Source organism: Heloderma suspectum, chromosome 2 (genome assembly GCF_057233095.1).
Source record: "Heloderma suspectum isolate Gila_16-S chromosome 2, 16-S_ref, whole genome shotgun sequence".
Lineage (NCBI taxonomy): Eukaryota > Metazoa > Chordata > Lepidosauria > Squamata > Helodermatidae > Heloderma > Heloderma suspectum.
Genome location: NC_139459.1, coordinates 302,013,190 through 302,285,614, shown reverse-complemented (window position 1 = coordinate 302,285,614; position 272,425 = coordinate 302,013,190). Strand labels below are relative to the sequence as shown.

Below are 272,425 nucleotides of genomic sequence, written 5' to 3'. Positions count from 1 at the left end.
CCTTACTCCTACAAGGAGTAAAATGCATGATAGAAAACATAAAATTGCATAGAGACGAGCAAATGCTAATTTTCATCAGGCGCTTTGTTGGCAGGAATACATTTGTTGTGGCTTTTGTAGCTAGTCATCTTGAGTAGCTGTAATTGCCTCCTGGAAAACAAAGTTTCTAAAGTAATATGACTTGTTGCACATAGCTCAAGCAGGTCCTCATGGCTAGTTCCATTGCTACTTGGTAAAGCTGCAGAATGGGACACTAAGTTATAAATAGAAGCTTGGCTGTATGATGTAGGGCTGATGTTTGGCTTGAGGGAGTAGCTGGCTCCAAATACTGGTTTGTGCAAATTATTAAGGCTAGATCCAAATCCCAAACCAAAGCAGGGTGATTCAGACCTGACTGGATCAATTCAAACAGATCTGGACAATTCTGAAGCCCAGACAGCCTGTCTGTGAAACATAACTCTTTAAGATTGCGGGGGGGGGGGGGGGGGGGGGCTTAGCCTTGACAAGTGACATCTCTAGCTGCCAATAGGGCTGAACTTTAACCCAGCAGTCTCCCAGTGGTGGAGGAGGGGTTGTATATAACAGGAGATTCTGCTTTTGTTTTCCAGTGTGAAAGAGTTGGTAGAAATGTAGGAAGAGAGTTCTTTACTGCTGAGTGTTGGATTGTGTGTCTATGGGGCCTCCACTCAGATCATCATTATTATTTTCAATATTGTCTTTTGGCTGTGCTTGCCGTGCAGGACTGTAGCCTGAATGAAATGAATAAGAGGATGCTGTAGGTTCTCTATGTCTTTCTCCAAAGCCACAGACTGATGCCCACGTGGCATGGGTCTGTTGCTCTGCTCTTCCTGTCCACCTGGTGCCAGGGTGCTGTAGCTGGGCTTGGTGACTTCAGTGCCACGGGCCTATGGCATTCTTGGACCCTGCTGCACCCATGCCCATAGCTGCCTTTTATCCTCTCAGCCTGCCCAGTCTCTGCCTGGGGCCCCCCTTGCTGCTGCACTCCACCTCTGCTACCCATGCCTGCCCACCACGCCACCCTCGGTGCAGTAAATCAACTCTGAATGGGCGAGACGCTCTTCTTAATCTGTCCTGCATGGTTCCTCCACTGCCAGGGCGATTATGCCAGCCTTGAACTTGCCCACCTGAGTGGTGGCTGGCTGGTACTGCTGGTGGTTATGACTTAGCTCCCTGTAAGATGCACCCCCCCCTTTTTAAACAAACACTGGGAAATTTTTGCCTGCACCTACTCACCTACTCACTTTTGCTGATTTTCCAAGATACTTTACCTGTTGCTTGTTTTCCCGTGTGTACGTCAAATGACCATAAGAATATGATCAGGCAAGTCTGTATGCATTTTATAAAATGTTTGCTCGATCTTATCCTTCCTTTTGCAAATGGGGAAAAGGGCTGCCAAAATGATCAGGTGGCTAGAACAACTCTGTAAGGAAGAACTTCAATGTGTGGGCTATTTCCTTTAGGGGAAAAAATAAGGGGGGAGGTTTATAAAATTATATGGAGTAGAGAAAGTGGAGCAGTGCAATAAATAAGCTCCACTGAGTTCAGTGTGACTTACTCCCAGGTAATATGTATTGCAGCCAAAGAAGTTTAACTTTTTTCTTAGCTTAATGAGAAGAGCTTCTGGTCATCCAGTGAAGATGAATAGTGGTAGATTCAGGACAGCCAAAAGGAAAATACTAGGGGAGAGGGTTATTTTGCACTTCAAAAGAACTACACCAGAGATTACAGATTGTCACCTTAAACACCTGATTAGGATCTCTAATCCCCTGTGTGGCCTGACAGGTTTTTTATACCTTTTGTTAGTTTTTGAGAAAAGGAAACTTTCTGCATGGCTAGCATAATAGCCACTGGACCTAACTGAAATTTGGCAGGCTCAGTCACCTCCATAGGGGCAGCCACGCCCACAAATTCCATGCACTTATGTGGAAGCACAAAAAAATTGCTGCTCTTTGCTTTGACAGATTTTCTTGAAAAAAGCAAATTTTACCTGTGGCTACCACAAAAAATACTCAATGTATCTGTCTGAAACTTTGCAGGTTCAATCCCCTCCATAGGAGCTGCTAGGGTCTCCAAATATAATGTAGGTATTGTAAAAACTAAAAAAGTTATGGCAGTTTGTGTTTTCCAATGCAAGTCAATGGGAAAATGTAAAATCCAAATAATTTGGATTTCCGAATTCTGATTTGGATCAGGTCTGAATTGGTCTGAGGTGGATCGGGGCCCAATCCGAAGCTCCAAATTGGGTTTGGGGGGGTCCGTGCACAGCCCTACAAATTGTCCTAGACTTCAGATGGTCCTAAACACACCATGTTTAGAGAAAAAATGTCCTATAGCTCTCAGCATGCCCCAGTGAGCTCTGCTGGCTGGGGTAGGCTGGCAATTGTAGGGCTTTTCCCCTTCTCTAAACATGCATAAGAATTATGCCCTTAATCTTAAAAAACGGTGCGGCCACTAGCATATAGATGGTTCTTCAAAGGATTAGATTGAGTTAGTGAGGAAAAGCTGCTCATGGTCAGAGTGTACTGCCAAATTGCAACAGACCAAAATACTGACTGCTACTTTTGATAGTCTGGACTATTCTATTGCCGATCAACGAAACAAAGCATATTCATAGGTAATAGCTTTCTGTCTAGAAAGGAAAATCTCCTAGGGGAGCGGCAGACCTGACCTACCACTCACTCAACTGAGCAGTTTTCTTTCTTTTTTTTAATCTGTTGGGTGTCCAGTACTGGTGGTCCCTCCTGTTCCTGGTGAAAGGGTAATGAATTAAATGGCCTTCCATGCCATTGCTGGTCTAGGCAATCTCTGATGTTTTGCTCCCTCAAGTCTCTTTGCTGCTTTCTGGTCTACTGTGTCTGTTCTTTTGGAAGGTGGAGAGATAACTTTTCTGAGGCTTGAAACTAGTTTTTTTCCAAAACTACCCTGTGGTGACACAATCCTCTGCCATTGGAGGTCTTGATGTAGTCAGTGTTTTCAGTATCCTCAACAAAAAACCTATCCTGATTAGACTAAATTCCCAGTGGAAAAACATTGCTAGTTCAGAAATGCATCTAGTAATGCCAGACCCCTAGTGAAGGGGAAAGCAGACAAATATAAAGTACTAAAGAGTCACTGCAAATGTAATTGGGGGAGATGAGTTCTGCCACTCACCTTAAGATTTCTGAAGAAATATTAAACTTGCATCTTACTGCTAGTTCCTGTGCTGTTAACATTTAATGCTGCCCCCACTGGATGAAATTGGTTTCCATGACAGTTCCATAATTAGCAGTCTCAATCCAATGATATAAAACTATTGACTAGCAGTTTCTGCCCTCAAGAGAAAGATCTCCAGGAAAGTTCTACTTTGGTTGTATGGTGGTGTAATGGTTAGCATTCCATCATAGTTAAAGATGCTGCTAATGAGAGTCCTTTGCCTGGAAGGGTGGCTGTCTTGCTTTGGAACAACACCCATTTCAGACTATATTTCTGAATATGGTCTGGGGCAATGGGGTGGCCTCCCCAATGTATTCATTCTATCTGCTTTCTACATTTCTCCAAAAGAGCATGTTGGGAAGAACTCAGTGGAAAACCTGATGTTCGTTCCTTGGTGACTTTGACATCATAGATCTTCAATCAGCTGATGTCAATCAGAGGGTTTTATTGAGGATTTCTAGTAATGAGATGCTCTCTAGAACTTAATATTGATCTATTTCCATTCTCCCAGCCATCCTTTCAAAGCAATTTGACCTTTCTTTAGCTTCTCCTTGCCTGTTGTCTCATTGTTTTGGTATTCTTGGACACTAATAATATTCCTTTGCAGCAAAGTCAGTTGTCTCAGTGGAAGTTTGATGAAGTATCAAAAGCTAGTAGTTCTCCTAGGGGGCCATCTGTAATATATGGGAATGCAATACCTGTGTAGAACATTTAAATCATTACAATTTAATGTGAGTGACATAGGCAACAGTGCAAAATGTATCCTGCAGATTAGTGAAGTTTTGTTCTCCTAGACTGGGTTCTATCAAGGCATGTGATGCAGAACAGCTAGAAGTGAAACTTACTTGATGTTTCCGTGGTCAATGCCCCATGTGTGCAAACCTTCAAAGAGGCAGGAGCAGTAGCTCCTCAAATAATTGGCAGAGGCAAACTACTCTGGACCTGTTATTGCTAAATGCCACTAGCTCCAGAACTGTTTGGAATAGAACTTGTAAAAAAGAAAAGAAAAAGAAGTACCCCATCTTGTATCAGCAGGGGTTGGGAGTTATGAACTTGCCAGCTATTGTAAATGACCTTAGGGAGACATTCTCATATGTTTCAGTACAAGCTCTTAACTGTCCAGCTGAACTTTTGCCTGTGAAATATAGGGTGGACGCTTCTTTAGCATGCTTTTGCTCTTTCCAAAAGGATGGCTACTATATCATATGTGTGACACTGTGCTTATTCGATAATACAGGTGTGGAGCCACATTATGAAATGTGCAGCAGCTGTCCCAATAACAGGGTCTTGCAGGAACATATTTTTCTCAGATTTGCGTCAGACTATTATAATTTGGCCTCCAAAATAGGTGTAGTAATATCTCAGGAATCCAGTGGACAGGTCTACTGCTTTGACGTATGTCTGCAGACTTCCGGAATACCTGTTTGGTCTGCTTCCTTGAACATAGCAACCTGCTGGCAAATGTCCAGAGTGGCGTCCACAAGCTGAGTATTTCGCTTGGTGGGAAACTAGTTCACGAAGTCTTCCTGGGAGAATATCTGGTTGTGCTCTGCTTTTATCTTGGAAAAGCTTAAGACACCACTTAGAAATAAGAACTTGTCAGACCTTTATAAACTATGAATTAAAAGATGATCCACCCATCTTCAAATGTAACTTTTGAAGAACTATACATTTATGCCTGTTCCATATTCTTTGAGCTGCAGGAAGATGTCCCTCAAGACAGTTGTTGCTAGAACACTGCCTGTATGTACTTTCAGATACATTGTTAAGTCCTCTAGAATGTGGCTTAGTAAAAAGACTACAGCAGGCACTTGACTGTATATATTGATGGGCAATACTAAATGGTCATATATTTTTAGAACTGTTCATATTCATGTTTGTGGAAGGTGTGACTCTCATCCTGAAATTGGGCTAGACAGAAATCCTAGTAGCAAAGATTAAATTTATGGGGTAAGAGCTGAATAGGAATCTCTGATTCCTACTACACAAGGTGGAATGCGCAAAAGCATTAAATATTTTGTGGATCTTTCTTCTAACTTGCAGAAAATAGACTGATCTGCTCCAAACATGATTATGGGTCAATAGCATATGCATCCACAAGCCCATCTGCTTGAAGAAATTGTGTTGGAGCATACTACACAACTACTTTGTGGGAGCATTTGAACCACCAGTGAGCATATGTTGTGTTAACTGTGATCCCTGCCTGGGAAGACCTACTTGGACCTTGGAAGTTCTTCTGTAACCTTTGTCCTTTACCTCTGTCATTGGATAACATTGCCAGCTCCTCCCACGAGGACAAGGAGGCCACTCGGGACTTGCCCCATTTTTTTGCTGAGCTTCCACAGAGTATGGCAACCCCTGAATGATGCTAACAATTGCATTAAGAACGTTCTTCATTCCACAGTTATTAAGCAATTACACTTTTCGCTGATGGCTTCAAGGTCACAGCCTTTATTCATAGGCAGCAAATTGCAGTAAGCAAGTTCTAATTGAATTTGTTTACTGTAGTTTTGCTTTTGGTTTTTTTACAGTCTCACTGTCATGAATTCCACTTAATTCCTTGGCATAGAAATACTGTTTATATGTACTGTAGTTCGCCACTAACATCAGTGCACATGTTTTTGTTTTGGGATGTTTAGGAATGACCTGACTGAGCAAGATGGCAGCCTACCTGGGCATGCAGGGACCCTCCTTAGTGATTTTACACTCCTCTTCAACTGTAAATTTTGAAGTACAGAGCAAGAGCTCTAGGAAGGCTAGAACAACAATGAATTGAGTACAAAGCACTGGACAGATCATGGCCAAATTTGTCCTGGCTCAGTTCTCCTTCAGTGCCTCCTGAACAGGGGGCCCTACCAGGGTGTATGTCTTGCAAAGTACTCTCATGTGTTCTGTCAGTGTCCGTGTTTTTCTGTTGGTCACTGAACTGAACTTTCTATACCACCTGCTCTGCAGCATGTGAGCCTAGCTTGTTTCTGAGTGAAAGCATTAATCTGCGTATACTATATTCCTCAAAACAAACTGGCTGACTTTTCTCATGTTAAGATCTTGGGAACCAAGATCAATAAAAACTGTTGTTAAAATGAGCTGAATGGAAAGAGGCAGCTGTTTGCAATATAACTGAGTATATGGCACAACGTGGCCTAGTGTCATAACATCTGGTTACCTACCTGTTACTCTCTGGATTCTCACAGGCAATAGGGCTTTTACTCTTGTGTAGGGCTCCCTTTGTCAGGCCATTGGTTCATCTAGGCAAGTGCTATCTGCCTTGACTGGTAGTGGTTCTCCAGAGTCTCATGCAGAGGTCTATGGCAGTCCTATTACCTGAGATCCTTTTCGAGATGGAACTTGGGACTGTCCGTCTGCTAAACATATTCTGTACCTCTGAACTATGGCCCCCCTTCTGTTTAGGAAGGATTGATAATGACCCATATATCCATTATCAGATGCTCTCCACTTAGAACTTCATAACTCAGAATCTTTTAAAAATGGAGTAAATTGCTCTATGTATCAAGACAGAGACTTGATCATAAGTAGCCTGAAAGCCAAAGTTCAGGTTGCAGAATCCAGTCTTTTTTCTGTGAGATGTGTGTTATTTTCATGTAGAATGTTGATATCTTTTTAAGGCATGGAGTGTACATGGTCTTGCAATAATAAAAAGGAAAAACATAACTTGGGGGGTCCTATTGCTGATATCATTATTCTGTTTCCATCCATAGCCATGGCTATCATTTAGGTTTAGCCTAGATGGCCCCTAAGGAGAGATGTAGCTACTTCAGTATGATTTCCTTGTTGGCTGTGTTCTTCAGTTGTATTGGTGTGAAGGGCAGCTTGGAAAGAATAAATCAGTGGTGCAACTGTTGCTGGTACAGAAGCATCCTGGGGACAGAGCTTCCCCTTTTACCACACATGTCTTTGCAACAGCTCCTTAAAAACATAAGCGGAGCTGTGCTGGATCAGACCAAAGTGCTATCTAGTCCAGAATTCTGTTCCCACAATGACCAAACAGCTGCCTGTGGGAAGCCCACAAGCAGGGCCTAAGTGCAATAACACCCTCCCACTCCTGTTCCCCAGCAACTGGTATTGCCTCTCATAGTGGAGGTAATAGACAGTCATCATGACAAGTAGCCACTGATAGCCTTTATTCTTTATTTCAAGTCTTTCCTACAAGTCCTTGTCCTCTGCCTTTTTAGTCGTCCCAGGATCTCCATAGTGTACCGCATAGCATTAGTGGCATCAGAAATAAGGTATTGTGCAAGTACGCAAGGATATAAATTTTATGCTGTGGCAGGCACTGGTGCTCAACACTAATGGCAGCTACCACTGAAGCTCAAGGACAACAAATATATATACATACATACCTAGATTTGTATTTATATCAGTGATTTTTTCTCTGTTGTACTTGCACAATAATAAATGAGATGCAGGTTGGATCTTAACACTGGGCACATATCTCCCAGTTGTGTCCTTGGGCAGTAGTGGTTCATAGCACAAGACCAAAAGGCTGCAGTTGCCTGTATTCTTCCTTGGTTCAAAAGATGCTGAGCAATAACTTGCCTGGAGGTCCTGAGTGGTATACATGGAAAAAGAATGCTGCCTGCCAACTGCTAAATGTGATTGGGGCATGTATATTCTTCAAAAGGGGTATGCAGAGTTGTAGAAGAGGGTAGCTCAATATGCTGTATATGGGAGAGATAGATCAACAAGGTGGGATGAATTATGTGTAGCGCAGGAAGGAGGGAAAGGGAAATAAATTGCAGGAGGTCAGCATGCAACATTTGGTCCTGTTAAGAGGAAATCACATTTATAGCTTTGACTGGGTTGATAACAGACTGTGCTCCTTAAACTCTATTGATTCCCTTTGGGTGAAATCAATGACATAATGTAATGGGTATGCCATTATACACCAAACAGGTCTGGTCTATAAGAAGAACCTCAGTGATTGTATAAGCCTCTGTCCCCCTGGCTTGATAGGGGTTGAAGGTTAGGTCAGAAAACCTCAGGTTGTTTTCCATCAATTTACCATAACATCATGGATCCAAATACATCAGTGCCCTGATGAACTTCATGCTAATCAATACAAGTAGGTAAATGTAAGGGTTTTTCCTCCTTGCAAAATCACTTGGGGGTTGCTAATTGTTTAGCTTGGTTATTAATGCAATCCTTTTTCTCTAGCGGTTGCCATGTGAAAATGTTGCAGGACTAGAAGATGGGTGTTTGTCATCTTGACATTTTGCACTGGTTTTGTTTTGGGGCACCTATACTTAGGACTGGGTGCCTACTGTGATTTCCCCCGGCTCAAAGTGCAAAGTTCAGCTTTCCAAGAAACTTTCCTTTGAAAAAGGAACAATTTTAAGTGTGAAGATAAACAGAAATCTCAGGGAGAGGTTTGTTGCAATTGGAGAGGGTCCAGTGCCCACTGTTGCTCCTTGCCCCTTTTTGACTAGCCAGACAAGAACAAATTATGCAAAATAAGCAAAAGTACATAGTGGATATATAGGCTGTAGAATACCATTGCTCTTGATTTATATTAGGACTCAGTATTCAGAGCCCTTACCTTTATGCTGCCCATTTTGGGGATGAAAAGGTACAAACTGGCTTTGTCCATTCTCTTGCAGTTCAGGAACAGAACGTGAGACCTCTCTCCATCTTTCTTTCTTTCAAATGTATACTCTGCCTTTTTGGCCCTGTTCTAGCACTATTCAGTGTTAATAAAATATTATTCTCTTTCTCTGTCTAGTTGTTCCTCTCAGATCCAAAGCTAGGGATCTTGGCTCCTCAGTGTAAATAGATACTATCACTGAATGCCCCTTTTAAAAACACCTCTGTGGTGTTTAATTTGTGCCAGTGTTCCGTCCTCCAGAGTGGTGGTAAAGAGCGGAGTGGCCCATGGATGTAAATGCGTTGAAGTGCGCTTAGCTCTGTGTTGGGGTGTGTCCAGTGCCTCTGACTGTGTGCCTGCTCTTGAGGTGTGGGTTGCATGCATACAAAGGGAGGTGCATACACCACAGCACTACCACAAATCTTGGGAAAGGGAGCAAGGCTTCTAGGATGGCGTGCTATTTATTACTCATCCTAAAACTAACCACTTTTCAGATAATATGCCTGTAAAAATGCAATATGGAAAATGTGAAATGCTTGAATTAAAATAGGATTATTTAAAATATTAGCTTCACTACGAACGAGACAGTAGGCAATCTGGTACATTATAGTAGTTTCTATGTTGTTGAGACTAACGGAGCAATCCAACAAAGCGCGAAAAGCAGCTCTGAGGGTGGATGAACTGCCCCATGCAAAGCCCTGCTGGACTCATGCCAGCAACATGGAAGAGAGAGTAGGGGCACATACTTTCCACACTTCCTGTCCCCCCCCCCCTTTTGAGCTATTTTCACCAGCTCCAGGGCTGGCTTAAATTTCACTTCCTGTGGAGGGGCATGTTTGGGGACTAGGCCAATCTGCTCATGCCACCTCCGCCCCCTTCACTTCCCCCTACACCAGACTAGTAAGGGCTACAGAAGTTCCTGTGGGTGCTTCTGAGGTCAGCTCTCCCCCTCGGGGTGGACAGAGAGGTCCAGCCCTTGGAACATCTCTCAGGGACTATAGGATTGCAGTCTAAAGATGTTGGAAAAGAGGGGTTGTCAGGGAGTATGTGGGGTCTGCAGCAGGCTTTGAAGCCCAGGTGGGATGGCACGGATGTATACAACCAGGACCTCCATGTAAGGTTGTATAATGGCAGCCTCAGAGGGCCTGGGCCGTATCATCATGGATGTGGAGCTGCCGGATATGATGGCAATGACTTATCCAGTGCTATGAATTAATGCTTCCATGCACAGCACCTCTGTGTGGTTTGCAAAAGGTCTGCTGTGATTCCATAAGTAATAACTGCCAATCATGAGCTACAGAGTGGGGTCCCAGCCAGCTAGTATTCCTTGCTTGAGGAAAATCTGAAAAATTTCCATTGTCAAAGCAATAACTCCTTGAAAAATCCTCCTCGTAACTCAGAACATGGTCGTTACCCTAGGACAAGGGCAGTTATAGGAAAATTCAAAGTACTAGACACATGTACAGTAGGAGCACTAGAATGTGTAGTATTTATTTATTAGATTTATTAGCCGCCCATCTGGCCAGCTACCCAGCCACTCTAAGCAGCACACAATACTAATAACGCATTTACACAAGCAACTGAACAAAACAACACTGCTCTAAAAAACCCTAACCCACCCAAAATGCCCACCTGAACAGCCAGGTTTTTAAAGCCCAGCAGAAGCTCATCAAAGAAGCATTCAGTGTAGAGCAGGGGTACAGAACCTCTTTCAGCCCAAGGGCTGAGTCCCATTTCAGAGAAGCTCTTGGGGGCTGCATTCCAGTGGTGGGGAGGGGCAAAGGCAAAGGGGGTGGGGTCAACATATCAGCATATTGTAGCTGAAAGCTCATGCTGCCAGTACCTAAGCCGTAAGAGAGGCATTCCAGCCATGTAGAAGGGCTGCACAAAAATGAGGAAACCACTAAACAGCTGGCAGTTTGGCAAAAGGGGGTAGCGTTAGGGGAAGGGGCTGGGTTCTCTCTCTACCCTAGGGATGTACGAAAGTCACCTTTCCGCGGATTATGTTGATGGGGGGGAGGCGTTCCGTCCCTCCCCCCCCGGAATCCTCGATGGGGGGGGGGCGATCCGTTCCTTCCCCCCCAGAATCCTCCACGGCCGGCTGTGCTTCTCGGCAGATCCGCGGAGCAGCTGGCCAGGCCCAGGCCAGAGTCGTCCACAGCTAGATTTCTGGCTGCGGAGGGCTCTGGGTAAAAAAAAACACCCACGTATGCAAATGGCGGTTATGGGCGCCGCCATTTGTGTTCCTTATTTTTGGCCATCTTAGTCTACGTAAATATTTATGTAGACTATGACGGTGAAAATAAAGGGGAATGCAAATAGTGTAGCGGGCGCTATTTGCGTCCCTTTTTGATTCACCGTTTTAGCCTACGTAAATATTTACATAGGCTAAAACGGCGAATCAAAAAGGGACGCAAGTAGTGCCCGCTACGCTATTTGCGTCCCCCTTTATTTTTGCCGTCATAGTCTACGTAAATATTTACGTAGACTAAGACGGCCAAAAATAAGGAACGCAAATGGCGGTGGCCGTAGCCGCTGCCATTTGCGTACGCGGTTTTTTTTTTTACCCAGCCATGATAGGCTACGTAAATCTTTACGTAGCATATCACGTCTTGTAAAACAAAAACAAAAAATGACAAGACTGCAAATGGTGGTGGTGGCGGCAGCCGGTTGGAAGACCAGCTGCCGCTGCCAAAGCCGCCACCTGGAACATCCGCCCCAGGTAAGTCTTGTCCCGGGGGGGATCCGCGTGGAGGGTGGCAGGCCATTCCGCCACGGAGTTCGGGGGGCCGAATGCACTGGCATTCGGCCTCACCGAGATCCGTGGCGGAATTCTCTGACATCCTTACTCCACCCCCACCCCCTGGGCCAGCTAGGTTCTCCATCCCTGGTATAAGGGATATGGGATTAATGGGGCAGAAGGGTACCTAGATTATCATGTGTGTCTGTGGGTGAAATTAGAGGAGTGTGACCCATTCAACTACATCTTAGCAAGGGACTTCAACGTTTATTATCCCAGCACTGTGTGCCAAGCTGCTCTATATGTCTGAGAGAGAAGAACAGAATTTATATCAGGGGTGGGGCAGCTGCCCTGCAGAAAAAATAGCCAGCTAATCAGCTAAGGGTCATCTTGTTTTTAATTTTTGAATGTTTATGGTTCTAAATGTGCAAATAATTTTACCTGTATCTCTTGAAAGAAAAAGTTCACTGGCCTGTTTGGACCTTTTTATAATTGTACTGTGATAATACCAGAGAGTAAGACCACAGCAAGCATCTCAAGGAGTATGGGACTAGGTCTAAGGGGCTTTGCACTTGTGTTTCCCCAACAAAAGTTAGAAGAGAGAGCCAGTGTAATGGTTAGGGTATTGGACAAGGAACAGGAGGACCCAGCTTCAAATCCCCACTCAGCCATGAAGGTCACTTGGTGGCCTTAGGCAATGCGCTATCTCTCAGCCTAAGCTGCCCCACAGGGTTGTTATGAGGATAAAATGGGAGAGGAAAAGCAGGTAGCCTAGTTTGAGTTCCTTGGAAGAAAGATGGGATGTAGATGGTAATCAATAAAAATCCAGTCGGATGAGTGCACACCTTTGGCTGTGCCCAAAGTAGCTTTCTGTGATGCACTCACATCAGGTGTCTGGTAACAGACATCATGCACGTTATCAACATTTTAGCTTCAAAGGAATAAAGAACCATATTTTTGATGCAGACTTCTACATTTAGATCAGGGAAGCCTCTGTCTGGAGTGGGGTTTTCTGGCCTATTGCAGGGATTCTGCATGAATTGTGATTCAGTTGGTGTATTTCTCAGTTCTTGGGGAGGAGGAGGGAGTATAGGAAATGGTGATACTGCCCAACTATGCTTGGTTACCATGAAGACAAATCCAGAACTGCTTAACTACCATGACTGCAACAAAATATAATGTGTGTTACTAAACATGCATCCAGCACAATCCAAGCTGTTTAAGAGTGTCATGATTTTAATAGGTACATGTAAGAGACCTATATTCTATATCTGCTAAAACAGACATTTGAACACACTTTCTCCCCTCTACCCTGTGTGGAAACAGGGTGTGTGGTTGGCTTTGGTCCTAATTCCACAAGTGTTGGGCTGGGACTCTGTAGATCTGGGTTCTAGTCCCCAGTCAGGCTGTGAAGCTTACTGGGTGACTTTGGGTCCATCACTGACTCTCAGCCTAATCTACCTCACAGGGTTGTTGGGAGGATAAAGTGGAGAGAACGACCATGTGAACAGTCTTGGGTTCCTTGCAAGAGGAAAAAGGGATATAAAGGCAATAAATAATAAAATGTTTGGGAGGTATAGACAAAGTGTGGGTGCTTCAAATGTTCCATTTTAGCAGGTAAATAACACAAGTGCTTAATGTATGATATAGCTTGGAGTCCATGGGACTTAGCTGACCTCAACAGAAATAAGACGGATTGTATCCACACAGCCTTAAATGTGATGACAAAGTACAACTTGATTGACATGGCATCTGCTTCGACTGTCCTCTTCGAAACAACATAGGAACTGGTCCTATATGAGCTCAGGCTATTTGTCCATCTAGCCCAGTATGTCGACTCTGACTGGCCTCTGCCCTCCAGGATCTTTCCCATCACCTGCTGTCAGAGGTCCTTTTTAACTGGAGATGCCAGTGGTTGAACCTAGGACCTCCTTTGTGCAAGGCAGGTGCTCCACCCTGAACTTCTTTATCCTAAAGTACAAAAAGCTCCACTATGTAAATTTCAGACTAGCCTTGAAAATGTCCTTGAGAGGAGGGCAACTCAACATGTAAATGCAATGAGTTGGATCCAGACTTGGATAGAACAAAGCCCATTGAAGCCAATGGCCAACTTAAGTCCCACTGGTTTTGATGGGTCTACTCTAAATATGCCTGGAAGGATTCCAACCCCAACGTTTTTTTAGCCCTAAAAGGTGGCTTCCAATATTTTTAAGGCACTGAATTAAATGGCATTGCCTATCTTGCTTTGTGCTTCTCAATTTTGTTAAGACCAATAAGACTACTGAGAATGAACTTTTACTGAAAAGCATTAAGGATGGGAAGGGACCGAGAATGCATTGTGCTACAGGAAGAGGGAAAAGTATAGTGCAAGATTAGAATGGGGTGGTGATGACACCGCAGTGCAAAGTTTAAAGAGAAGACACGTGGCCTCTAAGAGTGAATGGCAGGCACCAACTCAGGCAGATGGGTGAAGTGATGGGTGTCCTAATTTGGGATCGGCCTCCTAGACTCAGGAAGGCCCTGGCTTTCCAGGGAACAGTCTTGACATCTGCCTTGCATGGACTGTTTTTGCTGTGTTTGTTTTGTGTCTCTTCATAGAATCATAGAATAGTAGGGTTGGAAGGGGCCTACAAGGCCATTGAGTCCAACCCCCTGCTCAATGCAGGAATCCAGGTCACAGCATCCCTGACAGATGGCTGTCCAGCCTCGTCTTGAATGCCACCAGTGTGGGAGAGCCCACCACCACCGTAGGTCATTGATTCCATTGTCGTATTGCTCCAACAGTCGGGAAGTTTCTCCTGATGTTCAGCCAGAATCTGGCTTCCTGTAACTTGAGCCCATTATTCCGTGTCCTGGACTCCGGGATGATCGAGAAGAGAAGCTGGCCTTCCTCTCTGTGACAACCTTTCAAGGACTTGAAGAGCGCTATCATATCTCCCCTCAGTCTTCTCTTCTCAAGGCTAAACATGCCCAGTTCTTTCAGCCTCTCTTCATAGGGCTTTGTTTCCAGTCCCCTGATCTGATCATCTTCGCTGCCCTCCTCTGAACCCTCTCCAGTTTGTCTGCATCCTTCTTAGAATGTGGTGCTCACCCCCTCCCCTGTGTGTCTTCCCCACCCCCTCCCCTAGAATCAAATCTCCATGGTCCGCCAATGTAAGCTGAAGTGTATAAAGCAATCGCCGGCTGACTTAACCAGCTAAGGCATACCGAATCTGTGCGAAGTGATGCCGCGTCTGCAGTCTTGCTTGAGAGAGGCTAAACGGCGCCTTACTGGGTCAGACCGAGGCCCCCACCCCGTCCCAACACGCTTTGCAGGAATCCCGGCAGACGCTTCCCTGGCCGGATTTGCCTTCTGCACATACACAAGCCAGCAAAAACCGAAAACCCGACCTCTTTGAAAGCCACGCACCAGGGAGGCATGGCGAGGGAAATGGCGGAGAAAAGCATACGACGTGGGAGGACGCGCGTCAAGTTTACAGGCGGGCAGGGGGACGCCAGGGGCGCGAGCAGGCGGAGGAGCAGGCGCGACGGCCCCCGAGGAGGCTCATCGCGTAGCTTCGAACTGGCTTTGGGGGCGTGGGGGACTAAGAAGCAAATTGGATTTCGGGCAGAGGAAAGGAAGGGGGTGTGACTTTTCCTGCGCCAGCTGCTGTTGCGAGTAGGTGTAAAGCGCCTCCCTCCCCGCGCAATGGTGAACCAGTTTTAGAAGGAGGCGGAGGGGAAGAAGCGTTGCTGGAGGAGGCGGATTCCACTGCTAAAGCTCCCTCGCCTTCCTTCAGCGCGAGGTAGACCTTTCGCTTTCTGCCCTGCTTGCCCTCCTTTCCTTCCTCTGAAAAGAGAAACGCCGCCCCGCTATCCTGCACAGTTCTCTTGCTAGCAGCGGCTGGAGCCGCAGGCACCTCCCTAACGGGCAGCCGCCCTCCAACCTTTCTCTGCCTCCTGCCATCCCGTGGCGGGGATTTCCTCCCATCCACCCCCGCTATTTAAACACGCTTGGATCTGGCAAAGGGCTAGATCGGGAGGCATTGCCCACGCTCGGCTCCCCCTTGGCTTTGCACAGCCTCGTGTGCCTCATTGCATCGCAGTGTTAGAACCGTTTACTGAAAAACAAGCGGGTGGGCACGAGCCTGGAAAAGGTGTGTTCAGTAGTCATTTTCCTGGACGAAATCCAAGTTCGGACATTTTCCCTCTGCCTCCCCCCATCCCGTCTAATACGAGTTAAAGAGGCTGCAGGAATGAGCTCGCAAATGTACACATTGCGGCACACATCCCAAAGGCAAAGCAATCAAAGTGTGTGAGTTGCGTTAGCCCTTCTTTACCCTCTCCCCAGCCGTGCTACTCAAGAAAAGGCCCCCTTCGCCTTCCCTTGCATCGTCATCGGTGGCTTCACGAATGTGTGTATCTCGAACGCTGACTATCCTTCGGCACCCCCAAAAGCTGGACCAACAGCACCCCCTTTTCCTCCCATACCAGTTTCTTTACTCGAGACCAAAAGAGCCTCCGTCGGGACTGCTCGAGTCGGTGGGGGAAGGGATTACAACCACTCTCAGATCCACACCGTAGGGAGCTGCTCCCCTAGAAGTGAGGATCCCTGGTTGGCCAAATCCTGCCCTCTCTGAGCCCCACAGCCCCTTGAGTCACGGCCCCTCCAGATCGGGCGGGGACCCCCCCTGGAATCGGCTCACTAGCTCCGTGCTGCTGCAGCCGACCACGTGAGGGCGTCCAGTGTGTTAGTTACAACAAATTAACCCTGGGCTAGTGCGCCCCCCGAGGATCGCCGGCGCCCCACGAGTGGCCAGTGGCATGCGGCTCCCTCTTCTGTAGCCGGCCCATGCGTCGTTTGCGACGGGCGGCTCTTTCTGGGGGACACAGAGCTCTCGATACAAGGCGCCCCCATCCTCGGTCTTCTCCCAGCATAGGGTGCGCCCTTAAAATCGCCTCTGGGGAACCTTTCCCAGCCCGAGGGGGCCGTGACACCCCGACAGCTCGATCAGGCACCGTCGGGAGCAGCGGATGCCGACGACATCCCACCCCTGGGCCAACAGACGCGGGAGACAGAGCCCGGCGAAGGGGCCACAAAAAGCACAACTTGGAGCTTGCCTGCTTTCTCCCTGTTGTTGTTCTCAACGTGGTCCGCTCACCGCGCATATAAGGAGCTGCGGCGGAGCTCGCCCAGGCAGATTGCTTTTCTCAGGCGGAGCGGAGGGGAGCTGTGCTCGGCTGTCGCGGGGGCAGCTCTCTCGAGCGAGAGGAGCCAAGCGAAAAGCGGTGCCCAGGCTAAGCCTAGAGCTCATTTCCGACCTTTTCCAGCAGGAACTCTGTCCGCTTCCCAACATGTCTGTTGAGCTGGAAGAAGCTGACCTGCCCCTGGCTGAGGCAGAAGAGGCGCCTCTGGCTCCCGAGAAGAAAGGCGCTTCCAAGAAAGCCAAAGGCGGCGGGTCGACCCTCTCGCCATCCAAGAAGAAGAAAAACAACAAGAAAAAGAACCAGCCCGGCAAGTACAGCCAGCTGGTGGTAGAGTCCATCCGCAAACTGGGCGAGCGCAATGGCTCCTCGCTGGCCAAAATCTACAACGAAGCCAAAAAAGTGGCCTGGTTCGACCAGCAGAACGGGCGGACCTACCTCAAGTACTCCATCAAGGCGCTGGTGCAAAACGACACCTTGCTCCAGGTGAAGGGGACGGGCGCCAACGGCTCCTTCAAGCTCAACAGGAAGAAGCTGGAGGGGGGCAGCGAAGCGGGCGGCGGCGGCGGCGGCTCCCACGCCAAGTCCCACAAGAAGGCGGCCGCGGCGCCCGCTTCGCGGAAGGTCGAGAAGAAGCCTGTCGCCAAGAGCAAAAAGCTGGAGAAGAAGTCGCACAAGAAGGGCGCCGGCGGCGGGGCCGCCAAGAAGGACAAGGTGAAAGCCAAGAAGACCGCCAAGAAGACCGCCGCCTCCCCCAGCGCGAAGAAGGTGAAGAAGTCGGCGAAGCCCAAGGCGCTCAAGAGCAGGAAATGAGCGCGGCGCCCGGCCCCTCGCGAGCGGAGCGGGAGCCCTCGCCCTTCTGCCCAGGACTGCCGAGCCCGAGACACGGACTTTAGCTCGAAGCACAGAGCCGCGTTACCCGCTTCGGTTTTGTTTCTGCAGCTGGTTTTTGTTTTTCGGGGGAGGGGGGGCTGGTTCAATAGCGCTCTTTCGTCCATAACCACCACCCCGATTATGGGTCCCGTTTTCGTTCGCTGGAGGGGAGTGGGCTGCACGGTTCCCCCCCCCTTTTTTAAAGAAGATGGGACGTTGATGCCACGGGGGGGGCGGTGTGGGCTGCTTGGCTTTTGGGTTTTTGCAAAGCGGCTTAGAATCGCTCCCTCACCCCCAAATCCCGGGAAGCCCCTCCCTGCCACCAGCCCCCATGGCTTCCCGAAGTTTGAACGGCCGTCTTGGTCGTCCCCCGCTTAGAGGACCGTGGCGCCATGGCAACGGCCCCATTGGCTGCGAGAGCGGCTGGGCTTTTCCCTTAAAAAGAGCGGCGCTTCTCTAAGTGCGGGCAGCGTTGCATGCGGGGCGGGCAGGCGACCGTCTGGGACCAAGTGACCGCGTGGCTGGTCTTGCCTTGGAGAGACCTGCACAGTCACTGCAGGGTGAGGTGCATATATTGTCAAATCGGGGGAGGGGGGTAATTGCAGTTCTCCCTGCAAGGAATTGTACCGCCTTTTCAGGTCTCCTCTTCAATTGCCTTTTTTATGTTTCCTTTGTGATTTTGTTTTGTTCAATAAACGGTTTAAAACAGTTTTCCAAGTGCTGTTTCCTCGGTGTGGTCGCATTCGAGGGGGAAACTAACACGGGTCGTTTATCGGGGAGGTGGGAAATGGCGCTGGAACTGCGCCCAATAGGTGCTGGGATTGGGGCCCTGAGCGGGGGGATGAGGAGACTTCGGGGTGCGGCTGAGGGAACCACTGCCAAGTAGCAGGCAGGGGGAGCTGGAGGGCGCCCGGATTTTCTGCGTGCTTGGGGTTCGGTGGGCGTGTCAAGCCTTCCCCTGGACGCCCGTTCCCCTCCGCGGCTGCCGATCTCTTCCGCACAGGTAGGGGAGCGGTCGGCCGCCCCCTCGTCGGCTCTTCCCCGGGGCCCTTGCCAGCCACATAAAACGGAGTAGCCCTTGCAAGCTGGGGTCCGTTGCAAAAGCAGAGCGGGGTGAAGGAGGCGGAGCCGCCGCCCTGGGAAGCGGCAGCAATGACTCGCCCAGACAGCCCCCCGCCCCCGCGCTTGACATTTCGCGGAGCTCCGACTCCGGTGGGCGAGTCCTCCCCGCCTCCAGATCACGTCATCGGGAGCCAGCGCGCACGAGCGGGCGAGGGCAGCCTCTGCTGATAGGGCGGCTACTACGCCTACGTCAAGCGATTACTTGGCTAGACGCAGCGCCGTCTCTCGGGCGGCGAAGCCTTTGGCAAGGCTGGGAGAGCTCAGGTTAGAGGGGCGAGGAGGGAGGACCGAAGCACCGCGCTGCTGCGGAGCTGGGCGCCTCCCTCCTCGCGCCTGCTCCCAAGTTATATCACTCAAGCGCGGCGGGGTTTGGCTGAGAGTGGCTTACCACAGCGCTGACGCATAGAGCCCTTAAAGCTCAGGTATTCATGCAGAGCGAGGAGCAGCCACTAGGCCGGGGCTCCCCAACCTTTGGGGAGCTGTGGGCACCACCACAGAATGGCTCTCACCGGGGATGTGGCTAGCCACATGATGGCTGCCGTGGGGACCCGGCTAGTCAAAAGTGAGCTAGAGTGGTGTGGGTGGGGAATAGCGAAGCTAGAGGCTGGGAGGAAAGAAGCAGCAAGGCAGAGGGTGGGGTAGTCGAGCACTGGGCTGGGACTTGGGAGAGCCAGGTGCTCAGCCTCCACTTGGCCATGAAGCGCACTGGATGACTTTGGGCCAGTCGCGGACTCTCCGCCTAACACAGGCTTGTTGTGAGGGTAAAATGGAGAGGAGGAGGATCATGTGGGCTGCTTTGGGTTCCTTGCAAGAGGGGCAAAAGGCATAATATAAATGTAGTAACATTTTACAAAGGGGTAGAGGAGAAGGACCAAGGGCAGAAGCTGAGAGGAGGGAGAACCAGCAAGGGAAAGCAGTGGGGAGAGAAACAGCAAAGCTAGAGGCGGGAAGGGAAGGGGAAAGAGGAAGGCAAAGTGGTAGAGAAAGAGCATGTCTAGCAATGAAGAGGGGGAGAAACAGTGAGCTAAAGGCAGCGGGGGGGCGAGGGCAGGGGGAGATAGAAATAGGACATTTGTTCTCTCCCTTTCTGGCCTAACATTTTCCAAAGTTTTATTTTAAAAATTTTTTGAAGGGGGCAAGGGGTGGAGAGCTTCATAAGGTGCCCTTGGAGGTCCCTGTGGGTGCCACACTAGGGACCCATGTAATATATCATAACTAGTGTTCTTAGTGAGTAAATAGGCAGCTGGGAAAGTTGTCTCTCTCCATCCCAGCTGGCCACTTGCTGTTGATGGCTCTTTTGCATTCCCAGCACTTTGTTGTGCACTTCATTCCAGTAAAGAGCCACGCTATGAAAGGTCAGTCCGTTTAAATTGCCTCCACGATCACCCCGGCCGGCCCCACACAGCCAGAGCTCAACTGGGCACAGAGGTGGCTATGCTCTTTCACACCAGGTAAACTCAAGACCTGAAAGTGAAGCAGGAAGCCAATGAACCTCCGGGCTTTTCATCTCCGGCAGGACTCTGGTGGTGGACAGCATGGATTACATTTGTAGGCTTGGAGAGAAAAACGAATGCCAGGAGGAGCCAGGCTCCAGACCTGATTTATGCAGTTTCAGTAACTGCAACTGCAGTGTGGTCTTTCTTCCCTCTGGTGACACAGGCCGGGGACTAACCTTTCAGAACCTTAAACACATATATACAAGGCACCTGCTCAGGATCGTAAAGTGATACTGGCAGAACAGGAGGTCCCTTTTCAGTTTCAACAAACAGTCCAACCCATATACCTATTAAGAGACCACCACCACCCCTTTTACACCGCAGTTGTTAAAGTATCAAGCATCACCTCTATACAAAATAACTCATCCCTTATATAATCAAGTACAACCTCGCCTTCAGCGGCTGGAAAAATACCTCTGAGCAAAAAGCCTGAAACGGTGAGAATGCAAACCTAAGGACCTGGGATCAAACCTATAGAACAAACAACTGGCTCCCCCCCCCCCCCCGGTACGGAAGGGACTAGTGCTGAAGGCTCCCCTCCACAGCGAAAAAACAAACTCCTAACACAAAGACTAGAACCAAGGCCATCCCAAGATATGTTGCTGCTTCAGGCGAAGACAAGATGGCACCCTGCTTCTAATTCCCAATTCCACTTACAGAAACCAACCGCAGTTGAATCTCACTAGGACACTGGCAATGGGGCGGTGTCCTCCACACCGAAGGGCAGCAGGCTAGCTTAGGGGGGCAACAGAGGGCAGATCACATGACAAACAGACCTCTGTCCTCCAACAGCTCAATGCCCCCCCCAGCACCTGCCCTGTGAGGTGGTTGCCTGGTTATCCCCCCCTCCCCATGCACACAGGATGTACAGCAGACCCATGAAGCATAAAATTGGAAGTTCACACGGGTACTGGAAGAGAAAAGGTAGAAGTTCTGTCTCCCATCATTATTGCTGAAAACAGTACCCACAAATAGGCACCTATGACCACCACCCCTCTCTTGGGTGGTGCCCTCTATGCCCTCTTACACACACATGCAAGCACATGAACTGTATAGTCCTGAAGAGTGAAATATCCTCAGAACAAGTGTGCAGCCTTAAGGGATATCCAGACTGTACAAAGAGGGCAATAAGTGTTCATATAATATACCACAACTGTTCGTAGAGAAAGATCCTGGGAAATGCTGTTCGTCTTCAACCTGAAATAATGTTCTAACATCTAGCCTGCTTTGGGGCCTGGAAATCGCTGCAGCGAGAATGAGTACAGCAGCCTTCCCCAAACTAGTGTCCTCCAGATGTGATGGCCTACAATTCCCCCCACCCCCCGAAACCCACTTCTATAGATCACACATTTGTTTCTTCAAGCATTGGTGGCTGGGGGATTCTAGAAATTGTAGCCCATCGCATCCTCCAGGTTGGGGAAGGCTGGAGTAGAGAGATGATTTTGGCACTGATCAAGATAGTTTGTGGAAGCAATAAGCTACCTGGACAGAGCTTTTGCAAAGCAAATATAGAAACCACAAGGGAGAAGAGCATGTCTCCTTGGAATTAGCATTTTCACATTTTCGCACTTCAGCCATGTTTGCTCCAGGATGATCTACAGCCATTTTAAGCCTCAAGTAGCATCAGACTAAGCTACACATAATCAGCCTTTGCATAGAAAAATCAGTAACATACCTCATCTAGAGCAGAGAAAGACTGCTAAAAACAGTCACTAGAATAGCATAGCACAACTGTCCAGGAGAATTTGCATGTGGAAAACATGCAGCTTCACCTTTTCCAAAACGGGCTATAATCATCCTCTCCTCTGGCAAAAGCACAATTTTTGCAGCTAACGTCACTGATCATGTGGTATGATTGCTTGCTGAGGCATGAGTGCGCTTAGCAGCATCTTTCAGAAAGATAAAAAAAGGGAGAAAATCACAGCATCTGCCCATCCTCCTAAACACACTTATAGTTCAGAAGTTTGTTGCTTCAGACTTCATGGTCAGAGGAGTGATGTAACACAGGCTGTTGGGAGTTTGGGGAAAACTTTATTCTGAAGTGGAAAAACTTGGAGAACCGGCCCTACTCTCTCTACCTCCCCCACAAGCTCTGCCTATACTGTAATTATTTTAATGATTATAAAAGCAGTTTCTTTCAGTAAAAGCACTGTAAGATAATTGTGCTAGATTCCTAATATTGTAACACAATGTTAGGTAGACTTCACCAGTCTTCTACAGAAGAGGTAGGAAACCTTTTAAATGCAACTCCCTGATTCTTTTAAGGATATTGTTAAGTTATCGTTATTTTATTCAAGTTGGAGGTATCAAAATTCTATACCATGTTTTATCCCAGAAAACAGGGATAAAATCCAAGATTCTATGCAATGTTTTATCCCAGAAAAGCAGAAAAATAAAATGAGTTCAGGTTCACTCTCAAACCAAGTGTATCTTCCAAAACATGTATGACGCTTAAAGAATGCCAATGTCTTCAAGTTACTTCCATTCTGTCCCACCCCTATACACCCCCCCATCTGCATTCTCTTCTAGAATTGTTTCCACCACCCACTAGTCCTAATAAACTAACAGCTAACACTGGCAGACTTAAGAGTTTAACAGGGCAGGAAAGCTCACATATGTTACTATTTTCAAGCAAGATACAGACTCCCAAATGAAAAGAGAGTGCACCTGGCACTCTCTTTTCATTTGGGATGTCCTTTCTGGAGAAGTGAGAGCTATGTTTTTGTTCCTAGTGCAATTTAAGATTTCACAGCTGCACACATCCACTCTATCATTGGCAGAAGGCAAAAGTAGACAGCACGGAAGGGCACTGATAACACCGATTTCAGTCAAAAGGCTGGTGATCACTCACTCAGTTTAGCAGTATGTCACTCATGCCTACACAAGGAAAAATTGCTACAAAATACAGTCCTTGCTTAAAGAGTTCCAACGAAGACTACCCTTTAGCAATGCAAGATATAACTGACAGCGCAATCCTATTTGGGAGTATGCCCACATAAATTCCAATAGGGCTTAGTCTGAGGTAAATGGGTATAGGATGCAGCCTTGATAATTACCACATTCCTCGCCCCGCCCCAGATCTTAAGTGAGCTGTGCTTAAGTCTAGTTCCCAGTTCGTAGTTATACCAATATGCTTAAGGAATAAATGATCTCACACCGAAAGCAACACAGAGAAAATGACACCCACTAAGAGCACTGTAGATAGCCATTATGTTACACACACATTTTCATTTTTCATCCCCATTCCCTTTGAGTCCTGAATCTAGGTAATTTTATTTAGCATAAGCCTTTTATAAAACTAGCACCAAAATCTGTATTCCAACTAGAGATTAGAAGCCATTTGTTAAAACAAAAGCTCATCACAAAAAACTTTTAAGGAGAACTTGCTGCCCCTCATTGCCTTGTCTTGGGGGGGGGGGGGCAGGGCGATGCAGCAGCAAACATCTTGCTTTCCACAATCAGCAACATTTTAGATGCCCACATATGGAACGCATGAACTCTTCACACTGAAGTTTAGAGTCCCTTCTTGAAATTAAAATGTCTTTTCTAATACTGGTTTTGATATAGGTTGATGAAATCAACTTCCCTCCCCTTCAGCTCTGGGCATTCATATACAATTGTTAAAACTAAAACAGATCAAGGAGCTGTATTTCAAGAACACATGAGTTCTATTTGCTCAAGGGTCTGTTCTGGCCAGTTTTTGAAAGAAGAGCATATGACAACGCTATGGGGCTGCTCTGATGTTCCTGCAGGAAACGTATTGCATACCTTTCCATTGCAAATATGCCCTGCCTACATTTACTTCAAATACTGTTTCCAGCTCTCCCGGGACTTCATAGCCTTACACTCCAATCCTAGCACACTTCCTGAAAGCAAGTCATATCAACTTTGAAGACTAGCCCCCACCAAATGCTTGATGGGGGTCCAATGCAGATCAAGCATGGAGGGCTTCCCTATTCATTTTGATGTCACAAACACCCCAGTACAGTGGGTATTTCTCTAACATTAAAGTGAGCAGGAAACTTTTGCTTGTGCAGAGCTCTGTGTGCACAGGAATCTTGGGATCAAAGTGTTATTCACAAAGAGGAGAAAAGTGGAGGAAGTGGGGAGAGAAAAGAGGGCAGGAAGCCAGGAGCCATTTGCTTATGTAGGTCAGACAGTTTTAAAAATGGGCTTCATTGGCTGGACCATTAAGTGACACTTCAGCCAAAATGAGCTTCAGAACTCTGGAATTAAACTGTTGTAATGGTGTAGTGACATGACATTTGCTCTCTTCAATAGAAAGAGGGAACTTTTGAACTGAAGATAATGGCTTATGTTGAAGGCACTCATGGCTACTGGAGCTAGCCTCTGACTGTCCACTGCCCACCTCCCCTCTCTTTCTCCCAGCAATGTTTCTAGGACTGTAGGGCATAACATTTATCTTTCCACAGATCCAGTAACTCCCAAGCAGGCAAATAAGTGATATGTCAATGAGACAACTGTGATGTGCATTCAAGACTGAATCAGTTTAATAAGAATATTGGTTTTGCACTTTTCCATTATCACAAGTTCTGCATTTTCTAATAATTACAAAGCAATGTTTGACAAAACACAAAATACTGATCTTGAAAATAATTTTTAAAAGACAGAAAAACACAAATTGAGAAACTCTAATTTCCTACTCTACAGCAGTTATTTGCATTTAAAGAATCCCTTCCCCTCAATGATGCAATCAGCATTCATTCTGAAAGAAAGCAAGAGCCCTAAACTGGTCCAGTGCCAGAGGAATGAGATAGCTATTTAGAAACAAGAGGTCTTTTTTCTGGGCCTGCAGTAGGAGACAGGCAAGACAATCACACAAGGGCAGATAAAAGTTCTGCTTCTCAGATCTCACCAGTGGGACAGAACGCTCACCAGCAATGGAGTGAACAAGCCATTTTCATTATCCAGTTATTAAAGCATCCAACTTCCACTAGTCCTGGTATTATTAGTCGAACCAGAGCAAGACAATACGTACAGATTTATAGCTCACTTGATGGGTTGAACACATGCTACTTAACAGCACATACACAGCTGACCATAAATATTATTACAAGTTCTACTTGTTCAGTAGCCTAGACACTGCTGCATGCACATGGTTCTATAAACTTTTTTTTTTTTTTTTTAACCTAAGCAAGCAAGATTTGGCTCCGATACCATTTCTAGAAAACCACAGCAACTATGCATCACAGGACTGGCTAGGCCAACTTCCATGCTCATACATTATCCAAACACCTATTTAGTAAACCACCACATGAACTAGGTATTTTACTCTTATATAAAGTATATTTTGTTCCTAAAAAAAACCCCAATCCCCAAACAGTAATCTATTGAGGATTTCAATTAAATGCCACACTTGCACTCTAAGTACTAAAAGTGAAATTCTGAACAAAAAACAATGTGTATACTTTAAAGTGCAAACTAGAATACAAATGCTAAACTGCAGTCATTATGGGAAGCTCTACAACAGAACTAAATTGGGGTGGAAATGGACAACACAATGGCTACTTTTCCAAGGAAATAGCAAGCACCTCTGGTCTACTATTACTTAGACTGAAAACCACAAACTCTGTTATGCTTTAAGCCATTTTAGCTCCACTTACGTCAAAAGGACAAAAATAGACCTAAATCAAAGGACTCTTGCTTAAAATGGGTTTCCAACTAAGCTGTTAAGCACATTCAGAAGATCTGAATGCACCATATCAAGGCTAGAGACAGATAATAGGTTCCCTTACTCCCACTCCCCAAGTTGGTTTGAAAGAAATATTACTGCTTATGGCATGCACACTCATCCCATTTTTGCTACTGTAGTATATATGTATAACCACACAAGACCTGTTTGACCAGAGGGAACAGTGGGATAAATACACCCTAGCAGCTCATATGAACAATTCTTTGTCTCTCCAGCCCGAGGACGTTAACCATATAAACTAGATTAAAAAGGTAGCTTTGTAACAACAAAACTTCAAAACTTAACAAGAGTACACGATTAGGAATGGAGTACAAACACAAAGACACAATACCTCATCATAATCAAAAAGCAAACAAGGGGGAAGGGGAAAAGCTCAGCATATGAAGCTATTTTCTCAGTTACAGAAGTTTTTCTTTTTTCACATTGAGAATTTCCTAGCAGCTTCTCTCTCCCCCCCCCCCTATCCTTAAGTTTGTGATCACATTGAATGGGGATGTGCAGCAACATCAGGTAGATAGATCCATCACCATCTTGAGCTCTAGGACAGAGCAGTTTTAAGAGATTAGACTGAATATTTGTGCAAAATAACGAAGCAATTGAGAGGCTAACTCTTCTTCCTCAGAGTACCCACTCTCACCCTTTAGGTGCACAGACAGCTTATAAAAAAAGCACCATTGTCACAAATGGTGGCACACTGCCCAAGCAGAGTCCCTTGTTTTCCCAGTGTCGGCTGGAAGCTTTCACTGTGCTTTGTGACTTTCCCTCTTCCAGTTAGTCCCATTTTTTCAGTTCATCAAAAAATAAATAAATGCACAAATCATTCTTCTATTTCAAAAAAAACTGTTCCTTCTTTCCCACTCCTCTCTCCCCCAGAGGAATGACAAGAGATTTTAAAGGGAGGAAAATAACGAAAAATCCTAATTGCACAAATGCTGTAGAACAAGCAGCTTCAAGGCAGTAGATTTGAGGTTAAAGCGTCCAGGAAAGGGCAGGCAGGCAGGGGGAGGGGGAGGGAGAAGAGAGCGAAAAAAGAAATCAATTTGCAGGGCACTAGGTGGCAGCCAGGCCCAAAGCACATGCCCTTTTTGTGACATGGAAAATGATTAAGACCGCTCTCCTCACCCCAATCCCTGGGATTGAAAAAGGGCAGGAGTACTAAGAGGTGCGAGGGGACGTATCATTCGGAGAAAGTAGGAATGGCGAGACTGAGACAGACAGAGGAGCTTGGCGATTATAGCGCCAGGCACAGGGAGCGAGGGAGGGACAGGGCGAGAAAACGCGAGCGATCGTGGGCGGCCCGGCGGCGGCTGCACCACGGTAGAGGGCGGTAAAGAGATCTGCCCGGCGCTGGCTGCACCAAACCGAACAGGGGAAGGAAGGCAGTGCCCGGAGCCCGCTGCACCGGATCCTGCGGGTGGGGCGCAGGGGGACACACCGTCGATCGCGCTCCTTGGGGCATTCGGCCGCCGGGCTCATTTCTTGGAGCTCTGCGTCTTCTTGGGCAGCAGCACAGCCTGGATATTGGGCAGGACCCCACCCTGGGCGATGGTCACGCCGCCCAGCAGCTTGTTGAGCTCCTCGTCGTTGCGGATGGCCAGCTGCAGGTGCCGCGGGATGATCCTGGTCTTCTTGTTGTCCCGCGCAGCGTTGCCGGCCAGCTCCAGGATCTCAGCGGACAGATATTCGAGGACGGCCGCTAAATACACGGGCGCTCCAGCGCCCACCCGCTCGGCGTAGTTGCCTTTCCGCAGCAGCCGGTGCACGCGGCCCACGGGGAACTGCAGGCCGGCTCTGGAGGAGCGAGATTTGGCTTTGGCTCGCGCTTTGCCGCCGGATTTCCCTCGGCCGGACATCGCGGGAGGGCGGGCTGCTCGGAAAGGGCTAGAAAGCGATCCCCGGCGCTCCTTCACCAAGCGGGCAGCAAGAAAGAGACGGCCTCGCCTGGGGAGAAAACGACACCAGTGTTAGCAGAGCGGCTCGGGGCCGGGCAGGCGGAGAACGTCGGGACAGGTCTCCGGCCAAACTGCTGCACTGACGCGCGTTCCGGCCCAGCTCCCCGCCCCGCAGCCCGGCCCAGCGAACAACCCACCAGCGGAGCGGCCAGGGGAGCCGACTACAGCCCCAGCTCCCACCAGTGCGCGCTCCCTCCCCGGGAGTCCCCTCACCGTTAGCCGCCCCGCGGGCGATCCGCCTTGCCCAAGAGCCGCAGCTGCAATGACAACAAGCGCGAGCTGCTGAAGGATATAAATCCAAGCCCAGCCTGCCGGCGCCTTCTCATTGGCGGCACTGAGAGCGGAGCGGAGCTGTCATTGGCGGGTATTCCGATCCCTGATTTGCATAGGGGCTCGCGTCGTCCATGTTCGGTGTCGGGATGGAGCTGGAGCGGCAACAGACGCACAGGCTCGGCCGCCTGCAAAGGGAGCTGCTGGTGAAGCATATTAATGTGCGCCAGCAGCAGCTTGGGGAGACGCGGGGCTCTCTGGCGCGGTGTGACAAAGGGATGCAGCGGGGAGGGTTCTTTACTTGCTTCGCCTGACGTAGCGCCACCGGGAGCAGCCAACCTCCCTTTGAACGGCAGGGCAAGAAAGCAGCAGCCAAGCGGAGCATGCATCTCCCTAGTCCCTCTCCAAGTTCAATTTCCTGGATTACGTTGTCTCCCGCACCGCGGCTGGTGACTAACTGGCAGGTGCAAAGCACACGCTTGGGAGCAATACTGCTCGCCCGAGCAGAAACGATGAAGGCAGACATAAGGAAAACCTGATTTTTCAGAAAGGAACTTAACGCAAGGCCTAGAAGGGAGGAGCATAATAGGATGACACTCCACATCCCATTTTTCCGTGTGTCCTTCCGGAGGACGTTTCTTATTTATTTATAGATCCTCTCTGCTGGGTATTCCTTTACTTCCCCTCTCCCATCTGGAAGCAGTACCTTACGGCCCAGATACCTAAAAAAAGATGACAGCCCAACACCAGCCAAATCAGCTTCTTGGTTGACGCAACTGAGAGGAGAGAAACGCAGCTGACAAGACCATTACTAAGTAGCACCGATGCAGTGCTTTTAGTCCCCGTAACCCTTTGCACACATGCTCAGTATAACAGCCCAGGAGGGTATTCTCATCCTCAAGTTGCAAATGGAAGGTTAAGAGACGGTGGCGTGCCCAGGGCCACTCAGTGGTGTAGCTAAGGGCTGGACCTGGGGACCAAAGTCCAGGGCCCTGCAGTCAGCCCCCCCACCACCACCCAGAGAGCAGCAGGTGATGAGGGCAGCAGAAGCAAACTCCATTTATTCCTGTAGTCATGATGGTGCTATGATTTAAGTTAGCTGAAAATGAAAAACTGCACATGCTCAGAGTATATTCTAAAATCAGCGCTGGCCAACAGTTTTGTTGTTGTTCTAAAAAATGGGCAATGCAGAAGCAGTTTTAAAGCATGGGGCAGTATCCAACATTCCCTGTGCAGCAGCAGGACCAACCACTAGCACAACAGGGGGCTAAAGCAACTGGCAATGAGCCGAAACGCTCGTTTCTAGAATGCAACAGGTCATCGCAGCTCGCAGAAGGGAGCTCTGCTGACCTGTCCCATTCTAGAAATGAGTGATTTGGCTCATTTCCGGGGTTGCTGTTTGCCAGCAGTGGGTCCTGCTGGCACAACATACTCAGCAGAGGCACAGCGGCAGCACTGGATACTGTCCATGGAATGGGGTGGGGGGGAAGAGAAATGTTAATTGTGTTTCACAACTGAAATAATACGCATGGCCATCTAAAAGAGGCCCCTGTAAGACCACAAAGTCCAGGGTCTGAAATTACTTAGTAGCACCACTGGAACAACTTAGTAAGTTCATGGCTAAAGTGAAATGTGAAGCAATGACTTCTGGCTCACAGTTGGTACTTTTAACCATTACATTATGCTGTCTCTCACTGATAAGAGTTGTATCACCTTCACCCATGAGTAAACTGGGCCTGGTTTTGTTGTTCTCGTGCTTGGTGAGGAAGTCATGTCACCAGTATTTTTCATTTAATACAACCTCACCAACAAACTGTCCCTGGGGTGTACTGGATGGGGCAGTGAGCATTTTGGCTATTGGGCCAGGCAAGCTATGGCTGAATTTCGAAGGGAGGTAGCTGCCTTAGTCTGTTGCAGCAAACACAATAGGATACTGTGGATCTTAAAAGGCTAACAAGGTTTATTATGGCATAAACTTTTGTTGAAGGAAGTCCAGTTCATGAAATGAATCTGATTGATTTGGTTCTGCTAAAGCTGACTCCAGTCCACAAAAGCTCACCTTGTTACTCTTTAAGGTGCCGTAATATTTGCCAGAGTAGATTGGGGGGGGGGGCGGGGGCGGAGCCAAAAAGCACAACCACAGTTAGGAAAACCAGATTTGACAAGATTATGCAGAGATGCTAGAAATCCTTTTAGGGCACAATCCTATGGGGATAGGCAGCCGCCTATCCAATGCAGGGCAGGGGAAGCACGGAGGGGATCATTCACTTCATGCTTCTCCTGCCCTGCATTTGCGGCTAGACAGCCGATGTCAACTGTCTAGCCATGGGAAGGTGGAGCGGGGGGAGGAGGCTGCCAGATCACACACAGGATGCCAGATCACACCACAATTTCCGCCTTCTGTTTCCCAGAACGCCCTCAGGAACGCCCCATTTTGGCTGCTCCATGCTCCTCTTCCAAATGTGGGGCTGTTCTGCGCTGCCTGCAAGGCAACTCGGAATGGCGGGAAAGCCATCTAGCTGCTGACTAGCGGCCATAGGATTGCTCCCTCCAAATTTACATCCCAATCCCATTTATTTTGTCGGTTTAGGATTGCAGTATACATTTTAGGTACTCCTGTTGAAAAATCTAGGCTATTAACCTCCAAGTTCCTGGAGACCTTGCAAAATTTGCAAAGAACTGAAGAGGTTTATGATGGGTATTTCAACATATTCCATACCTCATTCCATGCATTCAGAGATTCTGACATGGTTTGGACATGACAGCCCACCATGAATTAACCCTTGGGGCACCGCAGCATGTACTGTCCATCATTATGAATATGCAAGCCCCTGCCAGGGGTTGCCATGATTTGTCGTGTCATCTGAACTCAGGCGGTGAGTTATTTGAGGGATAAACAACCCTCACATAACCTACAGTCTGTTTTAGGCAACACATGCAGAGTGCTGTTCCCTTTTCACCCAGCAAGTGGCAGCCTGCCCCTCCCACAGAAGCCCGAGTCCCCTGCAGGTCTATTTCTGAAAATTAAATACTGCCGCCACTTCCCTAGCAAGCCTCAGTACAAGCACAGCAAGCATCTGTTTTCAAATGCAGATTTAAACAGAATAGGAGACAGTCTTTTCCTCTCTTCCCAAATAAATCCACTCCATATTTTCCTTCCTTCCCTGCAGCAGCTCCCCTTCACAACCCAGTCTGTTGTGGTGGTTCTTTCTTATCTTAAACACCCTCCAGAGGCAAAAGGGGAGTTGGTTTTCTCCCAAAGGGGGAGTGAGAGAAACCAGTCACGAGTGGGGCTTGGGAATGGAGAAAGCTTAGAGAAGTAAAGAAATATTTGAAATTGCTTTCTGCCTTCTCCCATCCACTCAATTTACAAAACAAACATTGTTTTTTTCTTTTAAAAAAATCTACCTGCAGTTGGAAGAAAGTAGCACAGGGGCTTGCTGACTGGGAGGTATTTGGAAGGAATATATTATCAGGGTGAGGGTTCTTTAGCTACTGCTGTTGAGTTCTAGGAGGATAATGCTAGAGGGGAGCAAAAGATTAGTGTGGGAAAGAAGCTTTGCACATAGAAAAACAAACTGAGCACCAGAGAGAAATTGGACATGGTGAAGCCACGTTTCCCCCTCAGCCCACCAATCAGATCAGCAGTATTCCCATAAAGGGAAGAAACCCTTGCTGGTGCCATTCTAAACTAGAGAACAGACCTTCTTCCAAAACGGTACTCCAGATTTTTCTGGCAGCCTAGTTTAGTTGCTGTAATGCAACCTCCCTCCCTGAACATTCTTGCTTGTAAAAAAAATCAGACTCTATAGCCCCTCACTTTTTGGTGAGTGAGTTTGTTGAAGGCTGGACATTATTAAACCTTGCAAGGAGGATGGATTTTCTACAAACTGGCACAGGTACAGCAATGTCATATCCACATTGCTCTGGGACTGGAGATACACTGCTGCTACACTGGTGGAACAGCACCGTATCCAGTGCGTACTCAGTCCAGGAAGGGAGGGGAAAAACACATTAATTAGTAAATAAAAAATAAGACATGTCTACAGCATTTCTGAAAACTGCTAGAGGCAAGGGACTATGTCAGCAACAATGCCAATGTGCCACCCACACACAATGCAATTGCATGTATACTTTCCCCTTATACCTTGGGGGTTGTAGTGAAATACTGTAGTCGCATTGCACAGTGCCAGAATTCTGGTTTACTGTGAACATGGTGTGTGCTCCTGTTCACATTTCATTTGCTCCTCTTGGCTAAACCAACCAGAAAGCAAAAGCTTACCATGATATTCAAAGCCAGGATCACGGTTTGTTGTACTCTTTACAAGCCGGGATTATAAATCAGGGGTTGTTCTTACTGGCTTGTAAAGTGAGCAACAAACCAAGATCCCAGGTTCACACATGGTAAGCTTTAATGTTCTGGTTTAGCCACTTGTGTTAGCACAAAGGGCCAAGCAAAGGAGCAACTATGTGCATGAGCACATAGTTCACGATAAGCTAGGATTCTCCAGAACAACCCGGGTGTATAGTGGTGGCATATCTGGTGTTCCATCAGTGTAGAAGGGCTGCCACCTATACTATAGCCCCTCAGCTGGCAGGTCTACAGTATATGATTGTGCCCTTAAGTAGCTATTCAGTGGGAAAGGGGCGATATAACTCTTATGTTTTCAGAGAGAAACAAGTGGGAATGGAAGATGCCACATTGACTTGTACCACAGAGGAATATGTATAAAGAAGAGAGTAACTCAAATTCCTACTTGCAATGATCTCTTCTTGCTGTTGCCTTTGGTAACATTTAAAAGTTTTATACAACTGTTACGTTCTTTTGAAGGGCAGGCTGGGTAGCATTTGCTTCATGGATCCATTGCTTCAAAAGTTAGCATGGAGTACAGCTATTCTGTCTAGAAAAATAAATTAACCAGCCTGGAATAGACCAATTTCCTACCCATTGTGGGAAGCCTAGCTGGCACTTGCAAACAGTCCCAGGAACTACAGATCTATCTCAGTTTGACACAGGGTGGAAGGAAATGAGAAATAAAATGGCCAGTGCAATTAAATGTTAAGCATAAGTTGATGCACAATTTCACATCTACATTGATGGGTCTGAGCTGGTAGTGATGGAGCAGGAAAGCTATTCTGTTATTGTCATGTTTTAATTGTGTTTTAATGCATTTATTATGGTTTTAATCAGGTTTTATTTATGATTGTAAGCTGCCTTAAGTGCAATTTTTCTTGGTAGAAAGGCAGGGATTGATTGATCAAATCAATCAATATATCAAAACTCAGTACACAGCAGCTGTGAATTCCATGCTAGGGATCATTAGGAAAGGGATAAAAAATAAAACTGCCAATATGGTAATGTCTTTATACCATCTATAGTTCCACACTTGGAATAGTATGTACAGTTCTCATTGCCACATCTAAAAAGATTATTGTAGAGCTAGCAGCTGAACAGTGGGAGATGGACACACACACAAAAATACTTCTTTCAGTACGTAGTGAACTTACAGAATTCTCCAAGAAGTGTTATTTGCAACTTAAGATAGCTTTAAAAGGGGATTAGACAAATTTATGGGGGCAAAAGCTATCAATGGCTACTTGTTACAATGGCTATATGTTACCTCAAGGATCAGAGGCAGCACATACCACTTGCTGGGGAACAAAGTGGGAGAGGGCTATTGCCCTCAGGTTCTGCTTGGGGACTTTCCATAGGCATCTGTTTGGCTACTATGGGAAATAGGGTGGACTCAATAGACCTCTGGTCTGATCCAGCAGGGCTGTTATGCACTTACAGAGCATTTTTCCCCAACAGATGAATGAGGACGCAACAATAAGAAAAAGCTCTTCCCATGTGGCACAGGTTCAGAGATTTCAGTCAGGGAAGAAGAGAAACTCTGAAATCACCTCTGTTGTTAATCAACTAGCTGATGACATTCTTCCCTCCATATGCTCTAGCCTCTTCCCCAGGGACTTTACCTTCACAACAGCTGCTGCCACTTCTTAAATATTGCCAGCTGCATCTCAGTTATGGAGGAGAGCCCAAGGAATATTATTTAACAAAAAGAAAGAAAAGTGAGGGATATTGCCCACACTATTAAAAAAAATATGGAAAATAAAAAGATGAAACCCGTGTACTAAAATTAAATGGTCAAAGGAAGAAAAAAACCCAGAGAAAGTTCTCAGAACTGCTGAGAATAAAGAAGGTGCCCAGGTTGCCTATCTAGGCACGTGTAGAGAGTCACAGTTGTCCACTCAAGGAAAGGGGCAACAACACTTATTCCTAGTTAGAGCTCTAGGAGGTTCTGCAGTTGTACTTTGCTCAGGTGTAGAACCCAGGGGAAAGGCTCTCATCTCTCCATGACCTGGAGCTTAAAAAGAAAATGGTTCTCTTCCACTATCGAGGGTGGTGAAAGACCTCAGAAATTTGACTAGCCCTTTCCCATCTTTCCCATGGTTTCCAATACTACTATTTTTGGAAAACCAAACTGATCATCCTGTACCTTGATAGGAGCAGATGCTGCTGTGGGGCAGAGATTCCTCCCCCATAATTATCCCACTCCAGTCTCTAGCAGAAGAAGATAGGAGGCAATCTAGAAGAGGATTTCCCCCTGCCTACTGCCTGAAGTTCTTGGATAACAAGTTATGGCCAGTGGAGAGGGGAAAAGGGCATCTTTCGTGGTAAGATAGTAGAGGCAAAATCAGGATCCAGGACTAAAAGTAATTTCTGTTTTCCTTGTACTACAGGCACATTTGTGCTGTGGTTTTGGTCAAGACTTCCCCAACTGTTTTAACTGTTTATAGACAGTGAGATCTATAGTAGTTTAAAATGGCTACAATACTGAACTAATGCAGGAGTACAAACACTTCTGGCCTAGGATACTTTTACCATTAAATCATTAAAAGTCCACAGTAAGAGTTCTCACAACTACTTGTCAAAACAAGGAACACATATTATTCAGTATCTCTAAATGGATAGCTAAATGTTGTTTTTTTAATTTTCTACAACCATTGTTTTAAATGCAAGTAATTAATGCTCTCCACAGGGTTTGCCACTTGACAAAGTCTTAGTTCAAATAGTCGGCTTTGGTAAGTTTTCTTACTGTTTATTAGAAAGACCAAAAATAATACATTTGCTTTATCACTTCCAGTAGATCAGTTCTTAGCAGGATGTTTTTCAACAAGGCAGAGTCCCAGAGGACCTTTATTCTGTTGAAAAGAATGATGATCTCTTTGAGGAATTAAGAATTCTGATCATTTGTCATTCTCTTTCACAGACTCTCATTTGACAAAGAGGCTACAAAAGTAGACTTGTGATGTCGCTGTTTAGTTCTCCTCACCATATATACAAAGAATAATATTAGCCACGAACTAACAACCCAAAAGAAAGATTTTATCTCTCGTTAATCAAACTATCCAACTTCTTGCTTAAACACGAGGGCTATTTTAGTTCTGTGCAGCACTTATAATTCCCACTAATAACAGGCTTGATGTATAAAAAGCAGTCCAAAACTCTCACTCCTCCCACAATGCTAACATACTGAAGTTTTAACACTCATCTTCTCACCACAAATTTGGACAGCTAGTTAAAACATAGCTGCAGACATGACTCCATTGGAGCAGCTTCTCCACCGATATAGCTCATACTTAGAAAGTGCTTGGAGACATCCCAGGCCACGCAAAACAAACAAAACTTCCATTCCGCAGTAGCAGATCTCACTCATCAACAGTGATCTGCCTTCTCCATAGAGTTAGAGGAATCAATCTATGAATACCAAAACAAGAAACACTGAATGAATACCAGGGCAAGAAACATACCAGATAGAATTCTTGTTTCTCTCCTAGGAAGAGAAACCATTTGATTTGTAAGTCTTTCACTTCTTACATATTTGCAGCCCAGCTGCATTCTCAGGCTTGGCAAGGGGAAGTCAGTGCTGCACATAAAATCCATACTCGTTTGTACTACAGACAAGATAGAAAATGTTAAATGTCATGGCCCACCTGCTTGGCATCAGTGAATAGTCAAAACATTTGAAATCCCACACCACAAATTCAAATCAGTAGAAGCTACCAAACTGAAATATCCAGTGCAACAAGCATGTGTCTAAAGACTAATTCATTGGGCCTATTTGGAAATGTGGAAGGACCAACAAATCACTGATTCTTGGGCTGCTTTGCAGAAGGTTCTCCATCTTCCTTCTTGAGCCACAGGTGCATTAAGCTTGTACTGGTTTTCTTAGGTGTTGTTGTTTTGATGAACTGGCTGGACCATCTTGGTAAGCCATCATCATCATACTCTTTCTTGGGAGATTTGTTTTTCAACCAGCTCAACATCATTTTGCTGCTTGCACTAACTTTGGTATCCTGGAAGATATAGGAAAATCAGGGTGGGGGAGAAATCACTATTATAAATATAAGGCCCATGGAGTGCAAACTAGTTCAGTGAATCTTCCTATTACAGACATGTGGTTTCCTGGAGCATCCCAATCTTAGCTGAAGTAAAACCTGTCTCACTGACTGGGTTCAGATGACATGATAACCCACAATGGATTAAATAAGCCACGGTGGCTTATTTAACCCATCGCGGGTTATCATGTCATCTGTCCGGAATTTTTAAATCCACAATGGCTTATTTGGCCAAAACAACCCACTCTGATAACCCATGGTCTGCCGTAGGAGTTATTTAACCCACCGTGTGTTATTGTGTTGTCTGTCGGGCACCATGGGTTATTTTGGTCGCCTACAGAGTTGTGTGGCAAGAGCAGATCGCTGCTGTTGCTGTTTTTCACAGAAGTTCTATGTGTAATGGAAACTCCCTGACAGTTTGCTGGGATGGGGCAAAAAGTGAGCATGTTTTCCCCCTAATTCCCGTTTTCCCCTACTCCACAGTTGCCTCTGCTCCTTTTTCTTCTTCCTTTGCACTTTTGTGTATTTGCATGTTTGTGCATTTTCACATTTGCGGTATTGTAAACACGTTAAAGTCTCTGTGCCAGTAATGTCTATGGGGAGAAATGCACAATTCTGCTTTAGCAAGAAAGCATTTTAGCAAATGAGCTAAAAGAGAGCTACAGCTCTGTATCATGTTTGGTCCCAATCCTGCAAACCCCCAAGGTTTTATAGCCACCACCCCCTTTTTGGTGCACTTTGGATTTTCACTCCTTTGTGAGTAATTGTGCAGGGTTCTGATGGTGCATTGGGTGCCTCCTGACTAGGGGCACCCAGGATTTTCACTCCTTTGTCAATGGGTGAAACAGCGCCACTGCTTGGGAGGGAGGACTGCAGCGGGACAGGGGGCAGGGGGATGACTCAGTTCATGCACAGTAGCCCAATAAGCTACTCACAGTAGCTTATTAGCCTGCTCGTGTGGCGGGGCATCATGGATTATTTAAAAAATAAGCTACTGTGGGTAGCTTATTAAGCCACCATGGCTTAAAGTGACATCCGAACACGGCCACTGAGAAAAAATATCTCACAATTTCCCCCAAAAGAAGTTATTTAGAGAGGAAAAAAACCAACTGGCTTGATGGCTTTAAAAAAGATTATATTAAAAATGAATCTCTCCGCATTAAAGGATGACAACTACAGTCCTTTATCACGGTCTCTTCAAATAATCCTAGAAGGTTTAAGACCGATAAAAAAGCACAACCTCTCTTCATACCAGGTGATCAGCCAGGACACATTGAAAAGAGACACAGAACACAAGCAGTCTATGTGTTCTGTGTTCATTTCCGCATTTCCGCAATCTGAACATAACAATTATAACTTCACAGAGGGTATTAAACCTGTAGAAGTTATCAGAAAAGTGTTACCAAATCATACCTTCTTAAGATCCAGTTCAATAGGCACAATGCATTCTGGTGTATTGTTTCGGGCATTGTTCACTATGGTTGAGACTGGGTGGAAGGCAAGGTTTTCTGTGGGGCAGATAAGCCTAAGTGCTTCTTGTGTGGGTACTTCTCCAAAATCTAGCCATTTTCCAACAGCCTCATCCCCATCCAGGATAGCTGGCATTCTGAACATGTAAAAAGATGACGATCATCTCAATGGTGAAAAGTAACATCCAAATTAGTCCACAACATGTAATGACTGAAAAACATAAATAAGGGCTGAATTCCAAAAATCAGGATGGAGATCAAGGGAGGAGAATCTAGCAAGTAAAATTTGCATGAAATTGCAGCACATTAATTCAAAAGTGACCCGATTTCTCAGAGGACTGGACTACGAAACAGATTTGGAATAATTCAAATGACTGCCATCAAAGACAGCATTAACCAAGTGATTTATGTAAAGGCCAAAAAACTTGTCACCCAAAGCAAGTCACTACTGTTCAGATGCTCATCTCTAAGGAGGGCAATTTTAAAGGAGCAGAAAGAGCTTTTGACCTCCATGTTCTGACCTTCCTTTGAAGTAATACATTTAATATATATAGTGACACTAATTGGTACACAGAGCAAGAAATTAGGTGATGGGCACTGTGACATATGAAGCATTATCCTCAGCTATTTCCATAGTACAATATGCTCTACAAGAAACACCTATCCAGTTAAACTCTCTTGCCTGTGATGGATGAAGCTTACACCTTTAGAAGCATCTACTGTGATGATGGTGTAGCTGTACAGTGGTTCTCCTCCATTAAGGGGCTCCCAGCAATCAAAAATACCAGCCATGGTGAGTAACCTCCTGCCCTTTGAACTTTCATCCTCATCCTCCACATCTGGTTTGTTGAACTGCAAAATGAAGGAACCACATTATCAAAATTACACTTAACAGGTGTGCAACTCCCTCCAGAAGAGGATAAACCCCACCTCTCTGGACAGGTGAACCACCCACCAGCAGTACTTCCATCCTGCTGAGATTGAGCTCCAGTTTGTTGCCCTTATCCAGCACCATCACTACCTCTTTGTTGTTGTTCAGTCGTTCAGTCGTGTCCGACTCTTCGTGACCCCATGGACCATAGCACGCCAGGCCTTCCTGTCCTGTGCTCTCTCCCGGAGCGTGCTCAAGTCCATATTCATTGCATCAGTGATGCTATCTAGCCATCTCATCCTCTGCCGTCCCCTTCTCCTTTTGCCTTCAGTCTTTCCCAGCATCAGGGTCTTTTCCAGGGAGTTTTCTCTTCCCATTAGGTGGCCAAAATATTGGAGCTTCAGCTTCAGTATCTGTCCTTCGAATGAGCACTCAGGGTTGATTTCCTTTAGGATTGACTGATTTGTCCTCCCCTTAATAACTGAGATTAATCCCATAACCCAAGGTCAGATTGTGCTCTGTACACATACACAGACAGAACTGCTGAAGCAGGAGAATTCACGGTGAGGTGGATAAGAGCAACCTTATCCTCAAAGTGCTTAGCAAATATGTTTACAGAGAGCCCCTAGGACTCCCTAACATCACCCAAGTTGTCATGCTCCCACTGGAGGGATCCTCCTCTTCTATGAAGCTAGAACTCCCTGAGCCAGATGAAGCCATGGAGCCACCTCTGTCAGGAGACATGGGGGAGCCTGGGCCCTCAGAGGAGAGGACCACAGGTCTGCCCCTGCCAGGAGAGGCGAATTCTGCTTCAGAGGTAGAGGTTGAGCATCCACCCTGTCCCAGAAAACACCATCACCTCAAGAGGCAGAGCAGCAAGGCTCCTTCAAGGCAAAGTACCTGACTCCAGGGAAGAACTCCTTAGGAGAGAAGAATGTAACATACAGAAGCTGAGATGTGGGTGGGGCTCAGGAGGCCCGGGAATGTAAGCCTGCATTTTCTGTTTGGACTTTGCTGAAAACACCGGTTCTGAGCTCCACCTTTGCTGAATCCTGACCTTAGCTCACATTTGGACCTCTGTATTATTCATCTTGGACTTCTGCTTGACACTGCCTCTGGCTTCTGATTATACTTACCTGTTATCCTGCGCACTTCACCTTGGCTACATTCCTGACTTATCTCTTGAAAACCCTTGTTTGCCGGTAAAAACTCTTTGCTCTTGGCTTGCTTCATGGACTCCTCCATTGCAGTGGTGTGCGTGTGTTCGCATAGCAAGGAGCTGAATAGGACACAAGTAGGCCAAGCTGAAGTAGGCCCTGAATGACTGAGAAAATCTCTGCTGCACGGACCCCAAGAATGCAAAGGTGGCAGAGGAGTTTTTTTGTCTTCACTGCTATCACTGCCACAGAGTAGGTTCATTAATGAGCTCTCAATAGTGTTTGGTTACATCTGCCTTGAGACTTCCACCACTTGCATTCTAGCCATCTAGCCATCTCTGACCATACTTCAGCAGTCTCGGGAATGCTCACTGATCCACCTCTGACACTACAGCAGGAGTGGATAACTTGTGGCCCTCCAAATGTTTTGGCCTACATCTCCCACCAGCCCTAGTCAGTACAGCCAGTGGTGAGGGATGATGGGAGTCGTGGCCCTCCAGTTGTTTTTTGTCCTACAAGTTGCCCACCCCTGCACTAGTGGATCAAGTGTTCGCAGTGGCACAGAGCGTCTTTCTCCAGCTAAAGTTGGTGCACTGTGATCTCTCCTGGATAGAAAGAGCCTGGCTACAATTATCCATGCTCAAGTTAGACTACTACAATGCATTGCATATGGGGCTGCCTCTGAAGACCACCCAGAAACTGCTGTTATTTCAAAACACAGCTGCCAGGCTATTAATTGGGACTGGGCATTAGGAATACAGCTCCGCCCCTGGTCCATTTCCAAGCACAAAGTGGCTTCATGACTTGGGACCTGGATACTTGAGGGAAGTCTTCTCCCACGTCAACCTGCCTGTACACTAATATCTTCCTTAGAGGCCTTCCTCTGTTTCCCTCTGCCAACTGTAGAGAGGGGGGTGGTTAGAGAGGAGTCTTTTGGGCTGTGGCACCTCGCTTGTTGAATGCTCTGCCCAGGAGCTTTGCTTTATGCCTATGCTAATGTCTTAGGTGCCAGGCAAAGCCCGCTTCCCCCAGCTTTAAACCTCTGCTAGATTGTTTTTAGTGTTATATTTTATTGTTTTATTCATTATTGTAAACTGCCCTGGAAATTTTGAATTGATGAGAAATATTTTTTAAAAGATGGACATTTCTGTCACCTTATTACGCTGAATGTCTAGTGTGATCAAAGGAGGAAGGAGTCACATTACCTTCAGTAATAGCTATCCCAGGGTTGGCCTCTCCTCATGGGGAAAGGCAGTCCTAGAGAGTCCTAGTCCTTCATACATTTGTATTCTTCCCATCCCCCAAAAGGGCAGTGTTTCAGCAGGTTGGATGAAGGACTACAGGTTTAAGAGCACCCTTGCCTCACTCCAGAGTCCTTCGTCCAAGCCATTCCTGTAGCTATGCCACAACTAGGATCATAACCCAGGCTTGACATCACTTCTAGTTAACACTGCAGTAGTGTCGTCCACTTAATTCTGAGAAGCTTGACATTCATATTGGTAGCAGTAACTTAATATCTTTACTCTTCCTTTCTAAAGAAGCAGCTGGTGCCATACAAGACACCGAAGAAGGACCAAAAATGCTAATAGCACCTGTAGGAACTAAGTTCTGACTTAGTAGGAACTTTTACATAAATTATCTCTCACAATATCAGTCAGTAATTGTGAATACGGTAGGCAGACAGACCTTGCCATATATACCAGATCCAACGCTTTCAACATCTGTTTAGTCACACAACCCAGAATCATAAAGCCCAAACTTAATGGAAGTAGGAAGCACTAAATAGCAATAAAAATGCACTACAGTTATACCGTTTCTTGCTCATTCTGGGGGAAGTAAATGAAATAAGGTTGTTTCTGTCCATTATGTTGTTGCCATTCATAGTAGCCATCAGCCAGCACCACACAGCGCTTGCCTTTTACAAGGGGTCCCTTTGGAGAGAAAGAGCAGGGGAAATATCAATCCATGCAAGTAGTAACATAAAATACATTTTAAAACATATACTTGGGGTGGGAGGATTTTAACAGCAGTTCATACTGGATTCTATTAAATGATCTTTAATACAAATGAGAGTTCACATGGAGCTGGGTTAACAGGCTACTGACTTGTTCCTCTTTTCCCCCCACTACAATCCTATGAAGGAAGCAGAAATTTTAATGAATATAGTTACACTTATTGTGACATAATACAATAGGGCAGGCATGGGGAACCTCAGGCTTTTTGTGGTTACTCATCCAACCCACCAGTTTCTTCCCCAAGCCTTGCTCCTCTCTCCCAGCAGAGGTTCTCATCTCTGATCAGCAGCTGATTGGAGATAAGAGCTTTACCCTGCAGGGGAGAAGGGGCAGAGCCCATGGAAGAAGCTGAATGATTCAGTCCTGGTTACTTCAGAGGTTTGCCCTGATTACTTCTAAATAAACATGCAGAGGCTTGGTATTTGGGATGCTATTTGAAAGTGCTGCTGAGCGATTCATCCCAGCTTCCTTCTGAGTACACATGCAGAGGGGCTTGTCCTCATTATTTCTGAGTAGACATAAAATTAGTAAGAATCCCATTTTGCCTTCACCCACTTTACCTTTGGTCCTGCCCACAGATGGAATGTGGCCCCTGAGACTTTTCCCAGATTGGAATTCAGCCCTTGGACTAAAAAAGGCTTTCCACCCTTGTGATAAGGATTCCTCAACCATCATTGTCTTGTGAAATCATCATAATCCAAAGGACAGAAGTGATTTCTGTGCTGGAAATGACTGTTCATCATTTCATTCCTCATCCCTTATGGGCTACCGATTAGCGGATCTTGTTAAATAAAGTGATGGTGACTGGTAAAAGCCCTACGGCTGTACCAGTTTCCATTGCAGCCAAGGTTAGCTTTTAGGATACCGATCCTATGGTTTCTACATACATGAGATATAAGGAGTAACAATTCCCCCAGAAAAGAGGAAGTAGATGAATCTAGGGAAACTGGATTCTAAGGGAAGTGGAGACCAGGAGTCAAAAAAAGTAGGGTGAGCCTAAGCAGCCCAACATTGGCTAAGCTGTTATGTCATCACACAATATCCTTAAAAGGGTTCTTCCATTGTATTAGAAGATGCTATTTGCTATTGGCAGAAAAGTGGTACAGAGGGACAAGGAGGGTTAACTTTCCCAAGTGACCCCTGCTTCCTCAGCTGGGCGTGTGTCACTTCTTGGTGGCTGTTTGCTTTTTTACTAATCAAGGCCCTCAAGTGTGTATACAGTTGGTAAAATGGGAGTGGAAAGGAGACTGGCTGATGGTAGAAACAAGTAATCAGAAAAAACCTTTTATGAGCTTTTAATGGACGTCCACTTGTACTGCTATATTTCTAAAAGCCTTCCAGTCTTATTTGTGTTTTCTCTAATCTAACCTGCACAGAAACCAAACAGCAGGTTATCTCTAAGCTACTCTGTCAGGCATAGCATGTGAAATACTAGCACCTGCTGGGTCTTCCCTTTCAGAAAAATCAAGATGCTGCGTTCACAGCATGCAGTTCAGAATTATTTACATTTGGTGCAGGTGGGCAACTGTTGCTAGTACCTCTATGAAAAAGCTTTAGTTTTCCTGTCTAGCTCAAAAGCCATGAATGGCATGGCCAGAAGGAGACAAATACAAAAACTTTTATTTTCAAAATGGAAAGCTACATAAAAACTAACCTTATAGGAGTGTTTCTCCATCATGGTATCACTCCGACAATTGGAAGTGTTATAATGCATTTTAGATGGGTCAGCTTCCTTAAACCATGCTGGAACCAGCCCCCAACGCATAGCCACAAGGACACGCTCAGAGGAACTGGCATCCTTTCATAAAGCAGAAACAGAAAGAGATTGTGAGAAGCATTCAGACACACAGAAAGAAGACTGTAAAGTAATTAAAGCCTCCATTCCCAAACAGTGTGTGCAGTGCTGCTGGGGCTGCAAACACGGAGACCTTTTAAACAGCAAAAATCCTGCTGATCAGCTGTTATTAGGGAGAAAAAGGGTCCTAAATCCAGCACCCCTCTCTCTAAATCAGCAGGATTTTATCTTTTAAAAAGAAGACCACATATGCATCCACAGGTGGGGAAGAGAACAGCATGTGCAGCACCTGTTTGCGCTTGCAGTTCTCGCCGCAGAAGACATGTTTTCATGCACATATATCTCCTAGCTGGATTGAGGTGAAAGATTATTCTAAATTTCTGCCTTGTATTTCATTGTGGAACTAACAGACAGACTCTAGTCAGCACAGTTACTGACTCCTGAAAACAACCCCCGCACATTTTTATATTTAAAAGGAGGCGACTAAATTATTTTAATGGAAGCTGTATAACGTTTTTAAAGATTGCACTAGTTCTGTGTCAGATAAGCATTTACCATATGTAGAATATGACTGCAAATGCTATAGAAGAAAACAACAAAATGCAAGGGTAAAGCTGAAGGAAATTTGACATTATAGGCAGGCAAATCGCATTACAGAACAACATATGAACATAGATTATAAATAGAATACTTAGGGCATAATCCTATGGCCACTAGTCAGTGGCTAGACGGCCATAGGATAGGTCGGTTCCTGGGAACTGACCTCCAACCCCTCCCACGCTGCCTCATAGGCAGCACAGAACAGCCCTGCACTTGGAAGAGGAGCACGGAGCGGTGAAAACGGGGCATTCCTGGGGGTGTGCCGGGGCAGGAGGGTGGAAGTGCTGTTCCGACGCTTCCGATGCGGCATCCGGCATCTGCCCCCACCCCCTGCTCCAACATCCCATGGTTAGACAGCCGAAATTGGCTGCCTGGCTGCAAATGCAGGGTGGCTGAAGCACAGAGGGGACGATTTCCTCTGCACTTCTCCTGCCCTGCATTGGATAGGTGGCCTATCCCAACAGGATTGTGCCCTTAAAACATTACTTAATACAATGGCTGAACTATAGCCAATAACTCTCTCCTACTAACGGCTGAACTGCAACAATAACTCTTTCCTACTAAAGCTATCAACAATGTACTCCTTTCTAGCAATTCTTTAATTTACAACTATTAACTATAGGGGAATACATAGGCGCATTGTTTTTTGTGCTCTCAACGAAACGCTCATAAATGCACTTGAACAGTCTTCAAATTAGACAATGCAATCCTATGCACGTTTACTCAGAAGTATTTTCCACTGTGTTCAATGGGGCTTACTCCCTAGTGTGCTTAGGATTGCAATTTAAGGCAATCCTATACACACTTACCTGGGAGAAAGCCCCGTTGTACTGTTAAATAACCTGTGCTATGCACATTTACTTAGTAAATCCAACTGACATCCCAAGTAAACATCCATAGGATTGCACTATTTACCCACTTCAAATTGTACCTTCCATTGTTCGAGTCATTTCTTGCAGTTTTCTCAGCTGAAACAATTGAAACAGACCAGTGGGTTTCACTTCTTCTTTTTACCAATGTTTAGTCAAATTCACATTCAGTGCTAGCCTGTGGGCAACTTTTAGAAGTTACCCACAGTGAAAACAATACCAGAATAGTCTTATTAACCCATAATACTACAATATAATAAAGGTCTAAACATCAGAAAATATGACAAGCTCATTCGTCTCTAATGCAATCAGTATGTGTTACACTTTTGCTTAATGGTAAAAACTACTGAAATTAGTTCATTAAGAATTGCAGCATGGCAAATATTTGACATCTATGGTGCAGGATTAGTGGTGTAGTTAAGTACCAAGGGGCTAGGCACTCACCCCTTCTCCAGTTTTCCCATCTCCCTTCCATCTTACCCTCCACCTGCCACTGCTGCATATGCAGCTTTTTTTCTTCTGCTTAGAGAAAGCATTTTCTATTATTCTCCTCTGGCCAATGAAGCAAAGCACAACACAAAAGCTACCAGGTTGGGACCAGGAGTGGCGGGTGGAGAAGGCAGGCAGACACATTTGCCATTTTGCTTGCTGGGAAAATTGCTATTCATCCCAAGAGAAGAGCAAATGACAGGGTTTGCGGCACTATTTACTAATTTGTTTTCCTTTGTGAATTTATCAACAGCTAGCACTGATGGAAACTGGGCAGGGAAATGAAAGAGGAAATAGTTTGCAAAATGTTATGCTTGAAAAGGCTACTGTGGGGATTTCAAGTTTGTGCAGGTGCACTGATTTGAGACCCATTTATTTTAAAATGTCACTTCTTCACACTTGTCCTACAAGTGAAATAATGTCAATGCAGGTGTTTATCTTCTGAGGTTTGAGCAGTTAGCTCTATTGCAAAATGGAAACAGTGCCAATACAAGAGTCCGTGGGTGTGTATTTGTGTATGTCCTGGAACATTACCATGAATTCATTTTTTCAAAAATGTATAGCACCCAACCAGAAATATGGTACTGGAGAGATTACCATACCCAGCCTGTAATGCACCATTGCAGGTTAATATGAATTTCTGCCTGAGGGAGGGGTCAGTATCCCTCCTTTTAAACAGAGATTTTTCCCTCACTCTCTCAAATAGACTGGCAGCTCCATCCTCAGGATAGGATTATGCAGAAGGAACAGGAGATTAGTTGTACATTGCAACACACCATTTTAGCACTAGCATCCACAGTTCTGTGTGTTGCCTGTACAATGCCCCTTATATAAATCCCTCAGCCTCAATTCCTTCAGTGGGGCTGCTAGCTACAGAGGTCAAGAGCTTCTGAGGATAAAATGGCATCAGAGGGGGATAACTTGGACTACTTTACACATGGCTCAACACACTGCAGGATGGTCAGAAGTTTCTACATATTTGGGCTGCAGTTAACATCTCTTGGTATGAATGTTACACCTTTAGGCAACTATCCCATTTATAAACTGACACTACCAGTCTTCTTCCTACAGGAAAAATTAGTCTTGGAAACAAGACATTCCCTTAACATGGGTGAGTAACCTTTGGCCCTCCACATGTTGTTGAACTACAACCCCCATTATATCCGACCATTCGCCCTGTTGACTGGAGTTGGAGTCCAACAACATCTGGTAGGCTACAGGTCACTCACTCCTGCCTCAGCAGGAGTGAGTAACCTGCTAAACAAGGAGCTTTTCAGATTATTGCAACCATGCCTCACTATAAGAGCCACAGCTGAAAACAACTTTGGCCTTGATATCCTAAATAAAGACCAACTGGTCAAACTTTGGCCTCAGCTATAAATCAAAAATTGCCAAGACACTTCTTCTTTAGAAGTTCTCTATTTTCTAGAAGATCACAGAACCATAGAATATAACAGGTGTCCCTAACTGTAGACTGTTAATGCTCCACTGAATTCCAGAGCATATACTACAGTTCCTCTTATTTGTGAGTGTTTGATACTGTAGCCCTAGCTAAAATACAATACATGAATGTAAAAATAAAAATGATCCAGATTAACACACAATTTAGGGGGTTCACCTTCTCAAAGTGTTGTCGGGAGAGAAGCACAGGACTGTTAGAGTGTGGGCTCTTATTGTAGGATGGACTGTATCTGTCAGCATTTTTCCATTCAGGATGCCTTCTCGTCCCTTGATTATCATGGTATACACAGGCACGGCGGAGACGATCTGCTCCCAGACTCACGGCTGTGCGCCCACACATTATTCACTATTGACCCGTAGAACACAGATGCACTCAAGTCAGTGGCCTACAAGCTGGATTGGCGCATCAGTTCTAGAAACAAGTACACAGGGTTAAGCAGCTCTATTACTACATCTGCCCTTCAACCTGCAGCTTTAAAGTGATGCAACCTCACCACAATTTTGAAGAGTTTGCTACATCATAAGGGACTTCTCTTAAAATATATATTCTTTTTACAACCCCGCCCAGAATGATTAACAAATTACTTATAAAACAACAGCAAAATAAAAATATATGCTTAACTCAATGTAACAATATAAACAGATCAAAGCAGCCAATACAATCCACAGAAACTGACATTTAAAACCAGTTGAGGCAATGTGCTGAAATGCCCTTGCATCTAAAAAGGTCTTCACCTGGCACCAAAAAAGACACTCAGTTTGGTGCCAGGAAAGCCTTCCTGAAGGAACTGTTGGGGCAATCACAAGTTGTGGCGTCACAACAGAAAAAGCCCTCTCTCTGGTTGCAACCCACTGCACTTCAGAAGAATGGACTTGGAAGAAGGCCTCTGAAGATTATTATAACATTTGGACAGGCTCGTATAGATGGTCCTTTACAAGTTATTTTCAGATAAGGAAGGGGGGAGGTGTTCAACTTAAGATCAGGGCTGCTGGAACATAAGAACATGGATTAGGCTAAAGGCCTATTTAGTCCCGCATCCTGTATCTGGCTTGCTACTGTGGGAAACGACTATTGGAAGCCCATAAGCTTCCCATAGCAAGTGATATTCAGAGGCATTCTGCCTCTGATCCTAGAGGCAGCATATAGCCATGATGACAATTTGTCTAATACCCTTTTAAAGCAATCTAAGTTGGTGGCCATCCCTACATCCTGTGGAAGCAAGTTCCTTAAGTTAACTATTTACTGTGTGAAGGAGTACTTACTTCCTTTTAAATGACCTGAATCTCCCACCATTCAGCTTCATTGGATGACCCTGAGTTCTAATATTATAAGAGATGGGGGAACTCCTCTATCCATTGGAAGTTGACTTTTTCACCGCTGCTGCATCCTCAAAGTTTTAATTGGACTATCCACCTCGACCCTTTCTTGGCCAGTCACCCTGAATCACTAGCTGTCAGCAACCTCCGCCACTTCACTGCACACCCTTAACTCTATGAACAAGTTAAAATGCACTGGCCCCAACAGAAATCTTTGGGCGGAACTCCACTTTCTCATCTCGTCATCACTATCTGCCTCAGCTCCTCACACTCCCTTCCTGAAAATATCTGTTAATTAATTAATCAATCAATCAATCTCATTTCTATACTGCCCAATAGCCGAAGCTCTCTGTTCAGGGACAGGTATCATTCCAATTCCAAAGAAGGGCAATGCCAAAGAGTGTTCAAACTACCACACAATTGCGCTCATTTCACATGCCAGCAAGGTTATGCTCAAAATCCTACAAGCTAGGCTTCAGCAGCATGTGAACCAAGAACTACCGGAAGTACAAGCTGGGTTTCGAAGAGGCAGAGGATCAAATCGCCAGCATTCGCTGGATCATGGAGAAAGCAAGAGAATCCCAGAAAAACGTCTATTTCTGCTTCATTGACTACGCTAAAGCCTTTGTGTGTATCACAACAAACTGGCAAATTTTTAGAGATGGGAGTACCAGACCACCTTACCTGTCTCCTGAGAAACCTGTACGAGGGCCAAGAAGCAACAGTAAGAACCTGACATGGAACAACCAATTGGTTCAAAATTGGGAAAGGAGTACGACAAAGCTGTATATTGTCGCCCTGCTTATTTAACTTATATGCAGAGTACATCATGAGAAACGCCGGGTTGGATGAATCACAGGTCGGAATTAAGATTGCTGGGAGAATTATCAACAACCTCAGATACGCAGACGATACCACCCTAATGGCAGAAAGTGAAGAGGATCTAAAGAGCCTTCTATTGAGGGTGAAAGTGGAGAGTGCAAAAGCTGGTCTGAAACTCAACATTAAAAAAACGAAGATCATGGCATCTGGCCCCATCACTTCCTGGCATATAGAAGGGGAAGAAATGGAAGCAGTGACAGATTTTACTTTCTTGGGCTCCAAGATCACCACAGACGGTGACTGTAGCCATGAAATCAAAAGACGCTTGCTCCTTGGGAGGAAAGCTATGGCAAACCTAGACAGCCTAGTAAGAAGCAGAGACATCACCTTGCCGGCAAAGGTCCGTCTAATCAAAGCTATGGTTTTCCCAGTAGTAATGTATGGCTGTGAGAGCTGGACTATAAGGAAGGCTGAGTGCCGAAGAATTGATGCTTTCGAACTGTGGTGCTGGAGAAGACTCTTACGAGTCCCCTGGACTGCAAGGAGGTCAAATCAGTCCATCCTAAAGGAAATCAACCCTGAGTGCTCATTGGAAGGACAGATACTGAAGCTGAAGCTCAAATATTTTGGCCACCTAATGCGAAGAGAAAACTCCCTGGAAAAGACCCTGATGCTGGGAAAGACTGAAGGCAAAAGGAGAAGGGGATGGCAGAGGATGAGATGGCTAGATAGCATCACCGACGCAATGAATATGGACTTGAGCACGCTCCGGGAGAGAGCGCAGGACAGGAAGGCCTGGCGTGCTATGGTCCATGGGGTCACGAAGAGTCGGACACGACTGAACGACTGAACAACATCCATCTGCCCTATGCAGTGAGGACAGACACAAAGAGTTCACGCAGCTTCTCCGCCGTCTCCTTACCTCCTTCGGCCCATTTTTAACCCCCTTGCCGTCTAGCCGTCTGACCCTAGCTGTTAAAGTAATAATAAAGGTTCTGAAATCGGTCCCACTGTAAAGTGATCAGAAGTAGGCGCCTCGGAAAGGGGGAGCATGCCAGTCTGTAGCCGAACACCTCCCTCCTTGCCCCCAGTCTCGGTTCAGGCATCAAGAAGAACACGAGCAGCTCCGGGAGGAAATGGAGGAGGGAGAGGGACACGGCGACTTCCTTACTTACCTGGGAAGAGAACGAGGAATTTCGGGGCGAGGCTACTAACGGAGTCCTGCACAAGAAGGAAAGAGAGGCTTTCCTCAGGGGCGCCTCGAGCACGAGCTTGCACGTCGGAAACCGTCCCCGCCGCGCCACCCCCGGCTCTTCGCCTCAGCCTCACGACCGACTCCCCCCGCCGCGGGTTTACTCTGCTCCCACGTGACGGAGGCGGAGGGAGGCTCCTCAGAACTCGAGTCGCGCTGGGGCGCGGCTCCCCGGCGCCGCAGTCGGCTTTTCGCGCCTTCCAACGCTGCGCTCGCTCCCCTTAACCCGGCTCCGGCCCGGTGGTGACGTCAGCTGGGCCCGGTCGGTGGTTCTTCCCCCACGTCTCTCGGCTGGCTTTTCAAAGCGCCGCCTCGGAAATCAGCAGTTCTGCTTCGCCGGTACACACCGGGCCGTGCCACGCTTTATGCTTTTGCGGGCGCCGGGGAAGGATTCCGCTTGGATCGCTCTCAAACAACATTATGCACACACAGTGCTTCCAGGACAGAGTTGGGGGGGTTTAACTGCTAAGGTTCAGCTCAAGAGCGCATTTGAGCATGTGCAGAGGTCTTTTCCTCTCTCTTTCCGCCGCTTCGTAAACCACAGCTTGTCTTCAACCATTGAGAGCGGTGCACTACCCATACTAGAGAGTAGGGTTTGAATACAGGAGACTCACCGTGCAAAGTCCAGGCCTACCCTTTATGTAGGAAGCACGTTTCTCATGTATGCATCAGCATTTCTCAAATAAAAATTATTCAGCACAATCCTATCCATATTTATTTATTACATTTCTATACCACCCACTAGCCAAAGTCTAAGTAAGTCCCACTGTATTCAATGGGGCTAATTTCCTAATGTGTTGAGGATTGCAATGTAGACACGTATACTTGGGAGTTCTTGTTGGCCGAGACTCCCTGCTAGCACATGTCTGGTATATTTACAAACGCTCATCTCTGCTTCATGCACGTAGCTGATTTGTACAGGATGAAGGCTCCACAGAAAGCCCTTACCTATGTAAGATTTCCAGGCATGCCTGGTTACGTTTAAGTGTAAATACATGGGCCAAGTTGTGTGTAACATTAACAGCAGCCCTGCCGTCAGTCATGTCTGCAAAATGCGAACAGGCCAGTACACATGCAGTATATTTGAATGTGTCCCTGGAATGCTTATATGTGTAAGATGTCACCCCATAGCATACATCCTGTACAAAGCAAATCTTAACTAGACTTGATTGGTAAGAGTCAAGCTTATATAAACACAGGCCCTCCCCACTCACAAATAAAGGAGAGGAGTTGGGGATGACTGATTTTTAGAGTAAAAAGAGTTTGTAAGTGAAGGGTGACGAATGCTCCCCTCCCCACAGGGAGAAAAGCACTTGAGCTGATGCACTGTGGGGAGGTAAGGCATGGGGGGGGGGGAATGCAGCACTCTTCACCCATGCACTTCTATCATTCTTTAAAGTCAGACTCTTGCTTTATACATGATAGGACAGTCCCAGGTTTAAACCAATAGGTCTCCTACCACCAAGTGTAGATTAAGTTTAAGTGAACTATATACACAAGCGGTGTATTGTTGAAACTGCAAATTCATGGGAGATCATAGCTCTTTTTCCATGAACTGGAAAATCACTATTTGTCCACATGACTGAAGAGAAGATGCAACCTTGTGCAATATAGATGCTTTGATGTTTAACTATTCATTCAAACTACTGCTCAGATTAACACTCACACACAGCCAGTGCTGTGACATTACATTTTGAAAAACCTGTCATGTATATATCTGTGTATGAAGTAACATCTGGGGTAAGGACACATACAACATAGCAACTACGTGCACACCTTGAGGACAGAGAGAAAAAGCAGCATCTGATTTTTCTAGTCACAGCAGTAGTTATTGCAATCTTTTATGTAACTCCACTTCAGACACTGTGTGAGCAGTTATAAAGGTTAGGCAGCTACAGTAAAATCTTCAGGGGCTCATAGCTTATGTAGCAAGCATATTTGCAGTATGAACTGGCTGTCACGCTTCAGGGTGGTCATTAGAGCTGTTCTACCCATTGTATAGAATGAGGTGGTAGAATTCTCTGCATGCAGTATTCTAGCACATCAGAGCGAAGGCAACACTAAATCACTCCCCTCTGCTAGCTTTCTCCATATAGGGTACTTTACATAGAAGCAGCATTAAAAATGCGGTCTCTTTTTCTCTCCTTTCCCCCATCTTCCTGAAGCTCATTCTTTCTATTAAGTTTCTGCCTAACCAGCCTCACAGGATTGCTGGCAGATTTTGAGCTTTTAGCAGGAAGCATGAGATAAAAATGAAAAGTTAACGTATAGTGGCTTGTGTGGCAATTAACAGCTAGACTTACAAAAATCCAGACGATGAGCTTTCTAGGTAAGCTTGAACCAAAGAACCTTAGTCTTCAGCACTTAATCCCTTGATATTTCCCACAGAAACTCCATTTGCATCTGTTAAGTAAACTCTGATCTCATAGGTAATTTAATTTTGGCAAAAATTCCACTATTTTAATCAAAGCCTAAAGTGCATACTACTGCTGGACCAGCTGGAGTTATGTTTTGGGCAGTATCATATTGTGCTGCCAAATCAATATTATTTTCTAATTAAAAAAGAACTATTTTCAGACACTGAGACTGAGAAATTCTAGATGCTCTCTGGCTAAATGTTCTTAGTAGTTCAGTTGCAGGGAACATATCTATGAGAAGTTGTTAGATAAAATGAGTAGGTAACAATGTATAATTATTTCCTGCAGCTCCCTAGAACATGGATTTTTACCAGTATATTTTTCACCTATGGCATGGAAATCTCAGCTCACATTACTAGAATTTCAAAACTCACCATGTCCAAGAAAAGTAGCTAAACTGATTATCAGCACAAGACGTTTTGTGTGTATTCTACAGATTCTGTACTAGGTATAAACCAGGCAACTGGTATTTTGTACGAAAATTTAATTACAGAAGTTGAGATCTGAGTCTAATGTTGATTCAGATTTAGTTTTTAGATTACTAATCATTTGACAGCACTAATTCGGGAAAACTTTACAATCCTAAGAAGATAGGTTTCACTGACATATAGATTGTGAACTTCTTTAGGATTACCCAGTGAGCAGGGGTCAAAACCCACTATACCTAACCATCTATTACCACAGAACTCAGCCAAAAAATATTGATTTCATATTAGTATGGCAATATTTAATCATTTTAACCATTAGATTACTCAATCCAGGTTTTAGTTGATTAAATTTAGTAAGGCTAACTTTATTAGGCAAGGACCAAATTTTAATTAGTAGAACTGAGAGTTAAGGGCAAATTCATGGAGGATAAGGCTATCAGTGCAAATAGTCCTGATGGCTATATGCTACCTCCAGTATCAGAGGCAATATGCTTCTGTACACCAGTTGCAGGGGAACGTGAGCAGGAAAACTTATTTGAATCTTCTGCACCAGGTTTTGAGATGAATTTCCCCTGAAATAAAATAATAATAATAATAAACAAACCCTTGCTTGGCCCTGAACCAACGAGCCAAATCTAGATGTAACAAGAGTTGGGGGCAAGGTTTAGCTAGTGAGAGATTATTCATCCACTTTCACAATGTCAGAATCAAAATTGGGGAAGACCGTGTGGGCTATCTAGTCCAACCCCCTGCTTGATGCAGAAAAATCGTAAGCTGGTCATCTCCGACAGATGACTGTCCAACCCCACCTCTTCCCTCTCACTGTTGAGGGGATCACCTGATCTCTCCCTTTCTGTAGGCCATTAAGACAGTTGGCAGTGATCCATCATACCTGGCACATAAAGTGACCATATTCGTGGGCAGCCTATTTTCCACTGGGTTCTTTCTGTATGGTTGCATGCAATTGCTCCACACACGTTAACATTCTGTTTAGAGGGTCAATACATGAAAAGCTTGCCTGGCTACAATTCTCATCCTCAGAGGATAGAAAGACAATCCAGCGACAAATCCAGGGGATATCTTTCTGGCACAGGACAGGCCAACTGCTATGTAAATGCAGACTTTAGTAACAGCTATAAAACTAGATGGCGCAAAGCTTGAAAGCCAAATACCCAAAGCATCTCAGCTGTGGCAAGGGAGAGCGTAGGGAAGATCAGAGAATATGCATTTGCTGCAAACAAGGATGTTCATAACACAGAAACAGTCTTGCTGGGAGGGAGATGGATAGGAATAATGGGGCTTTTGGAAGGGAAAAACAAGTGTTTTAATGCTGACAATCCTTTAGGCTCATTACCTTTCCTTTTGCTTTCTTTTTTTTTACATACACCCAAGACATTTTGGGCACAACACCTAAAATAATAAATTGTGAACATGACATGTATTTGCAAACATTTTTATCATGCTGGTAGACTCAGCAAGAGCCAGGATTGGCTAGAGTTTTCCAAGAGTAACTCCTACACATAATGAGTGAAATGGCCTTTATATCCCCTCTATAAATTGTTCCTCTCCTTGCAAAAGCCATATAGATATGAAATGCAGCTTTAAATCACCCATCCTTTCACGACCACAATGACTAGCCACATATATTTCAGCAAGAATGTTATACTCCCGCCTTCCCCAATCTGGTGCTGTCCAGATGTTTTGGGCTACAACTCCCATTGGCCATGCTGGCTGGGAATGATGGGAATTGGAAGTTCAAAATATCTCAAGCACAACTTAAGCACACTGGTAGATGCCAAGCCACAGAATAAAAACCTCTGGCTATCTTATTAAAACACATGGCATTTAGAAAGATGAAGTAATGTGACTATCAACAATTTGACTGTTCTTTTTCCCTAGATACTGCGAAATACAAAAAGAGACACATATTGCACAGAAACCTACTGCTTCAGGGCCAAACTTACCTGTTATGATAGTCCAGTGGCTTTTTTCTTTAGTGTGAAAAATTACTTTGGCAGAGCGTGAGTTGGAACAAAGTGAGGGGAAAAGGGATGGTGCTTAAGCATTTCTGCATTTGCTGTTTCTCCACTCCATTTCAGTCATCAATTGGATTTTCTCCCTGAAGAGATCAACGTGTATTTTCAAAATCCTTCCCCCTCTGCCACTGCTTCTCTGCTGCCCATCAACCCCTCCAGAAACAGCTCTTCATGGCAAAAAAGGGCCATCAGGCTACCTACACACTTCTGCACATGACACACACAAAAACAACTGATGCTGACTACTTAAAAAGGAGGAGCCTGCCAATTTTGATATAAACATGTTATACATCAATTGGATTTCTACTTTTTGGATATTTTTTCAGTTCAATATGAGCAAAAGATACTACCCTTAGACACTTTTTTTTCCAAATTCTTGACAGCAGCAAGATAGCCCTTCTGCACTATTGCGGCACATACATGTAATGAAAGGGAGCTCAGACTGTAACACTGAAATGTTACTGTAAAGAAGCTAAACTTTGGCAGGGCCACTGAGAGAAAATTCATGTTTTTATTTTTATAACCTGTTTTGAAGAGCATTACTGCCCAATTTGTAAAGGCTTTCACCGATCACAGAAGGTATTTGACACACTGTTACCACAACAGGAGCTGGTGAAAACAACTTTAGGATCTTTAGGCAGTGGAGCCTTACAATTTGGTATGAAGGGGGATGCTCATTTGAAGTTGCCTAGAGATCCTGAAAAAAATGACCTATTCAGTACTTCGTAAAGCTCTTACCATCCCTTACAAACACTCTTGGGCTTTAAATCCACACGACTGATTTTTTAATTTTCTAATTAGAAAAAGAGCTGATGCCAGTGTTCTAACGATTCCCTTAGTGTCCAGAAGGGTGGAAAGAGATTTCTAAAACCCCTTTCAGCTTCGGGGTTTGAAATGCAAAGTCCTAAAATGTGTCTAGCCAACAGAGGCCATGACGATATCCACAGGAAGTTCTTCTCCACTCCGTGCTGTGACTTGCATCGTCACAATGTCTGTCAGGACAAGGCGAGAACGAACCAAGAGGTCATGACCTCCCCGAAATACACCTGTAGCAGATATAAGATGGGCAAGTCAGGAACACATCCACTAGCTTGCAGGGTGAGAACAATTCCATTACTACCATCCCTTGAAGGAATTAAACTAAAATTCCAAAGACACTTAAAAAAAAAGACTTGATAATAATGTTTTATTATTATCATTAAGAAGGTTTATTACATTAGCAATGTTTTGGCCAATGGACATCTAGCATTATATTTGGGTTGTGACTTAAAAACACCTTGTGTTGCCTTACTTCCTTTTCTTCTCCCAAATGGGATTATAGCAAAAGCTGGAGGTAGCCACGCTTTCAGAATCATGTGCAACTCCTGACAACGCAAGGACTTAAGGTTTCCAATCAAATAGAGCAGGGGCCTTTTTAGACCCTTTCATTCCTTTTCCCAAGAAGATATAAGAACTCTGAAGCTAAGAACTGGTGCTTGCGTTTTGCTTTTTTCCTCCTCCCTCCCAATCCCTTTTCCTTTTGTGTTGTGTCTTTTAGATTGTAAACCTGAGGGCAGAGAATGTCTTATTTATCTTTGTAAGCCACTCTGGGAACCTTGTTTGGCTAAAGAGTGGGCTAAAAATGCTGTAAATACATAAATACATAACCCGCTTCTGTCTTGGTACTCTATTATCACATGAAATAAGATCTCCATCCCCATGTAAGGCTATATGGGGGGTGGTGAGGCTATATGGAGGGTGCACATAATCTTAAAAAAAAGCTGTTAGGATTGTGCTGGGGTGGCTAAGCATAGAGGCCATTCAAAATGGCATAAGGAGGTGAGTGAGGGACTTGTAACAAGTCTAGGCATAATGTCACAGACACTATCCATCTAGTGTCCATGGCACTACTGTGTCTACAGAAAACACACTCAAAGATAATGTTAGATGAGAGAAGGATCACTGTTTTCCAGCAGCTGTACCACACTGTTTTGAGTGCTGGGAACAAGTGATGTCCTGAGAACGGAAGTCTCTGCTAAACTGGTGTTGCCTAAGCCAGCCTTCTCTCACCTGGTGCTGTCCAGATGTGTTGGGCTGCCACTCCCTGGAGGGGAGAACTGTCCTCTACCAGCTGAACTGGGAATTGGAGAGGTAATTAATTCATCCAGGCACCCAAGTTTGGAGTCTCTGCTCTCAGGCATCGGAGGCCAAGCTACATGTTACATGGAAGGTCTTTGACCGGATGTCCCATCTGCAGTTAGAACTCCCTGCATGGCCATGCTGGCTGGGAATTATGGGAGTTGTGGTCCAACACATCTGGAAGGAGATTACTGCATACTGCACAATTCACCCAGAAGAAGGGCAGTACCTGGAAAGGTGCTAAGGTGCCTTGAACTGATGCCTAGCTGGTATAGGGATGTTTTTTTTTTCTAGTCCTTTAGTTGGCTGCACTCATTAGGATCACCACAACAATTGAAGCCAAGACATCACCACAACAGCTCACCTGCCAGGTACAAGGCATGAGAGTTCTTGTTTTCAGGCACTTTATCTGACCGCTCACAGGGCTGCATCCCCAGGAACTTCACAATATTGCTTACTGCCTCTGTGGAAATAAAAACAGTGGGACTCACTTTCTCTTCTCCCATTCTATGAACAGAATAAGCATAGACTTATTCTGTTCATAGTTTCCTCAGGATGCAGTAGGCTCCTGTATGGAGAAGCTGCTACACACACACTACTTGTGCTTGTAGAAGATGCAGAATAGTTGAGGTTATGATCTCATCTGGGTATCAACGTCATACAAATGATACACTTTTCAGCAGAATCAAATGGGGAGGTATGAAAGTGAAAGGCAACCTAACTACCATAATGTGTTATGGTGGTGGCTAAAAAACAGAGCATGCTAAAAACTCTAATTTGATGGGATTAATATGAAGGAAATAGTAAAATGTCTTGCATTCCTTATGGGCCTTAGAAGATGGTAAAATACCTTCATGATATTGTTCAGAGAGGGCATTTCATGTACTTGTGACAATAAGGAATAAAAAGATCAGGGATGGAATAGAGGCGAAAGGCCAGAAAACCTAACCTGTAGACCAGGGATGGGGAACACGTGGCCCTCCAGAGGTTGCTTTACTGCAAGCCCCATCATCCCTCACTATTGGTCATGCTGGCTGGGGCTGATAGGAAACGCAGTCCACGCATTCCCCACCCCTGCTGTAGACCATCAATTGCTGTCAACTTTGTGGAACCAGCAAGTTATTATTGATGTGTGAACACCAAGTCCAAAGATTCAATTCTCTTTATTAGAAAAACTCTTTTATTCTCTTCAAGGAGGACAGTCATAAATGAGCTTCTTCATTTCTATCTAGAACAGGGGTGGGAAACCTGTGGTCCTTCAGATGTTGTTGGACTCCAGGTCCCATCAGCTCCAGCCAGTATAGCCAAAGGTCAGGGATGATGGGGACTGGAGTTCAACAACCTGAGGAAGACCATAGCTTCCCTTCCCATGCTTTAGAACACATACCTCTGAGACTCTGTCACAACACTGATCATGGAACCTGGAACTCTGAATTATCATTCTAGATTTTTTTCTGTGCCCATGGACATAGTGATACCAAGATCAATTCTTTCATTCACATTCGGTGCTATGTGAGAGAGATCACTTAGCATGTTTTCAGTGGAAACATGCTAAGGGATATTCTGTTAAACAGTTACCATGTTCCTAAAAGAATTCTCCAGGGGATAGTGGACAGTACAGTTTAAGGAGAAGAATCAAACAGCCGAAGGAGATCATGAACAATCCGAGACAAAGCAGTTTCAAAACACTGGACTTTTGGCAGGGGGAATATCAAGAGCTGTGCTAATATTAAGCACTTCCTTACCTTCCAGTGTTTTTACGGTGGACAACGTGAAAGTCTCTTCTTTTTCAAACTCATCACCAACTTCTTCCCAGGCTGCTCCAAAATTTGGCTTCAGAACCCTTTGGATGTGGTCTGCTATGGTCACCTCAATGTCTTCCAGCTAATATAGTAAAGGTACTTGAAATGAGATTGTTCTCAAATCCAGTGTCACCTCTGGCTCCTTGAGCAACAGTGACTACATTTGCTTTAAAGCAAGGGTGTGGAACCTCAGGCCCATGGGCCAAATACACCTACCTGGGGTCCCAGTCTGGCCCTCCAGGGTTCCCAGATGGCTACACCTCCTTCCCCGGGCTCCATTCCCTTTCCCCCAAGTGCCAACCATTTGGCAGTTTCCCGGCTTTTGCACATCCTTCCCCCCCGCCCCGTTCTAAAAGAATGAAATGCCTCCCCTAAGACTTAGTGACTGGTAGTGAGAGCTTTAAGCTAAAACAGCCTGGTGTTTTGGCCCCACCCACTTTGCCTTTGGCCCTGCCTCCTTTTGGATTCGGCTCCACCCACCCCTGGAATGTGGCCCCTGGGAGCTTCTCCGAAGTTTAATTTAGCCCTTGCACTGAAAGAGGTTTGCCACCCCTACTTTAGAGCATCTCTCCCCCACTCCAATTTAGTGATCCCAGCATCTTCCTCCTGCTGCAATAGCTGTTCCTTTTCTAAAGCAATCACATTTTGCTCCAGTATTGGATTTGTGAACGGAGCTTGAAAAGCGCTTGGTTCTTTCTCTTGTACAGTTCTCTAGAGCAGATCATTCACTCAGATCTGAACATGCCGAAGAGAAAATGTGTGATGGAGATTCAGAATCAGAGAACTATCCAAGACAAACGGAAGAAAAACACATCAGCAGCTCCAATTATTCTTTTTAACAGGCTGTTTTTCAAGCTCAATGCCATTCAGAAGGAAGCCCAGATTTACCACTGAACCCACTGAAGGCCAACTGGATCCTAATTCTCAAAATTAAGAGAGGGGCCATAGAGCTCAGTGGTATAGCCAAAGCTTTGCAGGTAAAAGCCTCAGGATCAAGCTCTGATATTCCCAGTTAAAGGATCCAGAAGCAGGTGTTTCGAAACACCCCTGCTGGAGACCATGGAGATCAACTGCCAGTCAGAGTGGACTATACTGGGCTAGACAGAGGTATAATGGAGGAACCTTTGTTTGCGCATAATTAAAATATTCACAGGCCGCCTACTACCATACATGGAAATCAGCTGTGTTACTGCTGAGGTGCTTTTGGGGGGGACTCGCTCCTTACCACCAGCAGAGCATCCTCTTCCCCACCCCCAGCATAACGTGAGGGTTATATACATATCTGCATGCATTCCATCCAGCTACTCATTTAACATGCACAGAGTCTTATCTCTGGTGCAGAATTTGGCATCCTAAAATTATGATCGTTCATTTCCTTGGAGAGGGAAAGAAGCTAACCACGTTTCTAGTTTTCATGGGTGTGGGGAAGCATTTGATTGAATATGACCAGTGGTTTTGACAGGTGCAACGCAAGACTTGTTTGACAAGAATTCCCGTCATCCCTGGCCATTGGCCATGCTGGCTGGGGCTGATGGGAGTCCGAGTCCACAAAATCTGAAAGGCCACAGGTCCCCCACTCCTGACTTAGAGGGACGGTGACCAAGGTATCCAGTGCTTTGCAGAGTTCTCCAAGTGCCAACTACTCCCTGCTCCTCTGCCATCTAACCTCAACATCCCTTGCAATTAACAAAAAATCATTTCCACCTTAGCTCATCTTAGACAAAAAGTTTTAGTCATGGGAGGAAATGGATACAGCTATAACTTGCATGATCCAAGAACAAGCATGGATATTTTGAGGCACCAACTCGACACAGTTCTAATTATACACTAATCCAAGTAATAAAATGCAGGCCTAGTTCATGCATTCATTGGGATGGCACTCCAAGTTATGTAGTGGGGGGAGGAGCAGTGTGCCTCTTCACCACATATGTAGTGCCATGGGCAAGGTGAGTGCTTCCTACCGAAGGCTGGATGCACGGTACAAATGGTATTTCTGGGGGTGGAGGGTGCAGAAAGGGAGGAATTGCTCAGATCAGGCCATTAGGCACAGAGGCGCCCTTGTGGAGGGTCTGCCTCATATGAGATGATGTGCGTGCAGAAGAGGGGTTTGCACTGCCCTTCTTAAACATGATTTGGCACACCAGCCTGGTGTACATATGCACTGAGCCTTAGACATTCAGCCTGTGAGACAGAGTTGCTCAAATGCAACTATTTCTTGTACAGCACAAGCAGAGGCTGAACGCTATCAATCTTTCCCATTCACAAATGCTGTGAGATTATTAATGATTAGCTTTCCTGAGAAGCACATCCAGCGGATGCAACTCTCAGTAGAACCGTCTCAGCCAGACACTCAGCAGAGAAGAAGAACTGGAGAATCAAAATCAAAAGATCAAAACAGGGCTCAAATTGCATTGTGTAGTCTATTCTTCAGAATGGGGGTGGGGTGGGAATACCACCCCATGTGAAGCGACCGAGGCTCCTGGCAGAAAGCAAGCTTTTGGTGAGGGAAGCCCAGCATATGCACAGGACTATGTAAAAAAGCCCTGACCTAAAATGTCAGGTGGAGGAGGATGTGTCCAAAGAAATCCCTTCCCTTCCGCAAGAAAAATCCCTTCAGGTTTAATATTCCACAGTGACATTTCCACAGTGCTCTAACCTGACAGGAAATCAATGGCTCCAACACATACAAAGAAACCCACTGAGCATAAAAGCTTCTTCATGAGTGTCTTTCCCTCAGCATGTCTGCTATACTCTCTGTAGAGCGTATTGTTGGGTATTTTTATTTCAAAAAATTAACATCAGAATCATTGGTATGTTAAGTATGCACCGGGGAGGGCGGGGGGGGGGGGGTTGCTAAAAAAAACCCTACCTAAACCATAAGCAACCAAAACTGCTTTGCTAAGGCATTTTATTCGTGAAACATGGGGATAATGCGGATAGCTTAGAGTAAACGTCCCTGAGGGGATATGTCACGGCCCTTCAAGTACATGGCTGCCAACATTCAGCTGGTTATGAGCCAGGTCAGTGAGCAACTCTGACAGGACGCTCCAGGTTTGACACTTAGCCATCTGGACATGCTAAGACTCAACAGCTTGTTAGCGCAGAACCTTTATCAAATTCATCCTTTGGCCCTGACAAAACAGGGTTGCTAACACATTTGTTGGAACAAGCCGAAGCTCCCCGTAAGAGGAATGGGAGTGAGGGGGAGCCATTTTATAGGCTGATGGTCTCGCCTTGGAATGCGACTGTGGCATTGAGCCAAGTGACATTGAAAAAGGGTCAGTAAAGTAATCAAAGCCCCCTTCTTACCACGTATTCGTCCTCATATCCCTCCTCCTCAGCTTCACCGGTGTTTGGGTCACAGTCTTTGACAGTGAATTTCATCATACAGCTGAATGTACACGCCACTGCAGAGAGGGCAAAAGCAAGCAGAAACAGAAGTCATGCCACTGTGAAATCGGCAGGTTAGTTTTTATCCCTGTCTCTGCTCCTAGGTCCACCCTGCTCATTGATTAAAAAGACATTGCGGATTATGAGGAGATCCTGCAAAATTAGCTGTGATTTTCCATCAAGACAGATTTTCCACAGACAGACAAGTCAGATTAACCTACCAACTTTTCCGTCCAGGTATACAGGGTTATTTATAGAAAGGGTGTCTAGAAACCCTTATGCCTACAATGTATACACTGCAATATTGAATTTAATGTTAGGTAAATTAAAAAAAAAAAAAAAAACAGCAGCCAAAAATGGACACGGAGATGGCTTGGAACTATGAGAGAGAGAGTGTTTATTGAGAAGGGGTGGAGAGATGAAGAAAGAGAATGTTCTTACCTGCTGTTGGGTCTTCTTCAGGCAACGCAATCAATGTATAGCAAGTACCAGGCTGGTTGTACTGCAAGCTTTTGGCAGGTATGTAACCGATGACCACATATCCCTCTGTTGGTTCCATCTGCACTGTGACATTTTCCAGGATCTGATCATTCAGTGTGTTTGTGCAGTCAAACTATCAGGGAAAATGAACGTACATCATGGCACGAAGTCATTCTAACAACACTGAACATGGTGTACTGATAGGTTTCACCCAGAGAACACTGGTTATTGGGCAGATTAAAAAATAAATATAATAACTAACTAAATAAATCACAGTAGAATCATTTCCCCCTTCCTCTTATGGGGAACCATGGCTTATTCAAACAAATGTATTAGCGACCCTGTTTTGACAGGGCCAAAGGATGAATCTGCCTGCTATGCACTTTCTCAAATGTTTCAAGTTTAGAAATCTAAAGGCAGCTTCCAAAACTCTTTTTACACTCTAACAGCTTTACAGATGCACAGTTCAAGGCCTATGTTTAAGGAGGTGTCTATAGAAGGCATTTTCCTGGGAACAGATACATTTCTTTACTGCACCGTGTCTGCATTGGCCCTGGGCTGGCCCGCCAACTGTGCTGCAGACTGGTGGAAATCCTGGCCAACCCAGGCACAAAGCCTGTTCCGAGGAAGATGTAATCTCAGTATGACGGCTTCCTGTGCCACATCATCAGGCCTGGTGCAAGCTCTTGCGCCGCCTGAAGCAGAACTTGTGCAGCCGCCGCCGCACAACCCTCCCTCCCTGTCGCTGCCGTGCAACCCTCCCGCCACCAGCCTGACCCTGGAGACCCACCGCCTTTCCTTTCTGCTGCGTGGGGCTCTCTGGGCTGGGGCTGGTGGCGGGAGGGAGAGAGGGAGGTTCGCACAGTAACAACAGGGAGGGCGGGTGGGTTGAGATCCAGCCTTAGCACGTGGCCGAGATACTGCGGGAGCCCTGCAGCAACAGAGGGCTGGTGGCGGCAGCTGTGAACAGCGCCACTGGCTGCTTTTTTGGTGTGGGCTCTTGGGGCTGGGGAGCGGTGCAATTCCAGCTCTGCCACCTCGTGCAGGCGCCTCACCCTGGTTAATGGGTGGGCTGGCCCTGCACATCATACTTATTTCCTGGGCCAGCACATCCCTAAGATATACACAACGTCGTTCCAGAATGATGATACACCTACCAGCCTCCAAGGTGTATACACATTCCGTAGTGAAACAAATTTGCATGCATTTCAAGAATAGCATCAGAAGCATTTCTTAGCATTGTCATGTGAGACATTACACCTACGAAAACTGTTTCCCATCATGGAGCTACAAACAGGAATCTGGGCCTTGTCAGGAGGTAATTTAACCTGCCATCATGGAGTTGTGTTGCATGCAGAGATCCTTTTAACATGTTGAGCTGGGGGAAATTCCTCATGTCCAGGTCTTCTGGAAGGAGTAACCCTGAACGATTCATTTCAGTCCCTGTGGGGTTCCCCTTCCCCTTTCTCTTGGTGGCTGATGGCTTGGTCATTTCCCATCTGTCTGCTGCTATTTTTGGTATTTTGGCCCCACCTCCTTTTACCTTTGGCCTTTGGAATATGGCCTCCAATAGCTTCTCTGAAATTGCATCTGGCCCTCAAGCTGAAAGAGGTTCTGCACCCCTGCACTATAGCATGGTTTGCACACAATGCTAAACTATTTCATTTCATTTCTTATATTTCTATACCGCCCCATAGCTGAAGCTCTCTGGGCGGTTTACAAAAACTAAAAACCATTAAAATACATTATATAAAATATAAAAACCATTTATGTAATGAAATAAAACCAATAAAACACACAATAACAACATATATCTAAAACAATTTAAAACAATCAGCCAGAGACAATAAAAACAATCAAACTATGGTTTAGGGTACATGCATGAGTCTCAGGGTTTGCACACTCCCCCCGTCCCCCTGCAGCCATGAGACTGGAAGGCTTGGCTTCCATTTACAACTAACCACGGTTACTCATGATATTGAAACCTGGTGTCTAGCTGTAACTCTAGCTTAGAGCAGCCTTCCCCATCCCCTGGATGCCCTCCAGATGTTGGCTGGGAATGATGGGAGTTGCAGCCCAACACATCTGGATGGCACCTGGATGGGGAAGGCTGGTTTAGAGGTACAACCTAACTTCAAACTGTGGTTTATGATCCTGGCTCATTTCCCTAAACCGCAGTTAATGCTATCCATGGTTCTGGGTTCAGACGAAATGAGTAATGGCAGTTAGCTGAAAACAGAAGCAAAGAATTTCCAATTTTTGGAAGCAAAAAACCAGAAGCAAAAATGTCCTCTTCATAACTGTGCTAGAGGAGGAGAAGGAGAGGAGAGAGTGCCCGAGACACAGGCTCACCCAGGCTTGTTCCCATGGTTTAGCGTTATGTCCAAATGCAACCTATGAATTAATACAGTGCCACTGTATTCCTAGTGCAAGAAATGGAAGCAGAGGCATTCATTTATATAGATCAAAGGTCTAAGGTTACCCCACTGGAATTTCGACCACCATCACTGGTGTCATATCTGTTAGGAGATAATGGGTTGCATCCAGTCGTAGTCTTACTTAGAGTAGAGCCAGTGAAATGAATAGGGCTTCAGTTCATCATGACTAACTTAAGCCCCATTCATATCAGTGGGCTTACTCTAAATAAGACTCAGATTGGATACAACCCTATTTGCACTAATGTCTCTTCAAGCACAATACCCACCTGGAACACCATGTGGTTGGTGAATGTGTGCTTGGTACAGTGGATCACATACTCCGTCTCCAATTCTGTAAGCGCCACTGGCTCAGGAGAAGACTTAAACAGCGGGCCAAGTCCCCGGAACTCTGGAATAGCAGCTAGTTGCTCTAAAATACAATTGAGAGTGAGAAAAGAAAGAGGATTCCATTCATTGTCAGGGCATTATTTCTTTAGACAAATGCAAGGAGGGAGAGTTAGCAAGTTAGATTTATTCAGCATTTTGCCCTATACCCTTCATTTGTCCTGAAGAGTCTGTCCAGAGAAAGGCTCTTCCACAGATATGTGGAGCAACTCTGCTCGTGCACCATCTTCCTGGGCAAGTGTGCATGAGACTCCCCCGCCTTGCCCCATGAGCTGGTCTCCTTCTGCCAATTATTCTTCCTATGCTGGCCACATTCTGGCATTATAAATTCCGCAGGGGACACTTTTGGGCTGCTGTGAATGTAGGTGCTAAAAGTCAAAATGGGCATCTCCTATTGTGGTGATAAAGAAAAGATGAACGAAGATAGCTTTTCTGGGTGCTCTCCTGCTTTGAGTTGGACACAGATCCAGAAATACACATTGAAGCTCCTTGGAAATACAAGGATTTTTAGATCTAAACATTTATTACTGTTTATAATTAATAACCTTGTTGAAGAAAATGATTTTTTCTCCACTTTCTTCCTGAATTCTATATTTTTGATGATGATGATGATAATGATGACAATAATTAACAACAACATTTAAATTTGGGTGGAAAATTTAGGCTTAAAAAGCTATTGGAATGTGTTCATATGGGCATTCTGTGGCATTCTCTTACCACAAAACTACCCCCACCCCTGCAGCCAGTACTGCACATATGCAGAAGTTCCAAGCAGCAACAGACAGGGTGGTCTGGGGTCTAAAGCACTGGATGAGGTCCAGGTTCAAATCCCTCCTCAGCTTACAGTAGCAGTGGGCAACATGTGGTCTGCATCTCAGAGCCCCCTGCCACCACCATCACCCCAAAATTTGGGAGTACTAAAAAAAAAGATGTTTTACAAATAATTTTTTGACAAATGAAATGGCCTCTGGAGCTCTGGAACACCAAAAAGCTAACATTAACTTGTTTTCAGGCTAACCCTTTTTGACCCTTTTGGTGCTCCATAGCAGCTTCGGATGCCATTTTGGTTTTATTTTTTTTATTTTCACCCCATTTTTACCACCCGTGGGGGTGTGCGCGCACACAGCCTGCAGGGGCAAAAATGGCCCCCAGACCTCCTGAAGTTGCCAACTCCTGACAGAGAATAGCTTTAGGGAGATAAAGGAATTGAGGCTGGGAGTACGTTATCTGTAAAATATGAATAAAAGCAAACTCCTCCACAAAGTTTATGTAGGGGAAAATACTTAACTGCAATTCTACAAAAACAAAGGGAAAAAACATGTAAAATTCACACAGGCCTTCCTTTTGCTTGTAAGAATTCAGATGTAGATTTGTACAGGGACAGAGTTAAGACACCCCTTCATGGATCACTGCCTTGTTGTGGCGAAGGGGGTTGCGTAACTCAGTGAAGCCATAAGCTATGCCGTGCAGGGCCACCCAAGACGGATAGGTCATGAAAGAGAGTTCTGACAAAATGTGGTCCACTGGAGAAGGACCTGGCAACCCACTCCAGTATTCTTGCCAAGAAAACCCCATGGAACGTATCACAAGGCTAAAAGAGATGACGCCGGAAGATGAGCCCCTCAGGTCGGAAGGTGTCCAATATACTACTGGGGAAGAGCAGAGGGAATTTCCAAGTAGCGCCAGAAAGAGTGAAGCGGCTGGGCCAAAGCCGAAAGGACACTCAGCTGTGGATGTGTCTGGGGGTGAAAAGAAAGTCTGATACTGTAAAGAACAATATTGTTTAGGAACCTGGAATGTAAGATCAATGAATCAAGGTAAGCTGGAGGTGGTCAAACATGAGATGGCAAGATTGAACATCGACATCTTGGGAATCAGCGAACTAAAATGGACAGGCATGGGTGAATTTAATTCAGGTGACCATCATATCTACTACTGTGGGCAAGAATCCCTTAGAAGAAATGGAGTAGCACTCATAGTCAACAAAAGGGTGGGAAAAGCAGTACTGGGGTACAATCTTAAAAACGATAGAATGATCTCAGTACGAATCCAAGGCAAACCATTCAACATCACAGTAATTCAAGTCTATGGCCCAACCACTGAGGCCGAAGAAGCTGAGGGTGATGGGTTCTATGAAGACCTACCCCCTTCATGGATCACTGCCTTGTTGTGGCGAAGGGGCTTGTGTAACTCAGTGAAGCCATAAGCTATGCCGTGCAGGGCCACCCAAGACGGACAGGTCATGGCAGAGAGTTCTGACAAAATGTGGTCCACTGGAGAAGCAAATGGCAACCCACTCCAGTATTCTTGCCAAGAAAACCCCATGGAACGTATCACAAGGCTAAAAGAGATGACGCCGGAAGATGAGCCCCTCAGGTCGGAAGGTGTCCAATATGCTACTGGGGAAGAGCAGAGGGTATTTCCAAGTAGCGCCAGAAAGAGTGAAGCGGCTGGGCCAAAGCCGAAAGGACACTCAGCTGTGGATGTGTCTGGTGGTGAAAAGAAAATCCGATGCTGTAAAGAACAATATTGTTTAGGAACCTGGAATGTCAGATCAATGAATCAAGGTAAGCTAGAGGTGGTCAAACGAGATGGCAAGATTGAATATCGACATCTTGGGAATCAGCGAACTAAAATGGACAGGCATGGGCGAATTTAATTCAGGTGACCATCATATCTACTATTGTGGGCAAGAATCCCTTAGAAGAAATGGAGTAGCACTCATAGTCAACAAAAGGGTGGGAAAAGCAGTACTGGGGTACAATCTTAAAAATGATAGAATGATCTCAGTACGAATCCAAGGCAAACCATTCAACATCACAGTAATTCAAGTCTATGCCCCAACCACTGAGGCCGAAGAAGCTGAGGTTGATTGGTTCTATGAAGACCTACAACACCTTCTAGAACTAACACCAAAAAAAGATGTCCTCTTCATCATAGGGGATTGGAATGCTAAAGTAGGAAGTCAAGAAATCACCAGGATAACAGGCAGGCATGGCCTTGGTGTACAAAATGAAGCAGGACAAAAGCTAATAGAGTTTTGCCAAGAGAACATGCTGATCATCGCAAACACTCTTTTCCAACAGCACAAGAGGCGACTCTACACATGGACATCACCAGATGGTCAATATCGAAATCAGATTGATTATGTCCTTTGCAGCCAAAGATGGAGAAGCTCTATACAGTCAGTCAAAACAAGACCTGGAGCCTATTGTGGCTCAGATCATGAGCTTCTTGTTGCAAAATTTTGGCTTAAATTGAAGAACGTCGGGAAAACCACTAAACCATTCAGGTATGACCTAAATCATATCCCTTATGAATATACAGTGGAGGTGAGGAATAGATTTAAAGGATTAGACCTGATAGACAGAGTGCCTGAGGAACTATGGACAGAGGTCCGTAACATTGTTCAGGAGGCAGCAACGAAATCCATACCAAAGAAAAAGAAATGCAAGAAAGCCAAGTGGCTGTCTGATGAGGCTTTACAAGTAGCTGACGAAAGAAGGGAAGCGAAAAGCAAGGGAGAAAGGGAAAGATATATCCAACTGAATGCAGAGTTCCAGAGAATAGCAAGGAGAGACAAGAAGGCCTTCTTAAATGAACAATGCAAAGAAATCGAGGAAAACAACAGAATGGGAAAGACTAGAGATCTCTTCAAGAAAATTGGAGATCTCACGGGAACGTTTTGTGCAAAGACGGGCATGATAAAGGACAAAGAAGGCAGGGACCTAACAGAAGCAGATGAGATTAAGAAGAGCTGGCAAGAATACACAGAAGAACTATACAGGAAAGATCTGAATGTCCCTGATAGCCATGATAGTGTGGTCACTGAACTTGAGCCAGACATCCTCGAGAGTGAAGTCAAGTGGGCCTTAGGAAGCATTACTAACAACAAAGCTAGCAGAGATGACATTATTCCAGCAGAGCTATTTAAAATCCTAAAAGATGATGCTGTTAAAGTGCTGCATTCAATATGCCAACAAATTTTGAACACTCAACAATGGCCGCAAGACTGGAAAAGGTCAATTTACATTCCAAATCCAAAGAAGGGCAATGCCAAAGAGTGTTCAAACTACCACACAATTGCGCTCATTTCACATGCCAGCAAGGTGATGCTCAAAATCCTACAAGCTAGGCTTCAGCAGTATGCGAACCGAGAACTACCGGAAGTACAAGCTGGGTTTCGAAGAGGCAGAGGAACGAGAGATCAAATCACCAACATTCGCTGCATCATGGAGAAAGCAAGAGAATTCCAGAAAAACGTCTATTTCTGCTTCATTGACTACGCTAAAGCCTTTGATTGTGTGGATCACAACAAACTGTGGCAAATTCTAAAAGTGATGGGAATACCAGACCACCTTACCTGTCTCCTGAGAAACCTGTACAAGGGTCAAGAAGCAACAGTAAGAACCAGACATGGAACAACCGAGTGGTTCAAAATTGGGAAAGGAGTACGACAAGGCTGCATATTGTCACCCTGCTTATTTAACTTATATGCAGAGTACATCATGAGAAACGCCGCACTGGATGAATCACAAGTCGGAATTAAGATTGCTGGGAGAATTCTCAGCAACCTCCGATATGCAGATGATACCACCCTAATGGCAGAAAGTGAAGAGGATCTAAAGAGCTTCTTGTTGAGGGTGAAAGAGGAGAGTGCAACAGCTGGTTTGAAACTCAACATTAAAAAAACTAAGATCATGGCATCTGGCCCCATCACTTCCTGGCATATAGAAGGGGAAGAAATGGAAGCAGTGACAGATTTTACTTTCTTGGGCTCCAAGATCACCGCAGACGGTGACTGTAGCCATGAAATTAAAAGACGCTTGCTCCTTGGGAGGAAAGCTATGGCCAACCTAGACAGCATAGTAAAAAGCAGAGACATCACCTTGCCGACAAAGGTCCGTCTAATCAAAGCTACGGTTTTCCCAGTAGTAATGTATGGCTGTGAGAGCTGGACTATAAGGAAGGCTGAGCGCCGAAGAATTGATGCTTTCGAACTGTGGTGCTGGAGAAGACTCTTACGAGTCCCCTGGACAGCAAGGAGGTCAAATCAGTCAATCCTAAAGGAAATCAACCCTGAGTGCTCATTGGAAGGACAGATACTGAAGCTGAAGCTCCAATATTTTGGCCACCTAATGCGAAGAGAAAACTCTTTGGAAAAGACCCTGATGCTGGGAAAGACTGAAGGCAAAAGGAGAAGGGGACGGCAGAGGATGAGATGGCTAGATAGCATCACCGATGCAATGAATATGAACTTGAGCACGCTCCGGGAGAGAGAGCAGGACAGGAAGGCCTGGCGTGCTATGGTCCATGGGGTCACGAAGAGTCGGACACGACTGAACAAGAGTTAAGACAAAATGGCCAAGATGATAGAAGCACCGCAGGGTCCCACATCTGTCATCAGAATATAAAATGCAGGAGAAAGAGTATAAAACAAGACCACTACTCATGCCCCAAATAGATTACAGTTCACTACGTGTCTTGGATCTAGCTATCAATCTCTCACCAAGTACACAGACAACAAGCACAGTTATTTCCCAAAATTCAGAGGAGTGCAGTCCACACAGATAAGATCAACTAGATGGGGGGGGGGGGACAGAAAACTCTTTGCATCAATCAATCAAGTGTTCCTAGGTAATGAGCCAACTATCAGAGAAGTTGCAGATGTCAGAAGACTGAAGGAATAAACCCACATCCTACAAACTACTTTGCCATTTTATTTTGTTCCCAAACACATGGTGAAAGCATACCTTGGAATATTTCTTGTCGGGTTGCTGCCACTTTATCTGGCTGTTTGACCGCAGAGATGGGAGCATTTTCTGTTGAGGGGCAAGAAAAACACAGTACAAATATAATAATTCACAAGCTTGCTGACCTCAAGGTATATTGTAGCAATTCAAAAGGGACTTGCTCAACTCACAGTGAAGCAGCACTGATTTTTGATACTCATTTAGAGGAAAAAAGGGGTGGGTGGGAGGGAGAGCCAGATTTGGAACAAACAACAGGTTTATTACAGTCACACAAGAGGATGCTGCCAAAAGTTTAATAAGAAGACAGTGTAAGGGGAAAAGAAAACTGTCCCAAACATCTAATAGGATTAAACTGAAGCATCACAGATGCTACTGCTGAAAGAACCCCTATGAAATCCAAGCCAGGACACCTTGAAAGGGCAGAGAGAGCTGGATGATGCCCAAGAACAGTCCTGATAATAAGAACATTTCCCCTCTGTTATTTCTACAGTTACCTGTTCTTTGTTCAATGATGGGGGCAGTTGCTAAGGGCACCGACTTCAGATCAAAGGGTTTCTCGGAGGGCTCCAGAGTGTATTGATGCAGCGCCCTCTCCAGGCCAGGGATGGATACCGTCAATCCTGCAGAAGAGAAACGGTGACAAAAATCAAATCTACGGGAAAGCCAAAGAGCTCTTTCTCAGCGTATAAATCAGAGCACAATTAACTCTCCACATCTGCTCTTCCATATGGCCTCATTAAAAAAAAACTACTTAGAGAGCTTGGATTTTAGCCAGTTTAATCCCCCACAGCTTAACTGGGTTGCACATCAAGCTACGAGCAACTACCCACTGTGAATCTCTCTATCAAGATGCAGAGGCACCTAACTGCTCGGCAGCAAAGCAAATCCATTCCTGATTAATATCCATTTAGGGCTTGAAAGTGTGTGTGGGGGGGGGGGCAAAGAGGCTCTGCCATGCATCATTATACAGCCTGCTCAGACAGCTTAATGCTACCACAGAGATGGGAGAGCAGATCTGGAAATCAAGATCAAATCCTCATCTGCCCTTCATGCCATGTTAAGCCTTCTCTGCTGACTTAGAGACTTTTAAAAAAAGCAGTAAATGTCAGGAAACTGAAAGAAACCTTCCAGCCAGCAGGCGTTTAAAAATCATAGACTCTGCACTACCCCAAAGGGTGCCAGCTGTTGGGTGGGAGGTGGGGTGAGGAAGGGGAATTAGGACATCTATATTGCCTTTGTTCCTGTCCCTTGTTCCAGGCCAGCCTCTTGGCTAAAGAGGAAATGTACTGCTCTAGCCTGAAGATGCAAATGATGAGTTTTGGTTGTACTCCTCTAGCCTGAAGATGCAAATGATGAGTTTTGGTTGTACTCCTCTAGCCTGAAGATGCAAATGATGAGTTCACTGGAAGGTGAAAACTGCTAGGCCAAGACAGAAGGGGAATCATCTGCATGCTGCTTTGGCAGGAATCAAGGTGGCAATTCAGGGAAATAGAGAAGAGAGGATAAGGGTTGTTCTTTGGTGAGGGCTAGGGTGATAAGTTCAGAATTTTGCAGGGTGTGTGTGTGGGTTTTAGGGTGATGAGTTAAACATTCTGAGTTCCCTGCATCAATCAAGGATTCGGGTAGGGAAAGTATTCAGATATAAGGTTTTCCTTTTGGTCCGTCTGACTTGCATGATTGTGGGAAGTTTTTATATTGGTATCAAAGGTGCCCAGAGAACTTGGGCGAGGGCAAACTGCCCCAACCAGCTTCTGAATCTAGCAACTTGAAAGCTATCTTTAAAAAGGTCCCAATCAAATGTAAGGTCATCACACGCACACAGTCCCCCTGAGCCAAAATGCAGCACCTACAGTTTTTACTAAGGTCCGTCTAATCAAAGCTATGGTTTTCCCAGTAGCAACGTATGGCTGTGAGAGCTGGAGTATAAGGAAGGCTGAGCGCTGAAGAATCGATGCTTTCGAACTGTGGTGCTGGAGAAGACTCTTACGAGTCCCCTGGACTGCAAGGAGGTCAAATCAGTCCATCATAAAGGAAATCAACCCTGAGTGCTCATTGGAAGGACAGATACTGAAGCTGAAGCTCAAATATTTTGGCCACCTAATGCGAAGAGAAAACTCACTGGAAAAGACCCTGATGCTGGGAAAGACTGAAGGCAAAAGGAGAAGGGGACGGCAGAGGATGAGATGGCTAGATAGCATCACCGATGCAATGAATATGGACTTGAGCATGCTCCGGGAGAGAGCGCAGGACAGGAAGGCCTGGCGTGCTATGGTCCATGGGGTCACGAAGAGTCGGACACGACTTAACGACTGAACAACAACAACAGTTTTTACTGGGAAATCTACATCACAGTCTTTGGGGTATTTAAAGCTTCCCAAGACCTCGCCTGTTCAACACCATGTTAAGTTCCAGCAGTAAAAGCAACTTCATTTTAAAAAAAGCCACCAAGGGCGCAATCCTATGGCTGCTAGACAGCGGCTAGACGGCCATAGGATTTTTCATTTTCTGGGAACTGAACTTGGAGCCAGAGCTCCGCACTGCTGTAAGAGCAGCACAGAGCAGCCAAACATGGGGCTTAACTGGGGGCAGGGAGGGCAGAAGTGCCGTTATGATGTTTCCAATGTGCCACCCAGCCTCCCCCTCCCTGCTCCAAGGCGCCCCAGCTAGACAGCCAAAATCGTCCATCCAGCTGCAAATGCAGGGCTGCCAGAGTGCAGAGGAGAAGATCCCCTCCCCGCTCTGCCTGTCCTGCACTGGATAGTCAGCTGCCTCCGAGTTTGGAGGCGGCTGACTATCCTCATAGGATGGCACCCTAAATCTGTATGTCAGTTACCATTCAGAATGTAGCCAGCATTGAGGGCCTTTTGCTTCTGTTCCAGGACACTCAGGTAGAACGTGGCCCTGTCTCTCACTTCATTGTCATCATCCATCACACACCTGAAATAAAAATCAGAGCGCTCTGCTCAGTGGGTGGCATGTAAATTCACATAGGCCTACCCAGAATATTAAACCAGTCCAGCTGGTCAGGAAAGATGACAGCATGTAGTATAGTGATGGGATCAGCAGTGTATGCTAAGCACTAGCGCTGACAATTTCCAGGAAACAAGTGCCTAACTCTGTCCCCCTTAAGGTTATTTTGTGGTGTTGAATACAAGAGTGAATCTGAGGGTGGGACAGTCTCTTCTTCGGACTGTGGCATTTGGGCTGACCATGCTCATCTCCTAATCTGCCATTTAGACTAGAGGGACTAGATCAGTGCACTGTTTCAATGCACCACATAACCCCCTCCATCTGGAAGCAACCCAGAACTGTGGCAGCATTTTTGGTTATTATGTTCAGGTCCCTGATATTATACCTCTCTTCCATATGGGATTATGCAGATCAAGCTTTTGGGAAAAGCTTTTCAAGAATGATTCTACACTAAATTCACCTACAGAATCATGGCACAGAGATCGTTCACCCCAGCTTTGATACACATGGTACTTTCCCTAGCTCTAAATGTTTACTTTACAGTCTAGTGTTTACAGGCGTTTTCTTATTTTGCAAATTTGTATTTTCCTTCCTCTGAATTTTGTAGTTTTAGGGATCTGCAAAGTGAGACGCTATTATTTCTAGCACACAAAAAATAGCTTTGTACATTTTCTCATGCCTTTTGTGAACTGATTCTATCCTCAAAATTGGCCAAATGAATTCCTGGTGTTCCAATGCTTCCTGCTCTGCCAGTTTGCCCCAAGGATATGGATCCAAGAATCCTAGCTGCAATAGTAGCTCTGATCAGCCAGATAACTTTTCTGTGTCAGAAAGAACAGAGACATGTAGCAAGTTTGTGGATTGCTTTTTGGGGGCATGGGGGGGGGGATCAGTTGTACTTCTACATCATATCAAATTCCTACAGTCCAGATATGCAGAGGATTTCAGCCCAAATTGGCTCTGTCTGTTCACGCAGCAGCAGGAATGATGATAAAACCAGCTTTGGGCATGGAGTCTGCATGACTGGCTTTTTTCACGGCTGTCCCAGCAGGAAAAAAATGCCCCCCTTTCCTAGAGAGAGTTGTTTGCACTGCTGGTTATGTGCTGCAGTACTGGACAAAGAAGGCATGGACATGTCCTCAAATTTTTGGGGTAGATCTCCTGAAATGCCCCACATGATCAAGCTGCTTTACCCGTAACTCACCTCTTCAGCAACACTAGGATGCTTGGTAGCATCTCTTCATTCTGAGCCCCAAATTTGGCCAGAGCACTCACAGCACCTGCAAACAAATGCAAAAAAAAAAGGAAAGGAAAGGAAAGGAAAGGAAGAGAAAGGGGGATGATCAGTTGGAGAAAACCGTCTGAGAAGATCCTGAGACTTTTGTTTTTATCATCTCTTTGGCCATTTATATATAATGTTGCTCTAACCAAGTACGGGTTAGGAAATCAGTCACAGAATTGTTCCAGGAACAGTTGGATTCTAGCGATCACCTAAAAAACTAACACAGTGGAATTGTATTCAAGGATCTGAACTCCTCTTTGCAGATACCCTACATCTGATTGAGGGGATATTTGCACTCCAGCCAATGGATGGTGGTACTTTAAAAACACAAGAGCCATGCTGGATCAGGTCAAGGGTCCATCTTGGCCAGCATTCTGTTCAGGCCATACTTCCTTTACGTAAAAGTGTTCAGAAGGAATCAAGCAAAGTTCCTCTTTAAAAATGTGCACCCAGATCTCAAGTGATTCCATCCTTAATTTGATTTTGAGTCAGAAGAGTGATTATCTCAAAGTGCATGAAGGGGAGGGGCTGCTGCTCAGTGGTAAATCGCCTACTTTACATGCAGAAAGTCCTAGGTTCAATCCCCGGTGTCTCCAGGTAGGACAGGGAAAGACCCCTGTCTGAAACCCTGGAGGGCAATTACTGGCTGGTGTAGGCAACACGAAGCTAGATGGAGCAACCGTCTGAGTCGGTATAAAGCAGCTTCCTGTGCCCTATGGTATGTGCTTTTCTAGTCCACGTACCTGCCCTGACCTCCTCATGTTCCAAGACAACACGGTTGTAAATGAAACGGATATATTTTGAAGGGTTGTTGGTCTTGGGCCCTTCCTGGCCCAGCAGGTGGAGAATACGGGTGGCCAGGACAGTGAACTCGCAGTCCTCAATGAACTCGCAGAGGTGGGAGAGGCCGGTTTCCTTGCTCTCGGAGTTCTCCTCAATGATGCCGATGATACATTCAACGATGGCTCGTTTGTACTCAAAGCCACCCTAGGCAGTAATGTGAACAGGCCAGTAAGAAAGAGGAACAGAGGAGGGGGGCTCTACTTTTACTGGGACTTTCTAAAAAACGAAAGCTGCTCGAGAACAAAGCATTCTTATCTGCATTTCGGAGTGAGAGGGGTAGTAGGACACTCAGACACCTGCGTGCTTAGCAAAGAGTCTGGAGCTCTGAAGATTTTAAGCTTTCATTGCTTAAAGCAGTGGTGGGGAACCTGCAGCCCTAGAGCTGCATGCACTCTTTGGCCTAATTTCACGCAGCCCTCGACCTAATTTCAAACGCCCTCTGCAGGCAATCAGTTTAAGCCTCTGGTAAGAGTGATCTGTCCCCTTCCCTGGCAGACTGCTGGGAGGTAAGGAAGAGGGAGAGAAAGCGGGGGGGTGGGCACAAAGAGAAAACAGGTGACCAGCCCACTTCTGGCTTTGGCCCTGCCCACGACTGGCTTTGGCTGTGCCCACTGCTGAGGTGTGGCCCTGGACAAGATCACCCATGGGGGCCCTCAACAGCAAAAAGGTTCCCACCCCTGGTTAAAAGTGATTTCTCCCCCTCTAGTCCATTGATCTGCTTTGACCCGTTGGTATACTTCTATTTCTTTCGTTAGCTGCCTCACATTTTTCTGTTGAAAGAGGAAGGTGGACATACATATGACAAATAAATCTTTATGTTTGGGGGTGGGGAAACTTGAAATGTGTGGAGACAGACTTCACTAGAGGGCATAGGAACAAAGAGGTAGCCGTAGTGGAGCTTCCGGTAGTCAAGAGCACTGGGTTTTGACCCTCTATCCCAAGCCTCTTCTGAATAATCCCTCAGGGTAGCCTATAATCAGTATCTGCAGAGATCCTTTAAAGAATAACATCATACACAAAGGCACGAAGAGACACAAAGATGGGATGGCCCAAGGATTCATATTTTTGTATTCATGAAGTACCCACTGAGCGAACATCAGGATATTTGACCCTTTCATAAAATGACATATGTGTGTGTGTGTGTGTGTGTGTGTGTGTGTGTGATTTTTACAGCATACACCTAAGCAGGTATATCAGTTCAAAAGGAAAAAGGAAAAAAAGAGGACTAAATGAAATGTAGTGTAAGACAAGAGAGCTTCATCTTCCTTGGATATATCTAGCATCTGGTTATTGCATGCAGAATTGACTCTCTTTACACTTGCAGGGGTGGAATTCTAACTCAAGAAGAAATTAGGCCTCCCACAGGTTACATGTATGAGGCTGTCACTATCATTCAGCATTATGAACCCAGGGCAAGAAGTGAACCAAACACACATGCAACAAAAAATCAAAGGCATTCTGGTGACTGCTGGGGTCTGGGTGCGTGCACATACACACACATATATGTATTTATTTAGATTTTAAAAATTAACACCAAACAAATTAAAATCTAAAATATTCCTATTGCTTTCTATTAACCTAACACAAGTAAAACATTATATAATGAGACCTTACAATAACAACAGCCTGCCCTGAATTCCAACGTTACTTTATGGCAGGGACGCAGAACCTCTTTCCGCCCGAGGGCCAAATTCCATCTTGGAGAAACTCTTGGGGGCTGCAGTCCAGTGGTGGGTGGGGTCAAAGACAAAAGGGTGGGGCCAAAAATACCAGCATGCTGTAGCTTAAAGCTCTTACTGCCAGCAACTAAGCCTTAGGAGAAGCATTTCCTTTTACAATGAAAAAATGTCAGAAAAGACAGGAAACTACCAAATGATCAGTGGTTGGGGGAAACGGGGTGAAGGGTTATGGCCCTCTGGGGAGCCCCGGAGGGCCAGATTAGGGCCTCCAGAGGGCCAGATATGTCCTTTCGGCCTGAGGTTCTGCACCTCTGCTTAACAGAGAAAGAAACCATTCAGTGCCCTCACAATTCAAACATGTAGCGCCTTCTCTAAAGTTTGGTCCATGCTTGTAGTTATGGTCAGGTTCAATCATCAGCCCTGGAGCCATTAGGTTTCCATTAGGCATAAGAAGGAACTTTGAAACCAGAGCACTCCAGAATGCCTCTGAAAATGGAATGTTCTGTTCTGACAGATTTTGTGTGGGTGGAATGATAATAATTCTGCCTATATAGGCTTAGTATCATCAAATCTGAAGGCTTTTCTTGCCAGAAAACAATATAATGACTGAAAAAAATCACTGGAGGCTGGGTAATAAGGATGAGTATTGCATCAGATCATTCTTAAAAAAAAGTCTCAGAATAGCTCTGGAGATATAACGGACTCCTGTGTGTGATCTGCTTAAGATTCCTTTGCAGCACTGTAGCACTGACAAAGGAAAGGACAAAGATGTTTGAGCTTGACAATAAGATGCACAAAAGCAGATTTTCAGACACAGATTGCTGAGACAGCCAATAACTGGCTGGGGGCCCATGTCCACTCTACACGTGAAGGTGGAGACAGAAGGAAACTAGAATTCTTGATAGGGGCCAGGGTTTTTGAACTGGATATTAAGGCTTCCTGTATCAAGTTGAGAAGGAGATGGAGTTCCAGCGAAAGGCCTGGTAGGCCATGACTTCAAGCTCTAATGAGGGCAGGGTGAAGTAACATTTGCTCACTCCCATTACATAATTTTCCCTGAGTGCCTTTGTGTGTGGGGCAGCATAGCAAGAATCCTCACAAGGTCTTTTTAGGATTTGTGGTCAGCATATTATGGATGGCAAGGAAAAACAGTGTTCATTATTAAATAGACACTGGCTGTAGAGAAGTCCCATCTAAAATATAGACATGTAGGCTGAATGTTAAAATGACTTAACATACACCAACAAATACCCTAGAAAAACCCTCTTCAACCTACACCATGCTATGCGTGAACTCATTGTGCCCAGTAAAAAGAGTAATAAACAGTAATACTTTTCTTTAGGAAATAGAAGCCAGGTTTGGGCTAATATTGACAAACATGTACCATGTCTGTAGTAGGTAGAGGTGTGCACCGACACCCCGCTTCGACTTGGACCCCAATTCGGCACTTCAGAATACGGCCTGCTTCTGCTTGGACCGATTCGGAGTTGGTCCGCTTCGACTCAGTACCGAACCCAAGTCGAGGTTTGGAAAACCAAGGCTTCGTGCTTCCCATTGACTATCATGGGAAATCAAAAAATGGCTATAACTATTTTTCTCTTGGTCAGAACCAGATTATAGCTGCAGGCATAGTAGCCCCTTATGCCTGACCAGAGTCAGAAAAATAAGTGCAGGGTTTTTTGTGCTACGCATCGTTACGGTCTGATTTTATTTTTAAAGGAACTGCCGATAATTTTATTTCTTAGCAGAATTGGATAAAAACTGGAGGGAAAGCTGCCCCTTCTGAGGGGACCAAGCCTGCAGAATTTCAGAACAACAGCCAAAGGGGGGTTTCTTGTGTGCAAGAGCAGCCTTGACATTTTGAGGTCTCCAAAACCGGACGGGCTTATCCCCCTAGGTACCTTGTGCACCATTGTTCTGAAAATTACAGGCAGCCTAGAGGTACGAAGTTTCAGAAGGATAGGTGCAGTGGTTCATGTGGAAGGGGAGTTGCCCATGGGGGGGGGAGAGGGGGAAGTGATTCGCTTCCCCTCCCTTCCTCCCTCCCTCCCCCAAACCCCAGTCTGTTGGTCAATTTGTATGAAAAAGGCACACATCATAGAGGTGACTCCAGGCAAGATACCTGCAAGATTTAGAATGACAGGTGCAAGGGCCAGGGAATTAGGATGCTTGAAAACCAGTTTAAGGCTTTTTTTCATCGTGAAGCCTGGTGGCATTGGAAGAATGGACTTCTCACAGTCCCATTCTCACCCTCCCACAAAGCACATTGACTGGAGCTCGTGGTAAAACTTGTCCTAGGATTAGAAGGTGAACCTGTCAGTCACTCAACTGCACTCCTTCCCTCCCCTGCAGTGTTTAGAGAAACGAAACCAAAAGATGCTATTCAGAGACATAAAGTCTGTAAGGCGCATATCGTACCCGAAACACAAGTCACAACAAAGCCTTGTTCTGGAGTGGCTTCAGTTCTGTTGGCTTCAGAGGGAAATGATTTTTCCAAAGTGGCCCAATTCTGGTCAGGATTTGGACTTAGTCCGAATCCAACATACATCCCTAACAGCAGGCATGCATGCTGTGAGCGGATGGAGCTTCACATTTCAGAATTTTGACTGTACAGTACAGTGGCATGAAGCCTGCCCATTCTACCATACAGGCTTCGAATCTGGGTTGTAAGACTCCCAGAATAAGCATTGCCCTAAGTCAATAATAATGGCAACACCCCAAATAGCTGTGCTTACCTCCTCACGGAGCATGGTGAAGAGGAAGTTCATGAGGATCGCATGCTTGCGTGGATACTTCTGACAGAGGGCACTGATGGCCTGTACCACCACGACCTAGACAGGATTTGGGGAAACAAGAACACTGAACAACCGGAATCATGTCTCACATCAGGCCCCCAATCCCAAAATGTAAAGGTCAATAAAGGCCCAACACAAATTCTTTCCATGCCTTGAACTCATCTGAGATTTCAGACATGAAGGAGGAGATCTGTTTCATGAGCCGGTCGATGCTGCTCTCATTGCCGGTTTTCAGCAGGGTTGTGATAGCCAGCGTAGCAATGCTGCGGTTGGAGTCTGTCACCAGGTTCTCCAAGTCAAGGTTACACGCAGTCACAGCAGATGGATGCTTCATAGCAACCTAGTGGAGAAGTACAGAAAGCAGAATTCACTCCATGCAGCCAGGTGACCTTGCAAGCCTGGATATAAAATATTATCAATACATGTACACCTGGGGAGGATTCAGAACTCCAGCATGATCAGCCAGGTCACGCCAAACATTTCTGGCTTAATATACCAGAAATTTTTGTGAACCACCCAGAGAGCTTTGGCTATGGGGTGGTATAGAAATATAATAAATGAAATACAAGCCAGGCCTGCGTTACCCCCACTTTGCTTGCTGTTGTTGCATGCCGGCTTCAATTCTTCAATCCTGGTTTCTTTAAATCACAGTTCCCCCATTACATCTGAGATGAGGGAACTATGGTTTAATGTCAGATTACTAGCCAGGATCTTCAATTAACATTAGACCACAGTTCCCCAGTTCAGATGCAATGATGAACTGTGGGTTAATTTAACCAAGATTGCAGTGCCAACCCCAGTGTGCCACGGAGGGGCGCAGGAGAAGCGCGTGGGCCCTACGCTTGTCCCCAGCTTTCTAAGCCACCATTCAGGAAGCTGGGATCATTATATCTGAAAAGGCCCAATAGCAACCCTATTGAAAGAAGGATAATAGGAAGCCAGTGGCAGATGGTACACTTGCCTATATTTGCCATGGCTCACATCCAATTTACTGCTGGACTGACAGGAGCTAAAATAACCCAGGCCGGTTACCCAGTTCCCATTACGATCAGCCACTGCAAGAACAGACGATGCCTTTTCCCACATGAAATACAGAGGCTATCCTGTCTTTATCAGGGAGAAATCAAAACCAAGAAGACAAGGTAGAAGGGAAAAATCAGGTATCACCCATTGCCTAGGAAAAATATGCTATACCTTGAGGTGAGACTCCAAGAAAAATCTCACAAGCTTTTTAAAATTTTCCCATGGCTTCAGATCTCAGTCAAACGTAGTGCAGATAGAATGAAATACATATTGCAAGACCCTTGACAGACATAAACTACTTAAACGTATCACACACTGGATTTCCAGTTCTTTGAAACATTCCTCAGGCTCTCTCAAATCTGCAGTACATTTCTAACAACTAAAGTTGATTTGGTAGGACCAAGCTACTCTACATCACAGCTGGTGATGAGAATAAAATGCCACTCTGAGCTCCTTCAACACATGGGTAGTAAAAATCAGCATTTGCCAACTCTAATTCAGTTGCATCCAGATGGCGGAACCATCCAAATCTATTACAAAACCCCACAGAAATATGAATCCTGACCTTTTCAAGGCAAAATCTCAAGCCAGCAATTCTTCCTCCACCTCTCACCAAGTATTCCTCCATGGAGTTTGGACTGTAACATTGGCATGCTTAACTCTTAGTCTGCAAGACAACAGATGGCTCTCCCTACAAGTTGCCCTCTTTGTCCTAAGTCCTTCTCCCCTAATCTCAGAATGGAGGCTGATTGTGATTACTTAGTGGCAAGGTATCCTCTATCCTCCTTACCTTGTTGAGGGTTCGAACCGCTGCGTAGCGAAGGGCTGCTTTGGGCGAACTACAGAACAGTTGCAACACTGTAGAAAACAACAATTTTATTAGCCAATGATTCAGAGTCACTGTTACAGCCTGGCTAAATGGGAAGGGAAAACGGAAGGACAGGAAATGTGCAGAAGAGACAAGTTTCTCTCATTTACAGAGAACTAGAGGAGGTCACTAGTTTATATATTGTAGCCCAGGGGTGGGCAGAAGGTAGATCTCCAGATGTCTAGGACTTCAATTCCCAGAGGCTCCTGCCATCATGGCCTATGGTCAGGAATGCTGGGAGCTGAAGTCCAAAACATCTGGAGATCTACTTTCTGCTCACCCCTGCTGTAGCCTTCCCCAACCTGGTGCCCTCCAGATATGCTGGACTAATTCCCAGTTGGCTGGGAATTATGTGAGTTGCAGTCCAAGATATCTGAAGTGTACCAGGTTGGGAAAGGCTGTTATACTGCTTTCCCAGCAGTATCTAAACTGCCTGTTGGAGATTACATTCCCCATTTCTGTACTTGTGTCAACTCCTTGTTCATCCTCTCACTTAAGCATCTTTCCCCGTTTATTATCCTGAGTTTTTCTTCCATTTAAAGTGCCATTCCTTTTCATTGTAATCATTAGGCAGCAGCATTCTTGTTGCACATTCTTCCCCAGAGCCCAAATGCACCATTTCAATCCACGTGCCTGAGTGTCATTCCACAGATATTGCTCTGCAATACAGGCCTGTCTCAAGACACGCAGCAAGAACCAAAATATCTGGCAATCCTATGCTTGAATACAGCAGGGAAGTCCCTGTTGCTGACAGGGAAACTTTTGTTTTACCATCAGTCAACCAAACCAACACATGTCAAGTCAGCCAACAAACTGACAAACCAAAAAGGAGAGGGTCCCCTAACTAACAAGAAAACCAGAAAGTCAATGACCCTATAGCAAATGAGTAAAGTGAGTATTATAGTATTGGAAAATGACAATGCAATATATTCCAACGATGTATGAAAAACTTGTAAAAATAAACATGCTGTAGCCAAAAATCACTACTGTAAACTACACACGTGCTTTGAATCCAAAAGCTGGTCTGAGATGACAAGATCTCCAGATTATTTCCCATTCTTTGCTTCATCAGTACCCTTACGGAAATTTTCTTCCATGTTTTTCATGTATCTTTGTAATACAGGGTTAGGCAACTGTTTGGGCCCTTAGGCACATTTCGCAATTTGAGGAAACTATTGTGGGCACCATCACAAAATGGATTCCATAGGACGCATATGCATAGCTGGTCACAAAGGACAAGCAACCTGCCAAAATGACAGTGTATAAGGCAGAGATTGGGTTTGAGCCGCAGCACACTAAACAACTCCTTTGAACGCACAGTTATCAGTGCCAAAAGACACCTATTTCACAGAAAGCAAACAGTTTTTTCTTTCCCCTCTCCTCTGCCAGCCAACGCATTCCCATGTTATCTTTCTCACTCTGGACCTGTAGATGCAGTCTGTCTCACACATATACAGACATGCTCCTATCCATCCCCTCCCTCTCTCTCTCATCTTCATTTCCTAAGAATGTCTCTGAGCTCCATCATGTAGCTCAGAAGACTTCATGGGAAGTTAAGGTAGCAGCAACGGGAGGCCCTCACTTTGCTTTGAGGTGATCCCAGCTGCTTACCCCTGTTGTAATATACTGTATTGTCATTTTCTAAGTCAACCAACAAACCCGAGCAAACCTTTCCAAAGCAAAGGAATTACCAGACACAGCAGGTGCAAGCTCTTTGGCCGTACAGCTGGGCAGGTTGACAATGGCAGATGCAGCTTCATAGACCACCATCTCATGCTTGCTCCTTAAGCAGCTCTCGATGAAATCAAACAGGGGGCTATCACGGCTACTCAAAGAGAAGAAGGGGAGTCAGCCTCACACTTGATATTAGTCTAGTCAGTTGATTTTATTCCATATAATCAGGTTCTTAAAATTTTACCACACATACACGCACACACACACACAAAGAGATTGAACACACCAATCAGATCAATTCATCATATGCAAAGCTTAAAGCTACAGTTTTTAGGACTTTTGCTGTAATCTTTCTGGCAGCCACAGGTAGTTTACACATTTGCTCAAGCAAAGTTCTATCAGACATTCCTCCCAGCAAAGGTGCAATAAATCTTTTCCGGGACCAGAGTACAGTTCACAGAAGATGACGCATATTGTCTGTTTGTGGGGCCCCCACTGGATATAAAAACTTGTTAATTGGCCACTAGAAAAGGAAACTGAGTCCACTGAGAAGGGGTTTGTTGGTGGTGTTTGAGGCAATTCAGAAGTTCTACCAGCAACTTTGCAATGATTATGGATCACTCATTCATGCGGGTGCATACCACTGCTCACTTCAGTGTCTCCACAGCTGACCACAGCCATGGACACACCTTCACTGCTCCCTCTCTGGTACCCTTTTAAACCTATTTGTAGCCCTGATCAGCTGTTGATTCAACACCGTTTTTTAAAAAAGCCAGTGTGGTGTAGTGATTTGAGTGTTGGACTGGGGGCTGGGAGAGCCAGGTTCTAGTCCCCACTCGGCCATGGAAGCTCACTGGGTGACTTTGGGCCAGTCACACACTCTCAGCCCAACCTACCTCACAGAATTGTTGTTGTAAGGATAAAATGGAGAGGAGAAGGATCATGTAAGCTACCTTGGGTTCCTTAGGAGGAAAGAAGGTGGGATATAAATGTAATAAAAGAAAAAAATATAAAAATAAAAACTGGAGTTCTGCTTCCTAGAAACTGTGAAGTCATTGTGTAGCCAATCAGATCTGGTCACAACGCAGGGATGTTGCCCTAGATGATGTTGTCATATAGCCAAAGCTGTTTCTAGGAAGTAGAAGGCCAATTTTTGGCTGTAAACTATAAGTGAACAACTTCTGGCCCTCCAGATGTTTTGGCCTACAACTCCCATCAGCCCTAGCCAGCATAGCCAATGGTGAGGGATGATGGGAATTGAAGGCCAAAACATCTGGGGGGCCACAAGTTGCCCACCCCTGCTGTAAACAGAAACAAGTGGGCATGAGTAAGGCAAGACTTGCTGGCGTTTTGGAGGAAACTTTCCAACCCTTCCAAAATCCCATGTTTCTCCACAAAAATACAAAACTAGGGCAAATTTGGCACGGCATTACACAGAATATGTTCCCTGAGATACAAAAGCATCCTTACCCTCCAGCTTCTTCTTCCAGCAGTTTGCTGGCTACGCGGATCATCATGCAATAGGCAAAAGGCGATTTCAAGCCATGCCGCATGAACTTGTTGAGCATTTTGTTGACAGCCAAGCGGTCATTCTTGCGCACGTGATACAGCAAGCCGAGGGCATGATACTGGAAGGGGTTAGCAAAGGAAGTAACACGGTCAACATTATGTCTACATTTTTATGCCATAAACCAGCCTTCCGCAACCTGGTGCCCTCCAGATGTGTTGAACTACAACTCCCAGGATCCCTCAGCCAGCATAGCTAACCCAAGTGACCCTCAGTGCCATCATAAATGCCACCTGGCTGCATGTGGCTTTAAGATTCTTACTTGGACCATGATATTGTCACTGGAAGCTGCCTCCTGAGCTTCATTCACCCAACGTTTTACCACATCAAAACTAGTCTTCAGAAGGTGCTGTGAAGGAAAAAAAAGCCAGCAGTGAACATCAAGAATGGGCCTTTGTGATCCAAATAAGAGTCATTCTAGCTGAGGCAAGGAAAAAGCCCAGAAAGATCTAGATCAAATCTTGGATTCTATGAGTTGCAACAATGTATCAATGTCACTCTATCATCCCTCTCTCTCCATTCATGACTTGAAAACAATATTTGAACCGGGTAAGGAAGAGCTGATGCCTTTAGAACAGTTAGACAAAAAGTATAATAAATACAAAGAAATACCACTGCTTCTTCCAAATACAAGCCTCCTTCCCCAGCCCTAACCCCTTGCTGCTGATTGTTTGGGGCTTTTGTGGGTTCCCCGCCTTCCTGCTAAAAAGGTTGAAATGCCTCTCCTAAGGTTTAGTTATTGGCAGTAAGGCCTTGAAGCTAAAATATGCTTGGACCACCCTTTGGCCTTTCATCCTGCCCTCTTTGCCTTCAGCCCTGCCCACCACTGGAATGCGGTCCCCGAGAGCATCTCCAAAACTGGATTTCGCCCTCGAGCTGAAAGAGGATCAGTACCCCTGTTAGAGAATAAAGGATGATGTACCACTCATTTCCCAACAGAGATCTACTGCTTATCATAGTGACTCTGTAAGCAGCTACGCACCAGAGATGACACGAGAGCAGAGCTGGACACACTGGGCACCTTGTCAACGATGGCCTGTTTCATGTAGCGCTCAATGGCTTGCAGCATGGTAGTCTGGGGTGGGGAGGGAGACAAAACCAGAGATGTTCTTTTGAGAGGAAACAGAAGGAAATTTGGCAGAACTTCTGGAAAGGGGAAAAAAGCAAAATGAAGACTCAAACAAGTTGTGAGGCAAAGAAGAATGAAGGGCAGGGAACCCAATAAGAAGAGAGAGAGAGAGAGAGAGAGAGGGAGAGGGAGTGCGGGGGGGGGGATGCAAAAAATATATATATTCATTATTTATTTAATACTTTTCAATACTGCCTTTTTGCCACTACACCAAAGTTGTTTACATTTTTTTAAATATTGAAACAAACAAACAAATGTTACCCCCCCCAAATCCAAATAAACACCAGAGTATAGTTCTCTCAGGCAAACTGAAGGTCTCTTCAGGAGTTAATGCCATGAGCTCCCTGGCCTGGGCTTCCTCACCGCTGCTCTCCCTCAAGGCACACAGGTCTTAAGTAGCCCCAGGGAAGGTGGGGCAGGGGCTGCCTCAACAGTCCTCTCAGGCCCATTGATGGTCCTTCAGGAGCTGATGGCACAAGCTCCCCTGCCCCCAGCCTGGACTTCTCCAAGGACAGCAGGGGGAGCGGAAAGAAAAAGATTCAGAGACATGGAAGCAGTTGACACTTACATCTGTAATCTGGCAGAGGGCTCGCACGGCAGGGCCTCTGTAATTGTCATCCTTCCCAGTCATATCTTTAGTTAAACTGGACAAAATGGGGAGAAAATGTTTAGGGTTGTGGATTTATCCCTCCAGCTTTCACAAACAGTAGACAGCAGCATCAAGACTCCCAAGAAGTGAGTAGCCTGCGGCAGTGGAGGCTGGTGGCTCTGATGTCAGTGAGGTGGTAAATCCACTCCAAGGTTTTAGTCAGAACCAGTCAGAACTCTTCTGCACCTTGGATAGCTCCTCTAGAATTCTGACTGGTTCTGACTGAAACTGGAGTGGATTCACCACCCCACTGACATCAGAGCCACCAGCCCCCATTGCCCTAAGGACACAATCCTATGAAGGTTTAGACAGAAAGAAAGTCCTACAACTCCCAGCATGACCCAGCCAACCACATGGTTTCTATCTAAACATGCACAGGACTGCACCTTAAGTGTCTTCTCTGCATCAAGGGAAATAAAATAATAGTTCCCTCACAATGTATTTCATTATAATGCACACACACACCACTACCATTCAAGCTTGCCTACAAATGTTGATAGGCATCAGGTAATCTTTTATATTTGGTTAAAGCATTATTATCTCCTCAGAAGATTGTAACATACTTTGAAAAACCCACAGAATGAAAAGGCAACAGCTTTTTTTTTGGAGTGGTGGAAGGGGGAAACGAAGGAAGGCAGCATTATCTTGTTATTTGTCTTGGTTCTCTGGTGGCAGGGAACATGCTTGGGTTACTCAAGGGCTGAAGTGATCCAATCAAATTCTTAGGATTACAACATCTGTATTTCCCCCACTTTTAAAAAAACCCCACATTTTTTCTTCCTAATGACATGCTCAAACATCATCATTTCCTATAGGCATTGCTGCCAACCCTGCAAGGCTAAGGGGGTCTCAGTGCAAGAAATACATACAACTTTTTTTAAAAAATCCAACCACATGGAAAAGAGATCAAGAAGGAATCACCTGCTAGTCACTATGATGACATCCTCTGAGATGGTAGACATTTCTTTGATGGTTAGATAACACATCCTGCGGAGAGTGGGCTGACATGAAGAAAAATGAACAACAGTGTTAGGATGCACAAACACTGACAGGACATAATATTACCACTGTTGCTGATGAAACAGGGGTTGCCACACATTCTTCTGCTGCACGGCTGGCCCTACCATTAGGCAGAGTGAGGCAGGTCCCTCAGGCGGCAGTTTCTGGGTCAGTGGGGAGAAGTGGCAAGGTGCTGAAGCGACTCTGTAAGCTACCCTGCTGCCCTCAGGTGCAGTGGAGGCAGCCAGAGTTGAAGTAAGATTCAACTGCCAGTCTACTTGGAATTGGGGGAGGAGGGCACCATCCTATCGTTCACCTCAGGCAGCAAAACATCTTGGGCTGCCCCTGTGCTGGTGAATCACTCAGAATCTCTTCTTCATACTTCTGAGATTGCAGCTGTCAGAATAAAAAATAAGCCATTTTGTCAAGAGACATATGAAGAGTTTAGCTGAGCAGCAAACATGGCAGTGGGGCTCGGCTTCAGGCCATTTTGAGAGTGGGGCACAGTGTTTTGGCCTACCAAAACCACCCTGCCAAAGTGGCCCTCTAGCACAACTAACCATTGACTAGGGTTGTATATTAAAGATAGGGTTCCCACACTCTTCCACTTCCCTGTGTAAACATATGGGTGGATAGTGCACAAGCAAAGGGCTTACATCATTGGACTGGAACAGTTTAGTCATTGCAAAGAAGGATTCAGTGGCTTCCATCACACCAAGGTGCTCCCCCTGGAATGAGAAAAAACAACAACACCAAACGTTTGCCAGTAACTGTGCTAGGAAGCGGAATAAATCACATTGAGCATAGCTGCAGAAAGCACACCCAGCAAGTACTGGCAACTGCATTAGGCAACAGAGGGATGCTCATTTCAATAGTTCACCTCAGTTGACAGGAGAGGTCAGCCAAAGCCAACTACCTCTCCACAAAGGATCACTCCAGAGCTGCCTCAGACTGTGTGGGAGCTCTTTGACCGCACACAGCTGCCACCTACTTCATCACTCAGCCAGCCTGGAGGAAAAACCCAAAGCATTTTCAAGCAATTCACAGCCTGCTGCTGGTACTACTGGAACAGTTTTTCCCTCAAGCAATAGTGTGTGAGGTGCATGCGTTAATGTTGACAAGCAAACCAGTTTTGGTTTAACCCTATATGACAAAGCCATTGCAAATTTAAAAATAAGTTCTCCTCATTACCTGGTTTATGAGATACAAAATCTTGGTGAGGATGTGAGCGCATTTCCGGGGGTTTATAGGTGTCTCATTGAATACCCGAGCCTAGGAGCAGAGGGGTGCAAAAATGAGATCTCGGAAATACGTCAAAGTGGTTTTCTTCAGGAGAAAAAGGACCAGTATCATTAAGGAACTTACTTCTTGCAGCACAGCACTTTTTTCCAAGTGTTGGAATGGATTGGAACCTCCACCTGTGATGTAAGATCATCAGCTTCAGTTATTTATTTATTTGCTTTATTTATTACATTTATATCCTGCCTTTTTCCTCCTTAAGGAACCCAAGGAGTTTCAGTATGTGCAAAATTTAATAGGCTGAAAAGTGTGATTTCTTAATTTTTTATTACATAAATTTAAACACCACTTTCCAATGGGCTATCGAAGTGGTTTGCAGAAATGATAAAAATATCAAAATATAACAATAAAAGTACAATAAAACAATTACTGGTTGAATATAACTATACCGGCTGGGTCATCTCTCAGGGGAAGCCTGCATAGAAAGGCAGCTCTTGAGCAGACATCTAAAAATCAAGACTGAAGATGCCTGCTTAATGTCAAGGGAGAGCGAGTTCCGGAGGGCAGGTGCTGCAACACTAAATGCTCTTACATTTACAAACCTCAGGAGTATGCAGCACTGTCAAAATTGCTCCTCCTGAGGACCGCAAGGACTGGGCAGGGACATAAGGGATGAGGCAATCCCTAAGGTAACCTGGTCCCAAGTTGTTTAGAGCTTTATATGTTAACAACACAACTTTAAATGTGGCCCCGTAGCTTTTTGGCAGTCATATTATACCTTTGTTAAAAGCACAGCGCAGTGCAGATTAATAAATTCAAGAAATAAATAAATAAACAGAGGTATAACATGCTGCTGCCCCTGTTAGCAGCCTTGCAGCTGCATTCTGCACCAGCTGCATCTTCTGGACCAAGCCTAGGGGTAGCCCCACATACAGCGCATTATGATAATTCAGTCTTGAGCTTAGCAATGCCAGAACCACTGTGGCCAAGCTATCGCAGTCCAGGAATGAATGAGCGACCCTTCAGTCTCACATCGGTTTGGTTCAACCCATGGCCAAAACTAAACCACAGAATTCCACAGGTGACAGTCTCTCATTCAGTGAAGAGAAATGCTCAGGGAATAATGCTTCCTCATATGCAGGAGTTTTGTTATTACAAGAATCTGAAACACAACATGGTGCAATGAGAAATTAGAGCCTGCCCATCCACCGCATAAGAGGGATACTCATCCCTTGGCACCGTAAAGGAGGCACAAAGACGTCAGCTGCTATTTCCACTGGTCAGCATCCTGGTGGATGTCATCCATGTTGCCTAGGGTGAGTTACGGGGGTGAAGTGAAATGATGTGTATTTGAGGACGGAGAAGGGGGAGAGGAAAAAAGCAGCACAGCTGGTCGAAGGAGGGAGGCAGAGGAATTTCATGATGATTGGAGCGATGGGAGGAGGCATGGCATGAAGATGGAAGCGGCGTTTCTGAGAGAGAATATAGAGGCGGAGGGAACAGAAGTGAAACAAGGGGAAAGGAGCAATGAATATCTGGTAGGGGCAAAGATGAGAAGGCCTGGGGGAAAGAACCAGAAAAAAAATGGTGAGAAATGGAAACATTTGAAAAAGCCCCTTTCCCCCCCAGGTTTTCCCCAGGGAGTCTGGAAAATTGGGTGAGGGGGAGGGGGGAAATGTTTTTCCAGATTTTTCAGTGTTCCGTCCCCCCATGCCATATCATTAGTACTCCTATTGTTTCAGAGTTATGGAGGACGGTGTGCAGACAAGCCAGTTAACAAAGTTGTACCATATTTGTAACCCAGAGGGAGACAGAAACCTGCCATGCCAGGCATTGTCACTGTACCCAGAAAGAGGCATGGGCCATGGAGAGATGTCCAGCAAAATCATCTTCAAACTTGTCAAAATCTCAGCAGCCAGAAGCAAGATTATCATTTATTTGCCTGTAGAGTGCCTAATTTTGTGCTTGGGACTGTACAATTAAAAATATGCAGAAAACATGCAGAAACCCATGTCAATAGCTTACAAGCTAACAAGAAGACACAAAAGGATTAGGGAACAGGGTGTGGAGAAAGAGCAGAAGTGACAGAAATAGATAAAATGGTTGACAAATGCCAGAACATAAATGGAACATCTGCAAGCCTCGATGGAGGACGGTGAGATGATTAGAATTAAGCTAAGAAAAATAAATGTGTACAACCGCTGAACGAAAGCAAACTTACTCCAAAACTATAAGAATGCATTTAAGCCATATCTAAATTAAATGCATAAGAGATATAGCTATACCTCCCCGCTATGTTTAAATGAATTGCTATAGGAAACAATAATGATTAAATTAATTGAAATTAAAAATTAGACACATGCTAAAACTTTCAGGTCATATCCTATTGTTTTCAGTATGGATATAGATAGATCTATAGGTCATACTGCAAAGGTAGCACACTTTTCTGCTTAGAGTTGCTTCATATGATACAAGAGTCTTGCAGTGTATCAAGTGCATGTCTCTGAAATGCAGGAAACCCACTCCCAGAAGCCTCAAGTTGCTAATGGTCTCAGGTAGGCATTTATCACACATCACAGTCTCTCCTCCAATCATTACGGTGTTCACCACGGGGCCATGTTGCAAAGACCTCTCTTTTACATTTTGCAGAATAGCCCAAAGATAATATTCACTTTACATGAAGAGCAATGAGAAAAGCAAAGTGGATGGTAGTACCATAATATCTTACAAAAACATCTCAACAGTGGGTAAACATATCACCTGCATTTCTTGGTAAAGTCTGCCAGAAGGCTTTGAAATATTATGTTCTTAACTTTTGGGGTGGTGTTTTAGGACCAATGACTAGAGGCAGCTAGCTTGCTGAGAACAGGTAGCATCTCTGTTACACAAAATCTCGACAGCATCCTGAACCACATTTATGTAATTTCTGCCTTGGCTAGGAGTAACGTGCTTGGACGTTTGTACTGAACAGAGAGATATACATATTTTAATTAAAAACAAAAAACAAAAAACAAAAAACCATAAAAGCATTATAGAGGCTAGCCTTTCCCAACCTGGTGCTCTCCAGATGTTTTGAACTACAGCTTCTAGCAGTCCTGACTTGGCAATACTGGATGGGGCTGATGGGAGTTGACATCCGAAACATCTGGAGGGCACCAGGTTGGGGAAGGCTGACATGGAGCTTAAAGCTGTTCGGTTTCTTGATTTGATAGTCAAGATTGTTCCAAGGGCTGCTTGTCTCACATAACCTACTATCAACAAACCATGTAAGCCAGAGTACTTACAAACAAACTAGCTTAAAGTGCGATCATCAACATATGTATATAGATCTGCCAACTTGGGTTAATATTTTGTGCATCTGATGAAACAGACAGTGTCCACAAAAGCTTTAGTCAGAATAAACGTTAGCCTTTAATTTGTTAGCCACAAGACTCTTCATTGTTTTTCATTATAAGCATGCTTATTCCAAAGTATATCCCACTCAGTACAGCAGGGCTTACTCCCCAGTAATCTCAAGCCCAAAGATTTCCCCCACTTTATTCTGGAATAGTTTCATGCACCCATCCAGGGGACTCCCGATCAGTGTTTTGGAATAAAGGGTTTCTTGATCGCAGGCAGAAGCAACACTGCAAGAAAATCAAGTCTTCCCTATATTTCTATATTATGCTCATCCCCAGGGTATATCTCAATTCTTCTACAGGCCTACCTGTTTAATCAGTACAGCAATGTTGTCCTAGGTTAGAAACCTTGGCTCTTGGAAGTTATCACCCATGCCATTTTTTCTTTGTAATATTTGTAAACTAGCTTTTCACACCATGAACTGGGATGGAAGCCCTATCCAAAGCAGGGTTAGGCCAGGCTGAATATGGAGGTGGTCACCGAGTCCTTGTGCTACAAATCCAAAGTATTGGGGCTTTGGGGAACAGCCCTTTTCTAATTTTTATTTATTTGTTACATTTATATCCCACCTTTTCTCCAAGGAGCCCAAAGCCACATATACGATCCTCCTCCTCTCCATTTTATCCTCACAACAACCCTGTGAGGTAGGTTAGGCTGAGAGTCAGTGACTGGCCCAAAGTAACCCAGAGAGCTTCATGGCTTAGCGGGGACTAGAACTCCCATCTCCCCAGTCCTAGTCCAACACTCTAACCACTACACCACACTGGCTCATGGGCACACCTTTCTTCCCAGCTTTGTATAGGCTCTGCCACGCTCATACACTCACCTGATTCCTCATCCTTCTTATCAAACTTCTTCAGCATCCTATCCCTGTATGCGGGGGCGATGGAGGAGGAGGAAACCGAGGGTCTAGATTAGCAGAAAACCTAGCACGAGCAAAGGAAGGGAAGATCCCGGGACCGACAGAAAGAGGCTAATGGGAACAGACAACGCTGAGCGAATGGGCTGCGGCTCAGTGCGAATCCCTGAAGCGCCACTTCCTGCAAAAGCGCCACTTCCTGCCAGCATGACAGCAAGAGACAGCTCAGCTTGACAGTGACGCGCACGCGCACTCGACGGCTGGTGGGCCAAAGAGGGCTCTACGTGGCTGCCAGGACTAGGGGGGAGCTAAGGGGCGGGGTCGGTGGGAAAGGCGGCTGCGTAGCGTCATTGATCCTGTAGCCAATGACTGTGGGAAGCGTTTCCGGGCTCGAGGGGAGGGGGCCTAGGGCGTTAAACGCGGTGGAGGCTGGAGCGCGCTCGTTCTGGGGCCGCGTTTTGTTGTGTTTTGGAGAAAGCGAAGGAGAAGCGAAGTATACGCGCCAAGCGCGGAAAGCATTAGTTTAGAGCACAGTGGCAGAAAGAGATCTGAACATCCTTTACATTAAAAAATAGAGTGGGAAACCAGATTTAATTCATACTATTTAGGATTATGTTAGGATACGGTTTCTTCTTGTGTGGAAGAGAAGGGAGGTTTCTTTCAAAATACTCTCTATGAAATTAATGCTGCATCCGTTGTTTGGAGCCCCTTATTTTGAATTTTAATTGATCTGACAACTTTTTCAGGAAAAATCCCAAGCAGGGAAAAATATTTTATTCTGACGGATTGTCTCTTGCATAAAGTTACCATCTTTTTCTTTCTGGCAAGGTTTTGGTGCCTCGAAAATGCTGCATCACAGGCAGAAATGCGACAGGCAAAGGGTTTCCTATCAGTGCATCCCCGTGCTGGGAAAACGCAGCACCTGATTAATTTGCGTCTCAAAGCTCAACAGCGCAGAGTTTGGGGGGCAGGTTCATGGTTTTGCTCACACCTGCCTATTTTGCAGTGCCTCCACAGAGTTGCCTTTTCAAGATCCCCCTTTTAAATTTTGCATGCCATAACAACTTGGGCCATGTAAAGGTGGTGTGTGAATGTGTGTGCGTTGGCTGTGCAAATGGTAAGGCCACACCCCAAATGCAAAGATCAGTCTTAATTGTCAGGAGATGAGGAAGCATATATGAACTGTAAAGGGGGCACTAGGTACAAAACTCAAAACAAGAGACTATATTGTTAATTTTGCCATCTTGAACAGCTAGAAACAGTCTCGTGCTATGGTTTGCTAGACAGAATAATGTCAAAAGTACATTCATGGGCCTTGATTATGGGGATGTTTTCATTAATAGCCTGCAAATCTCCCTCCTCCGCCTTCAGAATATGCAGGACTACCTTTTTTTTTTGCTGCCTACTGTACAAGACTATCGTTTGCATATTTGTCAATACAACAAAACTTACAAAGGCCCTCAAAGTGCTGTCCCATTACAAAAGGCTGTGTGCTCTCTCATCCATTGCAATGACCCAGTAAAGCCCTAGCGCGGCTGTCCACCACTGAGAGTGGGAAGCACGTAAGAATATGTTAATAAAACATTAGGATTTTAAGGCACATGGGCTGGTGGCAATGACTCCCCCAGTTTCACTATCGCCCCCATTGTAGGCTATTTGTACTGCTCCAAAGGAAATACATCACATACACTATGGAAAGGCAAATGTAAGGCTGTCCAGTTCTAATTCAGAGCAACCCTGCTGTGTTGTATCATTGTACAGTTTAGTCACTAGCTGGCTCTGGGCTTATTTGGAGTCAGGCGTTTCTAGGGGTGGGGTGGGGTGGGGGGTCGGAATTGACAAATTACCAAAAAGGAGGACAAAAGAGGACACAGATATGCATAAACATTGCATGTGTTAATTTATATGGATAAATGCAAATTTGGAAATCACTATAGCTGAAATAGAAATGCGATACATCTCACCAAAGGGAGGAAGACTGTGACCAGGGGACATGTGTGCCTAATCCATCTGCTGTGCAGGAGCCAGCTATTGATGGGCCACTTCAAGGCCCAGTTCTCTGTTCTGATGGGTCTTTATCTTTAAAATGGACTTGGACTGGGCAGCCTTTCAAACAGAGGATGCCCTGAAATAGAGGACTGTGCTCTATAAGGTAGGACACATGGACACCTAGGAGTTTCCAGTGTCTGTTTTGTTCTTAAGAGACAGACAGCAGTGCTGGCTGGGGGATGCTGAGTCGTAGGACTAATCCAGAGCACATCAAAAGCATATCTAGAAGCCATTAGTGTTTCTTTCAACTTAGAACTGAACTAGCAGCAGAAACAAACCTGCTGAGTTACTAGTCTTAAATGAGCTACAGGGTAGGTAGGCCCATGCGTTGCCATAATTATGTATACCACTCCTTGTACTGAACGTAAAAACAAAAAGAATTCCTGCAGTTTGGAAAAGAGCAGCTTCTCTTTCATTTATCAGACAAAAGAGTCCACATTCTCAGAGGAAGTGACAGCTGCACTCCAAAATATTCTTAATAAATTTACTCAGTACAGCTTCTGATAACATATGCGTAAGACCAGACTTTGAAAATACTAAATGAGGATGAGAATATTGATTGTACTTGAGAACATGTTTCACCATTTGCTTTCTCCTTAATTGTGCCATGTTCACCTAACTGTAGATTGCATTATTACATCAAACAGTGATCTGCGAATGACTATTTCCTGCTGTATACTGTGGAATGCTGATATGTTCCCTGCTTAAAATGAGGAAACAAGCAAGAAGCCCATGAAAAAGACCCTATCATGCTATGTACTGTGAACAAACACAAAACGAGATGCACCTACTGTAGCTTGAGCAGTCCTCGAAGAACATGTTAATGTCCGTGGTGAGCTCCAGTTGGTGTAAGGAGGGCCCCCTTTTACCAACTCGTCCTTTACCGGCACCACACAAATGGCCTGTGTACTTTGCACCAAGCTGCCAGCAACTCTTATCTCAAAATACTAAAGACGCTGGAGTCAGGGTCCAGTGATGAAAGGTGACGCTTCAGATTTGCTCTCTTTCAACCAATTAAAGGGCATTATTTCTGGAGGATAATGCCTTAAACAGTGATCCAGACAAGTCATCAGAGGCAGAGAACCAAATTACTTGTGTAATTTGACTAATGTCAATGGCTCGTTTTTAAGGTGATTTGTTCTACATTCTTTCTTTTCACCTTAACTTTCTGAATCTAATCAGGAAGGGCCAGGGACACTGGTTCTGAATCCAACAAAGGACACATTTGATTATATACTATATCTGTATTTCAAGCACTGAAACTAATTCCTCTAGAGCTTTTTCCACCTTCAGTGGTGCTGCTAGCAAGACCGATATCCAGGATCCTGCAGCCCGAGGGGTCCCCAAATGACCACCCAGTGTGCCACAGGTGATAATGGCTTGCAGAAGGAAACCCCATTTTATTCCTGTCATTATGAAGGTGCTATGATTTAAGTGAGTTTCAATGTAAAACTGTGCTACCTGCGAGGTTTTTTTGTGGGGGGGTGTTTTTTGTTTTTTTTTTGCAAACAGTTTTGTTGTTCTACTATCAAGAATGTAGAAGCAGTTGTAAAGCATGGAACGGTGACTGAGGGGTGGCCTGAGTGGAGCGGGAGAAATGTTAGTTGTGTGATTTACAACTGAAAGAATACACATGGCCATCATTAGGTCTAGAGTCTTAAATTTACGTAGCTACCCCACTGTCTACTTCTGCCTTCAAGTGGTAGGCTAGAAGGAAAATACATATACAGAACAATGTTTCTCTTACGCGTTGCATTTACAACCCAAACCAGCACAGAGTCTTAACCAGAAGGTTGGACTAAAGGTGTTAGTTTTGATGCCAAAGCCTTTCTTTATACTTGGGCAACTTGTTAAATATGCAATGGGTGGTTTTAGCTCATCGTTTCCTCCACGGTACCTTTACATGGTTCCTGAGAACTCTTTAGTTACTCTCCAGCAATTAGAGCACAGGTGGGAAACCTCTTTTAGCCCGAGAGGCAAATTCCATTTCAGAGAAGCTCTGGGGGGCTGTATTCCAGTGGTGGGTGGAGCCAAAGGGAAAAGGGGCAGGGCCCAAACCATAACAATAACCATGAATACCAGCATATTTTAAAGTTCCTACTACCATTAAGCCAGCCTTAGGAGAGGTCTTTCAGCCTTTTAGAATGAGGAAAAAACTGTGCAAAAGCTGGGAAACCACCAAACGATTGGTGGTTGGGGGAAAGGGGATGGGGCCAGTGGAAGCAGAGTGGCCTTCTGGGGAACCCCGGAGGGCCAGATTAGGGCCCCTGGAGGGCTGGGTTTGGCCCCCAAGCCTGAGGTTCTGTACCCAAAGGTCTACCCAAATCCACCTATGTTCAGGGCTTGAATTACAGCGTGGCTGGAGGGCACCTGTCCCCCTTACCTTTAGTGCCATCCCATTACTGTTTTTAAAAAGTTATGGAGGGGCATGGCTTGGCTAAAAGTGGGAAAGCATGGGTGGGGCTTATGGGATTCATTAAGCCCCCCACTACCTTCCCCCCACCCCTTCATGGATCACTGCCTTGTTGTGGCGAAGGGGCTTGCGTAACTCAGTGAAGCCATAAGCTATGCTGTGCAGGGCCACCCAAGACGGACAGGTCATGGCAGAGAGTTCTGACAAAATGTGGTCCACTGGAGAAGGAAATGGCAACCCACTCCAGTATTCTTGCCAAGAAAACCCCATGGAACGTATCACAAGGCTAAAAGATATGATGCCGGAAGATGAGCCCCTCAGGTCGGAAGGTGTCCAATATACTACTGGGGAAGAGCAGAGGGTATTTCCAAGTAGCGCCAGAAAGAGTGAAGCGGCTGGGCCAAACCCGAAAGGACACTCAGCTGTGGATGTGTCTGGCGGTGAAAAGAAAATCTGATGCTGTAAAGAACAATATTGTTTAGGAACCTGGAATGTCAGATCAATGAATCAAGGTAAGCTGGAGGTGGTCAAACATGAGATGGCAAGATTGAACATCGACATCTTGGGAATCAGCGAACTAAAATGGACAGGCATGGGCGAATTTAATTCAGGTGACCATCATATCTACTACTGTGGGCAAGAATCCCTTAGAAGAAATGCAGTAGCACTCATAGTCAACAAAAGGGTGGGAAAAGCAGTACTGGGGTACAATCTTAAAAACGATAGAATGATCTCAGTACGAATCCAAGGCAAACTATTCAACATCACAGTAATTCAAGTCTATGGCCCAACCACTGAGGCCGAAGAAGCTGAGATTGATGGGTTCTATGAAGACCTACAACACCTTCTAGAACTAACACCAAAAAAAGATGTCCTCTTCATCATAGGGGATTGGAATGTTAAAGTAGGAAGTCAAGAAATCACCAGGATAACAGGCAGGCATGGCCTTGGTGTACAAAATGAAGCAGGACAAAAGCTAATAGAGTTTTGCCAAGAGAACACGCTGATCATAGCAAACACTCTTTTCCAACAGCACAAGAGACGACTCTACACATGGACATCACCAGATGGTCAATATCGAAATCAGATTGATTATGTCCTTTGCAGCGAAAGATGGAGAAGCTCTATACAGTCACTCAAAACAAGACCTGGAGCTGACTGTGGCTCAGATCATGAGCTTCTTGTTGCAAAATTTCAGCTTAAATTGAAGAACGTAGGGAAAACCACTAAACCATTCAGGTATGACCTAAATCATATCCCTTATGAATATACAGTGGAGGTGAGGAATAGATTTCAGGGATTAGACCTGATAGACAGAGTGCCTGAGGAACTATGGACGGAGGTCCGTAACATTGTTCAGGAGGCAGCAACGAAATCCATCCCAAAGAAAAAGAAATGCAAGAAAGCCAAGTGGCTGTCTGATGAGGCTTTACAAGTAGCTGAGGAAAGAAGGGAAGCAAAAAGCAAGGGAGAAAGGGGAAGATATATCCAACTGAATGCAGAGTTCCAGAGAATAGCAAGGAGAGACAAGAAGGCCTTCTTAAATGAACAATGCAAAGAAATCGAGGAAAACAACAGAATGGGAAAGACTAGAGATCTCTTCAAGAAAATCGGAGATCTCAAGGGAACGTTTTGTGCAAAGACAGGCATGTTAAAGGACAAAGATACCAGGGACCTAACAGAAGCAGATGAGATTAAGAAGAGGTGGCAAGAATACACAGAAGAACTATACAGGAAAGATCTTAATGTCCCTGATAGCCATGATAGTGCGGTCACTGAACTTGAGCCGGACATCCTCGAGAGTGAAGTCAAGTGGGCCTTAGGAAGCATTAGTAACAACAAAGCTAGCGGAGATGACAGTCTTCCAGCTGAGCTATTTAAAATCCTAAAAGATGATGCTGTTAAAGTGCTGCATTCAATATGCCAACAAATCTGGAACGCTCAACAGTGGCCACAAGACTGGAAAAGGTCAGTTTACATTCCAATTCCAAAGAAGGGCAACGCCAAAGAGTGTTCAAACTACCGCACAATTGCGCTCATTTCACATGCCAGCAAGGTGATGCTCAAAATCCTACAAGCTAGGCTTCAGCAGTATGCGAACTGAGAACTACGGAAGTACAAGCTGGGTTTCGAGGAGGCAGAGGAACTAGAGATCAAATCGCCAACGTTCGCTGGATCATGGAGAAAGCAAGAGAATTCCAGAAAAACGTCTATTTCTGCTTCATTGACTACACTAAAGCCTTTGATTGTGTGGATCACAACAAACTCTGGCAAATTCTTAAAGTGATGGGAGTACCAAACCACTTTATCTGTCTCCTGAGAAACCTGTACGAGGGTCAAGAAGCAACAGTAAGAACCAGACATGGAACAACCGAGTGGTTCAAAATTGGGAAAGGAGTACGACAAGGCTGCATATTGTCACCCTGCTTATTTAACTTATATGCAGAGTACATCATGAGAAACGCTGGGCTGGATGAACCACAGGTCGGAATTAAGATTGCCGGGAGAATTATCAACAGCCTCCGATATGCAGACAATACCACCCGAATGGCAGAAAGTGAAGAGGATCTAAAGAGCCTCTTGTTGAGGGCGAAAGAGGAGAGTGCAAAAGCTGGTTTGAAACTCAACATAAAAAAAACGAAGATCATGGCATCTGGCCCCATCATTTCCTGGCATATAGAAGGGGAAGAAATGGAAGCAGTGACAGATTTTACTTTCTTGGGCTCCAAGATCACCACAGACGGTGACTGTAGCCATGAAATTAAAAGACACTAGCTCCTTGGGAGGAAAGCTATGGCAAACCTAGACAGCATAGTAAGAAGCAGAGACATCACCTTGCCGACAAAGGTCCATCTAATCAAAGCTATGGTTTTCCCAGTAGTAATGTATGGCTGTGAGAGCTGGACTATAAGGAAGGCTGAGCGCCGAAGAATTGATGCTTTCGAACTGTGGTGCTGGAGAAGACTCTTACGAGTGCCCTGGACTGCAAGGAGGTCAAATCAGTCCATCCTAAAGGAAATCAACCCTGAGTGCTCATTGGAAGGACAGATACTGAAGCTGAAGCTCCAATATTTTGGCCACCTAATGCGAAGAGAAAACTCACTGGAAAAGACCCTGATGCTGGGAAAGACTGAAGGCAAAAGGAGAAGGGGACGGCAGAGGATGAGATGGCTAGATAGCATCACCGATGCAATGAATATGGACTTGAGCATGCTCCGGGAGAGAGCGGAGGACAGGAAGGCCTGGCGTGCTATGGTCCATGGGGTCACGAAGAGTCGGACACGACTTAACGACTGAACAACAACAACAGTTTTTACTGGGAAATCTACATCACAGTCTTTGGGGTATTTAAAGCTTCCCAAGACCTCGCCTGTTCAACACCATGTTAAGTTCCAGCAGTAAAAGCAACTTCATTTTAAAAAAAGCCACCAAGGGCGCAATCCTATGGCTGCTAGACAGCGGCTAGACGGCCATGGGATTTTTCATTTTCTGGGAACTGAACTTGGAGCCAGAGCTCCGCGCTGCTGTAAGAGCAGCACAGAGCAGCCAAACATGGGGCTTAACTGGAGTTTTAACATCTAGAGCAGGTTTACTGCATGTTTTCAGATACATCTCCCCTTCCCACAAGTTATGTGTTTGCTGTAGAAATGAGAAATGGTAAAACTTATTTCCAATTCAATTCCTTGTGTGATGTCACATTGTCGTAGGTTTATCTTCCAAATATTTGCGAAGATGATTACTGAAAGAGAGCTTATTTATTTTGATACACACACAGTTTTCTCCTTTCATGAGGCTTATTTATAATGGGGGGCAGGGGGAAGGCAAGTAAACAAACGTACAGGGGTAGTGCTCCCTGCATAACCCTGATGAGATGATGAAACCAAAGCAGCTATTTTTTGCTCAAGTCCGTCAGGCTGAATTAAGCTCTGTTTCAAAACACATCCCTACATTTTCCATACCAAGACTCAATGGAGGTTCAGTTGATCCCTCATCATGACAACTGGTAGAGGGAGAACATGAGCTGCCACTCCTTAGTGCTGATTCCACTGTTTCTTTCCCAGATTCATGGCTGTTTTGGCCTTCAGTGATAGCAGTGTAAATGCCAGTGACGACTTCCTGTTCTCTGCTATCCACAGCCGTAACTGGGAGGGAGAAATTATTTTATTGTTGTGCCTTTAATGCATTTGTTTTATGATTGTTTTAGAGCGCAATCCTATGGGGATAGGCAACCGCCTATCCAGTACAGGGCAGGAGAAGCACAGAGGGGATCATTCCCTCTGCGCTTCAACTGCCCTGCATTTGCAATTATTTGGCTGTTTAGCTGCAGGTAGGGGGAGTGGGGCAGGAGGCTGCCGGACCACACATAGGATGTGTCACACTGGCATTTCTGCCTTCCCTGCCCCGGAACGCCCTCAGGAATGCCCCATTTTGGCTGCTCCACGCTCCTCTTCCAAGCACGGGGCTGTTCCTGTGAGGCAGCATGGAAGGGGGGGAAGCACAGGAGCACAGGCTCCGAGGTCAGTACCCGGAAAACCACATATCCTACAGCCATCTAGCCACTGACTAGCAGCCATAGGATTGCTCCCTCCATAGTTTTTATTTTAAATCTTGGTTTTTATCATGCTCAGTCGCCTTGAGCAGCATTTCCATGGTAGAAAGATGGGGTATAAATAAAAAAAAAGAAGAAAAAAAAAGCAGGGAATCAAGATGGCATTTATCAATTGGAACAGGCCTACTGCCATATGAACAACTAAGGATAAAATTTAGGCTTCAGGAACTGAGTGTTACAGTGCACGTGAAACTATGATGGATAAGGCTAGTGAAACTCACAATGACTGGGCCAGTGTGATGTAGGATGGAGAGCTGGAATTGTGCCAGAGATTCATATCCCTAAGTTGCAGCTTAATTGCTCTCGCACAGGGAAGACAAAACAGGATAACCCCATTTGATGCCAGCTTCAAATAGGACAAATAACGATGTGGATACATCAACTTTGCAGCTATCAGATTCCAGCTCGTTCTGAAAGTCACTGATGCTGGTAGAATGTCAACCAGGTTTCCATCACAAGGCAGAGGGAAAAGTGAATGTGGACTCTGGATGCTGGGCAATGTGGATGGGAATACAAAGAAGTGGTTCTCTTCCCCACCCAGTATTTCTCAGCAACCCAAATCTTCAGATCTACCTTTGGATGACATCTGAAGTCATGTGGGCTTATAGACAGGTGAGAAGATATGTGACAGGTTCTACCAAAACAGCTGATAAACACACTTGATTGAATGAGGTACCACAAACTTTTATTTGTTTATCATGTTTGGATTTTTGCACCATACATCATAATTAGAGGCATCTTACAAAGAGAAGAGACAACAGTATTTCTGCATCTAGATCTACATTCCGTATCTTGGGAATAATATAGTGATGGCAGCAAGCATCATATGTACACCAAGGGGGATGATGCTGTTTAGCCACAATGGGCCCACTGGGCAGCAGACAAAAGTCAAGGGCCATGCTGAGTTTCTCCTTGGAGTTCATCAATCAAGGCAATGCAGGATGGAATTGTTGCTTTTTGATAACTTGAATGAGTGGTGAGATCCATTCATACAATCTATGAAAGGTTATGCTGCAATAACTTTGTTAGCCTTTAAGGGGCCATGGGATTCTTTGTTATTTGTACTAGAGACTAAACATGGCTACAGGAGCTACAGCGCAATAGCAGAGGCCATGTTTTTTATGCAAAAAATCACAGGTTCAAGCCCCACCATCTGAAGTTAAAATGATTGATATGTTCATGTCTATTACAAGAGGGAGGCAATAAACAGTAAATAGCACACAGCTGATTTATAGTTACAACAAAATGAAGGTGCCTGAATTAGCATCATGTGCCACCAAAGCGTTATAATTGAAATGTCATTCTTTATCATCGCTTTGGAAATGGAATCATTTTCCAAATCAATGATAGTGATTTTCCCTTTTGTTCAAAGATTCCCAAAGCTGGAAAGGACCCAAGGTTATCCAGTCCAAACCTTCTTGTCCAACCCCAGGCCCAGACAGATAAACTCATGTAATCCAGTCAACTGACTCCAGACAGGAAGTTTCAGAATGAACACCTCCAGATGACACAGTGCAAAACTGCCTGCAGATCCAGGACTGAATTATCACCAGGGTCACAGTTTTTGGTTTAAGCTTTCTGTGCTAGAGGTGTTCTGCTTCTCTGATTTTAGGAGGACATCTTTACATTTGATTATATTTGCTTATGCACCACAGAAATACAAAAGGCATGCAGCACCTTTTCATGGACCGGGGAAGGGCTGGGATTCAGGCATCTTGCCATAGCTAAGCAAACAGCATTAGAGTTTGGTGGTATCACACACGATGCTCTGCAGACCTCTTAAGAGAGTTTGAGAAGAAAATTAGGTTTTAACTAATAAAGTATCACTGTAAGGCACCACTGAGTTTGACCACTGCTATAGATTTGTCACAGGTATTGTTGAAATTCAATAGGAATTAAGACCACTGTCCATTAGTTAGGCATGTTTTACAATTAAGAAGATTGTTTAAGGTTGAGGTGTTTAATAAACATCCTGCAAAGGCAACAATCCATAACCTATTTAGTCCAGAGTACACTGATGGGCTGTGAATGCTGCTTACCTCGCTATGGGAATACCAAAGGATGATTGTAAGTGCACCAGATACTACTCACACCTTTTCTCATTTATGCCTTTATATGTCCACAGCAGCACACAGGCCATATGTCTGTATGTAGCTTAGGTGTTGAGAGAAAGGGTGAAAACAGAAAAACAGAGTTGAAACACACATAATTGCAAAGCTTTTAAAAATGCCCTGTAGTGGTAGCAACGTAACAGCAGCATAGCACCATTCTCAGCATTTCACTGATGATTTCCATAATATGGTTCAGCAGGTTAAAAAAAAAGGCCATTAAAATGAGTGTTTCATTCAGAATCCACCCATACAAAATAAAACATGCTCTGATTTTTGTGTAGTGTTCCCCAATATGCTATTATTTATTGGAGACAATTGCTTACTGTTCAGATTAAGGTGAAACTTCATCAAATGAATTTCTTTTTTGAGGAGTAATTATTTACATAGGAGGCTGTTTTCCCCTAAGGCCTGGTTGCTCTTTCAGCAGTCTTTTAGAAGGATGCCTCACCAACCTTTTAGAATTCTTTAACAATGTTACTCATCCCAAACTCCTAAATAAACTTAGCAGTCATGAGATAAAAAGGCAGGCTTTCTTATGGACCAACAACTGGTTAAAAGAACAGGAAGAAGAAAGCAGGAATAATTGGACAGTTTTTACTATGGAGGGAAGTTAAGGAGAGGGGTACCACAAAATTCTGTGCTGTGACTGTCTCTTTATTTAACTTATTCATAAACGATCTGGAGTCTGGGATGAGCTGTGAGGTAGTCAAGTTCGCAGATGACATCAAATTAGTCAGTATGGTGAAGTCCCAAGCAGACTGTGAAGAACACCAGAAGAACCTCTTCAAACTGAGTCAATGGTCAACAAAATAAAAAATGAGATTCAATGTAAGTAAATTGTAAAGCGGTACACACTGCGGCAAAAAAGAAAAACCCCTCTCACTTTTCAAGGGATCTGAACCGGCTGTAACTCCCTAGGGAATGGGTCACTCAAAATGTTGACTCGACGTGTAGCAGTGGTGAAAAAAAGCAAGTTCAATGTTAGGAATTACTAGGAAAGAAATGGAAAATAAAACTGCCCATTTCATCATGCTTTTATATAAATCTATAGTGCAGTTAGATTTGAAAAGCTGTTTACAGTTCTGGTTGCCCCATCTCAAAAGGGGTATCATTGCACTAGAAAAGGTATGGAAAAGAATAAAAATGATCACGGGATTGAAGAGCCTTATCTATCAGGAAAGGCTAAAGCATTTGGTACTACTGAGTTTCAAAAAATGATGTTCAAAGGGGAACATGACAGACAATTATAAGATTACTAGTATTATTACAGAATACTATGAAATTATTTGAGAGTAGGTTTAGAACAGAAAAAGGAAGCATTTCCCACAACACAGCACAACATATGGAATTCATTGCCACTGGATGTAGTGATGGCCACTAGCTTAGATGAATTTAATAAAGGGTAAAACAAATTCACAGAGGATAAGTCTATCAATGGCTATTAGCCACAACAGCTAAAGGGAACCTCCATTCCTGTTGGTATCTGGTCACCCACATCCCATGTTTAAAACTACTTTTTCATGGAGATTCGGAGCATCTCTAGAGGTTTCTCCAAGACTGGACTTTGCCAGCCTTGCCAGCAAGTTTTGCTTCATGCAATGGTTCTGCACATCAGACAGAAAACTACTATGACTTGTGCCTAGAGTTGAAAAATGAAGGAGGCAGTGCTATCGTGTGGGCATTGGAAGACTCCAAGAGAGAAGGGGGGGGAGGAGAGGGGGGGGAGAGAGAGAGAGAGAGAGAGAGAGAGAGAGAGAGAGAGAGAGGAGCTGCTTATGTAGAAGATTCTTCCTCCTCGTTATGTCCTTTACAAACACTCAGTGAGAATTATTAACTTGTTAGTTCTTGCCAAGTGACAAGTTCTTATTCTTGAGAGATCCACAGGCTTGGCAAATGGCTGTACTCCTAAAGCCTAATTTCATAAGCAACAAAGAGTGACAAGGGATTGGAATGGGGGCTTTGTTGGGAAGCCACAGGAATCAGCTCTGCAGGGCAGTGGCAGAACTCTGGCTGTGGCAGTAAGTCCTGGGGCTTCTGTGTCCTCACAGTCATAGTGGTGCTTGTTAATGAAAGGGCATTTTAGCTCCCCAGAACAGTCTGGGCGGGACAGGCAGGCTGGTTTCCTGCCTGTCCGTCATAAGAGAAAAAATTCACAGACCTAAAAGCCCGAATTAAAGCAAGTTGCAGAGAGAATCAGTTTGGTCTGGCTATAATACATTCCATGTGTCGTCAGTTGGCCAGCATCAAATAAGTTAAGAGAGCTCTAATTAAAAATATGTCTTTCCTTTTTTTATATTACATATAAAAGAGGTTATGCACATGTTTTTCATTTGATAAAAATTTCACCTCAATTTATAAAATAAATCAAGAGCAACAAAAATACTTTTTTTGTAAAGAGTAGCACCATTTCTCTGGTCCAGCTGAAGCAGCCCACATACATGCGCACGCACACAGACAGACAACCATGCACGCACGCACGCACATACACACACACAGACAACAGTGCTGCAGGCAGCAGAAATGGCAGCAAGGTGAGTCTCAGACCAAATGCACTGTGTGTGCGCATCTAAGACCTTGTGCAGGTTAAGTATGGGTTGGGAGCCTCAAAAGCTGGGCCGCTTCTTTTGGTCAGTTCTCCAGTTCTCCCAGAACAGGAAACCCACTTCAGAGTTTATACACTTCTGTTCCTATCCAATGTGCTGCCACCTGCCCCAAAAATAAAATAAAAACATTATTGGAAACAACAATATTCAGACACCTAAAGATCCAGCATTGCGATAGCACAAGCCTCCTTGCACAGGGAGAGGATGCAGAGGTCCCATTCTGCAAGCAGTAGCCTCCGCTCATAGTATCATGATGCTGGATCCAACCCAAAGAGAAATAAGAACCTGGTGCCCCTTTGCCAGCTCTTACCTGTATCTGCCTGTGGCTTGCACTGGAGCTCGCAGTCCTCCTTGGAGTTGAAGCGGTTGAGATTCCCTCTGCAACCACTGTAGATGAAGGGCCGACACTCGGATACTTTTTTGTTATAGTACCACCTTAGTGTGTATTTGCTGCAGTCTCCCTCATCCAGGGGCAAGGTGCACAGCTCAGCTGGAAGGGGGAAGAATGAAACAAAGCTATACCATAGCTTCTTCTAAGGGCTTAAGCATCCTCTCTCAGGTGGTACACTTAGCACAGAACCTCAACAGAAAGCACTGCACATCTTCTCTAGCGTCCCAGACCTGCCCCAGACTTCACTGTAAGACAATGCAAGAGTAGGATGGAAAGGAGGCACAGAGGGTTGGTAGTTAACATATCAGAAGAGTACACTTAGATATATTGTCATTCAAGTACTTAAGCCTAAAGATTAGTACTCAGCACTGTCAGCATTAGAGGTTGCCTGATAGCTTCTGAGTTAAGTCTGAAGACCCTTATGTATGCCTGTCTCGAGGAGCGCCTCCAGCAACGCCAGACAGGCCGCTCAACAAGATCAGCCTTGGATGGTCTTCTCTCTGTCCCAACAGCCAGGACAGCTAGGCTGGTGAGGACGAGGGAGAGGGCCTTCTCTGTGGTGGCCCCCACTCTGTGGAACTCCCTCCCTAGGGAACTCCGCCATGCCCCCTCTTTAATGAACTTCCACCACGCATTGGAAACGCGGTTGTTCGGGCAGGCATTTGGGGTGGGTTAGGGTATTTTTAGAAAATGATATTTTAATGTTTAATTTTACCGTTTTAGACTGTTTGAACTGCTGTACATCGCCCAGAGTGGCCAGGTGACCAGCCAGGAGGGGGATTAAGAAATTTAATAAATAAATAATAAATAATTAAAAATTAGTGTAGAGGGACGATCCTTATTCTTAAACTGCAGCCATCACAATTTGCTCATTTGTGTGAAAAAGCAATGGCATATTGTTTCCACGTTAGCCTTTTCTTCTTAAGAGAAAAAGAGGATTGCTTCACTCAAGGGAGTTTGGCTTTTGGTGGAGTTTATAATGTGAAACACAGTAAGCCTCAACATGTTTACTGATTGTGGGAATTAGTTCTAAGTGCACAATTATAGACTCACCACTTCTGCTAGATCAAACTATCGCTGGACCATCACGCGGTGATTTGGTGAGTGTTTCCTGACGTGTATTAAGGAGAACACACAGCAAGATGGCAGTTGGTTGGTAAAATTTGCTCTGGATATACAAAATCACTCGACTGCCATCTCCAGTATGGCATGAAATAGACGGGATGATGCATATGCCCTTTTTGAAGTGGTGTGCATCTCTCATGCTAAAAGTATTGTTGGGACATTAAGGTCTTATAATGTGGAGGCTAACATCAGGTCTTGGTGCACCATGATGCTATCTGGATTCCTACTGCCTTGCAAGTTGGGTCTTGTTAGTCTGAGCAGCTGCTGTCTGATCCAATTCATAAGGTTGCTTCTAGAAAGTTGGCCATATGGCCCTTGGTTGACACATTTTAGTTGTCCCTTAGTTGTATTTGAGTTCTTGATACTTGCAACTTAAGATGTTTTGGGCATGGGGAGGGAATTCTTCAGAAAAATATGGCTGGTTACAGATGCAAGATCTTTGCCTTCATGTTTTCAATCTACAGCTTTTTTTTTTTATAAGTTTTTGCCACATCACAAGGGTGTTGTTTACTCATCCACATTGAGAAGGATGTGGCCAACAGTTGTGGGGACCAGGGATGATACTGAAGAAATGCAGCTAGGGATGCATGCAACTGTTTTTCTCTCCACAAGTTCAAGCAAAATGCCCTCTGAAAGTCATGCCTGTCTACCACCATCAGATTGAAAGCCTCTTCTAAAAGTAGTCAGAGGACTGGCCCTGCCAGCAAATGCCAACTCTACTAAGAATACTGCCCAAGGATTAGAATGGGAGAAAGCCATATTCAATCTGCTCAAATTCCCACCACCTTTTCCCCTGGAACAGCTTGCCCAGATGGCAATAGCACAGGTCATGAGAAAAGCCCTGGCAAAGCACATACGTCTCACAAGGCATATGTTCCTGATCTTGGCCTAGATCAGCCTTCCCCAACCTGGTGACCTGCAGATGTTTTGGAATACAATGCCCATCAGCTCCAGCCCCCCTGGTCAAGGGTATGAGAGCTGTAGTCAGGGAGGCACCTGGTTGAGGAAGTCTGGTCTAGATAATCTGCTTTATTATTCATAATCTCAGAAGCAGGAGGAATGAATGGATCTGAATTCCAAGAGGATGGAAGGAAAGGAGACAACGGTTCCTTTGAGAGAAAGGCCACATGGCAGATCTGCTGCTTACCTTCCTCAGAAGGAGCTCTCTTTTGCTGTCCATGCTTGGGAGCTGCCCTTGGGCTTACTTCTACAAACAGGGAGCAGAGTACTGGTTTAAGAAGTCACGGCCCTAGGAGAAGCTTCTAGTGTCTGTATCTATCTTTTTCCCAATCACCCCCACAATGAAAAGAAGGAATAGAATGGCTTATACACAGAACGTGGCTTCAGATAAGGCCCAGAATTTATTTCTGGGGCAGGACAGTGAAGAACAGAGGGATTGCACTGTAGAACCACCTGTTCCATATGGATAATGGAACAAAAGGGAAAGGTGAACTCTGGTCATTATCTCATCCACATGCCCTTTCTGATGCAAGTTTAAAAGCTGCAAAACTGGACCTTGTGTTTTACGGATACAGTTTGCAAAGTAAAAAAAAATCCTTGAAGCTTACAAGAAAAGGAAAGATAGGAGCAACAGAATAAGTCCCCTCCTGGTGACAGCCTATGATTGGCTGCCTACTTTTAATGAGATAGGAATTCAACAAGCTCCCGGAACATGTCATTAATCCATCTCACGTTCTCCTCTTCTGTTTGAAAACCCTGGTCAGCAAGATGCCAGCTCAAGGGATAACTAGCGTAACATTTAAATTTTAATGTTACATTTACTATCTACCAACCCAGCAGGGACAAGATTTATTTCAGCTGCTGGGGACAACAGTAATCAATGTGAACAACGTTTACTGGTTCCAAAGTAGAATATCAGAGGGTTTATTTCAATCCTCAAATCATGTCATGGAAGTTTCTTTGCTTACTTGTGGTTTCTGCTTTATTGTTGCACCACAGACACTGGGTTGGATCCAGACTTAGTCATGCTTAGAGTAAACCCATTGAAATAAAACGAAATTGTTAGTCACGACTAACTTCTGTCCTGTTGATTTCAGTGGGTTTACCATAAGCATGACTAAATCTGGATCCAACCCACACGGTTTTTATTAGAAGACAAGAATGTGAGGAAGGTCATCAGGCTCTACGTCTGTCAAACAGCATTTTTCCTAAGGTGAGAAAAGCAGTGCCTCCATCTAACTTTTTTCTCTTTTTTAACTTCTTTGCCAAGGCTGCCAACTTGTGGTCACGATGGAGAATGCAGCACTGGTAATGGCAGCGCTTTAAAAAGAAATATCTGTCTATGGAGAGGTGGATAGAAACCCAATTGGTCATTTCACGCAAGTCCCCAAATAGTCTCCAAACTAATATATTTTTATTAATCATTTCCAGTGGGTCTGAATAGGAACCCAGCGACCCAGCTTGTTTCTACCCACACCCAAGGGGTTGCTGGCACGTGTGTGTCCCCCCTCCCCCGCCGACTTCCTTCAAACACGCTTGGCAGACTGATAGAGCTCACCATCCCTCAGCACAGGGCTCTCTGTCCCGTCTGCTCCCAGGCTCTCTTCATAGTCCTCCTCTGTGTAGATGTACTCATACTCAGGGACATCTATGTTCACTATTTTTCGGGCCTGGCCCCCTACAAAACAGGAATGGCTGGTTCAGAAGGACTCCAAGAATGAGGAGGGCTAGATAGCAAGGAAGGAACAACAGCAGCAGCAAATGGGTAGGCCTCATGTACCTGAGCAGGATTACTCAGTCCTAGAATGTGGCTGATTAAAGTGCCACTTTTACTAACTGACAGCATGTTGCAGCTGGTGCACTGGTGTTATTCAATATGCAAAGCCGGAAGCACATATGGTTCCATAAACTCTTGCTAATCTGTGCCATATAGGTCCCTTGCCTAAAGACAAGCACCACAGCATAGAGGCATGTGCAACTTTATGTAGCTTGGGGGATCAAATGTCAGCTTTCCAGCAAAGGGTACCTTTGGGTCACTTCATACCTAGCATGCTCAGTAACCAACAGTCGTTCACTTGTTAGGCCTTGTTATTCTGGTTGCTAATGTGAAGGATGGCCTGTCACTCCAATAAAGTCTTGCCTGTATTTGGGGCCTCACGACAACTATAAATGTAATTTCATTAATTCCAGCTATGTCTATCTGTTTTAGCCCAAGCAGCAAAAGGCCTTATGGGATCTTTAGTCTTTAACTAATGACCTATTGGTCTTTAACAAATTATTTTGGCATAATCTTTTTCCGGCTAGAGCCCACTTCATCAGAGATCTGAAGCTAATTCCTCCTAAGTTGTTAGATGCATAAAGTAAGAAGACCACTTCAGACATCTGGTGAAGAGGACTCTGGTCCACAAAACTATATCCTGAAATCAATTTGTTAGTTTTGAAGGTACCCACAAGACTCATCATTTTAAATTCATTGTACGGCCAGTTCTTGTGGGCGGTTGCCTAGTGTGCCAAGAAACCCAGGACATCAAATAACCCCCAGGCAGGCAGAAGAAATACTGGCTGGGCAAGGCTTGGCATGCAGTAAAGGAAAGTACTGCACTGGCCAGTCCAGGCTTCAGCCGTGTGCCGTTTTAAATCACAATATTTCCCCAAGTGTGATATGTAGCGAGCAGAAGCAATCAGTTCGCTAACTTGGTGTGTGCACAGTCAATGAAGGCAGTGGAATGGTTAAAGACCTACCACATTTCTGTTCAGGAACTAATAGGGTAGTATTAGTAGTGGGTGGGAGTGGAGAAACAATTCTACCTTGCCTAGGGTGCCAAAATACCTTGAGACCTCCTTGTTTCATTATGCTCATCATACATTAGCCTTAGGCAGAAATCGTCCTGCACTCAAATAGGCAAGTATATTGCTAAATACTGCTTCTTAAGCAGCTTGCACATTCCCTACAACTGGTGTTATAAAGCGAAGTGATAATACAGAGGGTGATGGCTGAAATTCTATGCATGCTAACAGAGACGATGCTGCGCACAAGAAAACATGAAGAGGCAAGACTCACCTTCCTCTTCCTCAGTGTGGGACAACTTAAGCACAGGGACTATTTGAGCATTAACAGACGGGAACGGTTGGGTGGATGGATAGTTGGGGAGGAGACCTGGGAGGGGCAAGGTCACAATGCAAACATCAACAAGCACGCAAGAATAACTAGCACACTGCTCGTTCCCCACCTCAAGACAATAAACACAGACAGGCCACCAGACAAGGTTCAAGAGCCACACTCACGTTGCCCTCTTCCACAAAAGTCAGGCATGAAATAGATAGACAGGGAAGAGATAATCCCGAAATAAGGTTTTGCGTGATGGGCCATTTGGACTGTGATGGACAAACACCTTTTCTTTACATCACCCCAGGCCAATGCCATTTCTGTTTCAGCCAGATGTTTGTTAAATTCGACATTATTGGAATTTGTCTTTTTCTTTTAAAAACATGTTTTAACCTGGTGTTTTATTCTTTTATCTTTATTGTTCACTGCTCCGAAATCTTCTGATGTGGAGCGGTATATAAATATTGTAAGTAAGTAAGTAAGTAGGTAAAATATTCCCACCCTTAGTGGCAGGAGGTGCAGACCAGTCTGCACGGATGAATGTTATCCCGATCTTGCTGGGACAGGGTACACAGAGTGCTCTTGGATGCTGGCTCATTCGGGTGGATCAACATTTCAGCAATACACAACAAAGCATGGGAAGCTACTAGTCAAGCACCAATGGAAAGCTGATGTCAGGGAGACAAATAAGCACAGCACCTGATGCTCCCAGGTATGCAGCATTTGTCGCTAGCGGTTTGGATAAAGGCTGATTTCATGCTCAAACATAACAGTAAGCATCAACACTGAGAAGCCCTGTCAACCCTTCCTATACCTTTGGCAATCCAGTTCTGACCACAGGCCCCTGAGCACAGATGGTTGATTGATGCTTCCTGCTATCTGGAGTTAACTTTTAAAAACACCCTTTACTTCCAGCCGACACGTCCCTGGGTATTTTCTGGGTATTTTCTGGCTCTCTCTGCCTTCTTGATCATCTGTGGGATCTTGATTGCCACTGAAAAGTCTTCTTTTGCTCCTTGCATGCATCTCCCCCACCCACATCCACTCTTCTACTTTGAGAACAATTAATAATGCCTGCAACGTACACCCGTTTTGCTGTTTTCCATCCAAGTATGGAAATCAGTGTGATCCAATGGATGGAGTCTTGCATTTCAACCTGGGAAATGAAGAACTGAAACCCGGCTCAGCTGTGAGCTCACAGAGGCCAAAACTATACATCCAGCAGCAGACCCGGATGGAAACATGAGTCTCTTCCAAACATCTAAAAAGCAGAGCTGGTGGGGAGATGGAAGAGTTGGAGGAAAGAAGCAGTGGGTAAGGGAGGCATGCTTAAGCTTCCCTTACCTGCCACTTCCCCCTGTATTCCTGTCTCCCAGCCACTTTTCTCCTGCATGCATGTTTGCCATGTCTGGAGGGAGTGCAGGGGAAAAGTGGTTGGCACAGTATGAGTTAAGTGCCCTCCCCCTGCCTACTACCAGTGCTGGCTCCAGGTTTTTGAGGGCCCTTAGGCAAGGCACTCTCAATGGGCCCCTTCCCTCACCACCAATGTCACTGGCTGCCCTTGCTCCTCATCCCCTTTCTCATCACTGCTTCCACTTGCTTACTGGACAGGCAGAGAGCGCCAGCGAGCAAGATGGCAGGGGCATCTGCTGCTCCTCCTTCTCACCACCACTGCTGCCTGGGCCAGAGGGAGAGGCAGGTGAATAAGCTGGTTGCAGTGGTGAAGAGGAGGAGCAACTCCAGGGGGTCTTGTCAGTGGGCCCCTGCTGGGGTGTGGGCCCTTGGCAGGTGCCCGGCCATGCCTAGCCTTGAAGCTGGCCCTGCCTGTGACTTCTCTCCTCAGAATCATGATTCTATCACTTTTAAAATATTCATGGGGACCTGGGTCTCTGCCAAAAATCTAGCTTGTCCTTGAGACATTGGCACCCAGTTTCTGTTCCCTATTTGTAAAATACCTACTTCACAGGGTTGTTGTGATGCTAAATGAGATGATTTTTTTAAAAACTGTCTCTGAACGTACATCTGAGAGGGTGGGCTTTTATTCTAAATAAGTGATACTAAAAACAAAACAAACCAGGGATTAGTATGCCATGGTTCCCATGAACTCATCACTTTAGCTATTGCACAGGAATTAATAAGCCTTCAGTGCATTTGTTACCTTCCTCATCCCAACATCAATTCTGATATTCCTGACAATTTTCCAGCAGTTCTGTATATCTGGGAGTACAAATTGGATTCATGTATCAATGATGTGCTGGATGCTGGTCTTTACCACTGGCTGGGATTATGGGTGCTGCTGCAGAGAGGAAGGCAGCTAATGGTAACCAAAAATACTCACGTCGTTCAGGAGGGGAGAACTGTCCTCCACAAGCTGAAATGAGAAATGGAGAGGTGATTAATTCATCCAGGCACCCAGGTCTGGAGTCTCTGCTCTCAGGCATCGAAGGCCAAACTACAAGTTACATGCAAGGTCTGTGACTGGATCCCCCATGTGCGATTAGAACTCCCTGCATGGACATGCTGGCTGGGAATTATGGGAGTTGAGGTCCAACATATCTGGAGGGCACCAGGCTTGGGAAAGTTACTCCAGGGGGGAAAATAGCAGGATGGAGGCACAAGGGATCAGAGGTTAGCGGTGGGTGGAGCCTTACCACAGTGCTGACTCATCTCCTGCCTGACGAACAGTCGGACCTCTTCTTCCTGCAGAAAAGCCAATGCAAAGCATGATGGGTCCATCTCACTGTTGCGATTCTCCCATGCAAGATACATGCAGGGAGAAACTGGTGAAACCTCCCTCACCTAAATGTTCCATCTCAAGGGTCTAATCAAATGGGAAAGAGTGCAGGGGAGCATGCTAAAAGCCTGCAGCGTGAAAAACCAGGACAAGAGTGCTTGACTGACCCGAATGCTTTCTTGCTAAAAGGAATACAAACAATGGCACCATCTGTCTTTGGCTGATATATATGCAAAGCCCCATCCTATGTCACGGTTTTGATTCAGAACTTCATGCCAGAGGGCTGAAAGGGTCTTCCCCCCTCCTCACCGTCATGCCAGGCATTCCTTTCTCTCCTCTGGGGCCATCGAGCCCTGGATTTCCCTATCAAAAAACAGAGAAGTCAGTAAGTCAGTTAACAGAAGACAGGAACATTCTGAGCTGAGAAATACACTCAGTTTCAGGAAGCTCTACACTATAAACCTAGAGAAGGCACTGGATGCTGATGGGTGCAAATGAGGTGCACGTTACTTAGGTATCATAGAGACAGTAAGGATGGCCAAGGAGGCTGTGGCTCAGAGCCTCATGCAGAAACTTCACCTGGCCCACAGCCACAGAGCCCATCATGCCCCATCACTTTCCTCCCCTCGCCCCAAATGTTTTCCTCTTTCTAACTGCCTCCTTGAGGCCAATTCCCCCACTCCCACCTCCTTCTCCTATGGCCCCCACTGGCTCTCAGTTCCCCTACAGATCCTGCATTTGATGAAGTGAGCTGTGGTCCACGCAAGCTTATGTCATAACGAATTAGTCAGTCTGTAAGACGCCACAGGACTCTTCATTGTTTTTGTTTCTTCATCCCATTCTATCCAGCGCTGGCCTGCTCAACCTGTGGCTCCTTCTTCTCCACCTCTGCCTCCACCCCCAGCCAGGATTCCTGGGAAACTTGTACACTGGGACCCCACTAACTACACTGCCATCACTTAGAGACCCTTAATCCCAGCTTAATGGCTAGGGGACAGAAATGTGACTCGCTTAAGACTTGATATTCTTTTTTTCTTTTGAATATATTTTTATTTATTTTATCTTTATAAACACTACCAAAATTGCCAACAACCTACTCAATACTTCAATTCTCATCCATACAATATTTTAGTTAAGACATCATAATCAGAGAAGAAAGAAAGGGGAAAAAAGGGAGAGGAAGAAAGGACGTCAAGAAAAAAGGAACAAGTTCTTTCCCCTTCCTCCCTCTCTCCCCCTCTCCATCCCTTAAGAATTAAATTTAAACTCCAACATCTCCCAACCTCCAATGGTATTCTATTTTAAAAAACTGTATCTATTATACAATCTTACAATTTAGTAAAACAATCTTTTATATCAACACAACAGTTCTACACTTCATTCCCAAAAGCCTGAATATTAGTAATAATAATAATAGTAATCAAAAAGAAAGAATATAGTATTGTATAATAATAAAACTTAAGATGAATCTTCAACAGTCAATAATATTTTTTATACTAGAAATTTTGTCTATTTTAAAATATAAAATAGAAGAAACATAAAGAGAAAAAATAAAAAGAGAATACATAAAGGTAAAGAAATAAGTATAAAATCATTTCTTCTGAGTTAGCCTAGATCATGAAAGCTACACACAAGCAGTTAACAGTACTTGTTTAGAAATTCCATTACTCTGGTTTCTCTTCAGATCATATACATCTTTCGCCTTTTACTAAAGACTTGATTTTCAATTATCTACCTACACATTGTCCAAGCATTTCTGAATAGCTTTCCTGTGTAGAAACTGGGAGCTCAAGAAGATGTGCAACGAAGTAACAAAAACATTTCTTAATAACATAACATAAAATAACAGCTCCAGCTTTAGGAGAAGCTGCAATTAGCTTCCATTCAAATGGAATTTCCTCACTTCAACAGTGAGGTCCCTGGGAAACGTAGCTGAAGAGATCAAACTCCACAATAACAAACAGGATGGCGTGTGCATGTTTGGGAAAATAATCTGGTAAATCTGACTGAATGCCAAATCAGAACTGATGCCCATCCCGACTTAACTCCAAGGCACGCAAAGCATCCTGGCAGCTAAGCTACACCAAAGATGGTTAGGAAGATGTTTACAAACCTGCTCTCCTCTTTCTCCTGACACACCTGGGACTCCTCGGGCTCCTACAACTGACTCTCCTGGGGGCCCTCTTTCACCCTGCAATGGGAAATCAAACACACCGAAACAATCTTGTCAAGATGGAGAATCAGAGGAAGCGGGCTCTGGTCCACAAAAGCTTACGCCCTGGGATATTTGTTAGTCTTTAGGGTGCCACAAGGCTCTTTGTTGCCTCTACAGATGCCACAGATACCCACTGGATGATGCCTGTGTCATCACCATCGATGTGCAGCATCCCCCTCCAGGGCTATTTTGTGGCCTCATAACTATCTCACTGTGTTGTTTATTTCTGTCAAGACTGAGCACTTCCTGTTGTACCATTCAAGCTTGGGAGTACTTATCTAGCCCTTTTAAAAGGACAGAGAAGGAGGTAAGTTGGGGAGGACGGGTTAGAGGTTGGGGCCTATCCCATTTTGGAAGAGACACAGACTGTTATTGTTCCTCCTTCATTCACATGTTACATCACTAAGGCAATGCTGAAGAAGTGTCTGGGACAGCCTTTAGCCCTCAGCAGGGGCAAGCAACCTGAAGCTCCCCAGATGTTTTGGACTAAAGCTCCCATCAGCCCCAGTCAGCATGGCTAATGCCAAGAGACTATGGGAGTTGTAGTTCAACACATCTGGAGGGCACAGGCTGCCTGCCCTGGCCTTGAGCCTAATGCTCTCTTTATTACTAGTAGCTGGACCAAGGGGGAGAGCCACAATAGACCTTGAGAGCAGGCTGCCATATGCCTGTGCCCAGGGCAGAAGGAAATGGGGAAAAGAAAAACTACCTGCTATGGTACATTGCACACTGTTTCCCTATTGGGACTCATAAGCAACATCTGCTGTGATTTCAAGAGGCAAGAGGGGACAAAAATGTCTCCCAGGTGACTATGCACAGGGTAGCAGACTCTGATGGAAACAGCCAAACTGTCAGGTGATCAGTCCTTACCTTCTGCCCCTGAATCCCTTCTGGGCCTTTTGGGCCAATGGTGCCAGGAGGCCCAGGGAGCCCTGTGGGTCCATCACTGCCCCTGGGTCCTGGGGAGCCAATAATGCCTGGAGCACCCTAAGGAATGAGAGATAAGCATTAGGAACAATCCTGACACAGTAGTTTCACCTGCAAAGAAAACCGATTGCCTTGCTTCTGCAAAGGCTCAATATTCTGCTATGCTGCCCCAAGTATAAGAACAAGATTTTCTTCCTGCAAAATTGTTTCAATAATTTGCTGACTGGAGGATTTCAATTTTATTGAGGTTGTTTACAGCAAGCAATAAAAAGGCTCTTCCCACGGGATGGAAGGCAGCTATTGTTATTCTCTCTTATTAGAAGTGGAGAAAAGATCTAACACAGGAAATTATAGCACACAGGTCAGTTACGTTTCAAAGTTTGATGCAAAATATATCCTTTCGCAATCGGAGGATTGGGTTCTACAAAATTTATTTTTCTTTTCAGAGCAGGAGGAGGCTGATTTTCAAACTGGTAAATCTGCTTAGATAATGGTTTGATTTTGGTACATCTTTCGCAAAAATATTTGGGGAAGACTGTTCAAAGATTATATTTAGCTGTTGTCAACCTTCCAAATGTTTTTGATTTGGTACCCAGGAATAAACTTTGGGAAATGTTCTCTCAGTGTAATATTGACAGGAGTTCTCTTTTGTAAGAGTGCCATATACAAATATTAATTTAAGAATTTGTTTAGACGTTAAGGGCAAATCAGTCCAGTGCCTCCTACATAGTGTGTAAGGTAAGGCTGCATTCTGGCTGCTCTTCATTTTCATTTCATGTTAATAACATTGCTTCTGAAGGTGCTTCCAGATAGAGAGCTCCTAGCACTGCCAGTCAAAAGGCATTGTGGAGCTATTCAGTCTTTTCCTCCTTAACATATTTTTTTCTGGTAAGAGTAAAAGACAGAAGAACCAATGGGAAAACATGAGAGGGCGACTAATGAAAGACAATGGTGTCTGGACCCCCCTGCCCCCTGGTAAAGTTCTACGAATGAGGCAGGGCAATTGCACAATAAAAGCCTTGTCTGGAAGCACTCTGAGTTAAGGAGCAAGTCTTATTGTCCTGTTCATGTTCTTCAATTAATTACATCCATCATATTATATGCAGACAATATGGTCCTCATTTAGTATGCTACACTAGTCTTAGATGTTTACCAGAGGTCTAGGTAATTTTTGACAGAAAGAGAAGCAACATATTCATTACATGAATGCAAAGGTCTTGGTAACAGGTTGTAATGCCCCTAACTGTAGTTGGACAGTTAACAATAAAGTTAAAAATGTAAATATTTTAGTATAGTTTCCTTTAGTAACTAGAGAAACCCCAATTGTTTGCATCTAGGATAAAAGCAGACAAGTCTGTTCAGGAGGTTTTAAGAATTTAGAAGAGTAAAGATGGAAAGGAAGCATCAGTTATCAAAGTATCCGAGGCCAAAATATCGACACAGATACTTTACAATACCGAAATTTGGTACTACGTTGAAGTAGGAAATCTGAGATTATTCAGAATAATTTTCTCATAAATATTTCATCTGTTTCTAGATGAATTTCTGCTGCACTGATTAGAAATGAAACAGACTGTTATCTGTCTGAATAAGGATTTTAGTTCATTTATTCAAATGTGTATCTAAGTACACCTTTTAGAACCATGACTATTTTCTACTTTTTGGATGGTTAAAGTGTATGTATTCTCCAGCTTGTCCCCCATGGTATGGATCTGAATAATCCCTTACCCTCAAATACTGATGTTGCTTAATCTTTCTGGAGGCAGAGGCATATGATATAAGGGTGGAATAAGGCAAACTGTGGAATTTTAGCAGGGAACTAAACTTGCTTCCACGTTGGTGAACTGTGGATATTCCTGTCCTGGGTATTGTAAACTTGTTGTCACGTCAGTCTTCGCTGTCTTGTGTTGCACAACATGAGCACAAGGTCTCCAATTCCCTGGGCAAGCCCCTGGTTTGCTAAGGTTGATAGCAACGGAGTGCTATCAACCTTAGTTAGCAGTCAGTGAGCTTCCACAGCTATCATTCCCAAATTGCCCAACGTGTCCATAAAAGATGAAGCACATGAGCACGTAGGACAGCATCACACCGAGTGCCACACCGCAGAAAAGGGCCAGATGGGGAAGCTACCAAATTCTTCAGCAGTGTGGGACTAGCTTGTACCCTTCTGAAGCCAGCAAACCTCACCGCTCTTCAGTGTATTCAGAAAAGAATAACGCACCCGGTCACCCTTTTCTCCCTGGTCTCCTTTGGATCCTTGCTGGCCATCAAATCCCCTGTCGCCCTATGAACAAAGATCACATTTTGATTAAGTGTATGAATGGAGCGAACTTTTTAGATTGGCTTTATACGTCCAGGGTCTGGAAAAGATAAAAGCTTCATGAAGGCAGAAATATTGCTGGCATTGCAGACATAGGCATAGATCAAAGAATCTGCTGCCTGGGTGGCTTGTTTGGACTCTCACCATCCCACATTGAAAAGAGAGGGCACACCGTACCTCTTCCAAAGGCCAGGATGGAACTGTCTCTCTAAACAATATAGCAATGCCTCTCCTAATCGGAAGAAATCTCTTTTATAGCAGAGAAGCAGTGGGAAAGACAGAAGTGTCCTTCCATCAACGTGCTGCCTTTATATTGATTATCTCAATATAGCATTGGTATCTCTGGAAGCAGCATTGATGAAATCCAGTTGGTCATCCTATAATCAGGAAGGCAACTGCACAGAGCTTTCTAGTCAACATAAGCAGAGAAACACTGGAACTGGGACATAGTTATCACCAAGCTGTTATCTCTTGTCTGGCCATAGCCTAGCTCTCCCTTTTATTCCCATATGAGTGTTCCTTAGTCCATACCTTGGGTCCTATGAGGCCTTCTTTCCCAGGGATTCCTGGGGTTCCAGGCATGCCCACTTCTCCCTAGGAAAACAAAGTAGAAGGTAAGCTGACCTGTCCAAACATACGCCTGACTAGAGTTCCTCATTGGTATATGCTGGGAACACTTACGGGGTCACCCTTCCTTCCAGCAAGTCCCATTCGGCCCAGCAGGCCTGGCTCTCCCTAGAACAGATGGGGAAAAATGCCTGAGTGGAAAAGGACAAGGCAAAGGAAAAGCTGACTACAGGCTTGGCAGCAGAGGGATTGCTTCCCTCTAAGAGGTCTGACAAAACTCAGACTTCCCAAGTCCTTCAGGGTCTCTGTGTGGTCACACATACGGGTTCTGCACCTGCACAGAGCAGCATCTGGGAAACATCTAGAGCTTTAGAGAGCATTCTAGCCCCTGCCTTTGAATGGGGAACCCTTGTGCCTTCAGGCTGGCTCAAGGGAAGGAAGAGCACCTCTCTCCTTCAGTTCCTTTTTGACCCCTGCCTTAGCAGCACAGCAGGGAAACTCGCTCCTTAGATGTCTGTGTTTCTGCCCCTCTTTTCCCCAGTTCATATTGTTCATGGCAATCAGCCATCCCCTTTCCTCCTCAAATACAGTCCAGGCAGACACTCAGTGACCTGGTTCGCACAACACAGCTGGCTCATCGTGGGTTACACAACTCTCACTTAACCCATGATTTGCAGTAGGGCTTAAGTGAGGATTGTTTAACCCTCAAATAAGCCATGATGACCGGGTTCAGCTTTATCCCACTCTAACTGGGGGTTGCACAATTAAAATGGCGGTCGCACAATGGGTTAAATAGACTACCATGAGCCGGCTGTATCATGTGAACCAACGCATAGCCTCCCAATGTCTTGGCGGCGGGGGGGGGGGGGGTCCACACAGGTTTTCCCTGCGTAGGCGTACATTGGCTGTAGGTGTGACAAACACTGCAATGTCTATGGGACGCCTCACAATAGCTAGCAGCCCTCACACAGCACCTCAAATATGCTGGTTCATACAAATGGTGCCTCCATGTGAGCACCAGCCAGAACTCAGCGGCAGCCCTAGGCACTCCCAAACTGCACACCAGCTATTTTTCTAGGTGTTCACATGTTGGGAAGTCAAGATCGGCAGCAGGTTTCAAAGGAATGTATATCTGGCAAAAGAAGACACAAGTGATCTTCACATATAATTGCTGTACATGCTTCCCCCCCATGTATCACTGTATATTTGTGTAAGCAAAGTGTGTGTGTGTGTGTGTGTGTGAGAGAGAGAGAAGTGACTCTAACACACTTCTCAGTAAAAATCCTTAGAAGCCATTTTAGTCCCAGCAGATAATGGTGCTGCCAAGGCTGAACCACCAGGCAGAAGTCTGGGGACTGGCAACTTAGAAGGCCCCCAAATGACTTCTCCCCACCACCACAGGCACTCCGATTGCTTCCTGCCCCACCTACTGCTATTTCCATTCCCCCCTTCACATCTCCCCAGGCAGAGACATCTTTTCTATTTTTTCTTTTCATTTTTAGAACTGGTCAGGTATGCTACATAGGAAACTGCAGTCATGCCCAGCAACTTCATTTCCCCAGATGGCCTCAAGATGGCCACATGGGCCCAGAAGCATGCTGGGGAAATAAATACACCAGGTGTGCCTGCAGCTTCACTCTGCAGTGTACCTGAACTCTTCTAAAGGTTAAACAAGGAGTCTGCCTGGTAAGGGAGGGTAAAGAGTTAGTGGGGAGAGAGTGAGCACAGGGTGAGGAGGTGGGGGAGAGGAACAGCAGAGAGTAAGAAAGAGTGCTGCACTGGATTAGCAGGGAAAGAGTGTGCTGGGGGAGTGAAATGGGGGGTGTTGTTTGCCACCCAGGAGTGTATATGCCAGAGGGCATCTTACTGAGGGTCCCCTCAATCCTGGCCGTGCTACTGCCAGCAGAGAGTGTCACATTTCCAGAGTCCAAGGGCATCTCTACTCCAGCCTAAAATCCTGCATTTTAAACGGGGCTTTCATCTTCCATTTTAAATGCCGGATCACAATGACTCCCTCTTTCAACAGCTTCCTTTCCCTGCTCCCCTTCCCCCTGTATCTGAGTCTTCCATTATCTTTCATTGATCTTGCTCCTCTTCTCGCAACTCTTTTCAGGGAGGATGATAGCTCATTATCTGTGATCTATTTAAAAACAGAACAAAGGAGATGCCCTGGGGGCGGCGCATCATGTAAAGAGCTCGCAAACTTCCCTGAAGGAGCAATCTCAATTGCAAGATAAAAGCTCCATGTGAAGACAGCCCAAGCATAGCAGTTGCAGGTTCCAAGGGGTTCCAAGACGCTCAATACAAGGGATGAATCATAGAATCATAGAATAGTAGGGTTGGAGGCAAAAGGCAAGGTCTCAACAGTCCACATCACAGGCAACAAGGTGCCAAGGCATCACAGCAGACAAAGAGCAAGCAGAATGAGAGTCAAATCTCAGTCCAGAAGTACTCATGCGAGGAATCAGTCAAAGAAGCAGTCCTAAATCAATGGATCCAGGAAGGTCTGGTCAACACTGTTTCTAGCAACTCTCTCAATCTTACACTGCTGTTTTTATGCAGAGGCTGTCAGAGCCATGCCCAAGCCTCAGCGGTGAGCTGCTAGTGACGGCAGCTGAAAAGGTCCTCCTTGTGAGCAAGTGTAGACCTTTTCTCACAAGAAGGCCTCTGGCTCAGTCTAGCACTCCTTCCGAATTCCTGTCTTTTTAGGTGGCGTCTCTCCTGAGGGCTTGGGGTTTTCTCTGCCTGCACCTCTGAGGCAGAGTCCTTGTCGTCCACAGGTGATGTCTTAATAGGAGTCACCACCTGAGGGCCCAGGTTCCTCCTGGTCTACTGGCAAATCCTAGGCATTGCTGGTGGCAGGTGATTCCTGGTCCTCCAGCTCTTCCTCCTCCGAAGAGTCTTCCAGCAGGAGCATGACAGAGAGCATCTCAAACAGCCACCAAGCGGCACAAGGCTGTCTTCAAGCAAGGCTATGATTAGGATTCCTTCTCACATCTCTGCTCAACCCCTCCTGCTATGTGGAGCCTTCCTGCCACCATGGAGGAGACTGAAGACCCTTTCTGAAAGAATAGTTTGCTTCATCTCCTTAATAGTTCTAAAGGCATTACGTGCCCTCTTTCTCTGTGAAACCTTTTCAGTTAAATGGGAGCACCACCAGTCTCATAATGCAAAGGAGAACCAAGAGAAATGCTGGCACTCACCTTCTCCCCCTTATCTCCATCCTGGCCACAGGCACCTTTCATTCCTCGGTCGCCCTACAACAGGAAGAAGAGAAAAACAACACTACAAATTAATCTTCACAAATGGTTTAGTACTTTTTGATGTACAAGGTGCTTTACAATTCTTTTATATTCAGATATTAGGTTTTTAGAAGAAATTGTGACAAGAACAAAAGAGAGAAAGAAAAACATACAACCACCACAGCATAACAAAAACAACATTAAGAGGACAGAGACCTTGCTTTGCAATTCTTAGCCTGAAACAATCCTGCTAGGCTGAAGAGCAGTCAGTTCCACAAGGCCACCCAGTAAGCTCAGACCTTTTCTAGAGAAAAAGCACACAGCCTCAAGGGGGACGGAGGGCTTTATGAAGCTAAAAACAACATCAACCTTCCGAAGGGTAGCAAATCTGCATTTCCCCTTTGATAGCTCTGAAGTATCTTAAAATCTCTCTGCCAGTGGGTTTGGCTTCTCTCTGCTTTGTGAAGGGGTTCAAGTTACATCCTAGTCTGGAGACTTGAGAGCACCTCTCAAAATCACAGGGAGGTGCACAAAAGAAACATGCCATGATGTACCTTTGGGCCTCTCATTCCATTGGGTCCCAGGTCTCCTTTCTCCCCTCTGGTTCCTGGAATACCATCCTTCCCGGGTAGACCCTGAAGGGATAAAGATGAAGGCAAGATAATGTGACCCCCAGGCTTTGTCCTGCACAAGCAAGGGCAGAAACAGCAGCTAATGACAAGTCCTCACCGGCTCTCCTGGCTCTCCTGACTCACCAACTTCTCCCTGGGCAAAGCCAAACACACAGTATGAAAACACACAATACAAAGGTCAAAACTCAAGCTGTACATGTGTTAAAGCACATACAAGAAAGACCAAAGGCTAGTAGGGGACAGTGGACCATTTCAGCTTCAGATTTAAAGCTTTATAGCAGCAAGGTTGACTGAAGGCTGAAATAGGTCCCCACCCACAAACTCTTGCCAGTCTCAGTGAGAATCTCTCAAAAGTATGAAGACTTAAAAGAGGGCGTCTTGGATGGATGAAGTTACCAATTCTATCAGTCATTTTTAACGTCCCCCACATGCATGAGCCACTCCCAAGATGGCATCACTCTTGCTAAGCACAAGTCTCAAAGTGCCTTGCAGATACTTGAAAAGAAGGTAAGATCTTGGTGGCACCAGGATGGGCTGCTATAGGCACATGGACCAGCAGGTGAGGATTCCTGCAGTGAACCTCTGTCAGTGAATGTGTAGCCATGAATGATGAGATAACCTCTTACCTTCTGCCCACCAGGACCTCGTGCACCTGGGAAACCTGTCGATCCCTTCTCTCCCTGCTCACCTTTCACTCCCTATAGGTTAAAAGTGATGATTACTGGAAAATGGAGGTGACCAAGAAAAAGAAAAGATGCTTGCCTAGCTCCTACTGATGAATGGGAAAAACAGTATTTAAAATGAAACCAGAGTCCCTCCCCGCACCCCACCCCTGCCAACATGGAACCATCCAACTCCAATTGCAGGAGCTCCTCTAACTCAGGCTTATGCCTAGTTCTAATGTATCGGATGTTTCTGCCCAGCCCACCAATGCTATATCCCAGTATGTCCTCTACAGCCTTAGGAGATGGATGCTGGACAAGATATATCTAAAAACAGCTACAGTGGTATCAACCCTGCTCTTGCCATATTCATTATTTTCCTTTTCTCTCAGTAATTCCCTTCAGAGAAAACAGTGGTAGCTGCTGGTTTCATTTACCAGAACCAGACCCTGTAGCAATGCTTTGAAACAAGTACCTTTCCTATCACTTATAGCAATAACAATTCTTGGCACTGATACATCTCCTACTGATACATCGACATTGGCAGAACACAGATTGGGCCCCATTTCTTTCAACCTCTCCTACTTGTTCCCACTTTGGGCTCCTGATGTCCGAGTAGCGCACTACAGGCAACGTTTTTTACTTCTAGCACTTGTCCTGAGCCAGCACTTGGAACAGAACTATGGGCCTATGCCAATTCTGCTCACCGCCTTCAGATACAGGCATGCAACCTGTTAAGGGCTCCTTGGAGGGCTCTCTCAGTCTAATCCAGTAGCCAAGTCCAGACACAGACAAAGGGATTCTTTTCAAAGCTTTATTCTTCTTTTACAACTTAACAGCTCTACAGGTAGCAACTAGATCTGAGCAGCAGCATCCCTGTGCCCTAAGTTAGAACAGTTGGTCCCCGTTTGAAAAGCAATTACTGGCAGACCCCTGAATATAAGGACTAGGGAGAATCCCTCCCCCTTTCCCTTGGATCCTCTGGGCGCAACCGTTCTTTGAGCGCCAACCGGGCGCTACGCCTCCTTTCCGCGCTCTCCATTTGGCGCCGCTCTCTGCATCTGCGCCGCGCATCCAACCAGTCTGCTATCGGTGCTGGGTCACTCCCAGGACTGCTTTCTAATCTAGGAATGTGGGTGGGAGGAATCTCTGGCAGCTGCGGGCCCTGGGAAAAAGGTGCGCGCTCCTCTCCCAGGAGCGACTGCTCTTCCTCCAAATTAGAACTACTCTGGGATTCTATGGGCTCAGTGTCCACCCTGACATCACCCAAGCCCAACCCAAATTCTCCCCCAACAAGCCTGGTAAGCAGTTACCCAGGGGTTTGCTCTGGTACCTTCTCTCCAAGGATGCCCTGGTCTCCTTTGTCCCCTTTGTCCCCTTCCATGCCTTTTAGGCCACGGTCTCCCTAGAGAGGGGTAAGAGAAGATGAATTCCTACTAACTCACCAACAGTGGAGTCCAAAAAGAAAAGTAGAAATGATATGATATTGAGGTTGAAGTGAACATCAACAAGTATGTGCAAGGAGAGCTGTTTCTAAAGGCTACAGATGCCACAGAGGTGCTTTCAAGGGTAGAGTTTTTTTAATGCAGCCATGACACTTACTGGCTCCCCTTTGTTCCCCCGAGCACCTGGAGGGCCCTCCACCACAGCAGTGTCGCCCTGTAATCGAGAGAATATGACAGCCAATCAGAAATGAAAGCCTTCGACTTGGCTGCAGCCCACACTCCTATGGGCCTTGTGAGCAAATACCATTTTCTACAGAGCAAATTCCACTTTTTCAGTCCAGAAAGCATCAACAGAAACTTTTCATGATAATGTTGCAAAAGTCAAGGCATAAACCAGTCTGCAGGAGAGCACAAGGGCTTGCCTCATAGCTAGAGAATGATTAGGGTGGAACCTCACACCTTCTGCATGCAAAACGTGTGCTCTGCCACTGAGCTACAGCCCTCCTTACAGACAGTCCAATCCACTGTAAGCGTAACATCTGGAGGCAGCAAGGAGGCTCCTGAGGGGAATGGCATCATGTCCTCTTTCCTGAGGCCAGGCTAATGGGCGTCATATGGAAATATCATGTTGGCAGAAATAGCTCTGCCAGTAGGAATACTTTTCCTGCCTCAATTTGAAGGATTGCCTTGGAGCTCCCCAGGTATCGATGAGGCTGTATTCAAAGTCCACAGATCAATCAACACAATCCTGTCAGTGACAGGGTACTCACTTTGTCTCCCTTTGGTCCCATAAGCCCAACGTCTCCCTAGGACAGAAGGAAGTGAACGTTAGAAATAAACCTGTAGAATTCACAGTTGTCTTCAAACTATGCTCTACTCCAAATACTGCAGACTAGCCTGACTGCAAACATATTTACGGTATTGTTATTATTGGTCCCCATATTTATTGTTTATGGCAATTTACAGCACAAGCTACAAAGGTAGGGTCTTGCCTCAAGCAGCTTATAGGGCAGGGGTGGGCAATGTATGGCCCTCCAGATGTTTTGGCATCATCCCTCACCACTGTCTATGCTGGCTAGGGCTGATGGGAGTTGTAGGCCAAAACATCTAGAGGGCCACAAATTGCCCACTCCTGTTATAGGGCTACAGTCTTTGCCCAGGATGCCTTGTGAATCCATGGGACTTCACTATGACCTGGGTGTTTGTCGAAACAGAACATATAACCGGGGCTAGATAAGCAATGTGAGGAAAGGGGACACCTTGGAACTACATGCTGCCAGGGTGGAAACTGAGCCGATAGAACCCCAGAGCAGTTCTGATTCTGAAGAGGATCAGCAATCTGTGGGAGAGGAGCCAGCTCATCCCTCACAGGCATAGCAGCTGGCAGAGATTCCTCCTGCTGGCATTCCTGAGATAGACAGTGATCCTAGCAGTGAGAAAGTGCAGGAACGAGGCTTGCTAGATGCTCGATGCAGAGGCAGGGAGCGACGAGCAATGGAGGGCACGGAAAGGAGGCGTAGCGCCCATTTGGCGCGCAAGCAACGGCCGCCTCCCGTGGACCCAAGGGAAAGAGGGAGGATCTCTCCCTAGCCCATAAGTTCAGGGTCTTCACGTGACTCTCCTTCAAACGGGCATCAACTGCCTACTCGGCACACAGGCCACTCTGCTGTTCCTTGCTTAGTCACTGGTGAATAGCATCTGAAAGAGTCATTAAGTTGTAAAAGGATTAAAGCCTTGAAAAGAATCCGTTCGTCTGTGTCTTGAGTTGGCTATTGGGGTCCACTGAAAGAGGCTGCTAGGGCACTCCTGACACATGTGTGGTGTAATGGTACATTCTGAAGTGGAGGCACTCATCCTGACAGCCGCCATAGCAATGCCTCCACGGAGAGTCCCAAATTGCAGGTAGCTGTGTTCATCCGTATCAATAAACCAGTTCTAGCAGTTTTCATTGGCTAGGAGCAGGTCTTTCATAAAGCGAATGGGTCTTAATTGCCCACCAAACCACCCCCAAATACTTCATATTACAACAGGGAACAATATATGGTTGCTGGGAAATTTCCCCCAACTACTGTGAGGATTCCAGTTAGGCTCAGAGGGAACAGAGAATTCTGGAGAGGTGTGTGTGTGTGTGTGTGTGTGTGTGTGCGTGCATGCACGTGGCAGATGACATCAGTGTCCCTGCTAATCAAAATGTGCTGGAGCTGCATCCCTTTGAGCCCTGGCTCCACTACTCCACTGATGATGTGTACTTTAGAGGTTCCCCCTCAGTCTCTCCAAAAGATATTTCCCTTTGCCCATAGCCTATGATTTGCCATGTAGCAGGCTGCAAGATTGGCAGCTTATTTAAATTTTCATGGTCAGCGTGAAGGAAGGGCAGGGAGACAGCTTTTCCTTCCTTCTTTTCCCCCTGCCCCACAGTGCTTGACTTACTTTATCACCTCTCTCCCCTCTGTTTCCTGGAAGCCCCTAAAGACAAAACAGAAAGGAGGTCACTTCAGAATGGCAACCAATTCTCATGCTCATGTTTGAGGGAGCAGAGAAAGGAAGGGGAGTCAGATATTTACCGCAGGCCCACGATCGCCCTCCAGTCCTGGCCGCCCATCTTCTCCCTGAGAAAAGGAAGAGTACATTCAGACAGACCAAAGGAAACAATCCTTAGGGATGGGGAGAGGGGCTGTGGCAGCCGGTGTAGGCCAAGCTGAAGGCAGGAATCCCTCACAACACCTGGCAAGGAGATGAATCCTGAAGAGCCTTTGTGAAAGTAAAGCAAGGCAGATCTTCAGAAGACACCAAGGTATGTTTGCTACTGGCTACTTTTATAGAAAGACAAACTGGGGTGACAGAACATTGCTGGATCCAGGTTTGTGGGGGCCCCGGGCAAGACCCCCCCTCCCTCAGTGAGGTTGCCTTCTCACTGCCCTTGTCACCAGCTGCTATGGCTCCTCATTCTCTTTCTCATCTTTGCTCCCACTTGCTTGCTCGACAGGCAGAGAGCCGGGGAGCAAGTAGGCAGCGGCAACTGCTGCTCCTCTTTCTCAGCACCACGGTTGTCTGAGCCGGAGCGAGATGCAGGTCAACAAGCAGGGTGCAATGGTGAAAAGGTGGGGCAACTCCAGGGGGCTCTTGTCAGGGGTCCCTGCGGGCCCTACTCTTGGCCCCCACCCTGTGACAGAATCTTTGATGGGTCTTCACCTGAAGACCCTGAATATCTGCCCCTCCTCCTCATGGATGTAGATACCAGAAACTAAACATGTGCTACAGGCTTTCCCTTCAAACCATGCAAAATCCCACACAGCCAACCGGTGTGCCCTGATCCTTTGCTGCTGGTCAGACACAGTTAGACCTTCACAATAATGCCATAGGTACGTATGGAAGTGAGGTGATTCCACCCCGCAAGTTCCTATGAGTTCTGCTCTGTACCTGGGCAGCAGAGTCAGGCTAAGATACATACCCGTGGCCCTGGATCTCCTCGTTCACCTCTAGCACCTGGCTGTCCAATACCTGTATCCCCCTAAAAAGCAGAAAGAGGGAGAAGTTAAGTTCCATCAGTTAAATTCCACCAGTGATCCTGTTGCTATCTGCAACATGAATTTAAGAGACCTATTTAATCTATTTCAAGGTTCTGCAACTTTGTCAGAATTTTTTCCAACTTAAACTAATATTTGGCCTAATATAACTCAGGTAATAAGGTACTAAAGGTATGTACTTATTATAATTTCTTTAATAATGCAAAAATAAGAGTCTTCCATTTGAGCAGCAATTAGTTGGTTTATTTATTTATTTATTACATTTATATCCTGCCTTTTTTCCTCCAAGAAATTCAAGGTGGCGTACATAATCCTCCTCCTCTTCCATTTTATCCTCACAACAACAACCCTGTGAGGTAGGTTGGGCTGAGAGTATGTGACTGGCCCAAAGTCACCCAGTGGGCTTCCATGGCCGAGTGGGGACTAGAACCCAGATCTCCCGACTCCCAGTCCAGCACTCTAGCCACTACACCATGCTGGCTCTTCTTTTCCAGCTTTATGTAGTATGTTCCTGGGCAGAAACAAACTTCCTACAAAATTTCCAACGTATCATTCAAATGATGGGGGTTAAAACTTGCTTTTCTTGCATTGAAAGCTGAGATTTTTAGATTTCTGAACTAGCTGCAGCATTCTACCAAGTTCTATGGAAAGGTCTGTGAATAGGGATTCATGACGACTAGCAACCCTGAGAAAGAGCACACTGTACAAAGCAAGCAAGAGGAGCAGTTCTCATGACTTGGAGACCATAAATGTCTCCATCTAGTCTTTTAGATCTGCTGGAGTCTATCAGACAAAATCAGGGCTTACCTTGTCACCTTTCCCTCCTGGGACGCCTTGTGCACCCTTCAATGAAGAGGTGGCAAGTGAAGGAAAGAGGAAAAGTGAGAGAAAACATAGATTAATATTTCAACACCACCATAGGAATGCACAGAAGTAACATTTTGATACATGGGACAGGCTGCAGCTAACTAGCTACATATACAACCCTTCTCATGTTACACCTACATTCCAAATACCCAAGTACTTACTGCTGGCCCTGGTGGTCCTGGTGGCCCTGGAGATCCTGCAGTGCCATCTCTCCCAGGAAAGCCAATCAGACCCTGGAAAGGAAAATACTTCTCAGCCCAGAAACCTAAGCCAGGCGGGGGAACCTTTTTCCTGTCGGGGTCTGCATTACCTCGGTTGAAACCTATCAGGGTCTGCATTTCAGCAGTAGATAGGGCCAGAGTTACAAATGTGACTCTTTATTCAGTACAGTATGAATATATATATATATATATATATATATATATATATATATATATACACACACGTGTATGTATGTATGTATGTATATATGTATATATTCATTCATTCATTCATTCATATATATGCATCCTGGCATTCTCCCTCTATATGTACAAGGTTCCCTCCATCAGGTTTGTAGTTGGGGAACAGAGCAGGATGGAATAAAGGACATCAATATCCTGGAGTGGGGTCGTTGAGGGGTGTGACTGGGGGAGAGTTTGAATGCCCAGATTGAGGGGTCTGCATTTAGCCCATGGGCCAAAGGTTCCCCAACTGTGGCTTAAGACCTTATTAATCTGGGGTAAAGGATCCACCCCTTTCCAGTGAGCCAAAGGCTTGAACTACATGAAATCCCCCTTCATTTAGACCCATGCTGAGTTGCTCAAAGGCAGGGAACAAGTCCAGAGAAACCACGGCATGGCTCATTGTTATGGAGAGCTCTAGAATCAGAGGCCAGTGCTGGGTATTGGGGCAAAGCATCTATCAAGATGATATGGCAGAGCAGTTCCTTGTGGTTCCTGAAGACTACCATGCATTTATCTCAACAACAACAGAAGCCAGGGCGGAGGAATTTCAAGCCTGGTAGTGTTTATCTGCCTTACCCTCTCTCCTGGAGGTCCCGGTTGGCCAGGCAGTCCATTTTCTCCTCTCAGGCCTGGCTGGCCCGACGTTCCAGCCACACCTGGCAAACCTGGGGGCCCTGGTGGGCCAGGCAAACCGGGGTCTCCCTGCAAAGAAGCCACAAGATTTGACGGTAGAGCCAGAAACAGGGAAGCCAAATGGCCACCCCACCCCCTTCTCCTCTTCCCCAAACATTTGAGAACCATTGAGCATCCATCAAAGAAGCTGCAAAGTAGCAGGTTTGCAATCCCCACTATTTTGAGCCTTTCCAGTACACCTAGTCAACACTGCTGAACGAAGTGATTTTTATTTTATTTTATTTATTATTATTAAATTTATTAATCGCCCATCTGGCTGGTCACCCAGCCACTCTGGGCGATGTACAACATACAATAAAACAGTTTAAAACAATAAAATTCTACAATAAAAACATTTTCTAAAATACTCTAACCCATCCCAAATGCCTGCCTGAACAACCATGTTTTTAATGCACGACAGATGCTCATTAAAGAGGGGGCATGACAGAGTTCCCTAGGGAGGGAGTTCCACAGAGTGGGGGCCACCACAGAAAAGGCCCTCTCCCTTGTCCCCACCAGTCTAGCTGTCCTGGCTGATGGGACAGAGAGAAGGCCATCCGAGGCTGATCTTGTTAAGTGGCCTGTCTGGTGCTGCTGGAGGCGCTCCTTAAGATAGGGTTTTAAAGGTCAAAACCAACACCTTGAATTTGGCACGGAAAACAACTGGTAACCAGTGCAACTCCTTCAGCACTGGAGTGATGTGATCTCGCCGGCAGCTGCCTTTAATCAGGCGAGCCGCCGCATTCTGTACCAGCTGCAGTTTCCGAACCGTCTTCAAGGGTAACCCCACGTAGAGCTCATTACAGTAGTCTAAACGAGAGGAGACCAGGGCATGTACTACCGATGGGAGCAGATGGTCAGGAAGGAAGGGGCAAAGCCGCCGTATCAGACGGAGTTGATACAGTGCTGTCCGCCTCACAGCTGACACCTGAGCCTCCATGGACAGCTGGGAGTCCAAAATGACCCCCAGGCTGCGGACCTGGTCTTTCAAGGGTAGCCATACCCCATTCAACACCAGGTCAACATCCTCTAGCCTCCTCTTGTCTCCCACCAAAAGTACCTCGGTCTTGTCAGGTTTCAGCTTCAGCTTATTCCTCCCCATCCAGCCACTCACCGTCTCCAGACATTTGGACAGGGATTCTACGGCCAACCTTGGTGAAGATTTGAATGAGAGGTAGAGCTGCGTGTCATCCGCATATTGATGACACTGCACCCCAAACCTCCTGATGATAGCCCCCAGCGGCTTCACATAGATGTTAAATAGCATCGGGGAGAGGATGGAACCCTGTGGCACCCCACAAGTGAGTGGCCACGGGTCCGAAACCTCCTCTCCCAGTGCTACCCTCTGGTACCTGCCAGAGAGGAAGGACCGGAACCACCGCAATACGGTGTCTCCAATGCCCAACCCCTCCAGGCAGGCCAGGAGGATACCGTGGTCAACGGTATCAAAAGCCGCTGAGAGGTCGAGGAGAACAAGGAAGGAGCATTCACCCCTATCCAGAGCCCTCCTCATATCATCTACCAAGGCGACCAAGGCCGTTTCTGTCCCATGCCCAAGCCTGAAGCCCAACTGAAATGGGTCTAGATAATCAGTTTCTTCCAAGTGTGCCTTCAACTGCACCGCCACCACCCGCTCAATCACCTTGCCCAAAAATGGCAGTTTTGAGACTGGGCGAAAGTTGTTCAGAACTTGGGGATCCAAGGAGGGCTTCTTTAAGAGCGGTCTTATCACTGCCTCCTTGAGGGTTGATGGCATCACTCCCTCCTCAAGGGAGGCGTTCACCACCACCCTGATCCCCTCACCCAGTCTCTCTCTGCAGCCCATAATGAGCCAAGATGGGCAAGGATCAAGTAAGCAGGTGGTCGGCCGTACAGATGAAAGCACCTTGTCCACTTCATCAGGAGGAAGAAGCTGGAACCGATCCCACAAAACCGGTTTGCCACAGGCCGCCTTTTGCTCACTAACTGTATCCACAGCGTGCAGAGTAACACACCTAATCTGATCAATTTTATCTGCAAAGTGCCTTGCCAAGGCCTCACAGGAGGCCTTAGAATGCTCCAGTGGTTCCGGAGCCACAGGACCGACCAGGCTCCGGACCACTTGGAACAGCCTCCTGGGACAGCACTCTGCAGACGCGATAGAGGCAGCATAATATTCCTTTTTTGCTACCTTCACCGCCACGTGATAGGCTGAAGATACAGCTCTAGCCCGTGTCTGATCGCCTTTGGAGAAACTCAGAAATTTTGTGTCTTTGCAAGATCCTTTTCATCTGGCCAAATCTCCAGAGAAGCAGGATAATCACAGCTTAGAATATCGTACTGAAAGACACTGACTTTCTTGATTTGTGTTCTTGCTTGCGTATTCTAAGATATAGCTGGCTATTTGATGTTATTTTTCCCTGCCAGGACTGAATTGTAAACTATACCAAGAAATACAACCTTTCTTCCACAGCAGCTGTCCACCAGCAGTAGTGCTGAAATCGCTTGACTAGGCTTATGTATCATGAAACAAAAGATGTGCAAGGGAGCGAATAAGGTTAAAAGAATGTGACAATTTCAAAAAAGGAGGCACAGCAAGTGTGGGTGAAGAGAAGAAACAGGAAAGAAATTACCTTCAAGCCTGGTGGTCCAATCTGCCCAGGAGGTCCCTGGAGACCAATCCCAAGTGAACCCTAAATGGTGCAGATGGAAGAAAAAAAGATGTCAATGCACAGGTGATGTGTAAATGATTAATAGGATCTAGTTGTTTATTTAACCAAAGGCTGCATTGACTGAGAGCCCCAATAGTTGTTTCTAGATCACATGGAAGAGTTGACAGGATCTACACTATTTCCAGTGGGCTCGCTGGCAAGGAAGTTGAGATGAGGCATGACACCCTGGGTCTGAAAACATGGATGTCTATTCTCACTCCCCATTTATGGGTAACCTTCTGATTACTGCTGAGTTCCTACTGATAACACAACCATTCACAGCCATCTGGCACCCTCCAGATGGGTTGGACTGCAGCTCCCATCATCCCCAGCCAGCACAGCCAATGGTCAAGTGGGATGTGGATGATGGGAGTTGTAGTCTTAACACATCTGGAGGGCGCCAGGTTGGGAAGCCTGCACTATCAGATACTTGGCATGATGTAGAGTTGAGAACATCTCAGAAAACTGTGCTGGACAACATGACTGAGGTAAACCCCCAGCTATTTATATAAACAAAATAATTACTTCTCAAAATTTAAGCAAACAAAATATATGAGAGCCACTGTTTACCTTTTCCCCTTTGATCCCAGGTGATCCTTTGGCTCCCTATTAATATCCAAAATAGAAAATAGAACAAAGAGTAAGGAATACATATTATATGCACTGCTGACACTGATACTAGAGGTGGTGAGTATACTGATAGATTTCAAAGACTCAGAAAAGTCAGAACAAAAAGGAAGTGCAATTGGCCATTGTATCTCCTGAGGATACAGCAGATAGACAGAAATGGGTTTAAATAACAGAATGGCAGACTTTGTTAAACATTAATAAAAATGCCTTCATGCAAAATTAGTTTAACAATGGGAACAAGCTGCTTGAATGTTACAGACTGGGTTCTGTTTTGGAATTTTTAAATAAAACATTGGACAGACCTGTCAGGAATGGGGTTCAATATTAGATATCCTTCCTAGAGTATCAGACTAAGTTAGGAATAACGACCTTTAAAAAAAAATCCTTCTCAGACTATCACACTTTGAAAGACATTCTTTTCATCCAGTAAGGACTTCAGGTTATTACATCTCCATTTTGTCATTTCCTATCCCATCCATATATTTTCAGGGAAGTTTGTGATGGTGCAAGAATGCCAGGCAGTTGAATTTCTCCCTAGCCTATTCTCTGTCCAGTTATATACCTCTTCAATGGAAGCTCTGCAGGTTTCTTGCCTGGATTCTCCTCTCTAATATGTACCGTTTTCATAATATTGCCCAAAAAACACGGATTAGGGGAGGGAGGGAAAGGAAAGTGAATCACTCACCCCACCCTCCCCTTCCACATAAACCTCTGCACTATCTTTCTGAATCTTTGCAGTTTTCTTACTTTGGGCCACCTCTATGTAGTCTGTCATTTTCAGAAGAATGCTCCACTAGAGACATAGGGGGATAAGCATATCCTATTCTGGATACCTTCAAAATGTAAAGGTTGCTCTGGCACAAAAGTCCCTGCACCTATTTATCTGAACCTTGTTGGGCTTGATCCTCTCAGAAGGGGCAACTATCCCTGCAAATTTCATCCAGTTCTGCCAGAAAATAGAAAAAAAATATTGGCCGTACCCTTAAAAAAAATGAAAATATAAAGGTGCGTAGCACAAAAAACACTGCACCTCTTTTTCTGAAATTTGGCAGGAATAATCCCCTCTTAAGGTTCTACTGCACCTGTAAACTTCATCCACCTTTGTGAAACAGAAAAAAAATCTATAGACATTTTTAAAAATTCCTGTAATGGGATTCCTGTAATGGGAGAACTGAAGCACTGGATTTCCAAATCTCGACCTGGGGTCAGTATCCAAGTCAAAGCAGATGGCTTCTGAATAGGTCCCAAGCAGAATCGGGCCATTTTCCAAAGCACAAGACTAGGGTCCGAGTCAAAACTTATGTCTGGTGCACACTTCTACTGCTTGCTTGTCACTGCACATGCAGTGACTGGACCCTGTGCTTTACTGTACACTCCATAGTACTTACATCTTCTCCAGGATCTCCAGGTTCCCCCTGGCCCCCACGTTCACCCTAGCACAGAAAAATAAAAGTTATGTCAAGGAAGTTAAACTGAAAATGAATCAAGGCCTTGAGAAGTTTCCACAAAGCCCACACTTGCCAGAGAGAGAGAGAGAGAGAGAGAGAGCGAGAGCAGGGGCTCTTTCTTTGAGGAGTAGAAAGAACTCACCTGCTCTCCTCGAGGGCCTGGTATGCCTCGGTCGCCTTTGGCACCCTGCAAAGCAGAAAGATCAGCATTGATACCTGGCTTGAGAAGCAGGGATTTGAAAAATAGCAATGGAAAGCAGCAAGGAAGGCCAACTCACCTGTTTCCCCAGAAGTTCCCCATCAAAATCACCTGGTGGACCCTAAAACAAATCATGTAGATGTTCAATACTGAAGAAGCTCCCTTCAAATCCCATCAGACCCCCTCTGGGGGGGGGGGATCACTCTGCTGTTCCCCCTGCACTTCTGCAAAGTAAGTACATCCAGCCATTTTACTCAGCTGAATTTGGCTCCCTCTCTAGTTTTCAGGCATCATAGAGATTATCCCTCCTTTTCTGTCTAGAGTTCTTGCTGGGAAAAATTATCTGAAGCAAAAACCCCCTCTTCGAAACAGACCAACCATACTTCACAGCACCAGTAAACTGACCTGACAGATCAGAGTACCCAAGTGCCTATCTGCACTCATTACCAACACCACCGCCTTTCAAGAGCTAATATTTGCAGGAGCAGACTTCGAGTCAGAATCTGCAAGTTGAGAGCTACTTCTACAATCCTTCCTGAGCCACCAAAGACCCCAAGAATGCTGTATTCCAGCTCCTGGTCCCACCAGATTACATTATATCCATTCTCTACATTGATCCATACAGGCCTTTAGCTTACCTTCTCGCCTTTCACTCCAGGAGGTCCCACAACAGTCTATAGACAGCCAACCAGGGAGGAAGAGAGATGGATGCTTAATAGCAACGTGGGACATTAAATGAAAGGAATGCTTGCACTGACATTTTCTTCTAAAAAATGTGTGCAAGACGTAAGAGACAGCCAGAAAAGTAGCATAAACCTAAGCCAGGATTTTCCGAGACTCAAGAAGAAGAGGGGTACTTTGATCTCTCCAGTCCTAGCTGGGATTTTCAATAATGGACTGATCCCGCACAGTTTTATCACCACGCCAGCAGTGCAAGAGATGGCTACATAGTGACGCCAACTGTGTAGGCCCTAACTAAACCTCTACGTGCACTGTTAATGAAGGCTGCCATTTAGTAGAAAGGATGGTTTGGGCAGCATGGAAAACCTAGAACCTGTGTAAAAGTGGCAAAGTTTTGGACTGCAGTCTTTGGTGAAATTGATAAGATACTTGGACAGCAATTGGAGAGAACACCAGAGATGGCACTCGTAGGAGTGTTTGAGGGAAATAATAAAAATCGTTCCTTTAAGCCATTGGCTGGATTTTTGTTGGCAGCAGCTAGACTGGTTATTGCTCAATTTTGGAAGGACTTAAGAGTAGTCTCATTGGATGCTTGGTGGGCCCGGGTTTGGAAAATTGCCTTAACAGAAAAGTTAACAAATAAGTTACAAATGGCAAAAGGAAGTAGGAAACAAGATACATTTACTATGGATTAGTAATTTCTTATGCATGTTGGCAATACTCAACTTCATAACACTCTGCCTGTAGCATATCGGCCTCTCTGGTTTATGTGACAATGTATTCTATATTTTTCTGCCTTAACCTATTATAATTTTTGATATGCCTGGACTAGCGCCTGCAAGGGGGTGGGGTGGGGAAAAAAAATAAAGTTTTTTTTTTTTTTTAAGGAAAACCTAGAACCCGTTACAGTACATTCTTGGCTCTCACACAATCAGCTGACAGCTAACTAGAAAGGAAAGAACTGCATTCAAAACGCACAACACAGAAGCATCTGGAATCCATTCTTACAATATACTGAATGTAAAAAATATATATATTCTGAAATCACATTGCCAATTTCCACCATCACCCATCCTCCCCCGCTCCTGCCCCATGCACACTTTTAGGACACCCGCATCCTATAAAGATAATGAAGAGACCTGTATAACCTGACACAGATGAGTATAGGACATAGGAATGTGAAAGGTTAATTAGTAAGGGGTGGGATGTTGTATGCTGGATTTTTATTGCACTAGTACAATGTTTCATCCAATTTTGAAATCCCTATGACTCCTAGAGAATTTGCTTTATAAGGCATCCAATACCAAAGGTTAATGAACTTGAGCACACTCTGGGAGAGAGCGGAAGACAGGAAGGCCTGGTGTGCTATGGTCCATGGGGTCACGAACAGTCAGACACGACTTAATGACTGAACAACAACCAAAGATAAATCTATCAAAGTCTATTAAGCATGATGGCTGCATGTTACGTCGAGTATCAGAGGCACTGTGCCTCAATCCCAGTTGCTGGGGAACACAAGCAGGAGGGTGCTCTTGCACTCATGTCGTGCTTGTGGGCTTTCCACAGGCAGCTGGTTGGCTACTGTAGGAACAGGAGGCTGGGCTAGATAGGCCTTTGGTCTGATCCAGCATTTCTTTTGTTCTTAATACTAAATAACCACAAAAGACAATGTTTGGTGTGAAAAAGATTTTACTGTTGTTTTAATTGGGTTTTTTAAAAAAAATCTTGTAACAGGAAATACAGGGTTGAACATATTATGACCAAGCAAAACGAAGAAATATATTTGGAAAACTCAATGAACAGTAAACAGAACAAGAAGAAAGAAAGCTAAAGCACATGCCCAGAGGGAAAAAAGGAGAAGCCACCTCTCACCTGTCCTGGGGGCCCAGCATCACCAGGTTCTCCTTTGGGGCCTGCAGGTCCCACAGGTCCTGGGACACCCTAGAAAGCAGTTCATAAAGGCAGTTAGGCTTTAGCCAGGAAAGGAATGATGGCTGGTGGACTCCCCTGCCCAATACCGGCAGTGCAACCCTTTGCATGTTCACCGAGAAGTAAGTCCCATTGTGATCAGGGGTTCTCAGGATTGCAGCTACAGCAGGGATGAGGATCCTCTTTCAGCCTGAGGACCAAATTCAATTTCAGAGATGTTCTCAGGGGCCACATTCCACCGGGGGGCCAAAGGCAAAAGGGGTGGCACCAAAAATACAAAAGATGCTGGCATATTGTACCTTCAAACTCTTAGTGCCAGTAAGTAAACCTTAGGAGAGGCATTTCTATCTTTTAGAATGGCAAAAACGGCACAAAAGCCAAGAAACCACCCAATGATCTGTGGTTGGGGGGAAGGGGGTGGAGCCAGGGCAAAGGGGTGTGGCCATCTGGGGAAACTTGGAGGGCTGGACTGAGACTCCCGGCAGGCCAGATTGGGAACCCGGGCCTGGGTATCCCCACCCCTGAGCTAGAGACTCTCAAATGCTTGGCAGTCGTTGCTTCTTAGAAGTGGACTCGACATAAAAAGGTGGCTATGGTTGTTGTAGTTCTTTTTCAGACCACTGCTGTTTGTCTTGGAATCTCTCTGAAGCCCTGTATCGTTACAGGAGATATTTTGTTACTTTCTAACTTGCGAACTAAGATCTCGTGCCTGATGGAGAATCACAGGGACAGGTGGCTGCACAAGATTTGAAGGCCACTCTGTCTTACACAGGCCTCCTGCCTGCATAAGACACAGAGGCATTCAAAACCCAGAGACATAGAAAGTCACAGAACCACAATCTTGTCGCCACCAGCTCTTGTCCCTGTGGGCGAGGCAAGATCATGTAGCATTCGTCTTGGTGCCATTCCCATTGGACAGAATCACAGTTTCAATCAGAAACATGCCATCTCACACTGTGGGCCATACCATTTTCCCGGACAGTCCAGGTTCCCCTTCTTTTCCTGGCACTCCATCTCTCCCTGGGACACCTGGTTTCCCAGGCTCACCCTAAGATGAGGAGAGAAAGCAATTAGAATTAGGGTGTGCGTCGAAGCCAGGTGTGATGTGTGGAGGGTGTCAGTCAGGAGACTCCAAAGTGTGCTTACCACTTGTCCTGGTAATCCTGGAGGGCCCTGTGGACCCTAAAAAGAAACGGAGCAAGAAAAAGACAAAAGAAATGAGGAAGGAATCATGAACATATTCATTTCATTCATTTTATTACATTTCTATACCACCCAATAGCCAATGCCCTCTGCGTGGTTTATAAAGGTTAAAAACCTTATAAATACATTATTATAACATAATTTAAAAGCTATTTACATACACATGCATATGCATACATATTAACAATTTTAACAGTCAACAAGAAGAAATCCCAGGACCCATTAAAAACCCCATCATATGCTGTCAAATGCCTGAGTAAAGAAAGGTGCCAAAAAGACAACAATGTTGGCACCAGGTGGGCCTCACTGGGGAGATAGTTCTGCAATCAGGGGGCCACCACTGAGAAGGCCCTCTCCCTTGTTGCCACCTCCAAAGTTCCCTTGGAGGAGGCCCTTGGAGAATGGCCTCAGATGACAATCATAGCGTATGGGCAGGTTCATACTGGGAAAGGTGTATCGTGTTAATTCCCTAATAGCTCAAGCCAGAAAAGCACACCGGCCACCTACCACAAGCCCAGGTGGTCCTGGTGGTCCTGGTAGTCCAACATTTCCTTGGGGGCCTGGTAAACCCTGCAATGAAGAAAAGTGAAAATGCTGGCCACAGATACCACCCAGCATCCAGCCAGGCCTATTATGTGGTGTTCCCAGACACTACTATTCCAGAAAGGAAAGGTCCAAAGATACTCAGGAGTACCTCTTTAGCAATGAACAAAGACCATGAAATAGCTGGGATTAGGCCAGAACACTCTAAGCCAGCAGGTGTGTATGCTGGGGAATGAACGGTAGAGATACTCACCCGGATGCTGGAGCCAGGCTCTCCTGCATCTCCCTGTAAAGAAGGGAGTGGGGGACACACAACACTATTACTAATCTATGCCTGACAGAGACACGAATGCTAACTGCAGGGCCAGCGTCAAGGGTAGCTATTGTTGGGAACCTGCCAAATGGGACCACGCCCCAGCAGGGGCCCACTGACAAGAGTCTGCTGGATTTGTTCCTTCTCTTCACTACTGCAACCTGCTTGTTCACCTGCCTCTGCTCTGGCCCAGACAACGGTGGTGGTGAGAAGGAGGAGCACTAGAGATGCCACGGCCTACTGCTCCCTGGCTCTCTGCCCGTCAAGCAAGCAAGCGGCAGCAATGAGGAGGAGGAGGAGCAAGAGCAGCTGGTGAGAATGGTGGTGAGAAGAATAGCCCACTGAGGGGCTCTTGTCCAAGGATCCTCAGAAACCTGGAGCTGGCACTGTCTAAAGTGCTTCCATTTTTGCAAAGGAGAATGTGGGCAAACCATCTGGCTCCGTAATAGGGTTGCTATGCCAAAATTTGAGAAATCAAGGTACTCCATGGGGATTCAGAGATCTGTTTGTGAAGCAGTGTCCCCCACAGGATAAGGATGGGGTGTTCTAAATACACTTAAGAGTGTAAACCTTCCGCTGTTACGGCTTTGGGTAGAAAGGGAGTTTCACAAGCCCTATGGCGATCAAATCAGGACATATACCTTTATTCCAGGTAGACCTTGAGTGCCTGGAGGGCCGACAGGACCCTGTAAGGAAAGAGGAGACGGGTACTTCCAGTAACCAAAGCACAACAACGACTGAACTAATTCAAAGGTTGTACACAACACACTGACATGTTTTCTATCATGTCCTTGGACTTTTCTGCAGATGTACAATGAAGGCTGTGTATAAACCAGGAAGTCAACTGAACCTAAACCAAAAACTGAACTGAACCTTTATTGGCCTGAACAAGAACTAAACCAGAACTTCTTCAAATATAGATAAACCAGAATGAAACTTAAACATTTATTGTTTGACTCCCCGGCAAAAATCTCTGCTCTGGACTATTTATTTATTTACATTTATATGCTGTCCTTTCCTTTCTTTCTCTGCCTTTCTTCCACTACAAAGCCATCAAGGCAGTGGATTCTATGTAATCTTGGTGATGAGGCTGAATGTTATCCACTGTGAGAACTGCCTTGTACGATTATGTCTACAGCAGAGGCAAGGGAATGTGTGGCCCTCCAGAAGTTGGTGGACTGCAACTCGTATAAGCTCCAGCCAGCTTGGCCAAAGGAGAGGGCTGATGGGAGAAGCAGTTCAACAATGTCTGGAGGACCACACATTCCCCATCCCTGGACTACAGTTTTGAGAACAAGACAGGACAATGATGTAGAATGAAGGAGGCAACTAGTGCCAGACATCTCCCATATAATACATCCTATTTTGACTTTGGCCAAGTTGGGTTTGCTGTCACTTATTCAGAGCCTAGCCAGAGAGCTTATAAGAATATGGAATGCCAGTTTTACTTACAGGAGGGCCTGGTGGTCCAGGATCTCCTTGGTTACCCTGTAGGAATAAAGAGACATAATCAGTGCTGGATATGGGGCTGATTCATCTCTAAGTATCCATGGTTAGCTATTTTCAGGGCCTTGATACATTGGTAAAATAGTTTTGTCAAAGGACGTCACTTCCAGTGAGCTCTCCGCCCATTCCTCGCTCAAAGACAGCCTTCCCCAACCCAGTGCTCTCCAGATACAACTCCCAGAATTCCTGACCATTGGCAATGCTGGCTGGGGTCGATGGGAGTTGAATTCCAAAACATCTGGAGAGCACCAGCTTGGGGAATGCTGCTCTATGACATTACATGCTACTGCCACAGCACTACAGGCAAGGGGAACTTTCATTCCAGCTGGAATAAATCACTGAGGAAGTAAACAACAGAAAATGGCCAAACCAATTAGGTTAAATAGTTCTGACCATTAAAGTCTATGGGTAGTATCCTATTGTGCCTGTGCACATGTGGGAGCGACTGCCTGCACAACTTTCACGCTTCTAAAAATAACCCGAAATGAGTGGAAACGCTCATTTCTGGAACAGGGCCGGTCAAGAGAGCTCGTGGAAGGGGGCTCCACTGACCTGTCCCAATCCACTTGTTTCCCAGGGGTGGGGTGGGGTTAGAAGCACAAAAGCCCCGTTGCACAAGCAGTGACTTCTGCAAAGGCAACAGAACCAGTGAGGGCAGAGTGGCCTCATTGGCTACTGTCCCAAGTGTCACACGCCCAAAGAGCACAGATCTTCCAAGCAATGAAACATTAGCTTTTCACCACTACTTTTGGGGCTTTGCGTGCCCAACATTCATGTGGGGAAAGTACCATGTGGGTTGGTACTACACAGGTACACTTCATGGTGATTTTCACAAATCATGTGGAATCATTTGGAGCTGTCGTGATTGTGGATGTCAGTATTAAATGATATTTGCATATCATCAGTTCACGAGGGACATTTCTCCTTACAATCACATCCCTGGATTGGTTCGCATGGAGAGGAAAAAAAATGCTGTTCTCTCCAAATTAGGGGGCGGGGAATGAGGTGGAGAGATATGGTTTATCTAGTCACCCAGTGAGTCCATGGCTAAATTGAAATTAGTGCTGAAGACTTACAGTTCCTAGTTGCAGTGCACTAGTCCTTCCATGGACAATTATACAACAACAACAATGCATTATGGATTCCCCTCTGCTGTGTGCATGTGTTTTTTTTTATACATACATATATATTGCAAGGACATCAAAATGCTCAACAAATAAGTGGTTTGCTTTCTTCTGATTCCCAGACCCTATTTTGAGCATCGTACCAAGGATCCTTCTGCAAAGCTTAATAGTGCTGCTTGAAAATGCGATGCAAAGAAGACTGCCCCCCCCACGCACACACAGACTATTATTGGCAAGAGGCAGAGTGCTCCATGCAAGGTGGGGTAGGTGAGATACAGCGGGGGGGGGGGGAGGAAGAGCATCACCTACCGGTCTGCCCAGAACTCCGGGGAAGCCTGGCAAGCCCTGCAAAGATCCAATTCAAAGATCCAGAGAGTTAGCGAGACCCAGAGCAATCCCTCAAGCAAGCCTTGCTTGATCCTTGCTTCCCTCACAACACAATGCCAAGGCTGAGCTGCTCCTACTGCATTAAAAAGAGCGAGAGCAAGCAGAGAAAGCCGACCATAGCCAATAACTCAGGTCTACTGGAGCCTACCAAGAAACAATACTTACAGCTGGGCCAGGAGGCCCTCTAAAACCCTGCTGGCCCTGGATGGGAGGGAATGACACACAAAAACAGAGACACATGAACCAGAGACATAAAGCAGAACAATAAGGGGCGGGGGGATTGCTTGCCGTCATCTGAAAGAACTCCGTAATGGAGCTGAAACCCCACATGTGACAAAACAGGACATCTGAGGCCGCTTTCTTATTTACCATTGGCCGTCAGGAGCACTGAGGCATGTCCAAAAATAAGGGAGCTCCTTGTGCAAGTAGTTCTTCTCAGCCCTCCAGATATCAAGAGAGATCAAACACAGAGAGAACAGAGCTTTCAGCCTGGCTGAATACAACACAGCCACTCCAGTGAGTCTCCTTAGCCATAAAAAAGGGGGAATTTGGCATCATAGAGAATGTTTGGCAGTTTCTGGGCACGTGTTTGGGTGCTTGAATGTGCAGAAGCCCTGGGCAGCAACACCAAACCACCACTGCCACAAGTGATGGAGACTAGGCGGATCCTTCTGTTGAGGCCTCCTCAGCCAGAACATGGCCTGGAAGTGACACCATGCATGGCAGCACACCAGGCCCAACCCTGCAAGAGTCCATTGAGTTCACAAGACAACAGGTCCAACAAGGAGGGTCCTGGAGATGGTTTGTTAAATCAACATAGAAAACTCGCACAGATCTCAAAGCACATCATTACTGTGGGAAAGGACAAGAGGCACACAGCAGCAATGAAAGGGCCAGCTATGAAAGGAAAACATATTGTGAACGGAAGCCCTCCATGAACCTTTCTCCCCAAATCTCACCCTGGCTTCCCAGTGCTGGTAAAGCACTGCCTGACCCATAAGTAGGATGATCTCTGTCACCCTTATTCAGGGCTCAGCTTGTCTCAGAGATTCCATCCAGCAAGGATTCCGCCCACACTCCACGGGTCACAAGGAGAAGCATCACCAGTGCCCATGCTAACAGTGTTTCTCTGCAGTCATAGAGCAGGAGGGCTACAGAGATACATAGGTCTGCACATGAGAGATGGGAGGCCTTGGATGAAGACTTGTGTTGCTGGACTCCTGGTTTCTTCAGAAGCCCAGATCCACTCACTAAACTCCTCTCTGAGAAGCATCTCAGCTAGTATGGAACATTTTGTACAAATCCTTTCCAGTGCTCGAATTATAGGGGTGGGATGGATGATCCCCTTAGCAGCTGTTTTTAAAAGGTGATGGGGAGCATGAATTGGCTAAAGCTGGGAGAGGGGAGTCAGGGGATGGGGCCGTGGATTACATTAAAGTTCCCCTACCTTTTCTCCTACAATGTGAACACTGATCCTTTCCCTTTGACTCTCTTTTCTCTCATCTGCCCGCCCCCCAAATCATACACATTTCCCATCCCTGTGCTGAGGCTCCCTCCCTTTTACTTACTGCTTTCCCTTCTGGGCCAGGAAGGCCCCTCTCTCCTGGAAGGCCCTGCACCAAAAGAAGGACATGAGAGTGAGCAGAAGGTCAGCAAGACATCAGTACCACCTTCAAAGCCACAGTGCATTGCAGCATCAAATATATGTGGATGTGGAACAAGCCATCCTCCCTACCCCCACCCCCATCCCACCACAGCAGGGTGTTTTTGCTAAAAAGCAGTAGCAACTCCAATTTCTGAACTGTTTCTCTCTGCTCCCCTTTCAGCAGCTGCCACTATTTTTGACAATGGTCCATCAGCAATACTCACTGGAGCGCCGTCCCTGCCTTTCTCGCCGGCTTCACCCCTCTCTCCCCTCTGCCCAGCTTCACCCTGCAATTCAAAAGGTCGGGTGATATCATAAAGGCAAGCAAGCAGCCCCATTGTGTCAACCCCTCACCCCAGGAGCCAATCCACATCCAGTCCTTTGATTGTCCATTGTGAGGCTCAGCTCAGTTCAGCCAAGAGTGTGGGGGCTGCCAACATTCTAGAAGAGCCCTGGCTTTGCTCCCTTGCCCCCAGCATAGCGGTGAGTGTGAGGCATTTAGGTTTGCACAGAGCAGGACCCCAGCAGGAGCGAACCTGAAAAAATAAGCCCGCTAAGTCCTACTGATTTCAGTGAGCCTTAAGCATTGAGTCAACTGTTTGCTTCGGTCCCAGCGATTTAATGTCACAACATTAAATATCAGTTGAAACTATTTTACTCCTTATTGTGATTCCTTTCATGAAACATTGCACCCTTTCCCAAAATGTCCTGTTTACCCTTATCAGATATTGTGGGTGGGGGGTGGGGAGGACAAAAGACATTTTTTGTCCTGAAAATGTCCTGCTTTCATCAGGACCCTTGTATCACCAGCTTGACTTATACCCATTGCAAAGGAAGCTTAAACCCCTGAGGCCAGAGACAGCCCAGACCCACCCTGAGGAATGGAGCCAGGAGTGGCGAGTCAGAATTTCTGGCCTGATTCTGGGAGTGAAGGAAGCTCCTTTGGTATTGGGGGGCGGGGGGGGGGAACGGGATACGAAGGAAACCAAGCTAAGCTCTAAAGGAAAGCAGGACAGACCTAGATTTAACCAAGGTCACGAGATTCCTAGAGAACGATCCATGGTAGGTAATGGCAGTGGGACGCAGCGCGGTGGACAAGACTGCTTTCCCCCCCCCAGTCATAGCTGTTACTGCACTGCTGCGTGGGCGTGTAAAAATCAAACCTGCTTGGTTCAGGGCTGCTGAGTTATTCATTAAGCCAATGAAAAGGATAGAGAAAAAGTATTAAAAAGCAAGATAAAGTCAAACACTTGCAGGAAAGAAGAGATTCCCCTCTTGCAAGCGAAGGCACAGAAGAGACACAGGGAAAGCTGGGGAGATGCAGGGGTGGGAGACTTACTACACTCAGACCTTATCGCCTCTAGAGCCTTTTGCGCCATCTTCTCCTGGCTCTCCCTGTAGAGGAAGAAAAAAGGGGAACAGTTAGCTGCAAGCCCTAAAAAACCAGAGTGGGTCATGCCTTCATTTAGTCCTTCTTTCTCATCACCCATCATGTCTAAGTGGTATCTAATACCATCCTGGGAATCTCAGCAATGAAGCTTGGATTGCCACCTTGCCCCAAAATGCAAGTTTGTTTCTATCACATGGTTCACTCCTGTGATCGTTTTTCAGTCTTCTTTTGCTTTCTTCTTTTTGTGGATGCAATCCTATAGAACTCTTACTGAACTCCCATTGAGTTCAGTAATTCTCACTGAACTCACTGGGACTGACTTCTGAGCTGACATGCTTAGGGCTGTACTTTTAGTTGATTAATCCGTTGAGACCAGTGTTTAATTGGTGAGGGCAAATGTTAATAGATGTGGGTTGGAACCCACGTCACACAATCAGACCTCCGCTAGCACAACAGAACTGCACAACTAGAGAGGTGTCTAATTCTACTACTTTCTTACAGGGTATTTCCCTCCCTGACCTATGATTGGCTGCTACATGGTTGCAACTGTCTACTTTTGCTCATCACTAGAAGATGGATATCAGGGCCTCTGGGCAGATAGTTTGGTCAAGCTGCCCTCAAGGAACCTACCCTCCTCTGTTAAGTCAGCTTGCTAGTCACTCATATATGTGTGATGCACAGAGACCATAAAGAAGAATAGTTTGCTTACCTGTAATTGTGGTTCTTTGAGTAGTCATTGAGCATTCACACAACCTACCCTCCATCCCTACTGTAGGTCCCCAGATGGCTAACGTCCTACTCTAATCCTTAGAGTCACTGGGCAGTCTTATGGAACTGAGCAGGAACAGCAGGACCTCGCCCCTTGAGTGTGCATACTGGAATAAAGGGCGGATTCCCACCAAAGCGTGCTCAGGTATAAATGCTACCCATCAGGGCTCCGCACAGAACCCATGTGTGTGAATGCACAGGTGACTACTCAAAGACCTACAGTGACAGGTAAGCAACCTGTTCCTCTGTTATGGTTTGAAAGCTTCTCTGATTTGGGAAGCAGGCAAGTTAAATTCAAATTCTGACATCATTCATGACGAGACTAAATAAAGGCAAGACTGAAATTACTAAAACTAGGAATGCAGCACAGCACCATTCAAATGCAAAACAGGAGCAAGTATAAGGTGGAGCCCTGCCATCACAATAACCCACAACAGAACCTAGCCGGAGCGCTAAGTTAAAGCATCAAAGATTCCCATCTCAGATTCTCTAATTCGTAGTCCCACTTTAGACCACCGGGGTTTCTATTCAGGGCAGAGAGATGATCTCCTGCTGAAGCAGCAATACTTTCCCGGCAACATCCATCCCATCAAAATATAAAGGCCAAACAAGACATCACGCTACGCCGCCCTGTGAATAAGCCATGGTGGGTGGGTTGTCCGGCGAATGCTCCACAGTACTCCCGACAGATGATCAGGCTTGCTGTGGCTGGTCCTCCTGCTCCTTCCCCCTCAGTCCTGCAGCTGGCTCTGGCCCCTATCCCAGGCACCTTTCCAGCACAGCCCACCTTGTCTCCTTGCCCTGGCCCCCTCCCTGCTCCAATCGCTACCCCTTTTTGCCCTCCACTTAAAAAAAATTGGTGCTTCAGGAGTACGCAAATGTGTTCATAATTACAACCCCATCTGCACAATTTTAAGGCACCAGGGGGAAAAAAAGGTTACAAATAAGTGACGGTCATTCCAAAGTGCTGCTTCAGCATCAGCAGGAGGGCAATCACCGGCAAGGGAGGCTGGAGGGGGCACTGGTGAGATCACAAGGAGTGGCATGGGGGTTTTGCCGCTCTTGCTGAGCAACTCTGTAGCCAATCCTGGCAACCCATGATAAAATCGCTCTTCCGGGTTCGGACAACATGACAACCCTGCAACAAGCCATCTGTTCTCAGGGCGGCTTGTTCACAAAAATCAAGCCCCCCCCCCCCCCCCGAGAACACACCAGGTTTGAATAACATGACAACCCACCAGGCTGGCTGCCCATGGCGGGTTGTGATGTCATGCGAACCCAGTCATTAATTTGTGACTGCAATTAACATGCAGCGTTTTTAAAAAATGTAAATAGCAGCTACAGGTTTTTAAAAATACTGTAAATAATGCAGCAGAAGGACTATAGTGGATAAAAAGGGAGAATTTAATCCATACCCCCGCCCCCACCCCCTTCTTAAGTCCTAACCAAAATCGCCTCCTCAAAGCTGCTATTTGCACAGGGAGGGAAGCAATTAATGTTATATCTAGCTTGGAACTAATGGAAGGAAAGGGGAGAGGGCTATGTACTAACCTTGCTTCCCTTGGGTCCTGCAGGCCCACGTTCCCCTGGAAACCCTGAGAGGCTCCCTTCCATCGTGTCTACCTGGAAACACATAAATACATCAACCCAGTAATCTCTCTCTCCGACACACATGCACACACCAAGTCTGTGCATTATCTTCCATGTCCCCAATACCACCAATAAAAATCATATTCATAATAGAGCTGTAGGAACTGTCGGACCTAATCAGGATAAATCCTCAGCACTGGCAAATGACTGCCATATATTCTGACACAGATGGGCCTTATATGTCAACTCTGGTCAGTGGGAGATCCTTGTACTTGATGGAGTTGTAAGTTTTTCTAGATCATAACCCAAATTTCAGAAGCCATGATTGTGATGGGGACAAGCCCAATAAACAAGAGCTCAGATGGAAGCAAGAGCAGGAATGGCAGTGAGGGGGCGGGGGAGATTGGCCATACCACACGTTGATGGTTACCCACTGAGTAAAGTGGGTAGAGCACTGTGAACCTTTGGACTCAGCCAGAAAATGGGAAATGCCTAGCACTTGTGCCAGAGCTATTTTCTGAGGCCTTGTATCAATTTCAGGCAGGGTTGGGCAACTTGTGGCCCTCCAGATGTTTTGGCCTACAACTCCCATCTTTTCTCAACATTATGCTGGCTAGGGCTGATGGTAGGCGAAAACATCTGGAGGGCCACAAGTTGCTCACCCAATTTAGGGCAATACATGTTGGGGACAAGCTCTAAATGTTATTCCCATTCAAAATTAAGCCATTCACTGCTTAAGACAAAATAGAGGAAGGAGTTGAGGGGGTGGACGGGAACTATCTGTTTGAGCTTCACATTCAGACTGAATTGCCCAAGAAAGTGGACATAATTGTCTCTAGACCAAAGCATCTATAGTCATAAGGGGCACACCACAAGGGACAAAAGAGCATGTATGCCCTGTCTCTTCTTCTTGTGCTTTCAAAGGCCAAGGCCTTTCTCACATAATTCAAGGCACACAGGATATAACTCAACACCAGTGATTAACAGCACTGTGCCTTGATTTATTGTAAATTCCAGGGACAGCTGGTGAAAATGGACACCCAGGGATGAACAAATAACTCACCTTGGGTCCAGGTGGCCCTGGAGGGCCTGGTAAGCCATCTCTGCCCTGGGGACAAGATATAGAGGACAATAATCAAAGATATGGATGATTTGCCAGAAAGGTGATCTAATTCCTATTCACCCCACCACCACCACTGAGAGTCATAACGCAAGCCTTCTCCACTGACTCTTAAAAGCTAGCAAATGAATGGGAATCAGAGACAGGCCTACAGGTATTGTTCAGGACTAACTATACTTTGCATGCAAAGCATTTGCAATAGATGCCATTTAAAAAGAAAAGTAGCTTCAAGACAAGGGAATTCAGAGCAGAAAAGCAGTGTTGCTTAGTTTTTTCCTTGTCTGCTATTTCTCCACCATCCCCGCTAAGTGAATTCTCCCTGAGCAGGGTCCCAAACATGTGCTCAGTTGTTGGCTTTGAATCTTTATAATAGTTTTAATGTTCTTGAAATGTACTTTTGGGTAGTTTTGTGATTGTACATCACAATGGAGGCTTTTATTAGAAAAGCAACTTATCAAGATTTCAAACAAACAAAATAAAGAGTCTTGTGGCACCTTAAAGACCAACAATTTTATTCTGGCTTAAGCTTTTGTAGACACTACCTCTTTCATCAGATACATGATGTGTTAACCCCACCCCCACCCCAAATAAACAGGAGTTCAGAAGCCTGTTGGAGAGGGAAGCCACATGGGGGTGATTTTGAGTAGACAAACAACAGATATGAAAAGGGATAGATACATCCTTCTGTCACTGCATATCCGCTCGAAATATAAGAATTTTCTACTCTGTTTATCCCATGCGAACATAATTTTTCAGGTGAGGAAAACCTCAGAGCCTGCTCCAACTTGACTGTGCCCTCTCCCCACAGGACCAACTGACATCAGCTGCCCTGTGGGAAGGATCCTGAGGAGCTGTTACATTTCAATATGTTTTATTTTGATTTTATTACTGTATTTTGATTTTATTTGTAAGCCATCTTGGAAAAATTTGTATCCTTAACGAGAGGATATAAATAATCAATATCCAACCCTTGTCCTGAAGCTGCTTTTGTAATGCACATAACTGTCAAGTATGGACAAAGTGAGGCAGCTTGGCAATTACTCTGGAGCAGGGGTCCCTAACCTGTTTGGAGCCGTGGGTGCTTTGGGGAATTTGAGATACTGCTGTGGGCACTACCACAAAATGCCTAATCAGTGGGTCAACACTTTGCCATCTACTTGTCATGTCTTAGGCTGCATCTTATTCAGCTTCATGTCTACTGGACACCACAACATCTCTTTAATAAAGGATTGTTTAATTCAGCGAATTGCTGGTAGTGCAATACAGTGAATGCTTCTTTTAAAAATATGTTTTAGCAATGTCCAGTAGATGCTTCTTCTTGCGGGGAGGTTATTATACAGAAAATTTTTGTTCTGGAACCGTCTTTAATATTCAGTGGCGTACACGCTCTTTTAAATTATATGATTCATGGAAATTAACAAATTGTCAATGTAAATGGATTCTCTGCACCCTTTTGACAGGTAAAAGACCGGTATTTTAACTTTGGAGGGATAAATGCTCACCTCCTATAGTGCAATGTATTGAGGACTTAACAAAACTTTCAATATTTGAAAGGGTGGCTGTGATATCTACATAATGTAAATGTTTGTGTTTGAATTGTAAAATGTTATCTAGGTAAGAGTTAATGGAATGTCAGTGTGTGTGTGAAAGGTGGGGAGAGCTTGTGAGTGAGGGAACTCTAAGGAGTTTGAAAGGAGAGAACAGACACTTTAACAGTTGGAGAGGGTTGAGGGATTCAGTGAATGTACATCTAGTGAGTGGGGTTTGGGGTGAAGGGTTTAGAAGGTGTAGGTAGGTAGGTAAGGACTAAGTATAGGATGATTAAATAATAACCTATATAGCTCTTCTTGTATTTAATAAAAAAACAGGTTTATTATATATATAATCCCACATGTTGGTTTGATTTATTAATGCTATCAAACAGAAGTCTATTTTCCTGTTGCTACCCCTGTATTGGTTAAAGGAAACTAGCTGACCTATTGGGTTTCTCCTTGAATAAAGTAAAAGGGCTGAAGCTTTGGGATTCAGTGAGGACAACTGGCCAAAGCTGAGGCAGACATCCTGTTTTTTTTTCCCCCAGTTTCAACAGGTGGAAACTGGAGAGCGAATAACCCGGTGCAGGAACATCACAGTGGCATATAGACCTCACCTTCAAATGGATACTTATTTGGATATTTGGTCCACTTTTGTTGCAGCCCATGTATAATTGCTAGACAGTTGTGTGCATGTCATACAAATCCATGCATGTATATTAAAAAATGGGAATTTTTTTTTAAAAAAAATTGGGGTTGCCCACTGGCACCATGCTGCAGACCCATGGGCATTATGGTGCCCGTGGGGGCTGCATTGGGGACCCCTGCTCTGGGCTCTAATGAATATGAATAACATTTCTTTATTGTATACATGAAACAGTTAACACAACCAATTTATTAACAATTAACAAAAATGAAAAGAAAAAATGATCCAGTCCCAAACCACTGTTGGTTATGTGGCAACGGTGTCAGTCCGGGTCCATGAAAAGTGCCTTTCAGTCTAATAGTTCCTGTTCACCGTGTTTCTCTTCTTTGTGAATTGTCTATGCTCCTTTCTCTCCCAGGTCTCTCTTCAGCATCTTCTCTTCAGTTCCCCCCACAACTGACACCAACTGACCCCCCCGCCCCCACGTGGTGTTCCTTCCCAACATTCTAAGCCACTCTCTTCATTCTATGATGTCACAGGAGTACACGCTACATACTTCTCCCGCACCTCCCACTTAGCCATACACGTCCTTGTGTATTCTATTCTAACGTGCCATTCCCCAGGAACGTTCCTGAATCTGTTTCTGTGGCGGGATACCTTTATAGATCTCTCAGAGCATGTAAGACTCCATGGATTCATTTGTAGCTCTTATTCAAGGTTAACCACTTCTCTATTTTCCTTTTTAGATGCCCAAAGACATTGTTCAACTGAAGTTTCACTTGGAGGCGTTTTTGCTCTCCTCTCGTAATTCTTCAAGTTCCTGCCTTAAACTTTCCCACAGCCTTCTCACTCCTCCATAGCTCATTCAATACTGCCTCCATGGTCTTACCCATCAGCTGCTGTTATAACCTGCCATCATGGGCCCCAGTTCCCAAAGAACATTTTCATCCGCCCGAGCCCTCTGCAGGAGATTCTACACCAGAACCTTTGAGCACAACAACTCTGTCTAAAGTGTCTTGTTTCTTACTCTTTCCTTCATAGAAACAGAGTTAGGAAGGGACCTTGGAAGTAATTTAGTCCACCCTCCTGCTCAATGCAGGGATCTGCATTGCAGGATGCAACTACAGTATTCCCAACTTTTAGCTGTCCAGTCTCTGCTTACTGTAAATACCTCCAGCCAAGGAGAGCCCACCATCTCCTGAGGCAGATGGATCCACTGTTGAACAGTCTTTTAATGTCTGGCTAAAATCTGCTTCCCTGTGATTTCCACACCCTGGCTCTAGTCCTGCCTTCTGAGGCAACAGAGAATTAGTCTGCTTTGTCTTCTGTGTGACAGCCTTTTAAATATTTGAAGATAGCTATTTTCTCTTCTCCATGCTAAACATACCAAACTTCCTTATCAACTTCTGCAGTTTTATCCTCCAGGCTGTGGAGCAAAAGTACTGCTTTGTGGTCCTTAGGCATCACTTCTCCCTCTCACTTTTTACTTTCCTCTGTAGTAGTGTAGCACTGTCAATATGACCCAGTTTCTGAGATGTCACTTGTGCTCTACTGATTGCCTGCCTCTGCTAAGGGCTGGGCTGCCTTGAGTCCATCTATGTCTTCGGATGCTATAGCAAGGAATTCAGTGAAACCAGCTCTGCCTCAGCCACAAAGAGATGGTTCTGGAAAGAATCCCTTTCCGCTTTTAGTTCTGCAGGTTCCCTATGCTGATCTTCCAGGTCCTATTGGAACATGCACACCTGATGCCACAGGGAGATAACTTATCCTTTACAGTTCTGCCTTGTGCTATCTGACCATGTCCCGCCCTGTGCTTTTGGGGGGCTTGCAGGTAGCATCTGATGGCAGTCAGACCAAGGCAGGAAGAAAATAGGGCCTTGGATAGATTCAAATGGTTTGTGCTGAATGAAACTGTCTCTTACTAGAACAATAGGAAGATGTTGTCTCAGCTGAGAGCTAAAGACAACTGAAGCTTATGTAGGCTGACAAGATCCATTGTGTGGTCAACTCCACCCCTCCTGGAGGAGCTGACTGGACTGTTAAAGGACCCTTGCTTGATTTTGTAGCCTGAGTCTTCTGCAAGGCTGGGGAGATGGTGTTTCTGCCAAGGATTCATCCTCTGAGTCAGAGAATGATGGCAGGGCTGTGTCCTCTGGCTGGGAGGTCCCTGAATAAGGAAGTGACTGTTCTGCTCCCAAGGAGGCAGCCTGTGCCTCATTAGATCCTCTGCTGCACACTAGCAGGTCTGAGGGCTGGGGATCATGACAGACCATTGTCAGCAGGTACTCCTGGGTTCTGTGAGGTCTCAGCCACAGCCACAAAAGATTCATTGTCTACAGCAACATCGTTATTCTCCATCCTACAACTTCCTGCTCATGTCACAGTTGGTTGCCACATCTTCTTCAGATATGAAATAACAACAACAACATAACCTATCAGCAAATGAATTATCTGTTCCACTACGTTGTGATTGGTGCCCATGTTCTTCAAATGCTAAAGATTCCTGCTTCAGATCTAATTTCACGTTTTGGACTTTCTTCTGTATGTTCTCCAAAATCCTCTCACTTAGCTTTTTCACCCTGCCCACCAGTCCATTGCATATTTTTCATCTGAATTAGTAACCTCCAATCTATTGCCCATTTACACAGAATTATAACCACCCACAAGACATATAGTCATGTTCCTGTTGATACTACTCCATGAGTCCTTTGTCTGGTCTATAGCATCCCAGAATTTCTTATGACATCCTCCTTAAAATCCAGGAGCTTCTCCATTTTACCAAAGAAGCCATTTTTTATTCCCTTTCTCAGAGTGTCATTATGCACCCTTACACAAATCTCTCCTTAAGCATTTGGTCTGGTTGTTAGCCTCTATTTGATTATAAATGTTCAAATGCTTCAAAAGCCCCTTAAACTCTCTGTAGGCCCCGAACTCTGGTATAAAATTTTGTTTTTAGTTTTGACAGGGTGTGCATAGCAAACATGCATTCCAGTCTTCTAAAGATCTATTCCACTGCCTCCTTTGCATTTTCTGGCCAAGAAGCCACTTCCCTTTGTTGATGATCCGCCCAATCAACTAATTAAGCTCTCTTTTTTCTGCCTTTCAGGCAATTAATGCAAAGATGGAAGTGCTGTTTTAAATTCCCCAAATGGTATACCATTTCTCTCCATATTGTCCCCTGCAAACTTAGGCAATCGGAAAGCCTCAAAGAAATAGGGCAACGTAAATGGAACTTGCACCCACGATTGCTGGCTATGGCCATGCCCTTGTTGATTCCTCTCCTGCATTATTCTCAGGTGGATTTATAGATTCATAGTGACTCTAAGATGCTTTGGACTCCTCACTCCTGTTTGAAATGCCAAATGTCATGTCGTGTTTCAAATATGGATGAGCGCGGCAAATGGACAGATTCAAATAAATATGGTCAACATTTCTTTATCTTATATATTAAAACCAGTTATCATAGTCAATTGCCATTATATCAATGAACAAAACCAAAAACTCACAAATGACCCAACCCCAAACCACTATTGGTTACATGGCAACACTATCTGTCATTAATTAACAGACAAATTGGCTAGAAGTTGGTCGCTGCCATTAAAAAGTTTCTTTTTGTCTGTCAGTTCTTGTTGCTTGGGTTCACTTTTCATCTACTTTTGGATGTCTTGTCTACTTGCTTTCTTCTCTTCTCTTTCTTCTCCTTCAGGTATCTCTTCAGTGTTTTCTCTTCAGCTTCCTCCCCTCCCCTACTCCAACTGACTTCTCCTCCACTCTTTCCCAACATTCAGCACTCCACCTTCACTTGCTTTGGATTCCATGTCACAAAAGTAAGCATCAATTTTTTTTAATTTAAAAAATGGTATCAGGGCACTTTGGACCATAGAGCTACTGTAACTTGGGCTACTATCCCTAGACAGTTGTGTTATTAATAGCTGCTTAATGGAGGAACTTCCCTGGCCCATCTTTTCTAACATGGACCTGCAGTGATGACACCTGCTGAAATTTTCTCCACCATGTAGATAAAGGAGTATCTGTTGCAGGAGCAACAGTCTTGCCCTTTAGGTTTGTGTAAAGAATCTAGTCTGATCTCCAACATGGTACCTGCATTACCAGTGTGTGAAGTAATAGCCGTGAGCTATCTGGTGTGTGTGTGTGTGTATGCGTGTGCGCGCACATAACATGCCCACATCCATAGTTAAAGATGCCCTCACACAGTTTGCTTTGGAATTAATCATGATAACCAGCAATAACAATAACATCCAAGTAAACTCACTTCTTAGGATCACTTAACACCACTCACCTGATCCCCCTGTGCACCCTTCTCACCCCGATCACCCTGGAATAAGAAAATAATGCTGGTGTTTTGTTCATGTTTTTTAAAAAGAGATAAATAAGCTACCAACACAGTGGTGTCATCTCTAACCCATGCATGCCCTTACTGAGTTTTAAAAACAACTGTAAATTTGCTCTCCCTCAAATAAGAAAAAATCCAGCAAGCTTTCTAGAGAATTTGAAAGCAACACATGGTTTTATTGTCACTGTGGTATGGGTGCATTATGTGTGTAAACTTGTTTTATTTTGGCCTTATTGTGTAATTTTATGTACATCTGGGTTTTCAAAAAAATAAGTACACACATGTTCCCCCCAGATAATGCCACTTAGCAGAATCCTTCCTGCTCTGCCTCTTCCACTCAGGCCAAGATTACCAGGCATTGATGAAGTTAGAAAATGCAGTCTTTTGAGGGGTAGGCCAAGGTTATTTGGGGCTTTACAGCTCCTTATCGCATTTGGTACTTTCCTGGTTAATGGCCACTCTTTCTCTTCCTACGTTTGACTATACTCACCTTCTCTCCAGGCCGACCAGCCTCTCCAAGTTCTCCTGCTCGTCCCGGCACCCCTGGAATTCCAGGTTTCCCAGGCTCCCCTGGCTGGCCAGGTGGCCCTTCTGGTCCCCGCTCTCCAATGGCACGTCCTATTGGGCCTTGTGGGCCTGGTGGGCCTTGGTCTCCTTTATCTCCCCTTGGCCCTCTTTCTCCAGGGAAGCCAATGAGACCCTGCAAGAAGCACAGAGCATATCCAGATAGCCTGAGATCAGCTTTCTCTGCAAAGGATGCTCAGAGCTGTGTATATCTGAACTGCCTCTGTCAAATGTGGCTGGTGAGAAATCACCATGTAGCTGGTGAGAACTGGAACAGAATACGGTTGAATTGTGCATTCCTATAGCTCTACTGTACCCTTCTGTTCCATATTTTATTCTCCAAGTACCTGTTTCTGATGTTACAAATCTTGTAATTCTCATCCCAAAAGCCTTGTATAAAACCAACATTTTGTCACAGAATTCAAACATTTTGGTTGCAAAACTAGTGAAGCAGTTTCCTGGAAACCTCTGCTTTATTTCTGGTGAACATTTCCCTAAATAACAGTAAAATCATATTAATGTGGTTTAACCAATGCAAAATCTATTTGGAATGCATTTTTCCACATCCATTTCAGCTCTAATTTAAATGCAGGCCCACTGACACTAGATTCAGGATGCTATCCAGAAAACCTTAATTGTATTGATTTTAGAAATTTGCCATTATACAGTACTTGATGTGTGAAGAACCTTCTCCAAATGGGGCCTAAAGGAAGAACCTGAGACAATAACTAATTCTAATATATGGACAGCTCAACCTCACCTCTTTGCCTGGTGCTCCCCTTTCTCCTGGATCCCCTCTGTCACCCTTCAGTCCTCTCCGGCGATCAGGGACAGGCAGGAGTTGATCAGAACTCCCATCATAAGCACCAGTGATCTCCCGCAGTGAAGAAATCTGTGAAGGAAAAGTTAGATCATTCACTGAAGCAACAAGAAGAGGCACAACATCCCTACCCTCAATCTGGAATGCAAACATTTATAAGCACTGAAAACCACACAGATCCTTTCCAGGATATTGTTCATGCCCATAGATAGTAAATCAGAGGTTTATAAATGACAGGATCACTTTAAGGTAGCCTTTGCCAACCTGGTGTCATCCAGATGTTTTGGTCTACAATTCCCATCAGCCCCAACCAGCATGGGCAATGATCAGGGATGATGGGAGCTGTAGTCAGAAACATCTGGAGGGCACCAGGTTGGGAAAGGCTACTTTAAGGTATATTGTCAGATGCACTGAGAACCTTCACTTATTTATTATTGAGGTTTAGTTCCTCCCTTGCTTTTGGGAACAACAAAAATTAAAGTGGCTAAACATGGAAGTGTGAAATACAAATGGGTCAAAGAGGCCAATGAATGGGGCCTCACTGCCCCTCCTGCTGTCTCTCATTGCAGACATGATTGCTAATAAGAGTGGTACTAGGAATTTCTGTGAGCCATGAGCTAACAGGATGCTACTCTGCACTATTCAGTATTTCAAAGACCTATTCTACAAGTGTCAATGTCTGGCATCAACACCTCAGTGACCCACCCTGATCTCCAGCCACATAAAAACAGACCAAATTTATGTTGCTATATTTTCACCTCTATTATTATTTATATTATTTTTGAACCAGCTAATAATCAGGTTCAAAACCCATAATGAAACACAGAAAATCCCTCATCCCCCATATCAGTAACATCTCACATTAAAAAGATAGGTGGTGTTTATTTCTTTTATTGCTGAATTTTTAATTTATTTGTTTTTATGTTATGTTTTAATCCAGATTTTGTTGATCTGGATTTTATTGTTAGCTGCCCTGAGTCCCAAATTTTGGTAAAAAGGTGTGATATAAATATATAAAATAGATAAAACTAACATAATAACTTATTAAAAAGCAGCATCAGTTAATCAAAAGATTCGCTGCAGTTTCCATCAAACTCAAACACTTGCCAAACCAAATATGTGTGCAGTACCCATCTAGACCGCAGAAGAGAACTTGGCCTATCTCCCCAAGGAGGGCATTCCACATTTTACAGCAGCCTACGCCAACCTGACGACCTCCAGATGTCAGCTGGAGGTCTCACACAACTCCCAGCATTCCTGGCCATGCTGGCTGGGTCGATGGGATGCTGAAGCCCAAAACATCTAGAGGGTAACAGGTTGGGGAAAGCTGCACTGTTAAAAAGGCCCAGTCTCTTGTGTCCACCTTCCATACTGCTAACAGGAATGGGACATAAAGCAGGGCCTCCAAAGCCAATCTTAAGGCTCTGGCAGGTTCCCATGGGAGAAGGTGGTCCCTACAGTATCCCGGTGCTAGTCTGTCAAGTGTTTTAAAGCTTAATACCATCTCTTCGAACTGAACCTGGAAACATTTCCCTCCATCTGCCTGGTTATTCACTCGTCAGAGCCAGGAATGTGGGAAGTGTAACATGACAGTAAGGTGGCAGAAGTGGCTATTAATTCATACCTTAATACCGTAGGATTCTAGGGCACGCTCAACATTCTAGACAAAAAGAGGAGGAAAACCATCAGCAAAAAGTAAAAAAGAAAGAAAAGACCTTTAGAAATAAATATCAAACACAAAAATGTCCACTCCATTCCTTACAGGAGGATTCTGCCCACCCTCCAGCCCTCCTTGTCTGCTGCTTCCCATGGCTGCAGGTCAGCCCCACTGTGACCTCCCAATGGAGCAAAACCAGGCAATCTAGTAGTCAGGGCAACACCACACCCCTGCACAGTGAGTGAAGTGACTCAGCAGCTGTCATTCAGAGCATACTGGAAGAGACTACACATCAACACACACACAACCCCATCTCTGCCTATAGGATCTGCACCGGGAAGAGAGTTGGGCATGTGAGACATCTGCCACAGGCTGTAAGTAATCTGGTTATTTCCTGCACTTGGCACTTTTTGAGGAACTGGTTGCTGGCCATATTATTTATGAACACTTGACTGCATTAGGACATTGTGGTGTATTTGGCTCTGGCTTTATGCATGATTGATAAATAGTATCCATTGGTATTGTGTTTTAGACAATATTGCTTATTTTGTAATGTATTGAAAATATTATAATACTATTACTGAAATGAATGTTGAGGTTATTATTCTGTTTTGAAATGAACTGGTACTAGATTGTTTATTGTAATGATGTATCAATAAGCGCTAGAAGAGTCTTCGCTGGATAGATCCCTCGGATGCCATGCCTACATATATACGGTGCCATCCGAGGAAGGGAACTCCCAACTGAAGTCACCTACAGGAAGCTGTACAGACAGGTGGTTGTGCAGTGGCACGATTCAAGTTGAGACAGTTCTGTCTTTCCACCAATGTGTTGCAGTGCAACTTCCCAAGCTTCCATTTCAGATTTTTTTTTTTTTAACACACATGGGTTTGTTCTCCCAAGTTGTACAATGGAAAAACACACCAATGCACCCTGATGATGGCAGTGGAGAGGCACAGCAATGTCACAGAACTGGGAAACCGGAAACTGATCTGGTCCAGCCTCCTGCACAAAGGCAGACACATCCTTCTATCAGTCCTGCCCAGATTAACCAGTGCAACCCTGACCACAATGTGCCACGTGCAAAGAGCAGGCATAGTGCAGTAGAGTGCCTGCAGAGCAAATACCTTGCCCGTGACTCAAGCCATGCTGCATACGCCAGGCAAGACAATTCTTGCCAACATGCCCTCCCACCAAGTCCCAGTTTGACCTGGGAGCAAATCCTTGCGCAAGTTACCTTCCCCTACCAACCCTTCAGGATGGAAGAGGGTGCCTGGCAACTCACCGGTGCTGTCCCAGGCTCGCCTCGCAGCCCAGGCTCTCCAGTTCTCCCCTGGGGGAAAAGAAAAAAGAAAACAAGGGTCATTGTGGGTAGCTATGGTACACCAACGGGCACAAGGAGCAGACCTTGATCGCGTCACACGTGGTACTCTACACCTCAGGGAGAGATCGCTGGCAAATAGGTGAAAAAGGCAGTGGGAAAGCAGGTGCTTTCTGGTTTACAAGTACATACTGGGTTCCAAGGCACAAGTGGGGTGGGTGCACCCTCTGCAGTGTTAGGAAGTCAGGTACAGGACTAGGTCAGCCATCTTTCTTGGTGGCAAAGGTGAAACAAACAAGGCAGCACCTCTCTCCGGAAAAGTGTCAGTGTAGCATGACTTCTGTATCTCTCTATCCAATGAATCTCTAGATTCGATCCCAGAATACATTTCATCAAAATGATGGCACAGGGCCTCGAACGGCCAGCTGGGCACACTGCACCTGTGCAGAGGCCTCTGCCGTGCAGCCTCCGACAAAAACCTCATTGATTTGATTTGCTGCGTGCTATGCCAAAGGCCTTTGTGCATGCACCGTGTAGCCTAGCACAGACTGGGGGTGGTGCAGAACCCACTCGATCCACCTGAGGATTCCCAAAGTCTACTTTAACCCAAGGTTGGTTGCATACATTATCCAAGTTTTACACAACAAAAAGGGAGGCAAAACCAGTAACTGTGGGCTGATTACAATTTGCACCCAGTCACAATATAATAAGGCTCCCACATGACTGTTTTATTTATTTATTACATTTATATCCTGCCTTTTTAAATCCTTAAGGAACCCAAGGCAGCATACATAATCTTCCTCCTCCTCCATTTTATCCTCACAACAACCACAACCCTGTGAGGTAGGTTGAGCTGAGAGTCTGTGACTGTCCCAAAGTCACCCAGTGAGCTTCCATGGCCGAGTCTAATGATTCTTTCATAAAGGGTTTCAAAGCTCTGGGGAGGGCTGGATTCTGCACTGTCAGATGCTCTGCGGAAATGAGAGTTACCCACCTGCTCTCCTTTGGATCCAGGCTCTCCTCTGTCTCCCTGAAACAAAATAAGCATGGGAAGTCAGTGTGCAGCACTATAGGGAGAAGTTAAGCTCTGACTCCAGGTGAACGATACTTTGGATCTCTGACTCGAGATGAAGGGTGCTTTGGGTTCCAGGATGGACTGTGACATGTGCAACAACATATCCTATTACCACAGATGGAGGTAGGTATGTGGGATGCCAAGATATGCATGCCTCTTCCACAGGCACCTTATGTATTTTCTGCCCATCAGCCCTCTGACAAAATTGGCCCTAGGAGGAAGACATTCTCCCATCCCGTTTCCAGAAGAATAGACTCCCCCACACTTTCAGATCTGGGTATTTTCAGATCCCAGGGATCTGGCAAACACATAGGGAGAGCTCAGCTGCCATGGAGACAGAGGTGAGAACTGCATTGCACAAGTGACTTTCTTAGAGCACCAGATCTGATGCAAAGATGAAGCAGAAGACTTTGCACCTACCTTTTGTCCGGAAATCCCAGGGAGGCCCGGCATACTCTGAAAACAGCAAGACAGATGTGACCAAAACAGAGCCGCTAAGCAAGGACAAAAAGCCTAAGTTAATCGCTAGCAATGTAGGCTCTGCCAGGACTCCCAGAATAAGGGTTCACCCTCAAAGCCCAGAGATGTCCTGTAGAACTTTGGACTCCTTAAATGCTCACTGCAACCCCCACTAAGATCTGTTCCCAGCTCTGATTTCAGCTTTTTACAGCACAATCCTATGCATGTCTATTCAGAATCATTTCCTGCTGAGTTCAAGAGAGCTTATTCCCAGGCAAGTGTGTATAGCAGCCCTTCCTAACCCAGCACCCTCCAGATGTTTTGGACTTCAATTCTCATCAGCCCTAGCTAGCATGGCTAATGGTCAAGAATTCTGGGTGTTGTAGTCCAAAATATCTCGAAGGCATCAGGTTGGGGAAAGCCAAGTGTATAGGATTGCAGCTTTGTGCCAGTCTCTTGCCTTTGCTGAGACTTAGGATGACTGGTGCCCTCCAGATATTTGCATTTCAACTTCCATCAGCCCCAGCCAGCATGGCCATGAATGCTGGGAGATGAAGGCCAAAACATCTGGAAGGCACCAGTCTGGGAAGGCTGCTCTAGAACACTAATTCTGCTATCAATTTACCTTCCTGGAAGGTTCTGTCTGTTTCTGCCAATAACGGAAGCACAAACAACATCAGGTATGTTACGTGGGGAGAGGCTACCCACCTGGCCTGGTGGCCCAACTTGTCCAGGCATGCCAGGGACTCCTGGTGGCCCTAGAGGTCCTGGAGGCCCGCCGGTCCCTCGCTCTCCTTTAACACCTTCCCGACCCTGCCAAGAAAGAACAAACAGAAAATATAAGGGGCTACCTTATATGGAGTTCATCTAGCCTACAATAGTCCTTTTCTGACTGGCAGGGTTTTTGCAGGGTCTGAGGCAGAGGTTTTTCCCAGCTCAGCTCCCAGAGACCCCTTTTAATTGGAGATGCCTGGGCCCCTTTATACATGCAATGCTAATTATCAGCTACGGTTTCCCCTTGGTCATTTCTAGTGCTCTCTCAAACCCACTTTCCTCAGCAGCCTGTGGTCCTAAGGCCCCACAAACCCTGTAATCTAATTCCAAGCCTCCCTTTACAACACCCTTCTCCAGCCTGGTGCCCTCCAGATGTATTGGACTACAAGTCCCATCACCCCAGCCAGCATGGTAATTGTCCGTGCTAGATGGGGATGCTGGGGGTTGCAGTCCAACACATCTGGAAGGCACCAGGCTGGGGAAGGATCCTTTGTAAGTTTCCCCAGAAATGTGGAGGAGGATGTTATATCCTTGGGTCTGGGGAAACTGTGCCACAAACTCCGTCAGTATCTTAAATGAAAATGCCATCCACATATTTTGTCAAGCAACATGACATAGAAAGTGGCAATCTGTGAGAAATGGAGTGGATGAGGCTAACAGCTCACCCTCTCCCCACAGCCCCAACCCCTATGCCCAGCTGCAGTCACAGGCCTTTTCCAGAATGTCTAAGCAGAAACACATGCGCAACGGTTACTTAATGGTTGCCCAGGATTCAGACATCTTCCCCCAAGGAAGGGCTCTCGCTTGGTGGATAAACACATTTATCCAGCAGGCAAACCACATTATATTCATTTATTGCTGGAAAAATGCCATTATTTTTCCTAGCTAGCAGGGCCATGGTGATTTGACGTGCTGTCTACAATGTCACCAACACTTCTTAGGATAGTGTTAGTGACAACGGAGGGAGAGGGGATGAGGGAAACCTGCAAGTGAGGGAAACCCAAACATACTCGGGCAGGGGCTGCTTTGGCCCCAAGGGCCACCTCGGGTGTCTGCTGAGGTGGTAGGGCTGCCCATGTGCGCGCACACGCACCACTATATGTACTCATGTTCCCCCCCCGCCCCACAGCAGCAGATCTTGGTCTTGCAACAACAGCATCTGTTCCTTGTCACAGCACCAAGGTGTTAAACCACCCCCGCTCCCCAGCCACCCCAACCTGATTGCTAACAGAAGGAAAAACCACTCTAGAACAGGCTCTATGGTTGCTGCCACAGAATCCTCACTCCTAGAACATCCTAGGAGCTGGCAGGAACCTTCAAGCACTGCTTCCCAGGACATTCTAGGAATGAGGCTTCTATGGAAGGAACCATAATACCTATTACTGGAGCTTTCCCACCCCCCCTCTCCCACTCCTTTTGGGGATGTTCTGGAGGCCTCTAGACAAGGCTTCAGGGGTTGCCTGTGGATTGCAGTTTTTGCACCCCTGTTCTAGGGCAACAGTACTTACATCTCTGCCAGGTGCTCCAGCTTCACCTTTGTCTCCCTGGGAGTGGGAAGAAGTGAAGAAAGATGTATCACTGACATTATAACTGCAGTAGACAGAAGACTGAACTCATTACCCTCCCCTTTCTCTTCCTTACACAAAGACAGCCAAACGCTTCCTTGGACCCCTATACCCATCACTTCTACAGCCCGAGGCATTTTTATTCTAGAAGTAAAATAGCTACATGACATGTCTATCATGGTCCTTTACTACAGTTGGACTGAGGAAACTGGTGTGCCATCTGGAATGTGCTGTCTAAGGGCCCAACTGGACATGACTTATGTTGAATTCTAGCACAAAAATCCTCCCCCCGCCCTTGCTGGTGGCACAGCACCAGTAAGCAACAACTCCTGCGCTGCTAAAATAAAACAGTATTTCATTTGAAACTCACAAAAGGGTTCAAGATTCCAAAGTGATTTGAATTTCATGGAATACAAAAATTGCAAATGTTACACATATTTGCACTGCAAAAGTCGACCCTGCAGTTCAGCAGTTCCTACTAATTCCCTAACCGTCTGTCAGATGTGGAATGAACAAGGCATCAACGATGGTGAGGCCCTCTCTTTGGAGAGAGGAAGACTAGGGTTCTATTTTCCTTTGCTTCCTTCTGGGTCTTGATTGTAGCAAAAGATCCACTTCCTCCTTCTGTGCCCCCGACTTATACCGTGGCTGATCTACTCCTTTGGTCTGCTCATGATCAATCACCAATAGCTAATATGATCAAGCTGCCTACATATCCATATACCAGGGATGGGTAATGTGTGGCCCTCCAGATGTTGCACTGAAACTCCCATCAGCCCTAGCCAGCATAGCCAATGGTGGGAGCTGATGGGAGCTGTAGTCTAACAACATCTGGAGGGCCACACATTCCCCATCCCTGCTATATCCTAATAGTGCAACTACTTCTTCAAGTGTGAATCTGTATGTAGCCAAAACAGCACCACCCACACACCAGAGGGAGGTATTGGCAGGCTTGGGAGAACCCCAAGAACTGCAGATAGATAGATAGATAGATAGATAGATAGATAGATAGATAGATAGATAGATAGATCTTTAGGATAAAATTGATGTGGACCCCAAAACAGGCCAGCGAGGACTGAGCATGCTCAGTGGCCATGGCATGCTGAGAGAGAAAAGATGGAAAAACAGGCGCAGGGGGTGGAATGGAGGATTCTGGAAGCAGCCAGGGTGGTGGTGGTGGGCTGATTTGGATTGGCACTGTGGTGCTGAGGGAAGGGGAATTCAGCCCTTTACCCCCATGCTATTTCCCCAGTGTAAATCTCCCCTAAAACTGCTGCTACTAGCTGCAGAGGGGAGGGGAAGGCAGGTGTTCATATTGAAAACTTTGCTTCACAGTACAGCTGACCCTGCCTTCTGCTAGGTCACAAGAAGGCTGGTTACCTGAAGGAGGCCTGGCCAACATAATGGAAGAAAATACAGGGCCTTTACCTTCCGCCCGTCTTCTCCTGGTGTCCCATCTTCACCCTGGAAAATAAAATGGCCTGTTCACATGTGTATTCCAGGCTCCACTAAGAACAGCCTTCCCCCAACCTGGCACCCTCCAGATGTGTTGGACTACATCCTCCAGCCAGCGGCCATCCTGACTGGGGATGATGGGAGTTGTAGTCCAACACATCTGGAGGGCGGCAGGTTGGGGAAAGACTGCCTTAGAAGCAGACACTCTAATTGTCCCAATTGCTATAAGATCTCATAAAAACGTGGCACCTTTTTAGTTGCCCCCACTTCCCCACCCCCAATTCAATCCCCCTTGCCTGTCAGGCCTGAAGCCCCACTTCTCCAGCAGGGGACGGGGGACAGGCCCATCACTCACATTCTTCCCATTCAGCCCAGGTTTGCCGTCATCACCAGGCTTGCCCTGGAAAAGAAAGGCATGCTGTTAGCCAGAGGAGTACCTCCACCAGGAGGACAGAACAACGACCCCATGGAGCACCCACCAGCACATGGCACATGAGGATCACCCATATGTTAGACCAGTCCCCACAGAACACCCGACACTGGTGTGGCTGCCGGCTGCCAGTAAAGTAAGCTCAAGTTCTCACAAAGGCCAATGAGCTTGGAGCCCTGCTGAGAGGCCAGCTGCATCAGGCTTTGCCTCTCCCCTCCTGCCATCCAGCAGCCGTTCCATCAGGCTGGAGCAGGACAGCGAAGAAGCAGGACCACTCCATCGGCTCAGCTGAAAGATTAGCAAGTGTGGGGTGCCTCCCCTCTCTGAACTCTTTCCACTCCAGCTGGTCATGGTAAGACCTACAACTCCTGGCTGCATTACAGCATTGCATCCGCATTGCGGCAGGTGATATATGAACAGTACAACGTTAAAAATGAGTTCCCGAGTTTTCTTGTTCTCCTTTTCCCTCCCCATCCCTTTTGTGACATGTCTTTTTAGATTGTAAGCCCTGTTTTTATTGATTGGCAAGCTGCTCTGGGAGTTCAAAACCTCCGGAGGGTACCAAGTTGGACAAGGCTGCTCTATGGAGAAGTATGACCACTGGTGTCATTCCCCACAATGAGTGGGATACTGGCAGCGGATGCAGGTCAGCCATCCTGCGTCTTTAACCCTTTTACTCACAGCTGGCCCTGGAAGTCCTGGGGGGCCAGTTGCTCCAGGAGGGCCCTGCTCGCCACGCAGACCAGGCAGACCCTGCCAAACAGGAAAAAAAGGTGATGAGAAGCAGACCCCTGCTGGTCTGTAGAACAGGAGGCAGACCCATTTCTTCTAAAAATATTTAGTAGCTGAAATTAAGTGGAATCACACATGCTGTTAGCCTGGGAAGAGAGTGCCAGGGGCAAGCACTCTTCAGCACAGCAAGACTGGTGGACAACTTGACTCTGCTGACTGCCCAGAGACCAGCTAAACCAGCCATGAATCTGGTGCCTTCCAGATGTGTTGGACTAGAATTCCCATAATCTCCCAGCCACCATGGCCAATGTCCATGCTGACTGGGGTTGACGGGAGTTATAGTCCAATACATCTGACAGGCACCAGGTTCGGGAAGGCTGAGCTAAAGAAAGAGGGAAGGAGACCACCATATTCAGGATATCCAGCAGTCAGCGGAAGGCCTTAGAGCCTAAGAAGTTTAACCTTCAAGTTCTGTCAAGAGGAACTGTGTTTGAGCAGGCCAAGGAGAGGGAGAAATAATGATAGATGGGCCAGTACTCTGGGGTAAGATGTCAGCTTCTAAGTAGCACCCCACTTTTGAAACAGGTTTGCAGGAGAAAGTATCAGTATTTTAAACTCACATGCCCTGATGTGGGGCTCCCATACTTACATCTCGGCCAGCATCGCCCTGCTTCCCTGGGTCACCCTAGGAAAAGGGAAGAAAAAGTGGACGTGATCAGAAGCCAGGCACTGTCCTGTGTCTCCTGCCTGCCAGATTATACCTGCAGGTCCCAATAAGGTTTCTACCGCTGTCTATTCTCTTTGAGAAATCATGGAGGACGGGTGAAGTGCCAGATGACTGGAAGAGGGCTAATGTTGTCCCTATCTTCAAAAAGGGTAAAAAGGAGGAACCTGGGAACTACAGACCAGTCAGTCTGACATCAATCCCTGGGAAAATTCTGGAGCAGATGATAAAGCAATCCATCTGTAAGCACCTTGAAAACAATGCCGTGATTACTCGAAGCCAACATGGATTTGTCAAGAACAAATCCTGCCAGACGAATCTGATCTCATTTTTTGATCAAGTAACCTCCCTTGTGGACTGTGGGAATGTGTGGACATCATATACCTCGACTTCAGCAAAGCTTTCGACAAAGTGCCCCATGATATCCTGATGAGCAAACTAGCTCAAAGTGGGCTAGATGAAACAATGATCCGGTGGATCCACAGTTGGCTACAGAATCGGACTCAAAGAGTGCTTATCTTCTCAAACTGGGGAGAGGTAACGAGCGGGATACCACAGGGCTCAGTCCTGGGCCCAGTGCTCTTCAACATTTTTATTAATGACTTGGAGGAGGAGGTGCAGGGAATGCTGATCAAATTTGCAGATGACACAAAATTGGGCGGGATAGTGAATACTTCGGAAGACAGAAACAAAATTCTAAGTGATCTGGATAGACTGTAGCACTGGGCAGAAAACAACAGAATGACATTTAATAGGGATAAATGCCAAGTTCTGCACCTAGGAAAAAGAAGCGAAATGCACAGTTACAAGATGGGGGATACGTGGCTCAACAACACTACAAGCGAGAGGGATCTTGGAATTGTTGTCGATCACAAGCTGAATATGAGCCAACAATGTGATGTGACTGCAAAAAAGGCCAATGCTCTTTTGGGCTGCGTTAATGGAAGCATAGCTTCCAAATCCCAGGAAGTACTAGTTCCCCTCTACTCAGCACTGGTTAGGCCTCATCTGGAGTACTGTGTCCAGTTCTGGATGCCACACTTTAAGAAGGATGCAGACAAACTGGAGAGGGTTCAGAGGACAGCAACAAAGATGACCAGGGGACTGGAAACAAAGCCCTATGAGGAGAGACTGAAAGAAATGGGCATGTTTAGCCTTGAGAAGACTGAGGGAATATATGATAGAGCTCTTCAAGTCCTTGAAAGGTTGTCACAGAGAGGAAGGCCAGGATCTCTTCTCGATCATGCCAGAGTGCAGTGCACAAAATAATCGGCTCAAGTTACAGGAAGCCAGATTCCTGCTGAACATCAGGAAAAACTTCCTGACTGTTAGAGCAATATGACAATGGAACCAATGGGATCTCCCACCCTGTAGGCGTTCAAGACGAGGCTGGACAGCCATCTGTCAGGGATGCTCTGACTTGGATTCCTGCATTGAGCAGGGGGTTGGACTCGATGGCCTTGTAGGTCCCTTCCAACCCTACTATTCTATGATTCTATGATTCATATCTCTCAAAGTCATGGGAGTACAACAGCAAGTGTTATTTCCATGGGCACTGTATATTATGCAACAGAATACAGACAATCTTCATGTCAGGGTGGAAACTGAGCTGATAGAACCCCAGAGCAGTTCTGATTCTGAGGAGGAACAGCAATCCGTGGGAGAGGAGCTCGCTCATCTCTCACAGGCACAGCAGCTGGCAGAGATTCCTCCTGCCAGCATTCCTGGGATAGATAGTGACCCTGGCAGCGAGAGAGCACTGGAGGAGGGCTTGCTGGACACTCGGCGCCGACGCAGGGAGCGACGACAGATGGAGGGTGCGGAAAGGAGGCGTAGCGCTCGTTTGGCGCTCAAACAATGGTCGCGTCCCGAGGACCCAAGGGAAAAGAGGGAGGATCTCTCCCTAGCCCATAGGTTCAGGGTGTTCCCATGGTTCCCCTTCAAACGGGGACCAACTGCCTAAGCTGGAGCATAGGCTACTCTACTATCTTTCCCCAGTGCTGTTCCTTGCTTAGTTGCTGGTGATTAGCATCTGAAAGAGTCATAAAGTAATAAAGGATTAAAGCCTTGAAAAGAATCCTTTTGTCTGTGTCTTCAGTTGGCTACTGGAGTAGACAGTAAGAGGCAGCTAAGGCGCCCCTGACACTTCAGTGCTCAGGATTGGTTCATAGAATCATAGAATACAAGGGTTGGAAGGGGCCTATAGACCATCGAGTCCAACCCACTGCTCAATGCAGGAATCCATGTCAGAGCATCCCTGACAGATGGCTGTCCAGCTTCATCTTGAATGCCTCCAGGGTGGGAGAGCCCACTACCTCCCTAGGTCATTGGTTCCACTGTCGGTTACTGCAAGACTCAGGAATACAAAGCCAGTCTCACTCATGCCTGTAAAACCATCACTAGCATTATACAGCAGCATCCTCGACAGGCAAAATTATAGGAACTCAAAGTCTATGCAGACATGCAAAGGTTATCTTACATCAAGGTGGTTGCAGGCAGCGCTTTCCAAACAGCTGCAACTAATGAAAGAAACTCTGTGGCACATTTGTGCATTTGCTTTGAATGCTAGTGAACACTAGGTGACAAGGAAGGACGCATCACAGTGGTGATGTCAGCAGCAATTGTGGGCTCAGGATCTAGCGTAAAATGCTACACTGTTTAATTTCTGTTTGGTCTAAGGTGCTAAGATACCCTTTAGACTAGCCCTGGAGGCAAGGCCCATCATTGCTATACATCAGCTAATGCTTGTTGTATCCCTCTACTCTGACTTTCTATATGCAAATTAACAAATCCACAAAAGGCTGTGGATTTGTCAAAGAACCGTATTTCTCTTCTTCCCATAAAAGTCAGGTCAGTTCTAGAAAAGGCCTGACATATCTAACCAAAACAGGAGGCACAGTTAGGACTGTGCAAGATCACACATTCTCCCTGAACAAATGTTTTATACATTCCTTTTTACAGGTGACAAAATTAGGTTCAAGGATGATCCAATGAAGGGAAGGGTGCAATCCTTTGCATGTTTAGACAGAAAAAAGTCCTACAACTCCCAGCCTGCCCTAGCCTGCTGTGCATATGCAATCTCTCACATTTCAAAGAACTCGTCATTAGACAGAATCATTGTGCCTGATGAAGAACGCTGCGAAAGTCAAACTTGCATCCTCCTCCACCAACTCATCTGGTCCAATAAGAACAACCATGAGGCCTACTTGGTATCTTTTATTATTTGGGGATAAAACAGTAACCACCACAACTCAATGCCTTTATTATGGACATTCATAGAACAGTAGGGTTGGAAGGGGCCTATAAGACCACCGAGTCCAACCCCCTGCTCAATACATTGTTAAAGGTAGACTGCAAATGCTACAAAATGAGTGCCTACCCTAATTCTTCTTTATACAGACTGGCGGTAGCTCCCCAGAAGAATTGACTGGGCTAACTGTAAAGCAGTGTCATTGTGGCTTAACTGTATGTGTAACCCAGGAGAGGGCAACCTCAGGACAAATCCGGCCCTCCAGGGATCCCAATTCAGCCCTCTGGGGTTTCCCAGATGGCCCCACCCTCTTCCATTGTCCCATTCCCCTTTTCCCCAGATCACTGATTGTTTGGTGGTTTCCCAGCTTTCCACACACCCCTGCCCTCCATTCTAGAAGGTTGAAATCCTTCTCCTGAGGCCTACAATAAACTATATGCTGATCTTTTTGGTAGTTTGGCCCCAACCCTTTTGCCCCAGGCACCACTAGAATGTGGCCCCCAAGAGCTTCTCCAGAATTTAATTCAGCCCCTTGGGCTGAAAGAGGTTCCCCACCACTGTTGTAGTCCATACCTTTTATCAAGCATCACACTTACCCTTTGGCCTGCAGGCCCTGTTTGCCCAGCCTTTCCATCCAGCCCATTCCGGCCATCCAGTCCTGGTGGGCCTCGGTCGCCCTGAAGGAGAAAGAAAGTGAAGGCAAGAACACTCCTGGACTACAGGAAGGTGATAGGTAGGAAGAATGAGGACTGTGGGCAAGATTTGTAGACTTGGAGCTAAAAACCAAAACAACCCAATGTTCTGCACCAAGGTACTCCAAACTCTGAGCTCACGAAAAAGCTGAGAAGCCAAGCGTTATGGAGCATGGCACCAGTGAAATTAAATTTATGTAAACTGACAAGAATCTAACAGGGCCCCACACAGCCCATTTCAATGCTGTCATATATGGAAGGCCAAATACCGATGCGAAGTTCCCACTCCCATTTATAAGACTGGCACGACTTCAATTATAATCGGTCCAACAGTAATGGACACATCATTATATCCAAACTGATTGACCACCATTTTTCCTACATATGCTCCACGTGATTCCAAAGAAGCTGATAGCAACATAGGTCTCTTCTGATTCTTATTATTTACTGCCTGTGGGTCCGTCGATGCAGACTCTTCAGTAGGAGTTTCCTTATCTGCAACAGTGGTGGTTAATTTAAAAAAAAAAAAAAGCCAAGGTTCCATCCAATGCCAACTTCTGCATCAGATTACAAATATTGCAATTACTTGGGGACATCATAACATAAGGACAGCCTTATATATGCATTCAGTGGGTTCCCATGGTTCCTGCCACAGCATTGCCCTTCCTTCTTCCACCTCTTCTGGCATGTGGCTTACTCAGAGCTCTCTTACCTTTTCTCCCACAAGGCCTCGATCTCCTGGGTCACCCTGCAAAGAAAAACAGATAAGGCACAAATGACCACATGGAACTGGGCAGTCAGTTTTCCAAGAACCACAGGGGAGGGAGGACATTTTGTTCCTTTCCAAGGTGGGGGGGGGACTTACACGAACTCCGGGGAGACCTCTGGAACCTTCAATTCCCTGCAAGAGGGGGGGAAAAAAAGATGTCTCTGCAATAGCAGTGTGTGAAGGGAGTAGCTGATCCTTGCTTCCATTCAGACATTCCTAACCTGTGTTCAGGCCAGCTGAATTGTCCTGCTGTCTTGTTATGCTTTGTACACAGAAGAACAGACTTTCCCCCATGAAGCCTCTTTCCATCTTCCCTTGCCAGGGTTCACACTTCAGAGGGCAAGCTTCAAGGCACCCCTCTCTCCAGCCCTATCTCACACCATGATAAACTCCCTCCCGCACACCCACCCACGATTGACTAGTAAGGCACCTTCCTTTGAAAGCATCCAACATTCCAACCCATTTCAAAGCAACCCATTCCAAGGTACCACCATCCGGATGGTGGTGGTGATTTGTTGGTTTTATTGACAGCCCTTCTATTCACAGGTTACCCAAGGCCATGGTGTAAAGAGAAAATCATCAATAAAAACAACAAACACCTGCCCTCCATTCCACACATCCAAAACTTGTCTTTCTCCAATGTTTATTTGTGCCCAACTCTACATTGCTTCAGACTTCTCTTGATAAGGTCCCAACTCCCTTCTTGGGCCTCCTAAGATATACTCTAATGAACTCATACCTACCCGTTCTCCTGGCAGGCCAGGTAAACCAACCTCTCCTTTCACACCTTTCATTCCATCCTCTCCAGGGTCCCCTGGCTCCCCCTGAAAGGGAAACAGGCACACACAGGGTCAGAAAAAACATGAAAGCCTCATTCCATAGTTAAACTATATACTGTATGAACTACTTCCTTCTCTCTGCCCTGAATCTCCCACCATTCAGCTTTATTGGATAACCCTGGATTCTAATCTTGTGAGAGGTCCACTTTCACCACACCATAATTTTATACAACTCTATTACGTCCTCCTGTTGCTTACCATTCCCCCCCCCCAAACTAAATAGCCCCCATGCACTGGGGGTGAAAGTTTTCCCCTCTGCTGTTGCCAAGATCCCAATATTTATCCCTGTCCCTCCTTCCTCCCCAGCAGGTGCTGTTTGAAGTCTTAAAAACCTGCACCTTAAATGCAAAGACATATTTAACTAGGTTGGCTCTCAGAAAAATCATTCGTTTCCACAAAACGTGGTGATGTCCACCAACTTAGACAGCTTTGAAAGGGGTTTAGATAAATACATGGAGGATAAGGCTATCAAGGGTTAGTAGTCATAGTAGCTAAATGCTGCCACTGATCCTAGAGGGAAGTATGCCTCAGTGTACCAGTTAATGGGGAACAGCAGTGGGAGAGGGGCTATTGCCCTCAGGTCCTGCTTGTGGGCTTCACAGAGGCAGCTGGCTGGCCACTGTGGGAAACAAGATGCTGGACTAGATCGCCCTTTGGCCTGATCCAGCAGGGCTCTTCTTATGTTCTAGCCCTTGCCTCCCTTTCTATGGCCCAAAAGAAAATCCCTCCTCTGAAACTGGGTTTGCATTGGGAGGAAATCCCCCACTGGTGCCAATAAAGGATTTCCTCCCAATGTAAATAGCAGAGGAGGGGCTTTCCTTTGGATGGAAACGGGGGAGGAAAGGGTTAATTCACACCTGCTGTGACACTGATAATAATCTCTCTCTCTCTCTCTCTCTCACACACACACACACACACACACACACACACACACACGATGGAGGGGGGAGAGAGAAGATACTGTTTGCATAGAAATACACTATACATAAAATGCAAGGACATATTGAAAATCACATTCAGCTTAGCCCTCAGACATCATATCTTTGCAGGGAGCACAGTTGTGCCTTCCCAGTTCTGCCAGAGACTGCAGTCTTCCCACAGCTCTCACCAGGGAGATGCTAGGATCTCATAGGACAATTACCTTCTCGCCCTTTTGCCCTCCTCCTCCGGCTCCCACACTGACCTGCAAAGCAGAGAAGGAAAGGGGACATGTCAGATACTCGCAGAGTCAAAACAAAGTACTGGAGCTGGGGGGAAAAACATGGAACTTACTGCCTGGCCTGGGGGTCCTGGCTGCCCCTGGAGGGAGGGAGGGAGGGAGGGAGGGAGGGAGAAAGAAGAACAAAGATTAAAACACTTAAGTGGTGATTTCGCACTGCCTCAAATAAGAGTGCACATTTGTTCATAGGGGGAAAGGGAGTCCTCCATTCATTTAAACATCTCCACCAGGCATTGAGAAGGCTCTGCGTTTCTTTCAGAACTCAGTGATGGAGAAGACATCAAGGAGGGTCAGGACTTCAGAAATGACCAGCTAGATCAGCCTTCCCTGTTTTATTGATTGATTTATGACATTTATACCCTACTTTTCTTTCATGATGGAACTTAAGGAAGTGCTCTCAGATGGTCTTTCATCTATGCTAGGGGGACAGGACCTGTCGCTCTCTAGATGTTATTCAACTCCCATCAGCTTCAGCCAGCATAGCCAATGGTCAAGGATGATGTTGTAGTCCAACATCTAGAGGGCCACAGGTTCCTCATCCCTGATCTAAACACTGACGAAGCCCAGACCTGCTTATTAACTTCAGCAAGGTTGCTGCATCATGGGCCTTCAGGCTATTGCCTTTCCCTACAGCAGGGGTCCCGCTAAGCTCTCCACACCCTGCCCACTTCAAAAACTTATTTTTAATTTATAAAGTTGAAAAAACATTAGGGCATGAGGTTCTCCTTCCTGTTCCTGAACCTGCCTCTGATCAGCTGTTCAGCAAGCAGGAAGGGAAGGGAAGAGTTCTTTCTTGGCCCACCCAATCTTCTTCTGTCTACAGAGAGATCTTCTTCTTTCCCCTTTGCTCTCACTCTCCCAGCCTCAAGCCTTGCTATTTCTCTCAACCCCTTTCCTCACAATTTCTCTCCCATCCCCATCCCTAGCTTTCTTCTTTCTCTCCCTTCCTAACCTCTAGCCTTGCTCTCTCACTCACCCCTTTATCTTGCCATTTCTCTCCACTCCCAGCCTTGCCTGACTATTTCTCCCCCTCACCATTTTACCTCACTGTTTCTCCCTGCTCCAAGCCTCACTCTTTCTCTCCCCTCTACCCCTTTCCCTTGCTATTTCCCCCTCCCTCCCAGCCTCTAGCCTTGCTATTTCTCTCACCCTCACCTCCTTTGACTTGCCACCTGCCGACGGCAGCCATTATGTGACTAGCCTCAGTGGGAACCACTTTGTGGTGGTGCCCACAGTAGTTTCTCAAATTCCCAATGTGCCCACAGGTCCAAAAGGTTGGGGACCTCTTCCCTAGAGACTGGATGTCAGCCCCAGAATCAGCACAAAAAATATTAAACACTCTACCACCAGATGTGCCCTTATTAGTATAATGTGGGGAATTGGAGCAGTGGTTCCATCCACAGTGCCAAGTGCCTTTGGGATGTGCATGCAGCAGATGGGATTAGAGAGTGCTACCGTGAACATGTGAGGGAACAGAAGGGAGAAAGAATATGTACAGGCCAAGAATTTGAGGCACAGGAGGCTCTGCTTGCCAACGTGGACGCAAGGAGAAGAAATGGATTTGAACGAGAGGTGCAGCGAACAATAGCCAGTCCCTGTGTGGCCACTCCAGGAGGTCTAGATCCTTCATGTCTAGACTATACTAAGGTCTGTAACGATGGGGGTGCCTGGAAGCTCTGATGGCTGGGAAGGAATATGGAGACAGCCTACTGCATTAAAATAGCATATTTGTTCTACAGGCCCATTCAGCCCCATGCACCTGCCCATTCCCATCTAGAGCTCCCAGGGTGGTCTAGGTCTCTAGGGAAGATCCCAAATAGCAGATTTAGACCGGCTGGAGAAGCCCTCAATAAGAATAAGGCTCTTTTGAACAAACACTAGGAGAAAGGTGGCCCAGATACTCACAGGTTCTCCTCGGTCACCTTTTGACCCTGGTGTTCCAGGACTACCCTGTAAGGAGAAGAAGCAACATAGTAAAAGCAAAGCTATGTAGCCAGGTGCTGCAAGAGAATTTGAGGGTGGCAATGTGCTCTTACATTTCTCCCATCTTCACCTGGGTCGCCCTGGTCCCCCTTTGCACCAGGGAGCCCTCTGTTTCCTGGCAGGCCCTTCGATATAAAAACAGAAAAACAAACATGCTATTAGGTGGCTCATTCCAGACAGGAAAAGGCTGCAGGGACAGTGTCATCGAATTGGCTAATCAAGGGGTGGGATTGTATGGCGGAACTAGTCAATAAAAGGGGCAATACAAGGGCCTTAAAGGCAACAGATCTAGGGAATACAATGCTGTTATTTAGTTATGATTTTTTTTAATTTAAAATTATTTTTAGGCCATCTTTAAGGGGAAACCCCTCTCAAGGGGCATACAAGATGAAAACCATACAAAATATACAAATAAGCAATAAATATGCAATAAAATACTAGAAAAACACATTACGCCAATAAAACCTGCATCCCACGGATTATGGGAAAGCCAGCAAAAACAGGTGGGTCTTCTGAGCCTTTCTAAAGACCTGCAAACAAGTTGGTTTACATCTGCTAAAAAGCCATCAAGTCAAAGGGAAGCTGGAATTTTCCAGGTTTGCCCAAGAACGTGGAGGATTAGTAGTTTATAAGCTTTCAAGGTGTAGGCCTACCCCCAGTGAGCTACACCAATCAGCACTGCTGATGCTTATATCTCGATTGTTCAGGTTGGGGCCAGACAAGGAGGGAAACATTCCCCAACAGCTCTTCTGCACCTCCACGAAGTCCTGGCTCAAGCAACAGAGAGTTTGGAGGGAGGGATGGCAATAAAGCTACAAACCATCTCACCCACCCTACCCCACTTCAGCACTTACAACATCCTGCAGCTACATCCCATGACTGTCTCCAGCCATTCTTATGCCATGCATCACAACCTGAGTGGTGCTTCCACTGTACTTACCCGCAGACCTCTCTCTCCAGCTTTGCCTGGTGGACCTGGCTCGCCCTTGGGACAGAAAAAGAAAGAGAGCAATGACAGACTGCTGATTAAATGAAACAAGCAAGAAAATCAGCTGGCAGCAGGCAAACTCAGAGACTATTACTTACTGGGGTCCCTTCATCTCCTTTGTCACCTCTTTCACCCTAGAAGCAAAGAATCCACAGCAGAGAAATTGTTTCCATTAAAAACACAACACCCGCAATTGTTCTCACCAAAACACAACAACATCCTCAACAGATCTTGTGTTTCAAGTGCCAGTATGCCAAATGAATCTGCTCGTTAAACATCCTTATGCCCTTAAGCTGTGCCATCTAAGGCAATAGGTCAGAATTCCAAAGGATGCCAACATGCTACAAACCTATCCTTGTATCCCCATTCTACAGATTCTTACAATGTTAAAGTTGGAAGGGGACCTAGAGATCATCTAGCTGAACCCACTGCTGAATGCAGGGACTACAATGCAGGATGCAACTACAGCATCCTTGACAGATAGCTGTCCAGCCTCGGCTGAAATGTCTGTATGCCGGTGAAAAATGAACATGACTCTGGAGGAAAAAGACTGGTCCTAGAGAGGAAGTGGATGGTAACCTCTTCCAAACCAAGTCTTTCTTGTAGAAAAAGCCTGCCTTCTAGTGGACTGGGAGGCGAGCACCCTACAGATTAGGTGAGAAGTAGGAAGAATCTGACTTAAGAATGATGTAGCAATGTTGCCATGGAACTCTCCTGCAAAGTCATGGAAATCATGTCCATGCAGCACTGCCAGCATCGTTATAAGGGTGCCACTCCTGGCTGGAACTGATGTGCCTCCCACATTTACTGGCAAAAGTTCTACCACCAACAAGAACATACTAATGATGGTACTAACTCAGAGGTGGCCCACATTGTCTAGAACACTGAACTTCAGCTGATGGGTTAGGATTCACTGGGTCACAGCCTAACCTACGATGGGTCGTATCAGCACCACTGCTACCATACAAATATATGGTCAAAAGTTAAGATGGGGGTCCCCACGTGAATGTTTGGATTAAGGTCTGAAGAAGGTGAAGAGTACTGGCCTAGAACAAGAGGGGGAGTGCCTTCACTCTCACTTACCTCTTTTCCTCGCTGGCCTGTCTGTCCGATTGCCCCTGGTCTTCCTGGCTCTCCTCTCTCACCTGGCTCTCCTGGGTCACCCTAAATAAGGGAACAGCCCAAGGGAAAGAATGTATCAGTTCAAATAAAGGAGGATCCTGGATTAGGCCCAAACTCCTGACCATCATTCACCAGCACACATCTGGGAAATCTAGAAGGTGTCTTTACACATACACAACATGCATACGCGCACGCGCACACACCCTATTATCCAAGCTGTACAGAACCACCATCTGAGAGCCAGTGTGGTGTTATGGGAAACATGTTGATCTTGAACTGGGAAGACCTGGGTTCAAATTCCTGCTCAGCTACGAAGCTCATTGCCAGATTTTGGGCTACTACTATCTTTCAGCCAAACATAGCTTGCGGTGTTGTTTTGAGATTAAAATGGGGGAGCAAAACCCACTCTCCTGGAGGGTATACGTGTAACTGTAAACAAAACAAATATTTTTACTATATCCCAAATGTCTGAGCCTTTCCAGCTTGAGATGATGCCCTGCCTCACAGGTGGGCGGAACCAGAGTCTCATATTCTAGAGAGCATGAGGCGCACCCTGAACGCCTAGGGATCTGTGCAGACAGGATCCAGGTGGGTCTTCTACCACACACTGAATATCACATCCCTGTGAGCCCCACCCGCCCAGCCCAGAACCCCATCAGTGCCCTTTTACTCCCTTCATCCAATGCACAGTAGTTACCTTTGGGCCGGTTTTGCCAGCCAGGCCGACAGTCCCCTGGTTGTTAGGAGGGAAGAGACAGTCATTAAATAGGGTTCTATATCAAGTCAGGAAAGCAGAGGCTCCTAGAGAGGCAAAGTTGTTCCATAGTTTCTTTCAGGCTAGGATTAAGAAACAGCTCCAGGAAAAGAAAGGATCCTTCTTACCCACAGGTTGTAAGGATGCACAGTCCTAAATCCTTCCCCAGGAGTATTTAGCTGGCTGCTCAGACTTGGCTCATGCCTGCCACTTGCAAGCCTCGAACCTGCCTGTGATACCTGCTGGAGTTGGGAGCTGAGGCACTGCACTCATGTCAGCAAACTGGGTCAAAAGACTGCCAGGGCAGGCTAAGGGCCTACTTACTACCAAAGTGCAGAGGCAGAGCAGATCCCTGCTCCTCGGAGAAGAGATGGGGGGATTAGGAACACAAGAAGCTGCCTTATACTGAGGTTAGACCATGGGTCCATTTAGCCCAGTACTGTTGACACTGATGGCTCTCTAGGGTTTTGGGCAGGAATTTTTCCAGCAATACCTGGAGATGCCAGGGATTGAACCTAGGACCTTCCATGTGCAAAGCAGGTGCTCTACCACTGAACCACGGCTCCTCCCCTCAAAGGATTAACAGAGCAGCACTCAGGGTATCCAGCTGGCTGGCTGGCTGAACATTCAGGAAATGAGAAGAGAACCTACCCTGTCCCCTTGTTCTCCTTTTGGACCAGGTAGGCCAGGGACACTGAATCCAGGAGGCCCCTTAGAAGAAAAACAAAGCCATGTCAGAATTTTAAAAAGTCTTCCTGGGATGTGTCGCATCCCCCTTTACACCTCACCCTTCCATACACCTACAATGATGTGATATAATCTTTACTTTAAGATCAGCTTCACCTATATTAAGATTTTACCAAGTTTTGGTCTGCCACAGGCCAACGTGGAATTCAGCCACCCGGAGCAGGAAACTCTTTTGTCACATGGGCATAAAAACAGAACTTCAGTGTCAGGGTGGAAACTGAGCCGATAGAGCCCCAGAGCAGTTCTGATTCTGAGGAGGATCAGCAGTCTGTGGGAGAGGAGCCAGCTCATCCCTCACAGGCACAGCAGCTGGCAGAGATTCCTCCTGCCGGCATTCCTGAGATAGATAGTGATCCTAGCAGTGAGAAAGTGTGGGAGGGGGGCTTGCTGGATGCTTGACGCAGACGCAAAGAGTGACGAGCGATGGAGGGTGCGGAAAGGAGGCGTAGCGCCTGTTTGGCGCACAAGCAACGGCCGCCTCCCGTGGACCCAAGGGAAAGAGGGAGGATCTCTCCCTAGCCCATAAGTTCAGGGTCTTCACATGACTCTCCTTCAAACGGGGATCAACTGCCTACTCGGCACATAGGCCACTCTGCTGTTCTTTGCTTAGTCGCTGGTGATTAGCATCTGAAAGAGTCCTTAAGTTGTAAAAGGATTAAAGCCTTGAAAAGAATCCTTTTGTCTGTGTCTTGAGTTGGCTATTGGAGTCTACTGAAAGAGGCCGCTAGGGCGCCTCTTGACATTCAGCATCTAGTGAGATCTCACTCCAACTGGAAGGACCCAATCATGATTTGGTAATCAACTTGAACAGCAGGGATTTGAAGCAGGGCCTGGTAAAGTCTTATGGAACAGAGGCAAATCAGACCAGGTCAGGATGACGGGCAGCAGTGGGAAGGAAGGGCTCTGTCACCTCCACTCTACCAGAGAAGAACCATCCTGCCCTGCTCTGCCTCCAGTCGCCAAAGCAAAGGGCAAATTCTGTGGCCTTCTCTAGAATGGTCCTGACATTTGCTCTCCTGGCAGGTGGCCAGATAAGCGCCCAGAAGTGGAAACAAGCTCCAACTAAATGCGCAGGTGTGTGCATCTCACTTTGGGTTGAAATCCAGAGTACTAAATGGAAAGATACACAAGTCCTGCATGATGCATCTTCCTAATCAATGTATGCTGAGACATCTCTGCATAAGCCTGAGCACCAAGGACACTCACATGTTCCCCTTTGTTCCCAGCCTCTCCTCTGGGTCCAGGTGGCCCCTCTGGTCCTCCAGGGCCTCTCTCCCCCTGAAAAGGAGTAGACGGTATCATGGCTTCAGTGCTCCACAGTATCACATCAGCACTCTTGCTTCTTGTCCTAGAGCCTTCCCCAACCTGGTGCCTCCAGATGTGTTGGACTACAACTCCCATAACCCCCCAGCAAGTATAGTGGGGGCACCAGGTTGGGGAAGGCTGCCATACTGTTAATGAAAGACAAGTGTGGCAGCTTCCTAAGATGCTGCCAAAATCCAGGAACGAAACCGCTGGAAAAGAGACCCAGAATGGACTTGAAGCATTTTCTTCAAGGGATCCCCCCCCCCCAATATACAGCAAACAGGGTCATTATTGTGCTCTACTGCCTATTCTGAAAATCTCTACTCTACAGATTTATTACCACGCACTTACCTTGTCTCCTTTGATTCCCGAGAGGCTGGAAGCCTAGGGGAGACACACAAGAAAAGAAGCTGCTGAGACCTTTCCAGAGCATATTGTGAAAATACCACCTCATCACTGAGCAGCACCTATCCACAATTACAGGCTGTGTAGAAATAGCCAAGTGAGGTCAGAATCTCCCCTGTTCAGGATGGAGGGCTGACAAAGTTCTCCATCTGCCCAGCAACTAGGCAGGATGAGGAAGGGGGATGGTGATGGTGTAATAGGCTTTGGTCAGTTCTCCATCCATGCAAGTGTCTCTCTTTCAATCCTGGGGAGATTCAGTGGGTGCTAGATGGACATTCCCATACACAGAATACAACTGGGCTGTTATTTACATGATTTATGTGGGACAGCTTTTCCCAACCTGGTGCCCTCCAGATATTTTGGACTTCATCACCCATCAGCCCCAGCTAACATGGCCAACAGTCAGGAATGTTGGGAGTTTTAGTCCAAAACAGGGCACCAGGTCAGGTAAGGCTGATATGCAATACCTCGGAGCACCTGATGTGTGGGTAAAACTACGTTGTGGAGGGGATAAGAGACCATACTGTTGGTCTCTTTTGGCCCTTTCCAGCCCAGAAATGAAACCATCAGCAAAATAAGAGAGCTACAATGAGGTTGGTAGAGTTTCCTCAAGGCAGTTTTTCTTACGAAAATATCCAGAAGCCATTCTTCTGCAACAATGCCTGTTCAACAACGAGACTTACCGGCTTTCCAGGCACACCAGGCTCTCCCTGCTCTCCCTGGGGAAGGAAGCAACATGGGAAGAGGGTTCAGACAGCCCATGAAGATGACAGAGCCCTCCTAGAAGGGGGCCATGATGACTGATCCCTAGTGGGCATTCATCAGCTCATCTACACCAGGCCAAGCACTGCAACTTCAGACTCCCTGTCTCACTAGTGGGGGCCAGCACCCTAATCTAATTAGTTCGGAGTTAATTAATGATGAGCAATGAGAGAGAGTCTCATGTGATGGCCAGAATGCAACTCACAGTCTCAATATCTGTCATTGTTGCACAGAAACAGCTCAGTTCTTGATCTCAGTGAGCTCTAGAAACAGGAAAGAGCTACTGCTTTTAACTTCATCAGCTTTTTGGACCAATATGACTACTCAGCCATTCAGAATTCTGCAGGTTAGGCCTGCACAATTTGTGACTCATCAACCCAACAGCCATCTATGGTGGCCTTTCAAAAGTTTAATCAGCCTCTGTTTGATCACTGCCTGCCTGGGACTGCAAAGAAAAGGGGGTTGCAATGAATCCGGCAAACCACAATATAGGGCTGGTGAGCTGCATTCAGCTCGGTCGGTCACCAATTATGTAGGCCTCCTGTAGGCAAAGGTGGATGCCCAGCATTCTACTCCACTCCACAAGGCTCAGGATCCAGGAAAGAACTCCGTTTTGGAGCTGGGTGAAGGGAACAGATATATTTCACTTGTGAAATGTCTTCATGGTTGCCATCAAAACCAGCCAAACTCCACAACCTTCTCCTCAATACAGAGGCGCACATTTTTGCACATGCACTCACGCACACAGACACACACAAACACACACAAAAGCTTGGGGTTTCTCTTGCTAGCACTAGCAAGGGGATCCTTTCTTTATCTCCGATGTCTCGCCAGAGATAAGGAAGGGATTCCCTTGCTAGTATTAGTGTGGGAAATTCCACACGTACAAGGCTTAGTACAAACAGCACTCTCTTGACTTTGAGATCCAGATTGAAACACTTAGGTTTGGCTAACCTAGGGGTATTCCATGAGCCAGTGGCATTTTAGTGCCTTGGACCTCTGGGCTTTGCACTGTGCTATGCAGTCAGCTCACACGTCTGCATAGCAATGAGGGTTGGGGCATGGAGATAATGCAGCTGGAAGCTGTCAGAAACAGTGGAGGCACTCAGTTGTCGAACAATGTTGTTCCTCTATAAAGAGGAATGGCTGATCACATTACCAGTCATCTTCAGCTTCAACAATCCTGCTTTGCAAGTACACCCCTAGTATGGAAGCAACATCTGGAATACATCAAAAAGTCCTTACCCTTTCCCCTCGAGGCCCAGCTGATCCTGGCAAGCCCTGTTCCAAATGTCAGAGAGAGAGACATCCATCAAAGCTTGGTAACACCCATGGATCTCACACTAGCAATACTGGCCATCCCTGCAGCAAACTAGCAACAGTGTGAAGGTGCTTCTGGATTTCCCAGGTCATTCATTCATTCATGCAAACATTTTTAAACTGCCCATCATTTTTCCAGATTCCAGGGTGGCATACAAAAATATAATTAAAATAACTCAAAATGCAATAAAAACACAAAGACTGCACAATTACAACCAATCAAGGAAGGCAGCAAACTTACAACACAGCAGATAAAATATATCCACATAACAACGGCACACCCATCCTACTTGCGGGTTTCCCAGAGGCAGCTTGTTAGCCACTGTATGAACAAAATGCTAGACGTGGTTGGACCCTTGGTCTGATCCAGCATGTTATTCTTATGTTCTTATGTAATCTTCTTAAAATTAAAATGCCTGGGCAAAAAAAAAGGTGTTTGAGCTGGCACTAAAATGATTGCAGTGTTAGTACCAGTCACACCTCCATGGGGAGGGCACTCCACAATCAGGGTGCCAAAACAAAGAAGGTTCCCTCTCTTGTTGTCACACCATGTACCTGAGGTACTTGGTTGGAAAAGATCCTCCCCTGGTGATCCTGGCCCAGGATGTATTGCAGCCAGGTGGGCATATATGGATGGATGGAATCACCAGCTAACCTTAAGAAAGGGCCCTTGTTCAGAAACAATATCAATAGGAAACAGTGTGTCACGATTCATGCAGTTAGTCTGCTAAAGACCATGGGTTTTTATAGATGTGGTGCCCACCACCAGGGTGAGTACATTTGTGCTACCACACTTAGCAATGTCACGCAACAGAAATGCAGACACAGGTCGATGTATAATGGCATGGTGGCGTGGTATGGCTAAGCATGTTACCTGAAATGGTATCTTTCAGTTCTGGACCTGAATTAATGTCGGGGCACCATGCATACAAAAACATGCAGGCTTTAGATGGAACTACCCAAAAAGAAGAACTGACCTAGGCCTGAGAAGCTGTCTCTCCTGAGTAGCTGCAAAGTGGGGGGGGGGGGGAGGATGCCACTTGAAGTGGAGAAGCAGCAGGAGGAGGGGGTGCTTAACCCTTCCCACCATCACTGGTTTTCTCCTGGAACACATTTGCTTTCCCCTGTGATGTGGCACACACATGTCTGGAATCCCAGGTGGGAAGTGAGGGGCTTGCAGCGGAAAACCACGGATGGGTGAAGCACTCCTCTCCCACTCTCCACTTTGCCCTTTCAAACCATGCTTGGCCACCAACACTTTGCAGTTGTTCAGTGAAGACCTTGGTTCCCAAACCCAGCTCTCCACCATATATGTCGTTCCAGCCTTGTGTATGGCATCCAGAGATCAAATCCAGCCACAGGCAAGGCAGCTTTGGCATGTTCCACCAGTATATCACTACTCGTTCTCTAATTATAACCTGTTCTCTAGCTCCTCTAATCACCTCTGGGCTATTGTACTCAAAAGGAGAAATGGGTGAGGCAAATTGTTCCGAAGCTGCCAGGACAACATAGCAGCCCCCCAGAAACGGGAGCTATTGGTCTCTGCCCAGATTCTCCAGTACTACCAGGTGTCGTGCCTACATAGATCCTTCCACTCACATCTCTGCCGGATGGGCCCGGGCGGCCTGAGGGTCCTTGCTCTCCCTGAAACAAGAACAAATGATGAGTTGAGTAGGATCAGGAAGACTTTTCTATTTCCACCTGAGACTGGGCAATGCTCAGATTCACTGCTGGGGACTAAGAGCAGAACACCTCCCCAAGGGCATCTCCTTTCCACCCATTCCTTGTTCGCTCCCTCCTGAGGGAAGGTTACAGCAGCTGGACTCATTTAGCTTGGGAAAAGGAGGGTGAGGGGAGACATGATAGAGGTCTACAAAATTATGCATGTTGTGGAGAATGTGGATAGGGAGACATTTTTCTCCCTCTCCCAAAATACTAGAACCCGGTGTCATCCCATGAAGCTGATTGGTGGGAGATTCAGGACAGAGAAAAGGAAGTACACAGCGCATAGTCAAACTATGGACTTCACTTCCACAAGATGTAGGGATGGCCACCAATTTGGATGGCTTTAAAAGGGGGTTGGACAAGTTCCTGGAGGAAAAGGCTATCAGTGGCTAGTAGTCCTGATGGCTATGTGCTCCCTCCAGTACCAGAGGCAGTGAGCCTATGAACACCAGTCACTGGGGAACATGGGTGGGAGGGTGCTGTTGTGCTCATGTCCTGCTTGCGGGTTCCCAGTTGACAGCTGGCTGGACACTGTGTGAACAGAATGCTGGACTAGATGGACCCTTAGTCTGATCCAGCAGGGCTCTCCTTATGTTCTTATGCCCTTGCCCAGAGTGGTGTGAGGAGGCTTCACCACATGTTACCATCGGAATGAGCCTGCCAAGTAATAATCCTGGCTTATAGGGATTTGAATCCTGGTCCAAGTCCAACTCTTTAGTTGGATTTGAATTCTGGTCCAAGTCCAACCAGGGGTGTTGAACCTTAGGCCCAAACCCAGAGTCCAATCATTTGGTGGTTTCTTGACTCTTGTGCAGGTTTGTTTTCCATCTAAAAGGTTCAAATGCCTCTCCTAAGCCTATGCTGGTATTTTTGGCCTTGCCCCTTTTGCCTTCAGTCCCACACATCACTGAAACGCGCCCCTGAGAGCTTCTCTGAATTTGAATTTGGCCCTTGGTCTGGAAGTGGCTCAGTGCTCCTGCTTAAGCCACTGCACCACACTAGATCCAGGGAGGCCGGCCCCTTTGCCTAAATCCAGGCAGCTCTGAGGTATAGTAGGGCTAGTCCTAAAGGTACCTTCTCTCCTTCAGGGCCAGGTGATCCACGCTCTCCCTAAAAGGGAAAAAGGAAATAAGAAAAGGAAGTACATTTCAGGCAGATGAAGATGAATAAACTGTCTTCCCGACACCAGCCAATTTCCATTCTTGTTTGGGGATCTGCTTCCATTAGAACAGAGTGATGCAACGCATTTTGCTTCCACACAGAAGCATACTGCAACCCTCACACCAGGGAACATGCTCCTGCCTGCGGTGCTTAATCTGGAGAATCCTCAACCCAAATCCGGGCCTTTCCACTCTGCGAATGGATCCAAGGACTGAACCTTAAGGGGCCTCCTGTGTAGTTACTGCAGAGAACACTTACACCATTACCTGCATGCCACCTGTTTCGGACAAGTGCTATTGTGCAACTACTGCTGCCCATGAGAGGAGAGGTGCGCGCACATTAGCAACAGTTAAGGGAGTATATAAATCTTCAGAGTAAATACATATTTTTTTTATGGGAGCCAGCAGTCTGGCCCTTGTCACAGAAGCCTATTCACACATGCATGTTCGTCACTCGTTGACTGCAGCATCAAGGGAGGTGTGAAAAAGGTTTCCCAAATGTGTGAAAAAGGTTTCCCAAATCATACACCGCAGGCAGAGCTTTCATAGGGACTGGAAACAAAGCCCTATGAAGCGAGACTGAAAGAACTGGGCATGTTTAGCCTTGAGAAGAGAAGACTGAGGGGAGATATGATAGCGCTCTTCAAGTCCTTGAAAGGTTATCACAGAGAGGAAGGCCGGGATCTCTTCTCGATCATCCCAGACTGCAGGACACGGAATAATGGGCTCAAGTTACAGGAAGCCAGTTTCCAACTGAACATCAAGAAAAACTTCCTGACTGATAGAGCAATATGACAATGGAACCAATGACCTAGGGAGGTAGTGGGCTCTCCCACACTGGAGGCATTCAAGACGAGGCTGGACAGCCATCTGTCAGGGATGCTCTGACCTGGATTCCTGCATTGAGCAGGGGGTTGGACTCAATGGCCTCATAGGCCCCTTGTTCAGTCGTTAAGTCGTGTCCGACTCTTCATGACCCCATGGACCATAGCACGCCAGGCCTTCCTGTCCTGCGCTCTCTCCCAGAGTGTGCTCAAGTTCATATTCATTGCATCGGTGATGCTATCTAGCCATCTCATCCTCTGCCATCCCCTTCTCCTTTTGCCTTCAATCTTTCCCAGCATCAGGGTCTTTTCCAGTGACTTTTCTCTTTGTATTAGGTGGCCAAAATATTTGAGCTTCAGCTTCAGTATCTGTCCTTCCAATGAGCACTCAGGGTTGATTTCCTTTAGGATGGACTGATTAGACCTCCTTGCAGTCCAGGAGACTCGTAAGAGTCTTCCCCAGTACCACAGTTAAAAAGCATCAATTCTTTGGCGCTCAGCCTTCCTTATAGTCCAGCTCTCACAGCCATACGTTGCTACTGGGAAAACCATAGCTTTGATTATATGAATCTTTGTTGGCAAGGTGATGTCTCTGCTTCTTACTATGCTGTCTAGGTTTACCATAGCTTTCCTCCCAAGGAGCAAGAGTCTTTTAATTTCATGGCTACAGTCACCGTCTGCGGTGATCTTGGAGCCCAAGAAAGTAAAATCTGTCACTGCTTCCATTTCTTCCCCTTCCATATGCCAGGAAGTGATGGGGCCAGATGCCATGATCTTCGTTTTTTTAATGTTGAATTTCAAACCAGCTTTTGCACTCCCCACTTTCACCCTCAACAAGAGGCTCTTGAGATCCTCTTCACTTTCTGCCATTAGGGTGGTACCGTCTGCGTATCTGAGGTTGTTGATAATTCTCCTGGCAATCTTAATTCTGACCTGTGATTCATCCAACCCGGCGTTTCTCATGATGTACTCTGCATATAAATTAAATAAGCAGGGCGACAATACGCAGCCTTGTCGTACTCCTTTCCCAGTTTTGAACCAATCGGTTGTTCCATGTCTGGTTCTTACTGTTGCTTCTTGACCCTCGTACAGGTTTCTCAGGAGACAGGTAAGGTGGTCTGGTACTCCCATCTCTTTCAGAATTTGCCACAGTTTGTTGTGATCCACACAATCAAAGGCTTTAGCGTAGTCAATGAAGCAGAAATAGACGTTTTTCTGGAATTCTCTTGCTTTCTCCATGATCCAGCGAATGTTGGCAATTTGATCTCTAGTTCCTCTGCCTCTTCGAAACCCAGCTTGTACTTCCGGTAGTTTTCGGTTCACATGCTGCTGAAGCCTAGCTTGTAGGATTTTGAGCATCACCTTGCTGGCATGTGAAATGAGCGCAATTGTGCAGTAGTTTGAACACTCTTTGGCGTTTCCCTTCTTTGGAATTGGAATGTAAACTGACCTTTTCCAGTCTTGTGGCCACTGTTGAGTGTTCCAAATTTGTTGGCATATTGAGTGCAGCACTTTAACAGCATCATCTTTTGGAATTTTAAATAGCTCAGCTGGAATACTGTCATCTCCGCTAGCTCTGTTGTTAGTAATGCTTCCTAAGGCCCACTTGACTTCACTCTCGAGGATGTCCGGCTCAAGTTCAGTGACCGCACTATCTTGGCTATCAGGGACATTCAGATCTTTCCTGTATAGTTCTTCTGTGTATTCTTGCCACCTCTTCTTAATCTCATCCGCTTCTGTTAGGTCCCTGCCTTCTTTGTCCTTTATCATGCCCGTCTTTGCACAAAACGTTCCCTTGAGATCTCCGATTTTCTTGAAGAGATCTCTAGTCTTTCCCATTCTGTTGTTTTCCTCGATTTCTTTGCATTGTTCATTTAAGAAGGCCTTCTTGTCTCTCCTTGCTATTCTCTGGAACTCTGCATTCAGTTGGATATATATTCCCCTTTCTCCCTTGCTTTTCACTTCCCTTCTTTCCTCAGCTACTTGTAAAGCCTCATCAGACAGCCACTTGGCTTTCTTGCATTTCTTTTTCTTTGGGATGGATTGACTTGCTGCCTCCTGAACAATGTTACAGACCTCCGTCCATAGTTCCTCAGGCACTCTGTCTATCAAGTCTAATCCCTTAAATCTATTCCTCACCTCCACTGTATATTCATAAGGAATATGATGTAGGTCATACCTGAATGGTTTAGTGGTTTTCCCGACGTTCAATTTAAGCCAAAATTTTGCAATAAGAAGCTCATGATCTGAGCCACAGTCAGCTCCAGGTCTTGTTTTTACTGACTGTATAGAGCTTCTCCATCTTTGGCTGCAAAGGACATAATCAATCTGATTTCGATATTGACCATCTGGTGATGTCCATGTGCAGAGTCGCCTCTTGTGCTGATGGAAAAGAGTGTTTGCTATGATCAGCATGTTCTCTTGGCAAAACTCTATTAGCCTTTGTCCTGCTTCATTTTGTACACCAAGGCCATGCTTGCCTATTATCCCGGTGACTTCCTACTTTAGCATTCCAATCCCCTATGATGAAGAGGACATCTTTTTTGGGTGTCAGTTCTAGAAGGTGTTGTAGGTCTTCACAGAACCGATCAACTTCAGCTTCTTCGGCCTCAGTGGTTGGGCCATAGACTTGAAGTACTGTGATGTTGAATGGTTTGCCTTGGATTCGTACTGAGATCATTCTATCGTTTTTGAGATTGTACCCCAGTACTGCTTTTCCCACCCTTTTGTTGACTATGAGTGCTACTCCATTTCTTCTAAGGGATTCTAGCCCACAGTAGTAGATATAATGGTCACCTGAATTAAATTCACCCATGCTTGTCCATTTTAGTTTGTTGATTCCCAAGATGTCGATGTTCAATCTTGCCATCTCATGTTTGACCACCTCCAACTTACCTTGATTCATTGTTCTTACATTCCAGGTTCCTAAACAATATTGTTCTTTACAGCACCGGATTTTCTTTTCACCCCCAAACACATCCACAGCTGAGTGTCCTTTCGGCTTTGGCCCAGCCGCTTCACTCTTTCTGGTGCTACTTGGAAATTCCCTCTGCTTTTCCCCAGTAGTATATTGGACACCTTCCGACCTGAGGGGCTCATCTTCTGGCATCATCTCTTTTAGCCTTGTGATACGTTCCATGGGGTTTTCTTGGCAAGAATACTGGAGTGGGTTGCCATTTCCTTCTCCAGTGGACCACATTTTGTCAGAACTCTCTGCCATGACCTGTCCATCTTGGGAGGCCCTGCACGGCATAGCTTATGGCTTCACTGAGTTACGCAAGCCCCTTCGCCACAACAAGGCAGTGATCCATGAAGGGGTGTAGGCCCCTTCCAACCCTACTATTCTATGATTCTATGATTTGAAAGGAGGTGCCATATCTCAGGCTCTGGGGTTCTGCATTACCCCACAGAGGTCTTAGATTCAGAAGGGTCACCCCACTTCAGGCTCTTCCATCAACATCAAACTCTGACAATGACTCCCCTGCAGCTTCTCCTGTCCATCAGCCACACAGGAGCATGAGACTGCAGATACAGACACTGGCCCTTTAAGAACTGCCGTCAGCATCCAGCAGGGGTGGAGTCACTGAACAACCAGGCTTTGCCAGCCTTGTTAAAGCCTCAGTTGACTGCAGCCCTTTGCTGGGACAACAGCTCCTTATGGGAGAATGGTCCAGCCAGCATCCCCTTGCAGTACACTATGCAAGGTTCTGACGTGATCCGGAACAGGGAGCGAGTGCTATGTTGCAGTCTGCTTCCCTCGCACCTCATGCCTAGTCAGGACAGAAGGCAGCTGACACATTCAGTCATCAAGCGCTATGCATGAAGCGATGAGCCATCAAGTGATGGAGCACACACGTGTCTGAATCAGCCCTTGACTTGAGACTTGGTCACAGCAGGTTCCCTCTTATCTTCCATCTCTGACACACACAAAAACCCACCTTGGCTCAACAAGCTGCTGCCTCTGCCTGTACAATTGTCAAGATTCCAAGCCCTCCCACTGAGTAGTGAGGCAACAGAGACTCGCTGTGCAGTCCACAAAGTCTTTATTCGGTTAAGACATGTCTTCACGCCTGCCTAATTAGCTAAACAAAGCAAGGCAGTCGCCCATCAACTAAATGGAAAGTTTCCCACCCTGCTTAACAGGCTTTTACTGGGCTCCTCCTTCAGGAAGGGTCCTCTGGACCGAACTTCTGAGTTGCAGCCAAGTGGGCAGACCACCTCCCACCTCCCCTCAACTCCGCCCGCTTAACCCTGTGGTGGACTTTGGGATCTGTCAATTCTAGTGCTCCCTCTCTGTCTGGCAAAGGCTGAGTTCCCATGGCGAGGGGGAGGAGATGGTCTCTGAACCTGGGCCTCCTGTTCCATAAGCTCCTGGGAAGATTCATCCCCGATTCCTGGAGAGTCTTGGGGAATTTCCTCCCCTGCTCTCTGTCTCAACTGGGCTTCCTCTAGCTCTGCCTCTGAATCTGATGCAGCATCAGAAACCAAACCTGGGTTCCATCCTGACAACAATATAGCCACCTGCTCCAGCCAGATCTCACCTTCTCTCCTGATGGCCCAACCTCACCAGGCTGCCCACGGTCTCCCTGTCATGAAGAGAACAGATGTGTTAACCACACCAAAGGTGTGCAAGTGATTCACCAAGGGATAAGAGTGTAGGTGGGGGTGGAAGGGCTTGTCACAAAGAAGCCAAACATCTAACCTCTAGCCTTGTACAGTGGGATCAAATCAGGAGTTCCCTGGGAAGGAAAAGCAGCCTTGTATGCCAAAGAACTAGATGGGGCCTTCTGTGGACAGGGGCAGTAATTGGAAAGGCCCAATGAAAATAGCAGCTGCCCAGTGCAGATAGGCAGAACTTCTGTGTGAACAGGAGGGCGCTGTATAGCACAGGGTCTCTGTCCAGTGCAGAATTCGCATATGCAGGCATATGCAGAGCTGTGAAGCCTCCCTTCTAATTTGGAAAATAACATCTAACCCTACTTTCCCCCACAGCAACTCCCAGTTCTGGAGGGAACTATGGGACCTGGGGTCAAACAGCTGTGGGTTGGATGAAGGGAAGGAATGCCAGGGCTGCAAAATGGTGCACCATGCCTCCAGCCCACCAGCCCCCACGTTTCCAGAAATTAGGAAAGAGCAAAAACCTGCAGGCAACTAAATAGAATAGGAAAAAAAACACACCAAGAACTAGGATTTATGTAAAGGGGAGGAGAAAAGAAGGGGCGGAAGCAAGAGGACCAACTCAGATGGAGATACAAGTCTCTAAACAACAAAACAGGACAGGCGGAGTCCAATAATGGAGGTGAATGATTAGTTTCTTAGACTTGTGTCTGACTACACAGTCCTGGGCTGGGAGGCAGCTGTAGCCTCAGTCTCTGTCACTCCCTTGGCTGTGGAGCTGCTGCTAGATATTCAGCGTGTGATGGCAGAAAGTGGAGTCTGCTCCCTCCTCCACTATATTCTCTGGACATTTGTTGTTACTCTCCCCTCTCTCTGTAGTCTCCTCAGCCTCTATTTCCTCTCTGAAACTCTTCAAACAACTCTCCTCAGAATCGCCCCAGAAGCCTCTCCCCATCTCTTCTCACCAAACCCACCAGTCCCCTACATCAGCTCGTAAGGGCCCCAAAAGGGCTGTGCTCCAGGCACCTCACAGGGGGCTACACCGCACAGGGTCACACACAGTCTCTCATCACAATGGATTCTTAGAACAGCTTAGAATTCCGTGCCCTGCGTCCAGTGCCAGGGAACAGAAGCCCTATTCAGGTGATCACCCCTCACACGATTACAATCGCGTACGAGGGAGAATGGGGCTAGACGTGCTGCCCCCCCGCTGCATTACGTCCTTGATGCCCCCCCGCCCCACCATGCACCGAGGGGGGGAAGTCTGAAGCAGGAGCCTGCTGTACACATGTAGGCACCCTGCGTGATCCGTAGCCCTATGTGATCGCTGCTCCAAATCATGCAGGGAGCCCAGTGGAGTACACCAGGGACACCAACTGGGAGGGGGCACAAGCATGGCCCCTCTCTCCCCCTCACGTGCTTTGTGTGAGGGGAGAATGCCCCCCCAAAAGATTTTCTGATCTTAGAATATCAGAAACACACTACGAAGTACTGGAGGAACATTTCACCCACGGAGTTCTGCTTTCCACGTTTGAGCAGGGGAAAGACCTGTCCACACCCGTGAGTACAAATGTAATGCAGGAGTTTTGACTGCCATACGGAGACGGTAATTTCTAGGATGCACGCTAACTGGGCACACTGAATGTGACCCTTCGACAGTACCTACCTTGCCTCCTTGTTCCCCTGGAGGTCCTCTAGGGCCCTGAAGACAATAGCAAGAACAGAGAGAAATTGGCTAGAGGAACTATGCAACTGATTTCTCAAGGAAGCTCGTACCCACTTCCCCAGACAATCACCATCGAGTACTCTAATGCGCAAACAGGGCCAAGATTTGGACACAGTTCGCTGGAACGACTCAATTTTTTTGGCTAAGGTTACTCATGCTGAGAACAAAAGAAATGGCCTGGATTTCATAGACTCTATATCCCAACAGGACAAACTAGGACAGAGCAGGGATTTCCTTCTCTCAAAGACTCACCCGATCTCCTGGGTCTCCAGCACGTCCAGGTGGGCCAGGAAAACCTTCTTCTCCATCCCCCTTTGGGCACAAAGCAACGCTGAAGTTACCCATAATGAACAAAGCCCCATCCAAGACACTGAAGTAGGCTGCACTCAGTCCAGTGATTCAGAGCAGGTAGTGGAACCTACACCAGATGCACCTACACCCAAACTCATTTGTGCCTGCACAACTCTGGGTTCATAGTCTCAAATGCTTCTACATAGACACAGCAGTACTGCGGGCGTCTACTCCAGGCTAGGGGCTTAAAAGCAATAGAAGAGTGCTAAATTTGGTCCATCTAGTGTCCAAAATCCATGAGCAGACCCCCTTCTTACCTTGTCCCCTTTCTGTCCTGGGGTTCCAGGAGGTCCCCGGGGTCCAGGATCTCCAGGCACTCCCTAGAGAACAAAAAAGAGAAAAATAAGAGAAAATAAGAGAGAACACCAAGAGTGAAAAATCCTCAGTCCTTTGCAGGGAAACAGTTTCTATACAATTGTTGTTCCTTTTCTGCAGGGGATTCAGAAGCCGTCCCTTAAAGGAAGTACTTCTGTTTCAGAGATATCACATTTCCCCAGCACTCTGACCACAATATTTATTCATATTTTATTGTTGTAAGCCGCCTCGGTAGGGCTTCTGCCCTGAAACGTGGCCGAGGAATATTCTAAATAAACAAACAAACAAACAAACATTCAGTCTGCCACGTATTTGAACCCTATATTCTTTTACCATTTTTACCTCCCCTCGTCAGCAATAATTGTCCAATACTCCCAGACACTTCCACACATGTCTCACACACCCATCCCAGCGTTTCTCAAACAATGCCTCTACCCACATCTATGAACACTGTCCTTGCCCATACACTCTAGCACCCGCTCTGCAGTCCCCCAGCCAAAACAGGGCAAAGAATGTATGCACTCACTGGGACGCCTGGTTCTCCTCTGACCACTCCTCCATCACCTGAGCCAGGAGGGCCCTAGAAAGACAGCCAGAGTGAGGTCTGGACCTCTGCAAAACCCCAATCCCGATTTTGCACAGTATATTAGGAACTGAAAGCATCTTCTGCAACCAGTTGCAACCATGGCCACAGCCACATTGTTCGGGGATGTTCATTTCAACACAATACAGAGAGCTTGGAGACTGACCGGCCCATCATCCTGGGTCAGGGGGATTGCTGATCTGCCTAAAACACACAGGTAAGCCTCCCCAACCCTCCCCCACACCATAAAACCTTGGACAGGGACAGCAAATCATAACAGCAGCAGCAGCAACAGAGCAAAACCAAAAACAATAAAGTAAAGGTGAAGAACCAGTTAATAAAACTCCTATGGGCCAATTTTACCTGCAGCAGTGGAAGCAGAGATTTATGCTACAGCAGCTAAAATAGCACTCTGTGTCTAGCAACCATAGCAGGACCAGCTGGCGCTGCCTCCCTTTTCATTATAGTGCCCTAAAACTTAATTGCTGTCGTAAAAACAAAATTGCATTTCAATGCTTATTGTGTTTGACTGATTGATTATTATGCAAGCCACTTTGAAGGCCACTGTGAGCCAAAAGACCAGGTACTTTTAAAGAGAATGAAATAATCACCCAAGGGGTTTGGGGGCTTCCCAACAGACCTTCTGCTCCCATGCAAGGGGGCCAGTCCCTCCCACTTCCTATAAGCCTACTGAGTGGCACAGCGGTGGCCACCCAGGTGCTCTAGGCAAGCACTGGAGTGGCAGCACTGATGGCCCAAACACACTAGATGTGCACAGGAACATGGACTGGCGCTAGTGCTCAATCTTATTCGCTGGGCTGTGAATGGCCTGTAAAACTGGGCCAGTGGCTTCCCAAGAAGAGTGATGGATGCCTCTGTAACAACAAGCATCCTGGAAATGAATCAACCAAAGAATCATAGAGTTGGAAGGGATCTTCGAGATCATCTAGTCCACCCCGTGCGCTATTTATTTATTTATTGCTTTTATATCCCACCTTTTTCCTTCTTGCAAGCAACACAGGATGCAACGACAGCTTTCCTGACAGAACGCTGTCCAGCCTCTACGGAAATGCCTCTAGCAAAGGAGAGGTCACTACCTCCAGAGGGGAACAGCTTTTACCATTAGGAAGTTTCTCCTAATGTTTAGCCAAAATCTGCTTCCCTGTAATTTCCACTCACTAGTTCTCATCTCGCTCTCTGGAGCAACCAAGAACAAGTCTCCTCCTTCTTCTGCATGACAGCTCTTCTGGCATTTAAAGACTGCTATCATCTCTCCCCTTAAATTTCTCTATGCTCAACATGTCCAGCTCTTTCAACCATTTCTTGTAGGATTTAGTTTCTAGACCCGCTTGCCATCCTGGTTGCTGTACTCTGGATACACTCTGGTTTGCCAATGTCCTTCTTAAAATGTGGTATTCAGAACTAAATATGGTACTTCAGAAGTGCTGCTTGCATCCTCAGGGTCTAACCAAATTGCTTTATTACGAGGTCAGGACTCCATGATCTGATTGGCTGGTGATTTGGGATAGGGGTGAGGAAGGAGAAACGGGGCGTTTCATCTCCTTCTGTAATGTATTGCAAGGCTCAACCCCCTGTGTTGCCCGGGTGCATCTTTCCTAAACATACTCCCTGTTTTACTCTTCCTCCCCTGGGACGTGCTGCATACTCCTTACTTGCTCCTGTTCTCTGTGTGGGGTATACTGTAATCTAACAGTACAACCCTATGTATATTTACTCAGAAGAAACTCTCAAAGAGTTCAGTGGGGCTCAGTCCAAAGTAAGCATGCATAGGATTGTCACCTACGTTCTCACTGACAGACCATGTTTATCTATGATATGCATCAGAATTCTATCTCTGCATAAGGGCAGGGAGGAGATGGCCTTCAAATCATCCCTGATTGCTCTCTCAGGATCAAATGTACCACAAACAAAGGCAGAGAAGCTAGGGAAAAAGAAAGATCACTTACTCGCTCACCTCGGTCGCCCTTCTCCCCCTGTAAAAAGAATTGCCCACATGTAAGCAAACATATTCTGTTGAGTATGTCCAGGTGCCCCTTCCATCTGAACGCAGAGGGTGCAATACAACAGGCATTTATAGCAGTGTGGCATGTATGCAGACGCACACGCCATGCACTTCACAGGAAAGACTCAAGCAAGAAAACACTTTGGCCAAATAAACTTGGACAACCTTGGGAACCAGCTGTACATATGTCCCCATGACTGGTAAGAAGAAACTGAAGTGGAAACACTTTCAGGGCTTATCTGAAAACCGCACAATCAGAGAGATGCAGTCCAGGAATCCTTGCTGTGTGACGGAAGATGCTGGGACGCACTACCCATATTGGCTGCTGCTTCAGTGGTGCTTCTAAAAAACACATCCCCTTGGGTTGCTTATCTGGTCTGGCCATCCTTGCGTACTTGGAAAGTGATATGGGCATTATGGAACGCAACACACAGGGGAGGGGAGGGGAGAGTCACATCGGACTGGTGCCTGTGCCAGAGAAAGATTATAATTGCAAGGAGGAGGAACACAAGAGACCAGTGGCAAGAGGTGATGTACACAGTGATGCCTGTTTACTGCAAAGGGAATATTCATAGGGTTGGAGGCGTGTGTTCAAGGGGTCTCTCTCTCTCTGTGCACGTACACACATGCAGACTGGACTGTAAAGCTTGCCTCCATATGCAGCAGAAGAGACAAAACGGTGAGTGCAACTGCTGAAATGCAAAGCAACCTCAGGAGAGGGGAAAGCATACCTTGACAAACTCGCCTGCAGGTCCTGTTGGCCCAGGAGGCCCCACAGGCCCAGGAGGTCCGGGATCACCAAAGGGTCCCCTGGGCCCTGGATTGCCAGGAGTTCCGGGGTTACCCTGGAGGACAAAAGAAAGATGTGGTTAGCCAAAGGAGGGCCCTATCTACCACCAGGTGCCCTCAAGATTGCAATAAGCCCACCTAGCCAATGGTACAGGTGTACCAGTTATGGCTGCCATCCTACACACTTACATGGAAGTAAATCTCACTTAAATTACTGGGACTTACTTCCAAGTAAACTTTCATAGGATTGTGCAGTATGTCTCAGAGACCAGAAGTGCTGAGGCAGCTGTGTGATGAAACAAAGGGAGGAGGGTTGCATCATGTGGCAGGAGGCACAAAGCTTGAAGCCTTCCTGAGGCCCTCATGCAATACAACCATCCCTCCCTTCCCTTAGTGGCCTCCCTTCCATCCCTGCTCCTTCCCTTTCTTGCCTGCAAGGTGCTACATACCGGATTGCCAGGCTCCCCCTTGCGGCCAGGAAGCCCTCCGCCTCCACCTATAATCGCTCCAGGCTCCCCCTGCCCAAGACAAAAGGCCAAAAGTCAACACATTAACAGTTCAGGAACTCAGTGGGGGCTTGCCTCAGGTTCTCTGTGTGGAAGCACAGCCAGTTATTCTACAGCAAAATTAAACTATGATGCAGGACAGTAAGAACAGCAGGATAATGTCTTTATGGGGACCAATGAAAAAGTCATGACGTAGTGAGCCCGTTTTCAAGTTGACCAGAACTTTTCCTCATGGGAGATGTTAAGTAAAATTTCGGAAGGGGGAACAGGGAAAGATGTGCATGAAAAGCCCCTGTCGGCAGTTTTAAATAGTTTTAAGTTGGAGTGGAGGCGGTACTCTGCAAACCTAATTAGCTTAGACCATGTCCCAGCCTGGCATCAGTACCTGGAATCCTAGGGCAGCTGCCCAGAGCCCAAAGTTCTTGCACCCCTTACCTGCACTTCCGGTTCAGGTTTACCTAGCAGCAGGCAGGTTAACTGCCTGTCGGTGCTGACCCAGAAGGCTGCATAGATTTACCATTGCTACCATCTGACCTGGACTAAGAGCTAGAATCCCCTTCATGGATCACTGCCTTGTTGTGGCGAAGGGGCTTGCGTAACTCAGTGAAGCCATAAGCTATGCCGTGCAGGGCCACCCAAGACGGACAGGTCATGGCAGAGAGTTCTGACAAAATGTGGTCCACTGGAGAAGGAAATGGCAACCCACTCCAGTATTCTTGCCAAGAAAACCCCATGGAACGTATCACAAGGCTAAAAGAGATGACGCCGGAAGATGAGCCCCTCAGGTCGGAAGGTGTCCAATATGCTACTGGGGAAGAGCAGAGGGTATTTCCAAGTAGCGCCAGAAAGAGTGAAGCGGCTGGGCCAAACCCGAAAGGACACTCAGCTGTGGATGTGTTTGGGGGTGAAAAGAAAATCCGATGCTGTAAAGAACAATATTATTTAGGAACCTGGAATGTCAGATCAATGAATCAAGGTAAGCTGGAGGTGGTCAAACATGAGATGGCAAGATTGAACATCGACATCTTGGGAATCAGTGAACTAAAATGGACAGGCATGGGCGAATTTAATTCAGGTGACCATCATATCTACTATTGTGGGCAAGAATCCCTTAGAAGAAATGGAGTAGCACTCATAGTCAACAAAAGGGTGGGAAAAGCAGTACTGGGGTACAATCTTAAAAATGATAGAATGATCTCAGTACGAATCCAAGGCAAACCATTCAACATCACAGTGATTCAAGTCTATGCCCCAACCACTGAGGCCGAAGAAGCTGAGGTTGATCGGTTCTATGAAGACCTACAACACCTTCTAGAACTAACACCAAAAAAAGATGTCCTCTTCATCATAGGGGATTGGAATGCTAAAGTAGGAAGTCAAGAAATCACCGGGATAACAGGAAGGCATGGCCTTGGTGTACAAAATGAAGCAGGACAAAAGCTAATAGAGTTTTGCCAAGAGAACATGCTGATCATAGCAAACACTCTTTTCCAACAGCACAAGAGGCGACTCTACACATGGACGTCACCAGATGGTCAATATCGAAATCAGATTGATTATGTCCTTTGCAGCCAAAGATGGAGAAGCTCCATACAGTCAGTCAAAACAAGACCTGGAGCTGACTGTGGCTCAGATCATGAGCTGCTTCTTGCAAAATTTCAGCTTAAATTGAAGAACGTCGGGAAAACCACTAAACCATACAGGTATGACCTAAATCATATCCCTGATGAATATACAGTGGAGGTGAGGAATAGATTTCAGGGATTAGACCTGATAGACAGAGTGCCTGAGGAACTATGGACGGAGGTCCGTAACATTGTTCAGGAGGCAGCAACGAAATCCGTCCCAAAGAAAAAGAAATGCAAGAAAGCCAAGTGGCTGTCTGATGAGGCTTTACAAGTAGCTCACGAAAGAAGGGAAGCGAAAAGCAAGGGAGAAAGGGGAAGATATACCCAACTGAATGCAGAGTTCCAGAGAATAGCAAGGAGAGACAAGAAGGCCTTCTTAAATGAACAATGCAAAGAAATCGAGGAAAACAACAGAATGGGAAAGACTAGAGATCTTTTCAAGAAAATCGGAGATCTCAAGGGAACGTTTTGTGCAAAGACGGGCATGATAAAGGACAAAGAAGGCAGGGACCTCACAGAAGCAGATGAGATTAAGAAGAGGTGGCAAGAATACACAGAAGAACTATACAGGAAAGATCTGAATGTCCCTGATAGCCATGATAGTGCGGTCACTGAACTTGAGCCGGACATCCTCGAGAGTGAAGTCAAGTGGGCCTTAGGAAGCATTAGTAACAACAAAGCTAGCGGAGATGACAGTATTCCAGCCGAGCTATTTAAAATCCTAAAAGATGATGCTGTTAAAGTGCTGCATTCAATATGCCAACAAATTTGGAACACTCAACAGTGGCCACAAGACTGGAAAAGGTCAGTTTACATTCCAATTCCAAAGAAGGGCAACGCCAAAGAGTGTTCAAACAACCGCACAATTGCGCTCATTTCACATGCCAGCAAGGTGATGCTCAAAATCCTACAAGCTAGGCTTCAGCAGTATGCGAACCGAGAACTACCGGAAGTACAAGCGGGGTTTCGAAGAGGCAGAGGAACTAGAGATCAAATCGCCAACATTCGCTGCATCATGGAGAAAGCAAGAGAATTCCAGAAAAACGTCTATTTTTGCTTCATTGACTACGCTAAAGCCTTTGATTGTGTGGATCACAACAAACTGTGGCAAATTCTTAAAGTGATGGGAGTACCAGACCACCTTACCTGTCTCCTGAGAAACCTGTACGAGGGTCAAGAAGCAACAGTAAGAACCAGACATGGAACAACCGATTGGTTCAAAATTGGGAAAGGAGTACGACAAGGCTGCATATTGTCACCCTGCTTATTTAACTTATATGCAGAGTACATCATGAGAAATGCCGGGTTGGATGAATCAGAGGTCGGAATTAAGATTGCCAGGAGAATTCTCAACAACCTCCGATATGCAGACGATACCACCCTAATGGCAGAAAGCGAAGAGGATCTCAAGAGCCTCTTGTTGAGGGTGAAAGAGGAGAGTGCAAAAGCTGGTTTGAAACTCAACATTAAAAAAACTAAGATCATGGCATCTGGCCCTATCACTTCCTGGCATATAGAAGGGGAAGAAATGGAAGCAGTGACAGATTTTACTTTCTTGGGCTCCAAGATCACCGCGGATGGTGACTGTAGCCATGAAATTAAAAGACGCTTGCTCCTTGGGAGGAAAGCTATGGCAAACCTAGACAGCATAGTAAGAAGCAGAGACATCACCTTGGCGACAAAGGTCCGTCTAATCAAAGCTATGGTTTTCCCAGTAGTAATGTATGGCTGTGAGAGCTGGACTATAAGGAAGGCTGAGCGCCGAAGAATTGATGCTTTCGAACTGTGGTGCTGGAGAAGACTCTTACGAGTGCCCTGGACTGCAAGGAGGTCAAATCAGTCCATCCTAAAGGAAATCAACCCTGAGTGCTCATTGGAAGGACAGATACTGAAGCTGAAGCTCCAATATTTTGGCCACCTAATGCGAAGAGAAAACTCACTGGAAAAGACCCTGATGCTGGGAAAGACTGAAGGCAAAAGGAGAAGGGGACGGCAGAGGATGAGATGGCTAGATAGCATCACGGATGCAATGAATATGAACTTGAGCACGCTCCGGGAGAGAGCGCAGGACAGGAAGGCCTGGCGTGCTATGGTCCATGGGGTCACGAAGAGTCGGACACGACTGAATGACTGAACAACAAGAGCTAGAAGATTAAGTTCTCTAAGGCAATCTTCCCCAAACTGGTGCTGTCCAGATGTGTTGGACTACAACTCCCAGAATCCCCCAGCCAGCTAAGTTGGGAGCTGTAGTCCAACACTTCTGGAGGACACCGGGTTGGGGAAGGCTGCTCTAAGGACAACAAGTGATCTGGGACTTTTGGACCCATAAGCACATCGGGAATGGGAGAAACTGTTATGGGCACCACAAGAAAATGCCTAATCAGTGGATCGCCGCTTTGACGTGTACCTGTCACATCTACGGATCTTAGGCTGAGTGTAATTCAGCAAAAATGTTTGTTTTGTGCCTTTTGGACACTGCCATGTCTCTTTAATAAGTGATTGTCTAATTCGGCTACTTGCTGGAGGTGCAATATAGCTAATGCTTCTTTTAAACATATGTTCTGGCAATGCCCAGTAGATGCTTCTTTCTGGCAGGATGCTATTACATTGATAAATTTGTCTTTAATATTCGCTGACATTCACACTCTTTTAAATTATTTACCTACTTCATAGAAATTAACAAATCATCCATGTAAATGGATTCGCCGCAGCCTTTTGACAGCTAAAGGACTGGTATTACAACACTGGAAGGATAAACGCTCACATCCTATAATGCAGTGGATTGCAGACCTTACAAAGCTTTCCATATCTGAATGGGTGGCAAATAGATACCACCTTCAAATGCATACTTATTTGGATATTTGATCCACTTTTGTTGAAGCATATATATAATTGCTAGAAATTTGTATGCATATGTATTCATTGGTGTGGATATATACAAATCCATGTATGTATATTTAAATAAGGGGATTAATTTTTTAAAAAAGTTTTGCAGGTGCCCGCAGGCGCCACATTGGGGACCCCTTCACGGCTGCCACTGGAAATGCCTGTGGTCACCATATCCAGGATCTCTGATCTGGGGAAAGCATCTCTGGGAAATGATCTTCAACACACATTGCAGCTAAAGAAGTAGTCTCAAAACTCCTGAACAAGACGTCCTAGTCTCAATGCTATTTGACCATGACTTTCTGTTTCCAGTTGAATGCAGCCATTTGCATTGCAACCAATGCTGGTCAAATATCACGTTGATCCAGAGAGAGGCGGGGTTAAGAGCAAATCCCCTTTGCATCATGGTCCTGCCCCCCAAATCACAGATTTCAGATGGGAACAGGAAGTGAGAATTTTGTGTTACTCTTGACTTTCTCTCCCTCTCACCTTTCTCAGGAGTCCCAACCATCTCCATTCTGACCTCATGTTCCTTGGACAATGGTTGGCTGCAGACATGCAGGGCTGGGAAGAACAGGCTAGAGAAGCTTCTCTAATCTAATATTGGTACTCACCATGAGCATCTATGGCATGGCTGTGTGGCTTGAAACAGTGCTTGGAGGAATTAAGGATGAATCATAACAGATACTCCTATAGGGGCACTTCCTACTCTGTTCTTGATTGATCTCTCAATGTAGGACCATCAAGGCTCACTGCACTTGGAACAGCTTTCAATTATTGTCATTATTACTTAGATCTGTGATCCTCTTCCTAACCAAAGGTTTCCCAAAATAATCCCGGAACCACATAAAAAACCTGCTCACTTACCGGCTCCCCTTTCTCTCCCCTTGGCCCAGTTGGACCAATCAGTCCGCGCTCTCCCTGGAAAGCAAAGATAAGGATGAGCACAAATCTTTCCACCTGGCAACAAGGGATGCTTGGCAATCATTCCCTTTACTTACTGGGTTTCCTCTGAGACCAGTAAGGCCAGGGCCGCCCTGCGGGTAAAAAGATAAACACAATAATGAACAGGGTTTTACTCGAGGTGGCAATCATAAAACTGAGGGGGTGGAGAGACAAAGCTCATAAGGCCACGTAATGTATTAGCCAGCAACCCCCCCCTCCTCAAATGAACCATTGCAGCTTGCATTAGCCCCTGTAAGACTACGACCATAGTGCACAGAGCAAGATGAAGATAGCTCTCTTAGTTAAACAGGGACCCATCTACCCTTAGGTTTAAATTGATGGATGCAGCCAAATGACTCAATACAACAAAGCATCATGGGAAAATGTGGTGACTAGATTGATAACAGGGGCAAGGAGGTCCAAACATATAACACCGAGTCTGGCCCACTTGCACTGGCTGCCTGTATGTTTCCGAGCCTGATTCAAGGTGCTGGTTTTGACCTATAAAGCCTTACACAGCTTCGGACTCCAATACCTGATGGAGTGTCTCTCCTGGCATGAACCAGCCCATACACTACATTCAGCATCCTCCAAGGGAGGCTCGGAGGGTGGTAACAAGGGAGAGGGCCTTCTTGGTGGAGGGACCCCAATTTTGGAATGATCTCCCTGACAAGGCCCACCTGGCACCAACATTGTTATCTTTTCAGCGCCAGGTTAAAACTGTCCTCTTCCCTCAGGCACTGACAGCATATAAATGAGTTTAATCAGGTCCTGGATTGTCTTTTGGTTGATTGTTTATAAATTGTTTTTAGATATGTTGTCGCTGTGTGTGCTGTCTGTTTATATGTTTTTATGTAAATGGTTTTACACTATGCATAATCTATTTTTAAATGGTTTTGAATCTTTGTGAACCACCCAGAGAGCTTTGACTATGAGGTGGTATAGAAATGTAAACAACAACAACAACAATAATAATGGGAATGCCTCTGCATGCATCTATAGATGTCAAGATGATAAAAAAAACAAAAAAGCGATAATTACTGATTGGCCAGGAGAACCGGGGTTGCCAGGACGGCCAGGGTTCCCAGGCACTCCATCTGTTCCTGGGAATCCCTGGAAGAAAAGAAAGACATTAAGGACATGTCTTTGTGGAGATGCATCTTATATTTAAGAATTTTTTAAAAACCACATACATGAGAAAACACACACACACACTATATAGAGACAGATAAAGTTCAGAACCAAGAACAGGGTAGTGCAACAGAGTCCCAGTCCATAGAACTCAGACCTGGACGCTGTGGCCATTCCCTTACACAGGCCAGAGAGGGACTGACTAAGGAAGATGTGGGAGATGCCTCCCTAGCCTAGCCCTTGGGTTGAGTCTTTCTTATAAGAGAACCTGCCTCCTAGTGGATGGAAAGGATATCATCCTCATTATCTGTGGTCTAGACCAGGGTGGGAAGAAAGTAGATCTCCAGATTTTTTGGACTTCACCTCCCAGCATTCTTGACCATTGGATATGCTGGAGGGGCTTCTGAGAGTCCAAGTCTAAAACATCTGGAGATCCGCTTTCTGTCCACTCCTGATCTAGACCACCAGATGAGAACATGTAGGGGATTCTTACAAGGCTCATTCACACATGCACATTCATCACTTGACTACTGTCAGTCATCAAATGATGGCTTACATGTGCAAATGAATTAGCACTGAGGACTCAGCACAGCTTTCATATAAACCACTGTCAACCCAAAACATAATACTTTTCAATGGAGACCCATAACAAGTTTGGCTCAGAGTCATCCAGTGCTGAGTAATCAAATAGGGAGAGACCAAATGATATACATGCATATGTGAGCCAACTCGCAAAGGCCTCCTTAATTTAGATTTGGCAGGGAGTCAGGCCCAAACATGCCACTGTGGGATTGCCATGCTGGAGAGGATTCAGAGGATGATAAATGGTTTCTAGCTCTCACAGAGATGGTGAATCCTACATTTGGGGTGTACAACAGCAGACATCAGGTGGTGGCTCAAAACTGAATGCACCTTCATTCAAAAATCCCTGCAAATAGAAAGCTAGCACATCAGAGAGAAGAGTTTTAGTTTAATCTTCTAGATTCTGACAAGCTAGTTTTCTACATCAGGGATTTCTTGTTTTGTTTTTGGTGTGGAGGAGCATTTAGTCATGTGAACCCCCATCTGCAACCTGAAGTGGTACAGCCCAGATGGAGGCTTGCCTGATCAGTGAGAACTTGGCTCAAGAACGCCTTCCTTATAGGTCAGCCAAATATACCATAAGGCTAAAGATTCATCCCGAGTTTCTCATTTCAGAGAAATGCACAGAGATGATTTGCAGTAGAGATGGCAGGAGGCTACATGTGGGGAAAAAAAAATGGAAAAAGAAAATGGAGAAATCCCAGGTGCCTATAGAAAAAGGTTTATTGTAGTTCTTTTTTATATTGGCCCGACGCGTTTTGGAAATATTGATTTCCTTCTTCAGGGGCTACAATAAAAATATATAGATACATCATCTTAGTTATTTCAGGTCACTCCAGGGCATATAAAACATCTTAAACACTTCTTAAATAAATAATTACTATAAAATTGTATAAATTGCACAAACCATTTCAACCTATGCACAATTAATACTTCTAACATGCATATAAAAATCAAGAAACCATATTAAAACCAACAAGACAGAAAACGGGAATGACAAAGTGCAAAGATTTGTTACTGTTTGTATACATGAAAAACTTCAAATGAGAACATCAGGATTACTTGAACCACATTAATTTATCATGTTAAAAAATAAAACATCAATACTTGTTTATAATATTAAAAAACCTTCCTCTCATAAGACCAGACCAATGACTTGTCTATCTTATATTGCACACTTGAAACTGACCAACGCCTTTTTTATAAACATATTAACAGCAAATTCTATAGATTGTATTAAACTACCTTTATAACAAGGTGGTCTTCATGAAGTAAATTGGTAGTAACAGAGTTGTACCATTTGTAAATAGCTCTCAAAAGTGACATCCCTAAAGCATACTCTTAAAAGAATTTATCATACAAAAACCCTAAAGTATACTCTTACATTATGTCGCCATTTCCTAAGATAATCAAACAAATTGAAGTCCTCATATCATCTTATTTTACAGAAAAACTTTTTTTTTTTTTACAACAGGCGTTTATTCTCCTGTGAAAATCTGTTGCTCTTTAGAATTGCCTTAAACAGTGGAGGGAGCAATCCAACCAGGATAGGCAGCCGCCTCTGAACTCGGAGGCGACCACCTATCCAATGCAGGGCAGGAGAAGTGTGGAGGGAATCATCCCCTCCATGTTTCAGCTGCCCTGCATTTGCAGCTAGAGAGCTGCTTTTGGCTGTCTAGCTGCGAGAAGGCGGAGCAGGGGAATTGGCTGCTAGACGACACGTTGGATGTGTCGTACCAGCATTTCCACCTTCCCCGCCGTGGAATGCCCCCCGGAACGCCCCATTTTTGCCACTCCGTGCTCCTCTTCCAAGTGCGAAGCACAGGGCCATTCCATGCTGCCTTTGAGCACGGGTTCTGAGGTCAGTTCTTGGAAACCAACCTATCTTATGGCTGTCTAGCCGCTGACTAGCAGCCATAGGATTGCGACGTAAGAAACTTTATTTGAACGACCAGAAGGACAGATAAGGAAGAGAAGAGAGGTTAGGAATATCCATACTGGAAAATTGTTTGATACATAACCTAACAACAACTTTACTCTCTTGTTTCTGGTGCCAATTACAAACAGATCATAGACTCACCAAAAATATGTTATAATCTTGTACGAACCATGGTATTCCCAAGAAAGTTATTTACTTAATGCCCACAAACTCACTTTATCTTGTAGTCAGTGTACCGGTTTGTGAAACTGATACAATTTTATAGTAATTATTTACTTAAGTGTTTGAAATGTTTTTATATGTTTTTTCCTGCATACTTGCCTCCCCTCCTCTTTTCATCCAGGAGGCTACACATGACAACCACAAAAGCCTACGTGAAGCATTCCAGCCCAACCTCAATTTTATTTACTTAGAAGTAAATGCCACTGATTTCAGCTGGGCTCCCTTCCAAGTAAGCACCCCTGGGATTACAGCTTCAGAATACTAGAGTTCAAAGTGATTGAGGTGAATCATCTAATCTGCCCTTCACCTGAAGGGACAACTCCTCCAAGCCACTCACCAAGCCCGCAATGAGATCCAAATCACACTATGTTCCTGCCCACCCAGCAGAAAGTGGGTGAACTGCAGAGAGATATCTGCAGAGCTACCAGGGAAGGGATTCCATCAGTAGAGGCACCAGATAGCTAAATTCTCTAGAAAGATGCATCTAATCGATGATGTACAAGTTGAATTAGTTGATGTGGAGGAACAAGACTTCCTTCCCTTGAAGTGAAGCACTATAATATTTGGTACTCAGTTCCCTCCTCAGTAAAATACGCAGGCTGCAGGAAATGCTGCAAGTACTCACCCTGTCTCCCTTCTCACCCCGGCGCTCAGTGACATCACCTGGGGGGCCCCGAGGTCCCACTGGACCTGGAGGACCTGGGATCCCATTGCGTCCCTGGGGAAAAAAACAAAACAAGGAGAAGAAAAATCATATTGTTTATTTTATAGTTTGGTACCAGGAAAGCTTCCATCTCCTCCTTGTACCAATGGCAAAAGATGGGTGTTTCTATATCCATTATACCCACTCCACCTTTGACTGATACAACCTTCTGCAAAGTGAAGGACTAACTGGACACTTCTTAGTCCAAAGAGGAAGGGACTCTATTCAAAACAACAGGGTTCTAAAGAGCAAGATCAGTTGTACCACAAGCCATAGAGCTCAGGGACCTATGAAGAAGAGTGGGCATTACCGGATCTCCAGAAGGGCCAGGAAGTCCCATGCGTCCTTTCCGTCCCTGCAGAGATAACAAGAGAGATTATTTCCCCCGGGACAATCCACGTTATCCTGCAAGTGAGATCTGTACGTGTAAATCTCAGATACTCACAATCTCACCGGGCTCACCCTTCTCACCCTGCAGGAAAAGAGAAAAAGGGGCCGGTGGATAGCCTGATTTGCAAAAAGCCCTGAGCATCTTTTCCCCACCTTGGGTACATCTGAGAAATTCACCAGCAAAAAGCTTCCTACACATGTTCAAAGGTAGCTTTGGGATCAACCTTTGGCACCCTTCCCCAGCCTGGTGCCCTCCAGATGTGTTGGACTGCAACTCCCATCATTCCCAGCCAGCCAAGCTGCTGTACCATGCATTTGGAGGGCACCAGGCTGGGGAAGGCAGGCCTGTGGTTCCAGAGGAAGATGGTGCTGAGCTGGTACAGAAAGGGAGCCAGCGCCACGCCCAGAAAGGTCCTCCAAAGCCCCTCCCCCTCCTTATCAGTCTTGTCCTCTAGGGAACTATGTGACAGATACACGGGATATCACCCCATAATTGCCAGGAAGGACAGCCCCCCTGTCCCTGCTTCATCATGACGCCTCAACAGCCCCTCTTTTCCAAGGGGAATCAAACTCACGTCGTACATGCGGAGTACACGTTGCGTCAGCCTATAGATTTTAGAGCACCTGCCAACAATGAGAAAGCCCACCAGCCCTGGCAGAACAGGATCAATCCTTTCGTAATTCTCCCTTCCCGACTCCCATTGGCTCCCTTAATTAAGGGAGGTTTACAGGAAACTGAAAGAATATGTGAAGGTGGCCATGCGGACTAACCCCACCTCCTGCCACTGATGTGTGCTGCAGCCACGCCCACCACTGCCAACACCCACAGCAGAAATCCTTCCCCACCATCCGTGCATTCGGCTGGCATGGGAAAGAGCTCCCTGGCCATATTGATAGATGTGCGTAGTCTGTCCATGCTAGAGGGGAACCTGATTGGGCCAGCCCACCCACCTGCCCCTTTCGCATGGAGGAATTCCATGCATGTGTAAGTATGAGTCACAGACCCCTTTCCCGAGATCGCTGAATGCACGGGGGGCTGGGGCGGTGGCCAAAGCATGCAATGGGGGCAGGTCTAGTTCTTTCAGTGTGGAGGGAGGGCATGCGATCCTCTCACCTGATCTTGTCTGATCTCAGAAGCTAAGCAGGGTCAGCCCTGGTTAGTACTTGGATGGGTGACCACCTGGGAATCAGGCTTCCTGCACTGAGCAGGGGGTTGGACTCAATGGTCTTGTAGGCCTCTTCCAACCCTATAATTCTATGAGACCTCTTTCAGGGTCTGAAATGTGAGTCTTAACATATAGGTCTGGCAAAGCTCCCAGCAGCTTCCTCGCAAATTAAACTCATTTGATTTCTATCTGCGGGTTTCCTCATCATAACGACACACCCTGGCAACGTAGCCATGCTCACTTTCCAGAACCCAAGAAATGTTGGAAGCAGCCGTGACAAGCACAGTCATTTCCCCCTCACAATTACCCAACTCAGCTATCCCCAAGATGTGTTGGGATTAGAACCCCCATCATTCCCCGCTAACATGTCCGTAGGGCCTGCTGGCTGGGGGATGATGGAAGGTGTAGTCCAATACCTCTGGAGGGTGCCTGGCTGGGGAAGGCTGACCTAATATTCCACCCTTTTTCCGTGGCTTTGAAAGTATCTCTTGGTTCCCATCCCTGAAGAGCTCTTACCTTAGGACACTGTACTGCACAGGGCTCGAGAGGAGGCTGAGAAAGGGAGAGAAATGGGGCAAAAAAACCAAAGAACATAGAGTTAAAATAGCTATGATGCTGTTAGCCCGGGGTAATTTACTACAGTGCTCGTGTAACCCGCTTGGTAAGCCAGCTCTGTGTCACGTCCTGCCAAGAAGTGAGGAGAATTTTACCCGCTGCCCGCACCTGATCAGAAACCTCAGGGAGCGGGAGAGTGGTCAAGTTCCCTTCACCATTTGGCAGGATGGGAGAGATGACTGTCCTCTGAAGTGGTTACATGCACACTGCAGGAAGTTCCCACTCAATGCACGGCCCTCTGTTTCCCCTGCTGTGTGTGTGAGAAATCCAGGTGGCAGGACAGCCTGGGAAAAGCACGGCCCTTTCGCCCTTCAAGACATCTTCTGCTGTGTGGTGCCACCTGAACAGGTGGAGCAAGTCCTCGCCCACAGCCTCAGTCACTTCCCCCCACTGCTCAGCCCTTCTGACTGCTCAGAAAAGGGTAGGCAGCCCCTTCTGTGCCATCCACAAGCAGCACCTTACCTCTGGGATGGGTGCGCTGCAGAGGGCACTGGAAAGCCCCTCCTCCACCTCTGGCAGGCTGCTTGCGCCTCTCACAAAGAAAACATTGCGCAGGTCTTCACTGGTTACCAGGCGGCGCAGCTGCTCACGATCGGCCCCATCCATGCCCACTGCCAGCACCCGGATCCCTGCAAGAGAAGGCAAGTCAATGGGGGGCCCTGGCGAGGACCGCTCCCTGGGCATGACACATGGCGGTTCAGAGGAAGAGATGCAGCATACCGCCAGCTCAACTCATTCTTCCTTAAGGGATGCTTCAGCCAGGACTGCTCCAGCTAGATCGAAGGAAACCACCCCAGAGTCAAAAAGAATGGTTCCAGCTGGCCCCCAGCAAAGCCAATGGGGGGCTGCTCAGCTGGCAGTGTTTGTGATCTGCTCAAGGCCATGGTGTGCGTTAAGGGCTTGGCCCCATGGGGGCTTCCTTCTTCTCCCCGTGGGTGGGTACTTTCATACCAAACCGCAGATTCGGGGGAAAGAAATCCTCCCCAAAGTGGGTATGATCTTGGGTTGGATCCAGATTTAAGCTGGATCAACCTTGCTGACGGAAGTGGACTTCCCCTGCCCCCTCCTTCCCACAGCAGCCCCTCCAGCCCCTTGAAAATGCTGCACAAAGTCGGGAGACTCTACAGGATGGGGTGAGCTGTGGAGTGTGAGGTCGGGGGGATCCCCCAAAAATCAGGCAGAGGGACCTTCCATGAGCAGAGCCCTTCCTCTGGAGGAAAATCCCTTCCTCTTGAGGCAGGCAGATCCTACGCCCCCTGCTGCAGTTGCACCTTGGCTTGGGAGTACAATGCGGTGCTGCTATGATCAGGCAAGCTAATTACAACAGTTAAAGACAAGTGGTTTATGGGATTTGGGTGCCCTGAAAAATATGCATCTGACCAAGTGGAGGCTGGTGGCTCCAGTGTCAGTGTGGTGGAGGATCCACTCCGGGTTTCAGTCAGAACCAGCCAGAACTCTAAAGGAGCTACCCAAGGTGCAAAGCTTTCCAAGTTCTGACTGAAAGCTGGAGCGGATTCACCACCCCACTGACATCAGAGCCACCAGCCTCCACTGATCTGAACTTTGGGTGGTGGGAAAGCACCCCGGAGGAAAGGCACCCCCAGCAGGGAACACTGTATGGTTTACAACCCCATATTTCCTTCATAACACTCACATGGGGTTTGCAAGGCAATTGCAGGGGGAGGCTGCTTAGCCCTTCCTCTGCCCATTGATTCTCCCCTGCAAGTGCCTCACAAGGAAGTTTAATCTTTTTCTCCCTAGCCAAGCTCCAAAACGGCAACTGAATCCAGCTGGGGGTGGGTGGGAGAGGCCTCAGGCAGTATCAGGAGAAAATGGGTGAGAGTGAGAGAGATAAGCACCCCTCCCTCCCTCCCACCTGCACATCCTCTGCTGTAAGCCCCCCGCTCCACATTTCCCATTATGTCAGCTAATGTGGGTTTGAGGACTGTGCACTGAGGGGCACAACCTCTCCCTTGGCCCATAGTTTCCCTAGGAAAGAACCCAGCAAGCCACCATGTCTCATTTGCAGAGGCACAAAGAGTTAGGACTATGTCATACTGTCAGAGTGACATATTGTCCCCTGTAAACTGGTGTCAGCAGAGTTTCCTCCATTTTGAATGGATCAGGATGGATGTAGCTGTTCGCTCATGCTAACTTTTCCCTAACAGCCCCAGACACCCAGGGTTGTTTCCATATGAGGCTTTTATGGCATCATCACCCAGCCTCGTTCATGGAATTCTATGGGCGGTCCAGAGAACGTTGTCTTCAATTTACAGCCCTCCTGTGATTTCCCACTGCTTCTCTTGTCTTTATCTCAACACAGAAAATCTGTGAAGGAAGAAAAGACAAAATAGCTACATGATGCCTTCTAACTGATAGCACTAGGAGCCTTCCGTCTGGAAGCACCCACTCAATCAAATTGTAAGCTCCTTGGGACTGGGACCTGCCTTTTTGTTATTACTCTGTAAATGCCATGCATATTTGCCCGTCTCTCTGGAAGCACCCCAAATCAAAGCCGGAGTAACAGGATCCGCAGCTATAGCAGTTTACCAGTGACCCCATGGCATGCTGGGATAAGACGAGAGAACTCTCTAAAAAACCCCAGGGATGTCACAGACCAATAACAAGTAAAAAAAATTGTGAGAGCTGGAAGGGACCATGGCAATCATCACCTCCAACCCCATGCTCAATGCAGGATGCAACTATAGCATCCCTGGCAGGTAACTCCGCAGCCTCCACTGAAATACCTCCAGTGAAGAAAAGCCCACCTACCAACCCCTCCAGAGCCAGATGGTTCCACGGCTGAACACCCTTACCACTAGGAAGTGTCTCTTAATGTTTAGCCAAAATCTGCTTCCCTGGGATTTCCACCCACTGGCTCTAGGCCTGCTCTTTGGAGCAAGAGTTATGGAAGAGCATCACAGACCTCAGGCACTGGACCAATTGGCTGGATATGAAAACTCTGTTCCCCAACCCAAGTTGAGGGGCCTCACTTGTGACACACAAATTGGGAAGATGTGAACCAGCAGTTGACCTCTTGGCCCAATCAAGACCAAAACAAAATGGATGGAGAGGTGTTTTTGTAGGAGATCACTCTGCTTTCTTTAGAAACTGGCACCTTACATTGCTTGAGAATGATTTGCTGAACAGCAGCAGCAAGTGATCTTCTCTGTGCGCTCATATTTCCCGCACTCTGGACTCCACAGACCCGGGTCTCACCTGCAGCCTTGATCTCCCTGGCTGGCCCAATGGCGTCATCGCCGGACGACCCGTCTGCCAGTATCACCAGGGTTCCTGGCACACCCGTCCTGCGTCCTGCACTGGGACTCAGCATATAGCTCCTGGCAAAATTAATGGCGGCTCCTGCAGGGCACAAAACCGAAGGACAGATGCACAGCCAGAGAAAGAGAAGCACACAGGAGAAATGGCCAAGAGAGCTGCCACTCACAACAGCAGCAGCCTTTATGACAGGGGTAGGGAACGTGTGGCCCTCAAGACTTTTTGGTCGAAAACTCCCATCAGCCTTAGCCAGCATCGCCAATGGTGAGGGATGACGGGAGCTGCTAGCCAAAACATCTGGAGTGCCACAAGTTGCCTTCCCCCACTTTAGGACCTGGCACACTGCTCACTTCCAGCCTCACAGCTGCACCTGACCAGCCAACCCCACGGCCACATGCACAGCTTCACTGGGAACAAGGCTGTCTCTTTCTCTCCCTGCTTCAGCCTTAGAGCAAGAAGCCAGCAGTTCCCGCCCAACCCCTTGAACCAGGTGTGCTGAACCTTAAGGCCCGTGGGCCAAATCTGGCCTGCCTGGGGTCCCAATCCAACCATCTGGGTTTCCCAGATGACCTGGCCCCACCCCCTTTCCCCCAGCTGCCAATCTTTTGGTGGTTTCCCGGCTTTTTCACATCCCTCTCCCCACCCTAACAGGCTGAAATGCCTCTCCTAAGGCTTAGCTACTGGCAGGAAGAGCTTTAAATTGCAATATGATGGTACATGTGGCCCTGCCCCTTTTGCCTTTGGCCCCTCCCACCACTGGGATGTAGCCCCCGAGAAATTCTCCTAAATGGAGTTCAGCCCTTGGGGTGAAAGAAATGCAACCCCCCTGCCTGGATGGGACCTGCCGTGCCCCTCTGCGCTGTGCCCCCTCACCGATCGCGTTGCCACTGGGCTCCTCATAGCGCAGGGAGCGGATATGCTGCAGGACTGTCGGCAGGTCACTGGAGCGGTTGAGCAGGAGTAACGGGAGGCCTCGGTAGCTGTATATCACGATGCCCACCTGCGGGGTGGAAATAAGGCAGAACTAATGGGCTGTGTGGAAGGGGAAGCTACGGCCGAGGCAGAGAATGCAGCCCAGACAGGGAGGATTCAAGGGAAAGATACCATCGTGGTAGCAGAGAGGCACTCAGGAGTGGGCCACAGGTACAGGATCCCCCCCGCTCCCCACAGCCTGATTCACACCCAAACGGGGTGGCCACTGGAAACACAACAGCACGGAGGCTGCACAATGTGGCAAGCCCTCCTTCCTGGCTGCTTCCCATACTATTTTGTCCACTTTCACCGCACCATCACAAACCACAGAAAAGGGGGTGTCGCCACCCGCAGCGTGAACGTCGCCAGGAACGCAACAGGAGCTGCTTTGGCCAAATGGGTTGCTGTGTGGAGCGGCTGCAGCATGGTGGTTTTTCCAAGCGGCTGTGCACACAGTACCCGTGAATCAGGCCCAAAGGAACCACAGCAAAGCTCTGCTGTCGTTGGTTACCTGGGTAGCCCCAGGGCCCAGTTGGCCCAGCGCAGACACCGTGTCAGAAAGGAAGCCTTGCACAGCCTCTGCGTTGTAAGCGCTGTCCCGGGTTGCATGCACAAGGAAAAGGATGTCTCTGCGGGCATCTCGGCAGACTGCAGAGGGGAAAAGTTTCAAAATGAGGAGGGATGGGAGGCAAAGGGGATCAGGGGACATAAAATGGACAAACAGGAGATGAGGAACTCTGCCCTCTTTGGCCAGTTCTTGCCCTCTATGCTAGCCTTTCCCAACCTGGTGTCCTCCAGATGTGCCAGATAACAACACCTATCAGCCCCAGCTAGCCACTGGCCATGCTGGCTAGGGAATAATGGGAGTTGTAGTCTAACACACCTGAAGGATACCAGGTTGGGGGAGGCTGCTCTGCCCAAATGGTTTTGATTCAGAGGATGGAATGGATGATTTGGTTGGCTAAGACCAAGCAGGAAGTGCCCAAGCAAAGCTTGAACTAAGTTCGCTCCACATGATCTCCTTGGCAACCAGTCAGGAAAGGGAAATGGTTCCAATCCACTGATTTATTTATTCCTAGCTAATGGACCGGGCTTCGCACAGGCTGGAATAGCTCTTAGTTTGATACAGCATATCCTTCAAGAAAAAGTCTGAATGAAGCCCCACCCACCAGCATCCCTAGGCACAGCCCCTGCCATAGTGCACCCCCCCCAAGGGGGGGCTGCCCCACAGTAGGGGAAAGGGGGCAGATATATAACTTTGTCCCTTGGCCTTCCAATCTCTCCTGGCTTCAGACTGTAACTGCAAAGTAATGAGCTGGTTAGAGAAGTCTGCCCCAAGTGACTGGAGATGTTAGTGCAGGCTTAAACCCACATAGACAAATTTAAGTTAATTTTTTAAAATGAATGCATTTTAAAAGCAAAATAACCTCGAAGTGCACACCCCTAGTGTCCCCTTAGCATGCATACCAAGTTTCAGGTGTCTACACTATGACAGATGGACAGACAGACAGACACACATCCTTGTTTATTATTATAGATGTATTGAAAATATTTCTATACCACTTTTTATTTTTAAAAAATCCGAAGTGGTGTATAACTAAAATAATACAATAAAAACCAAGATAAAACCCAGATCTGGCAGTAGTGCAGGCTGACAATATCAATGGTCAGGAAATGACTACTGAAACAAATAATGCCACATACCCTGTGCTCAAGGTAGTTGTTGTGGAAGATGGAAGGTGGCGTGGGAGACGTGGGCACTAGAGAAGAGAGTCTTCATATTTCCCTCCCAGAAGCAACACCTCACCTGTGCGGTCAGGAGCAGAAGCCCCAGTAACAGAAGCCTCAGCACCTGTGACGCTCCCAAACAGCGGGCGAATGGTGAAGGTGTATCTCTCACCCGGGCGCAGCCCAGACGCTTGGTGGGATGTTGCTGACCCTGGCAGTGTTCTTTGCACTTCTCCTCCATCTGAAACAAAGGGTGAACATGGGGGGGGGGGTCAACACAGCCAATGTTACAGGGGGATAGGCCCAGTGTGGACACTGCAGCCCCCTGGGCACCAGTTCTCAAGCCTGCAGCGGGTCTTGAACTGGTGAGCAGAGGTATGTCACGTGGGGATTTAACCTATGCACCGGCACCCAGCTCTGGTCAAACTGGAGGGGGTACTAGTCAAACCAGCTAAGGAAAGTGCAATCTTGCATGAATCTCAGGACTATTTGCTGAGTAACACTGGAAGCCCGTGTGGTATAGTAGTCAAGAGTGGTAGAATAGAGCTCTGGTTCAAAGCTCCACTCAGCCATGAAGTTCACTGGATGACCAGGGGCCAGTTACTATCTCTCAGCCTCATAGGAACAGAGGGAGATAGGAATCTGCCTTATATAGAGTCAGGCCATAGGTCCATCTAGCCCAGTACTGTCGACACTGACTGGCAGCATCTCTCCAGGGTTTTAGGCGAGCTTCTTTCCTAGCCCTAGCTGGAGATGCCAGGGATCGAACCTGGGGCCTTCTGCATGCCAAACAAGTGCTCTGCCATGGAGCTATGGCCCCTCCCGATTCTACCTCGCAGGGTTGCTGTGTGGATACAACAGGGGGGGAGAATCACATATTCCAACTTGAGCTCCTTGGAGGAAAGGTGGGATATAATAAATAAGCCAAATGACATGAGATCTGCTCTTGCTAACTGCAGCCTGCCTTTCCGCACCTTATCTTCAGCTGCACGGGGCCTGATGCAACGATGGCACGCCATCCACATTTCCTCTCCCCAGATCCCCAATCTCCCTCTGCTGTAAGGCCGTTACCTCTGAGAGATTTCCAGGTGAGGAGGTAACTGGAGGCCCCAGGAACTGGAGTCCAGGCCAAAGTCACGGAATCCCTTTGAGTCTCAGCCACCCGGAAATTGGACACACGGCCCACAGCTGTCAGAAAAGGAGTGGTGAAGGTGAGATGGAGGCTGCTTTGGCCCTTGAGAATGAAGGGCAAACTCTGCCTCCACCTGGGAAGCTGTTGAGAGCTCATGTTCCCAGCTCTTGAGGGTGGCCACAACATCAGTGGCGCATCCTTCTCAGTGACATTCACTGCTCTGGGATGTATTTCCAGGTCCAAGCGCTGAAGCAGTTCTTAGAAGGAGTTCTAAGAACCGCGGACAAGTGAGGGCGTGTTTTCATTGCAAAGATGTTTGTAGACCAGGATGGGCAGGAGAACAGCCCCATTCGCACAACTAGTGGCTACTGGTTCATTATAGTCACACATCAGCTTGAGTACTACACTGTGGAAAGGCGATTCAAAAATATGAAAAGTAATAATATATAAACACAGTTGTAGATATGAAAGTAATATTCCTTTAGAAATGGAGCCAAAAACAGCAAGTGGAATAAAATACTGCTAAGGGGGCAAAAGGAAGACCCATGCATCCAATTATCTTGGGCGACGTCATGTAAGCATCCTCCTCATGAGTATCAGTTTTTAAATTTATTTAACCCTTTTCTGTCCCCTAGTGCTCTGAAAAGCAATGTTAAATTACAACTGCTCTAATCTACTCTTCTGGAAATATATATACCTTCCAAGAAAGACAGACAGACAACACAAAACACCGGTTAGAGAAGTCCGGAGCAGGGATTTTCACTCCAAGGAAATGCAATTTGATGATTTCACCAGAGGATGGCTCCTTTCTTCCAAGCAGAGCTTCACCTGAGGCAGATCTCTGCAGGAAACTGGAGGCCATTTAATGACACCAGTAACAGGCAGATACATTTCCCTTGTCTCTGACTGATGCCCAATTCTTAAACAGAAACTTATCTTCTCTACAGCAGCTGGTACTCGGGGCTCTTCTAGGGCTAATGCTTGGGGTGCCCCCTTAGCAGAGGACAGGGACTGGGGTCTTACCAGTGGTGGCGACAATGGCCACCGCTTCACTCTCCCGGTTGCCTGACAGGCTCATGATGCGGATTTCGTAGCGCCCTCCTGGCTGCAGGTCTTCAATGTCGTAGGTGTTGACGCCGGCTTGCAGCTGCTGGCTCCTCTCCGGCCCACCTGTTGCATGCAAGAGAGGCAGTTAACATCCTGGGTGCTGGGCGGCAGCGAAAGAGGCGTCACTGTCATAAGGAGGCACTCACCAGCTGCTAGCCGCCAGGTGAGCCGATAGCCCGTGCTACCAGGTGCAGGGCTCCATTCTAGCCGGACACGCCTCTCTGAGGAGTCGGTCACACGCAGATTCCCTACGGGCTGAGCTGGGACTGTCGCTGAAAGGAAAAGTGGGAGGATTGGCAACAGAACATGGGGCATTTGGTCATCACCAGACAGGAGAAGGAACTATTCCTCTTATGCAACCTGGATGACAGGCATGAGCTTTGCGGACGGAAATGGAAGAGATGCCTAGATTCATCCTGACAGGCTGGAGTCTCCAACATGGCACCCATGGGCACCAACGTGCCTGCGGACACCTCTCTTGGTGCCTGCCAGGCTCCCTGCTCCTTCTGATTTTTATTTTATTTCTTAAAATATATATACTTCAATTTAAACTGGAAGGCTGGTGTGCTGCAAAGTAAAGTGCTGCCCTCCAGTGCCATCTTTATTTGGGTTCGGCAAAACGGTTTTGTGTTTTGGAGCTCAGACCCCACCTCTGCCTTGTACCGAGGTTCTTGGGCGAGTTACTTTTCTTTTAGTCTTACCAGTTTGCCTTTTGGGAAATGAGTGTTTTGTGACCAGCTGTGCCCACAATGGTAGCCATTTTGTGAAAGCACCCACAACACTATCTCTCAAAATTCCAAACAAGCCCATTGACCCAAAAGGTTAGGGATCCCTGCTGTAAGGCACTACCAGAGCCCATTTTGCCTATTAATATGGGGTAAAAAAAAATAAACAAGTCCTCTAGCTACCTGCATACTCCCTGGATGAACATTTTCAAAGAGCCAGAAGCCCCCTGTTCACACCCCATTCACAGTCTTTGTTTCCAGAGAGTTTCTGAGATGATGATAGGTACAAGCACAGCCACTGCCCAATCCAGGATTCAAGTCCCCACATAGAAAGAGAGGCAGAGGTCTCCCCCATGGCATTGTGCTAAGAAGTGCAGGCTCAAATCTCGACTCATTCATTGCTAGCCTGGAGGAAGCCACCCTCTCGCAACCCAGCCGAACTCAAAGAGTTGTAGTGAGGCTAAAATACCAGCCAGAGCTCCTTGAAAGAAAGGGGTGTGTGTGTGAAATACGAATGTGACAAGTAAGTCTAAACAAGTAAACAAGTAAGTCTTACGCGTGGTGACAGTAATAGACACAGGGTCTCCTTCCCGGTTGCCAATCTGTGCTGTGACCTTCACTGTGTAGCTGACTCCTCCTTCCAGGTTAAGGATGTCAAAGGAATTGGTGTTTCCCGAAACCACTTTGCTGTTTTCAGGTCCCCCTTCAAAAGAAGAGAATGTTACCTTCCTAGTTAAAAGAGACAGCGAAAGCCAGGTCAGGCTTTTGCAGCTCACAAAAGGCACATGTAAATCTTGAACAGACTAACAGGCAACACCACTGCTGGCTAATGCTAAAAGAACAGACTTGCCCTACAATGCCCTGCAGGAAACAACATGTCAGTCCGATAACATCCAATCACAGCATCAAGATGGGACAGCCCCCTGGATTATGACTTGTTTTGTGGTGGTTTTACTTAGAACTAAAATAAAATGTTGAACAAATTCACAGTTGGGAAAAAATTCAGAATTCAAACTCTACTGTTGTATATGACTATATATACATTTTCCTTTGGAAATTCAGCTTTGAGGGATTTTTTAAAAAATAAACTAAAATCTTCTTGAAGAGGCATTAATGGGAAGTATTAAGTTCCCAAGACTAATTCTACAGCTTGGTGTTATTGCTTCTTCTTCTAAAATTGTTAAGTCCAGTAGCACCTATAATGGGTAACACTGACATAATTGACATTGGGAAAAACAAAAATATTAATTTGTACAAGCAAATCTAAGTTAAAGAGAATTTGCTTGAGTTTTCCCCTGCTTCTACTCCCCGGACTCATTTTAGCTCTCACTTTCCCTCTATTCTGACCAGAACAAGGGATTCCAAGTAGCTCAAACAGGGCGAAAGTATGTATCACTTAGGAGGATACCTCATTAGCTCTAACTATTACTTCTTACAGACATCTCCATTGGAACCATCTTCCATCCTTTATGTGACTGGGGCTTTGAAATGGTAACAGCCTCCACACCTAGCAAATTCCATCTTCACCTACCAGTTTTTCCTTCCCCTCTGGCATCTCCTCTCCTTCTTAATCTGAAGAGAGATTGCCCAAAGCTAAAAACATGGGATGTTAAGGTCAGCATTGAAAGCCCTACTCTCTGACTCACCAGTAAGAGCCATTTGGCTGATGGGTACAGGGTACAGGGACAGGGCTTTCTCAGTGGTGGCCTCACACCTTGGACCTCCCTCCCTGGGGAGATATGTATGGCCTCATCACGGCTGGCTTTTAAAAAGACCTCAAAGACACATTTATTCCTGTCTATATTTGGTGGTTATTGTAATTTGTATATTCATGTTTTTGTAAAATTGTAAGCTACCTTGTGAGGACAGCGCACCCTGAAAGGCGGGGTTAAAAATCTTTCAAATACATGAATGAATGAACAAATATCCTGCACACACACCCCCAATGCCATATCCACTATGGATGGATCCCACTTCACTAATCCAAGGAAAGATATCACCTTAACCTATTTTATACATATGATCGAGCTACGGTAGCAACGTCCTGGGGTTCTCTGGCTTACAAAGAACAGACCCTGCTGACAACATGATGGGCCTTTACAGGCCAACAGGCAGCCACAAGGGGTTTCAGCAGCAGCTTCACGGAAAGACAAAAACGGAGAAACCTGGAGAGTGACTTTACCATCGCGCCGGCTCCACACCACTTTGTATGCTGTAGCCCCAGGCACTCCAATCCATGTAACTCGGACCACGTTGCTCCTGGACTCAAGCACTCGGAGGCTGGTGACCGTTCCCACTTGGTCAGGCGCTGCAGTGCAAAGGACAGACAGGGACGGTGGAGAACGGGGCCATCCAGGCAGATCTGCAGGGGCTGGAGAGAGGGGCATTGCCCAGGAGCCAGGGCTATTGGTCTCACCTGTTGTAGCAGTGGTAGTGCCTGGGCTGCCTTCTCTGCTGCCAACCAAGGCTGAGACCCCGATGATGTAGGTGACCCCCGGCCTCAGGCCCTCAATAGTGTGGGAGTTTATATCGGCTGGCAGGACTCGAGAGATCTCTTGACCTGGGGCTGGAGAGAAGAGGAAGACAGCAAGTTGGAGGCAGGAGATTTCACAAGCGGGGTGAAATCAGAGGGAGCTACTGCAGCACAAAGGCTCCCAGCCTAGAGCCCCCAGAGAGCAGCTCTGGGTGGCTCTTTCCGCCACACGTGGCAAGTGAGAGCGTAGAGGCTGCAGCTCCAATTGACAGAACAGCTTCCACGCATATGACAAAGTCAGTGTACGGCAAGCAGGATGTGAATAGTTACATCCCTCTGAGGCACAGATTTGTAATGGTAATATATTGTGCATGACTCTGTGTGTGCGCGTACGCATGTGTGTTGTGCGCACGCGCGCATGTGTCTGCGCGGGAGGGAGGGAGGGAGGGAGGTGCTGCTGTCCAAAGAAACACAAGCAACAAACCGAAGCAACAGGGAAAGGAGGGAGCATATGAGAAGCAACAGCGTGCTGGGTAGTACATTGCATGCCACATCCTCTGCCTGCCCTGAGGATGGAGACGCAACTGCTTTCTTCCAGATCCAAACTTTCCTCTGGTGGGGAGCAGATGAATCACACCCCTGGCAGACTCAACAATGCACTGTGAGTCAGATCATCAGAAGACATAAAACAGATGCTTGATTGGTAATTTGTTTACTGCCACATAGATTTTTTTAAGCTAAATTTAGGAATCAAAGCCTATCATTAACAATAGAAAACCAGATGCGCAAGATATAGCACACCGTGCTTATAGTTATGAAAAGATCAGAAGGAAGGAAAACATGAGCCCCAACCTGGGGATGGCGGAGGAACCCATCTGGGGGGGCAAGCCTGCTGAGTTTTCAGTGGCTCGGCCGCCCAGACTCTGGCTCACTTGTCCACGAGCTGGCCTGACTTGACACAGGTCATGTCGAGCCGGCTCATGGACTTCCGCCACTGCCATCACCATTGGTACGCTGTGTGCAAGCCTCTCCTCGCTCCTGGGGCCCGGGAGGGAGCAGGAGAGCCTCATGCCCAGCGACCCTGCCATGGGAGTCCACGAGTTCCGGTGGGGAGCCCACGGCTTGGCTTGCTAATGCCAGTCGAGCCAGGGGCTCAAGGGAAATCTGTCGAGCCCGAGAGAGCTGGATTTCTCCATGCCGTACTTCCTGACTTAGCATCAGCATCTCAACCAACCTAGCGTCAGCTCATGTCAGAACACAGAGAAAGCTCTCTCCCCTGGATCTTAGGCCTGGATCTTAGATGGTAGGGGAGGAAGAGATCCTGGCAACTGCTGCCCCTCCCGGACCCACTGATCCATGGGCTGCACCTCTCCAGTGCCCTGTGGTATTGTTCCCGTACCCTGTAGTGGTGGCACAGTGGTTTGCAGTGGCAAAAAAATCGGTGGCAAACCACACACTACATTTGACCTAATTACCACTTTGTAGCAGTAAACAGATGGGTTTTTTTCTGGCGCCACAGAGGGCAGCAGGGGGGGCAACAGGGGGAACAGCAGGGGTTGGGGAGGAGAGCATGCAGCCTGCTGGGTAGTACACTGCATGCCACATCCTCTGCCTGCCCTGGGGATGGAGACGCAACTGCTTTCTTCCAGATCCAAACTTTCCTCTCGTGGGGAGCAGATGAATCACACCCCTGGCAGACCCCTGGCAACGTGATCACACGTTGCCCACCCCAATCTAGATGGCAACTTTTCTTTTCATGTGATTTTGCAACTTAAGGTGTAGAATGTGCCCTAGTCTGATGTGCCATCTAAACAGATGAGGGGAAAGAAAATTCACTGGCATGCTTACTTCATTTTCGGTCTTTATGTCTTAAAACAAAACAAAGCATCACTCATTTTAATGTGTTTTGCCATTGGATTCCATGGACAGCATACAGCCCTTTATCTGTGGTTGCCCTAAAATGTATTTTTAATTCGAGGACTGAGAAGAGCCCGATGCTCAAGAGTTGGCAGCCAGCAGTCCAGAAAGCTCTGAGCTGGAAGGGATATGGGATTGTTCAGAGGCTCCGGTAAGAGCTAGCACTTACTAGCTCTCCAGCATCTCCTGTATACAAAGACATCATTTGGTGATGGCAATGCAGCAACTGGAACGAAGAGGGCCACACAGAGGGTGGCCCATTGCTCCATTTGGCATCTTCTACAGCAGCCCTCCCCATCCTGGTTCCCCACCAGATGTTTCGGACATCAACTCTCATCAGCCCCAGCCAGCATGGTCAATAATCAGAATGCCTGGAAGGCATCAGGTTGGGGAACACCATTATACAGCGTAGAATAATCAACACGATACAGCTTTTCAGAAGGCAGGCACCAAATTCTGCTGCAGTGGCAAGGCCTTAACGAGCTTTTAAGGGAATTTCTGCATAGCAGGTATGATAAAAGTGCAGTTCAAGGTGACCGATAAGCAAATGACAACCACCAGCTTCAAACATGGTGGAAAGGGGTGTCGCTTTCTCACCAGCTGGAGCTGGTGGAAATCACTCCTTGTCATTGCCACAACCTGAGCTTCCAGAAGCAGCAATGGATCCAGTAGAAAGGGCCCAAAATTGAGAGCTGAGGCAAAGCTGTTGTGCTATGGAACTGGGGTTTCCAACATGGTGCCTAGGGGCACCAATGTGCCTGCGGATACGTCTCTTGGTGCTCACCAGCCTCCTGATTTTCATTTTATTTCTTAAAGTGTTAAAAAAAAAAAACCAGGAAGCTGGCATGCTGCAAAGCAAAGTGCTGCCCTCCAGTGCCTTCTTTATTAACGTTCAAAAGAGTGGTTTTGTGTTTTGGAGCTCAGACCCCACCACAGCCTTAGGTTCTTGGGCATGTTACTTTCCTTTTAGTCTCATCAGTTTGCCTTTTGGGAAATGAGGGCCCACCATGGCAGCCATTTTATGAATGGGCAAGTCCCCCCACCCAATGCCATGACAGCCATTTTGTGAGAATGCCCACGGTACTCTCTCCAAATGTGCCCACCAACCCAAAAAGGCCAGGGACCCTTGCTATGGATATTCCAGTTAGTTTCAGGGTCACAAGGTCAGCTAGCCTTCTTATTGACAATTTTACCAAAATAAATCTACAACATTCTAATGTACTGTCAGTTACTATAACCAGGCACCAGGCACCCTCTGGAGAAATGCCTCAGGTCTTCCTCACTTGTGGTTTGGTCTCTTCCACCCTTAGAGTTTTATTTCTCTAGTTTTGACACTGTATTGCCCACCAGTATGCTTGTCCTTGAGTACAATAAGACCCCAAGTTCCACGTACGTCAACTTCTGCAGTCAGAATATATCATTCTCGTCATGCACAATACACTCACCATCTCTCGGCCGCCATGTCACCTTATAGCCAGTAGCCCCAGCAATTGGATCCCACGTCACTCGCAACTGGTTGGGCCCGACTGTACCTGCCTCTACGTTGCTGATGCTGCCCACAGATGGGTATTCTACAAGGTCAGAGGTACAATTGAGGGGGTGGTAGGTAAAAATAGATAGAACACACAGAAATAATAATAGCAATAATAAACCATTTCATATTTATATAGCACTTTGAAAATGCTCAACGGCTTCTTGTATATTATCTTAGCAATCTGTCCAACACCTCTGTAAGGCAGGGAGGAATGGTTATTGCCACATTGTAGACCAGGAGTGGAGGCTGGGACATAATGACTTGCCTATAATCACCTATGGAATTTATCTGCCTCTCCCATCTCTGTATAAGAACATAAGAAGAGCCATGCTGGATCAGACCACGTGTCCATCTACTCCACAGTTCTGTTCACACAGTGACCAACCAGCTGTTGACCAGGAACCCACAAGCAGGGCATGAGTGCAACAGCACCCTCCCACCCATGTTCCCCAGCAACTGCTGTACAAAAGCTCACTGCCTCTGGTACTGGAGGTAGCACATAGCCATCAGGACTAGCCATTGATAGCCTTTTTCCTCCAGGAATTTGTCTAACCCCCTTTTAAAGCCATCCAAATTGGTGGCCATCACTATTTATTTATTTATTTCATTTCTATACCGCCCAATAGCCGAAGCTCTCTGGGCGGTTCACAAAAATTAAATCCAAGCAACACACAATAAAACAATTTAAAATATACAGAACATTAAAACCACAATATAACAATACAACCACAATAAAACCTAGCAGCAGTGCAGGAGTTTAAAATACAGATTTAAAACAGCAAAGATAAAAATTTAGAAAGCTAAAATGCTAAAATGCCTGGGAAAATAAAAAGGTCTTCACCTGGCGCCGAAAGGAATACAATGTAGGCGCCAGGCGAACCTCACTAGGGAGCTCATTCCAGAGCCGGGATGCCACAGCAGAAAAAGCCCTCCTCCTAGTAGCCACCCGCCTCACTTCCTTTGGCAGGGGCTCACGGAGAAGGGCCGCTGATGATGATCTTAAGGTCCGGGCAGGCACATATGGGAGGAGGCGATCCTTCAGGTAACCTGGCCCCAAGCCGTTAAGGGCTTTGAATGTTAACACCAGCACTTTGAATCGGGCCCGGAAATGGACTGGCAGCCAGTGCAGCTGGAAAAGTACTGGCGTAATATGAGCTCACAGGCCAGTCCCTGTTAACAATCTTGCTGCCCTATTTTGGACCAGCTGAAGTTTCCGGACCGTTTTCAAAGGCAGCCCCACGTATAACGCATTGCAGTAATCCAGACGAGAAGTTATCAGAGCATGGATAACTGTAGCTAGGCTATCTCTGTCCAGATAAGGGCGTAGTTGGTATACTAGCCTAAGCTGATAAAAAGTGCTCCGTGCCACTGAGTTCACCTGTGCCTCAAGTGACAGTTCTGGCTCCAAGAGCACCCCCAAACTACGAACCTGATCCTTTAGGGGGAGTGCAACCCCCTCCAGAACAGGTTGAATATCACCTAGCCGGGCAGACGAACCACCCACTAACAGTACCTCCGTCTTGTCTGGATTTAGTTTCAGTTTATTAGCCCTCATCCAGTCCATTACTGTGCCCAGGCACTGATTCAGAACAGTCACTGCCTCACCTGGTTTTGATGTAAAAGAGAGGTAGAGCTGGGTGTCATCTGCATATTGATGGCACCTCAGCCCACACCTCCGGATAACCTCCCCCAGCGGTTTCATGTAGATGTTAAACAGCATGGGGGATAAAATAGAGCCCTGTGGAACCCCATGGCACAATTTCCATGGCACAGAGCAGTAATCCCCCAGCACCACCTTCTGGAATCGGCCATCCAAGTAGGAGCAGAACCACTGTAGTGCAGTGCCTCCTACTCCCAACCCAGACAACCTATCCAGAAGGATACCATGGTCAATGGTATCGAAAGCCGCTAAGAGGTCCAGGAGAATCAACAGGGTCGCACTCCCCCTGTCCCTCTCCCGGCAGAGGTCATCCCACAGGGCGACCAAGGCAGTTTCTGTTCCAAAACCAGGCCTGAAGCCCGATTGAAATGGATCTAGATAATCGGTTTCATTCAACAGTGCCTGGAGCTGTCCTACAACCACCCGCTCAAGCATCCAGGAAGGGGATGTTGGCCACTGGCCTATAATTGTTAACATCCCCTGGGTCCAGGTTAGGCTTTTTCAGGAGTGGTCTAATTACTGCCTCTTTTAAAGCGGCAGGCACCACTCCCTCTCTCCAGGAGGAATTTACAACCTCCTGGACCCAGCCGGACAACCCCTCCTTGTTTGATTTAATAAGCCATGAAGGGCAAGGGTCAAGCACACAAGTGGTCGATCGGACTTGGCCAAGCACCTTGTCCGCATCCTCAGGCCTCAGTAACTGAAACTCATCCAATAAAACTGGACCAGATGGTGCTCTGAATGCCTCTACCAATGGAACTGCATTAATGGTGGTGTCCAATTCATGACGAATCTGAGCGACTTTATCCTCAAAGTGCCGTGCAAACTCGTCACAGCGTGCGACCGAGGGTTCCACCGTCTCTCTCCCTGGCCCAGAATGTAACAGGCCGTGAACCACTCGGAAAAGCTCCGCTGCACGACACTGAGAAGATGCAATGCTGGTGGAAAAGAACTGTCTCTTTGCCACCCTCACCGCCACAGAGTAGGCTCGATAGTGGGCTCTTACCTGTGTTCGGTCAGACTCAGCACAAGTTTTCCTCCACCTGAGTTTTAGCCGTCTCCCCTCTTGCTTCATTGCCCTCAGCTCAGGTGTATACCAAGGAGCTGGCCGGGCTCTGCTCAGAGGGAGAGGGCGCTTGGGCGCGATCGTGTCAACCGCCCGAGTCATCTCTGCATTCCACAGAGCGACCTGGGCTTCGACAGGAGCACCAGCCATACCAGCAGGAAAATCCCCCAGAGCCCTCTGGAATCCATCGGAATCCATTAATCTCCGGGGGCGGACCATTTTAATAGGTCCCCCACCCTTGCAGAGGGGAAAGGCCGCCAGGAGTCTAAACCTCAGCAGGAAATGATCTGACCATGACAAAGGGACAGATGTTAATTCCTCCACTTTCAGATCACCATCCTCCTGCCCAGTCGAGAAAACCAGATCAAGCGTGTGTCCTTTTGTATGCGTTGGGCCGATGAAATGTTGGGACAGCCCCATGGTTGTCATGGCGGCCATGAAGTCCTGAGCCGCCCCGGATACAGCAGCCTCGGCATGGAAGTTGAGATCCCCCAGGACCATCATCCTAGGGGTCCTCAACACCAAGTCCGAGACCACCTCCGTCAGCTCAGGCAGGGAGTCTGATGGGCAGCGGGGTGGGCGGTACACCAACAGAATCCCCAATCTGTCCTGGGTACCCAACACAAGGTACAAACACTCAAGATCTGCGCTCGAATGAGCAGGAAGCCTGGAGAGGGAGATTGAATTCCTATAGACCATGGCAACCCCCCCTTCCCGACCCTAAAGTCGGTGTTGGTGCTGCACCGAGTACCCAGGAGGGCACAGCTGGGAGAGAGTGACCCCTCCCAGTTCCCCCACCCAGGTCTCAGTAATACATGCCAGGTCAGCCCCCTCATCCACAATCAAATCATGGATGAGGGAGATTTTATTTTGGACCGACCTGGCATTCAGCAGCAGCACCACCAGACCCGAGGGCAGACTGGTAAGGCTGCCGGGAACCATCAGGTTGGGGGAAGAACCAGAAGAGGGGACAGCTGTAAGGTGTCTAGCCCCTCTTCTCCTCATCTGGCCTGTTAATCCCCCAACGCCATACCTCCCCCTGCCCGTGACCACAGTTATGGTGGCACCTCTCTGACTCCCTGAGTTGCCCAATAGTCCTCCCAGGCACATATTAAAATGTTAAGATATAAATAGCACAACAGTTTAAAAGAATATAAAAGATAACTACATCCTGTGGTAGTGAATTCCATAGTTTAACTGTGGTCTGTGTGAAGAAGTACTTCCTTCTATATGTCCTGAATCTCCCACCAATCAGATTCACGAGATGACCCCTATTGGGTTCTAGTATTATGAGAGAGCTCTCTGAGTTCTCGACATAGGCAGAAAGGGACACATGCCAAAGCATGTCTGCAGAGCACTCTCGCAAAGTCCTGAGCCCTGAGTGGGATTGCTGGATTGCACTGCTAAAGGGACGCAGATCTAAAGACAGTGGAAGAGAAGCATCGTGCTGCAGTGCTGCAGCAGGGTCAAACCCTTGCCAAGAGAGGTAAGATGTCCTGCTAGACCCACCTTCCCCAACTGGTGCTATCCAGATGTTTTGGGCTGCAACTCTCAGCATTCTCCCAGCCAGCCTTTCAGTCCAACACATCTGGAGGGGCTAGGCTGGGGAAGGCTGCACTAGGCCTTTACCTGCCACAACGACCTTGCAGTGCTGAAGTGGTAAGAATTGCAGGGATCCGGGTGCTTGCAACCTGGCCAGCACCACCAAGGAGAATGAGGCAGCCCAGGCCCAGAGAGAGAACATACCCACTTGGAAAGTAAGGGTGGCAGGGGTGCTCTCCTGGCTGCCTGACAGCGTCATGATTTGCACCGAGTAGGTGACGCCGTCCTTCAGATCCTGCAGGTCAAAGAAACTCTGGTCGCCACCAATCCGCCTGATATCCTCGGAGCCATCTAAAGAAGTGTGAAGAGGAAACGGAATCAACCTTTCCCAATTTGGTTCACGTTACTCAATCCCCACACTGAACACAACTTCCCTGCCTTGTCACACAAGTCCGACAAAAGCATCCTCCCTCAGATCCGGTCCAGACACTGCAGAGGCACCACATTTGTGCTGCAGTGCTTTTAACCAGGGGTGCAGAACCTCTTTCAGCCCGAGGGCCAAATTCCATTTCAGAGAAGCTCTTGGAGGCCACATTCCAGGGAGGGGGGGAAGCAAAATAGGTGGGGCGAAAAATACCAGCATATTATAGCTTAATGCTCTTATTGCATGTCATCATTTTAGAATGGGGAAAAAACCTGCACAAAAGCCAGGAAACCACCCAACTATCAGTGCTTGGGGGAAAGGGGGTGGGGCCAGTGGAAACAGCATGATGAACCCCAGAGGACCAAGTTTGGTCCCCAAGCTTGAGGTTCTGAACCCATTGCTTTAACTGTCTCTCCCAGATCCCTGTTTGGCCTTCAAAAGATCAGAACATCCCTGCCCATCCCCAGCTCATTTCCCCCGCAAGGCCCCTGTCCATTTTCACCCACGTTCATAACTCTCGGGGTCAGAAGTGGGGCAAAGAATGGCATCATTACACTGAACAGGGTGAATCTTCTATTTCAGATGATCACACAGTCACACAGAGAGTTCAGTCCTTACCCTGGGTGTTGACAATCACCAGCTTGTAAGCTGTAGCCCTGGAGATGGGAGTCCACAGGATCCGGATGTGACCCAGTCCCACCGGCACCATGCGCAAGTTGGATACGCTGCCTACAATCGGTCGCCCTGCCACAGGAGGGCAGAAAACCGGGTTATTGGAAGAGCCTGGCAAGGTTACAAGGAAGCACTGAATTCTTGGGGGAGAGTGAGGGTTGGCAGGCCCAGCAAAAGCCCACAAACAGAAGAGGCAAAAAGAAGGATGGATTCATCTTGCATGGCCCACTTTTGAGCGTTGTTCTGGCAGAACTGAAGGAAACAGTTATGGCAAAACTAGGAATCCAACTACTTTCGTAATTGTTTGAAACAGAGGAAGTATCAGTAAGGTTTTTCAAAATACACATGGAGGAAGAAAATATCTTTCCAAAACACATCGGGCTTATTAAACCATTTTCAGGCACTTGAGAATATCTTCTCTCCTGTTTTTGGACATAATTGTGCCTTTCCCTCTTGTTGTTGGTGTGTGTTCTTTAAAACTACAGGTAGTACCCAATGTTTATTGTTTATTAAAATGAATGGGACTTAACTTTAACTGTTAACTTTTTTAAATTAACTTAGTTGTGACTAACTGAAGCCTCATTCATTTCAAGGGGTCTGCTCTGCGTAGGACTAACATTGGAGACTACCCCTAAGAATCCAGCTACTTTTGTAGGCTGCAGTGTATAAGTCCACTTCCAAGTAATTTAAATAAACAACATTGACAGACGGTATTCAACACATCTCAAGGTCCTGCCACCTCTACCAATTCTCCAGGAGCGAGGAAATGTGAGTACAACTACTGCCGGGTTGAATGCCTCCCCCCTGCGTTCAATCCCTCCCAACTGAACAAAAGAATAGGGTAAAACCTCCTCTCCGCTTCCACCTTTCAGAGGTGCAGGCTGAGTTTCAGGAGCAGGGGAGCAACAGACACCAGTGCTCCCGCAGACTCCCTGCTTCTGACAGCCACCACTTTTAGTTTCCCCCGTTATACTGCATCAGGGGTGGGGAACCGTTTTGTGCCCTGGGAAGGCTCTCAGGGCAGTGGATGGGGCTATGGGGTGGAGCCAAGGACAGAGTGGGTGGAGCAAAGCAAAGTGGCTGTGGCTAATTGTAATTTCTGCCAGTTGGGACATTTCACCACCAAGCATACAAAGCGCATCTCAATTCTGTGCATGTCCACAGCAGAGTAACCCCCAGTGCAACAGCTTTCAGACATATAAAGCAGAGCTCAATTCTATGCACTCAGGAGACACAAAAACAGCATTTTCAAACACAAGCCTCTGGTTTCCAGAACTTCTCCTTACAGGACGGGCTTAAATACCTTTACATTTCAAAGGTATTTAAAGAGCAGGGTACTGAAAGTTTACATCTCTCTGACTGGAAATAAGAGCGGGCTTCCCTGCAACATGCTGAAGAACGGCTGTCTCCCTTCTGCACTCAGCAGGGAAACCCTCGCTCTTACCTCCAAGCAGATGCTATTAGGGTCCTACTACTAGATTCTAGTCAGTTAACACTTACGGATTCGGATGTTGAGAGGAACGGCACTACCCTCACGGCTACCAATAAGAGCTGACACACGCACCACATAGGAGACATCCTCTTTCAGATCAACGAGGTCCTCAGCGGTCTGGGAGCCTGGGATATGCCGAACCCTCTCCGTGCCATCTGCAGCAGAGACCACAACAGCCATGTGTACATATCTGGGGTTGTCTATACGCGACACATTCCTGACTTTACCTTGCAGGTGCACTATCTCAGAATCTCAGTTTCATTTTTTTTTTTTAAAGAGGAAGTTCCTAGCCATCACGGTTGCAGAGTAAAGCCTAGAACATGCAGACAGTATCTGGAGGTGGCTGAGGAACCATATCTGGGTAGGACGGGGCTTCCAATTATCAACAAATGAGGTTTCATTTCCTTGTACGACTCCCTCTCCTCTGGTTATGATTTGCTCTTCCCTCCGCCCCTACTAGCTGTGTGTGCCTCTGGATCTTGTTTATTTGTTTCATTTATACCCTGCCTTTCCTCCAAGGAGTCCAAGGGGGCTCACACGGTCCTCCTCCTCTCCATTTTACCCTCACAACAGCCCTGTGAGGTAGGTTAGGCTGAGAGTCAGTTACTCTTAAGTTACTGGCTTAAAGTCACCCAGTGAGCTTTATGGCTGAGTGGGGACTAGAACCTGGATCTCCTGGGTCCTAGCCTAACACTCGAACCACTACATCACGCCAGCACTCAGTAGGCCCCAACCATGAAGCCAACCCCACGACCAGCTCCCCCTGGATACTCACCCTGGGTGTTGCGCAGCACAATCTTATACCCTGTGGCCCCCGGGACGCCTGTCCAGGCCAGTCGGACTCTGTTTCCTAACATCTCAATGATCCTGAAGTCAGAAATGCTTCCCACGGGTGACACCACCCCTGCAAGGCAAATGGCAGCTCCAAGTCAGGCAAGCCAGCAAAAGGGCGAAGGCATCCTCCCTCCCGGAGATGCCAAGTAAGGGGGCCAGCTGTAGCTCAGGGGAGGGCTGCAACAGGGCTCAGTGCAGAAGGCAGTTTGGCTGGCTTGCGGCAGAAGGGATGGGAAGGAGGACCACTTATGGAGCTTTGTGCCTCAGCAGAACAAGACAAAACCCAAAGCTACATATTGTACAGCAAGGAAGAACCACCCAGAAGGCCAGCTGGGGGCAGGAAGTCTGTCACAGGCAGGCAGAAAATAGGAGAAAAAACCCAAAGCTATGCAACCAATTCAGCTAGTGGGGAGATGAGCTGATAGTACTACAGGGTCAACAGATCCACAATTCCTGCCTTGGAGCCCAGCCTTCCCCACCCTGGTGCCTAGCCAGCCAGCTGGCTATGGGTGATGGGAGCTGTAGTCCAACACTCTTCAAGTACTTGAAAGGTTGTCACAGAGAAGAAGGCCAGGATCTCTTCTTGATCATCCCAGAGTGCAGGACACGGAATAATGGGCTCAAGTTACAGGAAGCCAGATTCCGGCTGAACATCAGGAAAAACTTCCTGACTGTTAGAGCAATACGACAATGGAACCAATGACCTAGGGAGGTGGTGGGCTCTCCCACACTGGAGGCGTTCAAGACAAGGCTGGACAGCCATTTGTCAGGGATGCTCTGACTTGAATTCCTGCATTGAGCAGGGGGTTGGACTCAATGGCCTTGTAGGCCCCTTCCAACCCTACTATTCTATGATTCTACATCCAGGAGTAGGGAAGGCCGGGCTAGAAGAAGCCTTAGGGAGCTGTTCCCTAGAGACACGGCCAGCACAAAGAGGACTTCTGCCACCAATATCATCACTGACTTTCCTATGTACAGCCGTTCAGCATTTGCAAGTCTAGAAGAGGTAGGTTTAGACTCTTCCCATAACCTTAAACCCTCTGTGCTCTGCCACAGGTTCAGATGCTTTAATATTTACATCCATTCACATCTCATTTCTAAATGCATGCTGAAAGCAGAAGCGCCATGACACATCATGTGACATTATAAGACTGAACAGGTGACTTACGGGTTTTTGTTCAGGTTGATGCTCCATTTTAAATTTCCACTCTGAGCCGGCTTGCAAGTAACCCCCTCAGAAACCCTCAGGTTTCTAGAACTTGTCTAGAAACCCTCAGGTTTCTAGACAAGTTCTTTACCCAGGGGCTAGATGTGCAGCAAGCAGAAGCAGGCATCCATCTCTTACTCACTCACCAGTCTGGGAGATGGTAACTGGCGTGGCCACCTCCTTGCCATCATACAAGGTGTAGAGGGTGATGTGATATTCGGTGCCCGGCTGCAGGCTTGTCAGAGTGTGGCTGTTCTCACTGGTGGGCAGGGAGACAGTCCTGGGGGGATCCACACCTGGAGATCAGCACAAGGTGGAATTGGGAAATACGATATCAACTAGCCTGATCCCTAACTCCCGGACTAGAGTTGGATGAATCTTTCCATTTCAGTTTCTCTCAGTTTCTCATTTTCCCCGATCTTTAAAAAAAATATTATTTTATTGAATTTTTTCCAAGTAACAATGAACAGTAACAAATCCAAATACACCACATGTGAGTCAATTTATTTACAGTCTTTCTGATCGCTCAGGATCTCTATTTGGTACAAGCAAGATTATCTGGTAATCACTCATCACCCTAATGGATTGTGCCAACCTCTCAGGAGGTTGTTGTGTATTCTTCTCAATACTAGCGAATTTAGTAAATAGACACCATATTCCATAAAAAGTGTCACTTCCTACTTGGCCTCCTTATTCTTGAAGATAGTCTTGAACTTTGATCATTTCTCCAGTTTTAATTTCAGTTCATCTCCAACTTTTGGGCTTTTGGGGTTTTTTAAATGGGGACATGGAAATTCATAAGCATTTTTGGCACATTTTGCCTAATTCATGCAATTTTGGCGTTATATACACATCTTTCCACATTTTAATGCATTTTAGCCTTATATACATATTTTTGCAAGGCTTTTTGTTAATATAATGCATTTTTGAATGCTATTTTCCCTAATATTTTATTTTTCTATGCATTTTTAAAATTGGAGAACTCCATTGCAAAATTCAGAGAGGTGCGAATTTCAATTGATAACTGAGTTTCGGTTTGCATAGTGGTTCAAAGGTGCAAAATAAGGTGAATTCCCATTGAAATGTAAATGGAACAAATTTCTCCCCCATCAGAAATCTGCCAGGACCTGTGTCAGAATTTGGTATGCGTGAAAGCTGATCGAATTCTGACAGAGGTCTTAGCTCCAAAAAGGTAATCAAAATGCATATTAAACTACATATTTTGAGATACAATATGTTTAGACAAGTCCGTTTCAAGAGAAAATACATTTAAAATGTTTAAGGGTGCAATCCTATCTATGTTTAGACAGAAACAAGTCCTACAACTCCCAGCATTCCGAGCCCGTATGACTGGCTGGAGCATGGTGGGAGTTGTGGGACTCTTTTCTAGCTAAACAAGCAGAGGACTATGCCACTAAATACAGATTTTAATGTGAATGAAGATTAACAAAAAGCAAACATTTCAGATTAATGCAGCAATGGAGCAGAGTATGAGCGGACGCACATGGGAGTGACATGACCTGGAAACAGACTGATTCATCCTTCCTTAGACACAACGGTGACCCACATCCAGTTCAGCAATGTCCTACTCGTCATACAATTTTCCATCAGCAACAGCCTTGCCATGCTCCTCCTTCTAAGCATCCTTCCCCCGACCTGGCGCCTTCCAGATAGGAAGGCGCCAGACTACAACTCCCAACATCCCCAGCCAGGATGTTTTATGCTGGCTGGGGATGACCGGAGTTGTAGTCCGACCAATCTGGAAGGCGCTAGGTTGGGGGAAGGCTGCTCTAGAAAAAAGGAGGACCCTACACCAATGGAGACACTCAGAGACCACATCGAAGAAACATCTTGGTTGGGAAAGGAAAAGAGAATCAGTTAACACACTCTGCCCATAAAGCTTGCAGCAGGAAATCTCCCCAGCCGTCCACAGGTATCCCTCTCAGTCACCCTTCCATGTGTTGCAAAATTCTGGCCAGCCTACCTGTTGCTTTTCTCCACTCCAGCCTGTAGCCCCGGGCATTAGGAATGATGTTCCAAGCCACCTGGATAGATGTTGGGTCAATAGCGATGGTCCTCAAAGTCTGGACTATAAGGATTTCTAAAGAGAGTAAAGATAGACTGGGTTCAGGAGAACTGTATAACCCACAGAAAAACCCAGTGAACTAGTGACTAATTACTTCACCTTCCAAATATCCTTCAAACTCAAGCCTGTGACTATTAGAAGAAGTTCATTCATGGAAAAAATGAAAAAAATATATAGCCAGTCAGCACCAAATTCTACCACTATGGCAATCCCCTGTTAATCTTTAAAAAAAAATAGGGAGCAGGGTTCTAGCTGAGCTTTGTATTTGAAATGCATAATACTGTCCTGAATGTGCATACCAACTTTCATTCTTAGGGCTCAATCTTCAAGGGAGATATGACATTGTATTGTATTTTGCGTTTTCCTCCCTCTTTTGAATATGGCTGTGCGTGTGAGCTAGTATTCGAACTAGAAACATAGAATTGTACCCTGAACATGTCTACTAACCTTCATTCTGATATCACTGGGTTTAAACTAAGCTAACACATTACACACCAGCTTACAAACAGAATGCTGAATGGACCAGTAATCAAACCATAGGTCTTGCTTTGCTCAGCCAACACTGCTATTAATAATAATAATAATAATAATAATAATAATACTCCCTCATGTACTCACCAGTCCTTCTCCTAATGGAGGCTCTGGGTCCTTCCACTTGCCCATAAAAAGGAGCAACAGTCACCAAGTAATCAGTGTTGGGCTGTAGTCCAGTCAACAAGAAAGAATTCTTGCTGGAATCAACATCAGCTTGCTGAATACCTTGACCTGAGGAAACAAGAACAACAAATAAACAAAATTGGCATATAAAATTGGCAATATAATTCGGGGCAGGGGGAAGGAGGTAAGAGGAGAGATGAAAGAGGTGTACAAAATTATGCATGTGTGGTGACAGGGGACTGGGAGACATTTTTCTTCTTCTCTCATAATACTAGAATCCAGGATCATCCCATGAAGCTGACTGGTGGGAGATTCAGGAGCGATAAAAGGGAGGACTTCTTCACACAGTGCATAGTTATGGAATTCACTACCACAAGATGTAGTGATGGCCACTAACTTGGATGGCTTTAAAAGGGGCTTAGGCAAATTCCTGGAGGACATGGCTATCAATGGCTATTAGGCTTGATGGCTATGTGCTACCTCCAGTACCAGAGGCGGCATGCACTAGTTGCTAAGGAACATGGGTGGGAGGGAGCTGTTACACTCATGTCCTGCTTATGGTTTCCTGATCAACAGCTGGTTGGCCACTGTGTGAACAGAATGCTGGACTAGATAGACCCTTGGCTCTTCTTATGTTCTTATGGCCCTCATTCCAAAACCCCTCACCAAGCAATCAGTTCAGACCTCTGGCAAGAGTGAAGGCTGTCCCTTCCCTGACAGCCCGCTGCACAGGAAGGAAGAGGGAGAGAGAGAAAAAGGGTGGCAGAAAAAGAGAGGAGAGAGAGTGCAAGGAGGAGAAAAGGGTTGACCCACCCCCTCTTGGCTCTGGCCCTGCCTACTGCTGGCTTTGGTCCCACCCACCACCAACATGCACCCCCCACACACACCCACACACAACCTGCAAGGGTATGTGGCCTTGACAGAGCAAAGGTCGGCCACCCCTGCTGTATATCGCTATGAAGAACAGTCCATAGCAGATAGAACTCCCAGGAGCAGCCTACCTTGAAAGTCACAAATGCCCCATCTAACCCAGTCTTCATGGACACATGTCAATATCAAATTAAGTACAGAGGAGGAAAGAAGGTGTTCCCTGGAACAAATATGTGGGCTTATCACCTTAAGGCTGAGAAACAGTGACATGGCTAAGGCCACTCAGAGCCCTTCGTAGCCAAGCAAAGCTCTGTTCTCAGGCCTCTCGGGTGCAAATCCAACACACTGTGAACTGTGCCACAAAGGCTCTTCCCAGTACATGGAACTGTTATAGTCAATGCATGGAATGAATTACTAGAGAAATGGAATTCAACTGTGATGTAACAGATCCTACTAGTCGTGACTGGATTATGTTCTTTATTTAGGGCAGCTGCATATGAGTGGTGATCCTTCTTGCAGATACCATGATTGCATGATCAAGCAGATATGACAGCATTTGAATGTTGCTCTAAACATCTTAAGATAGGAGTTATTTAAGACATTAAAGGCACAACGCCATGCATGTTTAGACAGAAAAATAGTCCTACAACTATCAGAGGCTGGCTGGGGAATGCTGGGAATTGTAGGACTTTTTTCCATCTAAACACACATAGGATTGCACCCTAATTACATTAATATGGCAATATTCTGAAATATGAACACAGCAGTTTATTTATTTTATTTAAAACATTTGTATCCCGCCCATATCATTAAGATCTCAGGGCAGCGTACAGATAAAATCAGTTTAAACAGTATAAAACAATAAATAATTTAAAGAGCTAAAAACATATTCAACCATTAAACAAGCTAATATAAATTAAAACCTAAAACAATAAAACAGTTAAAACAGTGTGCTACTTTAGGGAATGCATTTATCCTTCAAAGGCTTTGGTAAAAAGCCATGTTTCTACTTGGTGCCGAAATGAGACCAATGTATGTGTCAATCGGGACTCCAAGGGGAGGGCATTCCACACCGACGTGCCACAGCACAAAAGGCCCAGATTACTGCTGGATCGAGCTAGTTTGGAGTCTTCTTTTGGATTGCTATGGATCAACACATGCGCTCCCAAAACCCGCTCCTGCCACACTTCTCCTCACGCCAGCGCCATCAGGGAAAGCCTTCAAATGTACATATTTAATCCAAGGATGGTCTCCCTCTTTTCTAATGACTGAGGCTCCAATATCTCACGAATCATCTCTAAGTGTGTGCAACTTGGAAAGTGAACGTAGCATTGACCTTCCATAAGGCATTGGAGCAGTTAATAAGGTCCCGCTGGGCATGTGAGAAATATATCTACACAGCACTCCGGGCGACTCTACTCCTATCACCCCATCAACACGGTTGTTGGCTACGCAGGCTAGGGATGATAAAAGTTGCCATCCAATACATCTGAAGGGCACAAGGTTGGGGAAGGCTGGTCTTTAGAGTGATATTGCTTGAGCTGATCGATTTATCATCCTGCGCTTGCACATCCAGGGAGAAAATAAAGCAGCTGAGCAGACATACCTGAGAGGAGAGCCCAGGCAACACGGTATCCAGTTGCTCCACTCACGCCCCGCCAGGTCACCAGCATGCCCTGGGAGGAGATGTTCTGGGCAGACAGCTGTTGCACTCCTGCCAAACTCACTGAGGAGAGAGAGGTGAAAACCAACACAGAGAAGCATGATGATGTTCCAAATCCCATCAAACTTGCCACCATCACTAGTCCCATAATACACAGTATGCCACAGTCCCACAGAATTCAAAGTCTGAAATCTAACTGGACGACAGGCCAGTACTTCCAGTACTTACAACTTAATTAAAATATGATGCAGGTATTGACCAGTCAACAATATCCCAAATGTAGTCACTTATTTGGACTAAAATGCTCATTATAAGTGTCTCAGCTAAAGATAAAGAAGTCTTGAAAGTGCTGCAGAACCAGCCCCTTATGTCTCTCAAAGATGGCCACTTGTCTAAAACAATATTAGCTAAACACAGGACAGACTGATACTCCTTATGTACCTGATCAGGGCTGGATTTAGGTCCAGGCGGCCCTGGTGATGGCCCAGGGCACTAGGCTTGGGGAGTGCACTGGACTCAGGGGTACCTGTCATGAGCTAGCTCAGGGGTGGGCACCTTGTTGCCTTCCAGATGTTGCTGGACTGCAACTCCCACCATTGGCTATGCTGGCTAGGGCTGATGGGAGTTGCAGTCCTAAAACACGTACAGGGCCACAACTTGCCCATCCTTGGGCTAGCTACTGAAATATCCACTCAACAAGAAACCAAGAACGCAATCCATTCATGTGGCATGAATAAACACAGGTTAACAGGTCCTAATGTGCACCTTTGCCATCTTACATGACAAGGATAAATCACGCATGCAGGTGATGCGTGATGACTTTCATCAAAGTCATGAAATGGTCAACAAATGCAATTTCAAACTAAGGTATTCCAAAGTTGAAGAAATGGAGAGGGGAACCAAGGGTGCTCCTCACTTGGGATTCTGTTAAGTCCAAAGCTGACCTTGCACCTGATACCGATGGGTGAAGCGGTTAATAATGTATGGGAAAGGGCCTTGCAAGACAAAGGCAAAAATTATAGGTCAAATGATTCAACCTGAGCCCAGATTACCCTTTTCTTTGCAGACGAATTGAAAGACCTTCCCCATTATCATCTTGAGATCTCCCTACTGGGTGTAGCTCAGCTTGATCTAGCAAAACACTGGGAATCTCCTAATCCTCTACACTCTCACATATTGGTATCTCAGGGGAAAAAAGATGGGGGTAATTATGAAGAGATTAACATTTCAAGTTTGACTCTCTAAAGGACTGGTAAAACTAGAACTGGTTTTTTGCTCAATGGCCCCCTTTCATCACTTTTGTTGGAAAGGAATCTGCCTGCCTGAAGCCACCTGTTCAACATAGGTCTGTCTAAGCTAACCAAGCATGTTACAGTTATTTTTAGTAAGATTTTTAAAGATCTCTTTTTGTACATTTGATACTTCATTGTACTCTTTACTTCTTGCAAAAGAGTTCCAATAAACAGTTTAAAAATAGAAAAGTATGACGACAACAGCAAAGATCAAGCATCCTACAAATCTTTGTAATCACTGGAAAACAAAACACAACCCTGAGGCATCAAACCTGAACCATCTGCACTACAGTTCTGAGCATTAACGCTGTAGTCCTATGTGCACTTACTTGGAAGTAAGCCCCACTGAACGCAACAGGAGTTACTGCTGAATAAGACTGCACCGGACTGCAACACAGCAATCATATTAATGAGCTTCCGCCACGCATTAAAAACGTGGTTGTTCAGGCAGGCATTAGGGGTGGGTTAGAGTAATTTTAGAAATATGATGTTTTTAATCTAGAATTTTATTGTTTTAAATTGTTTCTATTATTGTACATCGCCCATAGTGGCTGGGTGACCAGCCAGATGGGCGATTAATAAATTAAATACATACATACATACATACATAAATAAATATTAGGTTAAGCTGACAGTCCCTCTAACTGAGTGCTTTGTCTCAACAGTGGCCAGTTGCAGATGCTTGAGAGAGAGAGAGAAAGAGAGAGAGAGACTATGCAAGGTGGTAGCAGAATACACCAGCCTCTGCTGGTTACTTCCCATAGACCAACATTTAGCAACACAACAAATACCCTGGCCAATATCCCCTCACACTATAAGGCAACAAATGCTGTCAGATTCCTTTTACATCAGAATGCAAGAATTGCTCTTGGACCTTGGAATGCAAAATCTAAGAGGTCTTCCAAGACCTTCCATAGTACTCTTCTATGCCCAAGATAAGCTAATGGTGCCACCAAATGAGCTGTTTCTGCCTCCCCCCACCTGCACACAGGCCAATTGTGACATCATAGACAGAGGATTAGCCGTTCACTGCAGACATCACCCACAGCCTGTGGGCTGTAAATATGCTAGCCTTGGCTATCAAATAGGTGATTTCTCCTAATCACCCTGCAGCTAGGTTCAAACGGACCTGAAGGCCAATTCCCCTGATCACTTTGTGCATCCCCGATCACCTTTTAGGTTAGAATTTATATGGCATATTCCAGGGGCATCCAACCTCAGACGCACAAGTCAAATCCAGCCCTTCGGGGTTACCCAGAGGGCCACACCCAATTTCCCCAACCACTGATGGGTGGTTTCCCGACTTTTGCCCAGTTTTTTACCCATTCAAAAATGCCTCTCCTGAGTCTTCGTTACTGGCAGCAAGAAGCCTGAAGCTAAGATACGCTGGTGTTTGGGGCCCTGCTCCTTTCACCTTCAGTCCGCCCACCACTGGAAGGCAGCCCCCCGAGAGAGTATCCAACGCTGAATCTGGCCTTCAGGCCGAAAGAGGTTCAGCGTCCCTGACATATACCGAATAGGCTGTCTGAATAGTTTGTTGTGAGAAAAGATTATTTATTGTCTGGCACACTGCTGACAGAAAGGCCTGTCATGATGCCAGTGCGGAGTTACTCAAATGCCCTCTGAGCCATCTGTACAGGGCACTCCAGGCCGAAAAGAGGGGGCTGGCCAGGTGCAGAGTGGGCACTGACCGCCATCAATCTCTCCTGGAGATTCCATTACTCAAACCTCTCCCCAGATGGTTTTAGTGCAGCTCCTCCCAAGCCAGGGCTAAATCTCCTGAGAATAACTTTTCTCTTCCCAAGTCTCCAGGCTCTGATGGTCAGCATTCTGATGGGACTTACTTGTTCGGCCGCTGATCACAGCAGGTGCTACCGTCTGACGCGGGTAGACTGGGTAGAGCGTGACCACATAGTCAGTGTTGGGGCGAAGGTTGCTGAGCAGGAATGATGTAACAGTCGCCCCAAGGTTCACCTCTTCAGCCTGAGCTTCACCTTGGAGGAGAAAACAGAACAAGGAGAATTTCAGGGACGCACTTACAAAAAATATGAGGGATGCATTGGGGCACCAGAGATCCCTCATGTAACTAACATGTAAACACCCATCCCAACTTGACCGTTGACTGGTGAACCTGTCGGCCTCTGTGTGGCCTTTCACCTATTTCCAAGGCCATACACTGGAAAGTCTATACACTCAGCACAAGTATGGTGTGGAGGTTAGAGTGTTGGACTGGGACTTGGGAGATCCAGGTTCTAGTCCCCACTCGGCCACGAAACTCACTGAGTGACTTTGGGCCAGTCACTGACAGTCAGCCTAACCTACCTCACAGGGTGGCTGTGAGGATAAAATGGGAGAGGAGGAGGAGGACAACTATGTAAGCCTCCTTGAGTTCCTTCCAAGAGGAAAAAAAGGTGGGATATAAATGTAATAAATGAAAATAAATAAATAAAGCTTATTTCAGTACTCAGTCAATCCATATGTAGACAAGCAAGGATAGAAACTGGAGGCCTGTGCAGGGCAGGAGAAGTTCTTTGCAAGTGGTAGAGGCCCCATGCCTTTGAAGCGTAAATGGGGTCAAACCATCCCCTCCAAGCTTCCTCACAGGCTCAGCTGTGTCGAAAGTTGCAGTATTTTGGTTCCTGCAGGTCTGGGCCACGCAGGGCAAAGCAGCAGCCAAAGCAGCGGTTGGCTTTGCTGAGCTCAGCAGCATCGGGGGCCCACGGGGCCACGTTCTCTTGCTAGGGAAACGCACTGCCACGGTGGCAGGTGTGGCCGTGCTCTGGGCGAGGCTCTGGGAGAGATGCCAGGGCTCTGTGCACCGGGATGGCTGCTGGCTGGGGAGGGGCAGCTCCAGGTGCGGCTTCCGACAGCTACAACACAGGGAATGGTCGGGGAAAGTCTTCCTCTAGCATCGACTCCCCCCAGCCCCAAACCTGGACTGTCTCGCCCAGCGCACCCCCAGCTCTGGCAAAAAGTTTACCTGCTGATCCACAATGCACAAGCATTGTGATATTGGGCCTGCTGCGACTCTCGGAGGGCACCGTCACCCACAGCCCCAGACCCCACACGCTGGCACAAGCTGCCCCAGCCTTCTCCAACCTGGTGCCCTCCGGATGTGTTGGACTATACTTGGGAGTCGCAGTCCAATACATCCGAAGGGCAGCGGGTTGAGCTGTTCCCTCCCCTTTCCCAAGGCATCCTTTTTAAAACTGCCCTGGTAGACGGAGCAACATCTCCCTTCCCCCAACGCAGCATAGGGCAGCCGATGCTGGGGGCTCCAATGTCAGTGGGACGGTGATTCTGCTCCAGGTTGCAGTCAGAACCAGTCAGAGCTCTAAAGGAGCTATCTAAGGCACCCCACTTGTCACTCCACCCCTGCATTAACTCAAGCAGATGTGTGACAGACGGGATGTCACTGCACCCAGGCTTTCCTCCCACCCTCTCCATTTGACTGGCTTCTGCATGAGGGGTTGGGGTGCGAAACAGCGCATTCAATGATGTCACAGCCTGCATCCACTTGAATGTAATGTTACAGGGAGGTGTGGGGAGGGAACGTGGAGCGGTGGTAACCATGTGTTTAAGGCATTCCCCCAAGGTGGTGCCCTCCAGTTGTTTTCACCTAGAACTCCCATCAGCTATAGCCAGCGTGGCCAGTGATCAGGAGTGCTGGGGGTTGTAGTCCAAAACATCTGGAGGACCCCAGGCTGGGGAAGCCTGCCTGAGATGGAAAATTACAGCTGGCTTTAAACAGAGGCGAAAGCACTGACCTTTGGGCTCATGCAAGAGTCCGGAATCGATCTTAGAGCTCTCCTGCAGGACAACAGGATCCATCCATTTCAGGTGGAGGGAGTCTCTCACCTGCCCTGTATTTTTGATCCCAAAGAGCCATCCCTGCCATGCTCTTCACTAACCTCTGGCCACATATGTGAGCCTGTAGCCCTGTATGGAATCCAGACCGGCTGCCCAGGACAGCCTAAGGAAGGATGGTCCTGCTTCCGACACCCGAAAATTTGTCACTCCGGACAGGATCTCTGCAAAACAAACAAGATAAGGGGAGGAGAGGGGGTTGCGGGGATGATGAATCTTACTCAGTCTTTCATGCGGGTCCCGGACACGCTGTGACACTTGCCTCAGGTTACCACAATGTGTCAAGAGAAGATTCACAATGGGACTCTGCTGAGTCAGGAGCGACAGTAGGAGTGAGCTCCTGAGGGACACCAAAAGCCAGGAGTAGGCAACCCAGTGCCATCCAGGTAAGTCCCAGCCAGCATGGCCAATGGCCAGGGATTGTGGGAGTTGTAGTCCAAGACATCCAGAGAGCACCGGGTTGCCTACCCCTGCCAAAAGCCAACATGCAATGTAATCACCATTACCACAACGTGAGCCTTCGCTGGAAGGTGCCCTGTGGATTTCAGATCTGTTCTGCAGACCAGCAATCTTCAGGACCCACCTTGAATCCCAATGCAACATGGGACCCACTTTTATTTGTTATTCCTTTTATCATATGCGTCCATCTTTCTCCTCCTTTTCCCCGGCACCTGTCTTTTCTCTTTCTCTCTCTGCCCTTCCCCCCAATCTTTCTCCTTCTCTTAAAAATATGAAAAAAAGAAGAAGAAAAAGAAAGAAAATGTTTACACCTTCACTGCTAGTGTAGCTCACATTAAGTGAAGACAGGACTTTTTGAAGATCAATACGGTAGAATCAGGGATGGGCAGAAAGCAGATCTCCAGATGTTGGGTCAGCATTCCTGACCATTGGCCGTGCTGGCAGAGGCTTCTGCCCACCCCTGTTGTAAATGACCAGGATATAATCTAACTCCATGTTGTGATATATACCATAATCAAGGCCTGGGTGTTTCGTAGGAGCCACCAAGAGGACAAAACCAAACCTACCAATCCTCTTCCCACCCTTCCCATACAAAACCCGAGATGGCAGCACTAATTTATTTTAAAAATTATATCCCACCTTTCAGAAATATATACTCTCAGGACAGCTAATAGTCAATAAGAACAATTAAAATAACAAAAAAATGACACAATAAGGGCAACATGATTAAAATAGCAGAGGTAAAAAAAAAAGGAAGAACCCAGCGCACATGGGCATCACAACAGGAGTAAAACAAGACTCAGGCTGTAATCCCATACCATTTATCTGGGAATAAATCCCATCCAGCTCAATAGGTCAGAGTAGACATTAGATTCAGCCTTTTCCAACCCATTTCCCTCTAATGGCTATGCCATGTGGAGCTTATGGGAGCTGTAGGCCAAAACATCTGGAGGGATCAAGGTTGGGGAAGGCTGCATTGTGAGACTGCAGTCAACTAATGTTTGAGAAGGCCCAGAAACCTGAAAAAGTCTTAGCCCAGCCTCTTTCAACCTGGTGCCCTCCAGATGTGTGTACAACTCCCTTCACCCCCATATGGGAGCTGTAGTCCAACACATCTGGAGCGCAACAGATTGGGGGAGACTATTTTAGCCTGTCACTAAAAGGATGTAAGAGTAGGCACTAGGTGAGCCTCTTGGAGGGAGAGTATTTCAAAGATGGGGTGCCACAGCCAAAAAGTTGCCACCAGTCACCTCCTGGCTAACATGAGAAGATGGGGGAACCCAGAGAAAGGCATCCGAATATGACCTCAATGCACAGGCAAGGCATATGTGTGAAAAGGCAGTCCTTCGGGCACCAGGTCCTAAGCTGTATATGGCTTTAAATGTCGGCCCCAGCACTTTGAATGCTGATTGGAAATGCGCCAATGTTGCAGTTTCAAAACAGGTAGGATGTGTTTCCTTCAGCCAGTCCCAGTTAGCAGCCTAGCAGCTGAATTCTGAACTAGCTGCCCTGGGGGGAAAAATGTTTTTGAAGGGCGTGGTACACATTTCATAATAAACAAATGAAATAACTGAAGTTTCAAAGACATCTTCAAAGGCAGGGCCACATACAATGCGTTGCAGTAATCCAATCTAGAGGTTACCAGGGTGTGGATACCCAGTGGCCAGACATCTTTGTCCCGAAGGGGCCACAGCTGGTGCACCAGCCTTGGCTAGCAGAAAGTGATCCGTGCCACAGAGCCTGCCTAGCCTCCAGCAAGAGATTGGCATTGATGAAGAGCGCCAGCACTCCACTTCTCTATTAGTGATGATTCCCACATCAAAAATGATGACAGCCTCGGTTACCATATTTTTTTCCTTGAACTTCCCGAAAGACAGCAGTCAACTTCATAGACCAAGCGCCACTCACTTGACCTCTGACCACAGCAGTTGAATAAACTGTAGCTGCGGCACACTCTACCATGGGTGATATCCAATGCCAGTCTCACTTATGCCCCACTCATTTCAATGGGTCTACTCTAAGGAGGACTAACATTAGATACCACCCAATGTTCCTCTGTAGAAAGCACTTCCATACTGGAAAAGGCATGATACCCCTACGTAGAGTATTGCACATGACAGATACTACACCTGTGTTTTGTAACAATGAAACCCAAAGCAATTAGGCCAGCCTTTACATAAGAAGAGCCCTGCTGGATAAGACCAAGGGTCCATCTAGTCCAGCATTCTGTTCACATAGTGGCCAACTAGCTGCCCTCATGGGAAACCCACAAGCATGACCTTCCTGCCTGGTGTACATAGGCACACTGCCTTTGTTACTGGAGGTAGCATATAATCATCAGGACCAGTAGCCCTCGATAACCTTCTCCTCCAGGAATTTGTCTAACTCCCTTTTAAACCCATCTAAATTGGTGGCCATGGTGGACATAGAAAGACTATGTCTTTCTATGTATTGGTGGACATAGAAAGACTATGTCTTTCCCCCACCTGATGCCAGATGCCCTCCAAATGTAAGACTACAAATCCCACCATCCCCAGCCAGCATGGGAGTTGTGGTCCAAAACAGCAGGAGGGCGTCAGGTGAGGGATTCACTCCGAACAGGCACATCAGGAACTATCAAGGATGTTGCAGAATACTACTGTGATCAGAGGAAGGCTCCATTACTCACGGGTGCGTCCTTTGCCAGAAATGGATTCTCCAATGCTGTTGGCATACTGAGCAATAACGGTGACCAGGTAATCAGTCCCTCCCCTCAAGCCACGCAGCACAGCACTCGTCTCGCCAGATCCCAAGCTCACCTGTTCAATAGCAAGAATGAATCGGGTTTCCTATGCAGACAGTATGGCTAATGTCTTACACCCCAGTCGCATGCGACAAATAGCGCTTGTATCCGTTTCGCTGCACATACGTGAGGGAGGAAGCAACAACCGGCAGGAGCCTCCTGCCAGATATTGAGCGACATGTAGCATTTCTTAAACTAAAGCTGCTTCTGAGCAAGAAATCACTTCTTGTGTGAAGTGGTGCTTAGCACCACAGGGGGATGGGGGGCACTCCACTTTTGACTGGAGCAACAGGAGGAGTGTTTAACCCTCCTCTGCACTGTTTTCCTAATCTAAATCCCAGCACCTCCCTCCCTGATATTAGCTCTACTGGGGGGAAATATAGGCACAATAAAGGTACCTCTTCTCTCTCTCCCCCCCTTCCCCTCTCTCTCTGTGGAGTTAATTGCTTTGGATGGGACCATTTAAAATGGGAAAATGGTGCAGGGGGAAACGTTACATAAACCCCCAACTCCCACCCCACATCGCAACACTGCTCTCGTCAAATCCCATCACGGCTACTTTAGGATGCAATCCTATGCATGTTTAGACAGAAAAAAGTCCTACAGCTCCCAGCATTCCCCAGCCAGAATGCAGGGATTGCTTGCTTTCAAAACGGGTCAAATGGCAGATGCCCGATGCCTGTGGATTATTTCTTGTTTGACAAACAAACCAAACACCCAAGAAAAACCCAGCATGACCTTGATCATGTGTTCCCAAGTCCGTTTCAGGACTTGGTAACTGACCATGTATTGACCACGTATGCTCAATTACTTAAAAATAAGTCCCATTGAACATAGCAGGACTTAAGTCTGGGAAACATGCGCAGGATTGCACTGTAAGAGAAAGGCTCACCTCCTGCCGCTCAGCCATTATTTGTTGCCCCAGGCCGGTGAGAGGCACATACTGGACTTTATAGCCTGTTACAGGGCCGCCAGCTGCAGTCCAACGGATCCTCAGCATGTCTGCTCCCTGCTCCACAAAGATCAGGTTCGAGGGGCCACCATATGCCTGAGTGCCTTAATAGGGGGGAAACAAAACAAAAACCACTGAGAGTAAATCAGGCTCTTTGCAGGCACAAGCTGTTCACCACAGGCCCAAAATGTAGGGAGAGCAAAGGCCAAGAATTTCAGCAAAGCAACTTTTCCCCCTGCCAAACCCGGAAGGATCTGTAGAAGGGTAACAGGAGTGAATGCTACCCACCCACAGAGTGAGGTTAAACCAACACTGAGGAAGGTCAGAGGGCCTGGTGGAGTGTTGCCTTGATTAGGTCAGGAGCGTCCTCCAGGATTGCTTATGTTTTTCCATGGAAACAGGCTGGACTGAATCCTTCACTTTCAACTGCCAGAACGAGCGCCTCTGAGCTTAAGGAACACCTCAAACCAAGTGCCAGCAGCACTCGAGCCTTTTACCTGTTGTCTGTAGGATGCCCCCTGTGCTGGAACACACCTTCCGTGACACCAGTGGCAGCAGAGAAGCCAGAATTTTAAAATCAGTGACATAGAAGGAATAATCTTCTGTGGGGGTGGAGGCCACTCTTTCGAGCTCCTTGCGGTCTGCATTCTTGATACCTAGGTGGGGGAGAGAAGAAGTGAGCATCTTCAGCTCATGCCCCTCCTGAAGCAACGTGCCCTGCTTGTGGGCTTCCCGTCGACAGCTGGCCGGCCACTGTGTGAACAGAATGCTGAGGTAGCTGGACCCTCGGTCTGATCCAGCAGGGCTCTTCTTATGTTCTTAAAAGGCTTGATTCTCCCCTTCTTTGGGGCTTCCCAATCCTCTTCCACACACGTATTGGGGCTTCTTTGTGCTCAGCTCTGGATGCAAAGTGGGCTTTAGCCGCTAGCTAAGGCAAGCCTTGCCGCCACCGAAGCCCATCCTGTTGGGAAGCTTACACCACAAGATGTAGTGATGGCCACCAACCTGGATGGCTTTAAAAGAGGCTTAGACGAATTCATGGTTGATAAGACTATCAATAGCTACTAGTCCTGATGGCTATATGCTACCTCCAGTAGCAGAGGAAGTATGCTTAGGTCCTGGTGGAGTATCCCTTGTGGGCTTTCCATGGGCATCTGGCTGGCCACTGTGGGAACATAATACTGAACTAGATGGAAAGATTCAGCAGGGCTGCTCCTTATGAGAATACAGGGGATGTTTCCAGAGAGAGGGGTCCTAGCACTAATGGTAAGAAGGCACTGGACGCGTTCAGACGATCACAGCAGGGAAACTAGCCATCGTGACAGCTGTTTGCATGATTCCCCACGCTCCAGTGTGGGCTGGCATGTCGTCTTTCATGGTCTTGTTAAGGAAGGGACACTTCCATACATTTGCCATACAAACACAACTGTCATCTCCTAATTCACTTTGAGCAGGGGGGACATACCATTTGGGGTGTAACCAAAAGAATCTGCTTATTGTTAGGGTTTTTAAATTATCAGTCAAAAACAGTTTTAAAGGCCGGTCTTGGAAAAGCACCGATTGACCTGATATGCATCAAAACCCTTTTAAACCAGGGATGCAGAACCTGAGGTGTGGAGGCCAAATCCAGATGGCCACGCCCTCTTCCCCTGGCCCCACCCCCTTTCCACCAACCATTTCGTGGTTTCCCAGCTTTTGTACAGTTTTCCCACCATTCTAAAAGATTTAAATGCCTTCCCTAAGGTTTAATTACAGGCTGTAAGAGCTTCAAGCTAAAATATGCTGGGATTTCTGTTTTTTTGTTAAGGTATTTTTGGACCCCCTTTGGCCTAGCACCCCTTGGCCTTCAGCCCGGCCCACCACTGGAAGGCAGCCCCTGAGAGCTCCTCCAAAATGGAGTTGGACCATCAGACTGAGAGAGGTTCTGCACCCCTGTTTTAAATGGTGCATTCAGGGCACAATCTGATACATGTTTAGACAGAAAAAAGTCCTACAACTCCCAGCGTGCCCCAGCCAGCATGGCTGGCTGGGGCACGCTGGGAGTTGTAGGACTTTTTTTCTGCCTAAACATGCATAGGTTTGTGTCCTGAATGAAGTTACTATGCACTGTTTCTATAATGATCTGCATTTGAGCTGCACTACAGTTGTGCAGCTGAGCAGACCCTCCTATTCAACTGCACACTTCCAAAGGTTCGTCGCAGGCACAAGAAAACCCTGTGAGAGCTGACAGTTTCCAGGCCTAATTAATCTAGGAGGCCCCTCACATGCCTGCGATGTTCCCCATCCCCACCGTGCTCTAATGGGGCAAGCAGGAACAGATGTAGACATTAATCCGTACCACCCAGCCGGCTCCGCTTCCTCTTAGCACCGGGCCAGCAGCAAGGTGAGAGAGGAGATGGTGGGAGCCAGGGACTGAGGGAAGAAATGGCTGTGGGTGCTTTCAGACAAGGCTTTTATGGTGCAGTCGCCCTGCCCTGTTCATAGAGGGGTCCAGATGTTGTCGTCTTCCACTCAAAGCCCTCCCATATTTTCTCGCTGCTTCTTCCATCTTTCTTCTTTCCACAGAAAAATCCGTTAAGTAGGGAAAGACGGAATCACGGCATCATGCCTTTTGACTGGCAGAACTAGGAGCCCACTGACTGCAAGCTTTATGAGAGACATATGGAGGGACTGAGGTAGTCCCATGAACGCTGCCTTTGCTGGGTCTCAGTCTCTCCTGGGAGCTGGACGCAGGTGCCACTTACCCACGGCAAAGACTTTAATGCCTTGACTCTTCAGCTTCAAGGCAGCCTGTTCGACCTCATCCTGGGACTTTCCATCTGTGATGAGGATACAGATCTGGTGGGCAGAAGAGGAAGTAGTCAGTCAGGGAGACATCTGAACAATGAGCCCCGGATCAGTCCCTCTTTCTGAGTTTACAAGGGCACAGAGGTTTTGTATCCCTGGGCTGATCAGGTGGAGCAGGGGGGGACAGAAGTATATTAGGGTGGGGGGCAGATCCTCCCACCCCCGAACAAGCCCTGTGTGGGCTGGATGATGTCAACCTTGCCCCTCTTAGCTGATAAAAGCTGGCAGGGAAGGAACAGCTGGCTGGGCCAGGGAGGTGATTAACGCCTCTTTGCGAGAGGGGGTGGTCCTGGGCTGCCTCAAAGAGGCAGTAGTGAGACTAGTCCTAAAGAAACCCTCCATGGACCTGGAAAATCTTAGTAGTTTTAGGCCAGTGACAAATGTTCCTATCCTGGGTAAAGTTCTTGAGCAGGTGGTTGCCAACCAGCTCCAGACACTCTTGGATGAGACCAATTATTTAGATCCATTTCAGTCAGGGTTCAGGCCAGGTTTTGGCATGGAAACAGCCTTGGTCACCCTGTATGATGACCTATGTTGGGAGAGAGACAGGGGGAGTGGGACCTTGTTGATTCTCCTTGATCTCTCGGTGGCTTGCGGTACCATCAACCATGGCATCCTTCTGGGACGACTGAGCTGGGAGTGGGAGGCACTGCATTGCAGTGGTTTCACTCCTACTTGGATGGTCAGCTCCAGAAGGTGGTGCTTGGGGAATATTGCTCAGCCCCATGGATTCCCCAGTATGGGGTGACACAAGGGTCAGTTCTGTCCCCCATGCGATTTAACATCTACATGAAACCGTTGAGTGCGGTCATCCGGAGTTTTGGGGTGCGTTGTCATCAGTATGCTGATGACACGCAGCTCTACTTCTCCCTTTCATCTCCTTCAGGTGAGGCTGTGGATGTGCAAAATCAGTGCCTGGCTCCAACAATTGACTGGATGAGGGCTAATAAACTGAAACTCAATCCAGACAACACTGAGATGCTGTTGGTGGGTGGTTCTTCTGACTGGATGGAGGATGCCAAACCTGTTCTGGATGGGGTTGCACTCCCCCTGAAGGAGCAGGTTCACAGCTTGGGGGTTCTCCTTGAGCCATCTTTGTCACTTGAGGCCTTCTACCAACTTCAGTTGGTGGCCCAGCTATGCCCCTATCTGGTCAGGGATAACCTGATCACAGCTGTCTATGCTCTGGTAATCTCCAAGTTAGATTACTGCAATGCACTCTACGTGGGGCTGCCCTTGGAGACCGTTCAGAAACTGCAGCTCGTGCAAAATGCGGCAGCCAGATTGATAATGGGGACCAGAAGGTCTGAACATATAAGACCGACTCTGGCCCACTTGCACTGGCTGCCTGTATCTTTCCGAGCCCAATTCAAGGTGCTGGTTTTAACCTATAAAGCCTTTCATGGCTTAGGACCACAATACTTGACGGAGTGCCTCTCCTAACACAAACCCACCCGTATACCACGCTCAACATCTAAGGCCCTCCTCCAGCTGCCTACACCGAGGGAAGCTTGGAAGATGGTGACAAGGGAGAGGACCTTTTCAGTGGTCGCCCCCAAATTATAGAATGATCTACCTGAGGAGGCCCACCTGGAGCCAACATTGCTATCTTTTCGGTGCCAGGTTATCTTCTCCCAGGTATTCAGCAGTATATGTTAAGTGTTTAATCGATCCTGGAATGTCTTATGGTTATGGTTGTTTGCTTTTGAGACTGTTTGTTTGAAGTTGTTTTAGATATATGTTTCTTTTGTGTATACTGTCTGTTCATGTGTTTTTATGTAAATAGTTTTTAATGTCTGTATATTGTATTTTTAATGTTTTTAATCTTTGTAAACTGCCCAGAGAGCTCCGGCTATTGGGCAGTATAGAAATGTAATAAATAATAACAACAACAACAACATCAACCACCGCCCATTTTAGCCTTTCTCTGTGCTGGAAAAGACATGGAGTTTCTCCAGGGAGGTTTCCTGTATGAAGTGGGACTTGGAAACCAAGTCCTGCCTCCTGGAGGAAACTGAGGAGGCTCGCACCCTGGTCTGACAACCCCAGCAGGCAAGATTAGGCCGGCTGGTTAGGGGTTCTGCATGCATGAGGTAGAGACTGGAAGCTGAGACATGGAAGGAATGGTGGGGGTTTGCCAGTTACAGAGGCCTTTCTCTGTACTACTGCTATAAGAGAAGTACATTTATCATCTGAAAAAGAGAGGGCCTTCTCTGTGGTGGCCCCCCTGACTTTGGAATGCCCTCCCATAGGAGGTGTGCCTGGGCACCAATGCCATACTTATTTCAGCACCAGGTTTAAAACTTTTTATTTGCACAGGCATTTTAAAACAAAGTTTCACAATGGTGTATTTTAAAATTCAGTCTAACATAAGACCATAAGAAGAGCCCTGCTGGATCAGACCAAGGGTCCATCTAGTCCAGCATTCTGTTCACACAGTGGCCAACCGCCTGCCCATGGGAAACCCACAAGCAGGACGTGAGTGCAACAGCACCCTCTAATATCTTTTTACCTGGTTGAAATAGTTTTATTCCTCCTGATTTTATAGTTTGTTTAGATTTTAGGTTGTTTTTTGCTACATCGTTTTTAGATCATTTTATCTACCCCGCCCTGAAATCCTTTTTGGGGATGAAGGTACAGTTCATAATTTTTTAAAAATCAATAAATGGATAAATAAATGTGGCTTATTTTAAGAGGATGTACCAAGGCTTCATAAAATGCACCAGATATCCCTATTCCAAACACCACATAGAACTCTGCAGAACCCCACAATATATACTCAATAGCTCCAATATGTCTTATTTCTTAAATTTGGCACATCAACCACACAGAGTCTTTGCATGGCCTTGCCTGCATTAGCCAGACAGAGCCTGAGCAGGACAAATATTGTTAACAGGGCTCTTAGATCCTAGGAATTTCGGAGTCTCTCTCTCACTCTCTCTCTCCGAGTCAATCTGTCTACTTTGTAACATGCATTCTCCAAAGCTCTCAGAGCCCAGCACAGGCCATCAGAGTCCCACAACCTTGTGGCCCTGATGCTTTTGCAACTCCCTTCTTTCTCTCTCACTCATCTGACAGAAGCCAAATCTCTCCCAGTACCTTTGGAACACTGGGCCGGATCTGACCGGCTCCAAAGAAGTTATCTGCCACATAACGAAGGCCTGCGCCCGTGCGTGTGTTCCCGCTCTTGTAGGACATCTCTCGGACAGCCCTCATCACCTCTGTCCCATTGAGGAACTTGGAGAATGTGAACTCAGTCCTGGGAGCAAAAGGAAATTCAAGGTAAGGAGAAGCAAGAGCAGAGACCACCATACTACAGTGGTGTAGTGGAACCAAGGATGCAGCACCCGCACTTCTGTTTATTCGCAGGGACGCTGATGTCACCTGCCACCCTGCTCAGAATTCCCTGTTCCCTCTGAGCTTAGCTGTGATCCTCACTGTAGCTGGGGGGGGGGGGATTTCCCCAGCAACAATATATTGTTCTCTGTCGTAACGCCTAGTATTTGGGGGTGTTTTGGTCCTGAATGGGCAAGTAAGACCACGAGCTCTATGAAAGACCTGCTCCTGGTGTAGATGAAAGCTGCTAGAACTGATTTGTTGATATGGATCAGCCCAGAATCCTGCATTTTTGGACTTGCCTCAGGGGCGTGGCTCTGGGGGCTGTCAGGATGAGCACCTGCATTTCACACTTTAGCACTCCACCACTGGTAGCATATCTAGAGGGTTCCTTCCCCCTGGGTAGCTTGTGAATCACCAAATAGTTCTTCAAAGAAAGGCCAAGTCCCAGTGGGGCCCTTACAGAGTTTTTCTGTATTATAAATAGAATTGCTGGCTCTCAAGCAAGCAAACAGAGATTGTGCTGTGAATGTAAGTTTTCTCCTTTTTTCCAAAGCGAGCTCAAGTCTCAAGGGGGCCTGAAAATAAAAGAATGCAGACATTCCAGCCTTCTTTTTTTTGCCCAGCTTGTGGGACTGAAATGACTCAAAGCCCAGCTGCTAGCCAGCTCCAGAAACAAGGGGCACGGACTGTTTTCCCTCTTCTGGGCACTGTGGACATGCACTCCTGAGGACCACACCCCAGGAATGCAGAGAGCTTTCATCACAAACCTATTCCAGTGTGGCATTGTGGTTAGAATGGTGGACTGGGACTCAGGAGAGCCGGGTTCTAGTCCTCACTCAGCCATCAAGCTCACTGGGTGACTTTGGGACAGTCACTGAATCTCAGCCTAACCTACCTCACAGGGCTGTTGTGAGGATAAATGGAGAGAAGGATCATGTACACGACCTGAGGCTCCTTGGGGGGAAGGCGGGATATAAATGTAACAAATAAATGAATAATAATTCCAAAGTCATATTACAACAACTGAAAGCTCTGAAAGATGAGGACAGCGGAACAGTGCTGCTGGATCAGCGAGTATCCAGTTTCCAACACTGCTCCACCAGATGCCTCTGGGAAGCTTACACGCAAGGTATGAAGGCAAGAGCCCACCCATGGTGTCTGTCCTTGGCATTGGGTCATCAGTGATACAGTGCCTCTGAACATGGAGGTTCCACATAATTATCATAGCCATAGATAGACCTGTCCTATGTGACTCTGTCTAACATGACTAACACGTTTAGGAGGCCAGGAGATTAGGACTCACCTGGGATCGTCACTGTACTGCACGGCTCCAAAACGCACCCCATTCTCGCCCACCACGTTGACAAAAGGAACCACCAGCCCCTCCATGAAGGATCGGACCATGCGGAAGTTGGTCCTCCCAATGCTAGATGATCCATCCACCAGGAACACGACGTCAGCCAAGTAGACATTGGTGCATATCACTGCAAGGCAATGGCCAACAGGTCAGAAGGGCTCTTCCCCGTTGCAATGACTTGCAATACTGATGCACAGTGGGTGCCAGGAACTTGATATGGCCTATGCCTTCTTGGGCTGAAAGACCTTACCAGAGTACCTATGGAATGAAAGACCTTACCAGAGGCCTTCCGGAGAAAGTACTGTGCATTCTCCGGCTGGTGTCACATTCTTTGCTGCCGCTCACAGCTGCTCAGTCAGGTGTCCTTTACACTGGGAGATACTCCAGCACCTCATACACACCACATTCCTTGGGAGTTAAGTCATCAGAAAGAGCCGGTTTGAGGCTCCATGCCCCAAAGGGGCTGGCAGAGCCATTTCTATTCAAACAGGTCAATGGGCTCTTTCCTTCTCGCACATCAAGGCCATAATTTGACCTAAATTCTCAAGCCACCATCCCCTAGAAGAGGGGGAGGAGAGACAGCAAGGCCAGGCTTAATAGACACAGGAGAAAGAAAAAGAAGACTACATAGAACAGCCTTCCTCAAGCTGGCCCCTGCCAGATGTGCTAGACTACAACTCTCAGCATGGCTGGCAGGGGCATGCTGGGAGTTGTAGTCTAACACATCTGGAGGGGGTCAGCTTGGGGAAGGCTGGTGTAGAACCACAAGGTCTGAGCGAGGTGAGAATTCAGAAGGAGGGACATATTCCCCAGAGAGACGGACCACGGTAAACCCTTTGCTCCTTCCCTCCAAATATTGTGTCAGAGACAAAATCATGGAGCGGAGCCCTACATTTCTGAAGTGGGAGATCTAATTGACACATAAAGCTTAAGATTTGTTTTTCTCCCAATGCCAGGTGCTATGGAGAAGTGTTGGCCTGTCTCCAAAACCTCGAGTCTCTTGATCACGATGTAGAGAAAGCAATCCTCAGCACTTCAGTGGAGCTACGAGAGGCTGAATTTCCACAAAGAGGAAAAATAAATCAAGCAATGGGCTTCTTTCCCTTGGAGATCAGCAGTCAGAGGAAGTGGACTTATCATTACCAATGGGACATGGAAGGAAACATCAGTGAGAGCAAAGAATGGGACTCCAGATAGGTAGTCAAGTATAAGGCCAGCTGTACCATTAGGAGAGTGAGGAAACCGCCTCACAAAAGAAAAGAAAAAAGACTCAAGGCGACTTACAATAGAATTAAAACATACAAAATTTAAAACAGCTACAACAATTATCCATTAAAATACAGTCACCCCATAAAACAACTAAAACATCATTGATGACCATAAAGAAGTCAACGGATGCATTAATTATCCCATCATATGCCATCAAATGCCTAGGTAAGCTGTACATGACAGGCTGTATAGAGATCTTTTAAAACAAACAAACTAACTCCTAGTCCAGTTGGATTCGATAGATGGAATGGGGAGGGGCACCATCTTGCCTGTCGCCACAGGCAACACACTGTTTTTGGGCCGGCCCTGGCCAAGTACACTTGGGTGCCATGCTTCAGTCTGGAAGCATCAGGCCAGAGGAAAGCCTTAACAAATAGAGTGGTAGAGGGAAAGACACTAACTGCATCGGTCCTTCCTTAGGCATATATACACACCAGTGCAGAACCACTGCATCTCTAAGCAAAATAAAAATGATTATTATCAATATTAAACCGCAACTGAGCTAGGTGGAACCATAAAACAACTTGTCTGTTATGCTGTGGGATGGGGAACAATTTGGCAGTTCTCCATTCCTCGCCCTTCATAGCTGCCAGGAAACTGTGACTCAGAATTCCTTGTGAACTGGGTATCTTGTACCAGAAGGAATTAACATTTAATGTAGGAAAGGCCTTTCTAGAGGAGAGTTTTGCAAGAGATGAGCCTGACCACACATAGCTTCACTCGGCTGATCTTTTCACACATACACACACCAGTCACCCTCCTCTAGTTTCTAGGTACTTCCAGGTAGGCAGATCCAGAACTATGCTATCCATTTGTTGAACTTCTGCCGTAAGCTACAAGTGAAATTGCAATTGCCATTCCACACTACCAGAGGTATTGCAGGGTTTGTTTTTTCCTGCGTGTATATCTCACTAGTGTTCTGTCCATGCTAGAGACAATGTTGTGTGGACAGGAAAGGGACAGTTCACCTGAGAAGCCAGTCAAGTAAAGTATCCTACAACGATGGACACACGAAGCTGCCTTATACTGAGTAAGATCAGTACTGATGACTCTGACATCTGGGAGGAACCCTATAGCTCAGTGGCGGAGCACCTGTGTTCCATGCAACAGGGACCACGTTCAGTCCCTGGCATCTCCAGGGAGGTCTGCAAAAGACCCTTGTCTGAAACCCTGGAGAGCCACAGCCAGTCAGTGCAGAGACAATATTACACTGTAGACCAGCCTTCCCCAGCCTGGTGCCTCCAGATGTTTGGGACTTCAACAACTATCAGGCCCAGACAGCATAGGCAATGGTCAGAAATCCTGGGAGTTGTGGCCCAAAACATCTGGAGGGCATCTTGTTGGCGAAGGCTGCTGCAGACAGTCCGTGTAGACAATATTAAGCCAGATGGACCGATGGTGTGACTTCGTATAAAGCAGCTTCTTAAGTTCCTATGAATGTCAGTGGCTCTCCAAGGTCTCCAGCAGAGGGCTTTTCCAAGCGCTGCTCTCTGAGAACCACGAGACTTTCTGCCGGTGAAGCAGGTGCTCTGAACTGCAGGCCATCCCATAGCATTGTGTCAATAATAATCCACTTACCTCTGTCCCTCTTCTGAGCCATAACTTGCGCCGAAGCGAAGAGCGTGGCATGGAGCGCAGCAAGGAACAGCACCTCCCCTCTCATTGTAGGAGTCTGCAGGAGAGAAGAAGAGAGAGATGCTGGCTCAGTTCAGACTAGCGGAGACAAGAACTTCACAAGAAGATCATACGCAAGGTGCTTCAAAACCAGCACTGCCCACCCCTTTGCTATAGAAGGGTCAAAAGTGAGCCGGTACCATGAGGTCAGGAGAATCAGTATAATATTTAACAGTGCTGTGCTATCATAACCAATACACCAACCTTCCCCAACTTGGTGCCCTCCAGGTGTTTCAGACTACAACTCCCATCAGCCCCAGCCAGGATGGTCAGGGATGATGGAAGTTGCAGTCCGAAACATCTGGAGGGCACCAGGTTAGGGAAGTTTTCTCTACACTTTGAATAATAACCAAGAGACGGGGAAAGGTAGCTACAGGATCAAAGCTGCAAAAGAGAACTGAGGAAGATCCCAGGATCCCAGAAATATGTTTATTCAGCCCAACATATTCTGAATATGAAAGCTTCTTCTTGGGCCCTCTTCAGCACAACCAACCAGAGTCTTTAGTTTCAAATCCTGTTGGAAAATCAACAGTACCTGCCAGTAGGGATGAATCAGTCTATTTCTGGTCTGCATCAATGCCACATATGCTCAGGCATAAATCCATTCGATCCCATGTTCACATTAATCTGCATTTAACCGCACAAAATTTGTACTTAAATACATATTTTTGAACCTATTTTCTCACAAAATATACATTTATAAATATATTTTGCCTCAAAGCACGGATTCATATACATATTTTCCCCTAAAATACACAACATAAAACGCAAGTTGGTATGTTGTTTGAGCCAAGAACTGCATCACAAAATTCAGAGAAGTGAGAAATCCAAAAGATAATTATGTTCCAATCTGAACATCAGTTTGGGAGTTGCAGATAAGACCAGTTCACACTAGAATCCACAAAGATCAAATTCCTCAAGCACCCAAACCTGCAAGAGATTTACTTATTTTCTAGTTACACCTTCATACCACATAGTTACTCTTTGCTCTCTTACACAGAAACCCACTGTAAATGTCACCTGGTACTTTTGTATGCAGAAGTCACAGGCAGTCAGCCATGGTATGGACCACATCACTCCCACATCTTACTGAGAAATGGAAGTATCCATGGATGAATGCAGACTACCACTTAATGAAGCATCAGCACTGTGGTAACTTGTTACATTGTGCATGAAACTTCTCGGAAAACTAGTCGCCTGTAACATCCTGCCAAGTAGTGAGGAGAACATTGCCATGCCTCTGGTTCTCTGAGGTTTTTTATTAGGTGCGAATAGGAGGTAAAATAGAATTCTCCTCAGCACTTGTCAAGACATTACAGACACCTGCCTTATCAAGTGTTCACACTTGCATGCCACGGTGTGTTTTTGGCAGACAGTTGGCTATATTACCCTTTAAGCACGCTAATCCAACAGACTAGAAACTGCCAAGGCCAAGCATACTGTCAAAGTTACTTCCCAATTGGGCAAACACTCCACTCTGTCATGGCCAGAAACAGCCAGTGTTACCAGATGACTGTGCATGTGAATGAGTGCGTGCGTGCGTGCGTGCATGTGTGCGTGAGAGAGAGAGAGAGAGAGAGAGAGAGGGAGGGAGGGTTTTTTTACACGAGGCTGTTAATGTGCTGTATCTACTTCTGGTTTCATCGCAGAAATGGGATCTGAGCACTACACAAAGAGCATTTGTTTTCCTGATTTTCTGCTACATAACCTCTAGATGGCACTGTGGTATAGCAGAATAGTGCAAATACACAAGTGGAAAAAGCTTTTTCTTTCACTCCCACAAATACCACATTTTCCCTGCTCTAAAACGAACTCACCCAAAGTGCTGATTAAAACAGAAATGACACTGGAGGGTCGCGATGTCTTCTACAGAACCTGTAATCAACTGTGAGTAGGGAATGATGAGCACACAATCAATGCCTCTTGTAGAAAAGCTCAGAGAGAGAGAGAGGAGGATATCCACCCTAAGGAAATAAAACCTTTGCCTTAATCATGGTTTGTTAGATTGTTCATGGTTGGTTCACACCTGAATGCATATTTGCCCTTTATCCTGTATCAGCCATCTTGTAATGAGTACAAGATGATGACTTCTCCAGTTTGAACCAACCATTAACAATCTGATATAAACTGCTTATGGATTTTATTATATTATGCAGTATATACGTGTTAGGAATTAATTAATTAATTAATTATGTAAGCACAATTTACGTAACGTCTTGTTCACCTCTGGAACTTTTCCTACAGGATACTTCTATAATAGGCTTACATCAGATAGCAACGTAAGTCAATTGTATAGATGCAGCCCATGAGAACATCAACTGGAAGATGGACCTATAGATATGTACACTATAGTCCAAGGTGAGCTCCACATGGAGAAGATGATTGTGGAAGCAGTTTGGATAACGGCATGCAAATGCATGGGCTCCCAGAATGGGGGCGAGGGGAACAGCATTTAAAGCAGGGATATGTGACCTGCAGCCTTCCTGTATTTTGAACTACAACACCCACAATCCCTTATCATTAGCCATGCTGGATGGGGTTGATGGGAATTGTAGTCAAAAACATATGGAGGGCCCCAGGTTGCCTACCCTTGATTTAAAGCATCTCTTTCTATTGGCCTTTATGATGAACCATTAAGGCAATTTCACAAATCCCCAAACCAGTCCAACTCACTGCTACCAGTTCACCCTCTGGTATAACCACAAATGTGCAGACAGCTGGCCATTTGCAGCCTCTGGCAAGGCAAACCTTACCATGCCCCTGACAATGGATGGAAACGGTAGGGTTGCAAAGGCATGGTAAAATTCTCCCCACTGCGTGGCCACGCACTCCACAGACAACCAGATCTCCACGTAGTTGCACTTGTGCAGTTTTTATACACAGCCGCAGGTTGCAATCGACAGGCTGTATCCGCCCTTTCTCAGGTGTGAATGTGGAGATCTTTAGAAATGATTGGCTAGAACTTTGAAGCTGACACACGGCTTGAAAGGGAGCCAACGCAGCCACAAGGTAACACAGGTGAGATGAACTCAGTGACAAAAGAGAAAGGTGAATGTACTCCAAAATGACTGAACCAGTCTTCTCCAACCTGGTGCCCTCCCGATGTTTTGGACTACAACACTCAGCATTCCTAACCCTTGGCCATGTTGGCAGGCTGGGGCTGATGGGAGTCGAAGTCTAAAACATCTGGAGAGCACAAGGTTGCGGAAAGCTGGACTAAAGAGAGAAGCTGCTGGAGAAAAGCCTAGCATGCAGAAGGTTACAGTACTTTAGGTAAGAGATGACCAAGGCACAGAATAAAGTCCTAGCAGCAAGTATGGAGTGGAAAGGGCCGAATCCTTCTTCCTAAATTCCCTGCAGCCCCAAGAAAGGCAAATATTGCCTGCAAAAGAGTGTCTTCCAAGAGCTTTGCAGGAGAGGAGGAGCAGGACATGTGTGCTGCAGAGAAAAGATCTCAGCCTCAGGGCAGAAGGTGTGTACAGGCTGTAAAATCCACCATCCCAGGCGCTGGTGCCCAGCCCTTCCCAGCTCCTCTCCTCCAGCTGCTCCTCTTTCCCGTTTTGCTCTTCTAATCTTAAGTCCCAGAGTTTCCTGGCTACCTGGGTTTGTTTTTCTGTTGGCACCTGAGCCTGGGTACATACTTCATCTGCACTTTGCTATGTAAGCCAGGGCCAAGGCTTATTGCTTTGGCTTTTGTGCAGTTCCCTGCATTTGAGAGTAGCTGGATCAGTCCCCAGGGTGGGCAGGGCCTTAATAAGGGGAGCCCGCCACGCTAAACGTGTGGTGGCTTCCCAGCTTTTGCGCAGCTGTTCCCCCCATTCTAAAAGGCGGAAATGCCTCTCATAAGACTTAGTTACGAGCAGTAAGAGCTTTGCGCTAAAATACGTCAGTGTTTGGGGCCACGCCTCCTTTAGCCTTTGGCCCAACCACTTTTTGCCGTTGGCCTCATCCACCACTGGATCATGCCCCCCCCCAGAGCTTCTCTGAAATGGAATATGGCCCTCAGGTTAAAAAAGATTCAGCACCCCTGGCTTAGGATATGATCTTGGAGATCTGGATTCAAGTCCCAGTTCGGCAATCACAGACGCACTCCTTAGGCAGCGTGGCAAGCTGCTATCTCGCAGGGCCCTTTCCACAACGCATTGCTGTGGCTCAGGGGCTGCGTGGCACGCACACAGCTTTCCTCGAAGTAGCACTTCTGTTGCCGGGATATTACCTTTCTGCAGCTGGGCAATATTCTGGGTCACGAGGAAAATGCAATTCCCCCCTCCCAATTATTGCATTCGCTTGTATGATGGGGAACACCAGCCAAGCCACTTCCTGCCCTGCAACAAAGGGGGTGGGACTGCAGCCCAGCAGCAGAGCATCTGCTTTGCATGCCGAAGGCCCCAAGTGCAATCCCTGGCATCTCCAGGTAGGATCAGGTAGCAGGTGAAGCAAAGGACCTCTTCCATAGACCCTGGGGAGTCAGTGTCAGTCAAAACAGACAATAGTGGGCTACACGGACAAGTAGTGTGATGTTATCTTTATGTCCCTACCACACCCCGCCCCCATTTCATGAAATTGTTTTATTTAGTTCTGTCAAGGCTGGGCACTAGCCTTCCCCAGCTACAGCATACACCTGTCCTGATTTTTAAGTAAGGCTACCCCACCTATTGCAAGGCTTTCCCTCCTTTTTCAATTATGAAAGCTCTTGCTTTTAAACTGGAATTAACAAGGCTAATCTGCAAAGGTTAAAATGTTGGTTAGAATAACTATGACTTATCATCTGGATCATCTATGACTGGTCATCTGGATAAGGCCAGACAGATATGTGATTGTAGCCACATTTCCATAGGCGGTGGGCCTAACAGCAGCACATGTTGAGGCCGCAACTGATTTTCCACGTTTCTGACAAAGCTGTCAGAGACAGTAGAAAGGATGGACGGATACTGAAGTGGAAGCAAACTGTGCAATCTGGGTGGTTGTTAAGGGGAACACACAAGACAGATTGCAGCAACCTCCAAATCTGAAACAAAAAAAAAGTTATACAAATTATAAGCAACAGAAGAGGATGGCCATCATTATACAGTGGTGCAGCAGGTAGAAAGCTGAAGTTGTATCAGGGAGACCTGATGCTCAGCTGTAAGTCTCACAAGATAACCTTGGACCACTCACTCATCACCTCCATCCTAATCTACCTCACAAGGTCGTTGTGAGGATATCCCCCATGTATGCCACCCTAGGCTTTTTACATGATATAGACGTGATAAAGAAACAATGTATACAAACATGCATCTTATAAATGAGCCTCAGGCATCGAGAAAGCCTTTGTGACTAAATCCACACGGGATTCCAGGGCAAGCCGTCCTTGCCAAAGCACTCCGCCCTCCCTGCTCCCAGACTCCATGGGGACAGCTCCTCTGGGACTGACCTGTCAAAGGGCAGGTGCAGAGAGCTCAGCACTGAGAGGCAGCAGAAGCGCAGCAGCCTCGCTGAGCGCTGGCCAGCAACAGCGCCCTACTGAATCCAGAAGGGACACAGCACCTGCCCTGAGGACTTGCAGCCCACACGCCTGCGCAGGCGCATGCATACAAAGAAACCTTAACAAAATAAAAAGCTATTAACAGCTGGTGTACGGGGGGACGGACAAAATAAGGCAAGAGTTAGAGGCAGCCAGGGCTCCGTTGGACCTTCCCAAAGCTTAGCCTGGGAAGCTTCTTTTTTAATCAGCACCAAGCTCGAAAATAACGATGAGTCTTGTGGCGCCTTACAGACAAACACATTTATTCTGCCATAAACCTTCCTGATGTGCATCAGTTCATGCTTCGCTGAAGTGGACTGCTGACCAGGAAAGCTTATGCCAAAATACTTTTCTTAAGTCTTTAAGGTGCCACAAGCCTCTCTGTGGTTTTTGTTGCAACAGACTAACTCGACTACCCCTCTGGAAAAGGGGAGAAAATGTGCGGTGCCTCTGACCACGTGCAGAGTGCGTTTCCTTCCCCCACTGAATAACCCCTACCCAAACTAGCTCTGCAGCACACGTAGGACTTCACGTCAAGGGCAGGCGCCACCCGCGCAAGCTTAAGCACGTTCCCTCGGAAGCCAGTCCCTCTTATGTTCAGTGGGATTTCCTTTCTGATCAGGCCCTTTAGGTTGCCCTCGTAGACGCGCTTGCTCCGGAGCGAGGCGCCGCGGAACTCCGCGGTCCGTCCGTCCTTGCAAACGTGCCGAAGAGGACTGGGCTAGGGGAACTCTGGCTAAGGCCCAGGGGACACAGCCCGTGGGGGGCGAGGCGCGGAGGACCAGCGCCCGCGCCGCGCTGGCTGGCCGGCGGCTCCCCTCCACGCCGCACCCTAAAACCGGCGCGGGAGACGCCGGCGGCCCCTTTGCTCCAAGCCACACGGCCAAGCCCCTCGGGGGTCGGGGCGAGGGAGGAGGAAGGGAAGAGACCGGCCCCCACCTGGCGGACGGCCGGGCAGCTCTGCAGAAAGGCAAAAGCAAGGAAGCAGCTGCTCTTTTCCCGCCGCCGGCCGGAGACGGGCTCCCCGTCGGAAGGCGGGAGTTACCTGCTGCCGCCGCCGCCGCCGCCGCCGCCTGCGAGCATACCCCGCAAACCTCGCGCTGCGGCGCTGCGGCCGCTCTCCTCCCCCTCGGCGGAACCCCCCTTCGCGCCTTCCGCGATGCGCATCTGAGAGAGACGCGCACGGAGGGAGGACGCCCAGCGACGCTCCAGCCGGAGGAGATCTGGAGGGAGCCCCAGCGACGCTGCCGCCGAGGGCGGAGGGGGGGCGTGCGGAGGGTTTGCCCCTCCTCCCGGCTCGCCGCCGCTCCGGCTTCTCTGCCCCCCAGCCAGGAGCCCCTCAGGCGCAGGAGCTCCTTGCTGGCGTGCAGAAAACGGGGCGGGCGGAGGGGAGCGACCGCGGCCCGCCCGGCTCCCGCCCAGCCCCGCTCCCCGGCAGCCAATGGCCCCTCTCAGGTGGAGCGCGGGCCGCTTCTCTTCTCGCATGTCGGGGCGTGGCTCCGGGGAGGCCACCCCCGAGAGAGCTTCTGCGGCTCCCCGGCCTGGGCTTCTTGCGGTGTAGGGTAGAAGGTGGATCCGGATCTGCGGGTGGGTCTCTGGGTGGCCGGCGCGGGGTTCAGGCTCCCAACTGGCCTAACAGCAACAACTCAAAAGGGGGATGCTCTTGCCCTCCTGGCCTGCCTGTGGGCTGCCCTCCAGCGTCTGGTTGGCCACGGAATGCCCGACTAGATGGGCCTTTGGTGGTCGGATCCAGCAGGCTCTTCTCATTTTTGCCCCTACATTTGGTTACTGAAAAAGAATGCTTGGGGCCGGGGCGGGGCGGGGTGGGACAGGAGCAGATCATCGCGTGTGGATGGGCTTGTGAGCTGGGTTCCCGTGCTGATGGCAAATTCCTGGAGTGAGCATGTGGCACAGAAGCACGCTGTTCCTCGGGGTATGTCCGCCTGCCCACAGAACGGTTTTGCACCTGCGCTCTGGCTGGTGGACCTCAGGGTTTTAGCAGAACACACACAAAGTAGATCAAGCAAGCCTGAAGGCTCTCCAGGAACAAACCAGAACAGGAAGAGGCACCAGTTGGTGAAGTGTGGCACTATTTATTCTTTAAAAATAATAATCCCCAAATGCTCACACAACCATCTTGGGAAATAAGGTCGCTTACTGTTATTCTAGTTTGACAAGTGGGGAGTTGAGGCTGAGAGATAGTGACTTGCTTATTAAGGCTATGCATTCAGTGGAGGGCAAAGGTGAGACTTGAACCCAGAGTTTTCAGATGTGTGTGCAGCACTCTGTTTGACCACTCCAGCTTTTACAATTACTTTGCTGTGGGAGGTTGAGGTATGGGATAACACTCCTCTCCTTTCTCCCAGCTGTAAAATGAGGCTGCTGGAGTAGGTTATCTGGAATAGGCATGTTATCACTTTCTAGAAATCATGATTGCCGTCATGGAGTTACTAACTTGGTACCTAGCAAAGCAAGGCATCAGTCCCAGCATTACATTACAACATTTTTCAGAAAAGGTTGCAAGTAACTGCACCTTGGTACCCTACTGGTATTCAACATGCAAGTGGAATTACTTGCAGTGAAGAGATTCCCTTCCAGTTTTGATCCATGAACTTTTGACTGGAGATGGAAGTCAATGAATGGGTTCTGAAGAGTGGGTTTTAAAAAATATCTTAAATTTATTCCACTTTTCCCCCTTTTACAGAGGTGCTCAAAGCAGAGAATGCAACAAACAATTAAAATAACAATCCACATCATTCAAATTATAAAATACGCAACACAAAAATAACTACAAACAGCATAAAAATACTTAGAAAGCCAGTCAATAAATAATTCTTAACAACTTAAATTGTAACAGTGTTCAAGCTTGCTGAAAGAGAAAAGTCTTCAAGGAGAAGACTAATATAGAGGATAGTTTTACGTTCATGGGTTCCACAGGCTTCTAGCACAACATTTTGGGGACCTGTGTAATTCCCCTCCCCAAGAAAAGATTGAGGAGGCAGGATGCTTTCAAGTCATAAATGAGCAACAAGTGGTTTCTCTAAAAGAATTTTGTTTTGTTTTGTTTGGTACCCTTAGTCAAATGTGTGGGAAAACACTGCTGGAACAAATCTTTGTAGGTTGGACACTGGAGAGAATCATACAATTTTTCCAGTCTTTTTTTCTTGTTTTTAAAGAAGTCTTCTCTTTCTTTTAAAAGAAGAGATTGATAAGAAAGATCTCCAGCATTTTCTAGTGGCTTCCACCTAAACACATTTGGG

At 46.5% G+C, this 272,425-nt stretch overlaps 5 protein-coding genes across 14 annotated transcripts; 1 reads left to right on the top strand and 4 right to left on the bottom strand.

Moving 5' to 3' along the window:
- Positions 1-14,769: 14,769 nt before the first annotated feature.
- Positions 14,770-18,323, top strand: H1-10 (H1.10 linker histone). The gene has a single exon (XM_084840150.1). The coding sequence runs from the start codon at positions 16,569-16,571 to the stop codon at positions 17,550-17,552; it is 984 nt and encodes a 327-aa protein (XP_084696276.1). The 5' UTR covers positions 14,770-16,568; the 3' UTR covers positions 17,553-18,323.
- Positions 18,324-25,334: 7,011 nt separating this feature from the next.
- Positions 25,335-28,159, bottom strand: LOC146354902 (histone H2A type 2-B-like). The gene is made up of 2 exons (XM_084840151.1): positions 28,109-28,159; positions 25,335-27,884 (listed from the first exon to the last, which is right to left on the bottom strand). Exon 2 carries the CDS (start codon positions 27,794-27,796, stop codon positions 27,416-27,418), a length of 381 nt encoding a protein of 126 aa, XP_084696277.1. The 5' UTR covers positions 27,797-27,884; positions 28,109-28,159; the 3' UTR covers positions 25,335-27,415.
- Positions 28,160-33,512: 5,353 nt separating this feature from the next.
- On the bottom strand, positions 33,513-55,575 carry HMCES (5-hydroxymethylcytosine binding, ES cell specific). 5 transcript variants are annotated; one of them, XR_014788536.1, is made up of 9 exons: positions 50,609-50,802; positions 47,452-47,706; positions 43,735-43,878; positions 41,877-41,996; positions 38,720-38,889; positions 37,982-38,174; positions 36,164-36,526; positions 35,730-35,927; positions 35,255-35,371 (listed from the first exon to the last, which is right to left on the bottom strand). XR_014788536.1 is itself a non-coding variant. In XM_084840148.1 (7 exons), the coding sequence occupies exons 2-7, from the start codon at positions 47,632-47,634 to the stop codon at positions 36,317-36,319; spliced, it is 1,020 nt and encodes a 339-aa protein (XP_084696274.1). In that variant the 5' UTR covers positions 47,635-47,706; positions 50,609-50,802; the 3' UTR covers positions 33,513-36,316. The 5 variants fall into 5 exon arrangements, 2 of the variants coding, with proteins under 2 accessions (XP_084696274.1, XP_084696275.1); XR_014788534.1 differs by having other exon boundaries at positions 35,137-35,927; positions 36,048-36,526; XR_014788535.1 differs by having other exon boundaries at positions 35,251-35,927.
- COPG1 (coat protein complex I subunit gamma 1) lies at positions 53,806-95,079 on the bottom strand. 6 transcript variants are annotated; one of them, XR_014788532.1, is made up of 27 exons: positions 94,874-95,079; positions 90,775-90,827; positions 90,601-90,681; positions 90,066-90,137; positions 89,332-89,411; positions 88,330-88,405; positions 87,615-87,707; positions 86,895-86,981; positions 86,536-86,693; positions 85,083-85,216; positions 83,314-83,381; positions 81,652-81,840; positions 81,441-81,536; positions 80,090-80,263; positions 76,927-77,170; positions 76,106-76,181; positions 74,765-74,868; positions 72,426-72,551; positions 71,932-72,000; positions 66,061-66,203; positions 63,318-63,489; positions 62,796-62,893; positions 59,430-59,568; positions 58,049-58,147; positions 56,305-56,612; positions 55,495-55,649; positions 53,806-54,102 (listed from the first exon to the last, which is right to left on the bottom strand). XR_014788532.1 is itself a non-coding variant. In XM_084840147.1 (25 exons), the coding sequence occupies exons 6-25, from the start codon at positions 89,394-89,396 to the stop codon at positions 56,482-56,484; spliced, it is 2,367 nt and encodes a 788-aa protein (XP_084696273.1). In that variant the 5' UTR covers positions 89,397-89,411; positions 89,726-89,805; positions 90,066-90,137; positions 90,601-90,681; positions 90,775-90,827; positions 94,874-95,079; the 3' UTR covers positions 55,845-56,481. The 6 variants fall into 6 exon arrangements, 4 of the variants coding, with proteins under 4 accessions (XP_084696271.1, XP_084696273.1, XP_084696270.1 ...); XR_014788533.1 differs by lacking the exon at positions 80,090-80,263; XM_084840147.1 differs by lacking the exons at positions 53,806-54,102; positions 55,495-55,649; positions 80,090-80,263 and adding an exon at positions 89,726-89,805 and having other exon boundaries at positions 55,845-56,612.
- A 9,568-nt stretch (positions 95,080-104,647) lies between these two features.
- COL7A1 (collagen type VII alpha 1 chain) lies at positions 104,648-263,651 on the bottom strand. The gene is made up of 121 exons (XM_084832478.1): positions 263,567-263,651; positions 260,666-260,846; positions 259,123-259,282; positions 255,921-256,014; positions 253,674-253,832; positions 253,117-253,280; positions 252,111-252,240; positions 249,028-249,147; positions 246,961-247,110; positions 243,768-243,887; positions 241,253-241,399; positions 240,533-240,649; positions 238,695-238,844; positions 237,283-237,411; positions 236,516-236,662; positions 234,962-235,087; positions 234,124-234,270; positions 229,563-229,688; positions 226,144-226,287; positions 225,910-226,035; positions 224,284-224,430; positions 223,149-223,274; positions 222,919-223,065; positions 221,835-221,951; positions 220,843-221,004; positions 219,547-219,683; positions 218,937-219,063; positions 218,004-218,147; positions 215,247-215,413; positions 214,686-214,721; positions 213,059-213,085; positions 212,924-212,968; positions 212,536-212,628; positions 209,078-209,149; positions 208,093-208,128; positions 207,959-208,012; positions 202,521-202,589; positions 202,014-202,127; positions 201,227-201,253; positions 199,203-199,256; positions 198,619-198,681; positions 198,263-198,322; positions 197,951-197,986; positions 196,209-196,253; positions 190,758-190,793; positions 189,558-189,602; positions 187,884-187,919; positions 186,560-186,595; positions 185,823-185,855; positions 185,373-185,444; positions 184,071-184,130; positions 183,363-183,398; positions 182,627-182,707; positions 181,642-181,677; positions 181,496-181,540; positions 180,609-180,680; positions 180,478-180,522; positions 178,626-178,652; positions 178,495-178,536; positions 177,258-177,338; positions 176,611-176,646; positions 176,458-176,493; positions 175,650-175,730; positions 171,729-171,764; positions 171,029-171,100; positions 170,273-170,317; positions 169,891-169,926; positions 168,406-168,441; positions 166,832-166,936; positions 166,085-166,120; positions 165,584-165,619; positions 164,554-164,601; positions 163,236-163,271; positions 161,552-161,683; positions 160,718-160,927; positions 160,174-160,209; positions 153,639-153,683; positions 152,537-152,608; positions 150,178-150,222; positions 149,052-149,114; positions 148,751-148,795; positions 147,105-147,140; positions 145,618-145,653; positions 144,807-144,851; positions 144,106-144,138; positions 143,817-143,879; positions 143,253-143,288; positions 143,074-143,154; positions 142,050-142,118; positions 140,135-140,170; positions 139,576-139,617; positions 139,440-139,484; positions 139,238-139,282; positions 137,790-137,825; positions 137,142-137,201; positions 134,434-134,559; positions 133,573-133,644; positions 133,352-133,387; positions 132,469-132,528; positions 131,582-131,626; positions 131,448-131,483; positions 129,788-129,823; positions 129,175-129,231; positions 128,906-128,977; positions 127,537-127,608; positions 127,008-127,043; positions 126,833-126,913; positions 126,240-126,293; positions 123,151-123,204; positions 123,001-123,063; positions 122,371-122,433; positions 120,093-120,209; positions 119,121-119,198; positions 117,317-117,370; positions 116,925-116,973; positions 116,612-116,644; positions 114,229-114,324; positions 112,726-112,845; positions 111,355-111,414; positions 109,002-109,181; positions 104,648-108,794 (listed from the first exon to the last, which is right to left on the bottom strand). Exons 1-121 carry the CDS (start codon positions 263,649-263,651, stop codon positions 108,760-108,762), a joined length of 9,345 nt encoding a protein of 3,114 aa, XP_084688604.1. The 3' UTR covers positions 104,648-108,759.
- Between the last annotated feature and the right edge of the window lie 8,774 nt (positions 263,652-272,425).

Coding starts and splice junctions, on each gene's coding strand:
- HMCES (XM_084840149.1), bottom strand. CDS start 47,634: ATGTGTGGGCGCACAGCCGTGAGTCTGGGAGCAGATCGTCTCCGCCGT. Junction 41,997..43,734: donor TGGAGAAACACTCCTATAAG/GTTAGTTTTTAT, acceptor TTCTCTCCAAAG/GGACCCCTTGTAAAAGGCAA. Junction 38,175..38,719: donor GTAAGCTTCATCCATCACAG/GCAAGAGAGTTT, acceptor TTACATGTTCAG/AATGCCAGCTATCCTGGATG.
- COL7A1 (XM_084832478.1), bottom strand. CDS start 263,651: ATGAGAGGGGAGGTGCTGTTCCTTGCTGCGCTCCATGCCACGCTCTTC. Junction 165,620..166,084: donor CTGGGATTTCCGGACAAAAG/GTAGGTGCAAAG, acceptor ATTTTGTTTCAG/GGAGACAGAGGAGAGCCTGG. Junction 164,602..165,583: donor CTGGATCCAAAGGAGAGCAG/GTGGGTAACTCT, acceptor CTTTTCCCCCAG/GGGAGAACTGGAGAGCCTGG.
- H1-10 (XM_084840150.1), top strand. CDS start 16,569: ATGCCGACGACATCCCACCCCTGGGCCAACAGACGCGGGAGACAGAGC.
- COPG1 (XM_084840144.1), bottom strand. CDS start 94,910: ATGCTGAAGAAGTTTGATAAGAAGGATGAGGAATCAG. Junction 90,682..90,774: donor AAAGTGCTGTGCTGCAAGAA/GTAAGTTCCTTA, acceptor CTCTGCTCCTAG/GCTCGGGTATTCAATGAGAC. Junction 83,382..85,082: donor GCTTGCACCTGCTGTGTCTG/GTAATTCCTTTG, acceptor TGTTTTCTACAG/TGTTGCAACTGTTCTGTAGT.
- LOC146354902 (XM_084840151.1), bottom strand. CDS start 27,796: ATGTCCGGCCGAGGGAAATCCGGCGGCAAAGCGCGAGCCAAAGCCAAA.